Source organism: Marmota monax, unplaced genomic scaffold, assembly GCF_021218885.2.
Source record: "Marmota monax isolate L192 unplaced genomic scaffold, Marmota_monax_Labrador192_F-V1.1 WCK01_AAM20220418_F8-fsc00212, whole genome shotgun sequence".
NCBI classification, from domain to species: Eukaryota; Metazoa; Chordata; class Mammalia; order Rodentia; family Sciuridae; genus Marmota; species Marmota monax.
The window spans coordinates 178,954-467,311 of NW_026692413.1; the positions used below are offsets into that span (position 1 = coordinate 178,954).

The 288,358-nt window shown below is 34.7% G+C and overlaps 3 protein-coding genes and 1 long non-coding RNA gene across 4 annotated transcripts; 2 read left to right on the forward strand and 2 right to left on the reverse strand.

Moving 5' to 3' along the window:
- Window positions 1-22,851: 22,851 nt before the first annotated feature.
- Window positions 22,852-179,661, reverse strand: Brwd3 (bromodomain and WD repeat domain containing 3). The gene is made up of 41 exons (XM_046442605.2): window positions 179,419-179,661; window positions 179,232-179,290; window positions 178,996-179,025; window positions 178,539-178,598; window positions 166,365-166,515; window positions 163,943-164,041; window positions 97,008-97,168; window positions 95,347-95,568; window positions 90,995-91,095; window positions 90,088-90,158; window positions 89,080-89,180; window positions 86,434-86,474; window positions 82,887-82,991; window positions 81,194-81,347; window positions 74,341-74,475; window positions 72,144-72,272; window positions 71,046-71,271; window positions 69,176-69,343; window positions 66,954-67,137; window positions 62,963-63,056; window positions 60,466-60,615; window positions 59,516-59,592; window positions 57,678-57,846; window positions 56,268-56,381; window positions 55,456-55,563; window positions 53,790-53,914; window positions 52,327-52,409; window positions 49,366-49,477; window positions 47,922-47,983; window positions 47,663-47,818; window positions 46,845-46,965; window positions 45,456-45,581; window positions 45,086-45,164; window positions 43,036-43,092; window positions 41,848-41,988; window positions 40,937-41,011; window positions 35,892-36,044; window positions 34,271-34,434; window positions 33,808-33,905; window positions 33,159-33,317; window positions 22,852-28,529 (listed from the first exon to the last, which is right to left on the reverse strand). The coding sequence occupies exons 1-41, from the start codon at window positions 179,447-179,449 to the stop codon at window positions 27,775-27,777; spliced, it is 5,406 nt and encodes a 1,801-aa protein (XP_046298561.1). The 5' UTR covers window positions 179,450-179,661; the 3' UTR covers window positions 22,852-27,774.
- LOC124091532 (uncharacterized) lies at window positions 178,885-180,859 on the forward strand. The gene is made up of 3 exons (XR_006851369.2): window positions 178,885-179,111; window positions 179,190-179,279; window positions 179,815-180,859. It is a non-coding gene; the product is annotated as an uncharacterized LOC124091532 (long non-coding RNA).
- Window positions 180,860-242,314: 61,455 nt separating this feature from the next.
- Window positions 242,315-243,607, forward strand: LOC124091548 (mitotic-spindle organizing protein 1-like). Its single transcript, XM_046442623.2, has one exon. It carries the CDS (start codon window positions 242,339-242,341, stop codon window positions 242,582-242,584), a length of 246 nt encoding a protein of 81 aa, XP_046298579.1. The 5' UTR covers window positions 242,315-242,338; the 3' UTR covers window positions 242,585-243,607.
- Window positions 243,608-256,985: 13,378 nt separating this feature from the next.
- On the reverse strand, window positions 256,986-258,544 carry LOC124091544 (septin-11). The gene has a single exon (XM_046442617.2). It carries the CDS (start codon window positions 258,505-258,507, stop codon window positions 257,218-257,220), a length of 1,290 nt encoding a protein of 429 aa, XP_046298573.1. The 5' UTR covers window positions 258,508-258,544; the 3' UTR covers window positions 256,986-257,217.
- Window positions 258,545-288,358: the final 29,814 nt, after the last annotated feature.

Genomic DNA, 288,358 nt, shown 5'->3' on the forward strand with positions numbered 1-288,358 from the left:
GCCTTTAATATTTGGCCTCTCAATTTCTGGATGTTTTATTTACATTCTGAGGACTTCAAACAAGCAAGGATTTTTTTTTCCTCAATTTATTTTTTATCCAGTGTTAATAATTGTCATCAGTGAGAGGGTTAAAACAGACACATTTTGCCTCATCATAGCCATAAAAACATCTATTGTTTTTATTTTCTTATGAAAAACTAACTTTTCTTCTGTCCTTGGTATACTTAACTATATAGATAATGATGAAGTCCAAGATATCATAGTATGGTCTAAAATCGGTAGGTTTAAAACCATCTGGATGTGTAATATAACTTTAAAACAACATTGCATCTTACTATTTTACATTGTAGAATTCTGACTCCATGAAAAGGTAAAAGATCACTAGTTGATTCTTCCAGTCAAATCATAGTTGTATTAGAGTGTATAAAAATTATTTACACAAAGGATGCCAAGTATCACTAACATGATTAACACTGTATAAAAAGAGGCTGTTGGCAGTGGGTAAAGAAATATGGCTGTAGAATAAGATATTCTGCAATTATCAGACCATAAGCACACCAAGTTAGATAGCTATGGATTTACAAAACTACCTTCATAAGAGCAGAGAAAACCATATGATAGAACATGGAACCAATTTTGAGTATAACAAAATGAAAAGATGCATTGATGACAGAAGGAAAGAACTGCCTCAGTCATCCCTTCCCCAATTCCAAGTAGCCCAGCATGAAAAGAGATATATCCCATTTGGGGGAAAGAAAGACAATTAATTCCAGTGCTTGACATGAAAGTAAGTACCAGGCCTGTCAAGGTGAAACTGGCAACAGGCCCTTGACTACTATCACCAGGCTCCAAACCTCAGATGGAACCACTGAAATGACCTTAGCCAGGGAGCAGAATACTGCCTCCACTGTCCCTTACACCAACCCCAGGAAGAAGAGCAGAGAGCAATATTCTACCCACTGAGGACCAGGGCACTAAATCCCTCTATCTTGTAGCTCAGTTCAGACCCATTACAGTGAGACACAATATCAAATAGACATTGAAAGCCACATAAGCAGGACAGAGCTCAAATCCAGCATTTAGAACTGCCCTGGCATCAGATAGACTTGTCTACCCATGGGACAGACTTAAATTTTGAGTGCATCATAGTAAGCCTTGGAGTAAACCTGGGAGACACACACACACAGACACAAAACTTTAGATTACAAGACTCTGTGGGTAGGTGACTCAGGTGCAACCCAATTTAGGGACAAACTTTGGTAGCCAAGGGACAGTCTACACCACCCAGCAACCAACCTTGGGCAAAACAGCTATCTCTAGGCTAGTGCTCACCAACAGTTCTTTATAACTGACCCAGAACCAAGCAGAGGCCAGTGCCCCAGTGGAATGCACACATGGTTTGGCTGGCATCTCTGCCAGCTGCTATGTGAGATTCAGTGTACCCGTGAGGGAGAGCAGGTCCTTGTAGCTATGATATTAAGATATGGCCCAGCTTAATGTCAGCTTAGTACTGCCTTCACCAGAATTACTACAACCTTGGGAAGTATAACAGGGAGGAAGACCCCATTGGTTGGGGATAGGTCAGTGAAGTAAACCAGAGACTTTGCCCTAGAATTTAGTGCTGGGATGGTGAAACCCAACAGTGGATAAATATTAATGGCCCCCACCTCTATATCTCCTTTCAGGTGGCACTTCTGGAAGAGGGCTGGTGCCAGGGTAAGACACAAGGCTCCAGACTATTGCAATTCCTAGGCTGCGACACCTGTGGATGGTTGCAGCAGTCCTAGAGCATAAGTCCATCTCAGCAGTAGGCATTCAATACCAATATGGGCACTGGTCCTACACCAGTGCTGTGCTGGTCTTGGTGGAGTAGGGGCTCAAGGTATTATACAGTTTGAAAATGTTGGTCGACACAGGCATGACATAAGAGCCTGGGCAGATCAATCCATGGTAACTCTATACAAAACTGAACATAATTCTTTTTTTTTTTTGGTTGTTCAAAACATTACAGAGCTATAGTGCCTGACCACAGACTGGTCACATCTGGGCCTACCTGAGCTCTAGGGGGGAGGTTTATGGTGATATACTACTCTTTCTATATAATTCTCTGGCTCATTCTGGACAACACAGCAGTTGTGGATTTGGGATAAAGCTGGATTTGGATCTCCCTCTAGTGCTGAAACAGTGACAACACACAAGTAGCAGTCTTGTGGCAACCTCTGTATTTGGTTGCCATCCCCTGTTGAAATTGTGGAAGTGATTATAGGCTCAGAGTAATTTAAGCAGCATTCTTAAATTTCTGGAAAGACAGGGTCAAAGTCAGATTAGAAAGACTGCAAAATATACCTAATCCTTCAGTGCCCAAATGCTGTCATATGCCAACAAGTATCATAAACTATCAAGAAATCATGACCTCACCGAATAGTCACCTAATAGCCAGAAATTAACCAAGTAGTAATCAGTATGGAAGAACTATCATACAGAAACTTTAACACTACTATTTTAAGGAAACTTAATGAGAGATTGAAGAAATACTTCAAAGATCTAATAGAAGAATTTAACATGGTAAACAATTTTAAAACATCAAACAGAAATACTGGAGCTGAAAAAAAAACTCAGCAAAAATAACAACACAATAGAAGTCATCAACAACAGAATACATAAAACAGAAAAAAAAAAAAAACAATTAGTAGCCAGGCATGGTAGCACACACCTGTAATCACAGCAGCTCAGGAAGCTGAGGCAGGAGGATTGAGAGTTCAAAGCCAGCCTCAGAAAAAGTGAGAAGCTAAGCAACTCAGTGAGACCATGTCTCTAAATAAAATACAAAATAGAGCTGGGGATGTGATTCAGTGGCCTAGTGCCCCTGATTTCAATCCCCAGTACAAAAAAAAAAAAAAAGGAAGGTTACTATTTGATGATCAAAGATATAAAAAGGTCATTAATTAATGATAAAAGGGAATCAATTCATTAAGGTGAAATGACAGTTCTAAATACACATGAATTCAATATTGATATGGTGAATTATATAAGTTAAATATCAATAGACCTAAACAGAGAGATAAATTTCAACACTACAATATTTGGGGACTTTAACATCCCACATTCAACAAAGAATAGAATATCCAAACAGAAATTAAACAAAGAAACAGCAGAATTAAATTAAACCTTAGACCAAAAATATCCCACAGACAACTCTAGAACATTCTATCCAACAACTTCAGAATAAACATTTTTTCTCTTCAGCTCAGAGAACATTTTTCAGGATAGATAATATGATAGATCACAAAACAAGTCTCAGCATATTTTAATTGCAGTCAGAGTGAGCACAGTGCAATATAACAAAATATCAAGAACAAGAAATCATTTGGAAACTAAAGAAATATCTGAAAACTAAACATCTTACTGCTAAACAACCAGTGGCTCAAGAAAGAAATCAAGAATAAAATTGAAAATGTTCTTGAAACAAATGAAATGGAGAGAAAATATGACAAAACCTATGGGATATAGAACAGGCAGTACTAAGAGGAAAGTTTATAACAAAAAACATCTACATCAAAAAATCAGGAAAATCTTAAACAAACTATCACTGCATCTAAAAGAACTAGAAAAACAAGAATAAATCAAACCTAAAATTAGTAGGATGATTTAAATAAAGATAAGAGTAGAAACAAATTAAAGATAAAGTAAAAGATGATACGAAAGATCAATGACATAAAGAGCTGGTTCTTCAAAAAAGTAAACAAAATAGACAAATAATTAGCTAGACTAATAAAATGAGAGAAAAAGCAATTAAATAAATCAAAGATGAAAATAGGGACATTACAACTATTTCAACCAGCTTTCATCTAAGGCCATTTTAGTTGGAAGTCTCTTAAGCAACACAAAAGAAGAAGTTGTTAATAATTCCCATTCCTTGTTCTCTTTAAGCAATACTTAGTTCAAGAAAACAAAGGGAAGTACAGATTTACACAGAAAATAAATATCCACTGTTACACAGTTTCAACCCCTTATTAAAGATAATTCATTTTTCATTAAGTTTTTTTGTTTTTGTATTTGCTTTTTGGTTTGTGAGTGTATGCTTTTTTCCTGTTTCTATTTCTTTTTAGTCATTACTGTTCCTTACATTGTTTTGTTGTTGTTTGTATTATGTTTGTTTTTGTTTTGTTTTGTTTTGGATTACTTTCTCATTTCTTCTCATTGTAATCATCAGTTTATATTGTTCTCTTTTTGTTTTGCTCCATTTTTATTTTATTTCATTTTTTTTCTTTTTTTCAATAGGTATCAATATTATATTTTATCATTTTCCAAAATAAACACAAAATAGATATTACTGATAATGAAATCATACTATCTTACTAAGAGGCCACTTTAGCATTCTTTTATTTTTTATTAATGTATTATAGTTATTAATAATATTATAATTATTGTCAGTATAATTATACAAGTATGAAATATAATTTTCTCCAACTCAGTTTCCACTACTTTGCCATTCTCTTCCCTCTTCCTTCCAACTATTTCATTTCCTCTATTCTAGTGATCTAATTGTGCATGTGTGTGTATGTGTGTGTGTGTGTGTGTGTATGAAATTCACTGTGCTATATTCATATATGTATGAAGGAAAGGAAAGTTTGGTTAGCTTTATTCAACTCTTCCTCCATTTTCTCATTGTTCTCCCCTACCTACTCCAATCCTCGTCTGCTACTTCACTCTTCTCTATTTTCATGGAATTCCCATCTTGTTTTTTCTTTTCCGTCTTTTTTCCCCTACTTTTGGTCTAGCTTTCACCCATCAGAAAAAAATTCAACCCATGATTTTCTTTTCTGGGTCTGGCTCATTTCACTTAGCATGAAGTTATTCAGTTTTATCCATTTACAAATGGAGATATATAATGGAAATACCATAATTTCATCCTTCTTTATGGCTAAGGAAGACTCCATTGTGTATATATACCATATATTTTCATCCATTCATCTGTTGACAGGGACCTAGATTAGTTCTATAACTTTGTTTTTGTGAATTGCACTGCAATTGATATGGCTGTATCCCTATTAAATTCTGATTTTAGATCTTTTGAATATATACTGAGGAGTGACATAGTTGGATCATATAGTGGGTCCAGTCCTAGTTTTTTTTTTCTTTTTTTGAGAAATTTCCATACTGTTTTCCAGAGTGACTGTACTAATTTGCAGATCCACCAACAATGCATGGAACCTTTTTCCCATATCCTTGCCAACGGAAATAAAACGAAGAATCAATAAGTAGGGCGGCATCAAATGAAAAATCTTCTACACAGCAAAAGAAACAATTAATTAATAGCATGAAGATAGATTAAAGAATGAGGGAAGATCTTTGCCACCTGCACTTCAAGTAGGACATTAATATCCAGAATATATAAACTCAAAAAACTTAATAAAAAAAACCCCAAATAACACATTAATAAATGGACAAAAAAACCTAAACAGACACTTCATAAAGAAGAAATACAAATGGCCAGTAAATACAAGAAAAAAAAAACTTTCAACATTTCTAGAAATCAAGGAAATGCAAATCAAAACTACATTTAAATTTCATCTCATTCTAGTCAGAATGGCAATTATAAAGAATACAAATATTTTCTTTTTTATGTCCTTAAGTATCTATCTTTATTCAGATTTCTCTCTTTACATTTTTTGAATATTATAACTTTTTTGTCTTACTTTTCCAATTTACTTCTCTCAAATAATTTGTATTTTTATCATCTTTTAGCTTTTATAATTTTTGCTCCCACCATTCCTGTTGCTTTTGTTAGTGTTGTGGATATCGTTTTTGGCACCTGGTATTTATTTTACTGCTATATGTTGTTCACTGCTGGTTTTTGTTGTTTCTGTTGTCAGTTTCCTCTTTTATACTTTTGTAGGTACACTATATTTTCACATAATGGAGGATTTGTTACATATTCATATCTGCACACAATATTGCAGTATAATTTGGCCAGTGTCATTCCCCAGTATTTTCCCATTATCTCCTGTCAGCCAACTATTGTCAATTTCTGACCTCATCATTCCTGTTGAGGTTTTAGCATTGTAGATGTTATTCTTTTTTAAAAAAATATTCTTTTTTAGTTGTCTTTGGACACAATACCTCCATATTTTTATTTGGTGCTGAGGATCAAACCCAGGGCCTCCTCACATGTGCCAGGCGAGCACTCTACTGATGAGTCATGACCCCAGCCCCCTGTTGATGTTATTCTTGACACTAGGTTTTTACTTTAATGTTGTACCTGGTTTACTGCTGTTTGTTGGTGTTGTTGTTTTTACTTCCCCCTTTATTCAAGGTACTAGAATTATAACATGACATTTTGAGTTATGGGGGTAAATTCTCTGCCACAGATCTACACTCCCAGCCCCAGTAAGAGATAACATACCTTGCTACACACACAATATAACCTTGCAAAAACATTGGCAAATCCTTTAACAACAAGAATAGTGAAGATTAAAACACCAAAATAATTACCAGGACCCAGGTAGACATGAATGGGGAACATGAAGACCAACTCCTGGACATCTGCTCCTACAGTAACAGCAGAGAGAAATAATATAGACTGAGGATACCATACCTATAAAGATTGTCAACCTAGGGCTCTCCCATACAAATTCAGAAGATAAATTGTTGACAGACTAGAAGAGTAATCACAAAGAATGTACCCTATATACTCTGTTATTCACAATTTTCTGATCCACTAGAAGGACTCTACTCATGCAAGACCTTAGTTGAATCCTTAGGCTCCAGCAGAGTACATACTGTGCCAACGTTAAGTAATCAGCATGATAGAAGCAGCAGGGAAACTATACTATAAAATCCATGTGGAATTATATTAAACAATATATACGAATTTGATACATTGTACAGAAAATGTTGTACCCTAAAAAGACATTCACATAAAAGTGTGAGAAAAATCCAAATCAACAGATGTACAAATCTCAGCATAGAAGTGTAAGAGATATGAAAAACAAGTACTTGCTAAGATTCAGAGTTCACCAGCTACTGACTTCAAAAATATTGAAACATATTAAATGTGAGGTAAAGAATGACTATATTATACATCCATAAATAACAAGAAAACATAGAAAAATAACTGAATAAATTAAGGAGGACAGTATAGAATGTGAATAAAATATTCAATAAAGAGATAGAGATATTTAAAAAGAGTCATATAGAAAAATAACCACATTGAAATGAAAAGTTTATTAAGTCAAATTAAAAAAAATGTGGAAATACAAACCAATGGACTAGATCAAGTGGAAGACAGAATTTTGGGGACTTGAAAACAAGATTGAAAATCTAGAAAATTCAGAGAGTAATAAAGGAAAAAAAAATAAGAAAAATAGGAACAGCATATATAAGATCCCTAAAACAAAATTAAGAAGACTAATCTAAGATTTATGTGTCTTTAAAAGGAGTAGGGATAAATGACAATGACAGAAAACCTATTTGATAAAATAATAGCCAAAAAAAAAAAAAATCTTGTGCATGAGATCAATACTCAAGTATTAGAGGAATTTACAGCCCCAAATAGACATAACCAGAAAAGAACCTCTCCAGGATATAGTATACATAAAATGCCAAAAGTTCAAAATAAAAAAAGATTATTAAAAAATCAAAAACTGCAAGAGAGACACTACAAGTCACTTATAAAAGTTAACTGTATCAGAATAAGATCAGATTTCTTAGCATAAAGGTATAAAATGATACTTTCTAGCATTAAAAGAGAATAAATGTCAACATATATTGTTATATCCAACAAAATTATCTTCCATAATAAATGAAAAAATAAAGGCCTTTCAAGATAAAATAAAGGAATTCATAAACATTAAGTCAGGATTGAAGAAGATACTTAAAGGAATACTGTACAGAGAAGAGGAAAGTGAAGACAACCATGAGAGCAAGGGAAAGAACAAATATCAATAGAAGAGGACATATGCAAATGTGGAATCGGAAGGAATAATATATTAGAAATACAACAGTATGGCAGGCATTAGTACATACATTTCAATAATAACCCAGAATATAAATGGTCTTAAAATTTTGATTAAAATACATACTCATGGATTCGGATAAAAAAGAAGACTCAACTTTTTCTTGCCTGAAAGAAACATATCTTTTTGGCAAAAAAAAAAAAAAAAAAAAATCCAGAGACTGAAAGTGAAAGGTTAGAAAATAATGTTTCATGAAAATGGATTCTGAAAGTAAGAAGTAGCCACTCTTATTTATGACAAAGCAAACTTCCAAACAAAATTAGAACAGACAAAGAAGGTTGTGGTTACATATTGGTAAGGAAACAAACCATCAAGAAAATATAAAAATTGTAAATAGATATGTACTGAATGTTGGTGCACCAAATTTTCTGAAACAAACACAAGGTGATATAAAGGAACAGATAAGCTCCAATACAATAGTAGTGGGTGACTTCAACATCCCAATTAGCTGGGCATGGTGGTGCATGCTACCAGTGGCTCAGGAGGCAGGAGGATCTTGAATTTAAAGCCAGCCTCAGTAACAGTGAGGTGCTAAGCAACTCAGTGAGACCCTGACTCTAAATAAAATACAAAATAGGGCTGGGGATGTGACTCAGTGGCCTAGTGCCCCACAGTTCAATCCTGAGTAACCCCCCCCAAAAAATCCCAATTATAGAAATAAGTCATCCAAACAAAAAAAATAAAAAATAATCAGACTTAATTTATACCATAGAAAAAATGTACTCAACAATCACATACATTATTTTCAAGATGGCAGAATAGAGAAGACCACTTTTCTGGCTGCTTCATAGCATAAAACCAATAAACCAGACAGCTTCTCAGTATGTGGGTGAACAAATAAAGGGGGGAGGTCCTTACTAGAATTTAATACCAGAAACTCAAAGAAGATCAGAGACTCTGAAGGTTGGATATGATAAAATAAGTAAAAAAAAAAAATAGAATATACTCTAATACCTGGAGACAACATAATACACTATTGAGTGACCACTGTATAGCAGAAGAAATCAGGAATGAAATAAAAAAAAATACTTAGTGGTAAATGAGAATAGTGACAAAATTTATCAAAATCTCTGGGATACTATAAAGGCAGTTCTAAGAGGAAAGTTCATTGCATTGAGCTCATTCATTAAAGAATAGAAAGTCTCTAAATGAATAACCTAGAATTACTTCTCAAAGCCTTGGAAAAAAGAAGAAAAAGTCAATAACAAAAGTAGTAGATGACTGGGAATAATTAAAATCAGAGGTGAAATCAATGAAATTTAAAAAAATAAGTGAAACAAAAAGTTTGTCCTTCAAAAATAAATAAAATTGACAAACTCAGCCAAGATAATGAAGAGAGAGAGAAAACTCAAATTACTAAAATTCATGCTGAGAAAATTATGAGGAAATATTATGACAGACACTTCTTAAATATAGACAATAATCAGAAACTATTTTGAACACTTATACATCAATAAAATACAAAATCAAGAAGACATCTACAAATTTCTAGAGAAATATAGCCAATCCAAGTTGAATCAGGAGGACATAGAAAATTTAAGCAGATTGATTTCAAGCAATGAAATTAAGACCCCTTCAAAAGCCTGCCAACAAAGAGAAGCCCAACAGCAGACAAATTCTCAGCTGGGTTCTACGAGACCTTCAAAGAAGAAATAACACCAATCTTCCTCAAATTATTTCATGAAATAGAAAAAGATGCAACCCTGTCAAACTCACCCTATGAAGCCAAAACTAGATGCATTAAGGAAAGAAAACTTCAGACCAATATTCCTGATGAACGTAGCAGCAAAGATTCTTAATTAAATACTGGCAAATCTCACTGAAAAGCATATTAAAAAGATAGTGTACCATGATCAAGTGGGTTTCATTCAAGGGATGTAAGGTTGATTCAACATATATAATTATTAAACATTATTCACCACATCAATAGACTTAAAGATAAGAATCACATGATTATCTCAATAGATGCAGAAAAAGCATTCAACAAAATCCAGCATCCATTCATGTTCAAGACACTACAAAAACAAGAGATAGTAAGAATATATCTCAACATTGTAAAACACAAGGTAAACATCATTCTAAATGGAGAAAAATTGAAAGCATTCTCTCTAAAAACTGAAAAAAAACAGGGATGCTCTATTTCACTGATTCTATTAAACATAATCCTTGGAACCTGTGCCAGAGCAATTAGGCAAAATAAAGAAATTAGAAACATAAAATAGGAAAAGAAGATCTCAAACTATTCTTATTTGATGATGACAGGGTTCTATATTTAAAAGACCAAATAAACTCCACCAGAAAACATGTAGAACTCATAAATGTATTCAGCAAAGCAGCAGGATATAAAATTAACACCCGTAAATCAATTGTGTTCACATATACCAATGATGAATCAAGTGAAAGAGAAATTAGGAAAACTATCCAATTCACAATAACCTCAAAAAAGTAAAATACTGTGAATCAATCTAAAAAAAGTGATGAAAGACCTCTATAATTAAAACTACAGAACTCTAAAGAAAGAAATTGAAGACCTTAGAATATCGAAAGATCTCCCATGTTCTTGGATAGAATTAATACTGTCAAAATGGCCATACTACCAAAATCGCTACTCAGATTCAATACAATTCTTGTTAAAATCCCAATGATGTTCTTCACAGAAATAGAAAAGGCAGTCATGAAATTTATTTGAAAAAAACAAGAGGTCCAGAATAGCCTGTAGAGAGCAAACTTGCTCCACCACCAAATTCCAATTTAAATGGAATCATACTCTCCAGATGATTCAAGACCAATCTTGTTTGAGAATCATTGACCTAAATGTGACAGCAGAGGAAGCAGAGGTGAGTAAATCTCAGAGGACACTGAGAATGCAAGAAACTCCCTCCCTGTTTGGGGGCATTTTTTTTTTTCATTTGTGTAAAAGTTATCAGTAGTACTACATAATCTTTTATTTCACTTACAGCTTAACTCTGCATGAGAGTGGTCCAAGGTATTCTGGTCTTATTCACTTAGCTCTTTATAGAGAACCAGTATTGGGTTATCTATATGTTCCAAAGCATTCAGCACTTTCTAGAATTAGACTTGTCTAAGCATCATTTTTTGTCCACTACAGAGTCATAACAGAGCCAATGGAAATTTACTGTTTATAAACAAGGAAATTATATGATCAAAAACCTACCTTGACCAGAAAGTGTTCACTACTGCCCAGCTTTCCAATCTTCTGTAGTCTGATAATTTTTCTTTCCTTGTTTTAAAATGTGTGCACTTAATTTTTGTTATATGTCATTTATATTAGTTTATTCTGTGTTTCTTTAAAAATTACCTGAGACTGGGTAATCTATAAGTAAAGAGGTTTATATGGATCATGATCCTATTGGCTGGAAGGTTCAAACAGTAAGGCAACAGCAACTTGGGGAGGGACCATTGCTATATCACAACATGGTGAAAAAACAGAAAGGGAATTAACCCTGCAGAATAAACACAAGGAATTGCTACTCCCAAATGCACGGAATTGTTACTAAGTATCCTGTGGGCAGCTCCTTTCCCACCTTTTGGTAACATAGACAAGATAAGAGGAGGACAGGGCATAATACGAAAGAAAACATAAAATCTATAAAGGGGCAAGATACCACTACTCCCATGAATACCAGATATTGTGCCCACTGGTGAAATTTTTCTGTTCTATCCTTTAAATAAAACTTCTTTTCTACTCTTGCCTTTGTGTTTCTCAGGTGTTTAATCTTCAACACCTGGGGAATAAGGAACCAATCCTGATTTTCAAGACCAGTATCATAGGGACCAATTTTCCAGCACATGAACTTCTGAGGGATATTCTCAAACTATATCCAAATATAAGACCCTTGAAATTTTACTACATACGCTTACTTAAAATGTTTTTTTAAAAATCTTAACCAGCTTCTCAAACAATAAATGAACTTTAAAACACTTTTACTCCAATAGCATTCTTTCTAAATTATTGTTTTTCTGTCATTTGGAAACCCCATAAAAGTCGACGTTATTCTTAACTTTACAAATTACTTATTTATATCCATCTAAATATTACCAGATTCCTAATTCTCTTTACCTATTGTGTCACTAATATTTCTTCTGGAATTACTTTATTTTGACATGGGTATATCCTTTGTAAGTTCCTTTAGAAATGGTCTATTAGGGTAAATTATTAAGAGTTCTTTATTTCACATTTGTCCTCAACAATCATTTTTTGACTACTTATTTCTAGGTTGAAAATTATTTTCTCATAGAACTTCAAATATATGAATTGGGATTGTGGTTAAGTGGTACAGCATTCACCTGGTATGTGTGAGGCCTGGATTCAATCACCAAAGAAATACAATTTCAAATTATGTATTCATAAACTTTTCATCTGCCTTCCATTGTTACTTTAATATGTAGGCTGTCAGTTTATCATTGCATGTGATCTACTTTTCCATTCTAATTTCTCTTCAGAGTTTCTTGCCAGGTGTAAGCCCAGTGACTTTGGAAGCTGAGGCAGGAAGATCAAAAGTTCAAGGCCAGCTTCAGCAATATAATGTGATCCTATCTCAAAATAAAAAAAAAAATAATAAGGACTGTAGCTCAGTGTAGAGTGCTCCTGGTTTCAATCTCCAGTATCATGAAAACTGTTTCTCTTTGTTTTGAGAATGTTAACAAATGACTAGACAATGTATGCTTTTTTTTCTCTCTTTCTTATTGTGTTGAGAATTGAACCAGAGCCTCATGCATGCTGAGCACATGCTGTCTCATTGAGCTATATCCCCAAGCCCTGGACATGCCTTTCTAGTTTGCTAATATTTTATTTAAGTCCATCTAATTCATTTAGCACATACATTAATTTTTGCAAATAATAACTTTTTCAATGTTATTAATTTCATTTGATTTTATATATACATATATATAACATGTATTTTTATTTAATGATTTTTAGAGTTCATTTTACATTTCATAAAGCATTTGTACATTTTTTCATAATCTGTATCTGATCATTCTAATAACTGAAGGAATTGGAGTCTAAATTTCTACTTTGTTTTTATCTGTTAACAATCACTCATAATGGTTTTGTCCCTATGAATTTGGTGACCTTCTATTGTGAGCCCACATTCTATTCATCTTTATCTGTGATAGTGTTTAAATTGAAGATGGCTTTCTCTAGAGATCTGTACTTGCCTCTGGGTGGGGGACTAATTTAGTTCCTCTTTTGGGTGATACATTTTTAAGATTTGTTCAGCACACTTTTTGTTATATCTGTATTTACTTAATTTTATGTAGTGCTGAGGATTGAACCCAATGTTGCACATATGCTAGGCAAGTGTTCTACCACTGAGCTGTAACCACAGCCTCTGGGGTGATACTTTTTTAATGTCCCAAGTTTTAATTTCAGTCCTTTTGCTGGATACTGACCCAAAGTTAGTATCCTTATCTATTTCAGTGATGGTAATAACAGTCATCATATGTAAATCATATTTCTGCTTGCTTGTTGCTAGCTGCACAGTTTCAGCTTTATTATTTTGGGGTTATGGGCCAGCAAGGAGGACACCTTAAATTTTTCTCATACTTTCTAAGCTCAACAATACATTCAATGTATGTTTTATTCAGGACATAATTGATCTATTATGAAGAAGCCCCTCAAGATTATTTCTAGTTCCCCACACTGATAGAAGTTCTCTTCTCACTCTAGCTTTAATTTACAGGAATCTGGATTTCTGCTCTCACTTTTTATCTGAAATCTCTAATACCAAGATCACCCAAGAATTTCATAATGCTAAATCTAAAAGACTTCTGTCCTTGTTCATATTGACCTTCCAACCATACTAGAGTATCTCATAGTTTCCTTGATAAATTCTTTTTCACTTTTTAAAATTTATTTATTTATTTATTTATTCTAATTGGGTATATATGACAGCAGAATACATTTTGATTCATTGTACACAATTGCAACACACCTTTTCCTTTCTCTGGTTGTATACAATGTAGCGTCATGTTCAGCCATACATGGTAAGTTCTTTTTATATCATTTATCCCTTAAATGTTAATCTTTCTTGGGATTTAAATCTTAACTCTTTCCTTTTAAACTCACATAATTTATATTATGCATAAGATCCTTTTTTTGTGTTTTTAGCTACCATCTATATACATATGGCCACCAACACAGTGTCATCATCTCAGATAATATCTATCCAACTGCCTATTCTACTTGAATATTCCATAGTTACCTCATATTGAATATGTTTAAAACATAAATATCATCTTGATTTCTGTGCTCTCTATCCAAGTTGCACAGGCCAGAAACCAGATCATTATTCATAATACTTCCTTCTCCCAAATATTTCACATTCAAAAAAACACTGAGTCAGACTTTTCTACATCTCTTGATACATTTACTTTTCTCCACCCTCAATGACATTGTTTAGTACTGAAAAGTCACTTAGTGTTGCTTAAATATTTAAAAATTTAGATCTGAAAATTAACTTAATGGATCTTCTACTAATGAATATCATTTTGAATGATAAAAAGATGAAAATGTATACCTTAAGAAGGGGGGGGGAGAAAAGAAGAGGGGGCATCTAGCCCTTGTTTCTGCGGTTCAATCTATTTCTGCTGCTGCCATCTAGTGTTATGTCTGAACTTTTTGCTTGCTTTTTAGCATTAATGTGCATCTTTCTATATCTCTAAATGCCACTACATGAAGGGATATGGATATTCTAATTTCCCTGTCCAATGTTCTTTCTAATTCACCATATTTAGTATCAAATAGGACACAATCATTACAACTGTAGTTCCCATTTGTTTTGGTCCTTGTATTTGACTTAAGTATTTACATACTTTAGCATCCCAAATACTTCCTTATAGCAGTATTTGATTATGCACTGACTAAAAATTTTATAAAGCAAATAATCATAGAACATCAGAGTTGGAAAGTATTTTCAGTCCTAGAAGATTCCCAGGAAGTGATTTGTGAGTAGGGGTAAGGGTAATTGGAATTCTTCACTATCAAGCCCTGCACCTCCCATTCTTTCCTCACCATATAGACACATACCTCTTTATCTAGAACACTATTTTATGGCTTTTATTTATTCTCCTTGGGTCCTATATAAGTTATTTTTTCTGTATCAAGTTTATCCCAAGTAAAGATTCTACTCCTTAAAAATTGAGACTCTAACACCATTCATATTAAAAATGCTGGAAAAGCAAGGATTGAAGGAATTTACCTTAACATCATAAAGGCCATTTCCAACATACCCAAAGCCAACACAATACTAAATGGATAAAAATTAAAAGCATTCCCTTTAAAATCAGGAACAAGACAAGACTATCTCCTCTCACTACTCCTCTTTAATACAGTCCTCAAAACATTAGCCAATCAGGTAAGAAAATGAAATCAATTGGATACAAATAGGAAATGAAGAAATCAAACTATCTCTGTTTGCCAACAATATGATCCTATATATAGAAGACAAAAAAACTCCCCCAGAAGACTTCTAGAGATTATAAATGAGTTTAGCAAAGTGGCAGGATACAAGATCAATACCCATGAATCAATAGTGTTCCTATACTTGAAAAGTGATCCATCAGAGGGAAAAATCAGAAAAACCATCCCATTCACAATAACCTCAAAAAAATTAAATACTTTGTAACTAATCTAACTAAGGACATAAAAGATCTCTACAAAGAAAATTATGGAATATTGAAGAAAGAAATTGACAAAGACCTTAGAAGATGGGAAGACACCCCATGTTTTTGGATAGACAGAATCAATATGAAATATGAAGAGTCCTTGGAAAACTGAGAATGGAACCACCATTTGACCAGCTATCCCACTCCTCAATCTATACCCAAAGGACTTAAAAACAGAATACTATAGGGACACAGCCACATCAATGTTTATAGCAGTACAATTCACAATAGCTAAACTGTGGAAGCAACCTAGATGCCCTTCAGTAGATAAATGGATAAAGAAACTGTGGTACATATACACAATGGAATATTACTCAGCATTAAAAGAGAATAAAATTATGGCATTTGCAGGTAAATGGATGGAGTCAGAGAATATCATGCTAAGCAAAATAAGCCAATCTCAAAAAAACAGGAGCTGAATGTTTTCTGTGATCAATGGGTGCTAATCTCATGGGGGCAGGTGGGAAGAGTTGAGGAACTTTGGTTGGGGCAAAGGGGAGGAGGAGGGAGCAAAGGGGAAGGAAAGATGGTGGAATGAGACGGACATGGTTACCCTAGGTACATGTATGATTGCACAAATGGTGTGATGTTACTTCATGCACAACCAAAGAAGTAAAAAATTCTGCTCCATTTGTGTGCAATGAATCAAAGAGCTTTCTACTGTCTTGTATAACTGATTAAAACTAATAAATAAATTTTTTAAAAAGAAGGGCATGGCAGAGGAAAGCAGCTTAGGTCAGGGCAACAAGGAAGCAGAAAGAGAGTTCTGCTCACCAGAAACAAAACAGAAACCTCAAAGTCACACCCCTAATGACCTACCCACTCCAGCCACATTCTATCTGCCTGCAATTATTGTCCAGTCAATCCATATCAGTGATTAGTTTACATCTCTCATAAACTAATATTTCACCTCTGAAATTTCTAGCATTGTCTCACACATGAGCTTTAGAGGGATACCACATATCCAAATCATAAGAATGTTGCAGTAGGAGAACAGAATTGGACTTAAATTTTTTGCAAACAGTTTTTCTGGGCATGCTGATGTACGATTATAATCCCAGTGACTCAGGAGGATTAAGCAGGAGGATCACAAGTTTGAGGCCAACCTTAGCAATTTAGTAAGTCCTTGATCAAGTTATCAAAATCCTGTCTCAAAATATAAAATTAAAAAGCTGGGGGATGTAGCTTAGTGGTAAAGCTCCCTTGGATCAATCTCAAGTATCAAAAAATAAGTAAAAATATAATGGGCTGAGAATGTAGCTCAATGTTTGTTCTTCGGACCATTTCCAAAGGTTACAAGTGGTTGTAAAAACTACTTTCCTCCAGTTTCACTGAGAAGTGAGTCATCAGAACTCCTTATACTGTCATACTATTAGTCTTTTCAATTACTTTTTTTAACACTTCCTAAGATGTTCAGTTTTCCCTTATTAAAACTGAAGCCTTCAAAGGCAGATCATGGGATACTTTCCTTCAAATAAGCAATTTTTACCAGTAGGATAGAGGACTTCTCAAGATTCTAAAAAAATTGAGACTTCGATAAAAATGTTTTGGAGATTAGGAAGATAGATAAGATATAGTTCAGAACTGTGAGTCCCTTTTAATGTTCAACTTCAGTCTTGCACAGTTAAAGACAAGTGAAACTAAGGGAAAATAAGCGACTTGGTCAGAGCCACTCAGTAAATTTCTGACACAGCTATGACTAAAACTAGTCCAGTGGGTGGTAGTATATATAACATTTAAGCACACAGGCTTTGGAAATAGATCCATTTGTTATCAGTGGGACCTTTGCATTTCTGCGCCTGTTTCTTCATCTGCAAAATGGAGTTAACATCAATAATGTTCCTAATAGGTTTGAAACCTCAGGAAACATTATTACTAATATAATTCTGACATTGAATTGCCACCATCACCACTAATAATCCCTCTGTGAACTCCCTACCTCCATCCACCCCCCCCCCCAAAAGAACAGAAATCTCACAGGCTTTCACATTTGTTTCCACAGTAGTGGAACCAAAGTTTCTGTTTGGAGCATTTATACCCAAACACAGAACACTCAAATTTTTTATTCCTTATTAACCCTTCAAACCCCATTACCTTCTCTTTTCTAGTTGAGATGAATTTTAAAAGATCCCAAGTATCTTTCTTCATGACCTTTCTTAGGCCTCACCAAAATCATGGTACTTAACTGTAGGTCAGGCTACTACCATCTAAAGACCAAACATACAACACCAAGTCACTGAATAGTGTCTAACTATAGAAAAAAATTTCTGATATAGATTTCTAGTTTATATTTTCCTAATGTAATCAGGGAGCCATGCTTTCTCTGCTCTATTTTGAAGACTAAAATAAACCAGAACTAACCAGAAACCAGACAGTAAGCCCTAAGAAAATTTGTACACCTTTCTATCTCCTTTTTGATTTTTTACCAAAATAACTCAATAATCTGTCTTCTGGAAAGCAATACTTCTCTTCCTCATATAAGGTTCAGAATAAGTAGAAAGTGTTTAGAAGAAAAAGTGGCATTATGAAATATGAATGAGATCAATGTAAATGTCATGAACCAAGTTCAAGTTCAGCACACCTAATGGCTTTTAAAATCCATTGCAAAACCTTGAGAATAAACAGTGAATGTTTTGACTTTAATTACTTGATTTTTTTCCCATAATAATATACCAAGGGTTCGAGTTAACTGTAGTGTATCTATAAGCCTATTCAAAGCCTTACCAATCACCACCATGTCCCAATCTTAAATAAGAAAAAAAAAGCCATTAAAATTATTCGATAGGATTGAATATGAAAATTGAGATAGTAAATGTCTTTTTTGGATCTTGGATCAAAAAATAAATGAGTGCAAAGATGGAGTGAAATTAGATAATGAGCAAAATTCAGAAGTAGTTCAAAGAACATATGTTTCCACATATACACAATCCCAAGGAGTAGGGTTCTCTGGTGCACACCTGTAATCCTAGCTACTTGGGAGGCTTATGTAGGGGGATTGCAAGCCTAAGGCCAGGCTAGCCAATTTAGTGAGACCCTATCTCAAATAAAACAATTATTCAGCCATAAAGAAAACAAACTATATATTTTCAGGAAAATGGATGAAAATCAAAACATTATGTTAAGCAATATAAGTCAAAATCAAGGGGTTGTATGTTTCCTCTCATATGTGGAAGTTAGAAGAGGAAAAAAGAAGACAGGTACAGGGATCTCATGAAAATCAAAGAGAGATCAGTAGAGTACACGAACAAGGAGGAAGAAGAAAAGGGAGAGGGGAAATGGAAATGATATTGGCCAAAATTATATTACAAAATTGTGTGCATGTACAAATATGTAACAATTCCCATCATTATGTACAATTATAATGCACCAAAAATATATGGGAGAGGCTGGGGTTGTAGCTCAGTGGTAGAGCTCTTGCCTAGCATGTGTGAGACACTGGGTTCATCCTCAGCCCCGCATATAAATAAAATAGTTCTATCAGCAACTCAAATATATATATATTTTTAAATATGGAAAAAGGATTGAGAATGTAGCTTAGAGGTATAGTGCTTACATTATATGCATATGGCCCAGGGTTCTATCCCCAGCACCAGAGGCAGGGATGGAGGTTGGGAAATGATCCCACAAGTCTGGAGGGATGATGCATGTCTATTATCCTATCTAGAAACTGGGATAGGAGGATCCAAAATTCTAGGCCAGCCTGATCAACTTAAGACACTGTCTCAAAAAATAGAAAGGTATGCTGGGGTTGTAGCTCAGTGGTATAGAGTGTTTGCCTAGCATGTATGAGACACTGCATTCAATCCTTAGCACTACATAAAAAAATAAAGAAAGAAAACAAAGGTATTGTGTCCATCTATAACTAATTTTTTTTTTAAAATGTAAAAATGGCTGGGAATGTGGCTTAGTGGTAGAATACCTGTCTTTCATGCAGGAACCCTTGGGTTCAATTATCAGTACAAAACAACAAACAAAAACAAAACTGTAAGTTAAACCCAGAGATGAAGTCAGGAACTTCGGCGTATTCACTGAGAAGTGTATTTGAAACATATTTTCTCTCAGATGAAAAATGATGTTCTAGGTTTTTCCCTTGAAATGGAGCATAGTATGAACAGAATTAACTGATCCACTTTGTATCACACACTGTAAAGCATACTTGTGTTGTTTATCAGCAGAATTATTCCTCACTATAACAGTAAATTCTCTATACTTTTCTTGGATGTTTACTCTTGTGCAAGCATGTGTTAAAACACACTTTTAAGAGGGTGATTACTTTTTCTACTTTCAACCTAGAATCTTTAAAACTATAGTCTCTACCATCTCCCACTAGTAAGTAACATGAAGACTCATACCACAAAGTCATCTTATATTAAATTATTTAAGCAAGAAACAAAGGGAAGTATGATTTTTAGGATGCACATGCAGGACTTACCAGTCTGTTTCATAGAAATTGGAAAAGAGGAAAATAGAACCAAATACCTATTAATAGGTATAAAAGCTAAGACTAAAAACCTGAAGGAATCGAGACTATTCTATTTAATGACCATATAGAATTAGGAAAATTATTTGATATTACTGAAACTCATTTTTTCAATCTGAACATAGGAGTAGACTAATAATGGTAGTGTCATTCTGGTAACTGAAACTATGATTGAGATATGAACTTTGTGAACTGCCCACCTCTTTAGATGATTACAGTTATTGGCAAATAGAAAGTACTCAGTAAATGTTGAATAAAGAACACACAAATGAGTATGGGAAGAAACACTCTAGTCTTCTTTTAACCATTTCTTATCACTAATATAGAACTTAGACTATAATCTGATGTAAAAATCTTCAATGAAGGAGATCACCATACAAATCAAGAAAAAGAATTCAACTCATTTCAGACTTTTGATGATTTCTACTTTTATAATTATAGTCAAAGTAATAAAAGATTAGTATTTTTAGTGTGGAAAACTTGTGGTAATTTAACAGTCTTAAATTTGTGAAGCAATTGGAAAGCAAAAACATACCTACCATAAGTTTGAACTATTGTTTTGTCTTAGTAACTACTTTTCTTTACCATGAGAACTATAAACCACATTTAAAATACAAATGGCCAACCTCCAAAATGGAAAGAATTTGGTAATTTAGTGACTATGGGAATGTCAGGGGCATATTTTCTGATCTACAGGGCTAGACTAGAAACGATATATATTTTTATACATGAGATTGGCTTAATTTATAAATTAAAATTTAACCTAAGGAAAGAATTCAGAACTAACTACTTCATTATTAATATTTTAGATGAACAATACCCAAGGGTAAGAAAACATTCCCCTAAAAATCAGCCATTATGCAATCTGGGATGGAAGTTTCATTTTAACATGATATTCTAAGCTTTTATAAAAGGCTAAAAGGAAAAAGAAACACTGTAAGATAGTTTTACTACCTTAAATTATTTCACAGATTAGACAAAATTGCTAATATAAATAAACCTGCTACTATACAACTTTTAATTAGAATTGCAATAAGATAAAAGTCAACCACAAAACAGTCCCAAGAACAAATAAACCTCACCAACTAATATGAATAACCTAAATTAAGCAATTTGACATGTTTTTATTTCTTAATATATTTACTACAAAGCTTATCAAATTAAAAAAAAACGTAAGGACACTGAGAAGACAAGTTAGCAGTTCAAAATTTACAAATGAATAAAGGATAAGAAAGTTTTAAAAGTTTCCAATATCAAATTAAATATTAATCTGTTAATAATCATTGCTTAAATATCTATTAGATATTTGTAATCTGAAGGTGAGAAGCAAGTTTATTAAAGTAATTGCCAGAGCTGGCAAAGGAAAAGCTATTAGAGTTACAAAGAAGTGCAAGAAAAAGAAACATTTTTCTCCAAAACTTCAGGAAAAAAATTAACAGCATAAAAACTTCATTTTACTTAATATTATATTTGGTCTATCAGCATTATGCAGCATTAAAAATAACTGAGAAAGAAAATTAAGTATATGGGCTTAAAATATACCTTAAAGTCTCATTTTAAAAAATCAAATAGCAGGCTTAATATATTAGCATCAATTTATTTCATGCATGTTTGGAATGTATTTTTTAAATAGATGCAAATAATTGAGTGAAAGGGAAAAGAGCACTTTTTTCTTGAACTTCTCAACTAGGAAAAAATGGATCTTCTGAATACTGCTTTTGTCATAAAAATACCTTTAACTTTTCTACTTAAAAAATCTAAAGGGTACGAAAACATGAAAGCCTGTGAACAAAGAGTTTTTAATGTAAATTATACATCTTAAAAGAGGGGCTACCTTTAGCCAACCAAGCAACTAAATAAACAAAATACCAATTTATTCCCACCTTAATCTCTAAATATTGTGAAAAATCTGGCTAGTGTGATAGCCATTGGATCTGATACCATAAGATAAAGGTGATAATTTTATAAATACCTTATTTATTGAATCTAAGCACACAATAGAATAGGATAAAAGATACAGTCCAGTCTTTAGGCAGCTTATCTTGAACCTGGTATAATTCTTGACTTTGGGAGAAACAGTGTTCATAATGTATAAATTCAGACTTTGGATGAATGTTCCTGTTAGGGCACTCAGATCCTGAGCATGTCTCACCTGACTTCTGTTCCTACTGCACTTACATGTAATTAAAGCACCATTTGCAATATAGTTAAGCTTTGTAGGAAATTTGACCATAAAAAATGCCAGGGATTCATAGCTCAACTGTTAAAATTTATAAACATATAAACCATAAATATGTTAGAAATCTATTCACTTCAAAAAGTTCTATTAAACAAAATTGACTAGAGATTTGCAGGCTGTTACTTAAGGCACCAGGCAGCCCACATTTAAAGTGTATCACATATATTACCTTAAAGTCACCAAAAGTATATTTGCTATGATTAAGGGAAAAATCTTTTCTTGTATAGAAATCCCCCCAGTTTTTTAGATAAAAAAACATAATAATAAAATATTCTATGACAAAGAAACAAGAAAGGAAAGACTGAAGAGTTACATGTTATAATCTCTAAAGCAGGATAATAGAAAGGTAACTCCATATTTCTTTCTTCTTGTTAATTTATCTCTGGTACATGAGTTAAGGCATAAAGCAGCAAGAGTGCAATTGATTCCAAACAACTTGGAATTTTATTGTAAACATCCCATAAAGAATGGCAACAAATTAATCGATTTTTGTCTTTGAAGGTAATTGCTTAATAATGACTGACAACTGCCAAACAAAACATCTTTTATAAACCAAGCCAGTTTAGTTTACCTTGTTTTCTTTAAACTAAATTTTAGTTTAATGGACATTTTGCCCATATACAATATCACATTGACTATTAACTGAATGATTTTCCATCTTTAAATTTATGGATACTAAGAACAAACAAAGTACAGTTTTGTTAATACTGTGTAAAGGATTACAAAAGACAAGAATGATAAGTTACAGGACAAAGAAATAAATTACTGATTGCCATCACCACAGTATTATTTAAAGAATTAACATTTGTAGTACTGCCTAATATGTATTTGGTGACATACGTAAAAACACATTTCCCAACTGGGTTTCTAAATAATTTGTATATGATTTTAAGCCAATTAACAATGGCAATTTCTATATGTTATCAATAATTTTAGCTTTCTAGAAAATACTTATCATGCTTCTCTATGTCAAAGTATCAAATAATAGATTCAGTTAAAGATGGTAAAATAACAAATGGGCATACACATAAAAAAAAACCCACCTTATTTCTAAACTGCAAGGCCGTTCTACTGTACTTCTCCCATCAATCAAAAAATTTCCAGTCTTGCTGGAATATGCTAATTTAGGTGCAGTCTTTATTGCAGATAAGTAAGTGTGGATAAAAGCAATCAGGAGAGGAAAGACAAAAAAGGAAATAATTAAGGATAAGGCTATATAGGAAATAAATATCAAGAAACCTGAGTGCTATTAATATTCCACAAAATACAGCACCATGAAAAAAATTTAACTTTATATTGGATTACCAAAACTTGGTAAATTTGATAATCAAAACTTGGTAAAGAAATTGCTAAAATATAAAAAACATGAAAATATTTTCACATCGATTTTCAAAACAGGCCTTAAATCTCAGAATATTCTATTTTTAGTAAAGCGTTAGCCTCATGTACCACAAAAATGTTGGGGATGGGGCTAGAATTTTTAAAAATATGGACTTTAAACAGCAAAAGTCCCAACTCTTCACCCAGAACTATTCATTTTTTAACTCAAAAGGTTATACTTATTTAAGACTGGACATCATAGTATACTAAATATTACACATTAATTCTCCTTTTTGTGAATGAGAGTATTCCAAATTTGAAGACAAGTACCAGTTGGCAAATGTGCATAAAATGATTCCAAAGATGTAAAAGTGAATAATTGTTTATCATTTCCACAATCATACAAATTTTGAAAAATGCTCAAAAAGTGTTATCAAAAAGTTAGAAGTGGCATTCACATCTTTCTCTTTCACTCTATTATTGTCTGATGACAATCTACAGAATTAAAACAAAAGTAACAAAAGTTAAGTCACTCAAAATTTCTTCAAAATACTGGAAGGCTGAGTTAGATATCCAAGCACACAGTTGTGCAGAATTTATTTATGAATTTTAATCAGTTTCTTTGCCTCTAGGTTAAACAAAGTGCTGTATGGTATAATTTTAGAACAAGCTTGATCTCTGGGGAGGGAAAGAAAAATAAAACAAAAGAGCAAATAAAATGAAAAGAACAGAGGGGATGCAAGTACATGACAAAACCTGTGTTGATAATCTAGAAAGCATAATGGAATAGATATCAAGCAATAAATGCTCAGGCTAAGAGACACAGAGGCAAAGAACTGATAGACAATGTCCTCCATCATAAAATGTTCTCTATTTTTTAATGTCTGAGATAAGGTATATCAAATTGGGGAAAAAACCCTACAACATACAAGCATACACACACACACACATATACAAAAACAAATTTAGTCATTAGGCTAGAAGGTTAGTTAATGTTTTGGAGAACATCCTATTGCTGGATGAGATAAAACATAGCAAGCCATAGAAGAAACATATGATTCAGTTTTTATAAATATATACACATGCTAAGCTCTTAATGCTGGGAATTTAAAAATTGTTATCGTTCATGAGAAATATTATAGCTTACTGTCTATTCATAGCTAGCATAGGATTAGGTTTATACATGTGTATGTTTTCATGGACCTAACTGTAACAGTGATTTTTCTTAGCAAATTCTTAGTTCATTTCCTACTTGCTTTGCTATGTCTAAACCCAGATCTTATTTAGATTTAAAGGGCCCCTAGAAATTAAAAATAATAAAATTATCAATGTGGTACAAATTATGACACATTCACAAGAGGTGATATTACAAAAAAGCAAAGTATAAATGGGGAGAAAAGTCCAGATAAAAAAGTAAAAATAATATCTCCCAAACTTTTATTTTTACACTTATCAAAATAATTTGCATGCAAACAGAAAATTATCTGTTTTTTATAATAAATGATAACTATACTCACCTAACATACCCTGGTGACTAACTCTTTAAATCCTAATAACTGAAATTAACATTACAGCAAAAATGCTGTTCACTAGTATTTTCACAGTATTTCACTACATATAAAATAAGCTTAAAAATGTTTTCAGCCTTATTATTCTAATTACCTAAACCTAGAAAATCTTGACATTTGGGGAATAAATGTGGCATTTTTATTATTCAAAATAAATTATAAATAAAGCTCCAGATAGCTAAGATCACACAAATGGCAATTCTTCTACATTTCAAGAGGTCAGCTCTTCATAGAAGAATGTCAACAACAACAAAAAATTCACACTAAAATGATACACATGATACACATTTGGGTATATCCAGGAATTTAAGCAACTATGTTATTTTGATAAGGGTAGGCCAAAGTATTATTGATTCCAGGAAAACACAGGCACAGTTGAGTCAAAATGCCCAAGAGATGAATAACTGAAGTAGTACATTAAGAAAAAATCAAACGTAGAGTTTCAAATAGGAACATTTTGAATCTATACTATGGTTTAAAATGGCAGCTGAGTTATAACCAGAGTAGTTTTGGTTTAGTGGAAAAAAAGGCTACAACAAAAAATATCAGCTTGGTCTATTGTCTAGTAACAGAAGTTAGTGCCATTAACAATTCACAACAATACTTTCTTAAAGCCCAAACATCATTTCTACTGCAAGTGAAAATTGCTTAAAGATGTTAGTCCAAGAATAATTCCCACCCCCAACCCTACCAAAAAAGCAAAGTTATGTGTGTACTCCTTCCTCTGTACTTAAGGATTTTCAGATGCATGAAATGATTGAAATCATGAGACAAACATATGAGCTTAAGAAATATCCTAGGATAGAAAGCTAGGTATACATTAAGAAGTCTGTTTTATCACACATTTTGATTTAAATGCAACAAGTTTGCTGTTACAAAAACAAAGATCAATATTATCCCTCTCACTTCAAAATTTAAGTATCTAACAAATTAGCAACTCTGCATTCTCAAATTTGAGGAGTAAAATTGATCTTGGGACTCAAGCTCACTTATGGAACCATGTGCACTCTACTGCTGTAAACAAGACCATAAGGGTTTTAATGATTTTTTTCCATCTATAAAATAATGTTTCAAAATATCAGTGTGCAGTGCAATGAGGTTCATTTCTGAAAAAACTAGACCAGAAGAACCCTTTGGAATGACAAGATCAGAATCTACTGATTCAAAGTATTAGCTAGCCCTAACATTCCAACTCAAACTAGGTGCTTTGTTACATTTTAAGTTTCAAATGAAAATCAGTAATGCACAGCTGTTAAATAGAAAGTGGTAGCAGAGATATATAAGCAGTAGCCCAAGTCTATTTATACAAATGTGTTCTAAGAAAGCCTAAGGTAAAGCATACGATACTTACGAAAGTTTGTTAATTACAACTATTCATTTGAGAGCCAATATAATAATTGACAACCTCTCAGCTTATGAGTGTTCATTCCTACCAAGCTTGTTCTACTTCTCCTTAGTCATGAGTAACAGCATCTATTTTCCTTAATGTTTCCAGTAGTTGTAGTTTATAGAGGTAGCTGAGCTACTATTCAAAGAAGTTATTCTTTGTGGATGAGGATCTTTGAAATGTTTAAGTTATTCTTTAAGCTACACAAATTCTATTAATGCAATAAAATATAATAGGAAAAAGAAAATGGATGCAAGAAAATTTTGCATTTGGCACCTTGTCTAGATTGATACCTCAAGTATTCTCTTTTAATAAAGTTAATGCACACATCAGGACACACCAAAGATTTGCTACATATTTACAAGGCACCAACCCTTTCTCACCATTAATGTGAATTAAGCAAATCAATGAAAAGCATATCAAGATTCCCCCCACCCCCAAAAAACTGTAGTATAAATATATACTTCAGTTCACTACAATTAATGAAAGTTTGGCCTGGGAAGAGTAAAATAATCCAGATCGTTCTTACAATATAGAAACTGTAAACATTTAATAGCTGCCTTTAGGATTGGTGTATTGTGCAAAAGTTATTATTACTGGGTATAGGAATCAAAATGGCAAAAACAAACTATATAAAACTCTGTAAGAAGGTGCTATACTTCTGTGATACAAAAGCAAAAGAGGGATAATTCCATTGAGATAAAAATGTCATGCTACTCTTAAGAAGCAGAATGCTCCTTTAATGTAGTAAATCTGTAGTGTGCCTATGTGGTGTGTGTATATGGGGTGTATGTGTGTGTGTGTGTGTTTGCGTGTATGTGTATATGTGTGTGTCTGTCTATGTGTGTGTGGGCAGAATTTCTTTTAATTTAAGGCCTAATGAGTAAGGCTTGTTTGAACAAATGAAGTGTGGAGATCAAAAGTCTTGAAACAAATATATACTGGCATAATGGAAAAGCACCAATGTGAAAGGAAGCAGAAGTCCCCACACAACTTGCTTTGTAGATTTCCTGGTAAATTCCCTGCAGTAGAAGGCCATTGAATTTTTAAAATTATTCTAAATTTATTAACTGTTAATAATTCCATCCCATGAGATGGCTAACCCTGGCTTTTTCTGTCATTTTACGTACTCTGCCTGATCTGGATGTACCAAGATTCAGAGGATCCTCAGTGGACACAAAATTGTCATTATCAGAATCATCATTGTATAAAACAGTCCTCCTGCCTTGGTTTCTTGTTTTGATTCGAGGCAGTCTACTGAAACGTCCCGAAAACATGGTATCAAACTCATCATCCGCAATACGTGCTCGCTTGGCTCTAGTGGCTCCTCTAGAGGCACCTCTTCCTCCTCTCCCTCTTCCTCTTCCCCTAGTGCCACCACCCCCTCTGCCTCGACCCCCTCGTCCCCTGCCTCCTCTTCCCCTGCCTCCTCTACTCCATCTACCCCATCTTCCCCATCTTCCTCTTCCTCCTGTGCCTCTCATCTTCCAGTTTCTTTTTCCATTGGCATGTTGTTTTCTGAGTTTTCTTTTAGGTCTAGTTTGTATGAATTTGCTATAGTCATGATCTCCATCTACGTAATCTTGATCTGTTCTGGAAGTTGATTCAGAGTCAGAATCAGAACCACAGGTACTTTCTGAACTTAAACTGGATCCTAACTCTCCACTCTCTGAGGAGGATAGATGTGATTTCTCTTTTGTTTCTTTTTTGTCTTTCTCTTCTCCTCCCATGCTTTCATCTTCTTCTGATGCACTAAGTAGTTTTCTCTTGATTCCTGTTCGGGACTCTCTGCCATCACCATTTGTAAGAGGTCCATCAAGGGAGTGATCTAAATCAAAATGATTTTTGAAAGTTAAGCTTTGACATTGATAAGATGATTACTTAAGACTCAAAAGTAAAATAAACAGACTATCAAAATATTTACTGACTGAAGATAGTTGTGGCAAAATCATGGAAGGTGGTAAAATAAGAACTTAAATTTGTTTGAAATGGAAGATAGTGAAATTTTGATTTTTGTCTGACTGCTTTTTCGGGGTGGGTATTAGAATATGGAGATAGACTGAAGGGTGGTGATATACCTAGGCAGAAATTTTAATAGGCTGACCTTTAGGACTAATTATGTGAGAACATGTATGAGAAGAGTTTCATTAATTTGTTCAACTATGTGCCACAGACACTGCTTGGATCTTGAATTATGGTAATGAATGAGACAAAGTCCTTATTCTTGTAATTTATGTTTTACTGGGGACAGGTTAACAGATAATGACGTAAATGAATAAGTAGTACAATTTCAATTAGTGATATATGCTATAAAAAAGGAAAGAGTTTAATAATAGTGTGAGAGTGTTATTTTAGACAAGGAAGACCTCTCTGAAGTGGTGGGATTTTTTTTTTTTTTTTCCAAATGGTAGGGATCAAACCCAGGGCCTCAAGCATGCTAGGAAAGCACTATAAAGTACCCCCAGGCTCCTGAGAAAGGACTTTAAGAAAGAACTGAATGAACTGTGATCTGATGAAAAAATATTCAAGTAGAAGAAATAGAAAGAAAACCAGGATAATCAGAATGGAACAGAAAAATGGGATGGTCGATGACTGACACAGGAGGGATTTACACTAGAGTAAAATATTTGATTTAAATTGACTGCCATGGTTGTTTTATTGAGAACAGGTTATAGAGGGGACAAGATTGGGATTCCATTTCAGTAGTCTGGATAATATATAATGAGGGAGGCACCAATAGAAGTGATAAAAACAGATCAACTTTAGAATATTTCCTTCTAGGAGACACCAAAGTAAACTTTTGATTTTTTAAAGGTTGAACTACTGGGACTTGCTGAGGGACTAGATATCAAGTGCTAAAACGCAGAAAAAATGCTAACTCCTTGGTTTTATAGCCTGAGCAACTGTGTAAATGGTGGATATATTTTGCTAAGTTGTAATACTATGGTGGAACAAGTTTGAGCAGGGTGCTATAAAAATCAGGCTTCCAGTTATGGATGGTAAAGGAGTTCCAAGAAAAGATAATGAAGAAAAAAAACAGATTGGAGATTATGCAAATGTAGAAAACATGCTTACCTGTGTAAGGCCCTGGGTTCAATTTTCAATACCCTCAAAAGGAAAATAAAATTTACAAAGTAGGTAGATATATCAGTTGGAGCTTATGAGAAAGGATGGATCTGAAGACAAAATTTTGGTAATTTTCAATAGAGATATTTAGGGTCATGGCAACTGGAAGAGCTTACTGAAAGAGCAAGTATAGAGAAAATGGCCAAGGATGGCAATGTGGGATGTTTTACTTAAAGGTAAAGAAGAACCAGCAAAGGTAATTGAGAAGAAACAGACAATGAGGTTAGAAGAAAACAGAAGAGTACACTAAAAGGAAGAAAGACTTGGGTTGTATAATGTATACAATGATAAGTTTAATCTAGTAATTTAGTTGTTATGGACTAAATAATGCCCCCATCAAAATTCTATGTTGAGGCCCAGACCCCTAATGAGACTGCATATAGAAATTGGGGCCTTTAAGGAAGTAGGTAGTTAATAAAGGTTAAATAAAGTCATAAGGATGTCACCAGTAGGACTGGTGTTATTATAGGTGGAGGAGTAAACTCAGAAACCACCCCCTTTCTCCATAAAGGATCATATAAGGACACAATGAGAAGGTGGCCAATTATTAGCCAGCAAAAAAGCCCTCATCAGACACTAACCCTTATCCATTTTGATTCCTTGGACTGAGAGCCTCTAGAATTGTGAGACAATAAATGTCTGTTGTTTAAGCTACCCAATATATGGAACATACTCATCACAGCAAAAGTGACTAATGTATTTGGCTAGAGACCAAGATAATAGCAACAGATAACAGATAAAGAGATTTCAGTGGTATTAAGAACATTAGTGGGGGGTGTCATTGTAGCTCAGTAGTGGAGTGCTCACCTAGCATGTGTAAGATACTGGGTTCAATCTTCAGCACCATATAAAAATAAATTTTAAAAAATAAAGGTATTGTGTCTATCTGCAACTAAATTTTTTTAAAAAGGAGCATTAGAATTCACCAAACTTGATTACTGGCTGAATATAAGGAGTAAATGGAGAGTCAAATGCATTATGAAGACTGGGGATGTATCTTGGTAGTACAATGCTTGTCTAAATGAATGAAGGCCCTGGGTTGAATCACCAGTACCACAAAAACAAAAGAAAACTGTGAGATAAGTTGAATGACTAGGAAGAAGGTGGTACCATTAACTCAAATAATAAGCACACAAAAAGAAGTGAACTTGAGATGAAAAGATGTTAAGCACTGAAGAATTTTTTTTAGGGAGCAACTAGAAATGAAACCAGTTAGAATAAAGAGATGTTTGATCTGGGCATATGTACTTGGAGAGTCACTGGCATTAAGGTAACTGTTATAGTCTTTAGATTCTTTTCTTTGGAGAGGACAAAAATAAACTAAATCCAGGGGCAAAATGCAAACAGAAAATAGGGCCAAAGAGAAGAAAGTAAATACAGGTGAAGCAGAGATACAAGAATATCAGAAGAGTATAGAAACCTGGAAGTAGAGTTCATAGAGGAGGTAGTCAACTGTATGCAATGATACAAAGATAAACAATATAAAGACTAAGAAAAGGACACTGGTTGACCCTTGAATAATACTGGGGATTTTGAGGAGAACAGATTCTGGAAAGTGGTTAGAACAGAAGCTAAATTACAAAACTAAAGGAATATGTAGATGGAAAGAAAATAGAGGAAAGAAATATAGGCTATTCTTTCTAAAAACATATCAGTGATAGAAAGGGCAAAATGGGAGAAGGCAGTAGCATGAGTTTTCAAAGAGTAGCAAGATCAGAGAATAGCCGGGAATGGTGGTGCACACCTGTAATCCCAGCAGTTCAGGAGGATAAAACAGGAGGATCCCAAGTTCAAAGCCAGCCTCAGCAACATGGTGAGACCCTGACTCAAAATAAAAATTAAAAGGGCTGGGGATGTGGTTTGGTGGTTAAGTACCCCTGGGTTCAATCCCCAGTTTAAAAAAAAATCAGAGGAGAGAGTAAAGATATGGATAGGGAAAAACAAAGGCACATTAATTTCAAGTAATAGGGTATTTTGATATTTTTTTCTCATTAATATAAATTATATCTCTAGACTCTATTTTTAAGTTACATGGTGCTTATAACAATGTATAGTTGATTTCAATTAAAATGTGCATAAAATTAAATCCATATTCCAATAAAAGCATTTGTAAAAGCATACTAAACATTCTCACAAACTTCAAATAGTTGAAAATACTAGAACTGTCTTTGAATATGTTTAGGGATCATAACATATAGAACTAAGTATAATAAGAAAATTTTGGTAATGATAACCTTCAAGTATTTATAATAATCTATGTCCCTGACAAGGACTAAGATGGATGCACATGGTAATGAATTAGGTCAATGATTTCTTTGTCAACACTGAAATTTTTTTTTCAAATAAAAAGTTATATGGAAGATCATTATAGGAAATAATAAAATGGCTTAGTTCATCTGGTTAAATGTGTAAGACTTTTCAGGGAATTTCTGAAGTACCTCTATGTATCCCCAGGGCATAATCTGAAAATCAATAACAGTGATATAGCAGGCACCTAGGGAAGAAAATATCTGAGCTATATAACTAGATAACCATAGGAAGGCAGGAGAATTGGATACTGACTGAAAGGAGGATCATTTCTCAATTCAGGCCAACTTTTGTTTTACTGGAATAGTCCATAAAAATGTGAGAAATATTTCAAGATGACTTTACAAACTTTTCCCTTCTTATTAATATGGTTTACTAATGAAAAATCCTAAATGTGTTTAAGTGTATGGTTCTTCTATGTTTGGGGAAAGAATTCCTCATTTAGTGATTTTCTTCCTATTTATTTTAAAAGACTAAAACATAGCCAGGCATGGTGGCACATTCCTGTACTACAAGTGGCTCTGGAGACTGAAGCACGAGGATTCTGATTTCAAAGCCAGCCTCAACAATTCCACATAGTGAGACCCTGTCTCAAAATAAATGATAATAATAATAAAAGGGCTGGGGATGTGCCTCGGTGTTAAAGTGCCCCTGGGTTCCATCCCTGGTACCAAAACCAAAAATGACTAAAACATGATGGGCACAGTGGCACACACCTATAATATTAGCTACCTGGGAGTCTGTGGCAGGGGGAATCAAGTTTGAAGCCAGCATTAGTGAGACTCTATCTACAAATTTTAGGCCAGCCTAGGCAATGTAACAAGACATCATCTCAAAATAAAATAAAGGGTTGGAAATATGGTTGGCTAACAAGCATGAGGCTCTGGTTTCAATCCCTGGTACCATAAAAACAACTATGAGGACATACTAGATTTTACTACTCTAGCACATGAGCTTTCAAATGATTCATCTTCCATCATAGGAGAATGAAGAAATGAATGTCCTGTTCCATATTTTTTCCTACCTTGTTTCACTGGCAAAACTCTATTTCGAAATGATTTGGCTTTTCCTGGATCATGGCTATTTCCATTTCGGCTATATCCACTGAAGCTCGATGAAGAAAATGGCCCATCTAGTTCATCATCAAGCAGATATGATGAAAATCCTTCAGCAGCATCTGAAACTTTCATTTTAAACAACTTGTTAGGTTGACATAATTTCATGTTTTCAGGAAAGTTAAATAGGCTGCTTTTATAACTATGTATCTGCTATTTTACTTTAAAATAAATATTATAAGTTACTATAAGAAGGAAGTATGTATATTTTCAGGAAAATTATCATTCTGTTAAGCACAAAATATCAGATAAATCTTCTCCAAGGAAACCATCTCCAACAATATTGAATGAATGTTCTGAAATAGTATAGATAGTAAAAATCATATAGTCACAGAATTCCCAAACTAAGAGCCATTAAAATGTATCTGTCTAACAAATCAAATTATGTGGCCTATATCCAGGGCCACACTGCTAAGCAAATAGAACTAGAACTAAAACACATTTTTCTAAATCCAAAATTATTCCTCTTTTCATTAAAAGCTATGCTACCTCCTCCATATCCTTAAAATCCATAATTAATTTAGATACAGAACACTAAAGCAAAAAAAACATATTTACCAGGAGATGAGAAAGGAGAACTAGTCCTGGCATAAGTCACTGAGGTATTCTGGTCATTTTTAGGTTGCAACTTCATTTGTTTCTGTTTCCCTTTTGGACTATAAATAAAAATATGTGATGAAGAACATTTTTTTCTGTTAATAACAAATAATGATAGACAGTATGCTATAAAATGCTTAAGTTGACTAAAGAGGAAATACCCCCAAATTCAAGCTTTGAATTGATTCAAATTTGTAATTTGACAAATTTAAGCTTTGTTTAATAATTTTTCTTAAAGAATTTGGTACAGTAAAATCCACATAAACAATGCTTTGGTTACTAAATCCATCTTACCCAGACACAAGAGTTCTGGGAAAAATGACCACTTAGGATTTCCTCAAACTATTTATAAACTTTGAGAAATGAGGTATACATACAAAATGCTCTGAAACCAGAAAATGAATGCTGCATCAATATAATATACCTAGGAGCTCTGGTACTAGATAAGGAACTGCTGCTGCTTCTTAGACGTTTTCTGTACCGTGGCCTTCTCCTCTTCTGACTCTGGATTGCTGACTTATATTCAGAGATGATAGTTTTAATATGATTTTCAAATAAGGCAGATAATCGAAGTGTCATACTATAGATCTGAAAAGGCAGAAATTTTACCAATTACTTTAATTATGTAAAAAAATGGTACAAATATGGCTGGACCAATATCAGCATAATCATTTCAAACAAATATACACTTTATTTATTTACTTGAGAAACTCTTCCTGAAGAATAAAAACAAGACATATTTTCACAATAAAATTAATGAATATTTTGAAAACACATATTTAGCTGTTCTGAAGAATAGAAAAAAGAATCAAACATTGAGGAAATTTTATCTGTAGTAATATTCTAAAGGACAATTTATAAGAGGTACCATAAACATAAAAATATGCATTTATCTTTGGCTAATAAATTTACCTCTGAGAATGTGTCTTATGAAAATATTAGGGAATTGAACACAAAATTATGTTCAAGGATATTTAAAATGTTAGCCATAACCTTTATTCAGATAAGTAAAAAACTGGAAAAACCTATATCTTTAGCAACAGGCAGTGGTTAAATAATATAAAATAACCACAAAATAGAATACCATTGAAAATCTTCTTTTCACAGAGTTATAACATGTAAATAATAGAAAGATCTTAAAACATAAAAACCTACTGTTTAAAAGAATACATAAATATATGTGAGGATATGTGTTAATAAGAAACATTTTTAGTATATGTATTAAATATTATTTGGAAAAAAAAACAATAAGCTATACAGCTGATTGCTTTTTCTTTTTTCATTATTATTGGTCTTTTTAGTTATACATGCCAATGGGATTTGACATAATTCTTTTTACTTCTCTGTATTTCCCAAACTTTCTACGAAAAAATGTATATCACTCTTAACAATCATGATTAAAGGATAAAAAGAAAATGTGAAAAAAAACTATGCCTCCAGAATTTAGAATGAATGGGCAAATATACATACTATGCAACTCACTTAAAATTTAATGAGATACCAGTGAACAGACAAAAAATATTATTTTCGTCCTCAAGATATTTTAAGCTCTGTCAAAATATAAGGTATTATTATATGTGAGTATGAATGAACAGTTAAAATTTCCCAACGTGGTTCACTGTTTGTTATAATAAAGGTAAAATAAACATTCAGAGCTAATCAGAAAGTTTTATAGAAATTAATACCATCAACTACCATTATATTTAATGAGTAATTTATTGGATATATTAAAGGACATTCAAATTTATATCTCTTCTTTCCTTCTCTTTTCTCTGGAAGGTGTAAGTATTATTAAAGACTAAAGAAAAGGTAGATATGAGAAAGAAAAAATGTGCTTCATTTTAGTATGATTATGTTAAATGTATCTTTATGTATGCATAATAAAAAATACACATTTCAGAGAAGATACTGAAAACTAAATCTCAGTAACTATGTCAGAAGTGTAGTAAATACTTAATTAGCAATTTCAAAAATGTTGGAAGAAAACTGCCAGTTATGTATGTCATTAAATGCTTAATTAACCCATCTAATAGTGTTTTTCATACCCTTGATTTTTTATTAGAGGTATAAGCTTTGGAGTTGCTGAATATTTGGCGAACATCCTTATAAAATTCCAGAGGACTACCATAGTTTCCTGCTTCTAAAGTTTCTTTCACAGTGCTGAAGTCCATAGGTGTGTCTACAACATCTTGATAATCCTACAAAGAATAATGTATTACATTTAAATATCCAAACTACATAACAATAGTAAATAATACATTGGACGGAGATTTGCATTACATACCAATGTAATCCACCATGAAATGAACACATCATTTTTCAACCTGCCAACTACCTTCCCCCAGCTCCAAACCATAATTTGGTTCATAGCAAAAAATGTAGGGTCTATGGAAGAGCCTTAATCCTACCAACGCAGTCTTTAATCATACATTATTTTGAAGGCATAGAATATAAAATACACAGTCACTGGCTTTATTTTCACAGAGTCCACAATATGGAATTCGATTTCCTGCTTAAAGGCTGATGTAACTTACAACACTTGGCCAACTGTTTTATTAGAGAAGATGGAATTGTGCAGGCATAATTAAATGGTTCCACTATACAAATTAGCTATGTATTTCCAAGTTTTCCAGCTATGAGGACATTTTTACTTGAAGAGTAATTAGCAACTGAAGATCTCAATTTCTTTTTCCTCTGTACTTTTTGTCTCCTTTTTATTGGTTCTTTTTAGATACATAACAATAGAATTTATTCTGACATAATTATAAAGACATGGAATATAATTTATTCTTATCCAGTTCTTATATTCGGTCCCTTTATCCTCCCCTGCTCTCATCCTACTACAATAGTGATCTTTCTGCTATTCATAGTTTTTTACTTTTAATTAGTATCTAGTGGATGTAATTGATGGTGAGATACACTGTGATATATTCATATATTTACATAGGAATGTTATGCCAGATTTATTCTGTCTTTCTCAGTCCCATCCGTCTTCACTTCCTTTCATTCCCCTTTGTTTACTCCATTGATCTTTCTTCAATTCTTTTTTATTTCCTCCCAACACCTTATTTTGGGTCAGCTTCCACATATCATAGAAAATATTTGACATTTGGATTTTGAGGACTGTCTTATTTTACTTAGCACGACAGTCTCCAGATCCATCCATTTTCCTGCAAAGGACATGATTATATTTTTATTTATGGCTGAATAAACTGCATTGTGTATATATATATATATATACCACATTTTCTGTATCTATTCAATTGTTGAAGGGCACCTAGATTGGCTCCACAGCTTAACTACTGTGAATAGTGCTGCTATAAATATTGATGTGTCTGCATCACTGTAGTATGCTGATTTTAAATCCTTTGGATATAAACTGAGCAATGTGAGTAGTGAATAGCTAGGTCAAATAGTGGTTCCATTTATGACTTTTTAAATGTAAAAACTAGCCTTTTAAAAAAATTTTTAGCCTATTTCTAAGCTGACATGTTGGAGGTGTTGGTCCTACATTTTCTTCTGTTCTAATTCCTAGGTCTCTAATCCACTTTGAGTTTTGTATTGGGTAAGAGAAAGAGGTTAAATTTTCCCAGCACCATTTGTTAAAAAGGCTATCTTTTCTGCAGTGTATGTTTTTAGCACCTTTGTCCAGTATCAGATAATTGTAATTACGTGGGTTTGTCTCTGTGTCTTCTATTCTATTCCATTATTCTCCATACCTTTCTTTGGTGCCCATACTTTTTTTTTTTTTTAACTATAGCTCTGCAGTATAATTTGAGGTCCTGTGTTGTGATGCCTCCTACTTTACTTGTTGTGTCTCTTGTTTTTCCAAATGAATTTCATGAATGTTCTTTCTATTTCCATAAAGAACATCATTGGGATTCTGATGGGAATCACTATTGAATCTATATAGCACTTTTGGTAATATGGCCATTTTTACAATACTAACTATGCATATCCAAGAACATGGGAGGTCTTTCCAACTTCTAAGGTCGTCTTCAATTTCTTTCTTTCGTGTTCTATAGTTTTCATTTTTAGAGGTCCTTCACCTCTTTTGTTGATTCCCAAGTATTTTATTTTTTTGAGGCTATTGTGAATGGGATACTTTTTCTAGTTTCTTTTTCAGAAGGTATATAATATATAAGGTATATAAGAACGTGACTGAGTCATGGGTGTTGATTTTGTATACCACTATTCTGAATTTATTTATGAATTATAGAACTCTTCTAGTAATTTTTTTGTGTTCTTCTAAGATCATGTAATTGGAAAATAGAAGTAATTTGAGCTCTTCTTTTCCTATTTATATGTCTTTAACTTTCTTTATTTATCAGATGCCTCTGACTGGTGTTTCAGGGACTAAGTTGAATAGGAGTGGTAAAAGTGGGCATCCTTGTCTTGTTCCTGATTTTAGAGAACATGCTTTTGAGTTTTCTCCATTAGGAATAATGTTGGCCTGGGCTGGGGTTGTGGCTCAGAGGTAGAGCACTCGCCTACTATGTGTGAGGTACTGGGTTCAATCCTCAGCACCACGTAAAAATAAAATAAAGATATTGTGTCCACCTATAACTAAAAATAAATATAATAAAAAAGCAAACTTTTCTTTGAAAATAAAAGAATAATGGTGGCCTTGGGTTTGTCATATATAGCTTTTACAATGTTGAGGTATGCTCCTTCTATCCCTAGTTTCTCTACTGTTTTAAACATGAACAGGTGCTGTACCTTGTCAAATGCTTTTTCTGTATCAATGGAGATAATCATGTAATTCTTATCTTTAAGTCTATTTATCTGGTGAATTACATTTATTGATTTCTGTATTCTGAACCAATCTTGAATCCCTGGGAGGAAACCCATTTGATTACTTTTTTTTAAGAGAGAGAGAGAGAGAGACAGAGAGAGATAATTTTTTTTAATATTTATTTTTCAGTTTTCGGTGGACACAACATCTTTATTTTATTTTATGTAGTGCTGAGGATTGAACCCAGCACCCCACGCATGCCAGGCAAGGACGTAGCTCAAGCGGTAGCTTGAGCCACATCCCCAGCCCAAGTGTACTAACTTATTAATGTGTTTTTATGCAGTTTGCCAATATTTTATTAAGCATTATTGCATCTACAATCAGGTGTATTGGTCTGAAGTTTTCTTTCATTGATGTATCTGTCTGATTTTGGTATCAGGGTGATACTGGGTGCATAAAATGAATTTGACAGAGTTCCTTCCTTTTCTATTTCATGAATAATTTGAGGAGAATAGTATTAGTTCTTCTTTGAAGGTCTCATAAAACTTAGTGCTGAGTATCCATCTGGTCCTTGACTTTGGAAGGCTATTGATTGTTGCTTCAATTTCATTACTAGAAATCAATCTGTTTAAGTTTTCTATATCCTCCTTGTTCAATTTGGGTAGGTCATATATCTCTAGGAATTTGTTCATATCATCAAGATCTTCTAGCTTATTGGAGTATACATTTTCAAAATAATACTAATGATCCTTCGGATTTCCTAAGTTTCTGGGTGATATTTCCTTTTTCATCTCGGACTTTTGATAATTTGAGTTTTTTTCTCTTCTTGATATTTTGGCTAATCATTTATCAATTCTGGTTATCCTTTCAAAAATCAACCCCTTGATTTGTTGCTCTTTTGTATTTTTTAATCCCAATTTCATTGATTTCGGCTCTGATTTAATTTTTCCTGTCTTCTAATGATTTTGCCGTTCGTTTGTTCTTCTTTTTCTAGGGCCTTGAGATGTTAGATTATTTATTTGGTATCTTTCTATTCTTTTAGTTTATCAGCTCAATACTATGATCTTTATACTGTCAAAGAGATTTTTTTAAATTTTTTAGTTGTAGTTGGACACAATAACTTTATTTTTATTTATTTATTTTTATGAAGTGCTGCGGATTGAACCCAGGGCCTCGCACATGTTAGGCGAGTGCTCTACCCCTGAGCCACAAGCCCGGCCCTGTCACAGAGATTTTGATATGTTATTTCATATTCTCATTTACCTCTAAGTATTTTTTATTTCTCCCCCGATTTCTTCTGTATCCATTTATCATTCAAAAGTGTATTATTTAATCTCCAGGTGTTAGTTTCTATTTTTTATCTTTTGGGTAGTACTAGGATACCAGGAATTAAACCCAAGGTCTTTTGAACACTAGGCATGCTCTGTAGCACTGAGCAACACCTCTGATTCTCCTTTTTGATATCTGTGTCTGTGTTTGTATGTGGTGGTAGGGATTTAACCCAGGACTTTGTGCATTTTTTATTTTTTAATCAATGTGTTATTTTTGCTTCATCTGAAATCCTCTGGCTTAGAAGTTCAGAATTTAGTTTGATTTTTTTTAGGAGAAAGGGAAGGTTCCATATTAAATTAAAAGATTTTAAGTCTAGCTAATATTAGAGTTATCATATGGAATAGTATTTGGTATTTATACCTATATACATATGCTATAATCCTCAATATTTAAGTTTTGAAGTAAAACCCACAATCAATATTAGAACCCTCATTCTACTTAGAGGGATTAAAAAGTAAAATCACATTTCCCTTAAAGAAGAAATTAAAAGAGCCAGAAGTAGGGGCAGAGAAAATTATTCTAAATAAGAGAAGACAACATTTTCCAAAGAATGAGAACCCTTAATTGCTCTAAATGTATTATCTTATTTTTTAAATCAGAAAAAAGTCCAAAAGAATATTCTCACACAACATGGTTTATGAAACACTAATATTTTTATAAAGGCAATTTTTGGGACATCTGTAATACTATTAAAACCCAGACTCAGCCTGTTTGTTGAATGAACTCCTAGTGGGAATAATCAGGTGCACTACAGACAAAATCATATTGTATAATTGATGTTTTCTACTCTGCTGCATTAAATTTAGTCTATATAAACAAATAAACATCTAAATGGATACTATAAGGAACAACTTTAAGAAATTGTTAAAAACAAAAAATAAAGATAAAAAAATGAACAAATATGAGAAGAAAACAGAATTAGAAGGCAATTTTAACAAGTTACAAAGGGCACAGTATGTTTTAAAAAAAAACACATACAAAACAACCACCAGTGTATATATTTTTAAAGGCAAATAAGCCTACCTCAGATAGAGATGGATCTTGTTGTCTTTCTGGAACAACGGACTCTGAGGATTCTCCTTCTTGCTCTTGATGGCCCTATTAGGGTAAAGATCATGCATTTTTCCCCCAGATCACCACTACAAAAATATCAGGTCTTGTAATACAACCACAACTTAAGGCTAAAAAATCCAAAAATAGAAATAATATTTTATAGGTTGTACTTTAATGTGAAGGAATTCTGCATTCACCATTATTTTCTGCTATAAAAAATAAGACTAGTGTGTTCTGCCCAAACTCTCTAAAAACAAAATGAGCTTTGTCTAACATAATATTGTTCCTTAAATATCCTTTCCAAACTGAATCCCATGAATACAGAGAATATGGATGGTTGTTAAGCTTAGCTGATGCTCTGATGTATTTCTGAAATATTGCCATATTTTTCTATGAAAAAGTTTAAAAAAGACTTGTTATTTAATAAAAGGTAATGAAACATATAAATAGATACATTCCTAGAGGAGAAATCCTATAACCTACTTTCTCATGTTTTTAATGTTTGTTGAAAAGTAATATTCGTATGTTGGCTACTCTAGTGACCATGTTTATTATAAACTAAATAGGATTGACATGTAATTAAGTATTCACGCTGAATAAAAGTATATCATAAATTAGCAATATGTGTTCAAGAAATATCTGAAATAAAAGCAGGAAAGAATAGCAAAGAAATTTATTCAAATTTGGTTTTTAAATGTATAATAATTTATGTACCTAGTACATGAAAGCCATTTTAAAAAGTCATGACTAATCATAATTTAAAGATAGAAGTATGGAAGGAAATAAAGAAAAAAGGGGGAAATTGTACTTACCTAGATGCTAGCATGGACATTTAAGGAAAAATATTATATTGGCAATTATTTAAACAAATGCATGCTTACTGGCAAAGGAGGAGGATCAGCTGGATGTCGAAATGGCTCTGAGTCTTCACGTTCATAAATGAGGCTCAAAAGTTCTTTGCATTGTTTTTTCCAAGCATCAGGATTACACTTCAAAGACTGTCTTCTGCCTCGGCATTTGACCTATAGATTTTTAATAGAATTATATCTAAAGGCTATGCCTTTAACTTTTCACTGACTTTTTCATGTATCCCTAGTGTTAATATATTTGTGTAAAACAGAGCAACCACTATTTAAAAGCTTATAACATTCTCACTGAAAACAAAACAAAAAAAAGATAAAACCACTAGACATTGCATTTGTAGAAATGGCAAGATTCTAGAATTCTGAATTTTTATTTTAAAAAACCTGAATCTCAAATAAAGTACAAAAAAGAGAAGAAATGAATGCTTTTCCTATACAAAGCTAATAGATTTATAGATTTAATATTTCTTGGTAGTCAAGTTTACTTGACAAGGGCACCATCAATTGTTCAGGACAATTTTTTAAAACTAAATCTTTTATGGTCATGATATTCTAATCTTATAATTTGCTGCCTTCTGTTATGATCTCTTTCAATATTTTAAAGAATATTGTTCTTTCTATAGAATAACTTTCATGTCTAATTATCATGGAGAAGAAATATGCAGAAAAGAGTTAACATGAGAGGCCTGAGGTTAATGTCTTTAGCAGGGCTTCACTTAAATGGTTAGCCCATGGCTGACATTTGGAAACTTCCTTATAAAGGTAGTATAAACTTATTATAAAGGTAGTATAAACAATTTGATTTGTGCTAGATACCTACTTTCTCCTGGGAATCTGAAATCTTGGTATATGCTAGTTAGATAGTTTCTACATAACTAATACCTAATAAAATCTTTGAGGACAGCGTCTAATATAACATACAGATTGCTTCATTTTCATTTCTAGGAGAATGACCTCATAGGAGAGGGATAATAGATGGAAACCTGCATATGGATTCCTCCAGACTCTGCCACTGTCTTTCCCCCTATGACCCAGCAATGTATGCATACTGAGTTACTGTAAAAAAAAAATCTTAGCCATGAGTAAAACTATAACCTTAGTACCAAGAGTCCTTCTAGCAACTCTCCAATGTGGAATTGCTCTTTGGAATCTCTGACACAGTAAGTCTGAAAATGTTTCTTCTCAGTAGTTCACTTAGTTACCTACCCTTCTTCCAGATGAAGTACCAGGACCATCTGAATCTAAATCAACCATTTCTGTATCCTAAGTTAAAAGAGGAAAGTATGAGGAGATGTTAAGTTTTACAAACTAGAAACCTACAAGTAAATGGCAAATATAATCATAATCAACTTTCCTCAGTGGAGCAGGCAACAAAACAAAGGCTGAAGGGAGACTTACCCCAAACTTTGCCAATATACTGTGAACAATTTGAAAATGATATTGGGAGAACTTAATAAGGTTTCTCTTCAAATTAGAAAAGGAAACAACAGAAAAGTTCTAGTGACTGGAGAACGTTGTTATCTGTGTTAGTATTTCTTATAAAACTTTATTATAGATGACACGTTCACTTAATAAAATTAGAAAATACTCATACTCATAGTCAATTATTTGTTATTTCAAGGAATAGATCTCTTTTCTGTAGGGAAATATAACTTTTTACTTAGCCAGAGATTCAGTTAATTGTCTCCCTGAGGGATAGTTTTTTTAATACAAGTAGTCAAGGCCTATACCACTGGTGATGGCAAAGCACCTAGGTTAAGAGCTACTAGTAAAGTAACTAATGAACTATTTATATTCCTTTCTAATATCAGTAGTTAAAAAACAAAGCTGTTAAATTATATTTTTCTTTAGTTATCTATCCTAATCCAAGTAGTGCTAGTTTGACAAAAAATTCTTGAAACATCAAATCCTATGTTAAAATACATTTATGATAAAGGTCAGAGAAAATAGAGGAAATGATATTGATAAACTTTTCTTGGCTTTCAAGAGGCTAATATCTAATTTGTGTATTGTGTTTTCCTTGTTATTATTATGAAAATAAGATTTAACCCCAATAATACAATGCTTTATAGTCAGATACTTTCATAAAAGGAAAAAAAAAGTGCCGTGATGTAGCTCAGAGATAAGGACTTGCTTAGTATACATAAGGCCCTGTGCTCAATTCCTAATACTACACACACACACACACACACACACCAAAATAAACATGTAAAATATCTCATGCCATTGCAATAAGATCTAGCATAATTGAGTCATTTCTCCCTGGGATGAACTGTTTTCCAGTAAAAATTTTGAATTACCAGTTTTCAATATTATTCCAATTTCTTATCTTGTTTTGGTTTCTATCATAAACTCTGGTCAAATATGGTTTTATGTAAGTTAGGAACAATGATTGGTAAGGAAACACATATGTGAAATTCTGTTGAGAATATAAATTCCATTTTATTCAGCAAAGACTACTTTATATTTAGAAATTTATAGAAAGAAATAAAGCTGCAACTTCATGAAACTTAAATATTAGATGTTTAATCTATCATTATAAAATAATTTAATATTTTACATACAATGCATAGAAAATAAAACCCCTAATCAAATTTTCATCAACTAGATATTCTTTTAAAATATTGAGTGCTTTGTCATTTTTTTTTAAAGATCAGAAAATAAAGTATTAATTTCTCCTCACTGAAACCCACTGAGTTATACAGGATGACTGGCTTCCTGACCTTGACTAAACCCTCTAGCATGATTATATTTTTGTATAGTCCATTTGAAATAGGTCAAAGCATTTAATATGTCTTTAGCAGGGCTTTACTTAAATGGTTGGCCCATGGCTCACATTTGGAAATTTCCTTTATTATGGAGGTGGTATAAACAATGTGATTTGTGCTAGATACCTGCTTTCTCCTGGGAAATATGAAATCTTGGTATGTGCTAGTTAGATAGTTTCTACATAACTAGCACCTAATAAAATCCTTGAGGACTAAGCATCTAAAAACATAGAGATTGCTTCATTTTCATTTCTAGGAGAATGACCTCATAGGAGAGAGATAATAGATGGAAACGGGCATATAGATTCCTGCAGACTCTGCCAGTGTCTTTCCCCCAAGAACCAGCAATGTAAAGAGTGATTTGACAAAAAACAGTCAGCTTCCAAAAATCTTTTACTGCTTACAGCCAATTGTAATATTTATGTATGACACTTACTACAAATAACAGAAAATGAATTCATTACTATTTATCATATCATGTTTCTTACCTCCTCTCCATCAGTACTGTTTAGTTCTTCTGCTTTAATTTTATTATAAGTATCCAGTATATCAGTACAGCTCTGATCCCTAAGAAACAAGTCAAAATACATTTCTACTTATTTATTTATTTATTTATGGTATCAGGGATTGAACTAGAGGGGCTTAACCACTGAACCATATCCCCTTCCCTTTTTATTTTGAGAAAGTGTCTCTCTGAGTTGCTTATGTCTTTCTTAAGTTGCTGAGGCTGGCAGCAATCCTTCTGCCTCAGCCTCTTAAGTACCTAGAATTACAGATCTACATCACTGTGCTCAGCCATTTCAATAATTTTTAAAAAGCTGTAAGTTAGTCTCTTAGAAGGAAACAAATGCTTCTTACCCAATAAATCGAAGTAAAACATCAGTTACAATTTTGGCTGCTTTAACTATAGGACTGTCTGGCTCATTGAAAGTCCTAGCATTATGCTCAATGTAGCGCACCTCCCACATTAATGCTGATATTCTCCTACAAAAGAAAAAATATCCTATGTTACCTTTGTCTGATACATTTAAACTACATTCTAAGAATATGCAACAGAAAAAGTAGGCACTTAATCATTTTATGTCAAAGGAGATCCAATATATTAATGTCTCAAATATGTAACTGATGAAGGCTAAAAAAAGGGATGATACAATTTCAGAATTTAAAGCACAGGAGGGAATTTTGAAATACTAGACAGCCTATTAAAACTAGAAGAGAACTGATCCAGGACACTGTGGGTAAAGAGTGATTTGATAAAAAACAAACAAAAGTATGCTGTGATAAAGACAAAATAATGTTTCGTTTTCAGAAGAAGGGGAGAAAGAAAAAAATAAACCAGGTTATACAGAATGACAGCTTGTTCATAATATTTAGTATTGAATAATATTAAAATGTATTGAATAATATTAAAATTAAACTAAGTTAACTTCACTTTTCAATTCTTAATTATAAGAGGCAGACTAACCAGTTCATGGGATACTAAGATTAGGGTGAAGTGGACTTCAAATAGAGAAGAACAAAGAACTATCTTCCAAGACCTCCCATAATCATTCCCCTCCCAACCAAAACCAAGGAAAAAGTAACTTGGTTCTTTTACTACATATATTTTAGGATTGGTTATTAAACCTAATTAACTACTACCTAATGCCCCAAAGAAGATTTAGACATCCTCTATATCTATGTACAATCTCCCTCTCCCTTTCCCTGTCCCCTCCCCTCTCTCTTCTTTTTCAGTACTTGGGATTGAACCCAGAGTCTCATACATTCTAGGTAAGCAATCTACAACTAAACTGCATCTGTAGTCCTCTTTATTTACTTATTTTTAATTTTCAGACAGGGTCTCTCTGAGTTGTGCAGGCCAACCTAAAACTTGAAATACTCCTGTTTCAGTCTCCAGAATGGCTAGGATTACAGGTGTGCAGCACTGTGCCTGGCTTTCTGTAGCATCTTAATTATGATGAATCCATAAAACATCTAATTTGCCTTTAATAAACTAAGTTAACTTCACTTTTCATTTTACAACCTAATTATGCATGCTACCCATGTTTTCCTCTTTGTCTTCCTTTCCTATACCCTTTTCACCCTGGAAAAGTGGAAACCGATTAAATAAAAGAAAATTGGTGTTCCACAGTTTTAGAAGAAATTTTAGAGTGAGTCATTGGATGATTATTTAATACCATAAAAACACGATCTCAACAAAGCAAGTCATACTCATAAAACTGGATTTTTAAATAAAACTAAACAAACCTATAAAAGCGATTTTCAAGTCTCCGCCTGATGGTATTGAGGTCAGTTGGATAAGCAACTACAGTACAATACAAGGGGTAGGCACTGAGATCCACTGGAACAGCAAAAGGGCTGGCAAAATCTACAAAATTACCAAAATCAAAAATAGTTATAAAAGACACTAATATTAAATGTTAACAGTAATAAATAAATAAGGGCAAAATTCTAAATTCAAAAACAATGATGATTCAATTGTATGTTTTTCTTTTTTTTTTTGACATAATATCGATGAATCATGCACAAAACACTAGTTAAACTCAGGTAAAAGAAAACAAAATTAAAGGAGCACAATGTTGAACTTTAGATTGCTAAGTCTTTTCTGGATAAAACAACAAAACTTTTTAAATGATATATTTCTGAAAACATAACTATTCATGTGGGTAAAATACATTATTCACACACTGTCTTTATCAAGGAACCCCATCCAAGATCAGGTTCAGGAAATTAGCAGCTAGAGAGTCAAAATGACTCAACAAAGAAAAAGACACATGCCTGCCTTCAATATTATCCCCCAGAATACTGAAAATATTTATCAGTCATTATTTTGACCAAGCATACAAAAATGTTAATATTTGGCTGGGGATATAGCCGAGTGGAAAAGTGCTTGCCTGGCATGTGTGAGGCCCTGGGTTCAATCCCCAGCACCACAAAAAATATTAATATCAAAACTAGTGTAAGAAAATGCATTTCCTATTATAGAACTTAAAATTCTGCTCAGCTTAGCTTCCTTCAGTTGTCTTATTTGTTTGTTTGTTTATTTATTTTTGCATTTACCATACCCAGGGAAAGAAGGTGGTTTATGCCCTGAATAACTCTTTCACATTCCTCATCTCTAGAATGAGCCCCCCACTCTCCTTCCTGGGGTTTGTATAGCAAAGCAGTCAATTCCTCTTGGGAAACAGGAACACCAGCACCAACTTCATCTGGAAAGGCAGCTAGGTATTAAGATGAAAAATTAGAAATGATTAGTGTCTAATATCATATTATAGTAATTTTATTTTTAAAAGAATTATAATTTGACTTTAAAAGCATATTTACTTCCTTCTGGAATTGGCTCCATATCCCAGGGACTCATCTTTTCTCTCTCATTATTGTCCCAGCTATTGAAAAACAATGAGATAAAAATTAAGTTTACAAGTGCGTCCATTCATATACTAGTATAATTTGCATGACTTCTAGGAGGGTGAAATTTAGAAAAGGAAAACATAGTAATCATTAAAGTTCAGCTCTGTTTAAGTAAAGATAATAAAAAACCACTGCTAGAGAAAACATGTTCCACCAAAATGAAACTTAGTGGTTAGTAAGCCTATTCCTAGTATTTTATTTATCTTTTGTTCCAAATGAGCATATATTCACTATTAAGCCAGGGAAAAGAAAGCAAATATCTTTCAGGTGAAAAGAGTTGGTGTAATGGATCACTTCTTTCAATCTCTCTTTTTCCCTTCAGTACAAGGGTCTGAACCTGGGGCCTCATACGTGCTAGGTAAGTATTCTAGCACTGAGCTACTTCACCAGCCATTTCTATTTTATTTTGATAAAAGGTCCCACTAGGTTGTTCAGGCTGGCCTCAACCTTGCAAATTTTCCTGCCTCAGCCTCCAATGTAGCTTAGATTATAGTTGGGCACTACGATGTCTTACTGGATCACTTCTTAATTTATCCCAATATCTTAAGTATTTTAGCACTTTCAAAATTTTAATCTTCTCTTTTTATCTGTAATATACTGGCTTTAAAGGCAATCCTCACAAAATGAACATTTTTTCCATTATTTTTGAGAAGCTTCATTCATTAGGAACCTTACAACTCTGGGATTTCCAGAACAATTAAACTAATATTGCAAACAAACAGTATCTCAAAATAAAATGCTGTCACCTCTACCTAGAATTCATGTCATTAAATAACAGACTAAGTAGTAATATTCACTACTATACTACAGATATAACAATTACTTTAAACATTGATTTAATTTCACTATTTTCTATGGGAAAATAATTTCAATTCTTCTTTAAAGAATAAAGACTTATGCCAGGTATAGTGGTATATGTTTATAATCCTGCCAACTTGGAAGTTTGCGGCAGGAGGATTTCAGATTGGAATCCAGCCTCAGAAACTTAGTAAGACCCTGCCTGAAAAATTAAAGGCCATGGGGAAAAGTCAAAAGGGATACAGATGTAGGTCAGTGGTAGAGTGTTCATGGGTTCAATCCCAATTACCACAAAAATATAAAAAGAAGAAATACTTAAGAGAAAAAGTAAACAACAAGGGAGGTAGAAATGCTTTTAGCATTTGCTTGGTTTTAGTATGCACAGTGGCACAAATAGTTTACCATCAAATTCTTTCCAGTAGGCACTATGCTTACTTCCTTATAGTTATTATAAGAGTAGTAATTCAGATAAAAATTTATTATTAATGGCAGTGTTTATTTAAAGTCCATATTATTCTATAGTATTATATCAGGCAAAAAAAAATATAACTATACTTACTGAACACTGTAACACTGGAAAGAACTATCAGGATACTCTGGTTGAAAAGGTTGCTGACTCTCTACAGTCCCAAACCACCAGGCGTCATCTATTATACTGCGGAATCTATCACCTATAATGTTTAAAATTTAAAAAAGAGTGCTCTTGATAAATATCAGCTTTGTACCCAGTGTAAATTGCTATTTTTTCTTGAACACGTAATTAGCACTATATCTGGTATTACCAGATTTTTCAAGATGAGTTTTCCAAATAAGTGAATTTTACATTTTACCCTTTTCAAGTATTTTAATTTCCAAGTGGTAGAATTTTTCTCAAGTACATCATACATGTTTATGTCTTCATAGAAAATACTACAAACATAATTTAACTTTTATGAATATCATTATGCATACTCCTTAGTGTATGGAATGTATGTTAATGTAGTTTCTTTACCTTTTTTTTCAGTGCTAAGGCTACAGCTGTTTCTTCTTTTTTGTTTTTAGTTTTTTGCCTTTAAAAATCTCTTCATACAGGCTAACTATATCATATCCAAATGTTTGCATCTAGAAATGTTTCCAATTTTGGAGTTTTTCATATTATATAATATTTGCAAAGATGTTACTGGTTGAACATCACTAATCCAAAAACCTAAAATATGAAATGCTCTATTCATCTTAGAAACTTTTCAATTTTGGTTCTCTATAAGGGTGGAGATAGAAGTTCACTGAGTTAGACAAAGGAGAATGAAGGGAAGGGAGGGAAGATGGGAATAGAAAAGACAGTAGAATGAATGGGAGATAACGTTCCTTTGTTCATATGAGTAAGTGACCAGTATAACTCCACATCATGTTCCACTACAAAAATGGGATCCTAACTAGAATAAGTTATAATCCATGTATTAAAAGGTCAAAATACATTCTACTGTCATGTATATCTAAAAAGAATAAAAGAAAAAAAAAGAAAAAAAAAAAAAAAAAAAGAATAAAAGAAATAAGAGAATGCTGAAAAACAGGCTACTGTAAACAACATAAAAATTACTAATGGATGGAGTGATATATTTGGATATGAAACAAATGTCAAATTATAACCAAAGATTTGTTGTGAATTAAAAAAAAAAAAACGGAAAAAGGAAAGTTTTTGATTTTGGAGCATTTTGAATTTTCAGATAGGGGTGCTCAACCTATACTAGTTTTCTGCCTTTAAATAGCTAAGGATTAAAAAACCAAACCTCTATGGAAAAAATATTCCTTATACACTGAAGAATGTAAAAACACTAATAAACATATATTCACATGGTTTTTAGTATGTATCAGGAACCACTGTGTAAGTGCTTTCTATATATTACATCTCTTCCTTGATTACATCAACATTATAGGTGTGCACTGATATAATTTCCCTTTTAAAGATAAAGGGAGTAAGCCATAGAGGGATTGAAAACTTGCCCAAGATCAATGAGCTAGTAAGTGACAGAGCCAGAACAAAAATATATTAAAAATACAGGCAAAATATGGAAATGTGTGAAAAATGCCAATAGTATTAAAGGCCTTATGTTCTCTATTAATAATGACAGAGCTATAAACTAATTTCTTTTGAAAATTCCCTCATACTAGTATTATATTGCTTCTTTTCATCAGAAAAGAAAAGAAAAAGAGAGGGCAGAAGAGTTAGGGCTAAAGGAAAGAAACAATGGTAAGAGGGAGGGAGAAAGAGGAGGAAGGGAGGAGAAAAGGAAACCTCAATAGGCAATGGTGTTTTTAAAAGCCCATGTATAAAAATACTCCATAGAGGAATTGACAGTTCAGAATTTTCTTTAATTCAGATTTGTATTATTAATAGAGTAGGTATTTGCCCAAGGTTTAGAGACTAAAGTAGTCCCCACCTATCCACAAGGGATATTCTCCAAGACCCCCAATGGATGCCCGAAATTGCAGAGATCACCAAACCCAACATAGTGGTACACCGACGTTGGTGAGGCATTGGCTCAACAGTTCTCTAACAGATATTCATAAATGCAGATTCTTAAGAACAGTATAGTATTTGAATATAATCTACAGAATCCTTCCATATATTTTAAATTTCTAGATTACTTACCATTCCTAAAAAAATGTAAATTTTATATAAACTGCTATTATACTATATTGTTTGGTGAATAATGATAAAAATGTACATGTTCAGTACAGATGCATTTTTTAAAAAATATTTTTGATCCATGGTTGATTGAATTCACACACGCAGAAACAATGAATTCAGATAGCCAGCTGTATTTGATTTTTTCCCCATACATACATACTGGATAGAGTTTATTTTATAAATTAAGCTCAGTAAGAGAGTAACAATAAGAGAATAATAATAATAATATATAGTAACAAAAATTATGTGAATGCGTTTTTCTCTTGCAAAATCTTATTATACTCACCCATCTTATGATGATGTGAGATGATAAAATGTCTGTTTACATGGTAAGATGAAATTAGGTGAATGATATATGTATTGTGACCCAGTCTTAGTTTACTATGTAAGGATTACCGGAACACAACAAGCACCATGATACAGAGAGTTCAGAACACATAGCTAAATGACTACCAGATATATAGTATAACATAGATATACTAGACAAAGGGATGATTCACATCCTTAGAGGGATGGAATATGATGGTGCATGATTTTTTATCACATAATCCAAAACAGTATGCATTTTAAACTTATGAAATTTTTTAATTTTTGGATTTTCTATTTTACCACCACAGGCAAATGAAAGTACAGAAAGTGAAACAACATATAGGGGGGGGGGACTACTATACATACTACACAATATGCATAAAATCACTTATCTGGAAAAGAAATTTTAAATGAATTTTCCTAGTTTGGTTGACAGCTTTCTTGAACTAAACATTAAACTACATTCTTTCTACTAACTAAGAGTTAAAACTTTACTTATTCTACTTTAAGCTTAATAGTTATTAGCAGCAGTTCTATACTCACCAATCTGCCAGTTCCTTTCTTTGGCTTCATTATAAAACTGATGTAGCACAAGAAAATCAATGACATCTGGCATGTCATGATACCTGTATAGAAAATAAAGCAATGGGAATTAAAAAAAAAATTATATATATATATATAATATATATATATATTATATATATTATATATATTATATATATTATATATATTATAATATATATAATATATATATATTATATATATTTTATTTATATATATATATATATATATAAACTTACTAAATGTCCAAGGATATATGTTTAATTGGAACTCATCAAGAACAATTTTGCAAACATCATAATCCTTGGACATATGTTTACTTAAATTAAATCCCATCTGGCTTAATCTTTTTAGGATTGCTTTGCATAATCTTGTATTGCTTTAATAATGTAAAGGCACCAATAAAGGTTTTTAAATTTTAATACAAAATTCTTCATATTAAAAAATTTAAAAAGAACAGTGTGAATTGAAGTTTTCTCATCTCCTTAGATTTGAAATTTGACTTCAAGAAATGAGCCATTGACTATTTCTACTATTATTAAGAGAAAGAAAAGCAACTACCCTGTTTCAACAACAGGCACTTATAAAAGTTAGTCTTTGATTCCTCACAACAATCCTGAAGAAAATATTAATATATTAGCATTTTCATTTTACACAAGATTGATTAACCTGTTCATGAATCCACCTATCTAACCATTTATATGTGTGTGTGTGTGTGTGTGTGTGTGTGTGTGTGTGTGTGTGAGAGAGAGAGAGAGAAAATTCAGAAATCAATCAAGAAGGGTTGGGGATGTGGCTCAAGTGGTAACGCGCATGGGGGCACTGGGTTCGATCCTCAGCACCACATAAAAGTAAAATAAAGATGTTGTGTCCACCGAAAACTAAAAGATATTTTTTAAAAATTCTAAAAAAAAGAGAAATCAATCAAAAATTAAACACTAGTGTTTATAACTCTAAGCCCTGTGGTAGTAGTGCTACAGTACTTCCTCTCTTATTAAGTCCTATACTCTGCATAATATACAATGGGTATTGGGGTAGGGAGAGGGAACATGGAAGGAATAGATGAATTCTAGATAGAGAAGAGGGGAGGGAGGAAAAGGGAGGAGGCAGGGGATTAGCAAGGATGGTGGAATGTGATGGACATAATTATCCAGAGTACATGTATGAAGACCCGAATTGAGTATCAACCTACTTTATATACAAACAGAGATATGAAAACTTGTGGTATATATGTGTAATAAAAATTGTAATGCAAAAAAAAACTAAAGTACACATATAAAGACATGAGATGGTGTGAACATACTTTATATACAAAGATATGTAAAATTGTGCTCTATATGTGTAATAAGAATTGTAATGCATTCTGCTGTCACGTATTTAAAAGAATAAAATCAATTTAAAAAATACATACATATAAACACAGAGAACTAGAGATAGCTACTTACTTAATGGAAAAAGACTCTCCAGTCATTTTTCCTGAAATGGGGTCAAGAAATGCAAGCTTCAAGCAGCATAATGTAGGTGGTCCTACCTCATATTTGATTCCTACAATCTTAACAAACTCTTGCTCCTATTCATGAAAATATAAATGGATTATTATTTTTAATACAAATAACTACCTAACATTCACACAATATTTCATTACTACTTGAATAATTTAAGAATTATCTGAATACTCACCATATGTTAGGTATTACAAAGACTAATGTTAAAAGTAGTAAGATATGGCTCTTGACACTTAATACTTAATAGCAGGTTAACGATAGTTTAGGAAAGGACATTACACTAAGTAAAAGCAGCAGAATCCTCTAGGAAAACATTTTAAAATTCATGTTCCTAAACCCTACTCTTATAGAATCTGATCCTATAGGTCTGAGTTACAGACCAGTAATATATTCGAAAAAGACACTCCATGGGATGATCCAGCTCTGTATACATAAAATTATAACCCTAGCAGGAATAAAGTATGTAAACATACAGGTTCATAGATGACATGTTTATATTTGAGAAGATGACTTTTTTGAATGCCTACAATATTACACTACAACAACACTGTATATTATCAGTTACACTAAAGAGATGGCAAACTGGTTCTCAGGAGTATAGACACTTGCTTAAAACTTCAGGCTCTTATGCCACACATGCTACCTCCTTTAACTTTCTAGGACCTTGGAGTTAGGATTAGAAATAAGAAATTATATGTTTTAGTCATTGCCTTAATTCTAAATTTAATTTTTACCTGATTCAAAATAGATGGTAGCTATCCCTATCTCCCAAGAGTTGACTAAATAAACCTCACTTGATATTTTATCAACTTAGAACATTAATACAACTTTTTTACAAATCTCTTAACTAAGTTTTTACTTCAGTAAATATACAGATTCTCTCTAGGATCCTTCCTGCTAAGCAGCATGACATAACAATCCTTTAGTAACATGGAAGACCATGGTAAAACTGCCCTTTATTCTCTTGTTCTCCAAATCAGAAAAGCAAAATAGAACAAAATACATATAAGCCTAAATAGAAATAATGGCCCAAGTACACCTATGTCTATATGTATGTATATATGTGTATATAAATAAATGACTGAACGGATATTTATTGTCAGAAAATCCTTCAATATAAATAGACATATCTCATTTATTCAATGTCACATAGCTATGTGGGTATTACATCAAAAGATATTCCATAAAGCACCCCATATTTCTAAACTTCTTGTGATTTATGATATTTAATATATCCCAAAGCTTCCAGAATGTTGACAGTGTCCATAGTCAACATACTCTGTCACTTTGTTGAATATGCAGAATGTACAAAGTTGTTGATGGAGAAAATATCCACAGTAGGGTACTCTCACTTTGTTCTATGTATGGAATGGCACAGACTACAGGATCTAAATCTTGAAGGAAATTAGGTCAAATAATGAAGAAAATGTCATAAAAAATTTGGGAAACATACAACATATGACCCATCAGAGCCAGTTCTACAAGAGTGTCATGTATCAATTTATATTGGACACATGAACAGTGAAATATGAATTATACTGAGAAAAATCTTATGGGTAAAGTAACAAACTATCAACTGCATAGTTTATGAATTTGAAAAACTTACCCTGAGATCCATTTTATTCCATGGCTGTTTCTGTAAATTAACACTATATATTTTTGACTTCCTTACAGCACGCACATAAGCTTCATGCCCTTGCCTAAAATAAATAAGCTAAAAGAGAAAACATAAGGTATTAAATAGCATCATCCTATTTAACAACTCCATAAATTCCAGTATATATTCTACAACTACCTTACTGTTTGCAGAAAACACATCATTAGAGTTTTGAAAAATCTGTACTATTCCCCAAAGAGAACTCAAAATGGCATCATTTGAGCATTAACTCAAAGTAGCAAAATAGCATTAAATTCTACTAAGTGGTAATTAAGATAAAAATCAAGCCAATTATTTTCATGAATTCACAAGCAAATCAAGTTATCTCTGTGTTCACTGAGCTTCTACTATTTTCAAGACACTATGCCAGGCCCTACAAAGAATACAAAGATACAAAGATTCAGTCACTAATCTCAAGAAATATATGATTGAATACAGCATCTAAGACAATGTGTGTAGGTATGTATATGTGTATACATATTTATCTATATTTATCTATCTATCTATATACATATAATTCACAATGTAAATATTTTATTCAAAATAAAATTAATAATATACATATGCTAAGACTCATTAAAAATTTAGTGCTCTTGAGGATCTGAGAGAAAAAATTTTAACAAGGAATAACCAACCCATCTTGCTGTGCAAGGTGGTACACACCTGTAATTCTAGTTACTGGGAGACTAGGGTAGGAAGACTGCCTCAGTCTAGGAGTTCAAAATAACACAGCAATATTTCCATGTATCAAAAAAAAATACCTCATCTCCCATCTGTGGAACAAATGGGGAACGTCGTGGTATAGTATCCAAGATCCACTGTGGGGCAAACCATTCTTCATTGGGTTCACCTGCCATAGAAACCAGTCCTCCTTTCTAAAATATAAATACATTTATAGCACATATATATAAAACATATAATTTATAAATGCTTAAACAAATTAATAATAATATGAAACATAGCAGGGAGAGAATGTTAAAACATCAGGTTCAAAGAAACCCTGGAACACACACATTTTAAAGACTTTTCTTTAGCAATTATAATACCTTTTGTACCAATAAAAAAATTTTCATTTCAGCTAACAGATAATAAAACTATATAACATCTAAAAACTAAAAATTTTACTCTTCATATTTGTAGAGTACAACCTGAATTAAAACAATAGTAAGAAATAACTTTCACAAATAGAAGGTGATAATCAAAAAATTATGTCTAGGGCTGGGGATGTGGCTCAAGTGATAGCGCGCTCGCCTAGCATGCGTGCGGCCCGGGTTCGATCCTCAGCACCACATACAAAACAAAGATGTTGTGTCCGCCGAAAACTAAAAAATAAATATTAAAATTCTTTAAAAAAATTATGTCTACTAATGAAACAGGACATATAATGTGTAAATAATTTTTTTTTAATTCAAAGAACTATGCGAATTAATTCTTTATGTCATCTAAATGAAATTATAGTGGAAAAAAAGAAACCATTATTGGGATAAATTAAAACCAAAGGAATGGAAGAAGTGCCCTATACAATTAATTACACTTTTCCATTCTCTGAGTCAAAAATATATAGAAATTTATGACTGGTAACATTGAGAGAATAATACATTTACACTATACTTGCTTATTATTCAAGAACTTTGTTACATTTTAACATATAATGATCAATATTATAATGATGAAGACTCAGCCTCTATCTCTGATAACACAAAAATGTCAAAATGAAAGGGGATGACTCAAAATGGGGTTGGGAGGGAGAGCAAGGGAGGAAGATTACCTCTAGATAGGGAATAGGGGTGGAAGGGAAAGGGAGGGAGAAGAGGAATAGCATGGATGGTGAAAGAAGACTCTCATCATTATACAAAATACATGTATGAAGATATGAATTTGGTGTCAACATACCTTATATATAATCAGAGATAGGATAAATTATTGTATAATGGTGTATTAAGAATTGAAATGCAAAATTAACAAATAAAAAATAATAATAAATAAATAAATGAAAATGTCAAAATGATTTACATTTGAAATCAATATAAATTACTTTTATTTACTTGTTTCCTCAGCTATAATGTTATTTTAAGATAAGCTAAATGTGACTGTTAAATATTCAAGTATCTAAGGAAAAAACAAACCACTACAATAAAAGCAAAACCAAAACAACCCATATAGTTACAAACCTTCTTTCTAGTCTGTTTAGGTTTCTTTTGCCTTTCTTCTAGTGATTTCAAATTCTCCTCCTCAGAGCTGCTGCATATTTTCCGTGTGGCCTGTCTGGTTTGTCTTTTTGGAGGTTGCAAATTTATTCCAGCATCAGCGGTCCAATCAGAATATTCGCTTGATGAATCACTGTAAATAAACCAAAAGTATGAATATCTTAGTATGGAAAAGCAAAAATTTTACCTAATATTTGAATAGTGACCACTATATTATCAAATAGAATTATAAATGACATGGCTGCACAGAAAAAAAGTGTCAATATAAAATTCTGATCATTATTAATGTGATTTTAATGAAATGCTTCTTGGGTAAAGCATAACACTTAGTTTTCTATGACAGGATTTCAAATCCCTATCTAAACCACAATATCTTATTTAAAAGAAAGATCTACATTATTTCTAGGAATAATCAAATAGGGTTCTCTAAGGTATATAAAGAACTCAAAAAGCTAAGCACCAAAAAAAAAAAAAAAAAAAAAAAACGAAAAAAACAAAACCAAATAACCCAATCAATAAATGGACCAAGGACCTGAACAGACACTTCTCAGAAGAGGATATACAATCAATCAACAAATATATGAAAAAAATGTTCATCATTACTAGAAACTAGAGAAATGCAAATCAAAAACTACTCTAAGATATCATCTCACTCCAGTCAGAATGGCAGCTATTATGAAGACAAACAACAATAAGTGTTGGCGAGGATGTGGGGGAAAAGGTACACTCATACATTGCTGGTGGGACTGCAAATTGGTTTAGCCAACATGGAAAGCAGTATGGAGATTCTTTGGAAATCTGGGAATGGAACCACCATTTGACCCAGCTATCCCTCTCTTGGTTTTATACAGGGACACAGCCGCATCAATGGTTATAGTAGCACAATTCACAACAGCTAAACTGTGGAGCCAACCTAGATGCCCTTCAGTGGATGAATGGATTAAAAAAATGTAGCATAACGGAATTTTACTCAGCATTAAAAGAGAATAAAATCATGGCATTTGCAGGTAAATGGATGGCACTGGAGAAGATAATGCTAAATGAAGTTAGCCAATCCCAAAAAAACAAATGCCGAAAGTCTTCTCTCATATAAGGAGCCTGACTCATAGTGGTGTAGGGAGCGGGAGCATGGGAGGAATAGATGAATTCTAGATAGGGCAGAGGGGTGGGAGGGAAAGGGAGGGGGCATGGGATTAGCAAGGTTGGTGGAATGTGATGGACATCATTAACCAAAGTACATGTATGAAGACACAAAATGGTGTGAATATACTTTAGATACAACCAGAGATATGAAAAATTGTGCTGTATATATATAATAAGAATTGTAATGCATTCTGCTGTCATTTATTTTTTAATGTGATATATATATATATATATATATATATATATATATATATATATATATATATATATTTACCAAGATGTAGAATCTAGAATTAAAAAGGGACTTCATTTTACAAATGAAAAAATTAAAAAGCCCAAAAGGACATAAAATAAAGGAAGAGCCAAGATAAAAACCACAAGTCTATTGACTTCTAATTTGGTATTCTTTCTTTATATAATATTTTGGGGCTGGGAGGGTAGCTCAGTGGTAGAGTGCATGCCTAGCATGTGTAAGGCACTAGGTTTGATCCTCAGCTCCACATAAAAATAAATAAATAAAGGTATTGTGTCCATCTACAACCAAAAATATTTGTGAAACATTATTTTAACTCTCGTTTTAACAAATTCCTATAAGAACATATTTTCATATTAAAAACTGCTGAATAATTTTGACTAAGTCAAAATCATTAAAAAATTACCTGGAAGAACTTTCACTTTGCCATTCAATAACAGGATCCTCTACAGAAGCATCACTTGTGCCAACAGTTTCATCTTCCTACAACAAAGAGTCAATAATTAAGATATATGGTTATTATTAGGTAGCATAATATTCATTGGCAAACTACTACCTATTCTATAACACTTTTTTATTTACCCCAAAAGTATTCTAGCTAAAACAGAATTAGTTTTCTCTCTATATCTACATCTCACAAGTAAGCTTCCCAGGTATTTATATATTTCTGGATTATACCATCTTATTGACATAAAACAACTTATATTACTTCAAAGACTAAAAAACACCTTAAGCCCAAATACAGTATAATCCTCTTATATGTTAAAATATTGTTTTAAATATACTGTAAGTTGTCATTCTTTTAAGATTAAGAAATTCATGGGGGAAAGATTTTTTTTGAAAATATCTAGTTTAAGAATTGTGAATGGCAAGAGAATGGAACTATCATACTCTGTCGATGCACAATTAAATTCCTATTGTGCATGACTAGTGTGGTTAAGGGAATAAAAGGATTGGAGAACAGAACAGGTAGTAACAGAAAATGTGTACATTATGTTGATTTCACAGTCCATAAGTTCTGAAACTCTTATTACTACTGTTTATATCCCATATCTTTCCAATTGTAGGAAGATTTTTCTCTTACTGTCTTTCCTCATTGTCCCAAAGTTAAACTTTTGTTTGCATTTGTTATACTCTAACCAAGATAGTATCCTAGGTACAAATCAGAGAAGACATCTAAAATAATTTAATATGATACCTAGATTTGTCCATTAAGCTTCTTACTAATGAATAAACTTCTTATAAGAAAATTCCTAAAATTTTTCTATTAAAGTGACCCTCAAAAGTAAATTCAAATTGACAGCACATACTAGCAAACAAAACATCATATTGAATAAATAACAGAAGGTATCTAACCTCTGAGGAGCTATCTGAATCTTCCTGTACACCTGAATTTTGACATGATGCTTGTGAATTATGCTCTATGTTGGACCGTGTTTGATAAGTATGCTGACGCTTGCGTTGTGTCCTTCGTAAAGACCGCCCACAGCTAGGTGGGTAATCATTCTGTAGAAGAAAAGGAAAACACATTTTTAAAAATGAAAAGCTCTGCCTGGCTGTGGTGACGATTCTGAAGTGGGGTTGGGGGCCAGGGGTGTCCCTGCTATTGGGAACATTTGCCTCTAGTAGATCCAGCCTTAATGTTTTCTGACATCCTAGTGAGAGCAGACCCTGCACAAAGTGGATATCAGAGTTAATACTATAAGGAGACAAAATAATGAGAATAGTTTTACCAAAGATAATGAAATATCACATAATGTCTGAATATTACCATTGAATTGAGTGCATCTTTAGAAAACTGAATGTAACAAAAACCCAGGACATTTCTGGAAATTGTATGCTCTCTAGCAATTTTGTGTGAATTTTTATACAAACACTGTTTTATGAGTTATATAAAATGTTTTAAAAATAGAAAAAAAATGAAAAGCTCCATCAATACAAAAAAACTAAAAATAAATAAGTCAATTAATTAGGCAGGGAAGGAATCAGAGATGAGGAAAATTTGCTGAAGAGAGAAACCAATATAAAACTATACTAATAATTAGATACACACATATATATGACTCATTTTCCACTGATATTGATCGCCTTCTTATTTTGAAAATGTTGTGATCAAATCAAAGCTGCTAAAAGCCTGTGTTGTAAAAATTTGCTCATTCACCATTTGCATATGCTACATGATTCACAATTACAGGATAAACAAGTTATCTATATTATATTTATGTTAATATGTACATCTTTCATTCCATTAAAAATCTAGGCAAATTTGAAATATCTAATTAGATGTAATGATCCTATTTTTGTTCATTCTAGTTTAGTGTACTTAAAACTGTTAAGAAATATCTTTAAAATCAGTTTAGCCCAATTCTCACCCCATCACAGAAAAATGATAGGAGAGTTACTTAAAAAATATATATAAACCTTATATTTACTAAACCAATAGAAGGGTGAATATAATGTATATATAAAAAGTAATATATAATTCCATTTTTAGACCACATCAAGGCACACCCAGACCAGACATATACCTCAAAATGCATGCCATATTTAAACTCTTATATCACATTGCTTAGTCCCATTTGTGGACTAAGAAAAGAAATTGAGTAATTATGGATAATTCACTGGTGGTAATAATAATTGTTGGTAGTGTATCCCTTTGGTAAATAGGTCAAAATGAAGATTAAATTTTTTACATGGCACAGCTATAACCCCTAATATGTCTTTAAGAATAAATAAGTTTAAAAGTCTTACAAATCAGCCTCAAGAGTTAGTTTCTTATTTGTAAAACATCTGTCATTTACATTATATACAAAAATGCATAAGGCCTGAACACCCCATCTGTTACTCGCAGATAAGACTGATATTTGACAATTTGCCTCAGCAGTAAAAAATGAATAAAAATAATGAATCTGAGTTATTCAAAATCTCTAAAAATTAATCATATTATAGAAGATCAAATAAGCCAACAAAACCAAAATAGAAAAATTTAAATAAGGCATCAAAATCACCTAAGAATATTTGGAAATATGTATATGACAAATATCTAAATTTGTGTTTATCAATACTAAAAAAATACTTAATACTAAGTCTACTAACTAGACTTCTTTAACAAAATTATAATCATCCCAGACTCTTAATTACCATACTCTTATTTTGTGGTTAGAATTGGAAGAGAGTGAAAAAAGAAACTATTCATTCTTATGCCTCTTGTCTGGTAAACTGAGAGTACTAGTAATGAGCTTACCTAATTGGGTACAGGCATCCTACTCATGGCTTACCAGATTCTACTGTGAAAACATTTACAGTCCTTCCAAATGCATAGATCACATTTTGTTCATATTATTTGAAGTCCAGCAATAGGTCTAGGGCAAGGGTGATCAAACTATTGTTTTCTAAATAAAGGATCAGAATATAAGTAGTTTGGTTTTATAGGGCATACAAATTCTGTTGCCACTACTCAGCTTTGTCTTTATTGCATGAAAACAACCGTTGGTAAGATATGTGTGGGTGTGTTCCAATAAAATTTAATTAACAGTAATAGGAGGCAAAAAGGATTTGGGCTATGGGCCAACCCATTACTTAGGGTATATATACATTTATTTACATTGTGATTAGGGATAAGGCAGCATTTTAAAAAATCTAATTTAACTAAGAAAAAATGTATTTTAAAATAAATATCCTATACATACAATAACTACATGTCCTAGACTTGGGGTGGACGGTGTAACTAATTTTATTAAGAATAAACATACATCTCAACTGGGGATCATAAGATAGATTCCCTATAAGACAGTCTTTGAATACATAAATGTTGCAAATAATATATCTCAAAGTACTGCACAAATAAACTTACCCTCTGGATAGTATAAGATGGGTTTTTCTTCTTTTCAACTGTATAAAGACCAATTTCTATGTCACCTTTTGCGGTTCGACATTCTTCTTGAACCCTAATTACAAATCAAAGGTCAAAATATCAGAAAATCATAAATAAGGAAACCAATAGTTAAAAAGCCAGCCAGACAAAAAACAATAGAAAAAATTTACAAAATAAGTAAAAAGTCAGAGAGTAAACATACATTTAAGTATAAAATTTGCCATTTTAATGCTTATAGGTGTTATTACTTCAGTGACAATTAATTACATTCATAATGTTCTGTAACCATTACCAGTATCATTTCAAAAAAATGTCGTCACTACAAACATAAAGTCTGCAACTATCAAAGCAATAACTTCCCATTTCAATTCTTCCAGCCTTGGATAACCTCTAATCTATTTTTATGTCTATAAGTAATTTTAGAATAAATATTTTAAGTAAGTGGAATCATACAGTAATTGTCCTCTTGCTTGTCTAGCTTCTTTCACTTAGCATTTTCAGTGTTTTCAATGTCTTTTAACAGCAGGTATCTTTTGTTATGGCTGAATAATTTTCCATTGAATGGATATACCACTTTTTTTTTTCTTTTTGGTACCAGGAATTGAACCCAGAGGTGCTTAACCACTGAGCCACATCCCCAGACACTTTATATTTGTTATTTAGAGATGGGGCCTTGTTAAGTTGTGGAGGCTCTCTTTGACCTCATGATCCTCCTGCCTAAGTCTCCCCAGCCACTGGGATTACAGTCGTGTAGCACCATGCATGGTGATATACCACATTTGATTACCCATTTATCTGCTGACAGACACTTGCATTGTTTCCACAATTTGATTGCTGTAAATAATACTGCAATGTGCATTCATGTACAAATACCTATTTGATTCCCTGTTTTCAGCTCTACTTCTAAAGTTTTGAGTAAAAATTATTTCAAATTGCTCTACTGCCAGGGTTTTTAGCACTCTATTCCTAAGTTCCTAAGTTAGCTATATCTACTTTTTCTTATTAATGCTCCCAGCTTATACCAGAAGGCAGCTTCTCTATATATAGATAAGTTGAAATCAAATGCCTTTTGCTACTTAGCCAATCTACTAAAAGGCTAGGTAAAGAGGATACATGATTAAAATAAATTTTACATGGTCTTTGTCAATGTCCTTTTCTCTTTCCAAAATCCACTTCCAATTGCTGGGAATTATCTGAAGTTGATATTATAGCAAATTATTAGGATTTATAAATAAGAATAGGAATTTTAAAATTCATTAGGAACAATAAAAGATTCAGAATAGCCAAAGTTATTCTAAGCCAAAAAAGCAATGCTGGAGTCATCACCTGACTTCAAATTATACTAGAGCTATAGTAGCAAAAATTGCATGGTACTGGCATAAAAACAGACACGTAGACTAGTGAAACAGAACAGAAGACAGAGATAAACTCATACTGATAACAAAAATGTGTTGGGAGAAAATATAGTCTTTTTAACAAATGATGCTGGGAAAACTGGTTTATTCATATGAAGAAGAATACGACTAGATCCTTATGCCTTATCCTGCAAAAAGTCAACTCAAAATTAAAGACCAAGGAATTAGACCAGAGACTATGAAACTGCTTGGAGAAAATGTAGAATCAACACTCCAAAAAAAAAAAAAAATAGGTGCAGGCAATGATTTTGTTAATAGGATTCCTAAAACTCAGGAATCAATGTAAAAAAATATTAAATAGGATGGCATCAAATTAAAAAGCTTCTGTGAAACAAAGGAAGCCATTAAGAATGTGAAAAGAGAACCTACAGAATGGGAGAGAAATATTTGCTAGTTACTCTTTTGACAGAGAATTAATATAAAGAACTCAAAAAATTGAACACCAAAAAATACATAACACTTAATAGATGGGCAAATGAACTAAACAGACACTTCTCAAAAGAAAAAAAAATACAAATGGCCAACAAATATATGAACAACATTCAAATCTTTAAAAAATATTTCTTTTAGTTGCAGATGAACACAATACCTTTATTTATATGTGGTGCTGAGGATCAAACCCAGTGTCTCATGCGTGCCAGGCAAGTGCTCTACCACTGAGTCCAGCATTCACATTGTTAGCAATTACAAAAATGCAAATCATAATTACACTGAGATTTCATCTTACCCTAGTTGGAATGACAGCTATTTAAAATACAAACAGTAGGGATTGGGATTGTAGCTCAGTGGTAGAACACTTACCTAGCATGTGAGAGGCACTGGGTTTGACCCTCAGCACCACATAAAAATAAGTAAATAAAATAAAGGTATTATGTCCATCTACAACTAAAATCATTTTTAAAAGAATACAAATAATAATAAAATAGGGATAAGATGTAGAAAAAAAGGAACATTTTTATACCATTGGTGGAATTGTAAATTAGTACACCTACTATGTTACATAGTATAGAGGTTCCTCAAATGACTAGGCATGGAACCACCACATGACCAAGTTAGTCCAGTCTTCAGGATTTACTCTAAAGAGTTAAAGTCTTCATATATATTAATACATACATAATACTATGGAACTAGTCTAGTTTTCTGTGAATGGATGAACAGATAAAGAAAACTCTACAGAATAGAGCTTCATTGACCCATAAAGAAAAATGAAGTTATGTCATTTGCAGGAAAATGAATTGGAACTTGAGAACATTATGTTAAGCAAAATAAGCCAACCTCAGAGTCAAAGGTCATATGCTTTCTGTCGTATGTGGAAGCTAGGGAAGGAAAAGGCAAAAAAAGCGGGATTCTCATGAAAATTAAAGTGAGACCAGTAAAGAAGAGGAAAGGGACCAACCAAAGGATAAAAGGAAAAGGGGAAATACTAGAGATTGATATTGGCCAAATTATATTGTTTTATCGTGTACATGTTTGAATACATAACAACGAATACCACCAACATGTACAATTATAATGCACCAATAAAAATATTATTTAAAACAAAAAAGAATAAAGATTCTAGGTTTGAAATTCATCTTAGTGAAATATTTTTCATCAAATAAAGTCTATTTAAGTGACATTTCTAAACATACTCTAATTACTAGGGTGTAGCAGATATCTACATTTTACCCCAAAACTGCTCCAATATCAAGCTGATGGCTCTCTCCTGGAGCCACTATTGAACACAGGATCTATATACAATTCATATGTTTAATCACATATAACTTCTTATAAGTTATTACTTAATAACATTTGCATTCCTATCCTAACCTAGATTATAAAGTCAAAGAAAATAAATCATACACCAGGGGAGGGAAGAGGAGAGGAAAGGGAAGTAACATGGAACAAAATTAACCTAATTATGTTTTTTTATTGAGTACATGTATGAATATATAACAACAAATCCCACTATTATGCATAATTTAAATGCACTAATAAAAACAAACTTAGAAAAAGAAATCATTCTTTGCATTTTTTATATTCCCCAAAGCATTTAGCATATGCTGAACAAATTGACAATAACTGACTATTTGATATGGAGTAAAATAATTGGAGTTACTTTGAAAAATATCTCAGCTAGATTAAAAATTGTCAAAGTTACAAGGAAAACTTAATATAATTTACTTCCTAAAACATTGTGCTCTGAGGCTGAGGCTGTTGCTCAGTGATAAAGTACTTGCCTCGCATGTGTGAGGCACTAGGTTCAATCCTCAGCACCACATAAAAATACATAAAGATACTGTGTGTTCATCTACAACTAAAAAATATTATTAAAAACTTGAGCTCTAAATTATTTTTCTTTTAAAGGTGAATGTTTCTTTCATTTGTTTTTAGTTGTAGATGGACACAATACCTTTGTTTTACTTATGTATTTGTTTATTTGTTTGTTTTTTAAAGTGGTGCTGAGGATCAAACCTAGTGCCTCACACTTGCTAGGCAAGCACTCTACCACTGAGCTACAACCACATTTCTATAGAGCTCTATATTTTATTAGAAATGTTACCTTAGTGACTCACCTACTAACCCCATTATTTAGTTCATTGACCACCACTCTTCTGCTCCATGCCATGAGATCTCGTTCTGTGGCCATCTGGCTCCGAGGAGCATTGTTATGCATCTGTCGAACACCTTCAATTTGACCACTACGTCGAAGTCCTATATTTGGGGAAGAGGATATGTCCATATTTGGACTTCGTAGAGCTGAAACACAAATGAAGAAAAATATAATTTTCTGAGCAATAGCACCAATCTTTTAGATGAGGGTTCTTACACAAAATAGGAGATTCAAAGATAGGACTATCTGAAGTATTCCTACCTCTTTGTTCTACATTCTGTACCATCTTTTCTTGTTAATGTCATCAATAAAGGAGCTCAATAAATTTTTAAATCTTCTATAGTTCTTACCATTTACTCAATTCTCACTAAATACAAAAATGGATTCAAATATGATTTGGGAGATTTGCAAATGTTTACTAGTACTGTTTCAGGAAGCATCTTGTTATTCTAAATCCTTCATTTAGTCCACTAAAATATTTCAGAGTAAAGTTTCAATAAAGCTTTCAGAAATAGTATAATAAAGAATATAAACCAAGCCAGGTGTGGTGGCGCATGCCTGTAATCCCAGTGACTCAGAGGTGGAGGCAGGAGGATCGCATTCAAAGCCAGTATCAGCAACATATGGAGGCCCTAAGCAACTTGGTGAGACCCTGTCTCTAAATAGAATACAAAAAAAGGGCTGGGGATGTGGCTCAGTGATTAAGTGCTCCTGTGTTTAATTCCTGGTACCAAAAAAACAAAATAAAAGTATAACCCAAAGTTTTTTTAACATTAAATTTTCATTTTCCAAGACTGATGAGCAGCTAGACACAATGAAATGTGACTATAATTCCAGCTACTTTGGGGGGTGAGGCAGGAAGATCACAAGTTTGAGGCCAGTCTGGACAACTTAGTGAGATCCTATCTAAAAATAAATAAATAAAAAGGGCTGAGGATGTAGTTCAGTGGTAAAATGCCCCAGGGTTCAATAACCAGTACCAGGAAAAAAGTAACAGAACTTTTAATTTTCTTTAGGGTACTCCAGATAGGTTCTTGCTATTTTTCTAATACTTGCAAATAAAACACAAGTAAAAACTGAAATATTCAACTGCTACCACTAAAACAAAAAGTCAAAACAAATAAACGCTGTAAATAATAGCCAATAGGGTCCCTTTGACAAATGGGACTCTATTGAATTTTCAAATCTATCCACAGAAACCTAGTATAGAATTTAGAGCTGAAGGTTGATTTAATAAATGGATGTCTAAATCAGGGAAAGCCCTAAGAAAGTTTTATGTCTTAAAAAAAAAGGACTTGGAGATATCAGATTACTATTTACAAGTTCAAGGTTCCATAAAGCTTCTTACCTTGTCATTAGGTGCTCCAAACGGCCCAAAATGAAGAACCAATTTTAATTTAATTTTATGGAGATTGAAGAAATAATTAAGTAAATAATTAAGTAAAATATCCTATGAATCACCTTGAATTTAAATATCTTTATTCAATTATGGGCAAACCCAAATGCCATTCTATCCAAATAAATTACCTCAATTATGAAAATATAAAGATATGTGCCAAATTCTCATAAAGCAATTGATAAAGCTAAGATTTATATATAACTGAAATGCACAGTCACATTTCATTTCAAGTGAAAAAATATAAGTTAGAATATCCATTTTTAAAATAAAGTGATTACTTATAACAAAACTTTTACTGATATTAAGATAAATGTATTGTGAAAGTCAATTCAGAGGGCTTCTTGTTTTCCAGCATACTTTTGTAAATTCAAGGGGGGAGACATGGTATGCTGTTCTTCTCTCAGCAAAGAAGGATCAATTTAGGGGGGTAGTGTTTTGTAAACTTAAGGTGGTTTTAAGCTTAAAAACTTATGTTTTTTGTGATTCCCCTACAAAAGAATTGGAATTATTGCAAGATTTCACTTCTATAAAAAAGTAAAGATTGCAAATAAATTCAATTAGAAGAAAACAGCATATAAAAATATAACATCTGTGTTTTTAGGAGATACAAAGTCATTTTTGTCACAAATAATAATGAGATTAAAACCCCATAGAGTATCTGACATCACAACTGTAAATTAATAAATGTTTTCATTTATAAATAAAATCTTTTCTCACATATAATTCTTTGTTTAAGTAGAATAAAGTATATTCATTATACTTTTCAGAAATATACAAACACTTACCACCATTAACAGAGTATGATCTATTAAGTGGAAAATGTGGAACATCTCCTTCATTAATTAGTCTCAGATCTTGTTCTCTCTGTAGTTCCCTGATTATACCATCAAGAATGCTCTCATCTTGATCATTGGTTTGCTGTCCAATTACCTGTTCCACCACTTCGCCATCACCTTAATGAGACCAAAGATAAAAAGCCACAAAATTGATCACATTTTATTATACCCTAAAACCAGTAAAAACAAACTTAACTTATAAATTTTCAGAGAAATAATTGAAAATTGGCTTCAAATGAAAATAGAGTATGCATCAAACAAATTATTTTATAAATCTTTTAATTTTTATGTGTCAGCTTCTCTTTGATTTAGTCAATGTTCCTAACTTAGACATAATTATGAGAAGCATCTCAAAGAATATAAAAGTTAAAACAATTGATTTTAAAATAAATTTCATCCAAAGAATATTCTAAGGTAAAAATCAGAAATTAAAGATTTAAGTAAGGTTTAAACAGGTTCAGTGACCTAAAATATTTATATCTTTTTTGGTGAAAATTGCTTTCTGAAAAGACATAATTATAATTTTCCAAATGAATATATCATTTGCTAACATCCCATTGTTCTTATGAACAAACAATTTTTATTACGAAACATTGAAACTCATTGTTTACCTTAAATGAAAATTTTAAATGTTTTTCTGTCTTAGATATCCCTATTTTTCATCTTTTCTTATAGTCATATCAAGTGGTATCTGATAGAGTAATCAAGAGATCAGATCTTATAAGGAATAAAGAGTGATAAATTATTTTTTATTCAGATGTTTTCAGTTTTGTACACCATTTAATATTCAGTTTTTCTCCTCAGTTAATAATTATGACATCTTCAGAGTAACTATTGGCATAGTTGTCATACCAGTTCACTGCTTTACAAACCTTTATGAGACAGGCATAAAAGGATGTATGGAACTTTATAAAGATCAATTCAAGCCTTAATCCCCTAGTCAAGAAATTGAATTCCAGTTGCAATTTAATAAACTCACTACTACTCCATACCTAAAGAAAACCTACAATTACCAAACCGAGATATAAAGACATTCTATGTGGGAAGGGCAATATACAGAATGGAAATATGCCAATCTGAAGAGGCAAAGATCCTTTGGCACAGAATAGCTTATTCTAATATTTTATTCTATTATCTTCCCACAGTTCATCAAATTTATTGCTGATTCCCCAATATCTTCCAAGATTAATCTTATTTAAACAATCACAACCCGTTCCCCAATGTCCAGTAACTTTTTGCATTTTAAGTATGAGGATGGGTAAATATCTACTTTGTAATTTTTTAAGTTTTTTTATAGTGGTAGATAGACAGAATGTCTTTATTTTATTTGTTTATTTTCATGTAGTTCTAATGATCAAACCCAGGGCCTCACACATGCTAGGCAAGCACTCTGCCACTAAGCTAGAGCCCCAGCCCTAGTATGTGGTTTTTGAAGTTTCATCTTCTTAGGTCCAATTAACTAGCGACTTTTAAACTAAAATACCAATACAATGAACAGAGAAATTTCACCAATAATATACATTGAAATTAGTCCATTTAATCATTACTAGAAAGCAATATTACATAGAAGATGATCATATGCAGGGTTTCTATGGAACTAGATCAACACAATTCTGTGCTTGAGTATACACTTTTGTTTCTATGTAAAAGTACTCTGGTAGGGTAAAAGGTATTATACAAATGAAAATGAACAGAAGTAGAAGGGAAAACATACTATAACTTATTTCAGTTATTTAGTGAGGGACAAATGCCACAGAGAGAACAAAATCAAGTATGACATTTGCAAAATATTTCCAATTTAATTATCATGATAACGTACCATTGGCCACATATCCCAGTTGTGGTATAAGTTGTTCATCTTTACAATTTTCCCGTCCCGGCACTAGCCGTTGAAATTTTGTGGGATGAGGATTTCCATCAACATCCACCAAGAATGGGGGAGGCATTAAGTGAGGAGCTTGTTGTGTTTGTTCATCTAACACATAGTTATTGGCATCACGGATAAGAGGTCGATAATCCGTGTGGAAGAACATCTGATCTGGAATCTTATGACAGAAGTTTTAGTATTTAATATACATAGGGAACATATAGATTTGGCACTTATTTTCATTTCTAGAGCATACACATTTCTGAGTCAGACAACTTTTGTATTCTCTTCTAGTCCTGTGTTGCCAAATGTTCCATCTAAAGCACATTACCTATATGGTAATTCTCTTCTCTACAAATTCTAGATATGCATTACTTTTTTGCCCTATATCATATTTCTCTAATTATGATAAGAAAAATAAAGCAATAACCATGTAGAGTTATTTTAAGTCATAAAAATCATATAAAACTCTATTTTTATTCAAATGAATATAGACCAGAAGTATAACACATATGGTAAGACAAGTAAATATATATCACATTATTGACACTGAAAGCTGATACAAATATTGAGCTGACATCAGTGTTTCTGAGTTCTCTTTCAGCTCTAAGATTCCATAATCTATTCCAAATTCACGGCTAATAAAATATAAAGAACTATTAAGCTAGCTTCCTAAGTATTTTCACAAGATCAATAATAGGTAAAATAACAATCAGGAAAGTAAACTTTCAGTCACCAACTGTTTATTTCCATTCATGATAAGCAGATGATATAGCAGTCTGTTTCAGTTATTCTTATTACACCTGAACAGTAACACAAAATATATTCTAAACCAAAGTTTTTCCTAATGAATGTCTACATCTACATCACCCTGCACTTCAATAGTGACAAACACACACCGTCAAGCCTGATGTTCAGCAATGACAAAAACATTTACCAAGAGATACAATATTCTTACTTTGTATTTATTAACCCTTATTAATTTAGGAGTCAAACAAAACTTCTGAATGATATAATCACAAATTATAGTCTACCCAAAAAAGTACTGACCTTTTCATAGTATTTACTGCAACCAAAACCAAAAAGCAACAAATGCCCATGAGAATCTGTACACGCAAAATGGTTTCCATCTGGTGAAAATTTACAATCAAACACTGCACCATGTCCTTGGCCTTCAATCTGGAATTCAGAGGAGTTGTTTTAAGTAATCTTATGACTTATTCTAAAATAATAAGTAGGAGATAACATCTCTTTGCTAATACGTTGGATGCTGTGAAGCATTAATATCCCAATGTACTCTCTGGCTTCTGTAGCCAGAAACCTAAAGAAATAACACTCCGAAAGAAAGTAGGGACAGTAAAATTGCAATGAATGGAATCAATCATCGCTAGTAATGGCACACCCTGTGAAATACTACTGGGTGACCAAGGAGATTTTAAAAATATTTAAATGTAACCAAATTGTCACAGGTTTGCTATTACAGAAAAGTTCAGATACTATCTTTATATCGTAAGAGAAATGCAATTAAGTCTTAAATTAACCATCATAAAATTAAATCACACAAATTAATTTTAATAACACAAGACAGGGTAAGTGCTCTAGATCTTTATAATGTCTTTCAAGTGGGCTCAAAGGCCAACAAATAGTTTAAAAATGTTGTCAGAACTGTTCATAAGAAAAGTACACTAACTATGGAAAGTATGAACAAAGGGGGAAAAAAATCAATAAATATGCTAAGGAACTGAACAGACACTTCACAGAAGAAATACAATTGATCAACAAATATATAAAAAATGTTCAACATCTCTAGCAATTATAGAAATGCAAATCAAAATTACTCTAATATTTCATCTTGTTCCAGTCAGAATGGCAATTATTAAGAATATAAGCAACAATAAATGTTGGTGAGAATGTAGGGCAAAATGTACACTCATGTATACATTGCTGGTGGGATACAAATTGGTGCAACCACTCTGGAAAGCAGTATGGAGATTCCTCAGGAACTTGGAATGGAACCACCATTTGACCCAGTTAAATCACTTCTTGGTTTATACCCAAGGGACTTAAAATCAGCATACTACAGTAATGCAGCCGCCTCAATGTTCATAGCAGTTCAACTCACAATAGCTAAACTGCAGAAGCAACCTAAATGCCCTTCAATAGGTAAGCTATGGAACCAACCCAGGTGCCCTTCAACAGATGAATGGATAAAAAATGTGGTATATATACACAATGGAATATTACTGAGCTTTAAAGAAGAATGAAATTATGGCATTTACTGATAAATGGATGGAGATGAACAATATCATTGTAAGTGAAATAAGTCAATCCCAAAAAACCAAAGGCTGAATGTTTTCTTTGATATGTGGAGGCTAATTAAAATAAGAGGGGGGTGGCTAGGGAAGAATAGAGATACTTTGGATTAGACAGATGGGAGTGACGGGAGGGGAGAGGGTATGGGGCTATAAAGGATAATAAAATAAATTGAACATTACTACCCTATGTTTATATATGATACACAACTGGTGTGATTCTACATCATATACAAGAAGAATGAGAAGTTATACTCCATTTATGTATGCTGTGTCCAAATGCATTCTAACTGAGTAGAATCAAAAAAAAAAAAAAAAAGGAAAGAAATGTTGTCAGAACTGTTACTAAGAAAAGGACACTAGGGGCAAGGGTTGTGGCTCAGTGGTAAAGTGCTTGCCTAGCACATGTGAGGCCTTGGGTTTGATCCTAAGCACCACATAAAAATAAATAAAATATATTGTGTCCATATACAACTTAAAAAGCTAAAAAAGAAAAGGACACTAAATATGGAAAAAATGGTAGTGTTTTCTATGATTTATATAAAATATATCTTAAGAGCATCCCTATTTGCAAATCTATTTTTCAACTACTAAGCCATGTGAGAGTTACCAGAGACAAATTCAAATTATTACTGTCACTTTTATAATTCATAAATTAGGATTATAGATTAAATAACATTTTTGTGATCTTGGTTAAGAATTAACTAAAAAGTTAACAAATTTGAGATTAAGGAGTTTAGAGGTGGGAACCAGAATTTGGAAAATGCTAATACCAAGATAAACGAATCACTTAGGCTTAATTCTCCACTGGCCTTATTATAAGGCTTTTGAGTTATTTTCTGAATTATTTTAGCAATTTTAACAGAGATAACAGGAGGTTCCTTTGAACTAAGTATACTCATCAAGTTTATAAAATAAACACATATTTCTCTTACCATGTTAAAGTAATTCCGAATTTTGGTCCCCCGGTCAAGGTCCCAAATAAATATGTTTCCATCATGACCCGCTGAAAGAATGATCCTTGGATCAAATGGATGTGCTTCTAAAACAAATACTTCATCATCATGACCCTGTGATAAAAATCAATATTAAAATTTAAAAGCAACACCAAGTATCGGATTTATTTGATCAAAACATCTTGGGAATACTATCAATCAGGTTCAGATGAATTCATGCATTACAATTTAATAAATACCATTTACTATGTGGCTACTACATGAATAATACAGTTCAATTTGACTTCCTTAAATGTATAACTGCTGATTTTATAAAGAATGCAACGCACACAGAAGACACAGGAGAGTATTTCAAGCTCATTAAACAGGTCTTTGAAGGGAAATTTGGATATCTGCAAATGTACTATTTAAAAGTGATAAAAAAGTGGCAAACAAAATCTTTCATTAACATCTAATTCTGCCACAATGATAACAGACAAACCTTCATTGTTCTTCATCAGGTATTTTCTATGACTGATATTCAAACTGCATTTTGGGAGACCCCATGATACATTCAAAGGACAAAGCTTAGTGACTTTGTTCTGTATCTACTTTTAACCTGGGGTTCCATTTGAGACATTATCTGAAAAATAGATTTTCTGCTAAGAAAACTGAATTTGAAAACCAATGCTAGGTATTACATGCTTCTCTGTAAGCTAATCAAAGTATAGCAGTATATAGAGACCTTAGATCCAGAGAAAAGTAATGGATTCTAGACATGTTTATACAAACAGCCTATAAGCTAAAAATGTTTATGGTTTTAAAAGGTTATATAAAACCCAAAAGCAATAAATAAAACAGCAAAGAATATGCAACAGAGATGGAATGTACAAAGTCTAAAATATTTATAATCTGGCCTCATAAAGGAAAAGTTTGCCAACGGTGAATTAGATCATTGTCATTTCATTAGAGTTAACTCCTGGTAAGAGCACATAAGATGAACAATAGACCCCACCCCCAGACTTAAAGCATAGAGAACATCCCAAAGCTGCCATTTCACGTGGGGATATGCCAACACATAATACATCAGAAGCTTCTAGAAATGATCATATACTGTGAGTGTCAAAAGTACATTTTATCCCCAAATTATCATATTAAAAATAATTCTACTATGTTATAATTATAGAAAAAATACACCTTATTAAAAATCACTGCAGCCTGGATCAAATGCAGTGTTAATATGCATAGGTAAAATTCCCTTACCACAAATACCATTAGAACTCAAAATTTGCCAAAACTCTTCCAATCATTACTGAAAAATTCTTTCTACAATAAAATCCTTTGTTCAATAGTCTATTTGATATAGTCAATATTTTCAAATTTCCTTTTCAGTAAATCATAAAATTACTTTGATAAATTCACATGATGATGACATAACTATGGCAGGGTATGTACACAGGGGAAAAGTCATAAGTAGGATTTTCTTTGGTAGGCACATCCCACCAAAGGATTCAGTCAAAGGATTGTGGTGAATAAAATCTAATCAAAATCAATAATGTCGAAGCTGGGGTTGTGGCTCAGCGATAGTGCACCCACCTAGCACATGTGAGGCCCTGGGGTTCGATCCTCAGCACCACATAAAAATAAAATAAATAAAATAAAGGTATTTTGTCAACTATAACTAAAAAATACAAAAAAAATATCAATAATGTCTTGCCTGTAACCACAGCAACCAGGGCAGGTGAGGCAGGAAGATCACAAGTTCAAGGCCAGCCTCAGCAATTTAGTAAGGCCCTAAGCAATTCATCAAGATTATTTAGCAAAATAAAAAATGAATAAAAAGTGCTGGACATTACAGTTTAGTGGTAATGCACACCTGTTTTCAAACCCCAGTTTAAAAAAAATAATACTGTCTTCAGATTTATCATGTGACATATCTACATTTATTAAGACATTTCTATTTCCACCACCAACACAGAAATCTAGATTGTCATGACTCATCCTCGTTGCTACCCTGGATTTCCAGTCTATCTGCAGTCATTCTTACCCCATTCCAATCTATTCTCTCTACTGTAGCCAGAATTACAATGCATTTCTTAAAAAGCAAAACTCACATTCTATTTTGTTGTTGTTGTTTTAAACCCTTGAATGGTTTCCTACTAGTCTTAGAATAGATCTAAAAGATCTTGAATGGTCTGACCTCTATCCAATTCTCCAGTCTTATCTGGTGAGACATTCTGCTCCCTGTGCTCTATCCAAATTGGTTTCCTTTCCACCTTAGGATCTTCACACAAGCTGTTTGAATTCCTGGAAGGACTTCCCAATTTCCTTATATATGTAATTAACCAAATATGTTACTATGACCACAAATAAAGAAACTTTAACAGGAAAATATTGATTATTGATAAACAATAATGAAGATAAACAAGGAATGATAAGAAAAAGACTAGGAGACTATCTTAGATTATATGATGAGGGAAAGCCAAACAAGGAAATGACACTTAAGCTGTGACCTAGGAAATCCCTACTTATGTTTCAATTCTTAACTTAGACTTCATTTCCTTAGCAACTTTCTCAGAATCTCTCAGATCATATTTGGTCATGCTATTAGAAACTTATAATGGTATATCTTTCATTTTTCATTCTTAGAAGTTATTTAATTAAAAGTTTTTCTCTCTTAATAGGCTGTAAATTGTTGCAGGACAGGACTTTGAATTTTATTCAAAATAAATAAATGGATTTATTCCTTCCTAATGCCTAGTTCTAATCTCTAATACCTAATCCAGTGCCTGGCAGAGTTGTTAAAAGAATTAAAAATAGTCAATTCTACAATTTATGCAGTAAAATTCAGTGAAAAGAGATGAAGCATGAGTCAGCCCATGGGAAGAGGTTCATTAAACAGAATCCAAATTAAGGTATTTAAGGAAGAATTTCACACTGATCTATGAAACCAATGGCTATAACATGGCCTTAAAATTGTGATTTTTAGAGATCAGACTTGTACTGTCTGATACTGTAGCTGCTATCACATGTGATTATTAAGCATATGAAATGTGGATAGAATAAACGGAGATGATTTGTAAGTATAACATACATGCTAGATTTCAAAGATTTAGCATGAAATAAGAATATAAAATATGTCATTAATAATTTATATATTAATTATAAATTAATGATAATATTTTAAATGCATTAGGTTAAATAAATACATTATTACTTTCCTTTTTATTTTTTATGATGGTTGCTAGAAAAATTAATGATATATGTGGCTTATGTTAAGTTTCTGTTAGACTGTATTGACATAGACACACATTTCCTAATAAAGAGTCAAGGAAACAGTACAGGTCTTTTTAGACACATTAACAGAAACTTACATCAGGGAATAGGGAAAACCAAAATAGGTAAGCACTGCTTTTAGGAGACAAAAGTCGGATTCTAAAACTTCACTAATATACTGTTAGTACTTTGCTTTGGAAAGGGGACTTTGGAGGTATGAGACAGATAAACAAGAAATCCTCCCTATATCAAAACTTGAGAAACATCAGAGGCTTTATGCTAAGATTATCTTACATAAGAGTCGAATAAGGATGATATCATGACATACTACAAAGAAAATTGAATTGAGTTTCTAGTCTAAATCCCATCACTTACTGCTGTCCAAACCATATAGCATTTAGTTTTCTCCACTTTAAATGATATGAATTTATAAATGAGACAGTAAATGTGGCTTATAAATTAAATATAATATGAAGTCAATCCATACCATGACAAACTGACAAACATCAGCACCACCCATCAGATTTCTGCTATTAAATGTATCAATGTTTCACACCAAACACTGCAGACTCTTACTATAAAAAAAGCTTTTATAAAGAAAAACAAAAAAGGACCTTTTTATCCTAGTTCTATTTCCCTTACTTCTTGCATAAGCTAATCACTGAATGTAGAATAGGATATCCATAAAATATTAACAATAAAATATCCTAACACTTATAGAAGGAACCTACCTCAGTATCATAAAGACAAAATATGAAAAACCCAAAGCCAACCTCATAATAAATGGAAAAAAAACTGAAAGCATGAACTTTAAAATCTGGAATAAGACAAGGATGTCACTCTCACCACTCCTCTTTAACATAGTGCTAGAAATTCTAGACAAAGGAATTAGGAAGAGAAAGAAATACAGGGGGAAAAATAGGAAAGCACAAAGTCAAATTATCATTGTTTGAAGACAATACGATTTTTTTTTTCATACCAGGAGTTGAAACAAGTGGTGCTTATCCACTGAAACACATCCCCAGGTAATTTAGTATTTTATTTAGTGATAGGGTATCACTGAGTTGCTTAGGGCCTTGCTAATTTGCTAAGACTGGCTTTGAACTCCTGATCCTCATGACTCAGCCTCCCGAGGCTCTGGGATTATAGGTGTGTGCCACCACACTTGGCTTTGAGTGACATGATCTTATACATATTAGATTCCAAAAATTCCACCCAAAGACTGTTAGTGCTAATTAACAAATTTGGAAAAGTAGCAGGTTACCAAATCAACACACAAAAATCAACAGCTTTCCTTTATACCAACAATGAATCTGTTGAGAAAGAAATCAGGAAAACAATTCCATTCACAATAGCTTCAAAAACAAAGTACCTAGAATAAATCTAACCAAGGTAGATAAATACCTCCACAATGAAAACTATAGAACACTGAAGAAGAAATTGAAGAAGATCTCAGAAGATGGAAACACCTCCCATGTACAGGGAGAGGCAGAATTAATATTGTTAAAATGGCCATAACACCAAAAGCAATATAAATATTCAATGAAATCCCCATCAAAATACCAATGACATTATTCACAGAATTAGAAAAAACAGTCCTAAAATTCATTTGGAAAAATAAAAGACCCAGAACAGCCAAAGTGTATTAAAGCCAAAATAATCAATGTTGAAGGTATCACAATATCTAACTTTAAATTATACTACAGAGCTATAGTGACAAAAAATGGGTGGTACAGGCATAAAAACTGATTATAGACCAATGGAACAGAATATAAGACACAGAGACAAACCCACACATCTACAGATATCTGATCCCTGACAGAGGTACAATAAAATACATTGGAAAAAAGACAGCCTTTTTACAAATGGCTCTGGGGAAGCTGGTGTTATCCATATATAGAAGAAACTGAACACTTATCACTCATTATGAACAAAAATCAAGTCAAAATATATCAAAGACCTAAGAATTAGACAAGAATATATGCAACTCTTAGGAAAAAACACAAGGTCAACATTCCAGCTTTTAGTCACAGGCAACAACAATCTCAGCAGGACCCTTTATAGCTCAAGAAATAAAGCCATGGAGTTAATGAATGGGACAGCATTAAATTTAAGTTTCTACATAGCAAAGGAAACAATTAGGAATGTGAAGAGAGAACCCACATAATGGGAGAAAATCTTTGCCAGCTACTCATCTGTCAGAGGATTAATATCTAGAATATATAAAGAACTCACAAAACTTTACACCAAAAAAATCAAATAACTCGATTAATAAATGGGCAACTGAATTAAACAAACACTTCTCAACTAAAGAAATACAAACAGCCAACAAATATATGAAAAAATGTTCAACATCATTAGCAATTATAGAAATGCATATCGAAACTATACTGAGATTTCTTCTCACCCTGGTCAGAATGGTAGTCATCAGGATCATAAATAATAATAAATGTTGGAAAGAATGAGGAGAAAAAGGAATGCTTTTACACTGTTTTTGGGATTGTAATTAGTACAACCACTATGGAAATAAGTATGGAGGTTCCTCTAAAAACCTAGGCATGGAAACTCCATATGACCCACCTATCCCACTTCTCAGTATTCACCCTGATTAATAAAGGTCATCTTACTACAGTAATACATGCATAGCCATGTTTATCGCAGCATAATTCACAAGAGCCAAACTACAGAACCAGCCTAGGTATCCATCAATGGATTAATGAATACAGAAAATGTGAGATGTGTTTTATTGAGCCATAAAGAAAAATGAAATTATGGCATTTGTAGGAAAAAGGATGGAAAAAGAGGCCATTATGTTAAGCAAAATAAGTATAACTCAGAAAGTTAAGGGTTCTCTCATGAAAATCGAAGGGAGATCAGTAGAGGAAAGAGACTAAGACATGATAGACAAGGAGGGGGGAGGCAGTGCTAGGGAATGATATTGGTCAAATTATATTGTTATATTATATGCACGTGTGAATATGTAACAACAAATCTCATTAATCTATATACCTCTAATACGCCAATAAAAATGTGGAAAAAATCTAACCCATGCTAAAACATATTCACATATATCCTTTAAAGCATACCATAACATAATAAATATTAGATCTGGAAAGGATCTTCAAAAGACCTCAAACCTGTTTTTAGTGGTGTATCATGTGTCAGCACTATTTTGCTGATCTATTAACAGGACTCTTGAATAAATATTTTTCCAAGGGCTAATAGTCATAGAAAGAAAACTATAACTTAAATTTCTTATCTCCTAGAATAATATACTTTTGACCATTAAAAATTTATTTTGAGATGAGGTATTCAATATGTTTTGCCCATGTTGGCCCTGAACTTAAGGGATCCTCTAGCCTCGGCCTATGGAGTACTAGGACTATACCTAAGCACCACTGTGATAGGCTTAAAGAATAAATCTTCCATTCGTTTCTGTATTGATTAATTTATTTATTTCTTTATTGTGGTACCAAGGATCAAGCCTAGGGCTTTGCAAATGCTAGACAAACTCTCTAACCCTGAGATGCACGCCCAGCCCCTGACCATTTTAATGAATCTAAAATAAAATACTCACAGATAAAGTATGAAGAAGCTGCCCTGTAGTAGAATTCCACACTTTCAAAAGGAAATTGTTCACTGCAGTAATAACTGTGGTATCATAACGATCCCAGGCCACCATAGTCACCTTTAGTTTAGTGACTTTGTCTTCTCCTGAGGGTAAATTACTCCTAAACAAAACAATTTGCAGTATTCATACCTTATAAACTGTTAACAAAGGTGCATACAAAATAAGAAATTATACTAATTTCTCCAGGCACGTGTGTAAGTGGTTAAATTTTAAAAAACCTTGACTATCATTTAAATATTATGAAATAAAAAATTACATAAATATACTTGCAAATAGGGCAATACAAATGAGCTTATTTCAGGGAGAAAAAAATATCTTAAAAGGACCGCAATGTGGACTTAATTTTGAGAATTCAAAAAAGTGAAATGGGAAATAAATCTATTACTATATCGAAAAATAAAACACAAGGTTACATTGGCTACTGGACAATATGAAAATGTATAATGGCCACTGTATTTCTTTCATTATTATTTTAAAAAATCTGGGCATAGTGACACATGCCTATAAAATGACTTGGGAGGCTGAGGCAGGAGGACTGCAAGTTCCAGGTGGGCCTCAGCAACTTAGTGGAACATTGTCCCTAGATTGATTGATTGATTAAATAAATAAATAAATAGAACTGGGGATGTAGTTCAGTGGTAAAGCGCCCTCTATTCAATCTCCAGTAACCCACCCCCTAAAAACAATGAACTAATAGGCCTTATTTAAAAAAAAAAAAAAAAAAAAAAACTATGTAATTCATTAACTTGTTTTTTGGTACCGAGTATTTAACCCAAGAGTGCTTAACCACTAAGCAAAACCTCAGCCCTTTTTTAAGAAAATAATTATTTTGAGAGCTGGGTTGTGACTCAACAGTAGAGCGCTCGCTTAGTATGTGAGAAGACCTGGGTTCAATCCTCAGCATCACATAAAAATAGATAAAATTATATTAAAACATGCTCTAAGTTGCTTAGGGCCCCTTTCAGATTCTGCTGTCTCAGCCTCCTGAGACTTTGGGATTACAGGAGTGTACCACAGCATCCAACTTATAACTTTTGATTTAATTGAATGGGGCAATAACAATTGCTGACTATAACTACAGTCAATTCCACATTGTTATTAAGAAGATAATTAATATCATGCTCATATATTAAAGAAATTTTATTGTCCCAAAGAGATAATTATGTTTCTTCTATTCAACAGTTAAGATTATGAAACAGGATGTTGATAAAATGTACATATAAACACTAAGCTGGAATGATATAAACTATTATAAAGGTATATTCAGAAAGTTAAAAGAGAAAAAGTTAAACATGATGTTATTAATTTAACATGGACAACCCTCATACTAAAGGTAGTAAAGACACATATTTAAAAAGTGACCTATAGAAAACTATAAGGCAGAGAGTGATTCTGTGAACATCAGTAGAGCACATAGATCTTAGGGTCACAGTAGACCAGAATTTTGGATAAGTCAGCACTGTTCTAATCTATTAATTAACAGCAAAAGACAATTTGCTTAGAGACAAAATAAAGATGCAAATATCACATGTACCAATTAAATTGAAAGTATCTATTTACATAAACTATTTTATGTTCATTATTAAATATGTCAATAGGCCTTATGAGAACCACTGAAGCATCTAGTATCAGTTCTTACCCACTCATTTTAGTAGCCATATCTAGCACTATACTCTTCCATTCTTGTTGTTGATATTGCCATATTCTTGCTGTTCCATCTCTACTTCCACTAACAAATCTTAAACTGGAAAGAAAAAGTTAAAATAGTCTTGTTACTTTTCTCCAAAATTAGAATCATTTTTTTTATTAGAAAAGTAATATATCCACCTTCATACACTACTAGGGGGAATATAAAATGGCACAGTCACTTTGGAAAACAGTTTGGAAGTTTCTTTTTTTTTAAGAGAGAGAGATAATTTTTTAATATTTATTTTTTAGTTTTCGGTGGACACAACATCTTTATCTTTATTTTTATGTGGTGCTGAGGATCGAACCCAGCACCCTGCACTGCCAGGCAAGTGTGCTACCACTTGAACCACATCCCCAGCCCTGACAGTTTCTATAAATGCTAAACAAAGTTACCATGTGACCCAGCAATCCTACTCAGTTATATTTTGAAAAAGAAATAAAAACATAATTCCACAGAAAAAACATGCACATGCATACTCATGGATACATTATTCATAATAAGTCAAAAAGTAGAAGCACCTCAAATGTCCATCAGAGGCTCAAATTGGTAAACAGTATATGGCATATATTCATACAATGGAATATTACTCAGTAATGCAAACGAATGAAAATAATAATATGCATTGCAACAAGGATTAATTCTGAATAGGCAAATAAAGAGAAATGAAAAGTAGATTAATGCATGCTCAGAAATGTTGAAAAAGGGATGGAGTATTGGGGTTGACAGCTAAACAGTATGGGTTTTCTTTAAAGGACAATGAAAATGTTCAAAAAATTAACTGTACTAATTGTTACACAACACTATAAATATACTAATAGCATTGAATTCTGTATTATGTGAATTATACCTCAAATAAAAATGCTATTTTAAAATAGTATATTTATTCACCCACAATTTTGTTACTGTTAACACTTTAGTATCTATTCTTTTAGACTTTATTAAATACATGAATGTATACTTATATATTTTCCCTTACATGAAACAAAAATTCACTACATGTTTTTCCCTAGGTTAACTGAATTTTGTAGATTTATTTCTATGTTGACAAGTATAAAACTATCATCACTTTTAATAAGTGCTTAACTATATAAATATTATCAAAATTTATCTAATAAATCTTCTAATGATTAATATTATATCATTTCCCATCTTCAACATGACAATTAATGCTGTAAAGAACATCTCTACATGTCTTTGTACAACCCTATAAATATCTATGCTAAGTTGAAAAGGAACATTTTTAAAGCTTTTGATACATACTACCACACTATTTCACTAATAGTTTTTTTTTTTAATTATTTATTGAAACAATTCATACTCTCATGAAAACCTGAGGAAAGTAACTTTTTGAGGGGGTGGGATTACTAGAGATTAAACCCAGAGGTACTTAAGCATTGGATCATATCCCCAGCCCCTTTCATATTTTATTTTGAAACAAGGTCTTACTAAATTGCTTAGGGCCTCCCTAAGTTGCTGAGGCTGACCTAAAAATTGTGATCCTCCTGCCTCAGCCTCCCAAGTTGATGGGACTACAGGTGTGTACCACCACACCTGGCAAGGAAAGCACTCTTTGTAAAAACCTATAGCCATGATGGATATTATGATTTTGCATTATCTGTTTATTCTGGAGGAAATAATTGTTATTTTAATTTTAATTTCTTTGACTATTAGTAAAACTGGAAATATTTTAAGTGAATTATTTTTTATTTACCTTTATAAATAATAATATACCTTTATAATAATTATTTATTATTTACCTTTAACTAGTAAAAATTTTGAGCATGAACAAAAGTAAAATCATATATATTCTTACCTCATAAAGAAATCAAATACTAATATTTTTATTTTCATATATTGCATACATACATTACATATTCTGCATGCCCCATATGTATTTTACACATATGTAAAATTCTATGTATTTACTGGGTATTTCTCTTTTTTGCTTACTCAAAATAAAGCTCTTTAAAGACATATTTACAAATAAGCACAAGAAGTTATTTTCAGAAAATGTTTTCACTATAAATGAAATTTATCATGAAGTCTAAAGCATTTAGGGTTATTTTATTCTCCATAAGCTTGTCTATTCAGGCCCAGTTTTCTCATTTGCACAAAGCTCAGCAGACTTTGATATTAGAGGTGTGCTATCATTGAAAAAGCAATTCAGAAGTCTCTCTTCATACTCATACATAAGCATATATTATTCTACAGATACTGTTATACTTAGTTGAAATTGGACATCTTTTAATATGTGCCACAGAAATAATTAAGACAAAATAGTGTGTTTTCATTGAAAACAAAAGCAAGAAAATAAAATTTCAGGTTATTTTAGCATGGAAGAATACTAAGTGTATATATCTTAAAGGCTATAACTCAGTAAGTTAACCTTAAAATTTACTTGAAGCTTTTATCATTCCTAATGTAGACATCACTTTGAGGATCATAATTATTTACTCTTGGATTTAACAAACTTGTACAAATTCACCATGGTAATCACCTACTGTTCAAAATATTTAAAAATAAACTGTGATCACCCATATAAAGTCCTAACAGACATACATAGATATACGTTTATGCTAAGAGGTTAAAATTTTAAATCCATTCCAGGTTAAATTTTAGACCAGGAAAGACTTATCACTTTGAGGGGACCAGACAATAAGAGGGTTCACAGATATCTGTATAGAATTTCTGAGTTTACAGACATAGGAATATATCATGAGTAACAAAGGCAACAAATGATATAGATGTTCAGAGGAAGTCAAGATAAAATAAAAGGCTGGAACACTCAGAAAAGGCTTTCAGGTAGGACATGAACCTTAAAAGGGTGATAAGATTTAGATCAATCAAAAGAAGGGATAGAAAAGAGAAAATAGGGGGATAGAGAAGGAACAAATGTAGGATAGAAAAAACGAAAGGTCAGAGGAATGTAGGGAATGACATTTGGGGTTAGGAATGATGGAAAAGTGTAAGTAAAGGAACGGATAAAATAATATACATAGGACATGACAGAAATAGTGCATAAAGTCAATTAGGCTTAATATAGGGATTCATATGGGGAATAGTAGATCAGGAATCAAAGATAAATCTAAAAAAAGTTTTAGGGAGCTCTGAATGTTGGGCGACATTTGATTTCTATTCCATGGGCAAGAGAGAAGGAAACACTAAGGATTTCTAAAGAACTATATTGTATGGGAAGAGATGGGCAGGTGAAATAACACAATTCTTGACTAAGATAGGAAGATTGGTGCCAAAAAAAGTGGAAAGAGCAAAATAAGAAAATAAATCACTCAGAAAAGAAGAACTTATAGACTATGGTGACTATTTGATTGAGAATCGGGAAGGGATGTGTTGAACACCATTAAGGACATACAAGGATTTTTTAAATCTATGTTATGGGATGGAAATAAGACATCTACAGTAGAGGTAGATGGTTCCCAGGGATTAGTAGAAAAACATGTCAAACATTTCTTTACACAAATACGTACTACATAATTACCTGTCTCCATTGTTACAGAACTGAACGGCAACAACTTTGTCCTAAGATAAAAAAAGAACAGATTTTTGGTTAAAATAAACTTTTAAAATAGACAATGTATACCTCCCTTCATATTCAAATGTGAAAAAAGGCATAATGGAATAGTTTGTGATGCTATAATTTCCTTTAAAAATAAGCTACTTTTCTAAAAAGAAAAAATTAATTAATGAAGCATAAAACAATGTATTAAGGAGGTAGCAATTTGAAACAAACTTCTTTATGAAGCATATATCAAGAGATATAGCTGGGACTGTAGCTCAGTGGTAAAGTGGTTGCCTTGAATGTGTGAGGCACTGGGTTCAATCCTCGGCACCACAAAAAAATAAAGATACTGTATGTTCATCTACAACTAAATAAATATTTAAAAAAAAAAAAGAGAGAGATATAGTGCTGAGTGTTCCTTTCCTATGGTCTGTAAAACAAAGAATATTAATCTGTCTGACTGAATAATAGCTAAATGAAATTTCCCACTTAATTCTTTTCAATTTCAGAATAAAAATTAATCACTTTCTCATTTCCATGTGGCTTATTTAATTATTTTACAATGCAAAGTATAAGCAAATACTTGGTATTTCCTTCACTTTAATCCTTGATAAGAAAGCTACAGTGCATCCTCAAATATTGCATATTTTCACAATCTATAACTGCATTTAAATTTAATTTTAAATTAAAATAAAATGTCAACTATCTTTTTATTTAAGTATTTTTATTTTTTTAAAAAATTATAGTCTTCATATATAATGAAGTACTCCTGATTTATACTGTTTTGTGATTTCACTGTTGTATTTATCTGATAGATTCTGAATTCTTACTGACAGGTACAATACTTTGTTTGAAATATTCTGAAAGAATATATTATGGCTAACATCCATCACTGATTTCAACAGTGTGTATTTAACTTTTCATATTTTTCTTTTTATCTGGGGTCCTGCAAATCAAACTACTAAATCAAAATTTCCTCATTATTATACCCCTTAAGTCTTGCCCATTCATTTATTCTCTCCTCTCCTAGCTTTCAATATACTTCAGCACACTTGTATATATACCCTACTTTGGTAATAGCTGTAAAGATATCTTCTTATCATGTTCTAGCAGAGATTTCTTCTATTAATGTCTCAGACAGAGACCATCAGTGTTTCCTAAGTTTTTCTTTCAAAATTTAAATAATATTTCAGGATTTTTGTATCTAGGAATAAGTGAAAACAAGGTAAGAGTTCAGCTGGATTCAGTATACCTTCATAAGGGAGATATTCAATTATGTTTGAATGATAGGACAAAAAGCAAGAAATTATTTCTAAAAGCTCCCGAGAGGACGTTTCTTTTTTTTTAATTGTAATTTCATTTTATTTTTATTTAATTTAATTTATTTATTTATTACATTTGAATCAGATGGGATATAATTTCTCATTTTTCTGAGTGTACAGGTTGCAGAATTACACTGGTCATGCAGTCACATATATACCCACAGCAATAATAATGTCTATTTTATTCTGCTGTCCTTGGTTTCTAACAGGAATCTCTCATACCACAAATTTCAGGAACAACCGATTTTGCAAGTTACAAGATATTTTTAAATCACCTTTTAGAGAACTTATGTGTGTATTGATATGCACTAATACTATTTCAAATGAGATGTCAACAGTACTAAGAGTAGTAACATTAATACTTGGAAAGCTGAGAGCTTTTAATTGCTTAGTAAACAGTTTCCAAAGTGAGGCACATGAAATATATTGTGAGCTGAAACAGAAATATCCCCATACTTCACAGTAAACAATTGTTTGAAGTAGTAAGGGGAAAAATAGAGAACGAAGAAATGTAAAAAAGGTATACGTGGATATAACTAAATAATAATAGTTCAACACTTTCTAAAAAAGCCACTAGAGAGCTGGGGGAGACTAAGAGGACAAGTGCCAGCCACCAACAGCTTTTACCTACAAAATATACCTGATTTTCTATATTTAAGACAATTGTTGCTAAGGAGGATTAGATTCCACAAGTCTTTCATGAGATTCTAAAAATAATCATACTACTAAGTTCATTAAAAAAAAAAATGGGAGGTAACCAGGGATTGAAACTAGGGGCACTTAACCACTAGGACACATCCCCAGTTTTTTGTTGTTGTTGTTGTTTTTGTTGTTGTTTTTGTTTTTGTGACAGGGTATCACTAAGTTGCTTGGGCCTCACTAAATTGATATGGCTGGCTTTGAACTCTTGATCCTCCTTCTTCACCCTCCCAAGCCCCTGGGATTACAGGCATGCACCACCATGCACAGAGAAAAGATGACTTTCACTAAGACACAATTAATATGTCATTATTAAAACTACAGATTTTAAGTAATAAGCACCTTGCATGTCTAATAAAAACAGGTTAAAAAACGGGATTTTCACAAACTATTAGTGCACTGTTTGTGTATATAAAATATGTATATTGTAGTTCTTATGATATAGTTAAATCAAGCCCATATTGAGTACTACAACTATAATAAATTCAGAATTTCACACTTATTTTCATTATAAAAGAGACTGATCTGAAAAGAGAAAATAAAGTTTTCCAGAGGTTTTAAAATCTAAAACAAAATATATTTAAGTTTCATATTTTGTTCTTACCGTATGTGATTCTAACTCAGCTATTTTCTCAGGGATCTCAGAACCCAAATAGTATATTCTAATCACATGGTCAGTGCTACCTGTTGTAATGAACATTCCACCTGGAAGATTAAAAAAAAAAAACATTCCAAGGAGCTTTTAAAATTCTCTGATTGCTTCCTTACTTGTAAGCTACATCATTATTTGTAGAAGGGCTTCAAGAAACACAAGGTTATCTTCTAACAATTAAGAGCACACTAATATTTTAGAGAAAAAGAAATAAAATCAAAGAAAAACGAGAAATTTCTGAAATGCCCATATCATTCACCCAACAAAATTCAACTATAAATACAAGATTATGGATTATAAATATTAAAGTTCTTTCTACTTTATGCAAAAGCATAACATTCAAAATTATTTGTAAGATAATCTAGTTATAATTCTCTTTAGAAAAATTATACTAGTTGAGTATAAAACTGAACTGCCTTCAATACGATGAAAAAGTTCTAGATATTAATGGCAGTAATGGATGCAGAACAAGGTAAATACACCTAATGCAACTGTACTGTACACTTACAAATGGCTGCAATAAATTTGAGGTCATGTATATTTTACCACAACAAAAAATAAGGGAAAAAAAGGTTAGCAAGTATAGAATTCCTTGCAATATAAGAAGCACTGTGTCACAATGATTATGGTTTCTGTAAAAGTCAGGGCAAAATTTTTGTATTAAATGTGGAAAGACACCACACATTTTTGTTAATGGATATTTGGAGCAAGGATTTCATTTTATCCAATTATTGCTAACTTATATAAAATGTATTATTAAATTATGAAAAAGATAATGACTCAAACATTATCACATGTTAATTAGAGTCAAAAAAGATTCAACTAGTGTATGGTTTATATTGTTGGAATGCTTCCTTTAACATCAAGTACATAAATTTTTCTTCATAAAATTAAAAACACATTTTACAAGTAGATCATTTAATATTTTCAGATTTCAAGACTTAAAATTTTTATACATACCAGAACTGAAAGATGAACACGATATCTGAACTCCAGGTCTTGATCTCTCAGTAAATTTCACTGGGCGATCTCTGAAGGAAACAGGAGGATTTTTAAAAAATGTTTATCTTGTTCATTTAATAGGCAAGAATCTTTGTAGAGTTGTTTTCTGTTTGAGATTACGGTCTTACTGTGTTGCCCAGCTGGCCTCAAACTCCTGGACTTAAAGGATCCTCCTACCACACCTCTGCTTAGAGATGCATGCCACTGTGCCTGGCTTAATGGACAAGAAGCTTAACACATTGCTGGATATTGATTTATTTAGTGACAATATTATAGAGGAAAACTAAAGGGAAATGGCCAGTAAGTACGATCATTAAGGTTAAAATTAAATAAGTCTTTCCAGGCGTGGTGGCTCACATCTGTAATTCCAGTGGCTCAGGAGGCTGAGGAAGGAGGATTGCAAGTTCAAAGCCAGCCTCAGCAAAAGTGAAGTGCTAAGCAACTCAGTGAGACCCTGTCTATAAATAAAACACAAAATTGGGCTGGGGATGTGGCTCAATGTTAGAGTGCCTCTGAGTTCAATCTCAAGTACCTAAATAAATAAATAAATAAATAAATCTTAGAAATATAATTTATGATCAGCATTATTTATACTTGTTAACATAGTATCATGTTATTATCACATGTTAATTAGAGAAATGAGGCTCCTTACCAAAATTGTACATGTGAATTCAATAGTCGCTTCAACATTGACTTCATTAAATTTTACTCTAAAATCTCTAACCATCAATTATTGTAGGTATGGATATTAATAAAAACACACACATATGACATCTTTAAGTATTTGAACTATTAAGAATACAGCAGTAAATAAAATAAACATGTTTAATTTTTCACAACATTTGTAAAATTCTTTTAAACTTACCTAAACTTCATTGTTTTTACATGCCATTGCCAAAAACAGATTGTTCCATCAGCACCAGTAGAAGTGAGGTATCTGGTTGTGCCTTTAGTTGATGGACAAAACTTTAAAAGAAAAATCTGATTCAAATATAAAGTTTCTATGTTCAAAATAATTTCAATCAAAGCATGTTTTCAGATTATAATCACTTTTTAATAATGTAATTAACTAAATTCTTTTAAGAATTTCAGTTTCAACACATTAAAATACCTAGAATAATAAATAACTTATAAAAATGTAAAATACCAAAAAAATAAAATAAAAAGGTAGTTGACATTAGGATAAAATACTTTGGTCCTAAAAAAATAACTACCTTGGGCTCATTTAACATAATACTCCAATAATAATATTTTAATAGCGTTTAGTGGAGAATACTCATGAGGTCATTACTAGTTAAATCATTAAAATGTGCTACATATTTTTTATGTAGAAACAACTGTGGAATTTTAGAGTTATGAATAGAACATCAGAAATATACCTAAAAACTATGATTAGAAAATTTAATATTTAAGTATTTGAGTTTTAATATCTTAAAGACCAACTTCAATGAAGTATATTTTGTTCTTTTAAAATTTAAACCATTTTCAATTGTATTCATGTATAAACTAAATACATCAAATCTTTGTTCAATCATTGTGGAAAAATAGACTAAGAAAAAATATAGGTAAGTTACCATTGTAAAAAAACTATTACTATGCTAGAAAAACCATGTCCTTTATCATGTAGCTTCTCAGGCTTTGACCCTCAGTATTTTACATGCTCAAACAAGAAAATCTCAAGAAGGGTGGGCCACCAGGCTCTTGGTGTCTAAGACACAAGAATAAATCTGAAAATCAGACCAGAATATCTAGGATTCCTTTGAGTTTTTAAAATTCCAAATAGAGATAATAAATAATTTCCATTTGAGATTGAGATTACATTTACAGATCAAGATACATAGGATTGAAATACATTTTGAACTCAAATCAAGAGAAAATTGTCATTATAGATATTAAATCACTTAGTTTTCTTATTTATAAGCACAGAACCTCTAAAGACTTCAGAGTTAAATACAAACAAAATTATCCATAACATATTTGTCAAAATACTTTTTTCATGTATAACTGAAAAAACAAATAAAAATTAAAAAAATAAATTGAATTAAAACAATTTCAGTAAAAATTATCCATTAATAACTGAAGTACAGTAAAGAAATAAGGACTCTGAGAGTGTCTATACATATTTTCCTTCCTAAAATAGAAAAGCTTTCAATAAAAAAATTAATTCACAATCTATAGCAAAAGTCCACCAACTAGGACTCACATACCAAATCCAGCTTTTAGACTCTTTCTGTAAATGAGGTTTTATTGGAACATGGTCACTTATATATTGTGTATGGTTGCTTTTGCACTATAAAATTAGAGTTAAGTAACTGTGACAGAGATTGCATGGTCTCTAAATCTAAGGTATTTACCATCTGGCCTCTAAATCAGCAATCTTTGATCTCTAGGAATGATAAAATTAACAATACAATAGTATATAATTTTATTAATTTTGAAAAAACACTCACTAAAACCTTTATTACCTCCATTACTTTTAACTTATCTCATCCATCACAATGGGCATCTGACCCACTAATGTTCCTTAATGGAAACATTTCAAGTAAGAAATCATATTAGGGATTGTTTAAGAAATGCATATTCTGGATTACAAATACATACCAATTGTAGAAAAAAATAAGAAATCCAATAAAGTAACTTATAATTTTACCATTCAAGGCTAAACACTATTAGCAGATCATTTTATTGTGTTTAAAAGTAAATAGAAGAGAAACTGGAAAGATAATATACTATAAATTCATATAAACTGTTAATAAAGAAGTAATGAAAAAAATGCATAGAATGCCAAATAGTAATCATTACTATGGAGAAAAATGAAACAAAAAAGATGAGATAACAGAGTACTTGTGGGTTACAATTGCAAAGTGGTCAGAGGTCTCCATGAGAAGGTGACATTTACATAAATTACTTAAAAATTAAGAAAACAAAGCATGTGAATATTCGGGGAAGACAATTCTAGAGATGGAAATAGCAAAAGCAAAGACCTGGAATATTCAAAAAATTAGAGAAGATGGCAGCTAAACCAGTGAGAAAAAAAATCAAGTGTTAGGAGATGAGGTCAAAGAGAGGGAGCTGGCTTAGAAGGTAGGACATCAAGGTTTACTGTAGACTGGCTTTAATTCTAAGACTAGAAGTGGTTGAGGGTTCTCATTGCCAGTGACATGATTTAACTTCCATTTTAAAAGCAACTGGATGTTCTGTAGAGGCTAGACTAGGGCAGGGAAAAGGGAAGAAAAGAAACAAGATCAGTTAGTAGTTTAAAAATTTAGGCCACAATGGTGTGACCTACTTTGTATACAATCAGAAAAGTCAAAAAGTGTGCTCTATTTGTGTACAATGAATCAAAAAGCATTTTACTGTCATGTATAACTGTTTAGAACACATAAATAATTTTTTAATGAGAAAAAAATCTAGGCCACGGATGACAGTATCTTAAAATAGGTCACTACTGATAAAAGTCATGAAAATTTGCAAGATTCTATATATATTTTAAAGGTTAGCCAACATGATTAGCTAGTAAGGTGGACACTGAGTGAAAAGTCAGGGATGAGTACCCTGAAAAGTTAGAAGCATGAAATTGTCATGTGTTTAGATGTTGCTATGGTTTGATGTTGAATGTCTCCTCGAAGACCATGTTAAAGGATTAATACTCAGGGTGATTCTATTGGAAGGTATACCTGAATGGGAAGTTCTTAGAGGGTCTTTGAGTGTGTACCCTCAAGGAACTACAGGACACCAGTCTGTCTTTCTGACTTCCTTTTGGATGATGTCATCTCTTACACACAATGTCTCTACCATGGTGGGATTGCTTGCTCCAGCATGTTCCTGCCTTTGCTATTTACACTGTGAAGTAGTACAGCCAAAGGATAATTGCCAAGCCTACATTATACCATTAGGACATAACATTCAAAATTGCAAGGTAAATAAATCATCTTTTCTTCAAAAGTAATCTTCTTCTGGCATTTTATAGTGACAGAAAGCTAATACAGATGGGAAAAGTTTGAAGAGAAATAGGTCTGAGGAAGGAAGATGAGTTTAATTTGAATATGTTGTTTCAGATGCCTAAAAGATATCCAAGTGATGATGCCAAGTATGTAGCTGAATAAACAAGTATAAGAGCTAAAAGACAGTTAGTTCAAAGATCGGGATATGTTTGAGAGTTATAAGTTTACAGATGCAGTTCAAAGCCATGAGACTATATGAGATCACTAAGGGAAAGAGTGAGTCAGCGAAGGGGCACATAGATTTACAAGGTACCCCAACTTGTAAACAAAATGAGAAAAAAATCAAGCGAAATTATGAAAAAATTAAACACTATCATAAATATTTTCAATATAATCAAATAGTCATTTTATGTTACATGAAAGTATGTCCAATAATCAAGTCAGACATGATGGTGGGAACACATGGAGCAGATAACCTTAAATTAAAATCTATTAAATAATTTCAACTAATCAAAATTTTAAAAAGAAAAATTTCAAACCCATTACACACTGAAGCCAATCATTGTTAATTCCCTATAAAAAGGTGATATATTATTAAAATAACACCCAAAAATGGGAGTAATGATCTTCAACAGTGGCATCTTAAACCAGAGTGTAAAACTTTCAGAAGGACTTCTGTTTTGCTGTCAACACAAGTAAGTAGACAAGACTGAAACTTGGTTAGTTCTGTTAAATAAAAGGTCTTTTGGGACATCCAGGCCTTTAAATATCAATATTTATTTATGGACAAATATTTAAAAGATGCCAATGTATTTTATTGCAAATATATAATTGAAACAAGAAATCACTGAAACTACAAAATAAAAAGTTGCCCAAGATTAGACAACACACGTTAAATTTGATTGTCAAACATTTTGCATTAAATATTAGAACAAAGCATGCCAATATTCTAGTTAAAACCTGTTTATATGGTAACAGGTTTTAGTGCACTTTAGAAAACATTTACTCCTTTCTTCAAAAATACAAGTGACATAAATAAAACATGTCACACTATATTTGAAAAATCTTTTCAATCATCTTTTTATTTGTTTCTAAAGGGAATAGATTTATATGAAAAGGGAACTTTGAACCAACCTGTATTCAGGGTAGGAACAAAAAACCCTTGTGGGGTTAATTTTCTGATGCCAGTCTTTGTGTTATTATCCATACAATGTAATAAAAATGAGAGAATTCTCATCTGCATTACATACTTTAGAGAGATCATTTTTCTTACCTGTATGGAAGTAATAGAAGCTGAATGTCCCTGCAGGACAGCAACTGGTGCACATGTTCGAAGACACCATACTCTTACAACTTTATCACAGCTGCCTGCGGCAATAAGAGTATTTTCATAGTTAACAGCCATGTCAGAAATTTCGGCAGAGTGCCCTCGAAGTGTAGCAAGGAGACGTCCATCATCTGTAGCCCAAATTTTCACCAAACAGTCATCTGAACCCTATAGTACACAAAGGACAGAAGATTAATAATGAAGCCAAAATTTGCCATCCACTCCCCTAAAAATACTAAAAGACAAAGGGATATTTTTAAGTTACTTGTAAACCTTTGCTTCTGCGTCTAGTCTCTATTTATAACTCAGATCTAGTATCAAATACAAACTATATCCAAATGATAAGACTGATAAAGCATTGTCCAATTTGGCACTGGTACCTATACAAAACTCCTCAGAACTCAAAATATTTTAAACTTACTTGTAAATGATTTGTCATTAAGTATTGCTTACTTATTTTTTCCTTACATCTAACATCCTTTTTTCTTAATTGCTTGAATATTTTTTCTACAAATACTTCTAAATTCAACTTAAAGTCTCCTTCATTTCTCAGGAAACCGGAGGCCATTAATAATCTTCAGTGAAAACAGAATGTCAAACTTCCTATTATTTCAAGAGCTTTAAATATATTAAAAGCAATTTTATTCTACTGTGGCAGGTAAGATACTTAATAATCTATTAAAATATGGCATTCACCATCCTCATTGTGATCATTAACATCCAAATATTTAGGTGATATACTTGAAGACATGAAGTCATCAAAGTAAGAGAAGTGTGAAATGAAATCTCAGGAGTCATAATTTCTCAAAATACAAACCCAAACCACTTCCTCTTCTATAAATAGAAAAAGAAAATTATGCTATTAAACGCAACCCTATGTTACAACAGTAAGGAAGCAATAAAATTAATATTTCTTAGAAATGCAAACAGTATGACTTGGTTAATAAAAATTCAATTTTAAAAATAACCAGTAGTAAAAGAAAGATACAAAATAATGACTCTTTGTTTCCGGTAGCAGGAATTGAACTTAACCACAGAGCCACTTTCCTGGCTTTTTTTTTTTTTTTTTTGAGGCAGGGTCTCCCTAAGTTGCACAGGGCCTTGCTAAGTTGCTGAAGTTGACTTTGAACTTGCAATCTTCCTGTCTCTGCCTCCTGGATCACTGAGATAAGAATAGTGTGCCAACATGCCCAACTACTACTCTTCATTAACTATGCAGTTCAACTATTCAGTCACAAGGGTGATGGAATCATTAATTAAGCAAAACTGTCAGCAATTACACTGTGACACACAGAAAATGCATTTAAATAAATATTTGCTAAAATGGAATGAATGAATACACTTACTTACCATAGATTAACCACTCCTAGAATATAATATATTCTGACGAATTATTTTTTAAATTAAATCCCCAACAGATAATGAACATTATAATTCACCCTTTATTTATATAAAACAAGAAAAAAAATTAAATTCCTACTCATCTTTTCTCGCATTCTCAGGTCCAAAAAGGATGAACTCCTTACAAAGCACAATGCAATGCCATGAAATCTATCTTCCATTCTTATAAGTATGTAACAATTTCATATCATAAATTTTAAACTCACTGTAAAAATTCTTCTCCCACTTCGGTCAAATGCTACACAGTAGACAGAAGATAGGTGTCCCAGAATTCTCTTATGCATCTTAATGTGCTGGTAAGCAGATGAAGGAAAAATATGGCTGAAGCGACTACATCCGGTTAATTGCCTGGCAGAAGTGATATTTACTGAAAAAATAAAATAAAAGAGATTAATTTTTTAAAATCTAAAAGTCAAAACTATTTCATGAAATTCAGTTATGAATATTAAACAAAGCAGGGTACACACGCCACAGCAATTCAACCCTGTGAGAAGTCTAAATTCCCTTAACATGTTTCATGGTATTATAAATTAAAGTTGACTAAAATAATGCATTCACAATACTTATCTATTAAATCTAAGGCTCTGATGTTCTGCTTGGCATATTGTGGTTTCTCAAGCACATTCACATTTTCCTTTTCTTGATATACTACAATGAGAGACTCGGTCACTTTAAATATATAGGTAAATTATCCTATAACACAAAGGAATTAAAATTTTAAAAAACTGTATTTGGTTAAGTATATACATCTTAAAATTTATACAGGAAATTTTATAAACTCCTGTCCTATCTTTTCAATATCTGCCCCTAATATTTCAAAAATAATATAAGAGACCTACACAGTGAAGAGAGAAGGGAAGCTATGACACTACATAGATCTGAAATAGAAAACAATTCTTTCCAGGTTTGTCTATGGTTCTCCCCGTTTTGGTTTCTGAATCTGGAAGTTCTTCTTTTAGTTACAATGAACTTTTGAGACTTCATCTCCCATGAGATCATTTTAGAGCCTGTCACATTTTTGGTTTGTTTAGTTTTCTGAATTTTCTTAAAAAAAAAAAAGCCAAGATAAAGCACATGTCTACACAATTCCCCTTCAAGTACCACCTGGATTCTGTCCATTTCTGAAATTGAGATCTGTTCCACATATAAGGATTTACAACCATCTATTTCTGTGAAATTATTCCTGTCTATCTTTATAGAATGGAAATACTTGACACCCCACATATTGTATTTTAATCAAAACAAAGGATTCCTACAAGTTCAAAGTCACCTTAGGGGAAGGTGACATTTACCACACTGTATAAATAATATAGTACAAGTGACAATAGCTTTATGTTTAAGCAAGGCAAAATTAAGGCAAGAACTGAGTTCTAGCTAGATTAGTATAATTAGAGCCATGCCACAATCAAAATATAAAACCTTTCAATGTCTCACAATCTTAAGAGCAATGAAGTCTGTCTTTCAGGCAAAGGTAGATCCACTGGCCATTTTAAACTGACAAAATGACAAAAAATTAATGATGAATAGGCAAAATCAGTGAAACTTTTAATGCAAATCATAAGAACAAATTAGTGATCTAGTATATAATACTGCAAGATGATGAATATATAATGGTAAAAAATGTTGACCTAGGTAAGAGGGGTTATTTTGTTTGTTTTTTTGTTTGTTTTGTTTTGTTTGGGGTTTTTTGCAGCTGGTTCCCAACCAACCAACAAGAAATTACTACAACAGGAAGAGTAGGCAACCTAACTTGAGAATTAGGTAATCTTTTTCCAAACATTTCTCAGTGATCTGAGTTCCTTGAAACAATTGACCATCATTTCTGATTTCCTTTGTCTCTTCCACACTTTGCAGGTAGATTGAGAAAAAGGTATGATACTTCAAGGCAATATTTTCTTATCTGAAGAACTCAGGATACTCCAGACTAGATGATTGTTAGAGGGGGCTTCCATACATTGTAGTGTGTTTAGCAGCAGCCTTGGCCTATGCCCACTACATGCTAGTAGTACAACCAGCACTAAGTTGTGAGAAGAAAAAATACTTCCATGCACTGCCAAATACTTCCTATACGGGAAAAAAAACTACTCTACTTAAAAAAATCATAAGTATAAGAACAAAAACAATTAACTTGGAAAAAATAATAGAAAAGCAATTTTGAGAATGGGAGCAGGAGATAGAGAATGAGCCAACCCATGGACATGGAATAGCTTTTAATTTATTGTGTCTTCTTCAATTTCTGTCATCAGTGTTTTATTGTTTTTAATGTGTAGTTCTTTGATATCCATGATTAAATGTACTTTTAAGTATTTTAATTTTGATGTTATTTTAAATGAAATTGGTTTCATAATTTCTCTCTCAACTAGTTCATTGTTAGGGTATAGAAACACTAAGTATTTTTGTATGTTGTTTTTGCGACTTGCAGCTTCACTGGATTTTTTTTTAAATCTGTGTTAACATTTTTTTAAAATTTTAAATGTTTTTGAGTAGAGTCTTTAGGGGTTTCTCTATATAAGATCATGTCATCAGAAATAGACAATTTCACTTCTTCCTTTCCTATAGAGATGTGTTGTATTTCTTTTTCTTGCTTAATTGCCCCAGCAAGATCTTCCAGCAATATGCTGAATGAAAGTGAGAAAGAAGGAAATCATATTTTGTTCCTGATATTAGAGAAGAAGCATCCAATTTTCCATTGTTCATTATGATATTAGCTGTGGGCTTGCAAAATACAGTGTTTATTCTGTTGAGGTACATTTCTTCTATATCCATTTTTCAAAGGTTTTATTACATATGTATGTTGAATTGTGTCAAATGCATTTTCTATATCTTTAGAGGTGATTATGTGGCATTTTTCCCTTCTTTTTTACTAACTTCTACATCTCATTTATTGATTTGGATGTGCTATACTATCCTTGCATTACAGGAATAAATGTTGCACAATGATGGGGAATGATCTTTGAATATGCTGTGGAGTTCAATTCACTAGAATTTGGTTGATGATTTTGCATCTATGATCATCAGGAATACTGGTCTATAGCTTCCTTTTCTTGTAGTGTCCTTGTCTGGCTTTGGTATCAGAGTAATGTGACTTCTTGAGTTGAGTTCAAATGTACTCCATTGTTTTAGAAGAGTCTGAAGAGGATTAATGAGCCAATCCATGTGTTGAGAGCCACAGCCAAAGGGGCCCCAGCAAACTTCCAGCTGCCAGCAAACTTCCAGCTGCTGGCTGATGATTGGCTCACAGCGGCCCCAGCAACATCTAGCTGATTGGCTCCTCGGCCCCAGCAACATCTAGCTGATTGGCTCCTCTGCGGTGATGCTCATTGGACTGTTTCCCTGCCCTTTCAGACCACGGAGCTGCTCATTGGGGGACTTTTTTGGCTCCGCCCACGTGACCCAGCCAATCGGCCTCAAGAGCAGGAGGATTGTGGGAGGTGGAGAGAAGCTTGTGGGAGAGAGAGGCTTGGGGAAAGCCGGTGGTGGCAGTTGAGGCTCTGAGGGTTTTTCCTGAGAGACTATTTTGTTTGTCGTCTGTGGTTCTAAAAATAAAGTTAGTTTCTTTTGACAAGTGGCTCCTGATTGTGCCCAGCCAGACTGCGGCATTTGGTGGCCCGTACGGGGAGCGACTGAGGGTAAGTGAAATTGCTCGCCCCTGAGGGCAGGGCGAGAGGATGGGTTATTTTTTTTTTTTTTTTCCCCTTGGAAATTTTATTTTACAGGGACACGCACAAAAACAAACAAAAACAAAACAAAAACAAAACAATGTAACTGCAAAATTGTAGTAGGTGCCATGTGATGTATTCATATAGAACCAAGTTAGAAAATCATAGTGGTGGGAGTGAGGGATGCTCTAGACAGGACAGTCATGAAATGATCCTTGTTTTTTTCCAGTACTGGCTACAATGGGTGTGTCTTTCCTGGTCACTTGTCCTGCAATAGGGCTAACTGGATGGGACCCTGCAAACCTGACTGTCCCTTCTATTACCACTCTTGGGCTGGAGCCTGACCCCGATCTGAAAACAGCAGCCCTTAGATCCACTGCCCTTATTTTAGGGTCTGTGTCAGGAAGAGGCCCTTTGACCCCCGGCCTCTTCTGGACAGCCATAATTCTTGGATATGACTCTAGGGGACACCCAGTCTGTCCCTGTCCCCGTGCATCCAGAGTCACAATCAGAGCAGTTCCTTTCACACTGTGGCCAGTGACATTCCAGTGACCTGTGCAATTAAGGCATGGAAGACTTTACAAGGACATGGAGGTTTACAAGGTCAATTATCTAAGGTAATACAAGGAGCTAATGAACCTTATGCTGAATTTGTAGATAGGCTTATTCAAACAGCTACCAGAGTTTTTGGGAATACAGAACAAGCAATGCCATTACTAAAACACCTGGCTTATGAGCAAGCGAATCGTTGGTGCAGAGATATCATTAGACCATGGAAACATGAAGATTTAAACACATATATTAAATTATGTAGAGACATTAATGAACAAGAGCAAGTCGTGGCAGCTGCAGTAAAACAGGCTTTAGATGCCAGAGACATTAATGAACAAGTGCAAATTGTGGCAGCTGCACTAAAACAGGCTTTAGATGCCAGGCCAAGAACATGCTACAATTGTGAACAAAGAGGACATTTTAAAAGGAATTGCCCCATTGGAGGAGGGTTTAACAAAACTAGGTATCAAAGGAGTAGAATACCAGGTATTTGCCCACGGTGCCGTAGAGGGAGACATTGGGCTAATGAATGCCGTTCTCAAACCACCATAGAGGGTACTCCATTATCAAAAAACGAACAAGGACCAGGTGTTTATCCACGATATCATGGAGAAAGGCATCGGGCTCCATTGCCAAAAAATGGACAGGGGGGCCCAATGCTCCGGGGCCCCAAACCACAAATATACGGAGCACTGGAGGAACCCAGCAACCCCATCAGGGTAGTGCCCAGGACACATTGTCCATCAGATCCCTCATCAGACAAACCAGAGGGAGCGCAGGGTTGGACATCTGCGCCTCCGCCAGAGCAGTACTAACTCCAGAGATGGGAGTTCAAATCATTCCCACAGGGGTGAAAGGACCTCTTCCCAAAGGAACAGTAGGCTTATTATTGGGACGCAGCTCTTCTACTCTAAAAGGACTTATGATAAGTCCTGGGGTAATTGATCCCGATTATGAAGGTGAAATAAAAATTATAGCCAGTTCTCCAAAGGGTATATCAGTAATTTCACCAGGAGATAGAATAGCACAGTTACTAATAATACCCAGCCTACATGATAAATTTTCCAGTCGTACTGTAGAAAGAGGTTCCAAGGGATTAGGCTCCACAGGTGTAGATTGGGCTATGCTTTCTTTAAATTTAGATTCTCGCCCCATGCTAAAACTAAATATTCAAGGACATGAATTTAATGGGCTACTGGATACAGGTGCAGACCTTAGCATCATCTCTCGTCAAGAATGGCCAAAACATTGGCCATTACAACAAGCCACTCAAACGCTTCGAGGCCTAGGAGTGGCAACTAATCCCCATAGAAGTGCAATGGTATTAGATTGGAAGGATCCTGAAGGATGTGAAGGAACTATACAGCCATATGTATTGGATCATCTTCCCGTAAATTTATGGGGACGAGATGTCCTAGATCAATTAGGTTTGACATTAACAAATAACATCAACCAAAATGCACCCACTATTATGACTAGACAAGGTTTTAGGAAAGGAAAAAGATTAGAAAAACAAGAACAAGGTATAGCAGCACCAATACAAATAGATCAAGGAACAGACAGACATGGGTTGGATTTTCAGAAAGGGCCACTGAGACAATAAAAATTACTTGGAAATCAGAAAGACCAGTATGGGTTCCTCAGTGGCCCCTGACTAAAGAAAAGATACAAGCAGCCCATGACCTGGTCAAACAACAATTAGCAGAAGGACATATACAACCTTCTGTATCTCCCCATAATACTCCCATTTTTGTCATCAAAAAGAAATCTGGTAAATGGAGATTATTGCAAGATTTAAGAGCCATTAATAATGAGATGGTTATTATGGGACCTGCTCAATCAGGGATTCCTCAGTTGTCTGCTTTGCCAAAAACCTGGTATGTTTTAGTTATAGATATTAAAGATTGTTTTTTTTTCAATTCCAATTCATCCTGAGGATAGTCCACGTTTTGCATTTACTATCCCTGCACTGAATCATGAAGGTCCTGATCAGAGATATGAATGGAAAGTACTCCCTCAAGGGATGGCTAACAGCCCAACTATGTGTCAAATTTATGTTAACAAAGTAATCCAGCCACTTAGAAATCAAAATCCTGAACTACAAATATTTCACTATATGGATCATGTATTATTAGCACACAAAGATAAAAACACATTGCTAGAATGTTATGCCACACTTACAAACTTATTAAAAAATTATAATCTAGAGATAGCAATACATAAAGTACAATTAAATTTTCCAATTAATTATTTAGGAGTTCTATTATCCTCAACCATGGTCCGTCCACCAAAAATTCAAATACGAGTAGATCAACTCAAATCACTTAATGACTTTCAAAAGTTATTAGGAGACATAAATTGGATAAGGCCTTATTTAGGTATACCAACAGGAGAGTTGGGACCTTTATTTGATATCCTAAAAGGTCCATCCGATCCAAATTCACCCCGAATGTTAACGCCTGAAGCAAGAAAGGCATTAAAAATCATTCAAACATATATGGAAAATATGCATTTGGATAGAATTGATATAAGTTTGCCTTTATTATTTATTGTACTACCAACAAAAAATATTCCTACAGGAGTATTTTGGCAAGAAGGTCCATTATTATGGATACATTTATCTTATTCTCCTAACACTATTCTTACTAGGTATCCTGAGGCTGTAGGACAATTAATACTCAAAGGAATAAAAACAGCAAAGGGAGTGTTTGGAATTTCTCCCAATAAAATTATTACTCCATATACTATGAATCAAATTGATGAGTTAGCTAATGAGTTAAATACTTGGGCAAGAATCATGTGCAAATCTAATGTTTCATTTGATAACCACTTACCATCTAATCCTTTATTGTCTTTTTGGTCATTGCATCCTGTAATTTTTCCAAAAATGACAAGAAAAACACCTATCATGAATGCTCCAAATATATTCACTGATGGGTCAAATAATGGTACAGCAGCAGTAGTTACCCCTGATCAAACTTTTACATTTTTAGTACCCAAACAATCAGCTCAAAAGGTAGAGCTTAATGCAGTTTTACAAGCTTTTGTGATGTTTAAAGATTCTGTATTTAATTTATTTTCTGATAGTCAGTATGTACTTAATGCTATAGTATCTCTTGAAGATGCTGGTAGGATTTCCCCTTCTTCTACTGTTTTCTCTTTGCTTTCCACTATACAAAGTCTAATCTGGGACAGAAAAGATCCATTCTTTATAGGACATATCAGGGCACATACAGGATTGCCTGGAGCCCTTAGTTTGGGCAATGATTTAGCAGATAAAACTACACATGACATACATATTTTCTCTACACTAGAAGAAGCTATATATTTTCATAAAAAGTTCCATGTCAATGCTAATACTTTACAAAAGCACTTTAAAATAACTAAGGAACAAGCTAGACAAATAATAAAACAATGTCAAAATTGTGTGACCTTTTGACCACAAGTTAATCTTGGAGTCAATCCTAGAGGATTGATACCTAACCATATTTGGCAGATGGACGTCACACACTTGCCAGAATTTGGAAAATTAAAATATTTGCATGTTACAGTTGATACTTCTTCTGGATTTTTGATGGGCTCCCTTCATGCCGGAGAAAAAACTAAAGATGTTATAGCTCATTGCTTACAAAATTTTGCCACTGTGGGTGTTCCAAAACACTTAAAAACAGATAATGCCCCTGGTTATACTTCTACCTCTTTTAAACAATTTTGCTCAACATTTGGCATTACTCATATAACAGGAATCCCATACAATCCACAGGGACAAGGCATAGTTGAAAGAGCTCATCAAACTATTAAAATGTACTTATTAAAGCAAAAACAAGGAATTGGAAAGGGGTATATATTCCCCAAAGATAAACTTAAAATAACCCTTTTTACTCTAAACTTTTTAAATTTGGATTCATCAGGACTTAGTGCTGCGGAAAGGCATATGTGTCCAAAAAATGTACATAAGCCCAAGGTACTTTGGAAGGATATTCTAACAGGACAATGGAAAGGTCCTGACCCAGTAATTGTCTGGAGTCGGGGGTCTGTTTGTGTGTTTCCACAGGGAGAACAGCAGCCAATTTGGATTCCAGAGAGATTAACCAAGGTCCTGACCCAGTGATTGTCTGGAGTCGGGGGTCTGTTTATGTGTTTCCACAGGGAGAACAGCAGCCGATTTGGATTCCAGAAAGATTAACTAAAGCGATTTCTACAGACCAAAAAGAAGATGATTTGGCTCAAATCCATAACAACTGATATCCAAAACTCCAGTTTGGCTATTCTTACATCTGCAACAGAACCAGGATGCTTTTTTCAATATCTATTTTATTATTGCCCTTTGCCATATCATGAAGTTCTATTTTGTTTTTTGAGCTCATACAGACCTAGGTTAATGTTTTGCTGATCAGTTCTATTTTTTGACTATAGAGTTTTTAAACATTGCAATGGAGATTTCACCTGTAAAAAGTTATAAGGCCTTTACTATAATGTTATGTGTTGTATATATTATATTATGTGTGCACACTTGTGTTTTGTGTTATATGTTTGAATGTACGTATGTCCATATATCATATATGATGAGCGCTCATGATAAAATGGATCCAAATATTTTTTTTTCACATGATTTATATGGTTTAATTTAAATTGGGTAAACAACTGTTGAGGATTGTTTTAATATGTAAACAAAAAAGAAGGTTAACAGATCTGTTTACTTTCACCTTTCCTTTTCATTATATTTAATAATTCTCTTAAAGATAATGTAAATTGTTAAGAAAATTGTTTTCTTTTAGTGCCTTCTGTAGTGTTACATAATTTTTTCTTTAGCCATTATTGCCAGAATTCCTATCTTCATCCCAGTGCTGGTGAAGACAATGTAAATTGTTAAGAAAATTGTTTTCTTTTAGTGCCTTCTGTAATGTTACATAATTTTTTCTTTAGCCATTATTGCCAGAATTCCTATCTTCATCCCAGTGCTGGTGAAGTCAAAGATAAAACCAATCTACAGCTTCTACAATAGCCATCACTGAACTGCTTGCAGAACTTGCCTGGACACATTGTGAGCTCACCTGTATGCATTGTGAACTATCTGTTGGTACAGCGAATTGTGGTAGTGCTGGAGTATTTTTGCTGATGATGTCACCGGTGGTACAATTTTTCAAAGGAGCCCTCAATTGGCTTAATGTCATGGCATTTTGCATCCTCCTCTACTAGTGATGGTCTAAAATTTGGGGGCCAACAGAGGTGAGGCAAAGAACCTCACCCCCCCACAGGTGCAAAGGCCTATCCACAAGTATGGCTGTATGCTGGACCGGTAGTCAGTGACGGGTATGATCCAATTGCAGTGGTACCAACCTAAGACAGGAGGCTGACGCCTAGAGGTCAGTTCATCCGATGATGGGTAAGGACCATATGTTGAATTGGACTGCCTAACAGGCACGGTCCCTAAGCCACATGCTTGTTGTTTAAACAGAGAGGGGGAGATGTTGAGAGCCACAGCCAAAGGGGCCCCAGCAAACTTCCAGCTGCCAGCAAACTTCCAGCTGCTGGCTGATGATTGGCTCACAGCGGCCCCAGCAACATCTAGCTGATTGGCTCCTCGGCCCCAGCAACATCTAGCTGATTGGCTCCTCTGCGGTGATGCTCATTGGACTGTTTCCCTGCCCTTTCAGACCACGGAGCTGCTCATTGGGGGACTTTTTTGGCTCCGCCCACGTGACCCAGCCAATCGGCCTCAAGAGCAGGAGGATTGTGGGAGGTGGAGAGAAGCTTGTGGGAGAGAGAGGCTTGGGGAAAGCCGGTGGTGGCAGTTGAGGCTCTGAGGGTTTTTCCTGAGAGACTATTTTGTTTGTCGTGTGTGGTTCTAAAAATAAAGTTAGTTTCTTTTGACAAGTGGCTCCTGATTGTGCCCAGCCAGACTGCGGCATCCATGGACATGGAATAGCTTTCAATTTATTCAATTAACTTCTTTTTAACACTTTGGTAGCATTCAACAGTGAACCCATAAGAACCTGAGCTTTTTTTTTTTTTGATGACAGACTTTGTACACATTATTAGTTTGTTCATATTTTCCATTCCTTTCTGTTACAGCCTTGATATATTCGATGCTTCTAGAAATCCATGCATTCTTCTAGGTTATCTTATTTGTATGTAGTTGTTCATAATAGTCTTTATGGTTATTTGTATTTCTGTGGTATTGGTTTTAATAGCTCCACATGTTTTTATTTTTTATTTTTGTTTGGCTCTTTTCTTAATCTTCTTTGTTGGTTTACTTAAAGACTTTTCAACTTATTTTTTTCAAAAAATGAACTTTTAGATTTCCTTTTATTTCCTATTATTTTTCTAGTCTTTTTTTCTGCTCTGATATTTATTTCCTTCTTTTGTCTAATTTTGGTAATACTTTATTCTTTCTCTAGTTCTTACAAGTGTAACACTAGGTTTCTTACTTGAGATCATTCTTTTGTCCTCTAGACATTTATGGCTACAAACTTCCCTTTGAGGACTGATTTTGCATCCAGTAAGTTATGGTACATTCTGTTTTCATTTTTATTTGTCTCAAGTGATTTTTTTTTTCTAATTGAAATTTAATTCTTCTTTGACCCATTGGATGTTCAGGAGTATATTTTAATTTTCACATATTTGTGAGTCTTTCAACATTTATCCAGTTACAGGTTGAATATCCTTATACAAAATGCTTGGAAATATAAGTTAAGGATTTCATATTTGGGGGTATTTTAGAATATTTGGATATTCATGATAAGGTATCTTGGTAATGTGATCCAAGTCTAAATAAAAAAATGTATTTATGTTTCATATACGCCTTACATATATACCCCAAATATGAATTTATATATTATTTTAGTGTAACTACTTTTTTACTTTGAGAAGTCACATCAGATCAGGTGTGAAATTTTCCTCTTATGGCATCATCAAAAAGCTTCAGCTGTTGGGCATTTTAGATTTAGAATATTTGGATTCAAGGTGCTCAATCTGTATTTATTTCTAGTTTCATGCCACTGTGTTCAGAAAAAAATACTTAATATGATTTCAATATTCTTAAATTTGTGTAGACTTATTTTGAGGTCTAAAATATAATATATGCTACAAAATGTTGAGTATACATGTGAGGAGAATGTATATTCTATTGCTGTTATATGGAAGATATATAAATATTTCTTACATCCAATTGGTGTGAGTGTGGTACAAGTTTAAAGTTTCCTTATTGACTTTCTTGTTGGGATAACCTGACCAATGTTGGAAATGGAATAATGAAGTCTCTTACTATTGCACTGCAGTCTGTCTCTCCTTTCAAATATATTAATATCCGCTTTATCTATTTTGGTGATCCAATGCTGGGTACATATATATTTATATATAAATTCTTGATGAATTAATATCTTTATCATTATCATATAGTGAGCTTCTTTATCTTTTTATGGTTTTCCACTCAGAATCTTTTTTTTTTTTAATATATCGAGCACCCCCACTCTGTTTTGGCTTCCTTTTACATGGAATATCTTTTTCATCCTTAGTCTATGTGGGTCCTTAGAGGAAGCAGAATGGGATCATATTTTTTTATCTGTCTACCCACTTGATGTTGAAAATATTCATAAAACTCAAAAGTAACCTATAGATTCAATCTAATCCCTATCAAAATTCTGATGACCACCTGAACAGACACTTTTCAGAAGATGATATATAATCAATCAACAAATATATGAAAAAATGTTCATCATCACTAGAAATTAGAGAAATGCAAATCAAAACCACTCTAAGATTTCATCTCATTCCAATCAGAATGGCAGCTATTATGAAGACAAACAACAATAAGTGTTGGTGAGGATGTGGAGAAAAAGGTACACTCAGACACTGCTGGTGGGACTGCAAATTGGTGCAGCCAATATAGAAAGCAGTATGGAGATTTCTTGGAAAATTGGGAATGGAACCACCATTTGACCCAGCTATCCCCACTCCTTTATCTGTACCCAAAGGACTTAAAAACAGCATATTACAGGGGCACAGTGACAACATGTTTATAGCAGGACAATTCACAGGGAGAGGGAGCATGGGAGGAATAGACGAACTCTAGATAAGGCAGAGGGGTGAGAGGGGAAGGGAGGGAGCAGGGGGTTACAAGGATAGTGGAATGTGATAGACATCATTATCCAAAGTACATGTATTGGTGTGAACATACTTTATATACAACCAGAGATATGAAAAATTGTTCTGTATATGTGTAATAAGAATTGTAATGCATTCTGCTGTCATTTAAAAAATCAATTAAATTTTTTTTAAAAAAATATGATGTTTTGAATAGAAATAGAAAAAAATTACTAAAATCCAAATGGAACAAAAAAGACCGTAACTAAAGCAACCCTGATCACAAAGAACAAAGCTAGAAGTATCACATTCCCTGATTTCCAAATATAAAACTATTATTTCAAACCAGCATAAGTTTGGAATAAAACATTTATATTGACCAATGGAAAAGAATAGAAATTCCAGAAATAAACCCAAACATTTATATTCAACTAATATTCAACAAATGTGACAATGAAGAAAGGCATGTTCTTCAATAAATGGTGTTGGAAAAACCGGATAGTCACATGGAAAAAGAATAAATGATCCAGACCTCACACCATATGCAAAAATTTGAGCAAAATGTATCACATTTAAATGCAATATTTGAAGCTGTAAAGCTACTAGAATAAAACAGAAGCACCATAATAATGATTGTACAATAATTTCTGAGGACACTAAAAGCACATGTAAAAAGAGTAAAAAATAGAAAAATGGGATTGCATCAAATTAAAACACTTCTTCACAGTACAGAAAACAACAAGAGTGAAGAAACAATAAACAGATTTCGAGAAAGCACTTGAAAGCCATACATCTGATAAGGAGCTAATATCCAAAATATATAAGGAACTCAAAGAACTCAACAGCAAGAAAACAAACTGACCGAATTCCCAGCAATTTATCTGAACAGAGACATTCCAAAAGATACACAAATATGCAACAGGAACACACACACAAAAAAAAATGTTCAACATCTCTAACCATCTAGGAAATTGAAATTAAAACTACAAGGAGACATCACTGCACAACTGCTAGAATGGCTATTATGAAAAAGATAAATGATCACAAGTTTTGGCAAGGATATAGAATAGAGAAAGCCCTGTAGACTTTGGGTGAAAATGCAAATTAATAGTCATTTTGGAAAAAATATAGAGGCTCCTCAAGAAAATAACATAAGATACAGAAATCTCTGTCCAAAGAAGGTGAATTTACTATGCTGAAGACATATCTATAGTTCCATGTTCATTTCAGTATCACTCATAATAACCAAGATTTGGAGAAAACCTCAGGATCCATCAACAGATCAATGGATAAAGACAATGTCATATATATATATATATATATATATATATACATAATGAAATATTATACAAGGATGGAACTAAAGAATATTATGCTAAGTAAAATGAGCCCAGCACAGAAAAATAAATACTAGGGGCTGGGGTTATAGCTCAGTGATAGAGTGCTTGCCTAGCATTTGTGAGGTACTGAGTTTGATCCTCAGCACCACATAAAAATAAAATATATTAACAAAGGTATAGTATATTTCAAATTGCTTATATATAGGTTTAATACATTTTTAAATTGTATAAATGACATGTAATAATTACACATATTTAGAGGTACAATATGATATTTCAATAAATGTATATATTGTACAATGATTACATCAGGATAACTTATCAATCACATCAGACATTTATCATTTATTTGTATAGGAAATATTTTGAATCCTTTCTACTTAAAGTATCTTACCTGTACAGCTCATTTCCTCCTTTATATATTTATCTTCTAGATCACATCAGCTAACCATTGTATCATTTTCTAAAAACTAGGTATTTTTGTGATATTAGGGATCAAACACAGAGCCTCAAACACATCAGGCAAGCACTTTTACCACTGGTAAAAATTGGGTATTTTTACCATTGTCCCTAGCTATCAGCAAAATTAATTTATTTCAGTTTAATTTCCTATGTTTCCCCAACATCAATGTAAGTACTAATGACCAAGTAAATGGAGACAGTTTAAGATAATATCAGTCATCCCATTAAAAGCCTCCAATCATATTTTAAAGAATTAATCAGTGGCTCAGGAGGCTGAGGCAGGAGGATTGCAAGTTCAAAGCCAACTTCTGAAAAAGCAAGGTGCTAAGCAACTCAGTGAGGCCCTGTCCCTAAATAAAATACAAAAGAGGGCTGAGGTGGGTGTGGCTCTGTGGATGAGTGCCCCTGGGGTTGTGGCTCAGTGGGAAGGGAGAGCGCTGCGCTCACCTACCAGTGTGAGGCGCTTGGTTTGATCCTCAGCACCACATAAAAAATAAATAAAATAAAGGTATTGTATCTAACTATGACTAAAAAAAATAAATAAAGATAAAAAGAATTAATCAGGCTTATCAGGCTGGGTGTGGTGGTATATGCCTATAATCCCAGCAACTTGGGAGGCTGAAGAAAGAGGATTCAAAGTTCGAGGTCAGCCTCAGCAGCAACTTGGCAAGATTCCTTCTCAAAATAAAAAAATAAAAAAGGGCTAGAGATGTAGTGGGTAAAGCTTGTCTGGGTTTAATCCACAGTATAGCCCCCCCAAAAGGGAATAAAATTCATATAACAATTCTGAAATTGTTTAATTTTTACTACTAATACTTTCAAATGTTATTGAATTAACTGCAGAAATTAAAAATAATGGTCTTTGATAAAAGGTATAAATGTCATTATTTGAAATATATTGTCAACAGTCTAATATACATTGAATTATTAATAGATCACTTCACATATTTAAATTCCTTTTTTCCAGTACTAACGATGGAAACCAGCATCTTTCATTCATCGTAGGAAAGGGTTCTACAACTACAATACATGCCCTGGCCCTAAGTTCCTTTGTTTAAAATTACAATATAGAATACTGTAATACAAATTCAGAAAATGCAAACCAGGCTGTGGCTTTCTCTTATTTGTCTCCCGTAATAGCTTTGCTTTACTTACTCTGTAGCATACTGTATTTATTATAAGGATATGATTCTTTTCTTATTTTACTCCTTTCTTCAGTATCCTGTCTACTAACAATCTATCCCATTGTTTTCTAAAACAAATCACCAATAACCTATTACAATTCTGATGTTTGAAAACATGTGTATCTATTTTAGAACATCTGTCTAGTGAATTACAACATGTACTAATCTACTATCCTGACTTAAAAGTTTAGTACCATACCCTCAATTACAACTTGATGATTAAAAACCCTAAAAAAATAAAATAAAAAGATGCCGCAGTCTGGCTGGGCACAATCAGGAGCCACTTGTCAAAAGAAACTAACTTTATTTTTAGAACCACACACAACAAACAAAATAGTCTCTCAGGAAAAACCCTCAGAGCCTCAACTGCCACCACCGGCTTTCCACAAGCCTCTCTCTCCCACACAAGCTTCTCTCCCCCTCCCACAATCCTCCTGCTCTTGAGGCTGATTGGCTGGGTCACGTGGGCGGAGCCAAAAAAGTCCCCCAATGAGCAGCTCCGTGGTCTGAAAGGGCAGGGAAACAGTCCAATGAGCATCACCGCAGAGGAGCCAATCAGCTAGATGTTGCTGGGGCCGAGGAGCCAATCAGCTAGATGTTGCTGGGGCCGCTGTGAGCCAATCATCAGCCAGCAGCTGGAAGTTTGCTGGCAGCTGGAAGTTTGCTGGGGCCCCATTGGCTGTGGCTCTCAACATCTCCCCCTCTCTGTTTAAACAACAAGCATGTGGCTTAGGGACCGTGCCTGTTAGGCAGTCCAATTCAACATATGGTCCTTACCCGTCATCGGATGAACTGACCTCTAGGCGTCAGCCTCCTGTCTTAGGTTGGTACCACTGCAATTGGATCATACCCGTCACTGACTACCGGTCCAGCATACAGCCATACTTGTGGATAGGCCTTTGCACCTGCGGGGGGGTGAGGTTCTTTGCCTCACCTCTGTTGGCCCCCAAATTTTAGACCATCACTAGTAGAGGAGGATGCAAAATGCCATGACATTAAGCCAATTGAGGGCTCCTAAATTGTACCACCGGTGACACCATCAGCAAAAATACTCCAGCACTACCACAATTCGCTGTACCAACAGATAGTTCACAATGCATACAGGTGAGCTCACAATGTGTCCAGGCAAGTTCTGCAAGCAGTTCAGTGATGGCTATTGTAGAAGCTGTAGATTGGTTTTATCTTTCACTTCACCAGCACTGGGATGAAGATAAGAATTCTGGCAATAATGGCTAAAGAAAAAATTATGTAACATTCCAGAAGGCACTAAAAGAAAACAATTTTCTTAACAATTTACATTGTCTTCACCGGCACTGGGATGAAGATAGGAATTCTGGCAATAATGGCTAAAGAAAAAATTATGTAACACTACAGAAGGCACTAAAAGAAAACAATTTTCTTAACAATTTACATTATCTTTAAGAGAATTATTAAATATAATGAAAAGGAAAGGTGAAAGTAAACAAACAGATCTGTTAACCTTCTTTTTTGTTTACATATTAAAACAATCCTCAACAGTTGTTTACCCAATTTAAATTAAACCATATAAATCACGTGAAAAAAAAATATTTGGATCCATTTTATCATGAGCGCTCATCATATATGATATATGGACATACGTACATTCAAACATATAACACAAAACACAAGTGTGCACACATAATATAATACATACAACACATAACATTATAGTAAAGGCCTTATAACTTTTTACAGGTGAAATCTCCATTGCAATGTTTAAAAACTCTATAGTCAAAAAATAGAACTGATCAGCAAAACATTAACCTAGGTCTGTATGAGCTCAAAAAACAAAATAGAACTTCATGATATGGCAAAGGGCAATAATAAAATAGATATTGAAAAAAGCATCCTGGTTCTGTTGCAGATGTAAGAATAGCCAAACTGGAGTTTTGGATATCAGTTGTTATGGATTTGAGCCAAATCATCTTCTTTTTGGTCTGTAGAAATCGCTTTAGTTAATCTTTCTGGAATCCAAATCGGCTGCTGTTCTCCCTGTGGAAACACATAAACAGACCCCCGACTCCAGACAATCACTGGGTCAGGACCTTGGTTAATCTCTCTGGAATCCAAATCGGCTGCTGTTCTCCCTGTGGAAACACACAAACAGACCCTCGACTCCAGACAATTACTGGGTCAGGACCTTTCCATTGTCCTGTTAGAATATCCTTCCAAAGTACCTTGGGCTTATGTACATTTTTTGGACACATATGCCTTTCCGCAGCACTAAGTCCTGATGAATCCAAATTTAAAAAGTTTAGAGTAAAAAGGGTTATTTTAAGTTTATCTTTGGGGAATATATACCCCTTCCCAATTCCTTCTTTTTGCTTTAATAAGTACATTTTAATAGTTTGATGAGCTCTTTCAACTATGCCTTGTCCCTGTGGATTGTATGGGATTCCTGTTATATGAGTAATGCCAAATGTTGAGCAAAATTGTTTAAAAGAGGTAGAAGTATAACCAGGGGCATTATCTGTTTTTAACTGTTTTGGAACACCCACAGTGGCAAAATTTTGTAAGCAATGAGCTATAACATCTTTAGTTTTTTCTCCGGCATGAAGGGAGCCCATCAAAAATCCAGAAGAAGTATCAACTGTAACATGCAAATATTTTAATTTTCCAAATTCTGGCAAGTGTGTGACGTCCATCTGCCAAATATGGTTAGGTATCAATCCTCTAGGATTGACTCCAAGATTAACTTGTGGTCAAAAGGTCACACAATTTTGACATTGTTTTATTATTTGTCTAGCTTGTTCCTTAGTTATTTTAAAACGCTTTTGTAAAGTATTAGCATTGACATGGAACTTTTTATGAAAATTTATAGCTTCTTCTAGTGTAGAGAAAATATGTATGTCATGTGTAGTTTTATCTGCTAAATCATTGCCCAAACTAAGGGCTCCAGGCAATCCTGTATGTGCCCTGATATGTCCTATAAAGAATGGATCTTTTCTGTCCCAGATTAGACTTTGTATAGTGGAAAGCAAAGAGAAAACAGTAGAAGAAGGGGAAATCCTACCAGCATCTTCAAGAGATACTATAGCATTAACTACATACTGACTATCAGAAAATAAATTAAATACAGAATCTTTAAACATCACAAAAGCTTGTAAAACTGCATTAAGCTCTACCTTTTGAGCTGATTGTTTGGGTACTAAAAATGTAAAAGTTTGATCAGGGGTAACTACTGCTGCTGTACCATTATTTGACCCATCAGTGAATATATTTGGAGCATTCATGATAGGTGTTTTTCTTGTCATTTTTGGAAAAATTACAGGATGCAATGACCAAAAAGACAATAAAGGATTAGATGGTAAGTGGTTATCAAATGAAACATTAGATTTGCACATGATTATTGCCCAAGTATTTAACTCATTAGCTAACTCATCAATTTGATTCATAGTATATGGAGTAATAATTTTATTGGGAGAAATTCCAAACACTCCCTTTGCTGCTTTTATTCCTTTGAGTATTAATTGTCCTACAGCCTCAGGATACCTAGTAAGAATAGTGTTAGGAGAATAAGATAAATGTATCCATAATAATGGACCTTCTTGCCAAAATACTCCTGTAGGAATATTTTTTGTTGGTAGTACAATAAATAATAAAGGCAAACTTATATCAATTCTATCCAAATGCATATTTTCCATATATGTTTCAATGATTTTTAATGCCTTTCTTGCTTCAGGCGTTAACATTCGGGGTGAATTTGGATCTGATGGACCTTTTAGGATATCAAATAAAGGTCCCAACTCTCCTGTTGGTATACCTAAATAAGGCCTTATCCAATTTATGTCTCCTAATAACTTTTGAAAGTCATTAAGTGATTTGAGTTGATCTACTCCTATTTGAATTTTTGGTGGCCGGACCATGGTTGAGGATAATAGAACTCCTAAATAATTAATTGGAAAATTTAATTGTACTTTATCTATTGCTATCTCTAGATTATAATTTTTTAATAAGTTTGTAAGTGTGGCATAACATTCTAGCAATGTGTTTTTATCTTTGTGTGCTAATAATACATCATCCATATAGTGAAATATTTGTAGTTCAGGATTTTGATTTCTAAGTGGCTGGATTACTTTGTTAACATAAATTTGACACATAGTTGGGCTGTTAGCCATCCCTTGAGGGAGTACTTTCCATTCATATCTCTGATCAGGACCTTCATGATTCAGTGCAGGGATAGTAAATGCAAAACGTGGACTATCCTCAGGATGAATTGGAATTGAAAAAAAACAATCTTTAATATCTATAACTAAAACATACCAGGTTTTTGGCAAAGCAGACAACTGAGGAATCCCTGATTGAGCAGGTCCCATAATAACCATCTCATTATTAATGGCTCTTAAATCTTGCAATAATCTCCATTTACCAGATTTCTTTTTGATGACAAAAATGGGAGTATTATGGGGAGATACAGAAGGTTGTATATGTCCTTCTGCTAATTGTTGTTTGACCAGGTCATGGGCTGCTTGTATCTTTTCTTTAGTCAGGGGCCACTGAGGAACCCATACTGGTCTTTCTGATTTCCAAGTAATTTTTATTGTCTCAGTGGCCCTTTCTGAAAATCCAACCCATGTCTGTCTGTTCCTTGATCTATTTGTATTGGTGCTGCTATACCTTGTTCTTGTTTTTCTAATCTTTTTCCTTTCCTAAAACCTTGTCTAGTCATAATAGTGGGTGCATTTTGGTTGATGTTATTTGTTAATGTCAAACCTAATTGATCTAGGACATCTCGTCCCCATAAATTTACAGGAAGATGATCCAATACATATGGCTGTATAGTTCCTTCACATCCTTCAGGATCCTTCCAATCTAATACCATTGCACTTCTATGGGGATTAGTCGCCACTCCTAGGCCTCGAAGCGTTTGAGTGGCTTGTTGTAATGGCCAATGTTTTGGCCATTCTTGACGAGAGATGATGCTAAGGTCTGCACCTGTATCCAGTAGCCCATTAAATTCATGTCCTTGAATATTTAGTTTTAGCATGGGGCGAGAATCTAAATTTAAAGAAAGCATAGCCCAATCTACACCTGTGGAGCCTAATCCCTTGGAACCTCTTTCTACAGTACGACTGGAAAATTTATCATGTAGGCTGGGTATTATTAGTAACTGTGCTATTCTATCTCCTGGTGAAATTACTGATATACCCTTTGGAGAACTGGCTATAATTTTTATTTCACCTTCATAATCGGGATCAATTACCCCAGGACTTATCATAAGTCCTTTTAGAGTAGAAGAGCTGCGTCCCAATAATAAGCCTACTGTTCCTTTGGGAAGAGGTCCTTTCACCCCTGTGGGAATGATTTGAACTCCCATCTCTGGAGTTAGTACTGCTCTGGCGGAGGCGCAGATGTCCAACCCTGCGCTCCCTCTGGTTTGTCTGATGAGGGATCTGATGGACAATGTGTCCTGGGCACTACCCTGATGGGGTTGCTGGGTTCCTCCAGTGCTCCGTATATTTGTGGTTTTGGGCCCCGGAGCATTGGGCCCCCCTGTCCGTTTTTTGGCAATGGAGCCCAATGCCTTTCTCCACGATGTTGTGGATAAACACCTGGTCCTTGTTCGTTTTTTGATAATGGAGTACCCTCTATGGTGGTTTGAGAACGGCATTCATTAGCCCAATGTCTCCCTCTACGGCATCGTGGGCAAATACCTGGTATTCTACTCCTTTGATACCTAGTTTTGTTAAACCCTCCTCCAATGGGGCAATTCCTTTTAAAATGTCCTGTTTGTTCACAATTGTAGCATGTTCTTGGCCTGGCATCTAAAGCCTGTTTTACTGCAGCTGCCACAATTTGCCCTTGTTCATTAATGTCTCTGGCATCTAAAGCCTGTTTTACTGCAGCTGCCACGACTTGCTCTTGTTCATTAATGTCTCTACATAATTTAATATATGTGTTTAAATCTTCATGTTTCCATGGTCTAATGATATCTCTGCACCAACGATTCGCTTGCTCATAAGCCAGGTGTTTTAGTAATGGCATTGCTTGTTCTGTATTCCCAAAAACTCTGGTAGCTGTTTGAATAAGCCTATCTACAAATTCAGCATAAGGTTCATTAGCTCCTTGTATTACCTTAGATAATTGACCTTGTAAACCTCCATGTCCTTGTAAAGTCTTCCATGCCTTAATTGCATCTGCAGCAATTTGTGCGTATACGCCAGGATCATATGCAATTTGTTGCTGCTGATCCTCATAAGGTCCCTTTCCTAACAACATATCTAGATTTCTCTGAGGATAGCCAGCTGCTGCATTTCGCCTAGCCGTCTCCTTGCAAAATTCCTCATTGGCAACCTTCCATAACAGGTATTGTCCTCCATTTAGCACAGCTTTACACATATTAGCCCAATCTGCTGGCGTCATGTTCAAGTTGTTAATGGATTCGACCAAGCTTACAGTGAAGGGTGCTTGAGGACCATAGGTTGTTACAGCCTCTTTTAGCTGCTTCACTGTTTTGAAATTTAAAACTTGGTAAAATCGCTGCCCTCCTGCCTCAAATACAGGGCATGTTAATATTTGAGACCTTGTCTCAGGATCCCAACTATCAACTGTGGGGGTTGGGGGCCTCCCAGCATATGGAGGTGGCGCTGTTGGTTGGACACTTTCGCCCTCTGGTGATAGAAAGGTGTTAGTAGCAGTCTCCTGTAGAGGTGGTGCTGTTGGTTGGACACTTACACCCTCTGGTGATAGAAAGGTGTTAGTAGCAGTCTCCTGTTGTACCTTTCCCCCTGATGGCTTTTTCTGTTTTACACTTTCTTTCTCTGTCTGACTAACTTGAGAGACCTTCTCTTTTACTTGAATCATTATGTCTTCTCCTTCCTCTACCATTGTCTGAACTGAAGGCTTTGGACTAAGCAAACAAGATATGAACGTCCACAATGGCAATGTGCCAACTGGCAGAGTCCCTGGGCTTTTCTTTTCTATTCTTTTTAAATCTTCACCATGATGGTTCCATTGTGATATATTTAACAACTCCTCCTTAAAAAGCCATGGGCTACATTTTTGTATTGTATCAACGTATGCCCTGACTGCTCTTGATTTTACTGGGATGCCTCCTTCCTCTAACAATTTACTTAACACTCTTTCAGTTTGTTTTTTACTAATTTCTGATCCCGTATTTCTACTATAATACAACCCAACAAGATGACGCCAAACAAAACCGAGACAGAATGAAATAAAAAGGGAACAACAAAAAGTCATTATAGCCTTTCTGTCCTCCTGACATGGGCATCCGTCCTTTCTCCCTATCTGTTCCTCAGACGTAAATAGTTTTTCCTCAGATGTGAGCGGTTTTTCTTCCGTCTCACTCATCTCCAGGCACAGGCAACTTAAAACAAAAGTGAAACAAAATAACAAAAGAAGAATCTTAAAATGGCTACCCATCCTCTCGCCCTGCCCTCAGGGGCGAGCAGTTCACTTACCCTCAGTCGCTCCCCGTGCGAGCCACCAAATGCCGCAGTCTGGCTGGGCACAATCAGGAGCCACTTGTCAAAAGAAACTAACTTTATTTTTAGAACCACACACAACAAACAAAATAGTCTCTCAGGAAAAACCCTCAGAGCCTCAACTGCCACCACCGGCTTTCCACAAGCCTCTCTCTCCCACACAAGCTTCTCTCCCCCTCCCACAATCCTCCTGCTCTTGAGGCTGATTGGCTGGGTCACGTGGGCGGAGCCAAAAAAGTCCCCCAATGAGCAGCTCCGTGGTCTGAAAGGGCAGGGAAACAGTCCAATGAGCATCACCGCAGAGGAGCCAATCAGCTAGATGTTGCTGGGGCCGAGGAGCCAATCAGCTAGATGTTGCTGGGGCCGCTGTGAGCCAATCATCAGCCAGCAGCTGGAAGTTTGCTGGCAGCTGGAAGTTTGCTGGGGCCCCTTTGGCTGTGGCTCTCAACAAAAAGATAAGCCAGATGTGGTGGCACACTCCTGTATTCCCAGCAACTTCTGAGGCTAAGGCAGGAGGATTGCAAGTTCAAGGACAGTCTTAGCAAATTAGCAAGGCCCTAGGCAACTCTGGGAGACCCTGTCTCAAAATCTAACATAAAAAGGGCTGGAGATGTGGCTCAGTGGTTAAACACCCCTAGGTTCAATCCCCAGTACAAAAAAAAAAAAAAAAAAGAATCAATAACAACGATGCTCAATAACAATGAATCAAAATCAAGGACTTACTATAGGGTTGTTATTGTAAGAATACTTTATTTACTACATCAGCTTAGTCCTGTAACAGTTTAATTTGTTCTCCTAAAATCAATTAATCATATCAAAATACCCAGGTCAGAAATCAAGAAATAATAGAGGGGTCATTGAAAATGTGTAACTTCTGTGGAAAATACCTCAAAGAACATTCTCTTTAAACATGAAATACTAAATATTATCATTAGACCAGAAAAAGCTCAGGGAGCTTATGATGAAACATACTGAAGCACAATTATACAACAGGTAGGAAGAACAAAAATTTTGAAGTACTAAACAACTCAAGTCTGGCAAGTTTAAGAGGTAAGTATAAAATAATTTTTTAAACTTAAAGCTAAATTTAGATATCAATAAATAATATTTTCAATTAGATTTCTTAAGCATCTTGAGTCCTCCTAATCCATTAAGTCTAGAAACAGTTCCATTGTAGACTTAAAATGAATGTTTTTTATAAAAACACATACTCCACAAAATTTCACTTGGGAACACAGCTCTAATAGCAGAATCCAAATGTAAATTGCATTAGAAAGCTACTTTTATGTAGAAAACACAGATTTAAATAAGTATAAAAATCAACCCCATGAATAAATATTTGCCTACAGGTACAATTAGAGATTTAATATTTCTACTCATTTTCTAGGTCCTTCTCATGAAATTTTCATTGGGATTCACATTTATATGTCACTTAGCTTCATGCTCTAATTCTAGAGATAGGAAATAAGGAAGACAGGAAATATACCTTACTTTGTCAGTAATAAAATGTAAATAAACTCTAATGAAGATTTTAAGAAGTTAATCATAATTTCTGAGGCTCTATCTATCATGTAATTTATAAGCAACCATATTTGGACTTTCTCTTTTTGAACTGGCATCTATTATAGAATTATGCTAGAGTTTAAAGGGATTTTAAAGATTAATTTTTAGTCCAAACCCTAATTTTACATAGAGCAAACTAAAATCCAGGCTAATGGAGTAAGTTTTCCAAAATCATAAAAAGTTTAAGTGACTGAGAAAGGGCATGAACTTCAAATGTTCATTTTCTTATGTCACAATTGCCTCTCAGTGCTTTATGTTTAAATATATCAGCAATGTTTACTTCCTGCCAAATAAAATATACTGATAGATCTAAAGCAGTGAACTCTCCCTCTAATTTTTGGGGCAACAAATCTTTATTCAAAATCAAGAGATAAACCATGGGGGTGCGTATTTGTGGAGGGGTTAGAAAGGGACACAGGCCTTAATACAAAGTGATCCTGTTTGAAAACCAAAGAGTCAGTGAGTAGCTCAATTAACTGTTGGGAGATTTATCTCTGGCTTTTATCAATTCCACCCACTTTGACAGGATGATGTAGTAAATAGTAAAATATGAAACATAGTATGGAAAAAAAGAACAAGCAGCCTAAGCCTAGCTTCTTCCTTATGTATAAAATAGGCATTTTACTATCAATCTAAAAATTGAAAATGATTTTGTAGAATGTATAATACAGAAAGCATTTATACAGTAAAGACTAATTCCTTTCTTCTACCCTTTCTTTTCCACTCTGGGGTCTCAGTGTTCTCACATTACAGAATGAGGTAATGCGAAGTGGGGCAATTTTGGCATAAGGTGACTATAGTGGATAGTGATTTATTATACTCAAGTCTCTCATAAAAATGGTATAGTATTTGCATATATCCATTCACAGCCTCCTTTATACTTTAAATCATCTCATATTTATACATTTAAATCATTATAAGATTATTTGTAATACCTGAGGGGTGGGAGGGAAAGGAGAGGGCAGGGGATTAACAAGGACAGTGGAATGTGATGGAAATCATTATCCAAAGTACATGTATAAAGACTCAAATTGGGTGTCAACCTACTTTTTATACAGAGATATGAAAAATTGTGGTATATATGTATAATAAGTATTATAATGCAAAGAAAACAAACTACATGTATAAAGTCATGAATTGGCGTGAACATACTCTATATACAAAGATATTATACATATAGAGTACAATTTTTCATAAGATTTGTAATGCATTCTGCTGTCATGTATTTAAAAAAATAAAATCAATAAAACTAAAAAAAAAAGATAAAGGGGGTCTATTCAGCCAAAGAAATAATTCTAAATATATTTATACCTAAAGTCAAAGCATCCAAGTATATAAATCAAATATTAGTAGACTAAATAGAGAAATAGATGCCATACAATAATAGCTGGGGACTTTAACATCTCACTTTCAGCAATGAACAAATCATTTAGACAGAAAATCAACAAAGAAATGGCAAAGCTAAATGGAACCCTAGACCAAATCCATCTCAAAGACATCTACAGAACATTCTACCCAACAATTACAGAATAACATTCTTCTTATAAGCCCAAGGAGGATTCTCTACAATGGATCATACAAGAGGCCGCAAAATAAGCCTCAATAAATTAAACAATAAAATAATATTGAGGATCATTTCTGACAACAAGAGAATAAAACAAAATATCATTATAAAGATAATTTTGGGAAACAATAAATACATATAAACAACTTATTTCAATGGATCTTGCAAGAAATCAAGAAGGAAATTTAAAAATTTCTTGAAACCAATGAAAAGGGACAAAGAACATACCAAACCTATGGAATATAGCAAAAGCAGTACTAAGTGGGTGTTTAGAGCAGTTTGTGTCTTATATAAAGCCCAAAGATCTCAAATGAACAACTGATCACTGCTTCTCAAAGAACAAATGAAAGCAAATTTAGTAGAAAGAAAACATCAAAGACCAGACCAGAAATAAATGAAATGGAGATGAGCAAAACAATACAAATGATTAATGAAATAAAGACCTCATTCTTCAAAAACAAACAAACAAACCAACCCTTAGCAGGACTAGAGAGAGAAACCAGGAGAGTGGTGCATGCCAGTAAATACCAGCAACTCAAAAGGCTGAGGGCAAGATGATGGAAAGTCTTAGGGCTTTCTAGGCCACTTAAAAGACTGTCTCAAAATAACAAGTAATAATAACAAAAAACACTGGGGATGTAGCTCAGTGTGAAGCTGCTACCCCCAGTTCAATCCCCAGTACAAAAAGAGAGAGACAGAAGGAGAAAGATACAGAAAAATAAATCAGAAATCAAAAAGAGAAGCATTCAACTAACACCACAGAAATATGAAGAATCATTAGAGGTTATCATGAACAACTGTGCATCAACAAATTTGATAACCATGAAGAAATGGACACATTCCTAGACGTATACACCTTACCAAACTGAATCATGTATAGAAAACTTTAGTAGAATAGTAAGTAATGAGATCAAACCAATAATTAAGTCTCCTATCAAAGAAAAGCCTGGGACCAAACAGATTCACTGTTGTAATCTAGCAAACATTTAAGGAAAAACTAATAGAAATTCTGTTTACATTATTCCAAAAAACAAAGAGGAATTTTTCTAAACATGCCCTATGAGGCCAACATTACTCTGATATTAAAACCAGATAATGACAACAAAAAAGAAAACTGCAGGCCAGTATCTTTGATGAACATAGATGCAAATATAATTAACAAAAATACTAGCCAGCCAATCCATTGAAAAAGATTATTCAAAGGCCAGACATGGTGATGCATACCTATAAGCCCAGCTAGTTAGCAGAAGGATTTCAAGTTCCAGGCCAATCTGAGCAAACTAAACAAGACTCTGTCTCAAAATAAAGTAAGGAGTGTGCTGTGGATGTAGTTCAGAGGTAGAGTACTCCTGGGTTCAATCCTCATTACAAAAAAAAATCTAAAATCCAAAGGTTTTGATTGTTGACATGATGCCACAAGTGGAATATCCCACATGTGGCCTCATGATAGGGTCACAGTCAACCTGAAGTTACACTAAAATATTGTATAATATTACCTTCAGGCTATATATGTAAGATGTATATAAAACACAAATGAATCCCATATTTTTACTTGATTCCTAGCACCAACATAGCTCATTAGGTATAGGAAAATATTTCAAAATTTGAAAAACAAAACATTTCTGGTCCTAAGCATTTTAGACAAAAGATATTTAATCTGTATGTACTATGTCCTGTATTTAAGTAGAATGGAAAACCACAACCCAATCCAGGCAGGACTACAAAAGAACCAGGTGTTTCAAGAATAAAGGTTTCAATTACTTTACAATATTTTGCCACTCTGGATAGTGGAAGAGACGACATGAATATCAGCCATGATCAGATGACCAGTTAAAGAAATGAGGATTGTAATTGCTATAAATATTCCTATATAAAGCTAATTTCTTTGCTTTCCCCTATTATGCAATACATCATAAATATTATCACTGGTACTATGTTATTGTTATGAATTTTACATTATAATATTTTAGTTAGTATGTACCAAGAAGAATAACCATTCCTCAAGGACTCTAACTGTTCTAGTGAAGGGGGTTAATGCATTTCAGTTATACACAGGATAGTTGTATTATGTTAGGCAAAATCATGACATTGTTAATGTCTTTATTTGGAGACTAAGTATGGTTTTAAAACATGTATACAGGTGCCAAGTTGACACATGTGCCAAGTTGACAAGGGGTGGACTTTGATGGTGTAATGTTAACTAGACTAAACCACAAAGTGCCCGGATGCTCAGTTAAAATATTATTCTGGGTATGTCTGAATAAGATTAACATTTGAATTGGTAGACTCAATAAAGCAGATTGCTCTCCTCAGTGAATGAGATGGAACTCATTAAGGTTAAGTTAGGATTTGCTCTCTCTGCCTATTTTCTTTGTTTTTAGCATGGGGATTGAACATAGGGCCACTTAACCCAGGTGCACCTAACCCTGAGCCATATCCCCACCATTTCACATATTTTATTTAGAGACAGGGTTTTACTAAGGTGCTTAGGACCTCACTATGTTGCTGAGGCTGCCTTTGAACTCATGATACTCCTGCCTTAGCCTCCCAAGCACTGAGATTACAGGAGTGCACCACTACCCCCTGGTTCTCTGCCTGTTTTGTAGCTGAGTCTTCTGTCTTCTCCTGTACTTAGACCAAAACTAATACTCTTGGTTCTCCTGATTTTCAAGTCTGAAATCTGGCTAACATTTAGTTGTTCTGGGTCATCAGCTCGCAAATTGCAAATCACTGGACTCTTTAACCTCCACAATCACATGAGCCAAATATTTATTTTCAATCAATCCATCAAACTATCTAACTCCTGTTATTTCTGTTTGTCTAGAGAACCCTGACATATACAGCAGCCATTGAGTCAACAGGAATAAAACCTACAATGAGGTACCACCCTATAGAAACTTGACAATAGCTAAATGAACAGAAAATGCTCCAGTAACTATGTGAAGGAGTTTGGCAGTTTCATAAAAAACTAAATATTCAATTACTATATGATCCTCAATTGCCATCTTGGGTAATTATTCAAAAAAAAGGTGTGTTCACAAAATCCCCTGTACATGAATGTTGATAGTAGCTTTATTTGTAATTGTTTTTAAGAATGGAATCAGCCCAGATTATCTGTAGTACAGCCATATCATGGAATATTACTCAGTAATGAAAAGAAATTAATATTAACATATGAAACAACACAGATGAATATCCAGGGAATTATGGTGAATGAAAGTTACTTATATACTGTATTATTCCATTTATAGAATGTTTTGAAATAATAAAACTGTTGAAATTGAGCACAAGCTCTTCTCCATATTCATGGGCTATGCTAACCAATCACTGAGTAAAAGTATTTGAAAAAATAGGCTATGATGTGGTTCAACAGCAGAGCACTTGCAAACCTGAGCAAAACCTGGGTCCAGTCTCTAGCACTGTCAAAAATTATATTTGATGGGGCTGGAATTGTGGCTCAGTGGTACAGCGCTCGCTTAGCATGGGCGGGACCTGGGTTCGATTCTCAGCACCACATAAAAATAAAGGCATTGAGTTGTGTCCATCTACAAAAAAGATTCATTCTCTCTCTCTCTCTCTCTCTCTTAAAAAAATTATATTTGAAAACAAACTACATCTGTGCCAAGCATATACAAATGATTTTATTGTCCATTATTCCCTGAAATGCAAAGTATAACAAACACTTAAAATTATGTTGTATTAGGTATTATAAGTAATCCAGAAGTGACTTAAAATATATAGAAGGATGTGTACAGGTTTTGTGTAAATACTATGCATTTATGAATGTATGTATGTAAGTATGTATGTATGTATGTATCTATCTATCTATCTATCTATCTATGCAGTGCTGGGGATCAAACCCAGAGAGTTGTACACATTGGGCAAGTGCTCTACCACTGAGCTACATCCCTAGCCCTGTTGTACCATTCTATATAAGGGCCTTGAGCATCCATGAATTTTGGTGTCTGAGGAGGGTCGTGGAACCAATGTTCCATAACACTAAGGGACAGTTACATAAGATTAAGAATAGTAGTTTGTAAGACTTGGGGGGATTAGATAGGAGAGAAGTGGTTGCATAATAAACAGGCAACATAACAGATCTTTGTAGTGATAAAACTTCTTAAAAATACCTGTGGTGATGGACACACGTGAGAAAACTATATAAAACTCAAAATACATACATATACCTGAGTACCAAAAAAAAAAAAAAAAAAACTGAGAATATCTGAAATGAACATAGGCAATCTTTGTAGCCTTCAACCAAATTTCTCCCAGCTTACCACCCTGGCATCCTTTGCTTCTGCTATTCCTTGAGCCGTATGCCCACCTTTGCCATTTCAGTCTGTCAATATACTTCTTACCCTTGGAGGTATAACCTAAAATCACCTCCATTTTCATAAACTCATTCTGAATCACTTCAGCCAAAGTGAACTCTCCTTCAGTTTTGGACCTTATAATGTTTTACCTTATATTAGTTACTTATACATATTTCTGATCTAAGATTGTGAGCACTTTAAGAATAGGGATTAATGTCTCATCTATAATGTACTGACCTCGCTCAGTAACTTGGAACAAAAAACCATTTGTTTTTAATTAATCGGGTCCTACTGTTTCCAAAATACCCAAACAAAATTTCTACTCCTCCAAGGCATACATTGTCCACTTGGAATCAGACAGGTCTTCTTCTCTCAGGTATCCTTTCACTTGAACTGTTACATATACCTAATTATAATTAACCCTTCAAAGTTAATCTCAAAGTCTTTCCTTGTTTCTCTTAATCAGTTCCATCTCTTCCTCCTATAAAACCTATTATACTTTGTATTTCCCTTAATACAAATCCTATTCTCTGTACTGTAATCATATTCTGGCAGGGATCTAAACCTTCCCCAAAAGAGTCAATTCCTTGACAGCAAGGACTGCCCTGAACACTTTGGTTAACGCTTTGTACATATTTGCTGTTTGCATATTTTCTGAATGGAAAAACACTTATTTTTAGAAGTTTCAGAAATGTTAATTATCATTCAACCTTCCAGTACCATTGAGAATATTAATTCTGTAGGATAAGTGTTATAGGGAATGTTGATCAAATTTGTAGTTCTCTTCTTATGACTTAAAAGATATCATTCTTTATTCTCTTGTGACTCTCTAAACCTCAGTTTCTTAGACTCTCACATTAGTCCAGGGTTTGTTGTTGTTGTTGTTGTTTGTTTGTTTTGTTTTGTTTTGTTTGGTATTAGAGATTGAACCCAGGTGCACTCAACAACTAAGCTACATCCCCAGTCCGTTTTATATTTTATTTTGAGACAGGTTCTCTCTAAATGGCTTAAGGTCTCACTAAGATACTGAGGCTGGCTTTGAATTCAAAATCTTCCTGCCTTATCCTCCCAAACTGCTGGGATTAGAGAAGGGCAGGCACCCGGCATGGCCAAGACTTTTTGAAACACTGATGTTTTCTTCAAATTCTATCCAGGTAACTCTTCTCTATCCTATTGTCCCTGAGTGATCTTACCTATCCACATACTAATTATTTTTTAATGTTAATCTCTAATCTTTCACCTTAGCCATAGGCCTACATTTTCAACTACTGAATGGACAACGTACTTTCCTAACCAAAATGCATCATTGATGGAGATTTGTGAATCTTCACCTTCCATCACAAGTTCCCTATGAGTCTCCATATCAACTTTAACATTATATTTTTAATTATTTTACTCCTTATATCCAACAAAACTGTATTATTAATCCCACCTCCAAAATCTAGCATGAATTGATTCAGTTATCTCCATTTATATTACTACTATCTCCATACTCATTGCTTCTTGTCTACATCTATTAATAACCTCCCTATGATTTCCCTGCCTGCCTCTTCCAACTTCTCCACAATTTATCCTATATCATATATATCACCTAGCCATATTTTCAAAATAAAATTCCAATCATTTAATTTTTCTACTAAAAAATATCCAATGGTTTTCCTCATTACTTATAGGCTATAACCTAAAGTCACTATATAACGAACAGCAAGGGTTAGCTAACAAGGTCCACAGCCCCCAAATAGCCCATCATCTCTTTTTATAAATATAGTTGTTTTGGAAATAGCCATGTCCTTTCATTTACACATTATCTTTGACTGTTTTCAAACTACAACAGATCTGAGCAACTGCAATAGGGAACAAATGAACCTCGAAGATCATAAACATTTATTATCAAGCCCTTTACACAAAAAGTTTGCCAATCCCTGGCATGGAGTATCTCTAATAATTGGCCACCAACCTCCCTTTCTATTTTCAACTTCCACTGCAAACTCTAGGCTCTCATTATGCAAGCAGGTCTTCCACTTATTAGTAAAACTGGTACTCAATTTTTCAAGGTGCTGTACATGATATAGTTTGCTCAATGTATATTGAATAAAACAACAGCTTTTACCAACTCCCATACAGTGAATAAAAGCTATCATTTTATTCAATATACATCAAGCAATTCAGATTTCAGATTTTAGAGTGGGGATGCTCAAATAGTAAATTCTTTGCAAATATTCCATAAATCAAAAAACTCCAGAATCTGAAATACTGCTAATCCCAAGCATTTTGGGTAATGTATTCTCAAACTGTATTTACTTTGCAAAGGTAATTTGTAGAAAGAGCAGTGAAGTAGAAGTCAAAAGACCTAAGTCTGATACTTGTTTGGATATTAAAGTAGAGCCCCATTAGAGTTATATGTAAATTACACAGTCTTTCCATGAAGATAACTCAAACACTAAATTTTTAACCTATGACTCATTATCATCATTGCCAACATTATTATCAGCATCTGTGATTCAATATGATAATTAAAATTACATTTGCATAACATTTTAAAGTTTATAATGTAATTCCAAAGATATCTCAATGGAGTTCACAATAATCCTATGAGATTTTAAAGCAAAGGGTTCACTTTGTATGTAGAAAATAAGGCCCAACAAACTATCTTTCCTGGTAAAGCCTAAATTCAATCCAAGACTCCTGATTCTAGCTCAATAATCCCACTTTTCAATGCTATTTAATGATATTATAGAAAATAAATCTGCTATGAACCTGAAACAGGAAATAATTTTAAAACAAAATTCTACAATATTACATCCACTCATAAAACTTACAATCAGCAGAGATTCTGGCTTCTACTAAATTGAGTTCTACTGAAAAGCTCACCAACATCACAAGAGTATTCCAATATTACCATATCAGATTTGTTCATTAAATTTTATTTGTATTAAAATTGTTTCACAATGGCATGAAATTTTGAACTGACATCAGAAAATACCTGTAGGTTAAAATAAAAGATTTTCAACTCAACAGACTAAGAACATCCAGAACAGTCTTAATTAAATCAATAACAAATTGCAATATGTTAACCATGTGCTTTTAATAAAAGAAATGTAAGTGCTTTGGCATGGTGGTGCACACCTGTAATCCTAGCAACTAGAGAGGCTGAGGCAGGAGGACTGCAAGTTTGAAGCCAACCTCAGCAACTTAGGGAGGCCCAAAACAACTTAGTGAAACCTTGTCTCAAAATAAAAATAATAACAAGGGATGGGCATGTAGCTCAGTGGTAAAATGCCCATGGGTTCAATCCCCAGAACATTTTATTTTTGTTTTAAAAATTAAATAGTTGTTTTGTAAGACTATGTGTTGAAAGAGTCAAAATTTATCTGGGACTACAAGAGTGAATATCATCAAGGACTGAGTCAAAAACAGCCCTGCAATTAATTAGGCTTGGGAGGATAGACAGATAAACTCAGCTGCAACGTTAACAGGAAACATTTTTTCCAAGGTCAGGCAACAGTTGTAAAATATCATTAATGAGCCATTAGTGCTTTCTTAAGAATGATATCCCCAGATCTACTTTGCTATTTTCGTTTACTGATACCAACTCCTAAACTACCCTTGCTTCATGGTAGCACCTACTTGCTTCCCCAGTCTGCCTCAGAAAGAATCTCGAATCCAGAACTGATCTTGGCTTCCTTTAGACCCTCCTCACAATGTTTTTAGTGTAAGCCAAACCTTATAAAGACATTTCCTGTGCTGAGGTTGTGGCTCAGCAGTAGAGTGCTTGCCTAGCACATGTGAGGCCCTAGGTTCGATCCTCACCACCACATAAAAATAAATAAATAAAATAAAGGTATTGTGTCCAACTACAACTAAAAATAAATAAATATTACAAAATAAAAGACATTTCCCTCATGCATTTTATCTAGAAGCACTGCATGGTTTATTGGAAGTTTATCCCCTCCCTGTGAGTTAATAAATCTGATTTCCTAAGAATACAGGATTAGTTCTTGGTGGTCTTTGGTTGATTATACTTCAACAAGAAATTTTATTTTTAATTACCCTACACTTTCAGCAGTTTAATCCTGAAAAAAATTCTCTCTAAATCCATACCACCAAAAAACTTCTGACCTAGGCACAGTGGCACAGGCTGAAGCAGGAGGATTGCAACTTCAAAGCCAACCTCAGCAACTTTGCAAGGTCATAAGCAACTTAGTGAGAACCTGTCTTAAAATACAAAATAAAAAGGAAAGAAAACAACAAAAAAAACCTATGAGCCCAAAAGAAAATCACTAACCATAAAAGATTATTACTGCCAAAAAAGATATAATAATTCACTAAATTCTACTGCTTATATCACAGAAAATATTCTGATAAATAATGCTAAGAGATATGGAACTTAACCAAAGCCAGTTAACTTCCACATCTGTTGGCAAAGAGTTTACCATCAACTTGGCACCATGAACCACATAAAACCAAAAGTACACAAATTGATGATATGTGATGGTTAATAAAAATATAACTCTGGAGCAATTTTATCTATCACTTACAATCTAATAATAGGTTGTACAGAGCGTTCATAAAATCCTTGTGTAGTTTTCTAATATTTATTTATTTACTTACTTACTTGCTTACTTACCTACTTACTTATTGGTACTGGAATTGAACCCAGGGACATTTAGCCACTGAGACATATCCCCAGCCCTATTTTATTTTTTATTTTGAGACAGTTTGCTAAGTTTCTTAGGGCCTCACTAAATTGTTGAGGTGGGTTTTGAAACTGTGATCCTCCTGCCTCACCTTCCCAAGCTACTGGAATAAAGGAAATGTGCCACCACACCTGGCTCTAATTTTTAAATTTTAAACTTCAATATAAATTACATAAAATATAATATTTTCAATTTTCTGCAAATGGCATTGAAAGACAAACTGTATTTTTTAGCCAAATTTTAAGCAAATTTCATATATAAATAAAAGCCACATTTCATTTGTCACATGGTAAATTTAAGATTCTATTGTGTTTTGAACTTTATATAACACATTGTGTTTAAAAGTGCCTTGTTGGGCTGGGGCTGGGACTCAGAGGCAGAGCACTCACCTGGTATAGGTGAGGCACTGGGTTTGATTGTCAGCACCACATAAAATAAAATAAAGTTATTGTGTCCACCTATAATTAAAAAATAAATATTTAAGAAAAAAATCAAAGTGCCTTGTTGGGGCTGGGGCTCAGTGGTAGAGTGCTCACCTAGCACGTGTGAGGCCCTGGGTTCAATCCTCAGCACCACATAAAAATAAGTAAATAAAGTAAAGGTATTGAGTCCAACCACAACTAAAACATAAATAAATGTTTTAAAAAATAAAAGAGTGCCTTGTTACCAATAACGATTCAGAAAAATCCCAACACAATTTTGCTATATTCCAGTCTATGAGAGGAATGAAAGCACAATACTACCAAAATAATATTCTAATACACTGCCTATAGGATAAAGAAAAGTTTTTAGAATATTCTAGGGCAACTTAAAAATAATGTAACAAAGTGTTGAACTTATAAGAAATAGTGCCTGCAATCCTATCTCAAATACAAGTGAGAAATGTGGAGGTGTGATGGGGGAATGAAGCAGGGAGAAGTATGCTTTAAAAAAAGCTCAAGGCTGAATCAAAAACAGCACAAGGCTCAGACACTAACTGCTGACCAAATAGCAGTTTTAAGGTTTTATATGTTTGGGACAGAAATGACTACTCTGTATAGATCAAGCTTCTTGTACCACACCCATTACCATCAAATTCTAATCATCAAATACAAAGAGATTTTATTCCCAGGAAACAAGCTGTACTTAGGCAGGGCTCAAATAATTTTAGATTGGCATTCTCTCTTTTACAAAAAGATCACTGGATCAACATTAGTACTTTATTTTTTTAATCTTAATAAGAAACCGATGCATATGTGCAACCTCGATTGATTAAAATGAAATAAACGTTAACAGCTCCATGAAATAGGAAGGACAATAAAACTAAAAAGATAGTCTGCCAAAACCACTGAAAACATTGGGCTGGAAGTGTAGCTCAGTGGCAGAATATTTGCCTAGCATGTGTTATGTCCTGGGTTTCAACCTAAATAGCATTTTAAAAAAAACCACTACTAGAAATTAACTCATGAAATTCAATGTCAGTGATATAAGGGGGGGTGACTCAAAGTGGGGTAGGGAGGGAGAGCATGGGAGGAAAATTATCTCTAGATAGGGAATAGAGGTGGGAGGGAAAGGGAGGGAGAAGGGGAATAGCTAGGATGGTGGAAGGATAGGATCATCATTATACAAAATTCATGTATGAAGATGTGAAGTTGGTGTCAACATACCTTATATACAAACAGAGATATGATAAATGATTGTATAAAGGTGTATTAAGAATTGTATGCTGTTGAGAGCCACAGCCGAAGGGGCCCCAGCAAACTTCCAGCTGCCAGCAAACTTCCAGCTGCAGGCTGATGATTGGCTCACAGCGGCCCCAGCAACATCTAGCTGATTGGCTCCTCTGCGGTGATGCTCATTGGGCTGTTTCCCTGCCCTTTCAGACCACGGAGCTGCTCATTGGGGGACTTTTTTGGCTCCGCCCACGTGACCCAGCCAATCAGCCTCAAGAGCAGGAGGATTGAGGGAGGTGGAGAGAAGCTTGTGTGGGAGAGAGAGGCTTGTGGAAAGCCGGTGGTGGCAGTTGAGGCTCTGAGGATTTTTCCTGAGAGGCTGTTTTGTTTGGCGTGTGTGGTTCTAAAAATAAAGTTAGTTTCTTTTGACAAGTGGCTCCTGATTGTGCCCAGCCAGACTGCGGCATTTGGTGGCTCGCACGGGGAGCGACTGAGGGTAAGTGAAACTGCTCGCCCCTGAGGGCAGGGTAAGAGGATGGGTAGCCATTTTAAGATTCCTCTTTTATTTTGCTTCACTTTTGTTTTAAGTTGCCTGTCCCTGGAGATGAGTGAGACAGAAGAAAAACCGCTCACATCTGAGGAAAAACTATTTACGTCTGAGGAACAGATAGGGAGAAAGGACGGATGCACATGTCAGGAGGATAGAAAGGCTATAATGACTTTTTGTTGTTCCCTTTTTATTTCATTCTGTCTCGGTTTTGTTTGGCGTCATCTTGTTGGGTTGTATTATAGTAGAAATACGGGATCAGAAATTAGCAAAAAACAAACTGAAAGAGTGTTAAGTAAATTGTTAGAGGAAGGAGGCATCTCAGTAAAATCAAGAACAGTCAGGGCATACGTTGATACAATACAAAAATGTAGCCCATGGCTTTTTAAGGAGGAGTTGTTAAATATATCACAATGGAACCATCATGGTGAAGATTTAAAAAGAATAGAAAAGAAAAGCCCAGGGACTCTGCCAGTTGGCACATTGCCATTGTGGACGTTCATATCTTGTTTGCTTAGTCCAAAGCCTTCAGTTCAGACAATGGTAGAGGAAGGAGAAGACATATTGATTCAAGTAAAAGAGAAGGTCTCTCAAGTTAGTCAGACAGAGGAAAAGATTCAAGTAAAAGAGAAGGCCTCTCAAGCTAGTCAGACAGAGAAAGAAAGTGTAAAACAGAAAAAGCCATCAGGGGGAAAGTTACAACAGGAGACTGCTACTAACACCTTTCTATCACCAGAGGGTGTAAGTGTCCAACCAACAGCACCACCTCTACAGGAGACTGCTACTAACACCTTTCTATCACCAGAGGGCGTAAGTGTCCAACCAACAGCGCCACCTCCATATGCTGGGAGGCCCCCAACCCCCGCAGTTGATAGTTGGGATCCTGAGACAAGATCTCAAATATTAACATGCCCTGTATTTGAGGCAGGAGGGCAGCGATTTTACCAAGTTTTAAATTTCAAAACAGTGAAGCAGCTAAAAGAGGCTGTAACAACCTATGGTCCTCAAGCACCCTTCACTGTAAGCATGGTCGAATCCATTAACAACTTGAACATGACACCAGCAGATTGGGCTAATATGTGTAAAGCTGTGCTAAATGGAGGACAATACCTGTTATGGAAGGTTGCCAATGAGGAATTTTGCAAGGAGACGGCTAGGAGAAATGCAGCAGCTGGTTATCCTCAGAGAAATCTAGATATGTTGTTAGGAAAGGGACCTTATGAGGATCAGCAGCAACAAATTGCATATGATCCTGGTGTATATGCACAAATTGCTGTAGATGCAGTTAAGACATGGAAGACTTTACAAGGACATGGAGGTTTACAAGGTCAATTATCTAAGGTAATACAAGGAACTAATGAACCTTATGCTGAATTTGTAGATAGGCTTATTCAAACAGCTACCAGAGTTTTTGGGAATACAGAACAAGCAATGCCATTACTAAAACACCTGGCTTATGAGCAAGCGAATCGTTGGTGCAGAGATATCATTAGACCATGGAAACGTGAAGATTTAAACACATATATTAAATTATGTAGAGACATTAATGAACAAGAGCAAGTCGTGGCAGCTGCAGTAAAACAGGCTTTAGATGCCAGAGACATTAATGAACAAGGGCAAATTGTGGCAGCTGCAGTAAAACAGGCTTTAGATGCCAGGCCAAGAATATGCTACAATTGTGAACAAACAGGACATTTTAAAAGGAATTGCCCCATTGGAGGAGGGTTTAACAAAACTAGGTATCAACGGAGTAGAATACCAGGTATTTGCCCACGATGCCGAAGAGGGAGACATTGGGCTAATGAATGCCGTTCTCAAACCACCATAGAGGGTACTCCATTATCAAAAAACGAACAAGGACCAGGTGTTTATCCACGATATCGTGGAGAAAGGCATCGGGCTCCATTGCCAAAAAATGGACAGGGGGGCCCAATGCTCCGGGGCCCAAAACCACAAATATACGGAGCACTGGAGGAACCCAGCAACCCCATCAGGGTAGTGCCCAGGACACATTGTCCATCAGATCCCTCATCAGACAAACCAGAGGGAGCGCAGGGTTGGACATCTGCGCCTCCGCCAGAGCAGTACTAACTCCAGAGATGGGAGTTCAAATCATTCCCACAGGGGTGAAAGGACCTCTTCCCAAAGGAACAGTAGGCTTATTGTTGGGACGCAGCTCTTCTACTCTAAAGGACTTATGATAAGTCCTGGGGTAATTGATCCCGATTATGAAGGTGAAATAAAAATTATAGCCAGTTCTCCAAAGGGTATATCAGTAATTTCACCAGGAGATAGAATAGCACAGTTACTAATAATACCCAGCCTACATGATAAATTTTCCAGTCGTACTGTAGAAAGAGGTTCCAAGGGATTAGGCTCCACAGTTGTAGATTGGGCTATGCTTTCTTTAAATTTAGATTCTCGCCCCATGCTAAAACTAAATATTCAAGGACATGAATTTAATGGGCTACTGGATACAGGTGCAGACCTTAGCATCATCTCTCGTCAAGAATGGCCAAAACATTGGCCATTACAACAAGCCACTCAAACGCTTCGAGGCCTAGGAGTGGCAACTAATCCCCATAGAAGTGCAATAGTATTAGATTGGAAGGATCCTGAAGGATGTGAAGGAACTATACAGCCATATGTATTGGATCATCTTCCCGTAAATTTGTGGGGACGAGATGTCCTAGATCAATTAGGTTTGACATTAACAAATAACATCAACCAAAATGCACCCACTATTATGACTAGACAAGGTTTTAGGAAAGGAAAAAGATTAGAAAAACAAGAACAAGGTATAGCAGCACCAATACAAATAGATCAAGGAACAGACAGACATGGGTTGGATTTTCAGAAAGGGCCACTGAGACAATAAAAATTACTTGGAAATCAGAAAGACCAGTATGGGTTCCTCAGTGGCCCCTGACTAAAGAAAAGATACAAGCAGCCCATGACCTGGTCAAACAACAATTAGCAGAAGGACATATACAACCTTCTGTATCTCCCCATAATACTCCCATTTTTGTCATCAAAAAGAAATCTGGTAAATGGAGATTATTGCAAGATTTAAGAGCCATTAATAATGAGATGGTTATTATGGGACCTGCTCAATCAGGGATTCCTCAGTTGTCTGCTTTGCCAAAAACCTGGTATGTTTTAGTTATAGATATTAAAGATTGTTTTTTTTTTCAATTCCAATTCATCCTGAGGATAGTCCACGTTTTGCATTTACTATCCCTACACTGAATCATGAAGGTCCTGATCAGAGATATGAATGGAAAGTACTCCCTCAAGGGATGGCTAAGAGCCCAACTATGTGTCAAATTTATGTTAACAAAGTAATCCAGCCACTTAGAAATCAAAATCCTGAACTACAAATATTTCACTATATGGATCATGTATTATTAGCACACAAAGATAAAAACACATTGCTAGAATGTTATGCCACACTTACAAACTTATTAAAAAATTATAATCTAGAGATAGCAATAGATAAAGTACAATTAAATTTTCCAATTAATTATTTAGGAGTTCTATTATCCTCAACCATGGTCCGTCCACCAAAAATTCAAATACGAGTAGATCAACTCAAATCACTTAATGACTTTCAAAAGTTATTAGGAGACATAAATTGGATAAGGCCTTATTTAGGTATACCAACAGGAGAGTTGCGACCTTTATTTGATATCCTAAAAGGTCCATCAGATCCAAATTCACCCCGAATGTTAACGCCTGAAGCAAGAAAGGCATTAAAAATCATTGAAACATATATGGAAAATATGCATTTGGATAGAATTGATATAAGTTTGCCTTTACTATTTATTGTACTACCAACAAAAAATATTCCTACAGGAGTATTTTGGCAAGAAGGTCCATTATTATGGATACATTTATCTTATTCTCCTAACACTATTCTTACTAGGTATCCTGAGGCTGTAGGACCATTAATACTCAAAGGAATAAAAGCAGCAAAGGGAGTGTTTGGAATTTCTCCCAATAAAATTATTACTCCATATACTATGAATCAAATTGATGAGTTAGCTAATGAGTTAAATACTTGGGCAATAATCATGTGCAAATCTAATGTTTCATTTGATAACCACTTACCATCTAATTAATCCTTTATTGTCTTTTTGGTCATTGCATCCTGTAATTTTTCCAAAAATGACAAGAAAAACACCTATCATGAATGCTCCAAATATATTCACTGATGGGTCAAATAATGGTACAGCAGCAGTAGTTACCCCTGATCAAACTTTTACATTTTTAGTACCCAAACAATCAGCTCAAAAGGTAGAGCTTAATGCAGTTTTACAAGCTTTTGTGATGTTTAAAGATTCTGTATTTAATTTATTTTCTGATAGTCAGTATGTACTTAATGCTATAGTATCTCTTGAAGATGCTGGTAGGATTTCCCCTTCTTCTACTGTTTTCTCTTTGCTTTCCACTATACAAAGTCTAATCTGGGACAGAAAAGATCCATTCTTTATAGGACATATCAGGGCACATACAGGATTGCCTGGAGCCCTTAGTTTGGGCAATGATTTAGCAGATAAAACTACACATGACATACATATTTTCTCTACACTAGAAGAAGCTATAAATTTTCATAAAAAGTTCCATGTCAATGCTAATACTTTACAAAAGCGTTTTAAAATAACTAAGGAACAAGCTAGACAAATAATAAAACAATGTCAAAATTGTGTGACCTTTTGACCACAAGTTAATCTTGGAGTCAATCCTAGAGGATTGATACCTAACCATATTTGGCAGATGGACGTCACACACTTGCCAGAATTTGGAAAATTAAAATATTTGCATGTTACAGTTGATACTTCTTCTGGATTTTTGATGGGCTCCCTTCATGCCGGAGAAAAAACTAAAGATGTTATAGCTCATTGCTTACAAAATTTTGCCACTGTGGGTGTTCCAAAACAGTTAAAAACAGATAATGCCCCTGGTTATACTTCTACCTCTTTTAAACAATTTTGCTCAACATTTGGCATTACTCATATAACAGGAATCCCATACAATCCACAGGGACAAGGCATAGTTGAAAGAGCTCATCAAACTATTAAAATATACTTATTAAAGCAAAAAGAAGGAATTGGGAAGGGGTATATATTCCCCAAAGATAAACTTAAAATAACCCTTTTTACTCTAAACTTTTTAAATTTGGATTCCTCAGGACTTAGTGCTGCGGAAAGGCATATGTGTCCAAAAAATGTGCATAAGCCCAAGGTACTTTGGAAGGATATTCTAACAGGACAATGGAAAGGTCCTGACCCAGTAATTGTCTGGAGTCGAGGGTCTGTTTGTGTGTTTCCACAGGGAGAACAGCAGCCGATTTGGATTCCAGAGAGATTAACCAAGGTCCTGACCCAGTGATTGTCTGGAGTAGGGGGTCTGTTTATGTGTTTCCACAGGGAGAACAGCAGCCGATTTGGATTCCAGAAAGATTAACTAAAGCGATTTCTACAGACCAAAAAGAAGATGATTTGGCTCAAATCCATAACAACTGATATCCAAAACTCCAGTTTGGCTATTCTTACATCTGCAACAGAACCAGGATGCTTTTTTCAATATCTATTTTATTATTGCCCTTTGCCATATCATGAAGTTCTATTTTGTTTTTTGAGCTCATACAGACCTAGGTTAATGTTTTGCTGATCAGTTCTATTTTTTTTGACTATAGAGTTTTTAAACATTGCAATGGAGATTTCACCTGTAAAAAGTTATAAGGCCTTTACTATAATGTTATGTGTTGTATGTATTATATTATGTGTGCACACTTGTGTTTTGTGTTATATGTTTGAATGTATGTATGTCCATATATCATATATGATGAGCGCTCATGATAAAATGGATCCAAATATTTTTTTTTTCACGTGATTTATATGGTTTAATTTAAATTGGGTAAACAACTGTTGAGGATTGTTTTAATATGGAAACAAAAAAGAAGGTTAACAGATCTGTTTGTTTACTTTCACCTTTCCTTTTCATTATATTTAATAATTCTCTTAAAGATAATGTAAATTGTTAAGAAAATTGTTTTCTTTTAGTGCCTTCTGTAATGTTTACATAATTTTTTCTTTAGCCATTATTGCCAGAATTCCTATCTTCATCCCAGTGCCGGTGAAGACAATGTAAATTGTTAAGAAAATTGTTTTCTTTTAGTGCTTCTGGAATGTTACATAATTTTTTCTTTAGCCATTATTGCCAGAATTCCTATCTTCATCCCAGTGCCGGTGAAGACAATGTAAATTGTTAAGAAAATTGTTTTCTTTTAGTGCCTTCTGGAATGTTACATAATTTTTTCTTTAGCCATTATTGCCAGAATTCCTATCTTCATCCCAGTGCCGGTGAAGACAATGTAAATTGTTAAGAAAATTGTTTTCTTTTAGTGCCTTCTGGAATGTTACATATTTTTTTCTTTAGCCATTATTGCCAGATTTCCTATCTTCATCCCAGTGCTGGTGAAGTCAAAGATAAAACCAATCTACAGCTTCTACAATAGCCATCACTGAACTGCTTGCAGAACTTGCCTGGACACATTGTGAGCTCACCTGTATGCATTGTGAACTATCTGTTGGTGCAGCGACTTGTGGTAGTGTTGGGGTATTTTTGCTGATGATGTCATTGGTGGTACAATTTTTCCAAAAGGAGCCGTCAATTGGCTTGGTGTATCTTCCTCCCTTCTGCTTGTCATGATCGTCCAGCTAAAATTTGGGGGCCAACAGAGGTGAGGCAAAGAACCTCACCCCCCCCGCTGGTACAAAAACCTCTCCACAGGTGTGGCTGTATACTGGACCGGTAGTCAGTGACGCGTAACATCCAACTGCAATGGTACCAACCTAAGGACCATATGTACTATTGGATAACCTAAGGCAGGCACGGTCCCTAAGCCACATGCTTGTTGTTTAAACAGAGAGGGGGAGATGTTGAGAGCCACAGCCGTAGGGGCCCCAGCAAACTTCCAGCTGCCAGCAAACTTCCAGCTGCCGGCTGATGATTGGCTCACAGCGGCCCCAGCAACATCTAGCTGATTGGCTCCTCTGTGGTGATGCTCATTGGGCTGTTTCCCTGCCCTTTCAGACCACGGAGCTGCTCATTGGGGGACTTTTTTGGCTCCGCCCACGTGACCCAGCCAATTGGCCTCAAGAGCAGGAGGATTGTGGGAGGTGGAGAGAAGCTTGTGTGGGAGAGAGAGGCTTGTGGAAAGCCGGTGGTGGCAGTTGAGGCTCTGAGGGTTTTTCCTGAGAGGCTGTTTTGTTTGGCGTGTGTGGTTCTAAAAATAAAGTTAATTTCTTTTGACAAGTGGCTCCTGATTGTGCCCAGCCAGACTGCGGCAGTATGCAAAAAAATCAGAGAGCTCATGTAATGGTATAATGTGGTGTGATCATTCTTTATATACAGTTACAAAAAATTGTGCTGTGAATGGATAATTATGAATGTAATGTACTCCACTATTGTCATGTATGTAAAAATAAATAAAAAAAGAAAGGAAAAAAAAGAAATTCAATGTCAGTTCTAGATCTGCAATATTTGATGTGAATCATAGTTGAGTTTTCAAAAAAAATCTCTATCAACAAAATATTAACATAGATTAAAGATAAAAGAGCAGACAAGAAATAAAAACAAATTCAAAGAAAATCTTAAAACTCCAGGAAATATACAAAACTGCAAAATTATTTCTTTCAGTATTTAATGTTACTATGAATCAAATTGTCTCTAAAATTTCAACCATCCATAGGTAAAGCTTTATAGTTTTTAAGGCTGATGTCAATCCCATCCCATAATACCCATCCACAGTGTAATTTAAATAACACAGTGAATCCTACAGGATTACTAGTTCATGGTCATTGAATGTGTTATTACTTGGCTAATACGAGATATGGCAAAGAAACCCTATTTCCAATTCTGTTCAGATTTTTCTCCAAAATTCCCTTAGTAAAAATGGGGATAATAAATATCTCAAATCTTATTTTCATCCTCTTCCAACCTTTCAACCTGATTTAATTATGCACAGAAATTTCAGACTGCCTTTTCTTCCAACTAAACAAACCTGGCAGTTTTACGGATTCCCTTTGTGAAATATGAATATAAAGTTCTATTTCTGTAAAGTACTCAGTTACATTTAGAGAGTAAATATAAAAAGATTATTTTAGAATACTTTAGCATATATTAAAAGAAAAGACCAAAAGAGTGATATGGAATAATGACAAAAGAAAAAATATGTTCATAATAGCATTCAACAAAGAAATTATTTTCTCATTATATTTTATATGATGAAAATAAACCACCTATAAAATGTTTTCCTGTAAACATACTAAAATTGTTAATCCAAATATTACTACAATATAGATTTCAGAAATAGATATAAGGGACTGGAAATTCAGCTGTATACAACCATATAATATTGTTTAAAGCAAGCCAAGGTACTGAATGCCAGTAATTCCAGCTACCGTGGAGGCTAAGACAGGAGGATCAAAAATTCAAGGAGAGTCTGAGAAACTTAGCAAGCCCCTGTCTCAAAATAAAATTTTAAAAAGAGGTTGGGGGTGCTGGTGTTGTGGCTCAGTGGCAGAGTGCTTGCCTTGCACATGTGAGGCATGGGTTCGATACTCAGCACTACATAAAAATAAACAAAATAACAAAATAAAGATAATGTGTCCATGTATAACAAAGAAAAAAAAATTTAAAAAGAGGTTAGGGATGTAGGTCAGTAGTAGAACACTTGCCTAGCATGAGCAAGGCTTTAGGTTCAATACTCAGTTAAAAGCAATCACATTTAAAAGGGACATTTCAGTTTCCATGTGGAAGTAATTATAGCACTTCCATCCATTTAATATTCAGTGAGCACTCACAATGCAGCACATACAAAAGAATCTGAGTTTATATTTTAATTACTTGCAGGTGTGAAAACCATCCCTTGCTCTTCTCCAGATACATAAGAGTAATGACTTTAGAAGCAACTTGTTTCGTGCACAATCATGTGAGTACAAAAAGGAGGAGGTAGTAACTGGAGGAAGACAAAAAATGAAAATGCAAGACCTGACAGAAATGTGACCCTTTGGTAAGGGATAATAACCACATAAAATTAGAGAGGGAGGATGACAAATATTCCTGGCAGAAACTCAAGTCATCTCATCCAGACTTTAAAAAGTACAAATGAGATTTCTTTCTTTCATTTCACATTTATGTACAGACAAGACACAGAGTTCCCACCTCCAAAAGAATTGCCATTAAATGTGACACATATTCATACAATGGCCAATAAGTCAAGAGTCAATATTAAATAGAAGCTTACCAGCAACACATAAATATTAATTTGGTTTAGAATTAATGCAAGCTTCCTAAGGTGTATACAGTATAAATAAAGGGTTACTTTATAAATTACGGGACTGTGTTATAAGCTAATTGTACTAAGGATAAAAGGGGGGAAAGTTTAAAAATTGAGTCTTATTACATCATACATTTGACTCAGTCTAGAAATATAAGTATGTACATTTGTTGTTTAGTTATAACATCACTTTTATTAAATGAATAAGTCATCCTGCTGTCATTTCTACAGGGAATTTTCTGAAAACTATTTAGATAATTGGGAAAAATTCTGAAACTTTTACCATGATGAGTATTAACTACAATACTAGTTCTACAAATAGATATGAATCAAACTTTTAAAAATTACTTCTATACTGACAACCTAGCACAACAACAGAGTTGTATTTGTATGAAAACTTAACTTCAAATTGCAGAAATTTTCCAAAAATAAATACTACGCTTTAAAAGAAAGAAGGAGAAACAACTTAGTGGTGGATGTATAAGACCTCAAACAATACTACAGATATTTACATATGGCTCAGAATTTCTTTGAGTGGCACTGGATATTAATACTGTTTTGAAATTTAGTTCAGTTTGCTTCCTCTGAATTAACTTTGGCACAATGCAAAACCAACTTGATCTGTTAAGCATATAGATAATGAAATAGCATGATTAAAACTTAATTCTGCAATAAAATAAATATTATAGGCATATTTGTTGTTGCCCTAGAGGAATTTAGAAAGTCACCCCTGGAAAAAGTAAATATAAATATAAATATATATATATAAATTTAATATATGTATACTTATAATAATTACATTATATATTTATAATAACTTATTATAAATTTAATAATATATTATTTATAAATATATATAAATTTATATTTAACTATATATGTATACACACACACACACACATATATTTAAAGTACTACAATAGTTAGTTTGGAGAACGGGATCTAAGAATTAACTCACAAATTCTTTCTCCAGGCTCCCTCCCCTGCATTTCATTAAATTACTAAACAACAGGCAGATTAACCACACAGAGAATGGGAATTTTGGAATAAATAATTCAACATAGCTTGGTGCAGTGGTGCACACCTGTAATCCCAGCAGTTTAAGAGGCTAAGGCAGGAGCCAGCCACAGCAACAGCAAGGTGCTAATAAGCAATTCAGTGAGACCCTGTCTCTAAATAAAATACAAAATAGGGCTGGGATGTGGCTCAGTGGTTAAATGTCCCTGAGTTCAATCCCCAGTACAAAAAAAAAAAGTCAAAACATTTTTTTAAATGAGACCAAAGTTAGGAAACTCACATAGGATAAAGTGCAGAAATAGGCAATACATACATGGTCTATCACGCGGCAAGGTAATCCTTGGCAAGGGGAAAGAATGGTATTTTCCACAAATGGTTCTAACACATTTGCATATCCACACGCAAAAAAATGAACTCACCTAAACCATAAATCTAATATAAAAATTAACTCAAAAAGTACCAAAAATCCAAATTTAAAACAAAACTTCTAAAAGAATATATAAGATAAAATCCTTGTGGCCATTCGCCTGCGGCTTGCAGACAGATTGCTAGGGTTCAGTGCCTGGGGGCTTCTTAGAACCTGATCTTATCGGAGTGAACACGGAGCGCGGGGCGGCCGAGTTCCGGCTCCCGGAACCGCCCTGGCCCAGGGCTGGGGAGCCTGCTGAGGCTGCTTCTTGGACCCTGCTCCTATCAGAGCATACACCAAGCACTAAGCGGCCGAATTCCGGCTGCCAGAACTGAGCCCGCGGGGACTGCTTCTTGGAGCCTACTCTTATTGGAGCTTACACCGAGCACGGAGCGGCCGAGTTCCGGCTCCCAGAACTGCCCTGGCCCAGGGCTAGGAGCCCACGGAAACTACTTCTCGGTCTGGGTCCTGCTGAGGGCTGGTCAGGACTCACCCGTTGCTTTGGTTGCCCAGCAAGGGGAACGAAATGCTGCCATTCGCATAGGATACCAACATGGCAGAGATCTGATGTCATCAGAAAGCGGCGGAGGAGAGAACTTCATCAATACCAGCGGCGACAGAAACAGTTGGTCTCCTGGTACGGGGGGTGAGGCACAGACACCCGAGTCTCCTCAATTTGTCGTCGAGCCAGAGGGGAGGAGCCGGGCCGTCGCCAGCGCCCGGAGCAGGCCCAGCAGCTCGCCAGCGTGGTGACCACGTGACTCCAATTGGAGAGGGGACGGAGTGGAGCCACCACCCGCACCCGCAAGGTGGGCAGACCCGCGACCCAGTGGTACATGGGCGAGGTAGGAGGGGCAGGGCAGAGCCGCTGCCCGCGCTTGCAAGGTAAACAAACCTGTCACAGACTGGCGGGTCAGGCCCAGTGGCCTGCCAGTGTGGTACACACGTCACCCCAACTGGAGTAGGGGTAGAGCAGATCCTTCTCCGACGCCCGGATCAGGCCCTGCCGGTGTGGTGGCCACGTGACCCCAATTGGAGTGGGGGCGGAGCGGAACCGCCACTCGTGCCCGCAGGGTGAGCAGACCTGTGACCAACCTGCAGATCAGGCCCAGGGGTCCGCAGGTGTGGTAGGAGGGGCAGGGCAGATCCGCCGCTCGCGCCTCCAAGGTAGGCAGACCTGCGACAGACCGGCGGATCAGGCCCAGGAGCCTGCCGGCGTGGTACACACACCATCCTAATGGGAGTAGGGGCAGAGCAGAGTCGCCACCCGTGCCAGGAACAGGCCCAGCGACCTGCAGGCGGGGTAGTCACCACACCCCAATTGGAGTAGGGGCAGAGCAGAGCCGCCACCCGAAAGGTGGGCAGATCTGCGACCGACCAGCGGGACAGGCCCAGTGGCCTGCCGGTACGACAGACACGTCACCCCATTTGGAGTAGGGGCAGAGTAGAGCCGCCGCCCGCGCCTGCAGGGTAGGCAAACCTGCAACCGACCGGCGGATCAGGCCCGGTGGCCTGCCAGCGTGGTACACTCGTCACCCCAATTGGAGTAGGGGCAGAACAGAGCCGCCGCCAGCGCCCAGAACAGGCCCAGTGACCTGCCGGTGTGGTAGCCACGACACCCCAATTGGAATAAGGAGAGAGCAGAGCCGCCGCCTGCACCTGCAGGAAAGATACGCAAGCAGTATGAAAAGACAAGGAAAGAAAGGACCACAAGCAATGCAGGTCAACGCAACTTTAGAAGAGGTAACAGCTGCAGCAGATGGAATGTCAGATAAAGAATTCAGGATATACATGCTTCAGATGATCTGGAGTATCAAGGAAGACATTAAACAGCAAAATCAGACAATGAAAGATCACTTTGACAACGAATTACGCAAACAAATCCAGGAAGCAAAGGATCAACTATACAGGGAGATAGAGGTTATAAAAAACAAACAAACAGAAATCCTAGAAATGCAGGAAGCAATAAACCAACTTAAAAACTCAATGGAGAATACTACCAGCAGAGTAGAACACTTAGAAGATAGAACATCAGACAATGAAGACAAAGTATTTCAACTGGAAAAGAACATAGACAACTCAGCAAGACTGTTAAGAAACCATGAGCAGAACATCCAAGAAATACGGGATAACATTAAGAGACCAACCTTAAGAGTCATTGGGATACAGGAAGGTACAGAGCTCCAAACCAAAGGAATGAGCAGTCTATTCAATGAAATAATACGAGAAAACTTCCCAGACTTGAAGAATGAAACAGAATCCCAAATCCTAGAAGCCTACAGGACGCCGAATGTGCAAAATCATAAGAGATCCACACCTAGACACATTATAATGAAGATGCCCAACATACAGAATAAGGAGAGAATTTTAAAAGCTACAAGAGAAAGGAAGCAGATTACATTTAGGGGTAAGCCAATCAGGATAACAGCTGATCTTTCAACACAGACTCTGAAAGCTAGAAGATCCTGGAATAACATATTTCAAACACTGAAAGAAAATGGGTTCCAACCAAGAATTGTATATCCAGCGAAATTAAGCTTCAGGATGGAAGATGAAATTAAAACCTTCCACGATAAACAAAAGTTTAAAGAATTCGCAGCTAGAAAACCATCTCTTCAAAACATCCTCGGCAAAACATTACAGGAAGAGGAAATGGAAAATAACAATGAAAACCAACAGTGGGAGGTAGGACAGTAAATGGGGGGGGGAATAAACAAAGAGGAAAACAAACCATGTTTAGTAACAGAAATAAACAAATATGGCTGGAAGAACAACCCATATCTCAATAATAACCCTAAATGTTAATGGCTTAAACTCACCAATTAAGAGACACAGGCTAGTAGAATGGATCACAAAACAAGACCCAACAATATGCTGCCTACAGGAGATGCATTTGATAGGAAAAGACATACATAGGCTGAAGGTGAAAGGTTGGTAAAAATCATATCACTCATATGGACTTTGGAAACAAGCAGGAGTGTCCATACTCATATCAAATAAAATAGATTTCAAGCCAAAGTTAATCAAAAGGGATAAAGAGGGACACTACATACTGCTTAAGGGAACCATACACCAACAAGACATAACAATCATAAATATTTATGCCCCAAACAATGGTGCAGCTATGTTCATCAAACAAACTCTTCTCAAGTTCAAGAGTCAAATAGACCACCATACCATAATCATGGGAGACTTCAACACACCTCTCTCGCCACTGGACAGATCTTCCAAACAAAAGTTGAATAAGGAAACTATAGAACTCAATAACACAATTAATAACCTAGACCTAATTGACATATATAGAGTATACCACCCAACATCAAGCAGTTACACTTTTTTCTCAGCAGCACATGGATCCTTCTCAAAAATAGATCATATATTATGTCACAGGGCAACTCTTAGACAATATAAAGGAGTAGAGATAATACCATGCATCTTATCTGATCATAATGGAATGAAACTGAAAATCAACGATAAAAGAAGGAAGGAAAAAGCATACACCACTTGGAGAATGAACAATAGGTTACTGAATGATCAATCGGTTATAGAAGACATCAAGGAGGAAATTAAAAAATTCTTAGAGATTAACGAAAACACAGAAACAACATATCGGAATCTATGGGACACATTGAAAGCAGTTCTAAGAGGAAAATTCATTGCTTGGAGTTCATTCCTTAAAAAAAGAAAAAACCAACAAATAAATGATCTCATACTTCATCTCAAAATCCTTGAAAAAGAAGAGCAAAACAACAGCAAAAGAAGTAGAAGGCAAGAAATAATTAAAATCAGAGCTGAAGTTAATGAAATCGAAACAAAAGAAACAATTGAAAAAATTGACAAAACTAAAAGTTGGTTCTTTGGAAAAATAAACAAAATCGACAGACCCTTAGCGATGCTAGCGAAGAGAAGAAGAGAGAGAACTCAAATTACTAGCATACGGGATGAAAAAGGCAATATCACAACAGACACTTCAGAAATACAGAAGATAATCAAAAACTATTTTGAATCCTTATACTCCAATAAATTAGAAGATAGTGAAGGCATAGATAAATTTCTTAAGTCATATGATCTGCCCAGATTGAGTCAGGAGGATATAGACAACCTAAACAGACCAATATCAATTGAGGAAATAGAAGAAACCATAAAAAGACTACCAACTAAGAAAAGCCCAGGACCGGATGGGTATACAGCAGAATTTTACAAAACCTTTAAAGAAGAACTAATACCAATACTTTTCAAGCTACTTCAGGAAATAGAAAAAGAGGGAGAACTTCCAAATTCATTCTACGAGACCAACATCACCCTGATACCTAAACCAAAGACACTTCAAAGAAAGAAAACTACAGACCAATATCTCTAATGAACCTAGATGCAAAAATCCTCAATAAAATTCTGGCGAATCGGATACAAAAACATATCAAAAAAATTGTGCACCACGATCAAGTAGGATTCATCCCTGGGATGCAAGGCTGGTTCAATATACGGAAATCAATAAATGTTATTCACCACATCAATAGACTTAAAAATAAGAACCATATGATCATCTCGATAGATGCGGAAAAAGCATTCGACAAAGTACAGCATCCCTTTATGTTCAAAACTCTAGAAAAACTAGGGATAACAGGAACATACCTCAATATTGTAAAAGCAATCTATGCTAAGCCTCAGGCTAGCATCATTCTGAATGGAGAAAAACTGAAGGCATTCCCTCTAAAATCTGGAACAAGACAGGAATGCCCTCTCTCTCCACTTCTGTTCAACATAGTTCTCGAAACACTGGCCAGAGCAATTAGACAGACGAAAGAAATTAAAGGCATCAAAATAGGAAAAGAAGAACTTAAATTATCACTATTTGCAGGTGACATTATTCTATACATAGCAGACCCAAAAGGGTCTACAAAGAAACTATTAGAGCTAATAAATGAATTCAGCAAAGTGGCAGGATATAAAATCAACACGCATAAATCAAAGGCATTCTTGCATATCAGCGACAAATCCTCTGAAATGGAAATGAGGACAACCACTCCATTCACAATATCTTCAAAAAAAAAATAAAATACTTGGGAATCAACCTAACAAAAGAGGTGAAAGACTTATACAATGAAAACTACAGAACCCTAAAGAGAGAAATAGAAGAAGATCTTAGACGATGGAAAAATATACCCTGTTCATGGATAGGCAGAACTAACATCATCAAAATGGCGATAATACCAAAAGTTCTCTATAGGTTTAATGCAATGCCAATCAAAATCCCAACGGCATTTCTTGTAGAAATAGAGAAAGCAATCATGAAATTCATATGGAAAAATAAAAGACCCAGAATAGCAAAAACAATGCTAAGCAGGAAGTGTGAATCAGGCGGTACAGCGATACCAGACTTCAAACTATACTACAGAGCAATAGTAACAAAAACAGCATGGTACTGGTACCAAAACAGGCGGGTGGACCAATGGTACAGAATAGAGGACACAGAAACCAATCCACAAAACTACAACTATCTTATATTTGATAAAGGGGCTAAAAGCATGCAATGGAGGAAGGATAGCACCTTCAACAAATGGTGCTGGGAAAACTGGAAATCCATATGCAACAAAATGAAACTGAATACCTTTCTCTCGCCATGCACAAAAGTGAATTCAAAATGGATCAAGGAGCTTGATATCAAATCAGAGACACGCCGTCTGATAGAAGAAAAAGTTGGCTACGATCTACATTCGGTGGGGTCGGGCTCCAAATTCCTCAATAGGACACCCATAGCACAAAAGTTAATAACTAGAATCAACAAATGGGACTTACTTAAACTGAAAAGTTTTTTCTCAGCAAAAGAAACAATAAGAGAGGTAAATAGGGAGCCTACACCCTGTGAACAAATCTTTACTCCTCACACTTCAGATAGAGCCCTAATATCCAGAGTATACAAAGAACTCAAAAAATTAGACAATAAGAGAACAAACAACCCAATCAACAAATGGGCCAAGGACCTGAACAGACACTTCTCAGAGGAGGACATACAGTCAATCAACAAGTACATGAAAAAATGCTCACCATCTCTAGCTGTCAGAGAAATGCAAATCAAAACCACCCTAAGATACCATCTCACTCCAGTAAGATTGGCAGCCATTATGAAGTCAAACAACAACAAGTGCTGGCGAGGATGTGGGGAAAAGGGTACACTTGTACATTGCTGGTGGGACTGCAGATTGGTGCAGCCAATTTGGAAAGCAGTATGGAGATTTCTTGGAAAGCTGGGAATGGAGCCACCATTTGACCCAGCTATTCCCCCTTCTTGGTCTATTCCCTAAAGACTTAAAAAGAGCATGCTACAGGGACACTGCTATATCGATGTTCATAGCAGCACAATTCACAATAGCAAGACTGTGGAACCAACCTAGATGCCCTTCAATAGATGAATGGATAAAAAAAAAAATGTGGCATTTATACACAATGGAGTATTACTCTGCATTAAAAAATGACAAAATCATAGAATTTGCAGGGAAATGGATGGCATTAGAGCAGATTATGCTAAGTGAAGCTAGCCAATCCCTAAAAAACAAATGCCAAATGTCTTCTTTGATATAAGGAGAGTAACTAAGATCAGAGTAGGGACGAAGAGCAGGAGAAGAAGATTAACATTTAACAGGGATGAGAGGTGGGAGGGAAAGGGAGAGAGAAGGGAAATTGCATGGAAATGGAAGGAGACCCTCAGGGTTATACAGTGGAGGGGGTAGAGAGAGAGGAGGGGAGGGGAGGGGAGAGGTGGGGAGCGGGGAGGGTGGAGGATGGGAAAGGCAGCGGAGCACAACAGACACTAGTATGGCAATATGTAAATCAATGGATGTGTAACTGATGTGATTCTGCAATCTGTGTATGGGGTGAAGGTGGGAGTTCATAACCCACTTGAATCAAAGTGTGGAATATGATATGTCAAGAAATTTGTAATGTTTTGAACAACCAACAATAAAAAATTAAAAAAAAAAAAATCCTTGTTATCCTGTGTTAGGCAAAGATTTCCTAGGACACCAAAAGCATAAATTTTATGATAAAATTTATAAACAGGACTTCATAAAAAAACTTCTTATTTTAAAGACAGTTAAAAATGTAAATACAGGAGGCTAGGGATGTGGCTCAAGCAGTAGTGCGCTCACCTGGCATGCGCGGGGCACTGGGTTCAATCCTCCGCACCACATAAAAATATTTAAAATAAAGATGTTGTGTCCACCGAAAACTAAAAAATAAATATTAAAAAATCTCTCTCTCTCTCTCTCTTTAAAAAAAAAAAAAAACGTAAAGACAGTTCCGCACAGTGATACACACATGTAATCCCAGCAGCTCAGGAAGCTGAAGCAGGAGGATCACAAGTTCAAAGCCAGACTGAGCAAAAGCAAAATGCTAAGCAACTCATTGAGACCTGTCTCCAAATAATGTAGAAAACAGGGATGGAGATGTCACTCTGTGGTCAAATGCCCCCAAGTTTGATCCCTGCTATCCAAAAAATAAAAATAAAAAAAGTGCTGGTGATACAGCTCAGTGATAAACTGCCCCAATTTAATCCCCAGTACGCTAAAATAAAAACCAAGACAGCCATAGCTGGGACAAAATATATGCAAAATACAAAGAACTTGTACACAAACTGTATTTAAAAACTCCAAACCCAACAATAAGAAAAATAAATCATTTTTTTTTAAATAGGCAAAAAGCAGCAGGCCTGTTGGTGCACACCTATAATCTTAGCTACTTGGGAGACTGAAGCAAGAGGATCACAGGTTGAAGGACAGCCATGATAACTTAGTGAGACCCTTGTCTCAATTTGTTTTAAAGAGCTAGGGATATACCTTTGTTTTTGCCTATCATGCTTATGCTGGAGGCGCTAGGTTCATCCCCATTAATGCAAAAGAATAAGGGGTTTAAAAGATATAAACAAGTACTTCATGTTATGATTCAGATATGAAGTGTCCCACAAAAGTTAATGTGTGAGCCAATGCAAGAAAGTTTAGAGTGAAATGACTGGGATATAAGAGTCTTAATCAGCGCATTAATCCCCTGACAGGGATCAACAGAGTGGTGACTGTAGACAGGGTATGATAAGAGGAGGTAGGTCATTGGGGGATGTGTCTTATATTTTATCCTTGGTGAGAGAACTCTCTCTCTCCTTCCTGGTGCCAAGTTCCCAGTTGCTTTCCTCTATTACACACTGTAATCATGATGTTCTGCCTCACATCAGGCCCCAAGGAATGGAGTAGGCTGTCCATGGATTAAGAATTCTTGAACTGTGAGCCCTAAAATAAACTTTTCCTCCTTAAAATTGTTATTGTCTGGTCTTTTGGTCACAGCAGCAAAAAAGCTGACTAAAACACCTCACTAAAGAAGACACACAGATTGGCAAATATACACATAATAAGATAACAACTGACAGTATCAGAAGGTAGTGAGAATATGAAGCAACTTGAAATCTCATATATTGTTAGGGGGAACACAGAACAGGACAGCCACTGTTCAGTTTGGCAGTTTCTTACAAAGCTAAACCTGTACTCACCATATAATCTAAAATTTCTACTACTTAGATATTCATGCCCCAGAATTCATGAAAAGATCTGCACAATAATGTTAGGAGTAGCTTTATTCATAATACCCAAAATGTAAAAACCATGTGAATGTCCATCAACTGAAAAATGAACAGATAACAATATATCCAAACAATGGAATATTATTTTGTAATAAGGATCAAACTATTGATAAATGAAATTGCATGCATGAATCTTAAAAGCACTGGTTCATATGAAATCAGACTAACAAAAAGATTATATTCTATACAATTTAACTTAGAAGACATTCTAAATAAGGTGAAAAACAGTCACAGAAAAAAAAAGATTAATGATTTTCAGAATTTGTGGGAAGGATATTAAGGAAGTGATAGTAATATTCTGTATTTTTCGTGTGTCAGTGTTCATACAAATGTATACATTGCAAAAACTCCTTGAACTACCCACTTAACAAGGGAGAATTTTATTAATTATACCTTAATATATTTGACTTTAAAAAATAAAGTAAGCTGGGCAAGGTGTTATATGCATAATCCCAGCAACTTGGGAGGTTGAAGCAAGAGGACTGCAAGTCTGAGGTCAGCCCTAAGCAACTTAGTAAGATCTTGTCTCAAAATAAAAATAAATGTTTATAAAAGGTCTGAGGATGTGGCTCACACCCCTGGAATTCCCTGTACTAATCAATCAATCAATTAAAAAATGAATGAGTTCAATACTAACTTTATAGATCTGTAAGTATGGATATATTAGAGCAAGAAAGTATAGTACCATCTGACCATGAACATGATATAAAAATAGAAGTAGATTTGAAAGCAAGCAATATATCTTATTCCAATTGCATGACTACTCTTGGCTTTAGGCTTCCCTGCTATAAACAGAAGGGTTTACCAACAGTTTCCTAAATCAGAATGTTCCTAAACATTCGGAATCTTCAGATATTCTGGGGGAAGGTTTCCAAGATCAAATTACTTGAGTTATGGTACCCATAACATGAATAACAATGTAATTTAGCATATGAAAAGGCAAAGTATTCCTATATTTATTCAATATTCTCCTATTATTGTAAAACTCACTTCACAGAACCCTGTTTTTCTTTTTTTTTTTTTTTTAGAGAGAGTGAGAGAATTTTAATATTTTATTTTTTAGTTTTCAGCGGACACAACATCTTTGTTTGTATGTGGTGCTGAGGATCGAAACTGGGACGCACGCATTCCAGACGAGAGCGCTACGGCTTGAGCCATATCCCCAGCCCCTGAACCCTGCTTTTCAACAAAATGTTGGTATAGTTTTCTCTAGTTCTAAGATTCTTTGATAAAACTTTTATTATAAGACTTACCTACCTAATTAAGTTCTGTGTAGACTGTACCCCACAATGAAAAACCTGCCTCAAATCACAAAGTCAAAAGCAAATTTCATATTTATCTTGATTACTATCTTAGTAATCCTGAGGGTTTTTTTTTAATCCTCTGAGTTTTCAATCAGGCTCTGCATTCCAATTCTCTTAAACTTAGGTATGGTTCACTACTATGTACTACCTTGAATTACCTCTATTCTAAAAGCCCTTCCCCAATAACATAGCAGATTTTAAGAATTTGAGAGCAATACCAGGAATACAACAATTCCTAAGCAATTACTAAAAGTATAACAAACTGATTCAAGTCAGTGTAAAAATCTTACTATACAAAACCAGCATAAATTTGAAAGAGCATGCTTAGTTAAAAGAAAAAGGAGGAGCTGCTGGTTGTAGTTCAGTGGTAGAACACTTGCCTAGCACATGTGAGCCACTGAGTTTGATCCCCAGCACCATATAAAACTACAAGAACAAAATAAAGATATTGTGTCCATCTACAACTAAAGATATTTGTTGAGAGCCACAGCCGAAGGGGCCCCAGCAAACTTCCAGCTGCCAGCAAACTTCCAGCTGCCGGCTGATGATTGGCTCACAGCGGCCCCAGCAACATCTAGCTGCTTGGCTCCTCTGCGGTGATGCTCATTGGGCTGTTTCCCTGCCCTTTCAGACCACGGAGCTGCTCATTGGGGGACTTTTTTGGCGCCACCCACGTGACCCAGCCAATTGGCCTCAAGAGCAGGAGGATTGTGAGAGGTGGAGAGAAGCTGGTGTGGGAGAGAGAGGCTTGTGGAAAGCCGGTGGTGGCACTTGAGACTCTGAGGGTTTTTCCTGAGAGGCTGTTTTGTTTGGCGTGTGTGGTTCTAAAAATAAAGTTAGTTTCTTTTGACAAGTGGCTCCTGATTGTGCCCAGCCAGACTGCGGCATTTGGTGGCTCGCACGGGGAGCGACTGAGGGTAAGTGAAACTGCTCGCCCCTGAGGGCAGGGTAAGAGGATGGGTAGCCATTTTAAGATTCCTCTTTTATTTTGCTTCACTTTTGTTTTAAGTTGCCTGTGCCTGGAGATGAGTGAGACGGAAGAAAAACCGCTCACATCTGAGGAAAAACTATTTACGTCTGAGGAACAGATAGGGAGAAAGGACGGATGCACATGTCAGGAGGATAGAAAGGCTATAATGACTTTTTGTTGTTCCCTTTTTATTTCATTCTGTCTCGGTTTTGTTTGGCGTCATCTTGTTGGGTTGTATTATAGTAGAAATACGGGATCAGAAATTAGTAAAAAACAAACTGAAAGAGTGTTAAGTAAATTGTTAGAGGAAGGAGGCATCCCAGTAAAGTCAAGAACAATCAGGGCATACGTTGATACAATACAAAAATGTAGCCCATGGCTTTTTAAGGAGGAGTTGTTAAATATATCACAATGGAACCATCATGGTGAAGATTTAAAAAGAATAGAAAAGAAAAGCCCAGGGACTCTGCCAGATGGCACATTGCCATTGTGGACATTCATATCTTGTTTGCTTAGTCCAAAGCCTTCAGTTCAGACAATGGTAGAGGAAGGAGAAGACATATTGATTCAAGTAAAAGAGAAGGTCTCTCAAGTTCGTCAGACAGAGGAAAAGATTCAAGTAAAAGAGAAGGCCTCTCAAGCTAGTCAGACAGAGAAAGAAAGTGTAAAACAGAAAAAGCCATCAGGGGGAAAGTTACAACAGGAGACTGCTACTAACACCTTTCTATCACCAGAGGGTGTAAGTGTCCAACCAACAGCACCACCTCTACAGGAGACTGCTACTAACACCTTTCTATCACCAGAGGGCGTAAGTGTCCAACCAACAGCGCCACCTCCATATGCTGGGAGGCCCCCAACCCCCGCAGTTGATAGTTGGGATCCTGAGACAAGATCTCAAATATTAACATGCCCTGTATTTGAGGCAAGAGGGCAGCGATTTTACCAAGTTTTAAATTTCAAAACAGTGAAGCAGCTAAAAGAGGCTGTAACAACCTATGGTCCTCAAGCACCCTTCACTGTAAGCATGGTCGAATCCATTAACAACTTGAACATGACGCCAGCAGATTGGGCTAATATGTGTAAAGCTGTGCTAAATGGAGGACAATACCTGTTATGGAAGGTTGCCAATGAGGAATTTTGCAAGGAGACGGCTAGGAGAAATGCAGCAGCTGGTTATCCTCAGAGAAATCTAGATATGTTGTTAGGAAAGGGACCTTATGAGGATCAGCAGCAACAAATTGCATATAATCCTGGCGTATACGCACAAATTGCTGCAGATGCAATTAAGGCATGGAAGACTTTACAAGGACATGGAGGTTTACAAGGTCAATTATCTAAGGTAATACAAGGAGCTAATGAACCTTATGCTGAATTTGTAGATAGGCTTATTCAAACAGCTACCAGAGTTTTTGGGAATACAGAACAAGCAATGCCATTACTAAAACACCTGGCTTATGAGCAAGCGAATCATTGGTGCAGAGATATCATTAGACCATGGAAACATGAAGATTTAAACACATATATTAAATTATGTAGAGGCATTAATGAACAAGAGCAAGTCGTGGCAGCTGCAGTAAAACAGGCTTTAGATGCCAGAGACATTAATGAACAAGGGCAAATTGTGGCAGCTGCAGTAAAACAGGCTTTAGATGCCAGGCCAAGAACATGCTACAATTGTGAACAAACAGGACATTTTAAAAGGAATTGCCCCATTGGAGGACGGTTTAACAAAACTAGGTATCAACGGAGTAGAATACCAGGTATTTGCCCACGATGCCGTAGAGGGAGACATTGGGCTAATGAATGCCGTTCTCAAACCACCATAGAGGGTACTCCATTATCAAAAAACGAACAAGGACCAGGTGTTTATCCACGATATCGTGGAGAAAGGCATCGGGCTCCATTGCCAAAAAATGGACAGGGGGGCCCAATGCTCCGGGGCCCAAAACCACAAATATACGGAGCACTGGAGGAACCCAGCAACCCCATCAGGGTAGTGCCCAGGACACATTGTCCATCAGATCCCTCATCAGACAAACCAGAGGGAGCGCAGGGTTGGACATCTGCGCCTCCGCCAGAGCAGTACTAACTCCAGAGATGGGAGTTCAAATCATTCCCACACGGGTGAAAGGACCTCTTCCCAAAGGAACAGTAGGCTTATTATAGGGACGCAGCTCTTCTACTCTAAAAGGACTTATGATAAGTCCTGGGGTAATTGATCCCGATTATGAAGGTGAAATAAAAATTATAGCCAGTTCTCCAAAGGGTATATCAGTAATTTCACCAGGAGATAGAATAGCACAGTTACTAATAATACCCAGCCTACATGATAAATTTTCCAGTCGTACTGTAGAAAGAGGTTCCAAGGGATTAGGCTCCACAGGTGTAGATTGGGCTATGCTTTCTTTAAATTTAGATTCTCGCCCCATGCTAAAACTAAATATTCAAGGACATGAATTTAATGGGCTACTGGATACAGGTGCAGACCTTAGCATCATCTCTCGTCAAGAATGGCCAAAACATTGGCCATTACAACAAGCCACTCAAACGCTTCGAGGCCTAGGAGTGGCAACTAATCCCCATAGAAGTGCAATGGTATTAGATTGGAAGGATCCTGAAGGATGTGAAGGAACTATACAGCCATATGTATTGGATCATCTTCCCGTAAATTTATGGGGACGAGATGTCCTAGATCAATTAGGTTTGACATTAACAAATAACATCAACCAAAATGTACCCACTATTATGACTAGACAAGGTTTTAGGAAAGGAAAAAGATTAGAAAAACAAGAACAAGGTATAGCAGCACCAATACAAATAGATCAAGGAACAGACAGACATGGGTTAGATTTTCAGAAAGGGCCACTGAGACAATAAAAATTACTTGGAAATCAGAAAGACCAGTATGGGTTCCTCAGTGGCCCCTGACTAAAGAAAAGATACAAGCAGCCCATGACCTGGTCAAACAACAATTAGCAGAAGGACATATACAACCTTCTGTATCTCCCCATAATACTCCCATTTTTGTCATCAAAAAGAAATCTGGTAAATGGAGATTATTGCAAGATTTAAGAGCCATTAATAATGAGATGGTTATTATGGGACCTGCTCAATCAGGGATTCCTCAGTTGTCTGCTTTGCCAAAAACCTGGTATGTTTTAGTTATAGATATTAAAGATTGTTTTTTTTTTTCAATTCCAATTCATCCTGAGGATAGTCCACGTTTTGCATTTACTATCCCTGCACTGAATCATGAAGGTCCTGATCAGAGATATGAATGGAAAGTACTCCCTCAAGGGTTGGCTAACAGCCCAACTATGTGTCAAATTTATGTTAACAAAGTAATCCAGCCACTTAGAAATCAAAATCCTGAACTACAAATATTTCACTATATGGATCATGTATTATTAGCACACAAAGATAAAAACACATTGCTAGAATGTTATGCCACACTTACAAACTTATTAAAAAATTATAATCTAGAGATAGCAATAGATAAAGTACAATTAAATTTTCCAATTAATTATTTAGGAGTTCTATTATCCTCAACCATGGTCCGTCCACCAAAAATTCAAATACGAGTAGATCAACTCAAATCACTTAATGACTTTCAAAAGTTATTAGGAGACATAAATTGGATAAGGCCTTATTTAGGTATACCAACAGGAGAGTTGCGACCTTTATTTGATATCCTAAAAGGTCCATCAGATCCAAATTCACCCCGAATGTTAACGCCTGAAGCAAGAAAGGCATTAAAAATCATTGAAACATATATGGAAAATATGCATTTGGATAGAATTGATATAAGTTTGCCTTTACTATTTATTGTACTACCAACAAAAAATATTCCTACAGGAGTATTTTGGCAAGAAGGTCCATTATTATGGATACATTTATCTTATTCTCCTAACACTATTCTTACTAGGTATCCTGAGGCTGTAGGACCATTAATACTCAAAGGAATAAAAGCAGCAAAGGGAGTGTTTGGAATTTCTCCCAATAAAATTATTACTCCATATACTATGAATCAAATTGATGAGTTAGCTAATGAGTTAAATACTTGGGCAAGAATCATGTGCAAATCTAATGTTTCATTTGATAACCACTTACCATCTAATTAATCCTTTATTGTCTTTTTGGTCATTGCATCCTGTAATTTTTCCAAAAATGACAAGAAAAACACCTATCATGAATGCTCCAAATATATTCACTGATGGGTCAAATAATGGTACAGCAGCAGTAGTTACCCCTGATCAAACTTTTACATTTTTAGTACCCAAACAATCAGCTCAAAAGGTAGAGCTTAATGCAGTTTTACAAGCTTTTGTGATGTTTAAAGATTCTGTATTTAATTTATTTTCTGATAGTCAGTATGTACTTAATGCTATAGTATCTCTTGAAGATGCTGGTAGGATTTCCCCTTCTTCTACTGTTTTCTCTTTGCTTTCCACTATACAAAGTCTAATCTGGGACAGAAAAGATCCATTCTTTATAGGACATATCAGGGCACATACAGGATTGCCTGGAGCCCTTAGTTTGGGCAATGATTTAGCAGATAAAACTACACATGACATACATATTTTCTCTACACTAGAAGAAGCTATAAATTTTCATAAAAAGTTCCATGTCAATGCTAATACTTTACAAAAGCGTTTTAAAATAACTAAGGAACAAGCTAAACAAATAATAAAACAATGTCAAAATTGTGTGACCTTTTGACCACAAGTTAATCTTGGAGTCAATCCTAGAGGATTGATACCTAACCATATTTGGCAGATGGACGTCACACACTTGCCAGAATTTGGAAAATTAAAATATTTGCATGTTACAGTTGATACTTCTTCTGGATTTTTGATGGGCTCCCTTCATGCCGGAGAAAAAACTAAAGATGTTATAGCTCATTGCTTACAAAATTTTGCCACTGTGGGTGTTCCAAAACAGTTAAAAACAGATAATGCCCCTGGTTATACTTCTACCTCTTTTAAACAATTTTGCTCAACATTTGGCATTACTCATATAACAGGAATCCCATACAATCCACAGGGACAAGGCATAGTTGAAAGAGCTCATCAAACTATTAAAATATACTTATTAAAGCAAAAAGAAGGAATTGGGAAGGGGTATATATTCCCCAAAGATAAACTTAAAATAACCCTTTTTACTCTAAACTTTTTAAATTTGGATTCCTCAGGACTTAGTGCTGCGGAAAGGCATATGTGTCCAAAAAATGTGCATAAGCCCAAGGTACTTTGGAAGGAAATTCTAACAGGACAATGGAAAGGTCCTGACCCAGTAATTGTCTGGAGTCGAGGGTCTGTTTGTGTGTTTCCACAGGGAGAACAGCAGCCGATTTGGATTCCAGAGAGATTAACCAAGGTCCTGACCCAGTGATTGTCTGGAGTAGGGGGTCTGTTTATGTGTTTCCACAGGGAGAACAGCAGCCGATTTGGATTCCAGAAAGATTAACTAAAGCGATTTCTACAGACCAAAAAGAAGATGATTTGGCTCAAATCCATAACAACTGATATCCAAAACTCCAGTTTGGCTATTCTTACATCTGCAACAGAACCAGGATGCTTTTTTCAATATCTATTTTATTATTGCCCTTTGCCATATCATGAAGTTCTATTTTGTTTTTTGAGCTCATACAGACCTAGGTTAATGTTTTGCTGATCAGTTCTATTTTTTGACTATAGAGTTTTTAAACATTGCAATGGAGATTTCACCTGTAAAAAGTTATAAGGCCTTTACTATAATGTTATGTGTTGTATGTATTATATTATGTGTGCACACTTGTGTTTTGTGTTATATGTTTGAATGTATGTATGTCCATATATCATATATGATGAGCGCTCATGATAAAATGGATCCAAATATTTTTTTTCACGTGATTTATATGGTTTAATTTAAATTGGGTAAACAACTGTTGAGGATTGTTTTAATATGTAAACAAAAAAGAAGGTTAACAGATCTGTTTGTTTACTTTCACCTTTCCTTTTCATTATATTTAATAATTCTCTTAAAGATAATGTAAATTGTTAAGAAAATTGTTTTCTTTTAGTGCCTTCTGTAATGTTACATAATTTTTCTTTAGCCATTATTGCCAGAATTCCTATCTTCATCCCAGTGCCGGTGAAGACAATGTAAATTGTTAAGAAAATTGTTTTCTTTTAGTGCCTTCTGGAATGTTACATAATTTTTTCTTTAGCCATTATTGCCAGAATTCCTATCTTCATCCCAGTGCTGGTGAAGTCAAAGATAAAACCAATCTACAGCTTCTACAATAGCCATCACTGAACTGCTTGCAGAACTTGCCTGGACACATTGTGAGCTCACCTGTATGCATTGTGAACTATCTGTTGGTGCAGCGACTTGTGGTAGTGTTGGGGTATTTTTGCTGATGGATATTTTTAAAAAAGAAAAAGGAAACAAGATGGAAGGTTAGAGAAGATTTTAAAAGCCTGAAAATACTTTTAAGTCTGCTCTTCTGCTCTTCACATGTGACCACTAAAGAAGTATAACACACTAGGAAAAATAACATTGAATAGTATGGCTAAAAATATATATTGTTAGCAAAAATAAATAGATGGAAATTGTCTCAATTCAGTGCAATAAATTATGAAGTTTTAAGTGGTTTAAGGGAAAGTGCACACTGAAGAATTCTGGTGAGGTAAACAAAGTACCCTTTAAAGTGAAAAAAAAATGTTACCAATGTTACATCCAATTAAACCCAACCCAGTAATGTATTTTGCCAACTAACATTCAGACTATTAAAAACTATTGCTAGCGGTACAATTGAAAGTATCAAATTTCCCTTAATATGTCTTGTGAATGTTCTTTAACTAATGAATTTGCATAAATATCTTTTTTTGGGGGGCTACTAGGTGGGGTACTGAACCCTGGAGTGCATTCCCTCTAAGCTACAATCCCAGTCCGTTTTTTGTTTTGTGGTGGTGGGGGGGTTGTTTGTTTTTGTTTTGTTTTATTTTATTTTGTTTTTGAGACAGGGTCTTACCAACTTGCTCAGGCTGGCCTTATACTTTTGCTGCCCTCCTGCCTTAGCCTCCCAAGTCACTGGAATTATAGGTGTGCATTACCACACCTGATTTAAATAGTTTTATTTATTTTACTTATTTATTTGTTTTTTGGTACTGGGGATTTAATCCAGGATCACTTTACCAATAAGCCACATTTCTAGCCTTATTTATTTATTTGTTTGTTTGTTTAGAATCAGGGTCTTGCTAAGTCACTGAAGCTGGCCTTGAACTCATAATCCTTCTGTCTCAACCCCCAGGGTTGCTGAGATTACAGGCATGCACCACCATGCCCAGCTGTGGTCTAAATTTATTTTAAAATAATTTCTAACACTAACTTATTTAATGTCTGGAGGTAAATACATTCTTATAAACTTATTGTATATAATAGTATCCTTTTGTAAAAAAGTATTCTATTTTTTTTTCTTTATACCAGGCATTGAAACCTGTACACTTTACCAGTGGGCTACATCCCCAGTCCTTTTTATTTCTTATTTCCTGACAGGGTCTCAACTAAGTTGTCCAGGCTGAATTAAAACTTGTGATCTTCCGTCCTCAGTCTCTAGAATAGATGGCATTACAGTCATGCACCACCACGCCAGCTTAAAAAAAAGTACTCTGATTTTTCAATCTGAAATTCAGTCCTTTAAAATTTTAATACATACTCTATAACACTATGCACTATAAAAACTATATAATTTTTGAAGAAGGAGAAAACAGAGAAACAGAATGGCAGTTCATCCAACACCTTGTTTGGCAAATGTGTTGTGAGAGCTAATCATATAAATGATTTTGTGCCTAAATCTCCTTGGGAAACACAACTATTTCTTCAAAATGTTCTGGACAGAGATGTCCCAATAGTAATTTGAATGGGAGATGTAAATTGAAGTAAAGTAGAACTGGGAAGAGTGACTTTTTTCCTTAATAAGACACATAAACATCATTACAAGTTTGGCAAACAGATATAAGCAGAATATACTTTTGTTTCCTTGTGAAAGCAATCAGAAGGGATAAGTTTTGGGAAACTTTTGGGAAAAGTAAAAACTTCTGGGAAATCCAGCACACAGACAATCACAGGGATAAAAACATCTGTACTATATTTTTTTAAAGAAATGTTTTTGCCAAGAAAGAAATGAAATGAAAAAAAAGTTACCTTTTACAAAAAAAAAAACATGGTTATATTTTGTTTTAACTAAAAATGACTTAAAATCCAGACTAACAAATTCCTTAGAAACATAACCAGTTTATTTATACTTCAAATTTAATTTTTATAAACATTTTTGCCTTTCTAATAAGTTCAAGAAAGAATGAATCAAGAACATGTTTATAACTCAAGGGGATAATTACTCACCCACATTTGGAGGTTTCACATAATTTACAGGTAGTTCTGGAGGTCTGCCTCTATGTAGAGCTGCAAAAGCAGACCCATTCCATAGTGTACTCTTACAGTCTGTGTAAAAAGACTAAAAGTTAGTCAAGGAATACAGCAGTATTTTTCTTTTCCTTTGTGCCTCTGAGGCACATATCTGATTTCAATTTCATTTCTTGGAATATATGTTGCCCTATTAAAGCCACAACAAAATGGTATTCATATATTTAAACATTTCTTAAACTAAATCATAACTAGTAAACACAATACCTTCACATAATAATCCCAGGATATTGTATTTCTGCATTTCTTTCAAACTAAAACTTCTTTTATGTACATTTAAATCTTATGCAACTGTGTCGCAGATGAAAAAAAATTTGGTTTACATTTTTCTTCTTGATCTTTAGGCTTATACATGCCTACTCATGACACTGTATAAGCAAAGATCTGATCAAATCTTTGTACAAATTTTCCACAGAAAATTCAGGCACACTTACACATTGTGCAAGCTCATATTATTGAGTACTTACAGGTTGTGCCATAAGAGGTAACACAGTATATCAGATGAATACTAACTATAAATAGTCATCATTTTTGTCTCTTAAGTTTATGTTAAAAATTTGAAAAAAAATCTAAATATTCCTAATAATCAGACTGAGAAACAAAAATATATGAGTACTCTTAAAAGCTTCCAAATTAACTCAATGAAAGAATTGCAATTATAAAATGAGATGCTTAAAATCTGCATCAGCCAAGTACGGTGGTGAATGACTATAATCCCAGCAGGTTGGGAGGATGAAGCAGGAGGACCTCAAGTTCAAAGCCAGCTTCAACAACTTAGCAAAACTTAGGGAGATCCTGTCTCAACATAAAAAATAAAAAGTGGTGGAGGATATGGCTCAATGGTCAAGTGACCCTGGTACCAAAATAAAATAAAATCTGGCATCATTTATGCAACTATCTCTTTTTTAAAATATTTATTTTTTAGTTGTAGTTGGACACAATACCTTTAATTTATTTATTTATTTTTATGTGGTGCTGAGGATCAAACTCAGAGCCTTGCACATGCTAGGCAAGCGCTCTACCGCTGAGCCACAAACATGTAACTATCTTAACAAACTAGATCTTTAAAAACAGTATGCTAATAAAACAATACATACAAATAAACTGGTTGCTTGCCCAGAAGTATTTATTATTCTAAGAGGTATTCTTAATGCCCAGTTTTACTTTTTTTTTTTTTGGTACTAGGATTTAACCCAGGATTTGACTTTACCACTGAGCTACATCCCCAGTTCATTTTTATCTTATTTATTTATTTTAATTTTTACAATAGGTCTTGCTAAGTTGCCAGGTTAGATTAAACTTGTGATCCACCTGCTTCATCGTCCCATATGACTGGGCTCATAGGCATTCATCACCATGTCAGGCTAATTTCACATTTTTATATTAGAAAATTCCACTTTATATGTTTTACATTTGGGGGTTCCATGTTGGAAAAAAGTCTATAAAAACTGAAAAATAGCAAAATAGAGAAACCAGTATTTGACAGTCACCAGTGATTAATATTTTTGGTTTAAATATTTTCAATTATGAAAAATTTACATCTAATATTCATTTATTTGTCATGAAATGAACAATAAGATTAGACTATATTATTAAGACTAATAAAGAGAAAAACATTATAAAATAAGAAAATAATTTTTAAACATTTATACTATTGTAATCACAGCAGTAACCTTTGAGATTTCTATTTCAAAATTATAAAGGGGTTTTATATTCTTTTTTTTTTGAGAGGGGGTACTTTTCTTCTTCTTTTTTAAAATTTTTTATTTGTTTTAATTAGTTATACATGACAGAAGAATGCATTTATATACTTTGATATATCATACATAGATGGAATATAATTTCTCATTTTTCTGAGTATACATATTATAGAATCATACTGGTCATACAGTCACATATATACATAAAGTAATAATTTCTGTTTCATTCTACTATTTTTCTTATCCCCACATCCCCTGCCTTCCCCTCCTTTCACTTTCCTCTACTTAATCTAAGGTAACGATATTCATTTTTTTTGCCTTTATACATGTACTTTTTTTTGCATTACAATTCTTTATACACATATATACCACAATTTTTGTATCTGTTTGTATATAAATTATGAAGACCTGAATTGGGTATTAACATACTTTATTTTATATTCTTTTTCTCTAATATTCAGATTGACACAAAGGGTTTCTTTTTAGACCTCTAAAAATTTACTTGTACACTAAGAAAGTAAAAACAATATGGACAAGATAACAAAATCCAGAAGAAAATGAGTATTTATCAAAAACAAGAGAACATTTATTCTCTTTACTCCTTCCTCTAATAACAAAGTTCTAATATATGAAAATCTTACCTTTGGCATCCCGTAACAGAGACTGCCGACCAACACCTAGTAATGTTTGTACCCCAGGAACACTCTGAGGGATCTCCTTATCTAGTAAGGGACCAATCCGCTCACAAATTTTAAGGAGGTAGTCTGGAGGAATGTGTGCATTGGCTGCCACCTAAAACAGAGAAATTAAACACAAGAGGAAAAACATAACATTTTTGGCTTACAAACATTAATTGAGTCTCTTACCATTTCCATCATGGAGCAAAGTATGGTTTTAAATATGAAATGAGTAAAATAAAATTTTAAACATTTAGTGCTTGAACTAAATTAAGAAAACAGCCACAAAATAAGCACATTTAAATGATATGACAGGGCTGGGGTTGTGGCTCAGTGGTAGAGCACTTGCGTAGCATGGGTGAGGCACTGGATTTGATCCTCAGCACCACATAAAAACAAATGAAAAAAATAAATGTTAAATTCTTTTAAAAAAAGAATGATATGACAACATTTAAATGAGATGGCACTCTAACTTATTTTAATATATCTGTATAAACTTATATGCTTAGCTGTTACTTTCACAAAATATGTGTTACAAAACAGCAAAAGTATCCATGCCAAAGAAAAGCAATGTGTAAACACTGTTACTTGATTTACTCAGTACTGATATTGAACTTATCAAGAATTAGAAACGCTGGATTCTATACAAATGATAAGAACAAAAATGAAAGATATTACTTGCATCAAATCTCACCCAAGTCCCTTTATAATTAAGGTAACACATTTATACAATAAAGTAGAATTAGTTTTCCTACGTAAGTTTATTTGTTTCTAAAAGGGAATCTAATTAATGATTTTATAAATACCACACTCTAGAAAAAGAATCCACGTAACGAACATGACTTGTAACTTAGACTCAATTTTTTTTAATTGCAAGTAAATGTCAGAACATGAGCAAACACATAAAATAGGAACTAATCAATAAAGAAACAATTTTTAAATCTAAGCTAATGCTCAAATCCTTGAAAGGTTTCATAAATACCTAATTATGAAAACAGTAAACAGAAAATAAGATTGTTAGCTACAAAGAGCATCCATACTCTCATGTTGACATAGGTCCACTTCTGGCTAGAATGCCATTTTTTATATGTACTTCATATATATATATTGCAAAGGACATACATTAACAGGTCAAGAACAGTAAAACACAAAAGAAAAATTTTATAAATCATCACTGGTGATCACTGTGAGAAAAGATATTTTGTCTTTTGTTCACTGCCATATTCCTAGTACTGAGAAAGTCCCTTGCATAAAGAATACATATTTGTTGAACAAATCAATGAATGAATGAATATCAAAGTAAAGTCTACCTATAATCAATGTTATAAGAATTTCTAAGGGAAAAATTTCAGTGCCTTTTTTGTCTTAGGAAATATAGGTTAAAGAACTAGAATATATGTATTCAGAATTCTGGGAATATAAGTGATTCTATTAAGATTATTATTTTTTGAAGTTATTTCCTTTTGTAAAATATCACTCATAAGCTCCTCAAGGAAAAAAAAATTACTAAAATAGGTAGGGCCCAAGCAACTGTCATAAAGCTCAGGAAGAATAGCAACGAGGTTACATCTACTAGTTTTAGCTTATGGGTTGAGACAAAGTATCAAACAAAATCTTTCAATTATTTCTCAAAACTTAACACAATATAGGGCTTTTCCTATCATGTGCATACATATATAGTTAGTAATATTAAAATATATACAGTTTCTGAATGGGGAAAACAGCTTTAAGGTACTGCATATTACTATTTATAACAGCTATGCTTTTCCCAATACTGTCTTAGAAAAACCAGGCTTCTGATATCAGCCATTATTTTTTGATCAAGTAAATGCTATACCAGGGCTTTATACAGGATGCTACCAGATATCTTTTATTGACAATTTTCTTTTTTTCATCCCCTGACCAACTCAACAGTTATATAAAACTTGTTATACAAAAGCTTAACTAAATACCATATAAATACAACATATATAGCAATCTTTGTGTTTATGTGTGTGTACACAGACTGGGGATCAAATACAGAACCTTGTACATGCTAGGTGAGCACTGTAGCATTTGGCCACATCCTCAGTTTCTCTAATTAGAACTTTATTTGTATGATAAACCAGCAAATAAATTTCACAAGTTTGATATTTACACGACAGAGAACTGTTGAATTTCTAAGCAGTCTCAAAAACAACTTTTCTGTAAAATCAATAAAAATGTCATTATTGGTAGTACTAAAGAAATACAGAGTCTACGAAAAGAATGGCAATAACAATATTTTGACTTTAAGCATACTAACTTCTCCTTAAACACTGGCATGCTTCCAGACTTTATCAATGCAGTTCTTACAATGTTCCTTCCAAATCAAATTTGGGGTTTTAGAAGTGGTAGTTAATGTTTACTGGAATCCATTTATTTCTTAATAAAAATAGAGTTATTTTAAGATGATCTTTTCAGACATAAGAACTGTGTACAGAGTCTGGGGTTCTACTGTGGCTTAGTGGGAGAGTGCTTGACTGGCACGGGTGAGGCACTGGATTCAATCCTCAGCACCAAATAAAAATGAATAAATAAAACAAAGGTATTTTGTCCATCTACAACTAAAAATATTTTTAAAAAAGAACTGTGAATACTGAATAGTTACTTTTCAAAAATTTTTATAAGCCAGGCATGGTGGTGCATCCTATAATTCCTGTGGCTCAAGAGGCTGAGGCAGGAGGACTGTGAGTTAAAAGCCAGCCTCAGGAACTTAGCGGCACTCTAAGCAACTTAACAAAACCCTGTCTCTCAATAAAATATAAAAAAAGGGCTGGGGATGTGGCTCAGTGGTTAAGGGCAAGTGAATTCAATCCCCAATCCCCCCCCAAAAAAAAAGATTTTCTATAATTCTACATTAAAATATATATAAATGTAAAATAATATGTCACAAAATATAATTGTAAAAGTATTACTTAAGTAAGGTAAGATAGCACACATTAGTAATCCCAGTTACTTGGGAGACTGAGGCAGGTGATCAGAAATTCAAGGCCCACCTCAGAAAATTAGCAAGACTCTGTCTCAAATAAAAAAGAACTGGGGATATAGCTCACTCAGTCATAAAGCACCCCAGAGTTCAATCTCCAGTACCAAAAAAAAAAAAAAAAAAAAAAAAAAAAGTCTGTACTTAAAATATTCTTTCATGGCTTAATATTATAAACAAGTCTTTTCAATTTTTTCAATTAAAGCTCAAACATCCTAATTTCAATCATTCAACTACATGTTTATCTTGGGAATATAATGGCTGACTAATAACTCTTCTCGAGTGTTTTGGGAACTTCTCTGAAAACAAAGTTTAAGAGTATAACACAAGTATTACTCTATAAAACAACTCCAATGCATTATAGAATATTTGAATTGGAAGGACATTTTGTATAATCAACCCAACTCTACGTTACAGAGAAGTGAAGTGGTTTGTTTAAATGTCACAATGAATGGACAGGAATCTGGAACTCTGCCCACTCCTCTCTCTACCACTCATATTAACAGTTGAAAATTATAAAGTTGGAAACTGACAAAAAGGCTTCAAAAAGATGTAAACTATAAACCTGAATATATTGAAAGCAAAACTAAAAAATCCTAAATTATAAACCTTTTTGATAGAAGACTGGCTGACCTAGAGAGCAAACCTAATGACTGAATTCACTTCAGAATCATTATGGCAAGCGAGAAGACCTGAAATCCTAGATAATCCTGCATATCATAATTAGTTAAGAGAAATCCCGTTGAGCACTAAGTGCTAGATAGGTAGCTATCTTGAAAGGACAGTCCTGCACCAAGAACTACATCTAAAATATAATTTTTCAAGTGAAAATGATATAATTTTTTGCACCAAAGCTTTTAAAAATAATACAAACAAGTAACTCTTAAAAGTATAAGAAAAAAATGTTTGTTTTTAACTAAGACTATGGTTACAGAAGTAAAATGAAGAAGCAAACAGGTATTGTATGCTTAAGGAAAATGAAACACTTTATCTGGTATTTTTAAATTAGTTTTACAAAGGAAGATGGAAGAGACATACAAAAGTTAGTCACATAATCTTAAAATCAATAGGGATAAAAAACAAAACAGATTTTGAAAAATAGGTTTAACTATATTAATAGAAGTATAAGTAGAAGCAAGCTACTTTGAAATCTGTCAGGCTGGATTATTCAAGCTCTAAAATTTACTAGCTTTTACTGTTTTTCACAATGTGATATAGAAGACTTAGTTATGAATAATTCCAGCATCCCCAATTTCTACTTATGTGACCCTGGGCAAAGTTACTTAGCCTCTCTGAATCTGAGCTTCCTCATTTATAAAAAAGGAAGCAATGACAACTACCTCATATGATTTGGTTCAGACAAAAACAAAAGCATTCACTTGCATTCATTCATTCACAATTGAAATGTAAGGGATGCAAGGAAAAGAAGATTCAACTGCTGCCCTAAGGGAACCCATAGTCCAAGTGAAGGAAACAAACTAGTAAATAGAAACGAATGAAAACTGCAAGGGCCCAGAGGTTAATACAGAGTGCTAAGGAAAGGAAGTACAGTAGCTAATATTGCCTGAAGGTAAGGGTTCATGTCCAATTTTACACTTGAAGGATAAGTGAAAATTCAAAAGACAGACAAAGAGTATGGACCAAGCATTCTAGGCAAAGAGAAATACAACCCCACCCAGCAAAACCCTTTGCACAGTGACTAACATATAATATCTTCTCGATGTTTAAGTATTTTCTGCTAATGTTATAAAAAATTACAAATTATGTCCTTCAGAGTACCATCTGATTTTGAAGGAAAAGAATACAAATGCTTGTACAAAAAAAATTAAACAAAAAAAAAATTAACCATAGTTTCTTTTCTTCTACATAATCTTCCAAAAAATTAAAATATCTAAATAGCCAGGCATGGTGGTATACACCTATTCCTGCTAGTCAGGAAGATAAGGTGGGAAAACCACTTGGGCCCATGATTTTGAGAACTGCCTGGGAAATAAAGGGAGACCCACTTCTCAAAAAAAAAAAAAAAAAATACACACACACATACACACACACACACACATAAATGCCTACATTGTAATTTAAAGTGTTGTGTTTTAATATTTACTGAATTTGAAAGAAGAGAGTAAACCTGGGCAGAAATGGGGAAGGCACAAACCACTGGTTAGCAAGGTGGGCTACAAAGTATTAATATTTCCCATGACCTTCTTTTGAAAATGTTAATTATTATCCATAAATTTACTTTTTATTTTTATTAATTTTAAGATTTACTCAGGGCCAGGTATGGGAGCCTGAAATTCCAGCAGCTCAGGATGCTGAGACAGAAGGATTGCTTTGAGGCCAGCCTCAGCAACTTAGGAAGGTCCTAAGCAACTTAGGGAGAACCTGTCTCAAATTAAAAAAAAATAATAAAAAGGGCTGGGGAAGTAGCTCAATGGTAAAGTGCCCCTGGGTTCAATACCAAAAAACAAAGGTACACTCAGGAAGCCAGGGCCACCCTCCTAGGTTTAAGTATTCTCTAGGGTAAGGTACTTCTCAACAAAGTGCTAAAAGTATAACCCTGAGGGCAAATGAAATCAAGATTAGGACAGAGGAACTACCTAAATTCTAGAAGTTGCTCAGCAGAGAAAGGTCCAATGAAAGAACTCCTCAGCATCAGTTAACAGATTAAATAAATATAAAATATATGTATCATGAAATAAGGTATGGTGGCACACAACTGTAATTCCAGATACTCAGGAGGATGGCAAGTTCCAGACCAGTCTGGACAACTTAACAAAACTCTGTATTAAAATAAACTAAATGGCTGCGAATAGACTTCATTGTTTGCTTAATATGTGCAAGGCCCCAGGTTCAAAACCATATATGAATATGTGTGTGTGTGTGTGTATCTAAAATATATATATATATATATAAAATATATATATGACTATGTGTTTATATATATCTACATTAATCTGATATTATATCTTTAAATAGGCATGTCCATATAATATATAGATATTATATCTACATACAGATATATATATACACACCCATAGTTATATACACATAAGTATAAACACACACACATACACACACACACACATAAACATATGCACACATAAAAAATGCTTCTAAAAAGTTAAGAAAATTAAATAATAATTGAGGGCCAGCTAACTACCACCATGGTAGAAACTAAACAGCATGAGAAAACACCTTAAGCAAGATAACTTAAAATACAATAATTATAAATAATATATAGAAAATAAGTTCAATGAGAAGGGATGAGAATCTCTGAAATAAGATATCTGAAAGACTCAGACAAGATATCTTCTACTTCCTAAGAGTGAATACTATATCAATGTCATATTGAATTGTTTTTTATGGCATAAAATGTGAATAATACTAAATATCATTTGACATATGTTCTTTCTTTTTGATACAGGGGATTGAACCTTGAGGTGCTTTATCACCAAGATACATTCCCAGTCATTTTGATTTTTTTTTTATTTTGAGACAGTGTCTTACCAAGCACCTGAGGTTCACCTGGAACCTGCAATTCTCCTGTTTCAGTCTCCCAAGTCACTGAGACCACAAGTGTGCACCACCACACTGATCTAACTCATTTTTTTCCTGCTAACACACACTTCAAAACACTAATTTGGCATTCAATTCTGAAGCTCATGTTTTAAATACTCTTTTATATAGTATTGTTTTATATATCCCTTATATAATATTTGGAAAATTAGAAAAATACAAATTCTGGGGTTACAGTTGCCCAGATTTCCATGCATTGCCATCCAGCCACTCTGACCAAATTTTAAGAAGTAGCAACATAATAGTGCACACTTGTAATTAGGAGGCTGAGACAGGAAGATCACATGTTCAAGGCCAGCCCATAAAACTTAGGGATATCTTGTCTCAAAATGGGGTTGGGGGAGGTTAGGAATGTACCTAAGTGGTAGAGCAAGAACATCCCTGGGTTCAATCCTTGGTACCACAAAAAATGAAAACACACACAAACACACTAAAGCATACCAATATTCAATTTTGAGAACAATGATCACAGGAAAAAAATTTTGTAAGGCAAATTTACAGAATCCAAATTCTTACCTAACAGCAGTTCTCTTTACTTTTATAATATCATCTCATTTGTACTGAGATAACAAATTTCCTAATCTTCCAGAATTTTAATCACTGAAAAGTGTGTTTCCTAGCCAAGCACAGTGGCACAAGCCTGTGATACCAGCTATTCAGGAGGCTGAGTCAGGAAGATGACAAATTCAAGGCCAAGCTCAGAAAGTTAGCAAGACCCTTTCTCAAAATGTAAATAAATACATACATACATACAAAGGTCTGGGAAGTAGAGTAGTTTGGTAGTAGAATGCCTCTAGGTTCAATACCAGTAACACACACACACACAAACACAAAGTGTTTTCTAGAACCCAAATGTGAAAAGCCAAGAATCAACCCAGAAAAATAGCTACAGATAAAAAGTTTGGAGAGCAAAAGAGTCTATTCCTGACTCAGTAAGTCAGGAGTCAGGAATCCTGGTTTCCACATATTAATTGTTCTCTGCCATAAAACCTATAAGCATCATATGCACGCTATGCTGCACTGGGCTTAAGCAGCACATAGATTTTGGTTTCTCATGAAAAATTCTGTTCTTCCAAACTATGACTGTGTCTCCAAATGGCAGTTAATAAATCACACATATGTAAACTTCTTCAATACTAAGAGATGCAGTGACTATGCTAGTAGAATGGAAGTGTCATTCAGTTATAATAGACAAGTCAAACTATTAACTAGTAATTGGAGAACAACAGCTAGGTTAGGTAAGGAAAGAATACAGGTATGTCAGGAATTCAAATAATGTTTTAAATTAGTTGGTGAGAATCAATTGATATAATGTGAAAACACTTTTAAACTTGAATGTTTTATATGCAGATGCAAATTCTAGTAACATTCATCATCATAGATGCATGTATTCTTTTAAAGATATTAATGAACTTATAATCTTGATGAAAGATTTTTTTAAATACCATTAAATTACTTCAAGTCTTTTGTATATAAAATGAAGGTAGTAAAATCTATGTCACTTCAAATGTAAGCACTAACTAGTGCTTTCAATTTTATAGATAAAAATCTTGAACAAATGTAAAAATATGAAACACACCTGAAGATAATTATATCTTTGGCTAAGTCTTATGATGGGAAGACTCTTAAAATGGCTCAAAAATATTAAGCCATGTCTTATTAAAAGCTTCTAAACCATAATTTCAATATATAAAATTTAATATTAACAAAAACTATTTAAAGATACACAACACACAGACAGACAGACACATCCTTGATGCCAACAATTCACCAGGATCACCAAAAATTAAAGGACATTTGCAATTATTTAAATTATAACCTTAAGATAAATTGCGAGCAGCAAATCTATTGTCAATAACAGACAACTAGAAAACAGAAAATAAGGAAAAATGCCCAAATCAAACTTCAGACACAATCACAATTTCAAAACTCTCCACCGTTACTTAAAATTCTGGAAAACTAGTTTAGATTGCTTTATTTTGAATGCCATATTCACAAAACTTAGTTCAATATGAACTTCCAAACATTTTATGTACAGACTCATTTTTTTAAAGGTAATTCTGATCTAGATATGTCAATACATTCCTACTGGTAACTTTAACAAAAAATTACCTTCCCTTTTATTCCAAATTAGGAGTAAAAAAATGCATCAAATGAATTTTTTTTAAAAAAGTGGGGGGCTCCCCTGGGAGAGGTAATAGTAAAAGTAGTAATTTAGTGTTGAAGATGCAAAATTTATCCTTTCCTTAATAGTTTTCTGGATTAATCAAGCTAAGACTGCAATGAATTCAAAGTATATAATATGAACAGACAGGCAAGGTTTTTGTTTTATATATGAAGTACATATAGTTACACAATTCTGATCAAATGTTGATATCCCTGTTTACAATCTTTCACCACTTCATTATGAATTTTTATTCTTTCCTTTTCATACCCAAGTATTCCTTAAGTTTGAAGTATTGCTATATAATTTAATGAGCCATATATATCAAAATTATGCTATTTATTAATACTGAGCCCTAAATTTCAATACAAAACATGTAGCTAAATCAAAGACCACACTCCATAAATGCATTGCTCTAATAACGGCACTTTTAAAAATATTTACCAAGAAAAAATAATCCATCTTTTGCACAATTAAGCCACTCAAATTTAGAGGTCAGATATGTACTAATTTTAATCTACAACTGATGAATCTAGCAATTAATAATGCACACACGGTTCTTAGCCACTGTACTTCTGTTCCTTCTGTTCAAATTCTCACTCAACCCTGCCCCTTATTTCTTTACAAAGAAATTCACAGGTAGAGAACAGATTCAAGACAGAATATCAAAAAGTAATATCCCTTGAAAATCTGCATCTAAGTATGAAAAATATCTAAAAGCATGATATACAAATTACATGAAACACAAAAAGTATACATAATGTTCAAATAATAATAGCAAAATTATCTGTGTATATAAATTTTTAACAATGTATAAGGAGAGTAGGTGTGGTAAAGGACACATATAATTGTAGCTACTAGGGAAGTTGAGGTAGGAGTATTACAAGTTCCAGGTCAGCCTGGACAAACTGTCTCAAATGAAAAAAGGGCTAGAGATGTATCTCAGTGCTTTCCTAGCATGTATGAGCCCCCAGATTCAATGCCTAGTACAGAAAAAACAATGTATAAAGAAGGGCTGGTAGAGTAGCTCAAATGGTAGAACACTTGCTTAGCTTGTGCAAGGTCCTGGCAATCAATCCCTAACACAGAAAAAAAAAAGCATAAGGAAATATTAAAATAAAAAAGAATCAGTAAATAAAAAATACAAAATGTAAAAAAAATCAAGGTTAAAGTATATCCTTTATAAATGGGTTAACAAGAATTCAAAATAATTGGTTAAAGGTTAAGCCTCACTCATACTAAAAATAAGGTCATTTAAATCAACTAGAGTCCATTATCACCTATTAAAATCACCAAAAGACTAAAAAATCATAATGAAAACTCACATTAAGTTGCTAGAAGTGGACATTAAAAATTAGTACAGTTACTGTCTTCTGTAGATTAATCTTATAACATATGACAAAAGCATTTTAAACTGATAAGCCCCTTGACCTGATAAATCCACTTTAAAGTCTAAGAAAATAACTCAAGGGAAGCAGGGTGCAGAAAAAAAACACCTAGCCAGGAAAAAACATAAGTGAAAAAGTAGAAGCAACAAATGCTCAACTGGAAGATGGGTTCAAAAAGTGGAAGCAACAAATGCTCAACTGGAAGATGGGATCAAAATATAACATCTTAAATACAACTGAATTTTCTCTTACCATTAAAAAAATGATGACTATTTAATTACACAAGTATGTGCAAAAAATATAAAGCATAAAATATACAGAGAAATATAAAGCATGAAATGAACATTGGTTACAATTATGTAAAACTTTGCCTTTACAATATAAACAAAAGGAAATATCTAGTAAGCTGACTTTTTTACTTAAATATCCCATCAAGTTAATTTTTAAAAAAATCTTTTTAAGTCTCCTTTTCCACTTGCTTAAAAAAGACTAACCTGTATACACATACAGACTGTAAGAGGCATAAAGGTAAAGAAAAACATTTTCAATATACTTCAACTTTAAAACTGTTTTTAAAGCAGTATTGGTAATTATATGTTAAAACATATATTAGTAGGCACTGTTGTTTTTGCCTTTTGATGGACAGGCAGAACTTAAGTCCAACAAAGAGCCTGACTATAAATAACCTGATAATACATAGTTTTTCAAAAATAATTTTATACTGCTGAGAAATTATTACCATTAATAGTACAGATGTCTAGTTTACCCTTGTAATGATTCTTATATCACCTTTGGTAAGTTGCAAAATAAAAAAAAATATTTAATGAGTAGACTGTATAATAATTAATAACATGAACTCACTTGCAAAACAAAGAAATATCAAAATAAACAAGTAATTTAATATTGTTCTATTAAAAGCATATTTTAAACCATCTTGTTTATATTTAATGCTCCAACTTTCTTTAACTTTGCCTGATTTTCCTCATTTGGATCTTATTTGATGGAAAGATAGCTGAATTTAGATTTCAGTAACAGCACCCCTTTCTTGTTTCATTACCTTACAATTCACTATGCATATGATTAATACAGAACTTCCTCTCCAAAATAAAAAGGACCATGTTTTTGTGTCAATGCTGAACAGAAGGTGCATTTACAGTAGGTACTGTATTTGTAGGAGATACAACAGTCAATTCAATGCCTTTGGTCCTTTAATATAGAGTATATTTTTAAATATGCCCATTGTTATCTCCTTGTAATCCCAAAATCATATTTCACCAATTCTCAAAAAGGTCATAATCCACAGTTTTTATTTCGTGAAAATGCATCTGTATAAATGTGATTTACTGAAGATTTAATGAGCTATTTTCTATGATCTGAGATATACAATGATATGCTTTTTATTCGGTAGCCTATTATCTAAAACCGGCAAATTTTGGAATCACTCGATGCTCCTTATTATTTTTAATTGTGTCGTTTCTCCTAGTCCAGGGTCCGTCAACTCCCCTTCTGAGCCCCTTCTCCCCCCTCAAAAAAAAAAAAAAAAAAAAAAAAAAAGACCAAGCCTGGCCTCAGTTCCCGTATTTCAAGCCAGGACCAACCAGAAACCAGTTTTCTTCCACTAATCCGGAACTCCGGGCTGTTACCAACGTTGTCATTGGCTAGCGTCAGTCCTTGGTACGTGCCCCAAGATAACCCCCTGGTTTCTCTCCCTTTTCCCCCTACAATGGGCCTTCCCTGATGTTTGTAACATTCATAATCCACAACAGGGCATCTCTAATAATCAACTCACATTCTTCAAAGTTTTGGGGTAGAAACAAGCGAGGCTGAAGGGAAGGCTAGGTACCCTTTTCTCCGACTCGCGGGGGAGGGGGAAGGGGCAGTCGTCCTTAGGCTAGGCAACAAGCTCTGGAGGGCCGTAGGATGAGGGGTCGGGGAGGGTTGGGGGTACAAGGTGGGGAGGGAGTGGAGAAAGAGTTGGATTAAGTTGAAATGAAAACTTTACTCACCAGATCCTCGAAGCTTCTTCGGTGCTCTTTCCCCTCCCAGTCTAAGCGGCGCGGAATCAGCTGGGGGCCAGAGGAAAAGAAAGGGGGAGGGGGGGCAAAAGATGAAGGCGAAGCCTCCACTCCCCATCAACTGGACCCAGGTCCTCGACCCTTGGTGTCTTTATTTCTCTTGTCCCAGTAGCTACTACCTCAAAGGTAGACGGGTGTGTGTGTGGAGGGGTGGGGGGAAGGCCGAGGGGTGGTATATCCTGTAAAACCGACTCCCAAAGACATAAAGAGGGGGCGAGTTAAGACCCCAGCATCGGCCGCCCCCTTTAAGAGAAGAAACCGGTTCACCCTTGTGATAACAGCTACGGGTGCCCATATAGAAGCCTCCCTCCTGGCGCCTGCCCTCCGCCTAGGACTTGCCCTCCCCTTCCTACAGTCTCACCCCAACCTTCCCCAAGGGGCTCCTTACCTGATGCTCCTCGAGCTCCTGCACTAGCACCTGAGCAAAAGGGAAACACGGATATGAAGAGCAGCTCAAATCACCAACCCATTCCTCCTTTTCCACTTAGAACCCAGCCACTGACGGTAGGACTAGTCAAGGCCGGCCTTTCCCTCACCCTCAACGCAACTGCTCTCACCCCGCTGCCTCAATTTCCCCCACAGGAACCATTCCCCACGACTCCCGGATCATCTTCTCCCTCTCACCTGAGCGGATTTGTTGCAGGGTCCGGACTGCAAGAACCTAGCGATCAGGTAATACAGCTCTGAGGAAGAGGGGGGGGAAAAGAGGTTGAGAGGAAGGTAAAGAAGAGAAATAGAAGCTTTTTCAAAAGAAACTGACAGCCATCGCGCTAAGCCCCCATCCCCTTAGCCTCTGGACACAGCTACCCACCGGCTTCGATCTGAGTAGGTGCCGCCGCCATCCTTTTCCCGAGGGGGTTTGGGGGGCTCGCTTCGGAGGGGTTGGCGGGGGCGGGTGGAGGCGCTGCCTCTATTGTGGTGAAGCCCCCATGCCCGGGAGTCCCGCCGCTTCCGCCGCACTCCTCGTCCCAGTTTCGGTCTCTCTCGAATTCATCGCATCACGTTTCGACCCATAGATATTCTAGCCCAAGAGCTGAGGAGGCGGAGGAGGAAGGAGAGGGAGAGAGAAGAGGAGGGAGGAGCCGAAGTCGCGGAGGGGTGGGCGGGGGCAAAGGGGGTGGAGAGAGGGGAGGGTAAAAACGTTGAAACAAGCCTGCAGCACTCGCTGGTCGCCGCCAGAGGCACTAACGCAAACGCCTGACTTTAGCTCTTCCAGAGGACTGAGGGTTGCCTAGCTACGGCTCTAGAAAGGAGAAGGAGGTGCTAACTGACAACCGACGCTCTGGCAACCGCCGTAGAACTCTGTGGTGGCGTTGGCGTCCGCGAGCTCTGGACTCGCTTGCCATTCCTGTGAGGGCAGTTGGGCCCTTTCCGGCAGAGAATTCTTCCTGCTTGGGTGGTGAAGAACTTGTGGGGGGCTGCCTAGACTCAGTTGCCTTCATGGGGCACCTAAGCGGTTTTGTTTTTTTCCCTCCCCCACCAACAGGAGGCTAGCCCATAATGGGCATTATGATTAAGAGAAGAAAACATGATTTTTGTACCAATTGAAAATGCTGTACTTACGGGTCCCGAGTGTGGTGCTAAAATTGTTACAAGACTACTTAAAATGTCCCCCGATTCTGAAAAAGATTGCTTGAGAAATTTTCTGTCAGCCATGAAGCATTTACTCCTTCTGAAAGTTTAACATAAGCTATATCTGTCCCATTCCTATTGGATAGTTTTTATCGTGTTTTCAAACATCCGACTACTTAAGGATTTTTTTTTTTTTTAAGTATGGCCTGGTTATGGAAATCTGTATATGCAAGGTAGTTTTCCACAGATTTGGGACTGCATTTGTTACTTAATATGTAACCCCCACTCTTAGTACACACTGTCTTTTGATCAAAGTGTTTGTGTAATAATTGACACAGACAGTAAACTAGGTCTCTCTGTTCCTATTTCACTTACATCCTGTTCTCACCCCACCTTTAACTAATATAATTAATAAAAGCTGAACCCGATGAGGCTAGAAATGTTGTTGGAGTTGTGATATTATGTTGAAATATCCAAATTTGAAATTTCACCTAAATTTAGGGTGTTATTAGGAATTTGATTTCCTCACTTATAATTCAGGCATTGACCACAGCGGGTCTAGAATTCCATTAAATTGACATGAACTTTATCCAAATTGACTAGCTTGCTCCTGTAAGTGCCCTATCTCTCCTTCCCTCCCTCTCCCCCTCCCTCTCCCCAGCTCCCTCCCTCTACCCCCCCATCCACCCCAGCCATTTTTTCCTCAGCAATAAATATATGGTGATTTTAAATTGATGGATTTATCTTTGCTTGGCTATGGTACTTGACAAAACAAATACCATTAACAAAAAATTAGATAATGAAAAGATATAAGACCTAGACAAATCGTTACAAGTGATTTAGCAAAATACCAGAGTGAATAATTTTTATCATTCAAGTATAATAGTTTATCAAACCACTACAAAGTACTTTACATTCTTTTACCTCATTTAATCTTTACAGTGACCCTAGGAGTAGGTTAGAAAATTACCCTATTATACAGATAATAAAAATGACTTTATGACTTTGGACCCCTAACATTCTGTGAACCTTATTCCTCACCTGTAAAGTGTGAGTAATGAATAATATTTTCCATGCTTCACAAGAATTTTTGTAAAATTCATGCGAGAATATGTTTATGTTCAATTTCAAAATTTATGTGGCACTGTTGTTTCAATAATTACTTCTGTATAAGTAGAGAAAAGAGAGAAAAAGCATACAATAATTAGAACAGAAATTTAAGGTGAAGAATAATAACAGAAGATTGGAGTAAGGAGGTATTATCTAGTAAGGACTAAAAAGAACTCCAGAGAATATAGACTACAAGATATATAGTAGACATAGGAGATAAAATGGATATAGCCAGTACCACCTAGAACTTATATAGAACACCCTCCACCCCAACTCTACAACCAGAGCTAAGCTTCAGATTTTGTTGAAGATGCAGCTGACAGGCTTGCTCACCCAATGGCAGGAAAAATGCTGCAATGCCTTGCAGGCAGAGATTGCTAACACTCCAAACTCTGAAAATTACTGAAATTTGGCCCACTGGAACTTGCTAGAAACTCATCCTCTAGAATTAATCTTTTAGGGCTCCTGAGAAAGACATTCACAGGGAAGTCTCACCATAGGCACTTTACTACAAAACCAACCAGAGAGAGGATACCAGGGGAAGTTGCTTGTTCCTGCTGAAACTGCATCACAGAAGCCAGGCCAAAAAAAAAAAAAAAGAGATTGTACATCTTTAAGGAGCAGTCTATCCATTGAGCACATCAGAAGCAGAAAGCAAAATCTCCTGCACTATCTTTCTTGCATCTTTTACTGATAAAGTGTTGATGCCAGATAACAAAAGAAAAAATATTTAAATGACCCAGATGCTTTATCACAGAGAAGTGAGGGTGAATTTGGAGATGATAAGCAACTAGTTGATGAAAATGGCATAAATTATATGCTGTTCTCCTGGCTATAATGAAATACATAAAGAAGTTATTGGAATGTGTATGTTCACTGAAAATGCATTTGTCTGTTGTTCAGAATCAATGCTAATTAATTGGAGCTAATACTTTAAAGATTTTATAACATTTTGAATCAATAGTTTTAACTGTGGGACCAAAGTTTTAATTGGGAAGAGAGTGAAAACTTCATAAAACTATAGCCAAAAAATGGATTTACAAAGAAAATATTCTAGAATGTTTACTAGGTAGGTGTATTAGTTTCCTAGGGCTGCCATAAATCATTATGAACTGGATGGCTTCTAACAACAGAAATTTGTTCTCCCACAGTTGTGGAGGCCCAAAATCCAAAATAAGAGCCATGCTACCTCTGAAAGCTCTCAATGATAATCCATCTTTGACTCTTCCAGCTTCTGGTGACTCCTGGCAGTTGGCAGTTGGCAGTTTTTATTGTTTCCTAATCTCAGCTTCTTTAAGAAAACTAAGTTGTATAGAATACTTAAAAAATGCATACATTGTAATGTTAATATTTTAAACATACTTCTTAGGTTTAAAATGCTTAACAATAATAGGAAAAGGGGGACAAGGGAGTAGGACTGTTTAAAAGTAACATTTGTATAACTCATGAGAACTAAGTTAGTGTGAGAGTAAAGTATATTCTGATAAGCTAAGAGTTATATAGTAAGCACAAAAACAACTACTAAAAAAAGCCCAGAAAATATAGTGAAACTATCATTATAAATTGCACTGCAAAATACTTAATACAAAAGAAAGCAAAAAAGGAGAAATAGAACAAAAATGCATGAGATATATAGAAAACAGAATTGAAATGGGAAATGTAAATTCATCTACATTAATAGTAACATTACATGTGAGTGGAAACATACCACTTCTACCTGACAGCATGAGTTTTGTGGACAAGCTCCCATATGAAATTGATGAAAATGAAAATACAAACAACCATCTAAAGTCTCTGGAAATTGTCCTAATGACATAAAGCAAATGAAAAAAAAATCATTCAAGAAAATGTAAAACTCTTAAGAACTGATAAAGTCTGTGGTACTTGAACCAAGACTCAGTCTGTTCCAAGCCTGCTCTCCCAAGCCTATTGTAAAGGCAACTTTGGCTCCAAACCAAAATAGGCAAGAATGGAGGACACCTAATTCCCTAGTGGAGGGTAACTTCCTTCCTGGAAGGGGCAGGACAATAGCATTTCTAATGTTTCCCCTGATTCCTTGTTATTGAGGCTAAATGCTTCTCCAGTGTAGACACTAGGTGGTGGTTACCTTCTACTCAGCAGTATACATGGCACAAAACTACATGTTGGATGTGGTGCCACCGAGTATAGTGGAGCCTCAAATGACATGGACTTTAATTGAGGAGCAATAGTCATGATAAAGAGAAGCAAGCCAAATGACCTAGGGCTATTGCCCACTTCCTCTTGCAAACAGGCATCTTTTAAAGTAGGAATATCAAAGAGAAATCAGCTGTGTCCCAGCCCATATTACCAGATTTGTGCCTCAGAGATTTTGCTCTAGGTAAAAATGCAGACCTTACAAGAGCAAGCTCCAACTTTGTGCTCAAAGGAAATGACTTTATTTGCACCCCAGTGTGGAGAAATTCAAACCTATGAATGCTTTAGAAAACAAAGATGGTTGTGATAAAAGGCAGCTGGGAGGAAATTGATTGATTCATTGGAGTCTTAGGCTAAACTGTAGGCCAGCTAATTTGCTAGAAACAGAGGAAAAGGACACCTGGGAAGAGCCCTCCAGGAGCCAGACCAAATCTCAAAACATTGACCTAGAGAAATATCCTTTCAAAGGAACCCAAATTTGACTGGCTCTGTCTGAAGCAATTTATCCCCCAGGGCATTGTTGGAGACAATAGGGCAATCAATCAGCAGACAACTAGTGGTAGTGGGGTTTAAGAGCTGAAAATGGTCAGAGGAAAAAATCCCCAAAAACTAAGAGAGCCCTGACACAAACCAGTATAGTTCAAGGATGATTATGTGCATACTCAAGACTGCACCCACTGAGGAGCAACATCAGTGGCTTTACACAATGAATTAGCAAGCACATAACAATAAAAAGACCAGGAGTAGCTGGAACTAGTACTCAAGGCTGCTACAATATATTTTCTAAAGTACCCAGTTTCCAATAAAAAATTATGAGACATGACAAGAAACAGGGAAGTATAAACCATATGCTAGAAACAAGCAAGGAGCAGAAACTGCCTGTGAAAATGAGCACATCAGATTTAATTAATTAAGTCTTCAAAGTAGCCATTATAAATGTGTTCCAAGAAATAAAGAAAACTGATTAAATAAAATAAAGGTGATGACAACTACCACTAAAAAATGAATATTAAAAAAAGTAAAGGAAAGTGGGCGTAGAATCCCATCAGCTGGGGAGACTGAGACAATCATGAGTTCAAAGCCAGCCTCAGCAAAAGCAAAGTGCTAAGCAACTCAGTGATACTCCGTTTTTAAATAAAATACAAAATAGGTCTGGGGATGTGGCTCAGTGGCCATGTTCCCCTGAGTTCAATCCCCAGTACCCAAAAAATAAAAAAATAAAATAAAAAATGTAAAGGAAAGGCAGGGGCCATGGCACACACCTGTAATCAATCCCAGCAACTCTGGAGGCTGAGGCAGGAGGATCATGAGTTAGAGGTCATCTTAAGCAATTTAGTGGGACCCTGTCTCAAAATAAAAATTCACGGGGGTGTGTCTCAGTGGTAGAGTGCCTCTGAGTTCAATCTGAACGAACTCCTCCACGCAAGACACTTCGCAGGGAGAGTTCCACTTTATTACAAAAGGCTGTGGGCTTATATAGATCTAAGGAGAGATGGCAGGGCTTAGGTAAATGACGGGTCACTCGTTTATTGGTAAGTTCCTCCAGAAGTCAGTTCCGGAGCCCACGAAATTAGTTCTCATTGGGGCTAAGGTTTCCTTCCAGCGAGATTTGAAATGGGCGCCAGCAGGAGTTTTTGGCGCCAGCAGGAAAGGGAGAGGCAGGAAGAGAAGCTCCTCAGGCGCCATGTTGGTTTTTTTTGGGGGGGTGTAGCTGCCATTATACCTTTTCCCCAACACAATCCTCAATACCAAAAAAATAAAAAGAAATAATAAAAAGTATTTACAAATTGGTCATTAAATTGATATAGATTATGAACTCTGAAAAACAGAAAAAAGTGATGAAATATGAAAAAGAAAAAATGAAATGAGCTTTAGAGAAATGTGGGTCAACATTAAATATACTAATATATATGTTATTTATAAGTCTTAGAAGGAAGAGCAAGAAGGAAGCAGAAAAAAAAATTATTCAAAGAAGTAATGTCTGAAACCTTTCTAAATTTGTTGAAAAACCATAAACTTATATAATACAGGAAGCTCAGTGAACTGCAAGTAGGATAAATGCAGAGACTCATAAAACATACATACTATATTAAAATGCTGAAAGTCAAAGAAAATTTGAAAGCAGCAAGAAAAAAATGACTCCTCACTTTTAGGGAAACATTACAGCTGAATTCCTATCAGAAACTATGGAGAACAGAAGGCAGTAGGGTGACATATTTAATGTGACCAAAGAATGAACACATCAAACAAAAATGCTATTTTCAGCAAAGATAACTTTAAAAATGGAAGTGAGGATGTCCAGTGCAGTGGAACAAACTGGTAATCCCAGCACCTTGGAAGACTGAGGCAGGAGGATCACAAGTTCTTAACCAGTCTCAGCAATTTAGCAAGGCCCTAAGGAACTTAGTGAGATCCTAAGTGAAACCCTGACTCAAAATAAATAAATAAATAAATAGGGCTGGGGATGTCGTTCAATGATAAAGCACCCCTGTATTAAATCCACAGTACCCCCACCAAAATGGAGATGAAAAAGGACATTCCTAAATAAATAAAAACTGAATCAATTTTTTGCTACCATAATTATAAGAAATACTAAAGGAAGTTACTCTTTGAGCTGGAAACAACTGAATTCAGAAGGTTCAGTGCTGCCTGATTATCCATAAGAGATACATTTCAAGACCTCCAGTGGTCCTGGGTACATTCCTGCAATCCCAGAGGCTGGGGAGGCAGAGGCAGGAGGATCAAGAGTTCATGAGCAAGCCTCAGCAATTTAGCTAAGCCCTGAGAAACTCAGTGAGACCCTGTCTCTAAATAAATATAAAAGGAGCTGGGGATGTGGCTCAGTGTTTAAGTACCCCTGGGTTCAATCTCTGGTACCAAAAAAAAAAAAAAAAGGAAGAAGAAGAAAAGAAAGATTACACACAGGAATACACAAAAATGTCCATGTGAATAGCTTGGTGTAGTGGATTTTTACGTTCCACTTTATATTTTTCCAGTTTTTCTAAATTAGTTTAAGCTATTTTTATAATCAGAAAAAAAGTTTTCTTAAATCGAATACACTATTACCTGACAATAAAGAAATACCATTTAAATTTTGAAAAAAAGAAAAAATACTGAATAAACTTATACAATTAAAGAGATTGATTTAACTATCAAAAAAAAAAAAAATCCCAGTAACACCTAAGCCCATTTAGCTTCACTGGTGAATTCTAGCAAACATTTAAAGAATTCTTAGCAAACATTCACAAACTCTTACAAAACAAATGATGATGTGAATGATCCCTAACTCATTTTATGAGGTAATATTAACTTTATATCAATTATAGTGTACTAAAAAATAATAAAAATAGTAGGGAGCTCAGTAGAGTAGAGCAAGGAGATCAATGGATTTAGGTGTGGAAGAAAAGGGAAGACACTGGGGAATGAGATTGATCAAATTATCTCATTTTATGTGCGAATACTACACTATATAAGTATAATGAACCAATGGAAAAAAGCAGACAAAAATCATAAGAAAATAATACTATAGACTATTTCTTATGAATAAAGATGCAAAAAACCACTACAAAGCTGGGCACAGGTGCCACATGCCTGTAATCCTAGCAACTTGGGAGGCTGATGCTGAGACCCTGTCTCAAAATAAAAAATAAAAGGGACTGAAGATGTATCTCAGTGGTAAAGGGCCAATGGGCTCAATCCCCAGTACCAAAAACAAAAAGGCCAAAAATGCTCAACAAAATACTAGTAATCTAAATTCAAACACATAAAATGGATTACAAATCATGAGTAATCACGATTTATCACAGGAATGCAAGGTAAATTTAAAATGTTAAAAACAATTAATGTAATACATCATAACACTAAAATATAGGATAAAAACCACATGATCATTTGAATACTTGCAGAAAAATCATCTGACAAAATCCAACACTACTTCATGATAAAAGAAGTCACTCAACAAACTAAGAATAAAAAAAATTTCTTCAGCCTGATACAGGACATTTATTAAATACCCTACAGCTATATAATACTTAATGGGGAAAAGAAGGTCTTAGTTTTATCTGCCCTTAGAGATCAGGGACAAACAAGGATGTCTCTTCATCGTGTCTGTAAAACTTTTTACTGCAGATTCTAGCAAGGACAATTGAAAAACAAAATGAAATAAAAGCCATACACTTTGGAATGGATGAAGTAAAACTATTTATAGGTGGGCATGATCTTGTATATAGGAAATATGAAAGGATACACTAAAAAACAATTAGAAATAATGAGTTCTGTGAACTTGCAGGATAAAAGATCAATGTACAAAAAGTCAGTTGTATTTTTGTATATTTTCAGTAAAAAATCTGAAAACATAATTGAAGAAACAAGTGCATTTACAATAGCATTAAAAAGAATAAAATACTTGGGAATAAATTTAACCAAAAAAATTGAGGACTTGGACACTAAAACTACCAAATATTGTTCAAAGTAGTTAAATATGACCTTCATAAATGGAAAGACATGTCAGTGTTTATGTATCAGAAGACTCACTATTAGGATGGCAATATTTTTTTAAATTGGTCTGCAGATTTAATATAATCCCTATCAAAATCCCCGGTTTGGTTTTGTTTGTTTTTATTTCAGAAATTGGCCAATTGAGACTAAAATTCATCTAGAAATGAAAAGGACCAAAATCACCATAAAATACTTGAAAAAGATCAAAATTGGATGGTTCATTTCTTGCTTACAAAACTTATTACAAAGTTACAAATAGTCAAGACAATATGGTACTGATATAAGAACACACAGTTCAATGGTTTGAAGTAAACCCTCATATTTTCCGTAGCTTGATTTTTGACAAGAATGTCAAGATAATTCAATAGGGAAAACAATAGTCTCTTCAACAATTAGTGCTATGATAACTGGATATTCATATTGACAAGTATGAATCTAGAACATTATCTTATACCACATACAAAAATGAACTCAAAATAGATTAAAGACACATATGTAAGAGCTAAAATAATTAAACTATTGGGGGCTGGGGATGTGGCTCAAGCGGTAGCACGCTCGCCTGGCATGCGTGCGGCCCGGGTTCGATCCTCAGTACTACATACAAACAAAGATGTTGTGTCCGCCAAAAACTAAAAAATAAATATTAAAATTCTCTCTCTCTGTCTGTCTGTCTCTCTCCCTCTCTCTTTAAAAAAATAATTAAACTATTAGGAGAAAACATAAATTTCACGATTTAAAATTGGGCAATAATTTCAGAGATAAGGCGACAAAAAGACAAAAACAAAAAATATGTGTAAATTGCATTTCATCACAATCAAAAAATTTTGTGCATCAAAGGACACTACCAAGAAATTGTAAATAAAATCTACATAGCAAGAAAAATATTTGCAAATCATATATCAAGAACCCTCCAAAATAAAAAGGTAAATACAAAAATTTGAAAATAGACAAATAATTCAAATAAATAAATGAAAAGATCTTCATCATCTTTAACCAAAATGAAAATGCAAATCAAAACTACTTCATAGCCATGTGGATATGGTTATGAATTAAATAGTTAATAATGACTGCAGGTGAGGATATGGAGAAAGTGAACTCCTCAAACACTGCTGTTGGGAATGTAAAATCGTGCAGCAGTTTTACAAAACTGACAGTTGCTCAAAAATATAAACATAGAACTACCCAAAAATTCCACTGCTGAATACATACCCAAGGGAATTGAAAACACATGTCCATAAATGTTCACCAATGTTCTTAGAAGCATTATTTATAATAACCAAAAGTAGAAACAACTGAAATTTACATCAACTGATAAATAGATCAACATAATGTAGTATACTTACAGAATGAAATCATATTCTTCAATTAAGAGGGAAGAATTATTGATACATGCTATAAACATGGAATAAACTTTGAAAATTGGCTTAATGAAAGAATTCATTCACAAAAACACCACATATTGTATGGTTCCATGTATATGACCTGTCCAGAATAGGTCATTTATTGATTGAGACAGGAAGTAACTTTTTGGTTGCCTGGAGCTTGGAGAGTTGCAGGAAAATGGGGAATGATTGCCTGAGAGGAGATAGGGTGTGGGGGCGTTTGGGGGAATGATGAAATGTTCTAAAATTGATTGTGGTTATGGTGGCATACATGATTGAAATTATTCCCCTAACCTCAAAAGCATAAAATCTTGGAATGGCCTAAGGAAAGAGAATAAGTTTGTGAGTAAACCACAAAGTATAGATATTTCCTGAAGACATTCAGCATGATTAAAGCATTATTGCCTGCCATCCCCTGCCTCCAGAAATATGTGGAGGCTTTGGGTAAGACAATAATGTTTCAAGGAACATAGCCTAATTATGGATGATCTCCCTACACAGGTGATACTCAGTGCCCATCTGAGATTTAAGAATCCTCAATTATTCAATCAGTAAGTGTGTTAGTAAAGCTAATATCTATGATTGATTGATTTAAGGGGTTCTGTTTAATTTAAATTTAGGTTTTGTAAACAGATCTGTAGGTAGTAAAATACTAAGCAGTAATAAAATGCAGTGAATGTAGAGAAAGAAGGAATATACTGCAGAAAGTAGTTAAAATATTATTTAAAAAAACTTTCAATTTGTCATGCTCCCTTATAAATCATTACAATAAAGTACTGAAGTACAATATGTATTCAGGAAAGCCAACTAACAAAGATGAACTGAAACAAAACTTCTGTCCTTTGGGTAGAGGAGAGTTGTAAGTATAATATAGTTTTCATATCATACAGTCTGAGATTATGAATGTCTGGGTATAAATTTTTATACAGTTGAAGCACACAGGAAAAGAACTACTAGAAAAAAAGGCTCTAAAGAACATGGAGTAACACTGATATTAATGTATCTTGATTATTAAACTTGATTTTGTCATTACTTAAAAGAGAGTATCATTAGTTTCCATAGTTGGTCATTATTTAATGCATTAAAGCTAGACAAAAGTGTTTGCTTTCATAGCCTTTTTCATATCCTGTTTCCCTTACTAGCCACTTTCCAACATACACCACAGAAAATACATTATTATATGTATTCAGCTATTTATTCATATGTAAAGAACACTTGCTTACATCGCAACAAGAAAAAGATAAACAAAACAATTTTAACATGGACAAAGTATTTGAATAAATATTTTCCAAAGAACATAACTAAAAGATCAATAGTCACATGAAAAGTTGCTCAGTGTCATTAGTCATTAGGTAAATACATATTAAAATCACAATGAAATATCACTTTCCACCCAGTAGAATGGATATAATGAAAAAAGACACTGATAAATATTGGTGACTATTCAGAGACATTGGAAACCTCACATATTGCTGAGGGGTAGACAAAAGATACAGCCACTTTGGAAAACTATTTCTCAGTTCCTCAAAAAGTTAAATAGTTGCCAACACTCAAGAGAATTGAAAACTTAAGTTCAGTAAAAAGTTGTACACAAAAGTTTACAGCCATATCACCCATAATAGACCAAAGTAGAAACAATCCCAATGTCTACCAACTGGTGATTAGGTAAACAGGATATGGTAAACTCATACAAGTGAATATTATTTAAACAAGAAAAGGAATGAAGTACGATACATGCTACAAGATAGATGAACCTTAAAAATATTATACTAAGTGAAAGAAGCCAGTCACAAAGGACACATAGTATATGATTCCATGTATATCTAATGTGCAGAATAGGAAAATTTATAGAGAAAACGGTAGGTTAGGGCTCCTTTGGGCTAAGGTGGAGGGCCGGAATGTACAAAAAGTACTGTGTTTCCTTAGGGGGATATATATATATATAGATATATATATAGATATATATATATCTATATATATATATCTGTATTTGGTGTATTATGGATGATCAGAGATAAGCATTTCTCAAACTTAGATATTTAGAGAGCTTTAAAAGAAAGATTCTGAAATCAGCTCAAAAATATGCATACATATACATCAAATAAGGAGAAACTGATCAGATTATTTTTTATCTTCCAATGAAAATAGCAAGTACTCGTAGTATAGCTGTTCAGTAGAGTGCTTGTTTGACACTCACAAAGCCCTAGGTTCAATCCCCAGAATCAAAAAATGACATCCTGGGGTAAGATATAGAAAAAGTACACATGAAATTCATTTGGAAAAATAAGAGACCAAAAGAATAGCCAAAGCAATCCTTAGCAGGAAAAGTGAAGCAGGAGGCATCATGATGATTGATACCTGACCTTAAGCTATACTACAAAGCCATGGTAACAAAAACAGCATGGTATTGGCACCAAAATAGGCATGTAGACCAATGGTACAGAATAAAAGACACAGAGACAAACCCACATAAATACAGTTATCTCAAACTAGACAAAGGCACCAAAAACATACATTGAAGAAAAGATAGCCTCTTCAACAAATGGTGCTGGGAAAACTGGAACTCCATATGAAGCACAATGAAACTAAACCCCTATCTCTCACCATGCACAAAAACCAACTCAAAGTGGATCAAGGACTCAGGAAATAGGCCAGAGACCCTATGCCTAATAGAAGAAAAAGTAGGCCCAAATCTTCATCATGTCAGATTAGGCTCTGACTTCCTTAACACGACTCCTAAAGCACCAGAAATAAAATCAAGAATCAATAAATGGGATGGATTCAAACTAAAAACCTTCTCAGCAAAAGAAATAATGAGGTGAACAGAGAGCCTACATTTGGGGAGCAAATTTTTGCCACATGCACATCAGATAGAGCACTAATCTCCAGGATATATAAAGAATTCAAGAAACTTAACACCAAATAAAGAAACAACCCATCAATAAATGGGCTAAGGAGCTGAACAGGCACTTCTCAGAAGAAGATATACAATCAATCAACAAATATATGAAAAAAATGTCAACATCCCTAGTAACTAGAGAAATGCAAATCAAAACTACTCTTGAGATTTCATCTCACTCTAGTCAGGATGGCAGTTATCAAGAATACAAAGAACAATAAGTGTTGGCAAGGATATGGGAAAAAAGGCACACTCATACATTGCTGGTGGGACTACAACTCAGTGCAACCAATCTGGAAAGCAATGTGGAGATCCTTGAAATACTTGGAATGGAACCACCATTTGACCCAGCTATCCCACACCTTGTTCTATACCCAAAGGACTTAAAACCAGCATACTACAGTGACACAGTCACATCAGTGTTTATAGCAGCACAATTCACAATAGCCAACTGTGGAACCAACCTAGATGCCCTTCAATGGATGAATGGATAAAGAAACTGTGGTATACATACAAAATAGAATATTACTCAGCATTAAAAGAGAATAAAATTATGGCATTTGCGGGTAAATGGATGGAGTTGGGGAATATCATGCTAAGTGAAGTAAGCCAATCCCTAAAAAACAGGGACTGAATGTTTTGTTTTCTGTGATAAGTGGATGCTAACCCATAAAATGGGCGGGGCATGGGATGAGGGAAAGAACTTTGGATGGGGCAAAGGGGAGGGGGAGAGGGGATGGGGTTAGGAAAGATGGTGGAATGAGATGGACATCATTACCCTAGGTACCTGTATGATTGCATGGATAATGTGACCCGACTTTGGGTACTACCAGAGAAGTCAAAATTCTGCTTCATTTGTGTACAATGAATCGAAGAGCATTCTGCTGTAATGTATAACTGATTAGATCAAACAAATTTAAAAGAGGATAGCAGAAAATCAGACATTATTACCCTATGTACGTATATAACAATATGACTGTTGTAATTCTACATCATGTACAACCTGAACAATGAGAAATTATACTCCATTATATATGATGTATCATAGTGTATTCTGCTTCAGGTATAACTAATTAAAACAAATAGAAAAATGGCATCCCCTCCAAAATGTTTGTTATATGTCTTACTAACTGTATAATTTGTTATATATATATATATATATATATATATATATATATATATATATATATATATAATTAACTTAATAGTTTATATTTGGTTTCTTTCCTCTTTGTTAATATAAGTAAAGCACAATTTAACATATCTGTGCTTTTATCTTTGAATATATTTTGGATTAGTGTCTCAGGATAGATTCATAAAACTGGAATTACTAATTGAAAGGATGAATTTTTAAATTTCTTTTTGTTGTCAATGGACCTTTATTTTTTAAAATTTATTTATACCCAATGCTGAGAATCAAACCCAGTGCCTCACACATGCTTGGCAAGCACTCTATCAATGAGCTACAACCCCATCCCTACATTGCATCCTTGAGTATAATTTTTGTGCTATGTATATCATGTTTCTTCATTACTGATTTACACATTCATAACCCTTACTAAAATATTCTTTACAAAGATTCTTATATCCCTTGTTAAAATTGTTATTTGCTCCATAGTCTTAATTCTCCGGAACCCCCATAGATAGTGCCTATTACATGCTAAGGACTGAGCTAGATCTTTACATGTGTTGTTTGTAGTCCTCACAAAGCCCCTATGTAGTAGGTATTTACTATCTCCACCATAGAGATAAGGAAATGAAGTCTCCAAGATATTAAATAGGTGCTTGCAGCCAAAAACTAGTAAATATTAAATATCCCTTAATTTAGTACAGTATTTCATTTTCTTGTTTTAAAAGAGTTCTTCCCCTACCACCACTTAATGTTGTTTTAATTGGTTATTGCTGGACACTAGAAAAGCTATTTAACATATATTTTAAATTCAGCAAGTTATCTGTACTATGTTTTGCAGGGAAAAAAAGAATTTTTACTGGTCTCATTTGGTTGATGGACTGGCAGAGAGATCTGGGTAGTTAAAAAAGAGTCTTCTTATGCTGATTAGAATTAGGATGGGGGAACATCATAAAGCACTGAACTTTGAAGTATCCAACTTTTTGCCAAAAGGTTCTCAATCAGCCAAGCCTCTACCCTGCCACTCTGTAAAGGTTGATTAGGTGATCAACCCTTTTCTTGTTGTCTTTTCACCTCCTACTAGGAAGTGTTTTTTTTTTTAAAAAAAAAAAAAAAAAACACTTAATAAAAAATAAAAGTATCGTGCCCATCTACAACTAAAAACGTATTTTTAAAAAATATGTTTTTAGTTGTAGATGGGCACGATACTTTTATTTACCAAAACCAGTGCATCATACATTTAAGGCAAGTGCTCCACCCCTAAGCTATAGCCCAAGCCCTAGGAAGTGTCTTATCACACTGTTTTTACTTTGTCTGTGTACCTAATGAATTCAGGGCATGCAGATCCAGAAGGCCTGGTTCAGGTTATTTTCAGCATCATTGTGGTCTCCTCAGCAACCCCACTCAACTTAGAATGGTAGTTTCCTTATGTCTAGAAAGAAGATTTGACTACATTGTTGGTTTTCCATATTCAAGAGACCCTCAGAACCCCTGTGCTTTTCTACCAATTTATGGAAGAAGTGGCTTATACCCTTCCGTGCCACATATTTGCGGTTCAAACAGAAGCCTAGAGAGAGATCTATGTAGGAAGCCTGATACAAAGCCTGATACAATGCAGATGATGTCAATTTTGACATTGGCAGATTAATTTTAGAGGATCTGGGAACTCATGGTTGGCCACTGACATACAGCTTACCACAAAAAAAGGTGTTAGCTGCTCCTGGAGGCTGGAGTTGGTCTAGAACATGGACAGTAGGAAGGGTGGAGAGTGTTAGGAGACTAGAATAGGGGAATTCTTAGATATATGTTTTGCTGATACTGTTGAAGCTAGAGACATCTGAATGAACTGTTGTGCAGTGCCTAAATATTATTTTAATTCTAACCCATTTATTGATTCTGAGGCCATATACTATAGACGTTTAGGAGCCCTTAATATATAGATTCAAAATGCCTTGAATAAAGCAGTTTGAATCTAGGCTCAGACACTTAAGTGATCTTGAAGCAAGTTGCTTAATTTCTAATCCTCAATTCCTTCATGTGTGCATAGGAGATAGTAGTATTTACTTTATAGGATTATTGTGGGGACTAAATGAGATTAGGTGTATCTGTTGCATGGGAAACAAAAATTATTTACTAACAGTTTTCTTGTAATTTTATAATTGATAGGTTTCTGTAGGTAGAAAATTAAGTCATTTATTAACAGTAATTGGTTTTGGGTACCACAGATTGAACCCAGTGGTGCTTAACTACTAAGCCACATCCTCAACCCTTTTTAGAGGTATATATTTTATTTTGAGACAGGTTCTTGTTAAGTTGCTACAGGCCTCCTTTAGTTGGTGAGGCTGGCTTTGAACTTTTGTTGAGTTTCACCTCCTACTAGGAAGTGTTTTTTTTTTTTTTTAAATATGTTTACTCCCTATCCTCCTGCCTTAGCCTTCCCAATCTGCTGGGATTATAGGCATGCACCACTGCACCCGGTTTAAAAGTGATTTCATTTCCTTTCTGAATTTTAAATTGATCAATTTGTTTCGTCCTGGGAGTTGAAACAAAGGGCACTTTACCACTGAGCTACATACTTAGCATTTTAAAATTTTTAAAAATTTCTGACAGAGTCAATCTCCCATATTGATTAGGGTCTCACTAATTTATGGAGACTGTTCTGGAATATGTGATTGTCCTGCCTCAGCTTCCTGAGTTGCTGGGAATACAGGTATGTAACACCATACCTGGCTCTTTATATTTATTTTAATTCATTTCTTATCACACTTATCAAACTTTTCCAAACAATTCTTAGTAAGAATGGGCATAGCTGGGCTCTGTGGAATATGATTATTAAAAAATGTTGTAAAGTTGGAATGTTGACTCAATGTGACAAATCTGAGTTTTTTAGAAGATGTAAATCCAAAATTTTGTGATAAATTCCTCAAGCTGCCATTTAATTCTAGTTGGGGATATAGCTCTATGACAGAGCACAAATTAGCCTTTCATGTGCTAGGTCCTTTTCTGGGTTTAGTCCACAGTAATGCCAAAAAAATAAAATAAAAAATAAAAACCCTGTATGGGCAAAGCAAAATAAAATAAAACAAAAAAAGTCCCAACATATCTGAAAGGTAGATCTGGCCTGTGAATGCCAGGTTTTTTAAAAATATCTGGAGTAGATATTTTCTTTTGTGAATTTTGGCAGTTTTTTCATTGCCTGGGGACAGTGCACATAGTATCATTCAAAAGTTTAATAGTCACAATTGAATGATTTCTCTCTTAAAGTTTAAAATTACCCCCTTAATTGTTCTCTATAATTAATTGTTGTTTACAAATTCAACCAGAGCCAATCCTGGTAAAATCCCAGTTGCATCCAATTAAGCAACAATCTCAGTTGTAATTAATTAATTATGTACCATTTAGCTTTAGCCAAAGCATTTTAAGGAAATTTTTGTTTCAAATTTTAGGGAATACTTTAGGAGCACTATATATAAATAGTCTAATGTCTGTTCATACAGCAATTCTGTAGAATAATATCCAAAAGAAAACCATGGTGTTATTTAATCCTAAGAGCCTAAAATAGAATTGTTGGTCTTCAAAGAAAAATGATTTTAGTATTTTTATTTACTAATATATGAAAATATATTCCTGTAGTTTTAAGGAAATATGATTTATCATGTAATATATGCCATAATTCCTCATTCCCCAAGCTCTCTGAGTAAAATAAAGATCTTTAATTAATTTACAATGATTTGAAGTCATTGATCATTCAATGTAGTGTTTCATATTTTGAATACTATAGTTGAAGTTAAATCACCTACTCACAAAATAGCTACTCTATCTTCAAAGTGCCTCACAAACTGAAGTCTCCCTACATGAGTGTCTGATGTCAATTTTTTAGTCTGAATAAACTTGTTTTCCACCTGAGCTAACAACATCAAAATGATTTTTATGAGTGTACATTGAAATATTGATGTGCTTACTAGTAGTCTTATTTCTCTCAAAATAGCTCTTTCCATCATGACACAGTAGAAATAGTAACAGTGTGAGGGGTGGAAAATTTTATTCTAATCATGTTTTCTTCATTATCTGTGAAACCCCAGGGGAAAAATCTATATAATGAATGTACTCTTTCTGGTTCTAGAATTCTGTTATTGTGGTGTTTACTTCCATCCCATCATTTCCTCAATTTCAATTTTTTTTTATGGTACTGAGGATTGAATCCAGGTGAACTTTACCACTGAGGTACCCTCAGCTCCTTATTTTTAAATTTTTATTTTGAGTCAGGGTCTTGCTAAATTGCCTGTTATCCTCCTGCCTCAGCCTCCCAAATCACTGGGATTACAAACTCTTTCACTGCACCCATTCTCCCCTTACAATTTTCAATATCTAATCAATGAAGACTCAAATCTCTTATTTCTATAACCTCCTCCAAGATGGAAATACTTATCTGGTATATCTCTACTCTATTTTGCTCTTAATTTTTCTAAGTTTTTCTTTTTTCCTTCCTATGGTGTACTTTGTGGAGCCTCTGATCTTTGTTAAGAAAATTATGCTTTATCTTAAAACATGATTATAATTCTGAAAACGTCTGGTTTTCACATGAAGACAGGAGTTTCTCTATAGACTTTCCTCATGGAGATTCACATGCATATTTCTGAGGTGACATATGGCTTCTTCACTGCCCAACTTATGCAGCATGGACATCTTCTCCAATGCCCCCATAGTTCATGTGATTTCCCAAGTGCCTAGATCCAGAAGTACAGGGGGCTTCTTCAGTGCTCATCTCCTGTGTCTTTCTTTGGTATCACTTTCTCCTCAAGCATTATTCTAGTGGAATATTTCCAAATGAGACACATTCCACCTTCACTTGATCAGCTTTCCTAAGGTGCCTTAGGGGATGATTTTCTGATAAGCTTGGTAGGACAAGTTTCCATCAAGTTCCACCAGCATTTAACCAGGGTGACTTCCCTTCCATGATAACGTCCAGTAAAACAAAGTCTGGATCTTAGCCCTGAGTTGGGAGGTTAGGAGATGATGGTGTAAGTTTCTTCCTTGAGTGTTCTATTTCAGCCATTGTTTCAGTGATTGCTTTCTATTTCTTTTTCTAAAAAAAGATCTCCTCAATTCTTTATAGCCAATTTGTGGTTATTCTCATCTGTTGTTATAGATAACATTGTTTATCTTAAATTTACACCATTCAAGTTATTGTTTTATTTCTTTCTCCCAATGAGGCCCAGATAAATACATATATTCAGATTAATTCACTCCTTAATTCCTTCCAAACAGTCTTCTATTCCTACTGCTACTGAAAAAGATTGTGAAATTCAACCACATTTCTAGATCCAAATTGGCTGCTTAAAAAAGGAACTTCTTGAAACTCTTACTAAAAATTCCATGGTATTAAGCTATTCCTTTTTTATTCCTGAATAGTCAATTGTTCCTTCCATGTTTAATGATATCTAACTTCTCCTCACATTACTTAATTCTCATTCTAAAGTCTGAATATTTAGATCTTAGTTATGTTTTGTTTATTTCTCTTATCTATGTAACTTATATTCTCTTGACTTTAGTTAACATATTTTATCTAATAACTTCCAAATTGTGTTTGTAGTCATATTACCTCTAGTAAACTTAATTCTATATGATCCAATTTTTTAAAGGGTAGAATTTTTTCACTTTTACATACTACCATGTTAAAAGAAATATCAAGAATCAACTGACAATAGTGCAGTAAATATTACAACTAATTATTTAAAAAATTAAACCCATAATGCATCTGAATTTTAGTTTTTTTTTTTTTCATTTTACCCAGGATTTCCACATTTCTTTGCCACGTGTAGTCTTTATGTGGGACTAAATCCTCTTTATGTTCTCAAACGCAGATATAAGGTCCATGCTGATTTAAAATATTTTAGAGTTTTTCTTATTTGTACCAATAATAGAGTGTTTTAGAATTTCTCTCTTTTTAAAATTTGTTCTAATTGGTTATACATTACAGCAGAATGCTCTTCGATTCATTGTACACAAATGAAGCAGAATTTTGACTTCTCTGGTAGTACCCAAAGTCGGGTCACATTATCCATGCAATCATACAGGTACCTAGGGTAATGATGTCCATCTCATTCCACCATCTTTCCTAACCCCATCCCCTCTCCCCCTCCCCTTTGCCCCATCCAAAGTTCTTTCCCTCATCCCATGCCCCGCCCATTTTATGGGTTAGCATCCACTTATCACAGAAAACAAAACATTCAGTCCCTGTTTTTTAGGGATTGGCTTACTTCACTTAGCATGATATTCCCCAACTCCATCCATTTACCCGCAAATGCCATAATTTTATTCTCTTTTAATGCTGAGTAATATTCTATTTTGTATGTATACCACAGTTTCTTTATCCATTCATCCATTGAAGGGCATCTAGGTTGGTTCCACAGTTGGCTATTGTGAATTGTGCTGCTATAAACACTGATGTGACTGTGTCACTGTAGTATGCTGGTTTTAAGTCCTTTGGGTATAGAACAAGGTGTGGGATAGCTGGGTCAAATGGTGGTTCCATTCCAAGTATTTCAAGGATCTCCACATTGCTTTCCAGATTGGTTGCACTGAGTTGTAGTCCCACCAGCAATGTATGAGTGTGCCTTTTTTCCCATATCCTTGCCAACACTTATTGTTCTTTGTATTCTTGATAACTGCCATCCTGACTAGAGTGAGATGAAATCTCAAGAGTAGTTTTGATTTGCATTTCTCTAGTTACTAGGGATGTTGACATTTTTTTCATATATTTGTTGATTGATTGTATATCTTCTTCTGAGAAGTGCCTGTTCAGCTCCTTAGCCCATTTATTGATGGGTTGTTTCTTTATTTGGTGTTAAGTTTCTTGAATTCTTTATATATCCTGGAGATTAGTGCTCTATCTGATGTGCATGTGGCAAAAATTTGCTCCCCAAATGTAGGCTCTCTGTTCACCTCATTATTTCTTTTGCTGAGAAGGTTTTTAGTTTGAATCCATCCCATTTATTGATTCTTGATTTTATTTCTGGTGCTTTAGGAGTCGTGTTAAGGAAGTCAGAGCCTAATCTGACATGATGAAGATTTGGGCCTACTTTTTCTTCTATTAGGCATAGGGTCTCTGGCCTATTTCCTGAGTCCTTGATCCACTTTGAGTTGGTTTTTGTGCATGGTGAGAGATAGGGGTTTAGTTTCATTGTGCTTCATATGGAGTTCCAGTTTTCCCAGCACCATTTGTTGAAGAGGCTATCTTTTCTTCAATGTATGTTTTTGGTGCCTTTGTCTAGTTTGAGATAACTGTATTTATGTGGGTTTGTCTCTGTGTCTTTTATTCTGTACCATTGGTCTACATGCCTATTTTGGTGCCAATACCATGCTGTTTTTGTTACCATGGCTTTGTAGTATAGCTTAAGGTCAGGTATCAATCATCATGATGCCTCCTGCTTCACTCTTCTTGCTAAGGATTGCTTTGGCTATTCTTTTGGTATCTTATTTTTCCAAATGAATTTCATGAGTACTTTTTGTAGTTCTATGAGGAATGACATTAGGATTTATTTTGAATCACATTGAATCTGTATAACCTTTTATGTAGTATGGTCATTTTGACGATATTAATTCTGCCTATCCAAGAACATGGGAGATATTTCCATCTTCTAAGGTCTTCTTTAATTTCTTTCTTTAGTGTTCTGTAGTTTTCATTATAGAGGTCTTTCACCTTTTTTGTTGATTCCCAAGTATTTTATTTTGTTGGGGCTATTGTGAATGGGGTAATATCCCTAATTTCTCTTTTAGAGGATTCATCACAGATGTATAGAAATGCATTTGATTTACACATATTGATTTTGTATCTTGCTACTTTGCTGAATTCATTTATTAATTCTAGAGGTTTTATGGTTGAAGTTTTTGAATCCTCTTAGAATTATGTCTTCGGCAAATAATAGTTGTTTGAGTTCTTCTTTTTCTATTCATATCCCTGTAAGTTCCTTCATTTGTCTAATTGGTCATCCAAATTTTTTATGCAAAAAATATCGAGTGATTTCTATGTGACAGACACCATGATTGTTATGGTTTGGATGTGAGGTGACCACCAAAAGCTCATGTGTGAGACAGTGCAAGAAGGTTTAGAGGATAAATGATTGAGTCATGAGAGTCTTAACCTAATCAGTGAATTTATCCCCCCATGGGATTAATCGAGTTGTAACAAAGGCATTTAGGGCAAGGCAGAGGAGGTAGGTGCCTGTGGGTTTCCCTTTGGGGCATATGTTTTGCATCTGGAGAGTGGAGTCTCTCTCTTTCTGCTTCTGATCATAAATGAGCTGTTTGCCTCCACTACACTTTTATACCATCATATACTGTCTCACCTCAGGCCCTGAAGAATGGAGCCGGCTGTGTATGGAGTGAGACCTCTGAACCTCTCAGTCCCAAAGTAAACTTGTCTTCCCCTAATGATGTTCTTGTTGGGTCTTTTAGTTACAGCAGTAAAAAATCTGTCTAAAACAATGATAGATAATGAAAATACAAAGGTAAACAAGAAACATTCCATACATATGGCAAATTTGTTGACCTGTGGTGAATACTGACAAGTAAAAAAATATATTACTATATTCATGGCAAGTGCTACATTTGAATTAGAAAGTATTATGAGAACATAAAAAAAGGGAACACTTAATCTAATCTTGGGGGATGTCAGGGAGGACTTCCCAAAGAATGCAAGTAGAGACTTGAAGGATGTGTAGGAGTTAACCAGGTGAGGTGGGGTAGAATGGGAGGGCAAGGTTAAAAGGACAGTTCTAGGAAGAAGGAACAGCATGTGCAAACAACTGCATGTCATAGAGAACACAGTATACTGGGAGGAACGAGAATGAATTAAGACCATAGAGTTTCAGATCAAGTAGCCATCTTCAAATTGTCTACTCCTTCAACATTGCTTTTCAATGTTTTTCCAACTTCTAATTCACTATGTACAAGTGAACAAAAAACACCTTTTGCCATCCTTCTTAAAAAGTTCTTCTTAATTTCAATCCTTGTGCTTTTCTATTCAAATCTACAAATTGTATCCTTTTATGCCCGTTTTCTCTTATAATGAGCATTGCTGTTCTTTTGCTTTGGCATTGACCAAAAAGACTATGTCATAAACAATTGTTTTATTTAATGAAAGACACTTGTACCTAGTTCACTAATTGTTTATTCATATACTAAAATATTTATTGAGTGTATTCTATTTCCAGGTGGTGTTCTGAGCAAAACAGGTAACAAGGGTGAATAAGATAGGTAGAACTCTTGCCCTCATGGAGCTTATATCAGTAGCAGTTTCTGAATGTATGACTTATTTTTTCAGTGGAACTAAGAGCTTCTTGAGGCCACAGACAGTGATTTACACTTTTATAGTAAATCTTATTCAATTCGGAGTAATGAGAATTTTTTTAAAAATTTTCAAGATGAACAGTAGAAAAGCTTAGATACAAAAAGAATTCTTACAAATATCCTTAAGTGCTGTAGACATATTTTCTAATAAATGGAACAGTTAGTAGGAAATAATCTATTCTGATTTTTAGTATTTTAAAGATAAACATTTCTATTTTGCAACTGTTTATTATAACATATACTTTAAACATATATTTTTCATTAATTTTTGATAACTATAACTTCCATACACTAGTTCAGAGGGTCTCAAACCCATCACTATTGACATTTGGGGCCACATAATTCTTTGTTTTGTGTGTGTGTGTGTGTGTGTGTGTGTGTGTGTACTTTGGAGGTTGTCCTATGCATAGTAGGATATTTTCTACTATCCTGTTCCTGTTTCTACTAGATATCTGAAGCCCACCTGTACACAAGCTGACACCAAAAATATCTTAAGACATTGAAAAATCTAAGGAGAAGAATCATCCTATTTATGGTCTTCTTTGCTCCTACTCTGAGACTGAATTGTATATTAAAGATAACACCAATAACGTCTACATCAATATTCAAAATAAGATCCCCATACATTTGCTATTCTATAAAAGTCTGAGAATCTCTCACAGAAGTCATTCATTCATTTTTAGAATTGAATAAGAAATCTACTCATTGTTTTATATTATGTCTCATTCGATTATAAACTATCATTTATTAGCCATGTGTTGTGCTATTGTTTTGCATGCATTATCTCACTTTAATTCCTGTGACAACACTGAGGAATTGGTACATCAGTATTTGAAGAAACTGAGGTCAAGACATTTAAATAATTTGTCTAAATTTATGCAGATTGTGGTGTAAATGGGTTTCAAATCCAGTTCTCTGGCAATAAAACTACTATACTTTCTATTAAACACATTGACTGAACTTTCTTGCATCTCAGTAATTTTCTATTAAGAATAAGTTTTAAATTCAAAATTATATAGAATCCTATATTATATATACTCTTATGAAATTCAAAATCATAATTCTATCTCCTTTTTTTTTGTGATGCTGGGGATTGAACCCATGACCTTGTACATGCAAGGCAAGCACTCTGTGATGGACATCAATATCCAAAGCACAGTTATAAGACACCTATTGGTGTGAACATACTTTATATACAACCAGAGATATGAAAAATTGTGCTCTATATGTGTAATAAGAATTGTAATTCATTCTGCTGTCATTTATTTTTAAAAATTCAATAAAAATTAATAAAAAATAAAGTAATATTGCCCCCCCCAAAAAAATCATAATTCTAAAAGTGATGGGTTTTTATTACCATCAGAATGTGGTGGATAATAATTTCCCACATATTTATTCAGTGTAATTCTATAATTTCATTTTACTTTGGTTAAATAATTAACTTCAGCCATTATTTGGTCTACCATCTCACTTTTTGTCTTGTTTAATGATATAAGCTACTAAAAACTAACTCATCAGTTACTAAACAAATATGTTTCCAAACTAGAAAATAAAGTGATTAATTTCCATTACCTGTAAATAAATCAGTAATGTTATGAGAACAGAGTCATCCTGTGATATATGTTTCGGTAGAATTACAGAGATTTTAGTAATCTTTTGTCTGGTCAAAAGTATCATTTGTCATAGAGGTCATAGCAAGATACAGTTTAAAATATAGTAATCTAGAATGAGAAAGTTCTATTCTGGGAATGAGGAAAACCCGGAAATTTTAGTTTTGGTTCTATCATTAACATAATTAAAAACCTGAGCAAGTTATTTCTCTTGGGCTGGGGTTGTGGCTCAGCGGTAGAGTGCTTGTCTGGCATGTGCGAGGCCCTGGTTTCGATCCTCAGCACCACATTAAAAAAATAAATAAATAAAATAAAGGTATTGTGTCCAACTACTTCTAAAAAATATATGTTTTTTAAAAAGGTTATTTCTCTACTCTGGGCCTCATGTTATTTCCCTATAAAAGGAAGAGAGAGGTCCATTTGATTTCTATGGTCCTTTTCAGTTCTGAAATTCTAGAAATATTAGTGTTATAGAAAATTCTTCAGAAAGAAGTCAAATTAGGAAATAAAACATCATATATGACTATTAAGATTTTAACATTGTGTGTGTGTGTGTGTGTGTGTGTGTGTGTGTGTTACTGTGTACTGAATCCAGGGCTTCGTACAGGCTATGCAAGTGCTCTGCTACTGAGCTACACCTCCGCTCAAGTTTTCATTTTTTAATTTAAAAAATTGGTGTTTGAGTGATGATAGAATTCCAAAATTATTTAGAATCCTAAAGTTGATGGTTAATTGGGATTTTTAATTTTTTTTTTTTTTTTTTTTTTGCTTTGGTACCTGGGATTGAACTCAGGGAAACTTAATCATGAGCCACATCCCAAGCCCTTTTTTGTATTTTATCTAGAGACAGGTCTCACTGAGTTGCTTAGGACCTCACCAAGTTGCTGAGGCTGGCTTTGAACTCACAATCCTCCTGTCTCAGCCTCCCAAGCCGCTAGGGGATTACCATGCCTGGCTTTTAATTTGCCTTAAATTTGATTTGCATTTCGCTCCCTTCTTGCTTAAGGATTTTTTTCCCCAAGTTTCCTCTAGATGGTGCTCAACAACAAAAAATCACATTTTATTTTAGTCTAATAGCTATCAAAAATGTCCTTAGTCAAGAAGACACTCCCTTTTGTTTCCAAATTCTGTATTATATCTTATCTGTATCATAATTTATAAGATATTGGCACTATGAAATATAAATATATTTTACTGTTTTACAAATGTATTTAATATAGCACAAAGTGCCATCTGTATGGAATAATACCATCTGTTACTGCATGTACCAATTCCATTTCTTATATCTGTGTTATGGCAGCCAGCCATCAATTGAATTTAGATGTTCAGTATTGTGTTGATCTTGCAGACAGTATGTATGTCAGTTTAAAAATCAGTACACCTAGAGTTAAATTTTCTTTATATGTATTTCAGAGATGTATTTTGAATATTATAAAGACAAAATAATTTACTAATATATTTTACTTATATATTTATATTATAATGTGTCTTATTTTGCCAACACATTAAAATTTCAATTCATGCATAGGAGATATTCCAGACAAAATATTTTGTTTTACTTGTATTGAAAAAAAGATACATTTCAAGTTTTAGAATGTAGTATTGCATTTAAGTTTTTAGTTATGGTTTGGATCTTATTTTTTTATTTTCCATTTAGTGCTGTGGTTTGAATCCAGGGGTGCTTAAACACTGAGTCACATCCCCAACCCTTTTTAACATTTTATTTAGAGACAATATCTCACTGAATGCCTCAGGGCCTTGCTAAAGTACTGAGGCTGGCTTCTAACTTGCAATGCTCATGCCTCAGCCTCCTGAGACGCTGGGATTACAGTCATGCACTGACATGCCCAAATTTTTTATTTTGAGTCAGGGTCTTATCTTTCTAAGTTGTTGAACCTGGCCTGGAACTTCCAATCCTCCTGCCTCATCTTCCCATGACACTGGGATTACAGACATGTGCAGGTCTCCACAATGTTTTCATATTAGCATTTTGATTGATATACTTCTCATCCATTCTTGGAACTATTTTTAAAACAGAAATACCCTCAAAGTAATTAAAAGTCAATGGACAGGGGATCTAGAGACAAGTTCTGGTCTTGGCTCATGTCTGCAAATTAGGCCACAACTGTTTATCTGTAGGCTTTTGATCTAATCTCTTTATATCATTATCTATCTATCTATCATCTATCTATCATCGATCTATCCATCTATCTATCTATCTACCTACCTATCTATTTTTACCAGGGATTGAATCCAAGGACACTAAACCACTAAGTTTCATCTCCAGCCCTTTTATTTATTAGTTTTTTGTTTGTTTGTTTGTTTTGTTTTTTTAATTTTGAGACAGGGTCGCACTCAGTTGTTTAGTGCCTTGCTGAATTGCTGAGGCTGGCTTTAATGTAAAATCCTCCTGCTTCAGCCTCTCAAACTATTGGGACTACAGATGTGTACCACTCTGCCTGGCTTCACTTTTTTTCTTTTTAAATTTTATTTGTTATTTTTAGATATTCATGGCAGTAGAGTGTTTTTTGACAGATTATAAATACATGGAGTAGAACTTATTCTAATTAGAATCCCATTCTTGTGGTTGTAAATGATGTGGAGTTATACTGGTCATGTATTCATATATGAACATTGGAAAGTTTTGTCTGATTCATTCTACTGTCTTTTCTATTCCTACCCTCCCTTCCTTTTGTTCCCCTTTGTTTAATCCACTGAACTTCTATTCTCCCCGCCCCCACCCCTTATCATGTGTTAGCATCCACATATGAGAGAGATCATTTAGCCTTTGGTTTTTGGGGACTGGCTTATTCTCAAATTAATTAGCATGATAATCTCCAGTTCCTTCCATTTACCAGATAATGTCATAATCTCATTCTTTATGGCTGAGAAATATTACATTGTGTATATATGCCATATTTTCTTTATCGGTTCATCTGTTGATGATGAATCTATGGAATCTAGGTTGGTTCCATAACTTAGCTATTGTGAATTGAACTGCTATAAACATTGATGGGGCCATGACACTGTAATATGCTGATTTTAAGTCCTTTGGGTATTTACCAAGTAGTGGGATAACTGGACCAAATGGTTGTTCCATTCCACGTTTTCTGAGGACTCTGTATATTGTTTTCCAGAGTGGTTGTACCAATCTGCAGTATTACTGGCAATGTATGAATATACCATTTTTTCCCACAACCTCACTAACATTTACTGTAACCTTGATAATTCTGGCATCACTTTTCTTGTTGGAACAACTGCAAAATATAAAACACTAAACAAATACAATGTATTAGTATCATTATTACACAATAGAATATATTCCTGTTATCCCCTAATAAATGCAAAGTATGGAACAATAAGCTTATTAAAACTTACAAGGATATCATATTTCTTTTTTTTCCTATAACATACTTCATGAGTTTTACTGTTCCAATTGGGCTTTTCCCCAACTAGACAAACTTGCAGCGAGAGTTAGTGCATTTTCAGGTTGCTCTGGCCCTTGCCATATTAGGCATTGAAAGGTGACAGCTGCACACTTGGGAGACTATTTGAGTACAGATGCTTCTAGCTTTCTATCCCCCCAAAGAAGCAGAATAGTTAAATTTTTAAAAATATTATACATATATTATCTTATTGTTCATGAGCAGAGAGCAGAAGGAATGAAAGAGGAGGAAGAGAAAAACATGATAAAAATTCGGTTTTTCATAGATTCATAGAATTTCAACAATGGCAGGGACCTTAAAGATCATCTTGTTGGGCTGGGTTTATAGCTCAGTGATAGAGTGCTTTCTTTGCATGTGTGAGCCACTGGGTTTGATTCTCAGCACCACATATGAATAACATTAAGTTACATTGACAAATAAAAACATATTTTTTTAAAAAAAGATCATCTTGTATAATCATGCATGCTTTTTCTTCATTTTACCCCAGAACACCTAAAGACATAAGTAGATTTTTCAATTAACTAATGTTTAAAAAGTATATAAGACTAAGTAATCAATAAAAAGGTGGTATGTGTGGACTTTTGAAGATGTATATCAATATAAAAAATAATGTCAGAATCTAACATATAAATACAATTAAATATGTTTTTCCCAATGAGGTGGTATCTCACTATCTTGCTTAGGTTGGCTTTGAACTCTTGAAATCAAGGGATCCCCCTGTCTCAGGCTCTAATGTAGCTTGGACTATAGGCATATGCCACAGTGCTAACTAAAATGCTTTAATTACAGCTAAAACAAACATCAAGTGGGTAAAATCTGGACTGCAGGGAATCACTGTAATCAATATATTAACTTATTTTAGTAGCTTTATTAGTTTATCTATTGTACTATGTAATAAATTATTCTAAAACTTAGAGATCTTTTATGCTTTTATTAGTGCATTATAGTTACACATAGTGGTTGGGTTCATTCTGACATAATTATACATGCATTGAATTTAGTTTGCCCCATTACAGTCCCTGGTGCTCCTCCTTTTCCTCTCCTCCTCCCTACTATTTTCCTGCCTCTAGTCTACTGATTTTTCATTTATTTATTTCTTTGTGCTTTATAGATACATATAAACATTAATTCACTGTGGTATGTTTATACACATCCATATTGTAATTTATAAAATTCACTCTTCATTCCTTCCCTTTTCTTATCTCTCCTCCCTCCTCTCAATTTTATCAATTTCTTTATTCTAAGTCATTGATCTTCCTGCTATCTTTATGCTATCTGACATCCCCCCCCCCACCAATGTTTTCCCCTTACTTTGCTCTAGCTTCTCCATATGAGACAGAACATTCAACCCTCAATTTCCTGAGTCTGGCTTATTTCACTGAGTATAATTTTCTCCAGTTGCATCCATTCACTGGTAAATATCATAACTTCATTTTTCTTTATGGTTGAGTAAAACTTCATTATACACACACACACACATTTTTAAAAATCTATTCATCTATGGATAGGTCTGGGTCTATAACTTGGCTACTGTGAACTGAATTGCTATAAATGTTGATGGGGATGTATCAATCACTACAGTATGCTGATTTTAGTTCTTTTGAATAAGTACCAAAAAGTGGGATAGATGTGTCATGCAGTAGTTCCATTCTTAGTCTTTTTTTTTTTTTGGTACTGCAGATTTAACCCAGAGATGCTTTACAACTGAACTATGTCCCCAGCCCTGTTTATCTATTTTTTTTTTTTTTTAAATTTGAGACAGGGACTCATTAAATTGCTGAGGTCCTTACTAATTTGGTGAGGCTGGCCTTAAACTTGTAATTCTCCTGTCCCAGCCTCCTAGGTTGTTGGGATTACAGACATGCACCACCATATGGAGCTCCATTCCTGGTCTTTTGAGGAATCTCCATACTGCTTTCCAGAGTGGTTGTACTAATGTTTAGCCCCACCAACAATGTATTAGAACCCCCAATCCAAATCCTTGCTTAAAACTTACAGACTTAAAAGACAAGCATTTGTCTTGAGGTTTCTTTGTGTCTGGAATCTAAATACAGAATCTTATTTGGGTCACTCTACTCAGGGAGTTTTAGGAGACTGCATCCAAAATGTTGCCTGGAGTTGGTTGCTGACATTTCAAGGTTCAACTGGGGAGGATTTGCTTCCACTCTCACTCACATGGTTCTTGGTGGGCTCCAGATTCTTGCTCACTGTTGGTTAGAGATTTATCAGTTTATTGCCATGCAGGTATTTCACAATATAGTGGTTGCTCACAATATGATGATTGGCTTCTCAGAGCAAGTAAGAAGGAAGAAGTTGCACAACACAGGAGGCACAGTTTCTTTGTATCCTAATTTTGGAAGTTACATTCCATTATTGTTACTGTATCCTATTTATTAGAAGCAAGTCATCAAGTCCAGCTCACGCTCAAGGGAAGGAAATTACTCATGAGGATGTGTATACTAGAGTTGGGGATTATTGTGGACCTTTTCAGAGGCTGCTTACCATAGAAGCTTTAAAAATTTCATTATTTTGAAGGAGGAAAAGCAATTTGAAAATGTTTTACTATCATTAATTTATCATAGTACATGTTAATATATCCAGTATGGTGAGAAGTAAGCATATTTTAATTAATTCGCTGAAAAGTTTACATTCTGAATTCTCTTATAGTTCTTGTATATTATTAAAATTAAATATTGAGAGTTCTCAATTCTGGTCAAGATGGAGTGGACCCCTCCTTACAAGACCTCTACTTTACAACTAATAAACCCTGGATGTAATAAACAACATGAAAATGAGAGAAGACAGATTGGCTATGGAACTTCGGACTTTAAACATGATTGGCAATGAGTTAATGGGTTCTTCTAGTGCTTTAGGATTAATAATAATTAATAAATTAATAAATAAGACCTCATTGTAGAGTTAAAAAAACTTGCAACATGTCACTCTATTGGTCCAAGTGACATTTCTTGGAAAATAATTTTAAAAATATTAATCTAGTATGATATTGTTACTAATTCTCCCCCCCCCCTTCCCGCTTCTGCAGCTAGTACATGGAATTGAGTGAGGACACTTTTTGCTTAGTTTGCCAGTTATTTGATTTGAAGAAAATAAAGTTTATTTGGAGCCAGGCCTGGTGATGCACGCCTATAATCGCAGAGGCTCCTGAAGCTGAGGAAGGAGGATTGCAAGTTCAAAGAAGCCAGTCTCAGCAATTTATCAAGGCCCTAAGCAACTCAGGAGACCCTGTCTCTAAATACAATATTAAAAAAGGGCTGAGGAGCTGGACACAGTGTGCACAACTGAATCCCAGTGGTTCTGGAGGCTGAGACAGGAAAATCACGAGTTCAAAGCCAACCTCAGCAATGGCGAGGCACTGAGCAACTCAGTGAAACCATGTCTCTAAATAAAATAGGGCTGGGGATGTGGCTCAGTGGTTAAGTGCCCCTGTGTTCAATCCCTGGTATGGAAAAAAAAGCTTATTCAGTCACTGTAATTTCTTTGTTATTCTGTGTCCTTTGTAATAAACATTTATAAACATTTAATTACTGACATTACAAACAAAGCTATCATAGTCTGAGGTTTAAAATTCTTTTAAAACTTTGTTATTCAAGACAGTGATATGCTATCTTCCAAAACATTTTTCTGTACATATACACAATAAAACATTATTCATCCATAAAAAAATGAAATACTGTCGTTTGCAGTAATGTGGATAGAATTGGAGGTCATTATGTTAAGGTAAATTTTTCAGGTGCAAAAAGACAAGTACCATATGACTACACTCTCATGTAGTATCTAAAAAAGTTGATCACATAGAAATTGAGAGTAGTAGGGGCTGGGATTGTGGCTCAGTGGTAGAGCGCTCACCTAGCATGAGCAAGGCCTGGGGTTTGATCCTCAGCACCATATAAAAATAAAATAAAGATATTGTGTTCAACTACAACTGAAAAATAAATATTAAAAAAAGAAAAGAAATTGAGAGTAGAATGGTGGTTACCAGAGGACAGGGAGAAAGAATTGGGAAAGACTGAGTAATATGTACTGTTACAGTTAGATAGGAGATATAATTTTGGTGTTCTACTGCACAGTATGGTAATAAAGATAATGATAATGTACTTCCTGGTGCCATGTTCCCAGCTACTTTCCTCTGCCACACCCTTCCACCAAGATATTCTTCTCTCGGGCTCTGAGAGCCAGCTGTCTATGGACTGAGACCTCTGAAACTGTCCTACTCTAAAAGAAGGAGGCTGAATACTTCACGGCATTGTGAAGCCCCAGTTAGATCTGATTTATTATCTCAATGAAATAAGAATAATAACTTGTCTTGTGAAAGACAACTAAAGAAAGGGACAACAAAAGGAACAACAGAAAAAAGTTCCATAAAAACTTACTTAAATTGTTATCAAAATAAAAAAAAATGTAAAAAGAATTTCAGACACTGGAATGTTCAACAACCTTTGTCTGTCAGTCCATAACTAACGTGATGTTCTAAAAGATGATTGGAAACTGTTGGTGAAAGCAAAAACCTTATCAAAATAAGGGTTTATTGGTTTGGCAAATGAGTGCTGAGCAGCCTTTTTACTTGGGAGACCCTGAATATCAGTTGTCTCTGGGGCCATTGAGTTCTTCTAGAATAAATTATCTAAATATTTTTCTTAGATATGGAATTTTCAAAATTATGCTAAATTTCACCTAGTTTCTCCCCTTTTTTGAATTAGTGTCTCAACTTCTATCTTCACTTTGTCTGGAGTGCAGAGTATCTCTGTTCACATTTTCATAAGAAATAAACATGTGTTATATTGAAAAATAAATAAAGGGAATGATTTTGAATGTTTTTACCATAAAGACATGATACATGTTTGAGGAGACTGCTATGTTTACTCTGATTTAAACATTAACCCAATGTGCTATATCAAAACATCACATGGCACTTTATAAATATGTATAAATTCAATGTTTTATGTATCAGTTAGAATACATTTAATTAAAATTAAACTTTTCTTTCAAATAAATGTTCTTTTAAGTGTAAGTGGAAAGAGTATCTTATTTGCCAAATGTTTTTTTTAATGTAGAAAAACTCACTATCTTAGTAGATATATTTTATTAAAGATGTTGCAAAATTTTTTATTTGGAATAAAAATTATGTCTCCAATTTGTCAAAAATATATTTATCCATGGATCTATGCCTCATTTACAGATCAGTACATTTTTGTGAGTAAATATATGAAGTAATATACATGTAAAAATCATACCAGCTTTCTATTGTGTTAAGATTTTAGAAACAGAAACTCATATCACTTTAAAACTACTGTTTATCCGGGAGTAGGAAAAGGGGACGGAGGGAGAAGTTCTGAGGAGTGGTATAGGCCAAATCATAGTATTATATTGTATGTATGTACTAATATGTAACAATAAACCCCACCATTATGTACAAGTATAATGCACCAATAAAAAACTAGAGGAATAAAAGCTAATCCCATAGAAACTGAGAGTAGAATAGTGGTTGTCAGATGCTGGAAGAGCAGACAGGAGAGAGGAATGAGAAAAGTTTGATAATTGGGTATTAAGTTATAGTTAGAGAAGAATAGGGTGTGCACAATAGGGTGAGTATAGATAATAACAATGTACTGTGAATTTACAAATGCTAGAAAGAATTTTGAATATTTTCCCCATCAAGAAATAGTAAATGTTTGAGAAGATATACATTTAGCTGAATTTAAACCTTTTACAATGTATACATGTATCTCAACATCCTGTGACCCCATTAATATGTATAATTCTTTGTTTTTACCTATAAGTTAACATGTGAGTTTAATTTAAATTTAAAAAGTAAAACAAAAATAATAATTCATTGTATGATTACCTGTTAACATTGCAATAATTGCAATATATTGGGTTACATAAAATGTTATTAAAAATTTAAACACTACTATATATTACATGCTTACCTTATGAAGAACACAAGGCTAAGGAAGATTATACACAGTAGAATAATGTAGTCAAATTAATACACTCTTGCCAAGCATGGTCTCTTATGCCTGTAATCCCAGCAGTTTGGGAGGCTGAGGCAGGAGAATCACATGTTCAAAGCCAGGCTCAGCAATATTGAGACCCTAAACAACTTAGCCAGACCCTGTCTCACAATAAAATATAAAAAGGGCAGGCTGGGCTTGTGGCTCAGTGGTTGAGCCCCGCTGGGTTCAATCCATGATAGTATATATTAAATGCAAGTATATTTATTAATAAGTCTTAATATATATTAAATATAATATAAGAGTGTTTATATTTCAACATATATTATATATAGCATCATTATATATAATATATAATTATGTTATATTTATATAATATATTATACTTAAATGTAAGACTATTGATATATAAATACATTATATAAATTCAGAAGTCTGAATTTATAAAAGATTCAAATCCTTCACAGTAAAAATTTAATTAGCTACTTAATATGAAGCCCATTTAATCATTAAGCAAATATCACAAGTCATTTATATCCTCAGCTTCAATCAATTCCTCATAACTAGAGCAGCCAGAGTAGTACTTTCTTTTAATAAATATATCCCATTTACTGAATAGACAAGACACATACATACTCACATATATTAATAATTAATGTATATTGTATTCAGTATAAAATTGTTTCCAGCAAAGGGGGAGAAGAATTTTAGGTTAAGGGAACATACAGCTGCTTTCTGATATAAAGCCTAAAAATAAAAAAAAAAAAGAATAAAAAATTCACATAGCCATCTGATGAAGTACCTCATACTAAAAGTTGGTATATGTGGGTGTCTCTGTGGTGACTGGGAAACACTTAAGAGATCATTCTTACAACTGTGGTGTATCTTTAGAAATATTTTTAACCAAAACTTTTTTTAAAAGGGTGTTTTTTTAAGTCAGTATTAGGAGTAGAACTCAGGGGTGTTTTACCACTGAATAATATCCACAACCCTTTTAATGCCGCAGTCTGGCTGGGCACAATCAGGAGCCACTTGTCAAAAGAAACTAACTTTATTTTTAGAACCACACACGCCAAACAAAACAGCCTCTCAGGAAAAACCCTCAGAGCCTCAACTGCCACCACCGGCTTTCCACAAGCCTCTCTCTCCCACACAAGCTTCTCTCCACCTCCCACAATCCTCCTGCTCTTGAGGCCGATTGGCTGGGTCACGTGGGCGGAGCCAAAAAAGTCCCCCAATGAGCAGCTCCGTGGTCTGAAAGGGCAGGGAAACAGCCCAATGAGCATCACCGCAGAGGAGCCAATCAGCTAGATGTTGCTGGGGCCGAGGAGCCAATCAGCTAGATGTTGCTGGGGCCGCTGTGAGTCAATCATCAGGCAGCAGCTGGAAGTTTGCTGGCAGCTGGAAGTTTGCTGGGGCCCCTTTGGCTGTGGCTCTCAACATCTCCCCCTCTCTGTTTAAACAACAAGCATGTGGCTTAGGGACCGTGCCTGTTAGGCAGTCCAATTCAACATATGGTCCTTACCCGTCATCGGATGAACTGACCTCTAGGCGTCAGCCTCCTGTCTTAGGTTGGTACCACTGCAATTGGATCATACCCGTCACTGACTACCTGTCCAGCATACAGCCATACTTGTGGATAGGCCTTTGCACCTGTGGGGGGGTGAGGTTCTTTGCCTCACCTCTGTTGGCCCCCAAATTTTAGACCATCACTAGTAGAGGAGGATGCAAAATGCCATGACATTAAGCCAATTGAGGGCTCCTTTGAAAAATTGTACCACTGGTGACATCATCAGCAAAAATACTCCAGCACTACCACAATTCGCTGTACCAACAGATAGTTCACAATGCATACAGGTGAGCTCACAATGTGTCCAGGCAAGTTCTGCAAGCAGTTCAGTGATGGCTATTGTAGAAGCTGTAGATTGGTTTTATCTTTGACTTCACCAGCACTGGGATGAAGATAGGAATTCTGGCAATAATGGCTAAAGAAAAAATTATGTAACATTACAGAAGGCACTAAAAGAAAACAATTTTCTTAACAATTTACATTGTCTTCACCGGCACTGGGATGAAGATAGGAATTCTGGCAATAATGGCTAAAGAAAAAATTATGTAACATTACAAAAGGCACTGAAAGAAAACAATTTTCTTAACAATTTACATTGTCTTCACCAGCACTGGGATGAAGACAGGAATTCTGGCAATAATGGCTAAAGAAAAAATTATGTAACATTACAGAAGGCACTAAAAGAAACAATTTTCTTAACAATTTACATTATCTTTAAGAGAATTATTAAATATAATGAAAAGGAAAGGTGAAAGTAAACAAACAGATCTGTTAACCTTCTTTTTTGTTTCCATATTAAAACAATCCTCAACAGTTGTTTACCCAATTTAAATTAAAACATATAAATCATGTGAAAAAAAATATTTGGATCCATTTTATCATGAGCGCTCATCATATATGATATATGGACATACATACATTCAAACATATAACACAAAACACAAGTGTGCACACATAATATAATACATACAACACATAACATTATAGTAAAGGCCTTATAACTTTTTACAGGTGAAATCTCCATTGCAATGTTTAAAAACTCTATAGTCAAAAAATAGAACTGATCAGCAAAACATTAACCTAGGTCTGTATGAGCTCAAAAAACAAAATAGAACTTCATGATATGGCAAAGGGCAATAATAAAATAGATATTGAAAAAAGCATCCTCATTCTGTTGCAGATGTAAGAATAGCCAAACTGGAGTTTTGGATATCAGTTGTTATGGATTTGAGCCAAATCATCTTCTTTTTGGTCTGTAGAAATCGCTTTAGTTAATCTTTCTGGAATCCAAATCGGCTGCTGTTCTCCCTGTGGAAACACATAAACAGACCCCCGACTCCAGACAATCACTGGGTCAGGACCTTGGTTAATCTCTCTGGAATCCAAATCGGCTGCTGTTCTCCCTGTGGAAACACACAAACAGACCCTCGACTCCAGACAATTACTGGGTCAGGACCTTTCCATTGTCCTGTTAGAATATCCTTCCAAAGTACCTTGGGCTTATGCACATTTTTTGGACACATATGCCTTTCCGCAGCACTAAGTCCTGAGGAATCCAAATTTAAAAAGTTTAGAGTAAAAAGGGTTATTTTAAGTTTATCTTTGGGGAATATATACCCCTTCCCAATTCCTTCTTTTTGCTTTAATAAGTACATTTTAATAGTTTGATGAGCTCTTTCAACTATGCCTTGTCCCTGTGGATTGTATGGGATTCCTGTTATATGAGTAATGCCAAATGTTGAGCAAAATTGTTTAAAAGAGGTAGAAGTATAACCAGGGGCATTATCTGTTTTTAAGTGTTTTGGAACACCCACAGTGGCAAAATTTTGTAAGCAATGAGCTATAACATCTTTAGTTTTTTCTCCGGCATGAAGGGAGCCCATCAAAAATCCAGAAGAAGTATCAACTGTAACATGCAAATATTTTAATTTTCCAAATTCTGGCAAGTGTGTGACGTCCATCTGCCAAATATGGTTAGGTATCAATCCTCTAGGATTGACTCCAAGATTAACTTGTGGTCAAAAGGTCACACAATTTTGACATTGTTTTATTATTTGTCTAGCTTGTTCCTTAGTTATTTTAAAACGCTTTTGTAAAGTATTAGCATTGACATGGAACTTTTTATGAAAATTTATAGCTTCTTCTAGTGTAGAGAAAATATGTATGTCATGTGTAGTTTTATCTGCTAAATCATTGCCCAAACTAAGGGCTCCAGGCAATCCTGTATGTGCCCTGATATGTCCTATAAAGAATGGATCTTTTCTGTCCCAGATTAGACTTTGTATAGTGGAAAGCAAAGAGAAAACAGTAGAAGAAGGGGAAATCCTACCAGCATCTTCAAGAGATACTATAGCATTAAGTACATACTGACTATCAGAAAATAAATTAAATACAGAATCTTTAAACATCACAAAAGCTTGTAAAACTGCATTAAGCTCTACCTTTTGAGCTGATTGTTTGGGTACTAAAAATGTAAAAGTTTGATCAGGGGTAACTACTGCTGCTGTACCATTATTTGACCCATCAGTGAATATATTTGGAGCATTCATGATAGGTGTTTTTCTTGTCATTTTTGGAAAAATTACAGGATGCAATGACCAAAAAGACAATAAAGGATTAGATGGTAAGTGGTTATCAAATGAAACATTAGATTTGCACATGATTCTTGCCCAAGTATTTAACTCATTAGCTAACTCATCAATTTGATTCATAGTATATGGAGTAATAATTTTATTGGGAGAAATTCCAAACACTCCCTTTGCTGCTTTTATTCCTTTGAGTATTAATTGTCCTACAGCCTCAGGATACCTAGTAAGAATAGTGTTAGGAGAATAAGATAAATGTATCCATAATAATGGACCTTCTTGCCAAAATACTCCTGTAGGAATATTTTTTGTTGGTAGTACAATAAATAATAAAGGCAAACTTATATCAATTCTATCCAAATGCATATTTTCCATATATGTTTCAATGATTTTTAATGCCTTTCTTGCTTCAGGCGTTAACATTCGGGGTGAATTTGGATCTGATGGACCTTTTAGGATATCAAATAAAGGTCCCAACTCTCCTGTTGGTATACCTAAATAAGGCCTTATCCAATTTATGTCTCCTAATAACTTTTGAAAGTCATTAAGTGATTTGAGTTGATCTACTCGTATTTGAATTTTTGGTGGACGGACCATGGTTGAGGATAATAGAACTCCTAAATAATTAATTGGAAAATTTAATTGTACTTTATCTATTGCTATCTCTAGATTATAATTTTTTAATAAGTTTGTAAGTGTGGCATAACATTCTAGCAATGTGTTTTTATCTTTGTGTGCTAATAATACATCATCCATATAGTGAAATATTTGTAGTTCAGGATTTTGATTTCTAAGTGGCTGGATTACTTTGTTAACATAAATTTGACACATAGTTGGGCTGTTAGCCATCCCTTGAGGGAGTACTTTCCATTCATATCTCTGATCAGGACCTTCATGATTCAGTGCAGGGATAGTAAATGCAAAACGTGGACTATCCTCAGGATGAATTGGAATTGAAAAAAAACAATCTTTAATATCTATAACTAAAACATACCAGGTTTTTGGCAAAGCAGACAACTGAGGAATCCCTGATTGAGCAGGTCCCATAATAACCATCTCATTATTAATGGCTCTTAAATCTTGCAATAATCTCCATTTACCAGATTTCTTTTTGATGACAAAAATGGGAGTATTATGGGGAGATACAGAAGGTTGTATATGTCCTTCTGCTAATTGTTGTTTGACCAGGTCATGGGCTGCTTGTATCTTTTCTTTAGTCAGGGGCCACTGAGGAACCCACACTGGTCTTTCTGATTTCCAAGTAATTTTTATTGTCTCAGTGGCCCTTTCTGAATATCCAACCCATGTCTGTCTGTTCCTTGATCTATTTGTATTGGTGCTGCTATACCTTGTTCTTGTTTTTCTAATCTTTTTCCTTTCCTAAAACCTTGTCTAGTCATAATAGTGGGTGCATTTTGGTTGATGTTATTTGTTAATGTCAAACCTAATTGATCTGGGACATCTCGTCCCCATAAATTTACGGGAAGATGATCCAATACATATGGCTGTATAGTTCCTTCACATCCTTCAGGATCCTTCCAATCTAATACCATTGCACTTCTATGGGGATTAGTCGCCACTCCTAGGCCTCGAAGCGTTTGAGTGGCTTGTTGTAATGGCCAATGTTTTGGCCATTCTTGACGAGAGATGATGCTAAGGTCTGCCCCTGTATCCAGTAGCCCATTAAATTCATGTCCTTGAATATTTAGTTTTAGCATGGGGCGAGAATCTAAATTTAAAGAAAGCATAGCCCAATCTACACCTGTGGAGCCTAATCCCTTGGAACCTCTTTCTACAGTACGACTGGAAAATTTATCATGTAGGCTGGGTATTATTAGTAACTGTGCTATTCTATCTCCTGGTGAAATTACTGATATACCCTTTGGAGAACTGGCTATAATTTTTATTTCACCTTCATAATCGGGATCAATTACCCCAGGACTTATCATAAGTCCTTTTAGAGTAGAAGAGCTGCGTCCCAATAATAAGCCTACTGTTCCTTTGGGAAGAGGTCCTTTCACCCCTGTGGGAATGATTTGAACTCCCATCTCTGGAGTTAGTACTGCTCTGGCGGAGGCGCAGATGTCCAACCCTGCGCTCCCTCTGGTTTGTCTGATGAGGGATCTGATGGACAATGTGTCCTGGGCACTACCCTGATGGGGTTGCTGGGTTCCTCCAGTGCTCTGTATATTTGTGGTTTTGGGCCCCGGAGCATTGGGCCCCCCTGTCCATTTTTTGGCAATGGAGCCCGATGCCTTTCTCCACGATATCGTGGATAAATACCTGGTAATTGTTCGTTTTTTGATAATGGAGTACCCTCTATGGTGGTTTGAGAACGGCATTCATTAGCCCAATGTCTCCCTCTACGGCATCGTGGGCAAATACCTGGTATTCTACTCCTTTGATACTTAGTTTTGTTAAACCCTCCTCCAATGGGGCAATTCCTTTTAAAATGTCCTGTTTGTTCACAATTGTAGCATGTTCTTGGCCTGGCATCTAAAGCCTGTTTTACTGCAGCTGCCACAATTTGCCCTTGTTCATTAATGTCTCTGGCATCTAAAGCCTGTTTTACTGCAGCTGCCACGACTTGCTCTTGTTCATTAATGTCTCTACATAATTTAATATATGTGTTTAAATCTTCATGTTTCCATGGTCTAATGATATCTCTGCACCAACGATTCGCTTGCTCATAAGCCAGGTGTTTTAGTAATGACATTGCTTGTTCTGTATTCCCAAAAACTCTGGTAGCTGTTTGAATAAGCCTATCTACAAATTCAGCATAAGGTTCATTAGCTCCTTGTATTACCTTAGATAATTGACCTTGTAAACCTCCATGTCCTTGTAAAGTCTTCCATGCCTTAATTGCATCTGCAGCAATTTGTGCGTATACGCCAGGATCATATGCAATTTGTTGCTGCTGATCCTCATAAGGTCCCTTTCCTAACAACATATCTAGATTTCTCTGAGGATAACCAACTGCTGCATTTCGCCTAGCCGTCTCCTTGCAAAATTCCTCATTGGCAACCTTCCATAACAGGTATTGTCCTCCATTTAGCACAGCTTTACACATATTAGCCCAATCTGCTGGCGTCATGTTCAAGTTGTTAATGGATTCGACCATGCTTACAGTGAAGGGTGCTTGAGGACCATAGGTTGTTACAGTCTCTTTTAGCTGCTTCACTGTTTTGAAATTTAAAACTTGGTAAAATCGCTGCCCTCCTGCCTCAAATACAGGGCATGTTAATATTTGAGACCTTGTCTCAGGATCCCAACTATCAACTGCGGGGGTTGGGGGCCTCCCAGCATATGGAGGTGGCGGTGTTGGTTGGACACTTACGCCCTCTGGTGATAGAAAGGTGTTAGTAGCAGTCTCCTGTAGAGGTGGCGCTGTTGGTTGGACACTTACACCCTCTGGTGATAGAAAGGTGTTAGTAGCAGTCTCCTGTTGTAACTTTCCCCCTGATGGCTTTTTCTGTTTTACACTTTCTTTCTCTGTCTGACTAGCTTGAGAGGCCTTCTCTTTTACTTGAATCTTTTCCTCTGTCTGACTAACTTGAGAGACCTTCTCTTTTACTTGAATCATTATGTCTTCTCCTTCCTCTACCATTGTCTGAACTGAAGGCTTTGGACTAAGCAAACACGATATGAACGTCCACAATGGCAATGTGCCAACTGGCAGAGTCCCTGGGCTTTTCTTTTCTATTCTTTTTAAATCTTCACCATGATGGTTCCATTGTGATATATTTAACAACTCCTCCTTAAAAAGCCATGGGCTATATTTCTGTATTGTATCAACGTATGCCCTGACTGCTCTTGATTTTACTGGGATGCCTCCTTCCTCTAACAATTTACTTAACACTCTTTCAGTTTGTTTTTTACTAATTTCTGATCCCATATTTCTACTATTATACAACCCAACAAGATGACGCCAAACAAAACCGAGACAGAATGAAATAAAAAGGGAACAACAAAAAGTCATTATAGCCTTTCTATCCTCCTGACATGGGCATCCGTCCTTTCTCCCTATCTGTTCCTCAGACGTAAATAGTTTTTCCTCAGATGTGAGCGGTTTTTCTTCCGTCTCACTCATCTCCAGGGACAGGCAACTTAAAACAAAAGTGAAGCAAAATAAAAGAGGAATCTTAAAATGGCTACCCATCCTCTCGCCCTGCCCTCAGGGGCGAGCAGTTTCACTTACCCTCAGTCGCTCCCCGTGCGAGCCACCAAATGCCGCAGTCTGGCTGGGCACAATCAGGAGCTACTTGTCAAAAGAAACTAACTTTATTTTTAGAACCACACACGCCAAACAAAACAGCCTCTCAGGAAAAACCCTCAGAGCCTCAACTGCCACCACCGGCTTTCCACAAGCCTCTCTCTCCCACACAAGCTTCTCTCCACCTCCCACAATCCTCTTGCTCTTGAGGCCGATTGGCTGGGTCACGTGGGCGGAGCCAAAAAAGTCCCCCAATGAGCAGCTCCGTGGTCTGAAAGGGCAGGGAAACAGCCCAATGAGCATCACCGCAGAGGAGCCAATCAGCTAGATGTTGCTGGGGCCGAGGAGCCAATAAGCTAGATGTTGCTGGGGCCGCTGTGAGTCAATCATCAGGCAGCAGCTGGAAGTTTGCTGGCAGCTGGAAGTTTGCTGGGGCCCCTTTGGCTGTGGCTCTCAACACCTTTTTGCTTTTTTTTTTAATTTTGAGATGGGTTCTCACTATGTTGTTGAGGGCCTCACTAAGTTGCTGAGGCTGGCATGGAACTTGTGATCATTGTGCCTCAATCACCATGTTACTGGCATTATAGGCTTGCACCATCATGTCTGACATAAAAGCTTGTTTTTAGAGAAGGATGGTCATCTGCATAGATTCTTGGGAAATGGCAGTCTGTAATAGAGAAAGTGAATATTTATCTTTGTAGGAAAGAGTATATCCTGAGCACCTAACATTATATCAAAAATAGATATAGGTGTTATCAGGCCATTATGTAACTGTTAGGATCATTTGCCTCCTTAACTCTGACTCTGTAGTCACCAAGCAAACTTTTGAGAGAAATGTAGTTTCTTATAAAGTCTTTCTAAAAAATATATTAAATTTTCTTGATCTTCTTTAGATGTATTTTCTTATTATAAATTAACAAACATACATTCTGGTTTACCAAGCAGCCTCTCATAAATTGATTAGCATCCATCACATACCCTAACTTTAATGAACTGTGTCAAAAGATTAAACCAAGTTCCTTAACCTGTAGGCAGGATCTGACTCTCGAAGAACTTACTATAGAATAAGTTTCAAATACTTTAGCTTATGATACAAAGCCTTTCATAATTTGTTTGTGGCCTATTTTAATCCTTATTTTTTACTGATTTTTAAAAATAAATGACAGCAGAATGCATTACAATTCTTATTACATGTATACAGCAAAATTTTTCATATCTCTGGTATTTGTCATTACCTGGAATCCTCCTTTCGACCAAAGTGAAAATATTCACTAATCTCTAAATCCAATTTATATTACTGTTCTTATATAGTGTTTCAAATACCTCTTGTGTGCTACTTTGTAAATCCTCTTCAATCTCCTCTTTCAGATTCTGCTGTAATGACAAGTTCCAATCACTTTTCCACCAGTTTTGTGCAATTGCATCCTGATAATATGAACTTTGGTCTGTCCCATATCCTCCTCATTTTGTATTCCAGTGCTTCATTGACATGTGTGAGAAAATGTTGAGAACCTGCTTCTTAGTCAAAAAATGTATAGCCCTGAGTGTGGGGAAGTTAATGCCCATTGGTCTTTTAGGGAACAGACAGATGAAAATGGTGGGAACACAGGGTTAAGGGAATAATTCTATGAAATGAGCCCACTGTGCTGACCCCCAAATGCTTTCTTTGCCAAAAAGTAATTTACCTGCAGTCCTTCCAGGCTTAGGTGGACAGGATATATCACATTCCTCAGAAAACTACCTGTTATCTGCAAGGAAATGAAGGCAGGAAATAACATTGATAAGAGTAACACAAGTTTCTTTGAAGGGAAAGACTTTTGTGATCCTTTTCACATACTAGATCCTGGAAGATAAAGATAATTCCTCCTAACCATAAAACCTGTAACAATTATTAAGAATGCAATTAGAACTGCTCAGCATGGGCTAAGGTGACATAGAGTTGCCATGACAGTGGGAACTTGATGCCATTTTGTTGTCAGTCAAAAGTCAAGAGAGAGACCTGGGCAGGACTCTGGAAACTTCCCTGGAACCTCCAATAAAACTGGAGTGTAGGTCTGGGGATGTAGCTCAGTGGTAGAGCACTGATTACCATGCACAGGGCCCTAGGTTCAATCTCCAGCACTGAAAAACAACAACAACAACAACAACAACAACAAAAAACAAACAAACAAACAAACAAACAAAAAAACTGGAGTTCAGAAGAGGCACATTTTCTCTCTCCTCTCTGAAAACCCTTGTTTCTTCCTTGAGAGTTTTTCCTTTCCCTTTTCTTATCCCTTCAATAAACTCATTCCTTTTACTCTATGTGACATGTCAGAAATCTTTCTGACTTGATCACAAGAATCAGGGTTTTAAGAGGGAGTTTTCATGCTGCCTCAGTTTCTTGGAGGGCCCCAGTTCTGTAATAGGTCCACCCTTCATCAATGAGTGAAAGAAACCAATAAACAAATATTTCTTTCCTTTTGTCTCCTGAATGAAAAGTTCTAAAAGATGCATTTAATAAGGCTCCTCAGAAGTTCCACATGATTCCAATGAACTTGCCAAATGAAGTGTCTGTCTCAGATTCCATCTAGGGGGTAAGCCAGGCTAAGTACATGCTTTTTAAATTTCTATATTTCTCCTCAGGGCTATCTTCTCTCCTTTTGTTTTCTGCCTGGCAAACCTCCATTCATGCTTCAGGCACTACACGAATTTCCTCAGTTCTCTGTGACTTTCCCATAATCTCCTGCTCAAATTTAGTGACTCTCTTCTGCATTTTGTCACTGAGTTTTATTAAAGTACTATAAGACTTCACATTGCATTGTAATAATTTGTCTCTTTCCCCCATTAAATTATGATATCCTTGAAGATGGGAATTGCCACAGAGCATGGTGGTGCATACCTGTAATCTTAACTACTTGGGAGGATGAGGTAGGAGGACCACAAGTTCCAGGCCAGCATCAAAATGAAAAATAAGAAAGAGCTGGGGATGTAGTTCAGTGGTAGAGTGCGGCTGGGTTCAATCTCCAGTACTAGAAAGAAAAAAAAAAAAAGAAAAGAAAAAGGAAAAGACAGGGACTGTCTACTTCAACTCTGATCATTCATTCTTTCATTTATTGTTTCTTCATTTTTAAGGAGCATATACAGGCACCAGGTACTTTGGTATGCACTAATGGTATAATTATAAAAACAAACATCTCTGACCTCATCTCACACAACCTGGCACATAACAGATGTTTAATAAATCTTTGATAACTTCCTTGGTATCTTTTTAGCTCCCTTCTCTCCACCCCACCACCAAATTAATATACAATAATAATAACCACATGTAAATATATCTGATTGAAGTAATCAGAAAAAAATGGACATACTACTGACATTTCTAGAGAAAGCTCTAACTTACCAATTTAAAATTAATTTTGGTAATATACACATAAAGAAATTTGCTAGGCTGGGGTTGTGGCTCAGTGGTAGAGTACTCACCTAGAACATGCAAGGCCCTGGGTTCAATCCTCAGTACCACATAAATGTAAAATAAAGATATTTTGTCCACCTAAAACCAAAAATTAAATGTTTTTTTTTAAAAAGAAATTTGCTATTTTTATTTTTAACTGAACAGTTTGGTGGTATTAAGTACTTTCCCACAGATGTGTAACAATTACCACCATCCATATTCCAAACTCTGTTCATTTTAAAAAATTTAAACTCTGTACACATTAAACTGTAATTCCCCATTTCTTTCTGCCTCCAACTCCTAGTAATTACTTTTATACTTTTCTATATCTATGAGTTGGACTTATATAGGTGCCTCATATGAATAGAATCTTGCAGTATTTGTATTTTCATAGTTGATTTATTTGATATACTATAATGTCATTATGTTTCATCTATGTTGTATCATGTGTCAGTATTTCTTTCCTTATTAAGGATGAAAAATATTCTATTGTATTCATATACTACATTTTGTTTATGCACTCATCTGTACATAGACATTTGGGTTGCTTCCATCTTTTGTTTCTTGTGAATAATTGTATCTTATCACTGTAAATTGTACTAATAACTAATTATGTAAATATTTGCAGTATCCTATGATTGTCTGTTGAATCTCTCAGATATTATCTTTATTTTACTATTTTTTACTTCTTTTTATCGTTTTCTTTTCCTTTTTTTGGATTTTCCTAATTATTAAATATAGTCTATTAATGGAACATTGAAGGAATGCATTTCTTTTAATATTTTTAGTTGTAGATAGAAATAATGCCTTTATTTTGCTTATTTTTATGTGGTGCTAAGTATCAAAATCAGTGTCACACACATGGTTGGCAAGCACTCTACCAATGAGCTACAAACCTAGAACAGGAATGCATTTCTTAATGTATTATTGTTTCCATTTTTATCTAATATAGGTTTCAGAGGCCTGAAGTGGAGATGAGTATTCTAATTCATGATATTCTTTTCTATAGTTCAAATATTTCTTTAAGATTTCTTATGGAGGGGTTGGGGTGGTAGCTCAGTGGTAAAGCACTTGACGAGCATGTGTGAGGCCCTGGGTTTGATCCTCAGCACCACATAAAAATAAATAAATAAATAAAATTAAGATATTGTGTCCATCTACAACTAAAAAAAAGATTTTAAAAGATTGCTTATGGAAATCTGGGTGTGGTGAAAAATGCCTGTCATCCCAGCAGTTTGAGGAATGTGAATTCATAGCTAGCCTCAGCAATATAATGAGGCTTTATGCAGCTTAATGAGACCCTGTCTCTAAATAAAATATAAATATAAAAATATAAAAAATAAAAATATAAATAAAAAATAAAATAAATAAAAAAAAATAAAAAATATAAAAAAGGAGTCTCTCAGTGGTTGAGTGCCCCTGGGTTCAATACACAGTACCAAAAAATGCTTACAGATCATAAATTAATAAACAAATAGTATGTTGTTGTCTACAAGGTAACACTCTTAAGACAACAATGCATGCTACATTCATGTGTTAAAATATCACACTGAACTACATTAATATATATAGTTAATACATGTAAAACAAAAAATATTAACAATTATATAATTTGATTTTTAAAAAGATATACACATCTTAGAATGCTTAAAAAGTCAGAATTACATTAATCATTATAGTCATACCTCCAACAGTATTGCTAAAATCACCTAACAGCTAATGCCAAAAAAAAAAAATGTTTTTGAGTGGAAATGCTCATTGATTTTAATTTCATAGCCAAAAAATAATAGAAATGTTATTTTTAGCAAAGTTTTTTTTTAAATCTTTCAAATCTGTTTTTAACAAGACATTTGAATCTGTTTTTAAGGTTAGTTTAGCAAAAGATGCTTGAGATACACTTTAATTTCAAGATATTTTCACCTATTTAAGGCACTTAGAGTATAGAGAAAATGACTTGGATTACTGACCATTTATAGAACATTTCAGAGTGGGATATGTTACCATAGTAACAAAACAACTTTTAAAGTGAGCAATGTATGTCAAAATCAGAAAAACTGCCCCATACTTTTACTATTAGGATAAACACAAGTTATCTGGTAGTCCTGACTCATTCATTGAAATCAGTCTTAAAAATTTGGGGCTGGGGATGTGGCTCAAGTGGTAGCGCGCTTGCCTGGCATGCTTGTGGCCCGGGTTCGATCCTCAGCACCACATACAAACAAAGATGTTGTGTCCGCCAAAAACTAAAAAAAATAAATATTAAAAATTCTGACTCTCTCTAAAAAAAAAAAAATCTACCAGAAAGCCTGAAAAACTGAATTCAAGAGTTCCCCAAACATATAAAATAATGCAAGGAATACAATTTTGTTTTAAACATCATGTAGCTAGAAAAAAATGAATTTTTATGGAACTGTGGATTGAAAACAGGGGTGCTCTACCACTTTGTCACATCACCAGCCCTTTTAATTTTGAGACAGGATCTCACTAAGTTTTCGCAGCTGGTCTCAAAATTGTGATCTTCTTGCCTCAGCCTTCTGAGTTCATGGGATTACAGATGTGCACTGCTGAACCTTGGTTAAATAATTTATACTGTTAGAAAATAATAGAAAGTTTCTTTGAGAAATATTAAAGGATTTATTTTATTATTTTCAGGATTTTAAAAATAGCTTCTATTTTTTAAAAATTAGCATGTGCATTACAGGAAAAAAAACAACAAAGAACAAAGTCATCCAGGTATTAAAGAATTTAAAAAACAAACTTCTAAGGCTCAGAAATTTGGAATATATTAGTATCTAAAGATGGAAGTGCTAATGAAAAACTTTAAGTCATTTCAATCCTCTTTCTCTTCTGTTAACAAACTTTTTAATTCTCTCTTTTCTTTTCCTAAATATTGTAGTAAATTTTGAGGCATGCTCTCACATGAGCTGTTCAATGTAGTCATATAGCCTACAAAACTCTTTACAAGTCTGGCTCCATCTCACCTGTCTAGCATTATCCCCTTACAGCTACTTCCTCCATCAACACTGTTCACTTATTCTCCATTCCACATTTCCCAAACACTTAGAGAACTTTACTAGCTGTATATATTTGCTTATATTATTTTCCTTCTCAGTCTGAGAAACATCCTTCAAAAGACAGCACAGCCCAGCACAGTGGCACAAACTTGTAATCCCAATGGCTTGGAAGGCTGAGGTAGGAGGATAACAAGTTCATGAGTCAGCCTCAGCAATTTAGTGAGACCCTAAGCAAATCAGTGAGAACCTGTCTCTAAATAAAATATACAAAAGGCATGGGGGCTGGGAGTGTAGCTCAGTGGAAGAGCACTTGCCTAGCATGTGTGTGACACTGGGTTTGATTTCTTAGTAGCTCATATAAATAAATAAAATAAAGGTCCATCAACAACTAAAAGTAATTTTTTTTAAAAAGGGTTGGGGATGTGGCTCAGTGGTTAAGTGCTTCTGGATTCAATTCTCAGCATCAAAAAAAGAAAAAAAAGAAGCTCAAATTTCACTTATGCTGTCAAAATTTCCCTAACTCTAGTGCTGAAATGCACTTGTTAATTGTTTAAGCTTGAACAAATTACTCTATAAGTTAAACAACTTCTGTTATTAAGACAGGTGCTTAGTTGAGTTTTAGTTTTTTCAAGTTATAAAATGGGATAATCAAAAGTAGTTTAACGGGTTGTTTCAAAAAGTGAATAAAATGACCAGCACACACATTGTCTAGAACATTATTCCCTTCAAAATAATAGTTCTTATTAGTAGATATCATAATTCATTGGGTGTAGTCAGTCTTCAATGCTCTTCTAACACATTGTGTATATCTCTATTATAGTACTTATCCTCTATCATGATTTTTCTTTACTTTCTTTTACTTTTTCAGTATTGGGGATTAAACTCAGGGTGCTGTACCACAAAGCTATATCTTTAGCCCTTTTATTTTTTATTTTGAGATGGGGAGGGTCTCACTATGTTACCCAGGCTGATCTTGAACTTCTAATTCGTCTGCCTCAGACTCCTGCATAGCTGGAATTATAAGCATGCACTACTGTACACAGCAAGAACTCTTTTTATTATTTGTCAATATTTTCCAGATATTATGTAATAAAACTTACATGCTATTTATTCTTATAACTTCTGCACTTTCCAGTTCATTATGTTTATGTGTTTAAGTATTGTTTTTAAATTTATGAACAACAGAAATATTTTTCTTATAGTTCTGGAGTATGGGAAATCTAAAATCAAGATGCCTGAATATTTAATGATTGGTGTGAACTCTCTTTCATAGATATGGCTTCTTCTCAATGTTTCCTCAAATGGTAGATAGAAAGGGTAAACAAGCTACTGCAGGCTTCTTTTATGAGAGCACTTACATGTAAAGAATTTCAGTGTATTAAATATATATGTATACATTTATAAATGAAATTTAGAAACAGTGATCAGAAAACAACAGTCTAAGAAGTAAACAGAAACAATAAGACAGCCAGATAGAAATCCCAGAGATGAAGAATACAGTGACTGAACTGAAAAATTCTGTAGAGTTTCAGCAACAAACTCTACCAAGCAGAAGAAAAATATCAATGGGCTAGACTATATATGAATCTTAAATTACACAGTCAGAGGTAAATAAAAAAACATAAAAGAATGAAAAAATGAAGAAATATACTGGCAACTATGGGCAATCATTAAGATACCACATATTTGTATAATAGAATTTACATAAGAACAAGAAGGAGAAAAAAAGGTCAGAAAGTTAATGTATATAAATTATAGCTGAAAAAACCCCTAATCTGAGAATAGATGCCAGTACTTAGGTCTGGGAAGCACAAAGGTCTTGTGCTATTTAAATAGCCCATGTTCAGATCTCACTTTCTAAAAGCTTTGACAGCTCTAATAGCTACCTTTGATAGATTTAATAACATGTTGTTTTTTACATGAAAAATATAATACAGACTTGTAAAATAAGTTTACATTAGAACTTTTCACAATGAATATACAAAAGAGTTGAATCTATTCAAAAGCAAACGTTGAAATTTTGCTTCATTACTCCTGTGTTCTTATCCCACTGAACTGTATCAACAAGTCTACCAGGCTCAAATATGTTTTACAATGAGACAATGAGATCCAAGTAAGGAGGTGGGGGAAGGAGAAAGGTGAGAGAGAGAGAGGGGGACTGAATGACTATTATGTATATAACTAGATTTTACTCAATGTCTTAAATGGCATTTCAAAGAATAACTAAGTTTATGAGACCTCAAGATTATTGTAAAATGTTAAAGTCTGAGAACATAAAGGATGCTTTGCTTTATGACTATTTTGTCATAAGGTATGTAAAATAACATAACATTCTTCTTGTGAAAGTATGATAGCACTATTCTTGAAGGACAGAAAGAAATTGTCTTCTATGGTAAATAGTCAGAGAGAAAATTAAAGATTCATAGATACAGGGTTTGGTGTTTGCTTTTAAATAGAGGAGCAAAGGACACCAGTTGAGACTATTTTGGGGTGTCATTTAGTATTTCATTTCAGGAAACATTTCTTGAAAGATGGGAATTTGAAGTGAACCTTTGGCAGTTTAAGGGATGTAATTTTATACAGAATGATGAATGAGATCCTGGGTGAATATCAGAGCTTATTGGAGCAATGATGTATATCAGTGTAAAAATTAACCCTTTCCATGCTGTATATGTACTTAAAAAATTCCTTTGATTTGAGAAACAGGGATTATTACAAATAAAGCCTGTTAAACATACAGTTTTTATATGCAAGAGATAATCTGGGTTAGTAAAATATATGGTCATTCCAGGATTTGTGGGGAGAAGGAATGAGTGAGAAAATAAGAGAACATCCTGATGTAGTTAAGAATGTTAATTGGATGTTCAAAGGAAATTGAAAAATTGAGAAATTTAGGACAGATTCCAAATGAGAAATGAGTAAGCAAAAACCTCTCTAAGGTTAGAAGTGAGCAAAAGCTTAGCAGACTCAGAATAATTAAACCTAGAGGATCATTGTACCTACATTGGGACAGCTGACTACAAAACAAGAGGAAAAAATCACTTCCTCACTGTTCATGAGACTACAGTTATACTGGAAGTAGAAGAGAAGTGGAGGTAGAAAAAGAAACTAGTAGAGGAACTGGAGGCAGATGGATTGCATAGTTATACCTGACTAGGATTGATGGAGCTGAAGAACCAAGTGTGTGAAGGAATAAGAGTAGAACATGAAAAATTGATTCAAGTTCTGAAAAACAAACCTGAAGAATTTAGACTGTTGTGGAATGTGATGGGGGATTACAAAAGGCTTAACATAAGTGAGTAGTGTTGTAAAAATGGCTTCTGAGCATTAAAATCTTGGTCACAACATTTGGAATTATTCAAAAGTACAAGATTTAAAGAAACCAGTGAATATAATATTGCATTACTCTAGTCAGGAGATTATTAAAACCCAGATTATTAAAACATTTGGTTATGGAAATAGAAAGGAAAACTAAGGACTAAGACTAAGGACTGAGGAAATCAAGATAAATCTGAGGTTTTTATACTTGAAGTGTTGCCTGTGGTGGTAAATTTCACACCTATCATTGTTACAGAGCTGGAGCTTTCTGGGAAGCTGAGACAGTGTGAAGAACTCGCTTCAAATCCTGATTCTTGTGATCAAGTCAGAAAGATTTCAGATACATTGCTCATAAGAACAGGCATGACTTTATTGAAGGGATAGGAAAAAGGAAAGGGGGCACTGTAAAGAAGAGAGTTGGTTCTCTCAGAGAGGAGAGATACAATGTGGCTCTCCTGCATTTAAGTTTTATTGGGGATCACAAGGAAGTTTGCAAAGACTCCAACCCAGGTTTATCTCTTGACTTTTGACTGACAGCAAGATGACATCAGACTTAGAAGTCCCAATGCCATGACAACTGTATGCCACCTTGGCCCATTATAACTGGATTCTTAATAATTTTTATAAGTCTTATGATTAGGAGGAATTATCCTGATATTCTGGGATCTTTAGTCTGTGTAAAGGGTCACAAAAGTAACTCCCTTCAAAGTAACTGTGTTCCTCTTATCAATGTTATTTCCTTGCAGATAACAAGTAGTTTGCTGAGGAATGTGACAGGACAGACAGGACAGACAGGACTGCAGGTAAATTGCTTTTTGGCAAAAGAAGTATGTGGGATTCAGCACAGTGGGGCCATTTTGTAGGATTATTCTCTTGACCTTGTGTTCCCACTGCCCTCATCTTTCTATCCCCTAACATCATGATAGAAATAAAAATTTCAGAGGTGGCTAAACACTCATTAAGAATTGTTCTTGCTATGTTAAAATTGAAATTGCAGCTACATGCACAGAAGGGAGGAAATGAAAACTTAGGAAAATGCAAATGAGTGTCAGATCAAAGCCAGGAAAGGCCATATCATTTTCTTTTAATGAATTATTGAAAGAGATAATCATGGATTAGTATCATTTATTTCTGGTTAAACTTCCTTGAAAAAAATTGTACCAAAATAGTGTGAGCATTTTGTTGTAAAACTCTAGTGTCACAAAATATTCTTAATATTTGAATCTGAAATGAAGTGACAGAAACTTAAATTTAGAATTCTTATATTACAATCACTTTCTGAGATTCTGAAGTAATCATTTTTGTAGTTAATATAATAATATTGATCTTACAATTAGATTTTCATAGTTACAGCTATATATTTACAACACCTGTCTGTCTTTGTTTTGTTTTGTTTTTTTATTTGACATTTTTGAGTTTTCTTCTTGGAAACAAATTTTGTATGTATCCTGGGTAGGAGCTGAAGCTCTCTCTAAATAATCTCATATGTGGAATTTTATAAGTATTTTCCTGGCATAATGTTTGATCTTTATACTCAGGCCTATGTCAATATTGAAAGCATAATTTGAAGTAAATATGAAACCAGGAAAACCAGGCATAAATTTTAGAGTTCTCTCCTGCTAAGAAAGAATGTTGAGATGTAAGGGACAGATTACTTGAAATTAGAACTAATAAAAATTTGTGACATATGGTTCCTACGCTACATACAAAATCTTTTGTTCAGATAGGTCCTAAACCATACAGTAATATGTTTTATTTAAGTTATGCCTGTTAGGGCTATTGTGCTAAGAATAATTTTTTTATGTGCTGAGAATATAATCTAGGGATGTTTTATCACTGAGCTAATTTCTCAAGTTTTTTTTTTATATAGGATCTAAGTTGCTGAGAGTCCCACTACTTTGCTGAGGCTGGCTTTGAACTTGCAGTAACTCCTGTCTCAGCCTCCTGAGCCACTGGAATTATAGATGCATGCCACTGTGCCTGCCTAAAACTAAAATTTTAAGAGAAAAGGTTGATTCATCTTTCTAACTTTTTAAAAAAGAATAAAAATCATAACCCATAACCACTTCACAAATTTTTTGCTATGTAGATACTTTTTTTAATTGGGTTACCCCACTAAAGGGAAAACTAATGTTTCTCAGAGTATTTAGAAATATTGCTCTAGGAAACAAAAAAGGGTAAAAAAAAGAACTCTCACTTGTCACTAAGTTTAAAAAATGTGACTTGAGAAAGCTAAAGAATTATATAGATATGCAAATATGGTAGTCCTAGTCCAAAGAAGAAGAAAATGACAAATTAAATTGAAGCTTATTTGATAGAAATTAAGTTCTTGAGAAAGGAATCCCAGGGTACATTCTTTGTTGTCAGTCAGTAAATAAAGACATAATTTCAAGAATTTTCTTAACATCCTTAGTGAGAAACTGTTAAATGGGACTTAGAAGTAGGTGTGCCTACACATTTAGGCTATAATTTGAGGTTGGGGAAAGTTTCTCTGTCCAAGACAATATAAATTGACTTGAGAACCATCATGCATTCTTTGGATATAGTATTTGGCTTAAGCTTGATTCTTTTTGTTAAAACTATGGATCTTTTCAAAATCATAAGCATCTGCAGAGACTTTAAGCTAGTATTGGTCATTGTGAATGACTTTTGTAAGCCACTATGTTCATTTACACCTCAGAGAATAATTGAATTTGGCTGTGGTTATGGTAAAAGTAAGGATATTTAGTTCTGGTGTGCTTTCAGAGTGGGGGAAAAAGGAGGGGATGTGAGTGAGAAAATGTACAAAGAATTGTAAGATTAGATCCCAATCAGACTAGAGGAGGAAAAAATCATTATTGGGCAGCAGCATGCACAGAGGTACAGAGGATGGACATAGTTTAGAACACTTAGAGTAATAAAGCACTTACAGATAGGTAGAATATAGTGTGCAAAGCAGGGAGTGATGGGGAGATGATTCTGGTGAAATAAGCAGGATTATCCTGAGGATAATAAAATTCCATTAAAAATGTTAAGATGGAGCCTGGAATGTTTACTTTTCCATTTTGGATGGGGTATTTACAGCAGCAAAGATGACAGATTAGAAGGAAGAAAAATGGAGGAGATTATTGAAACTGGCCAGAGGACAGATGATGAATCAAGGCAGTTGCAGCAGGCACTTGGAGAGAGATGCCCAAGAAACTGCAGGGTTGTTTTTTTTTTTTCATGTTTTTGCATAATGTTAATTCTGACATAAGTTGTTTGGGGACCTTTCCTTCTTTTTATCTTGCTTTCTTTTTTGTGGCACTGAGGATTGAACCCAGTGGTACTTTACCATTATACTACATCCCAAGCTCTTCCTTCTTTATTGTTTATTTTGAGACAGCCTCTTTTAAGTTGCCAGGCTGGCCTCAAACTTTTGTCTCAGTCTCCCAAGCAGCTGTGATTATAGGTGTGAACCATTGTGCCTGGATGATTTTGTGTTTTGACTTTGTATACTGTTGTTCTGATGAATTCACTTATTAGTTCTTATACATTCTGATGGAGTGTTTATGGTATCCTACATGTAATATCATATCATATGAACAGACAAAATTTTTTCTTTTCCTTCTAATATGATATGCCTTTTATTTCTTTTTCTTGCCTAATTGCTCTGGCTAGGAATTCCATTACTATGTTCAATAGAAGTGGTAAGAGCATGCATCCTTACCTTGTTTGTGATTCTAGAGGAAATGATTTTATATTGAGTATGATATTAGCTGTGGACTTTTCATCAATGGTCTTTGTTTTTTGAGGTAATTTTTTTGCATTCCTAGTTTGTTGAGTTGGATGATGATGATGATGATGACGACGATGATGATGATGATGAAAGTAAGGGGAATTTTTTGTCTTTGGTTTTGAAATTTTAATAAAAGTAAAAAATGAATGCAAATTGAACACAATGTTGTAAAAACATGAATCTCTTTAGATTTACAAATATGCTATAATACCAATTTTCTTCATGCTATCTTATGTTTTTGTGAAGTCAAATCACTTAGGTTCAATATATCTGCTATTGGCAGAACTTTACAGATTCATATTTTTGGCTACATAATTTCTTTTTAAAAATATTTTGTTTATTTAGTTGTACCCAATACCTTTATTTTATTTTTATGTGGTGCTGAGGTTTGAACCTAGTGACTCGCGCATGCTAGGCAAGAATCTACCTCTGAGCTGAAACCCTAGCCCTTCTAAAATATAGTTTTTTTTAAAAAAATATTTATTTATGTATATTTTTAGTTTTAGGTGGATACATTAGTTTGTTTTTATGTGGTGCCGAGGATCGAACCTAGTGCCTCATGCATGCTAGGCGTGCACTCTACCACTGAGCCACTACTCCAGCCCCTAAAATATAAATTTATTGTCAGTTTAAGAGAATAAATGTTTGTTGTTTGTGCATGATCAAGTGTTTTTATCTAGTAACTTTGGTTTGCATAGAATGTAGACATCTTCATTGGAAAATGTTTTTCCATAACTAATCATTCGTTTTCATTTTCAGAATGTGTGTAAGTGATCGTTCAAAATTTCAGAATGATCTATTTTCTTTAAAAAAAACCCTATAAAACTCATTATCTCCGGAAACCTAGAATTTACTCAGGATGTTGAATCTTTTCATATTTTTTTTTCTGCATCTATTGAGATTATCATGTGTTTTTGTCCTATACCCTGTTAGTGTTATGTATTACATTGGTTGATTGTGAGATTTTTTAATAAGTTGAAATCTACTTGCATTCCAAGAATTAATACACTTGACTTTTGTGTATAATCCTTTTAAGGTACAGTTGAATTTAGTTTATATTTTATTGAGGATATTTATGTTGATATTCATGAAGGATATTGGTTTGTGGTTTGCTTGTATTGTTATTTATGGCTTTGATATCAGGGCAATCTTGGCTTCATAGAATTAGGATGGACACATATAGCTTCCCTTTAGTTTTTAAGAAGAATTTCAAGAAAATTTATTTTAATTTTTTCTTAAATATTTAGTAGAATATTCTAGTGAATTTATTTGGTCCTGGTCTTTTCTTTGTTGGAAAGTTTTTTTTTTTTTTTCTCTAGCATATTTTTGTTTCTTTTGTTGTTGTTGTTGTTGTTACTAGTAATTGAACCCAGGAGATACCCACTGATCCACATTCCCAGTTATTTTTATGTTTAATTTTGAGAGAGTCTCATTAAGTTGCTGAGGCTGACCTCAAACATACAATCTTCCTGCCTCGGCCTCTCCAGTCACCAGAATTACATGTGTACACCACTATATCGAACTGTTGGGAAGTTTTTGATTACTGATTCAATCTTTTTAGTAATTTTATTCAGATTTTCTATTTCTTCATGTTTTAGTGTTGGTATATTATGTGCTTCTAGGAATTTATCCATGTCTTCTATGTTATACAACGTTTTGGCCTGCAATTATCCTTTTGATTTCTGTGACATCAGTTGTAATGCAACCGTATTTATTATTTTAGTTGGATTCTTTAACTTTGTTTTTCTTCCTTTTCCTATGTGGTCCTGGGGATTGAATCCTGGGGTATGCTACAATTAAGGTACATATCAAATCCTTTTTAATTTTTTTTAAAATTTGAGGCAGTCTCATTAAGTTACCCAGACTAGCTGCAAACTTGTGATCCTCCTGCCTCAGCCAGGTAACTCCTCCTTATTTTTTTCTTACTTAATCCAGTTAAGCATTTGTGAGTGCTGTTGATCTTTTCAGAAAACCATCTTTAGTTTTGTTCTTATTTTCTATTGTTTCTCTATTATCTATGTATCTCATATCTGCTATACTCATTATTTTATTTTTTTCCACTGTGAGTTTAGTTTTTTTGTTTTTCTAGTTTCTTGAAAGGTAAATTTAAATCATTGTTTTGAAATATTTATTCTTTTTAATGTATGAAATTACAGATATAAATTTACTTCTTCACATTGATTTTACTACATCCCATACATTTTGGTATATTATGTTTTTATTTTCATTTGACTCAAATTTTAAAAAATTTTCTATGTGACTTGTTTGAACTGTACTAGTGTGTTGTTCAATGTCCCCAGATTTACTTCAAATATTCTAGGTTTTCCTTTTGCTATTCATGTCTAATAATTTCATTGTAATCAGAAAATATATTTTGTATGATTTCAGTGTTCCTGAAATTTCTAAGACTTGTTTTGCAGCCTAACATATAGTAAATCCTGAAGAGTATTCCATGTGCACTAGAGAAGAAGATATATTTGTCTTTTTTATGTAAATAAAAAATCAACTGATATTTCATCTAATTCCAATTAGAATGGCAATTATCAAGGATGCCAACAATAGCCAGGCTCAGCGGCCCATTCTTATAACCCTTTTTCCAAAAGGAGCCGTCAATTGGCTTGGTGTATCTTCCTCCCTTCTGCTTGTCATGATCGTCCAGCTAAAATTTGGGGGCCAACAGAGGTGAGGCAAAGAACCTCACCCCCCCCGCTGGTACAAAGACCTCTCCACAGGTGTGGCTGTATACTGGACCGGTAGTCAGTGACGGGTAAGATCCAATTGCAATGGTACTATTGGACAACCTAAGGCAGGCACGGTCCCTAAGCCACATGCTTGTTGTTTAAACAGAGAGGGGGAGATGTTGAGAGCCACAGCCGAAGGGGCCCCAGCAAACTTCCAGCTGCCAGCAAACTTCCAGCTGCCGGCTGATGATTGGCTCACAGCGGCCCCAGCAACATCTAGCTGATTGGCTCCTCTGCGTGATGCTCATTGGGCTGTTTCCCTGCCCTTTCAGACCACGGAGCTGCTCATTGGGGGACTTTTTTGGCTCCGCCCACGTGACCCAGCCAATCGGCCTCAAGAGCAGGAGGATTGTGGGAGGTGGAGAGAAGCTTGTGTGGGAGAGAGAGGCTTGTGGAAAGCCGGTGGTGGCAGTTGAGGCTCTGAGGGTTTTTCCTGAGAGGCTGTTTTGTTTGGCGTGTGTGGTTCTAAAAATAAAGTTAGTTTCTTTTGACAAGTGGCTCCTGATTGTGCCCAGCCAGACTGCGGCAGAGAGCCTACATTTTGGGAGCAAATTTTTGCCACACACATCAGATAAAGCACTAATCTCCAGGATATATAGGAATTTTCAATAGTGAAAACTGCAGGTGTCTGTTGTGGTGTTGGGGACTACTGGGGTCTTCCTGAATACCTTTTACACAGGGAAACATGCCCCCAGGTTTGCAGCTGATACAAAAAGGAGATGGTATTGTAAGGCAAGACATTTTCTTCCTTTCTATACAAAGGCAACCTGACTTCCTATGATCTGTAAGATTTCTATTGTTGCTTTGCTGTTCTCTGGGGTTCTTAACTCAGCATTTGTTTAAACTGTGGTTATTTTATGTTTTGTGTTTTTTGTAGAACACTAGAAACTTCTAGTTGGATACCTTCACAAGAGGTATGTTTTTTTAAAAAGCAGAGTAACAGAGTAGCTAGATAAATAGGGAAATGTAATTTAGAGAGCAGCTTTCAAAGATGAGAATTATTATAGTTCCAGAGTGATTATAGGAATGACCACTGGAGATAGATACATTGATGAGAAAGTAAATATAGCAAATAATTTCTAGAGTAAAGTCCTGAAGAATTAAGAGGTATGCAAGTATAGTGCTATATACTACAACTGACCTTAGGAAAGAGGAGGATTTTTTAATAAAAATACTAATACTTATTTGAAATATACTTTGTGACAGAATTAATTCAAAGTGTTACTAACTAATTTCATCCTCATGGCACCCCCATTAGAAAATAACTATTTTTATTACATTTTTTATGATAATACCAAGAAACTGAGATAAGTGCTCCATACACCTTGGACGCAGATAAATCTAAAAGTGGATATATACAGATAAAATTGCAGACAGTATGGTAGATTAATTAAAAATTAATATTTTCAGACAGTATGGTAGAAAATTACATTGTTCTCCTCTGCTTGTTTCAATATTCTCAATTAAATAAAATATAAAGTGATAAGCAAGATTGAAGACAAGAAAGAAGTTTTGGAATTTTGAGGAGAGATGAGAAGATAATGAATACTTGTCTCAGAGAGTAGAAAATAAGATCATGATGAATAAATAAAAACAGAATTTTCAAGAGTGGAAACAACCATAGTTTTAAAGTTAGATAGTCAGCATGGTTCTGTGATGATTTTCACCTATATTCTGCTGTTTAATTCAGGTGTATAATAGGTGGCAAGGCATGTTTATGTAAATTTAGTTTTTCACAAGGTGATTATGACAGAAGAAAAATAAGGTCAAGGAGTGTATGCAAGAAAATGGTTATATAGTGATGGACTGCTATGTTTTGCATCTGAAACATACCCTGAAGCCTCATCTGTTGAAGGTTTGCTTGGTTCCCCACTACAGAATTGGTCATTGGTAGGGCCTTTGGAAGATGGTTCATGATGAGAAATCTAACCTCATCAACGAACTAATTCATTGACCGATTCATAATTTAATGGGCTACTGGGAGGTGGTAGTACTCAGGAGGGAGGGCCCCATTGGAGGAAGTAGGTTCTTGAGGACAAATCCTTGAAGCCTATGTTTTATCCCCAGATCCTTCATCCTCTCTCTTTCACTCTGCTTCCTGGTTGCATGAGGTGAGCAGCTCTTATCCATCAAATATACCACACCATGATGCTCTACCTCATCAGGGATCTAGAAACATTGGGGCTAAAAACCAAGGAATGAAATTTCTAAAATAGTAGACCAAAATGTTTCCTCTTTTAAGTTTTTTTTCCAGGAATTTTGTCACAACAATGGAAACCTGACATGGGCCCTGAAATCTATCTGGATAACGAAGAAAATAAGGACATGTAGTTGATAAAGAGTGAAAACGTCCTTAGATAAAGGGCTAAAGATCTTGCTAGATTTGGAAAGAACATAAATCTAGCTCTTATCACATCTGTAATACATTATTCAAATACAATTCTCCCATCTCACTTTCATTTCTGGCATCATCCCAATAGATATTGCATACCAAAATGGGTGTGAGGCAGATTGTTATATGCAAAATTTTAAAGTCAAAGTTGCCCACCTATTGAATTTTCTGACTTTAAAGTTTATAAAAGGGGAAAGAGGAGAAGGCGGAGAAATTATGAGGTGATTTGTTTTGGAAAGAGTTTCTCCACTGCTGTGAGTTCTCATATACCCTTAAAGGATGAGAGGCAAGAAAGTTCTTCCTCTTCTAATAAAAAATTAATGGTAGGATTTTCATGGAATAACATAGCTTGAAATGTTTTCTCTACAGTTAGGAGAACACAGAGGACTAATGCTAGCCTTACACATGAGAAAGGTAAAGTAGGCTATAAAAGCAGGATTGAGGTAAAAAGTATTGCAATTTGGACAAGTGATGCTTGAGCATTTTATGGGGACTAGATGTGGACCACATGAAATAATTAGCAGGAGGTCATTCTGGGTACCTTTGACAGGGTTACTTAGAGGGATGATGATGAGGATTTCAGCAGCAAGACCTAGAGGTGAATGCTAGATTCATATGAACTAAAGAAGGAGTCACCAGTGACCCATGAGAGTAGACACACCTATCTCCTAATCAAGAGAATCACAGGAGAGTTGTTCTAAAGTACCCCAAACAACAGTTAGTCCCACCATTGTGTATATCCACAATAAAGTAATTAAACTAAGTAACTATAGGTAAAATGGCAGAAAGATCATGGAAGGGAGCAGAGCTTGGGGGGAGAGGTTAGGAAGAAGAGGTACTGGGGACTCAATTAGAACAAGGTATATTCTATGGTTTTATAATTATGTAAAAATGGATTATATTGTCATGTATAACTAAGAAGAACCAATAAAAATGAAAGATAGTTAGTTTTAAATATCATTTGTACACAGAGAATATAGAACCAGTCTAGAACAGAACCATTCCAATGAGACTATCCCATACTTATACCCACCAAAGGTGGGAGTAGTGGGTAAATGCAAAGCAAAAAAAAAAAAAAAAAAAAGAAAAAGAAAAGAAATACAAAGAAATAAATCAACCATACTTTCCTGCCATTAAAGTAAGTTCAAATTGGGGAAGGGTTTATTTGAATAATAATTAAACTTCAGAGTTTTATTGTTATCATATATTAAATATTTTTATTTTTCCATTTATTGTATTTTTGATTTAAGGTCACAATTGGACTTATTACCTAAGGATGATTTTAAAAAGTATGGGTTTTGTTGGAGTATTTTTAAAGGAGGAGGAATATTACCTCCAATAAATAAAAATTCAAGAGAAAGTAAGAAACAAAATAATAACAATAATACAGTTGTATTTTCATTATACCATGAGTATGCTTAACCAATGTATGTTATACCACTATCTAACCAAATTGAATTTATAATTTTTCTACAAACAAAACAACAAACCAGATAAAAATTGAATAATAGCATGAATGTGATTTATGATGTTATTTTGTTGAAATTAAATTGGAGGGCTCCGCCATGGTGAGTGGCAGCGGCGCCGGGTCGTCGGCGACTGCGGCGGTGAATCTGAATGCGGTGAGGGAGACCATGGATGTTCTGCTTGAGATTTCAAGAATTTTGAATACTGGCTTAGATATGGAAACACTGTCTATTTGTGTACGGCTTTGTGAACAAGGAATTAACCCAGAAGCTTTATCATCTGTTATTAAGGAACTCCGCAAGGCTACTGAAGCACTAAAGGCTGCTGAAAATATGACAAGCTGACTTTCTGGAGAGATCCTGATGAGATATGTCAAATTCCTCAAGAGGATTTGAAGATTGCATTTTAGTCAAGAATGTACAGTGAAATTACTGCATGCAGCAGTGTAGAAAAATTTTCCTTTTAAAAAGAATTATAAAACCATAGCTTTATAAATCAGTGGAAAGTGGCTTACAGAGAGAACTATCAAATGTGTTTGCATCGCGTCTTTTTTTTTTAATGGCCCTAATGTTTTGGCATTGCTATGTTTATATTTATGTATTCCTTATTTATAGCTCTGATAGCTTTAATTTTCTAAGCAGTCTGTCTATCAGATGTGCACATCTGCTGTGCCTGGTGGAAGTATAGTGGAACCCATCAGTATTGATGTGTCGTAGTTATGACTTGTTGACATTTCCATTATAAACTTTAATTTTGAATTGTTTATGCATAATAACTGTTGATTTATGTTGTATCAGGCTGAAAGTTGACAAGATTTTAGCCACCATGTAAGAATTTGTATTTAAATTCCCCATGTATACCAGAATCTTGTTTTTTAAAATGAGAACATAGAAAACATTTCTTGTAATCTTCTCTTTAACAAAGAATATTTAGTTTTTTAAACAGGTTTTGGGCAGTTAATAGTGTGAATTAGATCATTTTGTATTTACTGAAAAATAAAACTTCTAGAAACTTAGATTTTAAAAGTAATAACAGTGCTTAGCTTAGTATTGTTTGTAGTTTGAGTCATTTACATCAAATAAGAATATTAGTTGAATGTTTTTCTAAGTTTTATATCCTATAAAGGCCTAAAAATAATGTATAAAGTGAAACATAGCCAACATGCAAAATTCCTTTTTACTTTTATTACATAAAAGTAATTGGAATTCTTATCTAATAAATATGATGTAGATATATAATAAATCACTAGATAAGTGGTGCGTTTCAATGAATATGTACTATTTTCTGAAGAAATAAGGATTTCTAGTCATTAAACAAAAACTAATGAAATGTGTATCAGGAATTATAAGTTTGCCTTTCTAAAATCATTTTGTGTGTCATTATTTACCCTTAAAGTTTTAACTCATCAAAATGATAATTAAAAAATAAATTTTAGAAAATTTAGGATGTTATTGGTTCTGTTTCTGTAACAGAATCTCAGTGGAATTTTTTTGCAAGGCTAATATGGATTTAATTTCATTGTTGACTAAATTTTAGATTTTTGTTAGATACCTTTTAAATGAATGGTATTCATTCTTCACTAATGTTTTTTATTGTTCATACAAGCTGAAGTGGTTTTTATAAGATTTAGTGATATTTAGGTAGCCACTTTCTCTGCTTTTTTTTTTAATATTTATTTGACCATTATGACTTTTAATTCATGGCATCTTTACCAGTAAACTGAAAAGGTCTATTAGCAGAACAAGTTGGGAGACAATAAGAATTTGTGATAAGCATTTGAATGAAACTAAACACTACAAATACTGCATGTTATTTATAAATCAAAGAGAACATTTATTCTCAACTCCAAAATGTGTATGCAGTTCTAGGCCATAAGAGTTGATAATATAGATTAAGTTATTTACGTATGAAGCAAAATAGGAAAAAATATTGAGAAAGGATTATGTTTTCAGAGGCCTTCTTATGTGTCATATTTCTTAAATGTTTTTTGGTGATACTGGGGATTGAACCCTGATGCATTCCACTAAATCACATCCCCAACCCTTTTTTTTATATATATTTATTTGAGACTGGGTCTGGTGATATTGTTCAGGCTGACCTTGAACTTGTGATCTTCTTGCCTCAGCCTCCCAGATAGTTGGGATTAGGTGTGTGTCACTGCTGCTGGCTTTAAATGTATTAGTATCTTTTTAATGCATACTTCAGTAATATTTAAGAAATAAAATAAAATGATACAATTCCAATGCTGTACATGTTGACAATGACAAAAATAAAACCATATTGGTAGTAAAAAAAAATAAATTGGATATGCAACTATGTACCTCAGCAAGAGTTCACTTGAATTAACTTTGTTTAATTTGTTGATTGCCTAAGCATTATAATTCTTTCGATATTTTTCTGTATTTAAACTATATTAGAAATTCCATCCACTGATGCATTCTGAAAAGGGATTAATAAATGGTGGTGAATTCACTGAAAAAACTGAAAGGGACATAATGAAAACAAAATGTCTTAAATATAAATGCACATAGAATAACCAAACTTTTGTACTAGCACAGACATTTTTCTTGCGTATAGAGTTCGATGTCAACTTTCTCACATAAACTGTATCTATTTCAGTTTAAGTTTTATTAGAATGAATCAAGAAATTAAAGGTGTTTATAAAGTAATCTCAGTGCAGAATTCTAGATTATAATGATATCCACTTGTTTACACCTTTTTTAAAAATTATACGTTAACATTGTTTTATGAACAACACAATGTTTTCCAAGTATATGTATATTGTGGAATGATTAAGTCTAGCCAATCAACAAGTGTACTTCCTTCCATAGTTATCATTTTTTGTGATGATAGCACATAGCATCCATTTTCTTACACTTGCATCACTCACACTTAATATGAGAGAAAAATCATTTAATGATATTTATTGATTATTTCCAAAATTTTTACTTTACATATATCTTCCATTTTGCACTTATTCCAACAATTTAGATGATATTTAGTAATATTTACACAACTTATATAATTATGTATTTTATATTATATGTTATATAATTTATTATTACAACAAATATAATTGGAATAAACATGTTTTGAGCACAGTTACCTCAGTAAATATATGACTCAATGGGTGAGAACAGAGGTACTCAAATTTTCTAGAATTGTGTTGTATAATACAAAAGTCATTAGTAACATATGGCAATGTAAGTTTAAATGGAATTAAATTAAAAGTTTCAGCTCGGGTTCAGTATGTATGCCTGTTATTCCGCTACCTTGGAGTCTGTGGCAGAAGGATCATGAGTTCAACACCAGCACTTGTAAGTGCTGTAAGCACTTGTAAGTGACCTGTCTCAAAAATAAATAAAAAATAATAATTCCTCAAAAGTCTAAGAATGGACCACCATATGATTCAGCTATCTCACTCTTTGTTATTTTTTCAAAAAGAACTAACATCAGCATACTACTCTCCAAGTATTGGAGAATTATTGAAGAGTTTTTAATCTGGTCTTTAACCTGGTCAGATTTAAATTGGAGAGGAAAAAGACAAGTAATAGGAAGCTCTGAAAATGATACATGTAGGAATGGAGAGAAGATTATAATTTGAGAAATGTTTTTTTCATGTGAAAGAAGCAGTTATAGATGTGAAAGGGAAGAATTGTTGAATCTTAGATTTATAATTTAGGTGAAAGAATGGATCATTTCTGAGAAATAACTTACAAAAGAAAGGTAAATGTGTACAGGAAAATTTGAGAAAAAAGTTCAGATGATAAATCCTGGGGCTCAAGATAATCTTGGGGAAAAAAGAGAAATCATATTACTGCTCATAATTATATAAGTGATGGAATAAATGTGGGACTTGGAGTTTAAAAAGCAGGTTTTAAGGAAGCAATATCATAAAGGAATTGGTAAAATAATAAGTTAGAGACATACTCGCATATTAAACTTAATTTCTTTGAAGTTGGACAGAATTAAAATCAAGGTATAGACACGTGAGAGTGCTGCTTAAAGTAGAATGGTGAAGGTCCTGTTATTGGAAGGCTAGGTTTGAAGCTGTATTACCTGTATAGATATTTAAATAACAATAATGAAATGAAAACTGCCTACATTTACCATTCACTATGGAACAAACATGATGCTATGTTGTTTGTTCAATTCTTCCAGCAATCTTATGAGATAGTATTATCCTGTTTTGCACAAGAAAACTAAGAATAATAGTAAATCTCTTGCTAAATGTTATACCATTGATAAGTATTTGAATCTGTATATCAACTCAGATATGTTTGAATCTAAAAATCTGTACTCTTTCCAGTATATCATGCCGCCTCTCATAACATAGGATTATGAGATTATGACAAAAGTTACAAGAGTGTCAATATATTAAAAATTCATTAATTAACAAATAACAATATTAAATATTGAAAGTACTATATGATAGACATTCTCTTTTTTTTTTAGAGGAGGAAATATTTATTTTGGAGCTCATGATTTCAGAGGTCTCAGTCCATAAAAGGCCAATTCCATACTTCGGGGCCTAAGGAGAGGCAAAACATAATAGCAGAAATGTGTGGTGGAGAAAAATGGCTCAGGACGTGGTGATCAGAAAGTAGAAAGAGAGAGACCACCACTCGATGAGGACAAAATATACACCCCAAAGGCACACTCTCAGTGACCCAGCTCCTCCAGCCACACCCCATCTGCTTTCAGTTGCCCTCATAACCCAATCATTTTACCTCTTAGCATTCTTGCAGTGTCTCACACATGAGCTTTTTGGGGATACCTCATACCCATACCATGACATCAAATATGAAAATTCACCTGCACAGCAGCCCTACGAGGGTCACTGTTACTGTAAGGTGAGGCGACAGGGACAGTATTTTCAGGATTTTGACCAGGCCATAGAAATAGTAGACGGCAGGGGCACCCCTAGCAGTCTGTCACTAGGATCTGACCCACTCCACCCACCACTGTGTGAGCAGCCACTGAAGGGTGTAAGACCTTCCTGTGGCTGCTGTAATGAAGTATTGCAGATGATAGGAGCGGGGCTGGGGAACTTAAACAACAGGATTTTATTGTCTGGTAGTTCTGGAGGCTGCAAGTCTAAGGTCAAGGTGTCAGTAGGGCTTATTCCTCCTGAGGACCATGAGAGAGAATCTGTTTTGCTATTTTCCCCTTGTTTCTTGTGTTGGATGTTGATCTTTGGCAATGTGTCTTTAGCCACGTTGACACACCTCTTCCTTCATGTTCCCATGGCATTCTCCCTGTGTCCAGACATGCCCCCATTTTTTAAAAATAAGGACACCAGTCATATTGGATTAGGGAGTTGCCTTACTCCAGAATGACCTCAACTTATATTTGAAATTCTTCTCTTTCAAAACAAGGTCACGTTCTGCGGGATTTAACATGTGAACTTTTGGAGGGCACAGTTCAGCCGGTAACAGATGAAGTTTCCGAACCTATCAAAAACTGTTATGAGCCTAACCTGTTGTAAGCACCCACCATTCTGTACTTCATGCTATGTGGATTGATCCCCATGGAAGCATTTGCTCACTCCCCTGATATAGGCTCTCTTGTTTCCGACTCAGCTGTCCCCAGAGACTGGGCAGACAATAAAAATGAACACATGAATGAATACATGCATCAGCTAGAGGACAGAGTGGTGGGGAAGGTGGGAACCAGAGCACACACTCTCCCTCCACACAGAGCAGCTCACACCAGTTACAGCTGATTGTTGCTGAGGGAATATGGACTTAGTACTGCCGGGCCCTAAGTACTCCATGACTAGGTGGAAATTTGGAATTTTGTGTGAACTTTTGTGACTTTTGAAAGTTATAGCTACTTAAAACATTTTGTAACTCTGTAGGCTAAGCAAACAAAAAACAGAAGGGGCCTGGCACTGTACATTCACCAGCCCTGTTGTAATGTCTCCCTGTTAAAACAGGCCCAAACTCAGTCTGAGTTCTGTGAGATAGGAAAATATTATTGCAGAGTCAAAACTTATATCCAAGAAAACCATATTATAGCTACTGTTTTCCAAATTCCAAGGAGCGGAAGTCTATTACAAGGATCTCTCCTTCTTCTTCCTCATCTACGAGATTCTTGGAGCCCTTTGTTTTGGAATAAGGAAGATCAAGAAAAGTAATCACTGGGGCAGCTGTCTTCTGCTTATTTCTTGTGCACATATTCCAGCTCTGTGACTGAGCTGGCTGTGGGATGTTGCTCTGGGATGCTTAGGCCTGGTTCTGGTGAAAGGACTCGGAACTTGTATTTCTTGCACCTTAAGTCAAGGCTAGCTTATTCTAGCTGAATAAATTAAAGGAAATCTAGCTTCTTTCCTACCAAGACAGTATGTGACGATAAGCTGGAATTCAAACCTAGTTTGCTTTCTTTCTCCACCTTATTTTGAACAACTATAAAACCTTTACCACAGTTGCGAGAACAGTATAGAGAGTACCTGTTTCTATTCATCCTGGTCACTAAACGTTCCCATTTTGGCACATTTGCCTCCCTCCTTTTCTGTCCCTCAACCTTCCCCCAGAGAATTTGAAAGTCCCCTGGAGATCTGATGACACTGCATCTTGAAATGCCTCCACAGGTTTATCATACAGCAAGGGCATTCTCCCACATAACCACACATAGTTGGCTGCCAGGAAGCTTACCCTTCATACAAGACCATTACATAGCACGTGGTCTGCATTTCTCAATATCTCTGATAATGTACTGTGAGTTGTTCCCCCCAAACTGGTGTTGGCTTTGGGTGTCAGGGCTTCAGTCTCCTTCAGGTTCAAATGACTCACCCAACTTTTTGCCTCTTATCTAAACATTTTTGAAAGGTCCAGCCTATTTCTCCACAATTTGGATTTTTTCAAGCACACTTTTATTTAGGCTAAATATTTTTTTTGCAAGGTGTAGGTATTGCCACATGGGCACATGAGGACAGTGTTTTCTATCATTGATAATGAGTGTGTCTGTCTGGTTAAGGTGGCATCTCCTGGATTTCTCTGGTGTAAGCTACCTTTTTGCCTTTATAATTAACATCTAAACTGTGGACACTGTGGGAAAGAACTGTATCTTCATGGCCATCCACCTAATAACTTCTGCATTTACTGCTGTCACTGCCAGAACATATTAATTCTATGCTGGCCGTAAACCAGTTTTTCTATATTTAGTTGTTGGCATTCGTTTGTAAAGAAGAGACCTTCTTTTCTTCCTTTCTTTCTTTTTTTTTTTTTTTAGTTGAACATGGACACAATATCTTTGTTTTACTTATTTATTTTATGTGGTGCTGATGATTGAACCCAGTACCTCACATGTGCTGGGCAAGTGCTCTACCACTCAACTACAACCTAGCCTCTTTTCTTCCTTTCTTCTCTTTGTCCTTCCTGTTTTTGTATGGACTCATTTTTGTCCAACCTATTATATTTCACTCCTGTCGTTATTCCTTTTGATGCTTGGCTTGGTCCCAGGGTAGACTGTAGGAGTCCTTTCAAGCTGCCTTTGGTGTCTTTTTGACACCTATTACTTTCTTTTTTTTTAAAAAAATTATTTGTTTTAATTAGTTATACATGACAGTATAATGAATTTATGTACTTTGGTATATCATATATAGATGGTATATAATTTCTCATTTTTCTGAGTGTACATGTTGTAGAATCACATTGGTCATATAGTGACATATATACATAAAGTAATAAAGTCTGCTTCATGCTTCATTTTACTATCCTTCCTATCCCTACATCCCCTCCCCTCCCCTCCCTTCACTTCCCTCTACCTAATCTAAGGTAATTCTGTTCTTCTCTAGTGCCCCTTCCCTTATTGTGAATTAGTATCCACATATTAGAGAAAACATTTGGCCTTTGGTTTTTTGGAATTGGGTTATTTCACTTAGCATGACATTTTCCAACACCATCCATTTACTGGCAAGTGCCATAATTTCATTCTTCTTTAAAGTTGAGTTATATTTCATTGAAAAATATATATATCACATTTTCTTTATCCATTCATCTATTGAAGGACACTTAGGTTGGTTCCATACTTTAGCGATTGTGAATTGAGCTGTTATAAATATTGATGTGACTGCATTACTGTACTATACTGATTTTAAGTCCTTTGGGTATAAACCAAGGGGTGGAATAGCTGGGTCAAATGGTGATTCCATTCCAAGTTTTCTGAGGAATATCCATACTGCTTTCCATAGTCATTGTTCCAATTTGCAGTCTCACCAGCAATATATGAGTGTACATTTTCCCCCACATGCTCATCAACATTTATTGTTGCCTATATTCTTGATACTTGCCATTCTGACTGGAGTTAGATGAAATCTTTTGATTTGCATTTCCCTAATTGCTAGAGATGTTGAACACTTTTTCATATATTTGTTGATCAGTTGTATTTCTTCTTCTGTGAGGTGTCTTTTCAGTTCCTTAGCCCATTTATTTATTGGATTATTTGTTTTTTGGTGTTAAGTTTTTTTTTAGTTCTTTATATATTTTAGAGATTAATGCTTTATTGGAGATGCATGTGGTGAACATTTTGTCCCAATCTGTAGGCTCTCTCCTCACATTATTGATTGTTTCCTTTTCAGAGAAAAAGCTTTTTTTTTTTAATTTGAATGCATCCCTTTTATTGATTCTTGATTTTACTTCTTGTGCTTTAGGGGTCTTCTTAAGGAAGTCAGATCCTAGGCTGACATAGTGAAGATTTGGTCCTACCTTTTCTTCTATTAGATGCAAGGTCTCTGTTCTTTGAAGCACTTTGAGTTGATTTTTGTGCAGGGGGAGAGATAGAGGTTTAATTTCATTTTGCTACATATGGTTTCCCAGTTTTTCCAGGACGATTTGTGAAGAGGATATCCTTTCTCCAATATATGTTTTTGGTGCCTTTGTCTAGTATGAGATAACTGTATTTATTGAGAACTAATAAATGTTTACAGCAAACTAGCAGGATATAAAATCAACACCCATAAATCAAACACATTCCTAAATATCAGCAATGAATTCATTGACAGAGAAATTAGAAAAACTATCCCATTCACAATCGCCTCAAAAAAAAAAAAAAAAAAAAAACAGTACCTGGGAATCAAAGAAAAGAGGTGAAAGACCTTTACAACAAAAACTACAAAACACTAAAGAAAGAAATTGAAGAAAACCTCAGAAGATGGCAAGATCTCTGTGTCCTCTATTCTGTACCATTGGTTACAAGTCTATTTTCATGCCAATACCATGCCATTTTGTTACTATAGCTTTGTAGTATAGTTTAAGTTTTGGTATTGTGATGCCTCCTGCTTCACTTTTCTTGCTAAGGATTGCTTTAAGTATTCTTGCTCTCTTATTTTTCCAAATAAATTTCATGATTGCTTTTTCTACTTCTATGAAGAATGTCATTGGGATTTTAATTGGAATTACATTAAATCTGTATAACACTTTTGATAGTATGGCCATTTTGACAATATTAATTCTTTCTATCCAGGAGCATGGAAAATATTTCCATCTTTTGAAGGCATTTTCTACTTCATTTTTTGAATTTGATCTGTTTAAAGCATGTATGACCTCCTCATTCAGTTTGGGTAGGTAATATGTCTCTAGGAATTTGTTGATGTCTTTGATATTTTCTATTTTATTCAAGTATCAATTTTCAAAATAGTTTCTAATTATCTTCTGTATTTCAGACGTGTCCATTGTGCTATTTCCTTCTTCATCTTGTATTTTATTAATTTTATTTTCTCTCTTTTTCTCTTCATTAGCATGGCCAGGGGTTTATCTATTTTATTTATTTTTTCAATGAACCAACTTTTTTATTTGTCCATTTTTTCAATTGTTTCTTTTGTTTTAATTTCATTAATTTCAGCTCTGATTTTAATGATTTCCTGTCTTCTACTGCTTTTGGTGTTGATTTGTTCTTTTTTTTTTCCCTAGGGCTTTAAGATGTAGTGTTAGGTCATTTATTTGTTAACTTTTTATTCTTTAAATGAATGCACTCATTGCAATGAACTTTCTTCTTAGTACTGCCTTCATAGTGTCCCAGAGATATGTTTTGATGTGTTGTATCAGTGTTCTCATTTACCTCTAAGATTTTTTATTTGATCCTTGATTTCTTCTATTGTCCGTTCATCATGCAATAGTGTATTATTTAATCTCCGTTTGTTAGAGTAGCTTCTATTTTTTATTTTATCATTGATTTCTAATTTCTTTCCATTGTGAACTGATAGAATGCAGGGTATTATCTCTGTTTTTTTTTTTTTTTTTTGTATTTACTAAGAGTTGTTTTGTGGCATAGATATGGTGTATTTTAGAGTAGTAGTCATGTACTGATGAGAAGAAAATATATTTGCTCATTGATGGAAGAAATATTCTATCTATGCCTGTTAAGTCTAAATTATTGATTGTGTTACTCAGTTCTATATTTTCTTGATTTTTGTTTAGAAGATCTGTCCAATAGTGAGAGAGTGTATTAAAGTCACCCATTATTATTGTGTTGTGTTCTTTTTGATTCTAGAAATTGAGGAGGGATTTTTTGATGCACATAGATGCTCATTGTTTGGGGAGCATCTATATTCATCAAACAAACAAAAATATTTATAATTGTTATGTCTTGCTGATATATACTTCCCTTAAGAAATATGAAATGTTCTTCTTTGTCTCTTCTGGTTAACTTTGGCTTGAAGTCTACTTTATCTGAGATGAGGATGGAAACCTCTGCTATGACAGGCACTCTTTATTTGGATATTTCATTAAACTTTTTAACCCAAGGAGAAAGGTATCCTTATTATAATTTTATAGATGAAAAAACCGAGGAAGAGTAAAGGACCTTGATATAGGTTGTACAGCTAGTTAGCAGTGATAGTAGGGATTTAAACCTGGGTTTGACAAGAGTTAGAGACCACACACTGTGCAGAAAAAAATGTGACTCAATGGAAAACTATGCATTGTGTACCATCTATAGAACACCCTTCTGGGTTATCTGAATCTGGGAAATATTTTACAACCATGTAAATTGTAAATAACTGATAATAATGGAAATAATAATTGTTTATAAAGTTGCAAATTATGTCCTGTGCAGTAGGAGTCCAATAGACTTCCCTTTCTCACTTCCACCCCTATTGAAAAAGTTTTTACCTCCATTTGCACATTCATTTTAATTTTCCTTATCTATTAATGTGTTTGTTCTTCGCAGTTTCTTTTTAACCGGTAATCTCATCTGCCTTATTCTTTCATGATTAAATAAAATATGTAACATGTGTTTAATATCTGTATGAGTCATGTTTTTACTTTTTTTCACGAAAAATTTTTATTGGTTTTCCAGAGATGCCCAAAGGACTAAACAAAGCCAGGTAAACTTTCTAAAAAGAGATGTGCATCTCATGGGCAGTTTAAAAACTGTTAGGTGTGGTGACACATGCCACAGCAGTTTGGGAGACTGAGACAGGAGGATTATGAGTGCAAAGACAGCCTCAGAAACTTGGCAAGGCCTTATGTAACTCAGTGAGACCCTGTCTCTAAATATAATATAAAAAAAGGGCTGGGGGGATGTGGCTCAGTGGTTAAACAACTTTATCTTGATTTATAATTTTCTTCTCTTCTAGTTTTGTGTTTTGTATTTTGGTGTGGTTTTGGTTTATTTATAGTTGATAAGGTATATCCCATTGGTGGTAACAATTATTGGGAATTTGGTTTTACAGACTATATATTGGAATTTTGGGTTTTCTAATCTCATCAATGTTTTCTATAAGTGGGTTAATAGTTTACAGGCATTTATTCTCTGTTCAGTGAGAACAGAGAATCTTAATTGTGGTTGTTATTTATGTTTGTTTTGCTTACTTGTCCACTTTGAGCTAAAATCATTAGTAAGAAGGGCTCTTTAATATCTGTACTAGTAACTCACTCTCTTTCTTCCTTCCTTCATTCCCTCTTTTCTTCCTTTCATTTTTCCTTTTTCTTTCTTTCTTTTATAATGAAGAGTTCAACACTGTGGTGCTTTATCACTGAGCTAAATACTGAGGCATCCTCAACCTTCTTTATTTTTTTAAAAAATTTTGAGACAGAGTCTCACCAAATTGTTGAGGTTGGCCTTGAACATGTGAGTCCTGCCTCAGCCTCACATGTTGCTAGGATCATAGATATGTGCCATAGCACCTGGCTGGACTGATAAAATTTTGTGCTGAAATTTTAGAATTGAAGCTATAAACCCTCTTTATGTGTCTTTATCCAGGTGCCTGTAATTCATAAAGTTCTTGACCTCTCATTATGTATGTGATATTTCTACCTCCATATGATGTTAATAAATTCTATCACTTTAATACAATAAGTGAAAGCAATTAATTTTGCCTAAAAATAAATTATATCATAAAGTCCCTTAAATTAAAGGATTTCTATTTTGTATAGCCGATAGAGAAAAATAGAACTTAGGTAAAATGAATATTTCTAAGATTCCAAGAAATTAAGGAAATTGAGTATTTAAAAATTTCCATGTGGTAAAAATATTATTCTTGAGGAAACTGACTTAGAAATGTTTTACAAATCAAGGTTTTCATATTTTAGGTGAAATTTAGCAAATGAGAGCAATCTACAATTGTAGCTTTATGAAAATAGTTGTTTTCTTCTCTGAATGTCAGTGTTAAGTAAAATATAAGAAAACAGTTTTTATTATGCTTGGATATGTTTTTTCCTCAACTTATACAGGTTTACTGACAATTAAGCTAGCAGTATTTCTACTTGCTGTTAAGATTACGAAAAATTGTAAAATGTTCATTTAAACAAATCAAATCATTATTCTGGTAAGCTTCATTTCAGCACCCTGCTTTAGGGTATATCAACTTGGAGATAATTTTCAAGACCTCTAAGCAACTTAAAATCTTGTACTGGTTAAAAAGAATATCTTGGACATATAGTGAATTCAGTTAATTCACTGGATGTCTACATCAAATCTAAATAAAATGAAACTGATGACTAAGCAGAAATTTATATTTATATATTTTCACTTCATATTTTTATAGATGAAGTATGTCTTTCGGTCATAGTAATATGTTCATTTTTTGCAACATTGAAAGGGTATATGTGGAATGTGTATGGCTATAAAAGTTGTATGTGTGTCCAAAAGCTCTCCTAAGCACTAAATGCTGATGCATAGTAGGAAATTCTCAATTACCCATCCCTAGTTTTATGTGAATAAATATTACTGAGCTGGGGATGTGCAGTTCAGTGATAGATCATTTGCCTATCATGCACAAGTCCCTGGGTCCAATCCTCAGGCCTGAAAAAAAGAAAGAAAAAAAGGAAAGCCAAGAGCTGTTGTAGACAACTGTGATCACAATAATTCAGAAGTCTATGAAAGGAAGATTCATATACAGCCTCAGCAACTTAGTGAGACCCTGGTGAATTCTTTCTAGAATGTTCACAGTTTACTCTCCCCTGATCTATCAGAGGAATCATATCTATTTCAGCTATAGCCTTATGAGGTGCTATTTCTTAAATAAAACTTAAACATTGAAATTACTTCTTGATACATATATTGCAGAACAGATGTTTTATCAGACATGAAAAAAAATTAGTCTAATTTCACAGCTCAACCAGAGTTCTTGGGTAACCAGGTACAGTGTTCTTTCATTCTTTTTTTAATTTGTTGTTTTTTTTTTTTTTTTTTTTTAGATATACTTGACAGTAGGGTATATTTTGACACATTATACATACATGGGATGCAACCCATTACGTTTTTGATCCCATTCTTATGGTTGTTAATGACAGTAATATTTTGAAAGCAATATTTTTTTCTGAGCAGTAGGTTTTAATTATAGGCTTAAAATATTCAAGAAACTGTGCTAAAACAAGTGTGCACTCATCCAGGTATTGTTGTTCCAATTGTAGAGGATGGGCACAACAGATTTAGGCCCCAGTTCTTACAGGCCCTTGTGTTTTTCTAAATGGTGAATAAAAGTTAAATTGAAATAGATGAACATTGAATCCATCCTGAAGTTGCCAACACTTAAGCCCTAAAAGAGAGTTATCCTTCAAAACTTTGATGCCTCACATTCATTTCTCTGCTCTAGCTATGGAAGCCCTATATGGCCTCTTCTTGCAATATAAGACTGTCTCATCTACATTGAAATTTTTGTTTAATATACCCACCTTCATCAATTTTACTAGCCAGATCATCTGGAAACTTACTACAACTTCTATGGCAATATTTGTTGTTTCACTTTGTACTTTTATCTTTTGGAGACATTTTTTTTTTCCTTAAACTTCATGAACTAACCTCTGCTAACTGCAAATTTTTTTTCTGCACCTTCCTCACCTCTTTCAGTCTTCACAGAATTGAAGAGTTAGAGTCTTGCTATAGATTAGACTTTAATTTAACAGAATATTATAGCTGGTTTGATCTTATATCTAGATCAGCATACAATTTTCTATGTCAACAGTAAGGCTGTTTCATTTTCTGATCATTTATGTGTTAACTGAAGTAACCTATCTAATTTCCTTCAGGAAATTTTCTTTTGCATTGATAATTTGACTTACTGTTTGGCAAAGGAGACAGCTTTTGCCTAATCTCAGCCTATGATTTTCTTTCCTCACTAAGACAGATCATTTCTCAGTTTTTTTTTTTTTTTTTCATGGCTATTCAGGGTTTTAGTTCAGCTGCTGAGGCGGTGAGAAGTTTTCACATCAGACGTACAGGTAGCATTTTACCCACTTTCCTCGATCCAAAGCGACATACAAGTAACAGGCATGCTTCCCGCTGCCATTCGGAACAGGCATAAAAAGGGCAAATCATTTAATTTCCAGAAACAAAGTCCAGCTGCACAGAGCCTTTGCTGTTATTCCCTTGTTCTATGGTTTTCCACCACCCGACAACATTCAGCAAAATGAGTTAAGAGTTATTGGTGTTTGGGGAAGGGCAAAACAAAATAAAACAAAAGGACACAGATGGCAGAGATACACTATTACTGCAAAAGCAGGTGAATGCGGGAACATCCTTGGCTTGCCAGGCTTTATGTGAAGCTTGCATTTTTCTTATCCTTGTCTTTCTTGGTTTGCTGGGCCCCAGACTGCTGGGCCTGGGACTGTAGTAGCTGCGCTGCTGCTTTCTTCTTCTGGAAATTGTTCACCTCGTCCTCGAGCTCCTTCTTCTTGTCTTCCACTTTCTTCTTCTCTTCTTGGTGTGTCCACTTTAGAAGGTCAAACTTCTCGTGGAGCTCTTTCTCTGCCTCTTTAAGTTCAGCCTCTTTCTCCTTCACTCTCATAACAAACATCTGTCTCATCTCTTCTTCTTTCTTCTGCAATTCTCCCAGGAATTCATTCCTTTTTGCTTCATAGGTCTCCTGAAGACTGAAGGGCTTGCTGTCAGGGTCAGTGTCCTTAAATCCCATCTCCTCAAGCTTACAGCGCCGGTACAACTCATAATGGCGGGTGTGTGTCTGTTCTCTCAAGTCTTCCATGTTCACGCGAATCAGCATCTCCCGCAGCTTCACAAAATCACAATGGTTTTCATTCTCAACCTGTACCACGCCCCAGGGGTACTGCCTGGCCTTTGCCATCTTGTTGCCAATCTTCACTTCTTCGGTGCTGCCAACCACTGCGAATGGGAGGTGGACACGCATCGTTGCATTAATCTCTGCCACCGTTTCTTCATCTGTAGGGAACTGGTATATCTGGACGCCATTGCTGACTAGTTCACTCATGATCTTACTTTTAAATTTGTGCAATTCATTCTTGGCAATCGTGTCTGCTTTTGCAATTATTGGAATAATGTTCACCTTACTGTCCAGCTTCTTCATGGTGACCAGGTCCAGAGACTTCAGTGAATGTCCCGTGGGGGCGATAAAGTAGAGGCAGGCGTGAATCCTCGTGTCGTGGTAGTTGAAGAGAGAACGTTTAATCTTCAGTTCCTCTTGCAAGTAGGCCTCAAATTGGGCGTCAATGTATTCCACTATTGGCTTATAGCTGTCATCTTTATTTATCTGGTCTCCAAATCCCACGGTGTCAACAATGGTTAGCTTCAGCCGTACATTGCTTTCCTGAAGCTCATAACTTCTGGCTTTTAACCGGACACCTGGTTCGTTGTGTGTAGCTGGGTCACTTTCAAATTTGGTGTTGAATAAAGTATCCATTAATGTGGATTTGCCAATGCCTGTCTCACCAACACACAGGATGTTGAAACAGAATCCTTGAGAAGTAGACTTGTTGACCAATTGGTCCGGGAGACTGTCAAATCCAACATGGCCAGAAAGGGACAAGTTTCGAAGCTCTTCATTAGACTGTCTCCCCACCGCCATGGCCATCGCGGCTGCGGCTGCGGCTCAGGCTCCGGCTCCGGTTGGGTGCTCTGGAACGACACTCAAGGCTGCAGCTAGCGCCTGGGCTCCGTCTCGCCTCCCCCATTTCTCAGTTTTTATTTAAAGTGAAAGATGTGTGTGTATTCCCTTCACTTGAGCACTTAAAAGTCATTGTAGGGTTATTAATTGGTTTAGTTTAATATAGTTTTATCTGAAATAAATGGAAAGCCTGTGGAGTGGGACAGAGATGAGGAAAGAGAGGCTCAGTGGAGCAGTCAATACACAAAACATCTTAATTAAATTCACTCTCTTAAATGGGTGAGGATCTTGGCACTTCAAAGCAATTTTAATAGTAACATCAAAGACCACTGATGACAGATACCACAACATATAAAATAATAGCTAAAAAGATTGAAATATTCCTAGAATTCCAAAATATGACACAGAAACAGCAAGTGAGCACATGCTTTTGAAAAAAATGGCACCTGTGGTCTTGCTCAATGCAGGTTTGCCAAAATCTTCATTTAAAAAAAAAAAAAACAGTGTTTGTGAAGCACATTAAAAAGGTATGCCTAGGCTGCGTGTGGTATCACACACCAGTAATTCCAGTGACTCTGGAGGCTGAGGCAGGAGGATCACAAGTTCAAGGCAAGCCTTAGCAACTTAGCAAAGTATTAAGCAAATCAGAGAGACCCTGACCCAAAATTAAAAAAAAAAAAATAGTACAGAACCAACTATGGTGCCCTTCAACAGATAAATGGATAATGAAAATGTGGTATACATACATAATGTAATTTTACTTAGCCATAAAGAAAAATGAAATTATGGCATTTGCCAGTAAAAGGGTGGAACTGAAGATTATCATGCTAAGTGAAATAAGCCAATCCCCAAAAAACAACCAAAGGCTGAATGTTCTGTGATATGTGGATGCTAACATACAATAATGGAGGGTGAGGGAAGAGTAGGAGTTCATTATATTAGACAAATGGGAATGAAGGAAAGGGACTGGGAATGGGAATAGGGAAGACAGTAGAACAAATCAGACATAACTTTCCTATGTTCATATATGAACACAACTGGTATAACTCCATATCATTTATAACCACAAGAATGTGATCCTAATTAGAATAAGTTATACTCCATATATGTGTAATATATCAAAATATACTTTACTGTCATGTATGTATACAGAGAACAAATTAAAAAATTAAAAAAAAAACATTAAAAGGGCTGGGCATGCAGCTCAGTGGTTAAACACCCATGGTTCAACCCATGGTTAAAAAAAAAATGTTGTGCCTGTACTTTATTTTGCATGCCACAGAAATGACCAAATTTCCTTGCAGATGTATTATTCTTTTCATAAACTTTCAACACATCTTTCACTTTTGAAAAATCAGCCATAGCCATTTTAAATGACTATAATTTATATATAGTTTCTGTTTTAGTCAAAGTTTTCCTGAATTTCTGCAATCAGATTCTATCCAGAATTCCCATTTTTAACCAAGAACTAGTGTCTCAGAGCCCTGTGGAAAGAGACTGCACCAGATATTTCAGTGTTGACACTTCAAATACTCCTGTGTACTTTTGATGCCATACCTTCAACAACTTTTTTTGGAGGGGTACCAGAGATTGAATTCACGGGCACTCAGCCACTGAGCCACATCTCCAGCCCTATTTTGTATTTTATTTAGTGACAGAGTCTCAGTGAGTTGCTTAGTACCTCAGCTTGCCATTGCTGAGGCTGGCTTTGAACTCACAATCCTCTTGTCTCAGCTTCCCCAGTCACTGGGATTACAGGGGTGCGCCACAGTCTCCTGCTTCAACAACTTTTAATATTATACCAGTGGGTTAAGATTTTTAAAACTCTTTGGTTGAGAAGCAGGTAAGTTCATGAGATTTCTAACTCAAAATCCACAGGATTAGGAATTGCATGGAATGGAATTAATTGATGAAAGTGGATTTCAAATAATTAGAAAAGCAGAAGAGAGTCTTGCAAAGAGTGTTAAATGGATAACTATAAAAGGATAGTTCCAGTTTTAACAGGCTGTGAAAATTGTGGTAATGCTAATTTTCATGCTCATGGTTTTCTCCTTTAGCTCTGAGAATAGGAACAATGAAGGGGAATAGTTAAATTGATCCTAGAGAAGTTTGTTTTTGTTTATATTTTGATCAGCAGTCCCAGACAACTGGGAAAAGAAATTGAAGGAGCTGGTAAGAAAGTGGTTGACTTCATACACTGTAGGGCCTACTTCCATTTATTGTCTACCTCCACACCCAACTCTTATGATTTTGAAGCAGATCTCAGAATTACATATCCCCTATAAAATTTTATTGTTTATTTTTAGAAAATAGAACTATATTCATTATACCAAGATACTATTATCACTCATAAAAATTAATAACTACTTAAAACCACCAAATATACAGTATTAAATTTCTAATTATCTCATAAAAATTATGATATACTTTTAGCAGTTGTTTGAATCAAGATCCAAATAAAGTCCATAGATTGATTCATTAATATATTTCTGGTATCTTTTAATTGGTAGATTTCTGGTTCATTTTTCCATTTTTCACTATATTTATTGAACATTATTGATAAACAAGTAGGTCGTTTATCTCATAGAATTTCCTAATGCAGATTTCATTTTTTGCTCAAACAAGTATTTTCATTTTTTGCTCAAACAAGTATCGTTTGATAAGTTCTTCTCCTCTCTGTATTTCCAGTAAATAGGTTCATGTATCTAAAGACTTGATCAGATTCAATTTCACTTTATTTTCTTAGAGAGGCAGGGATACTGCAATATTGGTGTTACAGTCTTCCTTCAGGGCTATACATTATGTATTTCTGGCTGTCTATCTGTTAGCAGCTCATTATGTTAAATGTGTAAATACATTAATAAATTAGGGTTGCAAAATAGTGATATTCTAATTATAACATTCCTTCTTGGTTTATTATCTGACCTACTTCTACAATGAGAAACTTTACTTCATCTCATATAGATTTTTTTTAGTTACCCTGGGATACATTTTATCAAGGAGAGGCATGGAAAATCTTGATTCTTGCTCTTCCAATTCTCAACATGGATTTGTTTACTATCAGCTTCCAATGGTGACAAATTGTTTATTTTTTAAACTTTCACTATGAGCCTGTTAATTAATGTGTTTCAATCCATGAGAGTTATTATTCTTATGGGTGTTCAAATTGTCTGTCTTTGACCTGTGGAAGTCTGTTAAATTTGGCTACTGAGTCCTTTTGACACAGCTCCCAGTAGTCTAATAATAGCTTTATTATTTCTGGTATGACAAGATGTTCCAGGCTCATCTTGTACATTTCTTGCCCCAAACCTTGAATTTCTCCAAGTAACAGCGCTTTATTTTAGAGGGAATGTTTTTTTTCAAGACCACAACCTAGGTACTAGGAGTGCTCCTTGTTCCTGGGTTGGTCATTATTCCTAGGTATTTTCAGTGAGAATAGCTAAGAATTTATTTTAAAAATAAAATAATTCATAAGTTCATACTGATACTTAATATTCAAATTCCAGACCACAGTTTTAAATTAACTTCTTTGATCTTACATCTGTATCTGTTTTCACCAAAGTTAAGAATCCTAGTTCTCACTCACAAGAAACAATAGAATCAAGATCAAGGTTATTTGCTTTTTTTTTTTTTTTGGTACCAGGGATTGAACTTCGGGGAAATTAACCATTGAGTCACATCCCCAGCATTTTTAAAAAGTTGTCAATGGATCTTTGTTTTATTTTATTTATACGTGGTGCTGAGAATCGAACCCAGTGCCTCACACATCCTAGGTAAGTACTCTACCACTGAGCTATGACCCCAGCCCACATCCCTAGCTTTTTAAAAAAATATTTTATTTAGAGACAGTGTCTGGCTAAGTTGCCTAGGGCTTCACTAAGTTGCTGAAGCTGGCCTTGAATTTAGTACTGCTGCCTCAGCCTTCCAGGCCACTGGGGTTATAGGCATGCATCATTGCACCCAGCAAGGCTATTTGCATTTTTCTGTGAACTAAGAACTTATTTGTCTAGTTCCGTTTTGAATGTGATTGGTCGCTCTGCTCTATTATTAAAATAGCTTACATATTAGTAATGTTAAACCTTTCTTGGTGGTATAGATTTTTTTCTAATTTTGCCATTTGTTTTTGTTTTATAATGAGTATCTTTTCTTACATAAATTTTAAAAATACATAATAAAATTAATCTATCTTTTCCATTATTGTTTCTGAATTTCAAGTCGTATACTCCCAAATTATAATTTAATTTAGCCATATTTCTTCTAGTACATGTATAGTTTCATTTTATATTCTTAAATGTCTAATATCGGTAGAGTTTGCCCTACTGTATAGCTTGAGGAACAGAGACATTTTGTTATCTCTACCATATGGCTATCCAGTTATCCTTTTGCCAATTATTAAGAGGTCCACATTTTCCTTACTGACTTGAGCTTCCATCTGAAACAGAAACTATAGGAACCCTCCTTATATCCCTTTGCTCTTACCACCTTAGTGCATCCAGGATTTCCAGTAACTGAGTTCTTTTAATAACCTGAAAAATCTTTGGATATCAGAACCCAGTCTGCCAACACAAGGCAGGCTGGAAATACTTGGGAATTAATACCCCACACAAGTAGCCCATGATGACTAATAAAACTTGCTAACAAATTAATCTTTAAGTAGGATAACCCTGAGGCATATGTTTTTTTCCAGAATTACAGAGCTGAAGTAAATTCTGAATACACACAGAAGTAATCTGTTTGATAACAAACCTTTAATTGACTGGTTCCCATTTCCTGTTTCCCTTCTGCACTACCTTATTGGTATTTCCTCAGATCACTGCACAAATGAACTGTAATATTTGTCTCAGGATTTCTTTCTAGAAGAATGCAAAATAAGACAATTTTAGCATAAGCTAATTTATATATTTTAATTGGATTTTTTTACTCAGTTCCATTAATCTGCCTATATATTTATGATTCAATGCCATATTATTTTAATTATAGAGGCTTTATAGTGACTGTTTAAAAGCTGGCATTGAAATATTCCACTTGCTCTTTTGTCTAAGGGTTTTCCAAGCTATGATTGTTTAATCTTCTGTGTAAACTTTGTAATTACTTTGTCTTGTTTCACAGAAAAAAAAAAACTATGGAAGTTTTATTAAGATTGCATTAAAATAATGATTTATGGTTAATTGAAATTATTATGATTTCCCATTTTCCTGTTTGTATTAGTATACTCTGGCTGCTATAAGAAATACCATAGATTAGGTGGCTTAAACAGTAGATATTTATTTCTCACAAATTTGAAGGCTGTGAAGTCCAAAATCAAGGTGCTGGCTGATTTTTATTTCCTAGTGAGAGTTACCTTCCTGGCTTACAGATAACCACTTTCTTACATGGTGGATAGAGAAATACCTTTCTCTTCCCCCTTTTTCAATAAAGCTACTAATCCCATCATAAGGGACTTACCATCATGTTCTTTTTATCCCAGTTAATTCCTTCAAGGCCATTCTCCATATGTCAGCATATTGGGGATTCAAGCTTCAACATGAATTTTGGTGGAAGAGAACTTAGTACATAGTATTCTTCCTCTGATTCTCACATATCCATGGACTTCTCACATACTAAATGTATTTGTTCCATTTCAAATCTTAATCTTTCCCCTTTATCAACTCTGAAGTCTAAATTTCAAAATTTCATCTAAATATTATACAAATTCTATGTGGATGAAATTTCAGGTACAGTTTATTCTGAGGCAGATTGTTTCCAGGTGTGAATCTGTAAAACCATACAAATTATGTGCTTCCAAAAATAACAATGGTAGGACCAGCATAGGGTAGACGTTTCCATTCTAAAGGGAAAAATAGGAAAGAAGGAAAGCATCATGGGTCCCAAGCAAGCCCATAACTTCCTGACACAAATTTCACTAGATCTTATGAATTGAGAATGGTCCCCCCTGGTTTGATGCCCTACCTTCAAAACCCACATGAGTGCAGTCCCGCCTCTGAGGTTCTGCTGGATAGTGGTTGTGTCCCCAAGGTGGTCTTGTTCTCCAAACTCTGCTGGGTGATGACCTTGATGATCTGTCTGTCACTTTGGGGTCCTTCTTCTCTTTTCTTGACAAATAGCATGCATCAGCAGCCAAATCATTCTATGTTTGATTGATAAAATAAGTCCAACAGACTTGCTTCACTTCATTTGTTTTTCTGTCCCATTAATTCACATTGACAGAATTTTTGTTGATGATTACATATCTATTTATTTTTGCTATTGAAATGGCTGATTAAATTCCTGAGTGCAACGATGTTTTCTTATTAAATTTCTACCAAGTCATTCCCTTACTATTCTCTTCAGAAAAACTTTCTCCAATTTTGCAATATTTATAGACTGAGAACACTCTCAACCTTTAAGTTCTGCATCCTTGTTTTTTAACAATTATTTCTTCATCACTTATCTGAACCAAACTTCCATCAAAACTTTGCTTAGAAATATGTTATTTCATCACTCACAAGTTCTACCATTTGCAAAACACTAGAACACAGGAGAGCCATTTTTTTTGCTATTTAAATTAAAGACTGCATTTGCTCCAATTTCTAATAAAATGTTCCTCATTTCCATGAGAGAGTTCAACTGGATTACCCTTTACATCAATATTTCTAGCACGCACCTCAAAACTTTTCCAGATTTTACCCATTACACAGTTCTAAAATCACTTCTACCTGTTTAGTTATGTTTATAGCAGCACTCTACATTTCAGTACTAAAATATATATTATTCAGTTTGGTTAGCTATAACAAAATTCCAGACACTGAATTAATTAAATAACAAACATGTATTTCTCATGGCTGTGGAGGCTGGGAAATCCAAAATCAGTGTCCTGGACCATCAAGTTCCTAGTGAATTCCCACTGCCTGATTGTTGATGACTGCCTTCTTGCCATGTTATCACATGGTGGAGATATCTCTTTCTCTCATGAATTTTAGTGTGTGTGTGGGGGGGTACAATTCAGTTTATAGCACTATTCAAGAATGTTATGTCTTTCAACTCATTCAAGTCTACTTTTGTATTTTCAGGAGTGCATTACTTTTCTTTACATAAACTTTAGACATTTCTTGTTAGTTTTATGATTACATATTTAGTTTTCTCTTATGCTATTATAAATAGGGTCTTCAACTGTATTTTCTACATGATTTTTGTTTACATAGATGTGAAAGCTATCGATTTTTCTGTGTTAATTTTACAACTTCCTAATTAAGTTCTTCCATATTTTGTAGACTTTTTAATATTAGTTCTTTTAAATATTCTATATATACAAATATAAATTCTTTTCTAATTCTTATGCACATAAGATATTATATTGTATCATAGTAAGGAAATAGTTTGCTTTTATAGGAATGATTTTTGCACAAGTGGACATTCTCTGTGATTTTTCACTTTAGGATGAATAATATTCAAGGATCTCTTAGTATTGAACCATTGAACCACCCTTGGTTATTTGTAATGAATCCTCCCTGGTTTGTGTGTATCAGTATTTATATCTGTATTTGTACTCCCCCCTCTCTTTATATTTAATTCATTATTTTTTCAACATTTAGGAATCGGTGTACAATTTTTCCTTCTTCTTTCTTTTTTTGCCTTTTTATGTATTCTTCTTAGTTTTATATTACACTAGGATATGTTTTGACATAATCACAGAGGCATGGATATAATTTGCTTTAACTCAGTTCCTAGCACTTTCTCCTCCCCTTTCTTCCTTCACTCTGATCTACTTCATCCACTCTAGTGATCTTTCTATAAATTTTTGTAGTTGTTTTTTTTTTTTTTTCAAACTAGTGTTTTGCGGATATACTTGATGTTGTGATTCAATGTAACATACTCATATATATACATTTTGGGACTGCTTTGTTTCATTTATCATGATAGTTTTCAGTTTCATCCATTTACTGACAAATGCCATAACTTAATTTTTCTTTATCACTGAGTAATACTCCATTGTGTCTATGTGCCACATTTTCTTTATCTATTCATCTATTGACGGACACCTAAGTTGGTTCCATTGCTTGGCTACTGTGAATTGTGCTGCTATAAACATTGATGTGGCGGCATCACTATAGTATGCTGATTTTAAATCATTTGGATATGTATCTGGGAGTAGGATAGCTTAGTCATATAGTGTTCCATCCTTAGTTCTTTGAGCAATGTCCATATTGCTTTCCAGAGTGGAGAGTATCATGTTAGGTGAAATAAGTCCCCCAAATCAAAGGTTGAATGTTTTTTATGATATTCAGAAGCTAATCCAAAAATAAGGGGTTGAGGAGAAAGTATAAGAGAGAGAAATGATTTTTCAGTATATTTTTGCTTGTTTTTTGGATTTGCATTTGCTTTTTAAGATAAATTTGGCAGTTTTATTTATTGTTAATGTTCCAAATAGTTTAATTTATACTGGAATAATCTTATTTTTAGAGTTTACTGAAATTCTTAGAATTCTTCCTGTGAAATATCTAAGTGGTTTGAGTTTTCATTTATTTTTTACCGGAATAGGACTTAAAAATATTTCCTGTAGTGGTTTATTTAGACTTTCTCCACTATAGTGAATTTTGTTAAACAGCATTTTAAAATAGTGTTATCTATGTTGTCAAAATTATTTACACAGGGTTATACAAAGTAGTGATTTTTAAAAAATATATCTTTAGTTGTAGATGGACACAATACCTTTATTTTATTTGTTTATTTCTATGTGGTGCTGGGGATCAAACCCAGTGCCTCACACATGCTAGGCAAGGGCTCTACCACTGAGCTACAACCCAGGCCCCATGTTTTTTTTTTTTTTTTTTTTTCTTTTTTGAGGCAGTAATGCATATTGAACCCAGGGGTGCTTTACCATTGAGCTTTATCCCTAGTCCTGTTTTCTTATTTGCCTTGAGACAGGATCTCCTGAAGTTGCTGAGGGTCAAAATAAGTTACCGAGGCTGGCCTAGAACCTGGGATCCTCCTATCTCAAAGCCTCCCATGTCACTGGGATTGTATGCATGCTCCTCAATACCTGAGAGTCGTGAGGGAGGAGAAATAGGGAAAGAGAGGAAATGAGGAATAAATTTGACAAAATTATGCTATGTGCATATATAAATATACTATAGTGAATTCCACTTTTATGTATATCTATAAATCAGCAATCAAAATAAATAAATGAGTGAAAGGAAGATGTAGAGTACAGAAAGGGTAAGAGGGGAAGGAAGAGGGGGAGAGAAAGAGGAGGCTCTGAAGATTGAAATAGGGTAAATTAAATTCCATACATGCCTGATTATGTCAAAATTAACCCAATTATTATGCACACGTATAATGCACTAATAAAATAATTAAGAAAAGCCTAGCAGTTCTCTACTGTAATGGTTATCTTCCCTTTGTCGTTTCTAATTTTGTGTATGTGAGCTTCCTCCCATTTAGTTTTGATTAGGTTAATAGGTTAACTGTGACTTTACTAACAGTTTGTCAGCATTTTAAGAATTATATTTTGGTTTTGTTTATCAATTCTATATTTATTATGACTTATTGATTTCTGCCTCTATTTATTTTTTCTTCTATTTCTTTTTAGTATGTTTTATTGTATTTTTAACAGTTTGTAACATGTTTAATTATTTTATTAAGGTAAGTGTTTTATGTAGGTGTTAAATGTTATCTAATTTCATTTAATACTCAGTTGTATATCATAGATTCTCATATTTCACATTTTTGTTACCACTAAACTTAACAAATCATGTCATTTTACTTTCCATTTTCTGTTTGACTAAAACTAATTAGTATTATGCTTTATTCTAATCTTTTAAGTGAAAGTACATTGGTAGAAAGGGCAATGTTAATTTTTAGTTTTATTCCATTGCAGTAAAAATGCAGTTTGTATTATTTTTATACTCTGAAATGTAACATAATTTTCATTGAGGTTAAGATATAGGTAATTTTGTGAATGTTTCATAGACATTTGAGAAGAAAGTGCATTTTATATAAACAGAATTCTACATATCTTTTGGATATTTTTTACTTGTTACCTGTTAAATTCTCCTATAATGTTATAATTTTTTTCCATATGATCTGTGTTGAAAAGAAGGAGGTATGCTAAAGTCCTATTTATTAATATGCTTCTTTCTATTCATCCATACATCACTTGTAGTTTCTGTTTTATTAAAATCATTGCTATTCATTTTCTGCAGAATAATAATAGTAATAATAACTATTATAACATTATTATAAATTTTAGCTACTTATATTATAAAGCAACCTTTTCTACTTTGAGGTATTTTGTTCTGAATTCTACCTTATCATATATATATAAAAAAATGTGATTCCTGCTGTCTCAGTATTTTATTTCCATTTTTGTAATATAATTCTATTCCATTCTCCCCTCTTTCTCCTATGATTTTCTAGTTATAGTATATTAGAGTGACTGAAATTATGCCATACGTCACTGAACTCTGTTTTTTTTTTAAATTCCTCTTTGTTTTGCTTTTATAGTTTTCTTCTTTATCTTTTCCTTTTTAGCATGTGTACACAATGAGGATCCATTCACCTGCAGAAAGATTGGTAGAATTGGAAAGAATCTTGCTCAGTGTGGTGAGCCAGACCCATAGAGAGAAATATCATACATTTCCCTTTATATATAGAAGCTAGAGTGCATTTGGCAGGGAAGAATATCACAAAAGTAGAAAGAAGACCAATAGAATGAAAAAGGAGAACAGGAAGAGGGAAGCAGGGAAGGCAAGAGGAGGTTTAGGGGATGAAATTGATCAAACTATGCTATATACATATGCTAAAAATCACAATGAAATCCACCATTCTGTGCAATTAATATGCAACAATGAAAAAGGAACCTGTAGACATCAGTTCTCAAAGTGTGGTCTGGTACTATTAATAGGTTTCAAAGGTGAGCATTATGTTTACATAAATGCAAAGATACTATTTTACTTTTTGAAAAAAAAACAATTTAAGATGATATAACTTCATCTATGGAATAAAAGAATATCTAAAACATAAAAGATAAAAGAGTCATTATACAACAGGGTAGAAAAAATTACTGATATAGTTCTATATTCCACTTTACAATTTACATTTAAGAAAGTATCTTTTGCTGAGTTTCAGTATAGGAGCAAAAAAGGATATGCATAATCATCCGAAAAACTATTAAAATATGTCTCCATTTGCCAATAACTACAAGGCAAGAGTTCCTGTTATGCTTTAATTAAGTAACAAAGCAAAACAAATTGAATGAAGACATAGGTACAGGATACAGTTATGTTTTACTGACTGAGATGTTAATGAAATTGAAGATGATGAAAAATGTCATTCTTCACAAATCTGCTTTAGTCTGGTTGTTTAGAAAAATATAGTCATAATATACTAATATACTTATTGTATTTAAAAATAAAATAATAAGTATTTGAATAATTTAGTAAAAATTAACAATGGATATATCCACATAGGAAAAATAATATTGCAATCTGTTTTAGTCAACTTTTAGGTGCTATGATCTGAACACCTGACAGAACAAGGTAGAGGAGGAAAAGTTTATTTTGTCTCATGGTTAAGAGGTTTAGTCTATGGTTAGCTGAGTACATAACTCTGGACCTGAGGTGAGGTAGAACATCATGGTGGAAAGGCATGGCAGAATAATCAGCTCAGAACATGGCAACAGGAAGCAGAGAGAGTTCCAGTTCTGCTGTCCAGGGACAAAACATTAACCCCCAAGACAAGCCTCAGTGACCTATCTCCTCCAACTACACTCAACTGTGTACAGTTACCACCAAGTTAATTATTATCAAAGGAATGATCCACTGATTAGGATCCATCTCTCATAATCAAATAATTTCACATCTGACAATTCTTAGCATTGTGTCCCACGTTAGCTTTTGGGGAAATATCTCATATCTACATAATAACATTGCACCCCTTGCCCCCAAAGCTCATGCCCATCTCACAATACACAGTACATTTAGTCCATTCCCAAGTGTCCCCATAGTCATAATCTTAATAGTTTCAGTGTTGCCCAAAATTTCAAGTTCAAAGTTTTTTCTGAGTCTCAAGGCAAATTGTTAGCAGGAGCTCCTATAAAACATGAAAAGAAAATTATATATATATCCTGTATATAATGGCACAATATAAATATTTCCATTAAACAAGAGTGAAACAGGGGCATAGAAAGCAGAGATATGACCAAAGCAAGACCAAAATCCAGCTGGGCAAATAAGTCAAATAGGTCCACATGTATCTCGTGGAGTAAAGGGCTTATCCAGCTCCAACTCAATGACCTTACCGATTGCAGCCCACATGGTCTTTATCTCTTGATTCTCTCTGCTTGATTCCTGCAGTTTTTTAAAGTACATTTCCCATGTTACTGGCATCTCTTAATCTTGGGCATCTGTACTAGATGTTTGGCTTCCTTCTCACATTTTCATGCCTTACTCACTCAGGGAAAGTCCATAAGTACTCTGAACCTGAAACATTTTTCTCAGCCTCTCAGGTCTTTCTTTGAAAGCTCAGTGGATGAGTCTTTCATTGAAAGCTCAGTGGATGAGCTTACTTTGAAAGGTCATTCTCCATGATCTCTAATTGCAGCGTCCTGTATTCCTGTAGAACCAGCACCAAATTGTTGAAACCAAGGTTTGCCAACACCTTGAACAGTTTCCAAGTTTCCTGGGACCAGGAAGCAGGAGACTGAGTACCTGGGTGGCTGTGCATGGTGAAACAACTTCTGTGGAAGCAGAGTGCCCCCATGGCTTCTTTTCAAATAATTTTTACTTTTACACACTTGAGCCTAAGATAGGCATTGTCTTGCCAATTCCTAAGATGCCCACAAGTCATATTTTCTATTCTTTCTTATAAAGGACTTAGTATCTGTTTAGTGGCTATAAGGTCTTTAACGACCACAATTTCCTTAACACCCATTTTACTTACACTTTTCTGGACAAACTTCAAGTTTTTCTAAACTTTATGCTCTATTTTCTGCTCCTGACTATCACAGTAACTTTAAATACTGCTAACAATATTCATGTCACTGCCTAAATGCTGTGCTGCATTTCTCAAATTAATTAGTCCATCACATTTAAATTGAACTTCATAAAAAGTCTCAGTACATGGACAAAATGTAGACAGATTCTTTAACAGAACATACAATGAATGACCCTAGTTCAATTTCCAATAGAATCCTCTTGTCTGAAATGTCATGAGCCCAGTCTTTACTGTCCACAGTCCTATTGGCATCCTGGTCTTCTGAGCTCCCACCAGAATTGCCCAATTAAAGTCTGCTTATGTAATTATAAAGCTTTTCCAACTTGCATCCCTAAACTTTTCAAAATTCCCCACTCCCAAGAAAGCAATTGAATAATGGGTTTGACTACAAAAGTAGGGCAATGAAACTTGTCATTATGTGATGGAACTGTTCTGTATCTTGATTGTGGTGGTGCTAGTAACACAAATTCCTGAATTTGTCAAAACTGATAGAACGTTATAAAAAAAGAAAAAAATACTTTCTGTGTATAAATAGAAAATCCTCTGGTGAATATTTCTTTTAGCAAGCAATCAATGCAATAAGGTAGACAGAAAGTCTTGTCTCATTTGTGGGTAGAAGTACCAATATTAAGCTTCATTATATGCCGCAGTCTGGCTGGGCACAATCAGGAGCCACTTGTCAAAAGAAACTAACTTTATTTTTAGAACCACACACGCCAAACAAAACAGCCTCTCAGGAAAAACCCTCAGAGCCTCAACTGCCACCACCGGCTTTCCACAAGCCTCTCTCTCCCACACAAGCTTCTCTCCACCTCCCACAATCCTCCTGCTCTTGAGGCCGATTGGCTGGGTCATGTGGGCGGAGCCAAAAAAGTCCCCCAATGAGCAGCTCCGTGGTCTGAAAGGGCAGGGAAACAGCCCAATGAGCATCACCGCAGAGGAGCCAATCAGCTAGATGTTGCTGGGGCCGCTGTGAGCCAATCATCAGCCGGCAGCTGGAAGTTTGCTGGCAGCTGGAAGTTTGCTGGGGCCCCTTTGGCTGTGGCTCTCAACATCTCCCCCTCTCTGTTTAAACAACAAGCATGTGGCTTAGGAACCGTGCCTGTTAGGCAGTCCAATTCAACATATGGTCCTTACCCGTCATCGGATGAACTGACCTCTAGGCGTCAGCCTCCTGTCTTAGGTTGGTACCACTGCAATTGGATCATACCCGTCACTGACTACCGGTCCAGCATACAGCCATACTTGTGGATAGGCCTTTGCACCTGTGGGGGGGTGAGGTTCTTTGCCTCACCTCTGTTGGCCCCCAAATTTTAGACCATCACTAGTAGAGGAGGATGCAAAATGCCATGACATTAAGCCAATTGAGGGCTCCTTTGAAAAATTGTACCACCGGTGACATCATCAGCAAAAATACCCCAACACTACCACAAGTCGCTGCACCAACAGATAGTTCACAATGCATACAGGTGAGCTCACAATGTGTCCAGGCAAGTTCTGCAAGCAGTTCAGTGATGGCTATTGTAGAAGCTGTAGATTGGTTTTATCTTTGACTTCACCAGCACTGGGATGAAGATAGGAATTCTGGCAATAATGGCTAAAGAAAAAATTATGTAACATTACAGAAGGCACTAAAAGAAAACAATTTTCTTAACAATTTACATTATCTTTAAGAGAATTATTAAATATAATGAAAAGGAAAGGTGAAAGTAAACAAACAGATCTGTTAACCTTCTTTTTTGTTTACATATTAAAACAATCCTCAACAGTTGTTTACCCAATTTAAATTAAACCATATAAATCACGTGAAAAAAAATATTTGGATCCATTTTATCATGAGCGCTCATCATATATGATATATGGACATACATACATTCAAACATATAACACAAAACACAAGTGTGCACACATAATATAATACATACAACACATAACATTATAGTAAAGGCCTTATAACTTTTTACAGGTGAAATCTCCATTGCAATGTTTAAAAACTCTATAGTCAAAAAATAGAACTGATCAGCAAAACATTAACCTAGGTCTGTATGAGCTCAAAAAACAAAATAGAACTTCATGATATGGCAAAGGGCAATAATAAAATAGATATTGAAAAAAGCATCCTGGTTCTGTTGCAGATGTAAGAATAGCCAAACTGGAGTTTTGGATATCAGTTGTTATGGATTTGAGCCAAATCATCTTCTTTTTGGTCTGTAGAAATCGCTTTAGTTAATCTTTCTGGAATCCAAATCGGCTGCTGTTCTCCCTGTGGAAACACATAAACAGACCCCCGACTCCAGACAATCACTGGGTCAGGACCTTGGTTAATCTCTCTGGAATCCAAATCGGCTGCTGTTCTCCCTGTGGAAACACACAAACAGACCCTCGACTCCAGACAATTACTGGGTCAGGACCTTTCCATTGTCCTGTTAGAATATCCTTCCAAAGTACCTTGGGCTTATGCACATTTTTTGGACACATATGCCTTTCCGCAGCACTAAGTCCTGAGGAATCCAAATTTAAAAAGTTTAGAGTAAAAAGGGTTATTTTAAGTTTATCTTTGGGGAATATATACCCCTTCCCAATTCCTTCTTTTTGCTTTAATAAGTACATTTTAATAGTTTGATGAGCTCTTTCAACTATGCCTTGTCCCTGTGGATTGTATGGGATTCCTGTTATATGAGTAATGCCAAATGTTGAGCAAAATTGTTTAAAAGAGGTAGAAGTATAACCAGGGGCATTATCTGTTTTTAACTGTTTTGGAACACCCACAGTGGCAAAATTTTGTAAGCAATGAGCTATAACATCTTTAGTTTTTTCTCCGGCATGAAGGGAGCCCATCAAAAATCCAGAAGAAGTATCAACTGTAACATGCAAATATTTTAATTTTCCAAATTCTGGCAAGTGTGTGACGTCCATCTGCCAAATATGGTTAGGTATCAATCCTCTAGGATTGACTCCAAGATTAACTTGTGGTCAAAAGGTCACACAATTTTGACATTGTTTTATTATTTGTCTAGCTTGTTCCTTAGTTATTTTAAAGTGCTTTTGTAAAGTATTAGCATTGACATGGAACTTTTTATGAAAATATATAGCTTCTTCTAGTGTAGAGAAAATATGTATGTCATGTGTAGTTTTATCTGCTAAATCATTGCCCAAACTAAGGGCTCCAGGCAATCCTGTATGTGCCCTGATATGTCCTATAAAGAATGGATCTTTTCTGTCCCAGATTAGACTTTGTATAGTGGAAAGCAAAGAGAAAACAGTAGAAGAAGGGGAAATCCTACCAGCATCTTCAAGAGATACTATAGCATTAAGTACATACTGACTATCAGAAAATAAATTAAATACAGAATCTTTAAACATCACAAAAGCTTGTAAAACTGCATTAAGCTCTACCTTTTGAGCTGATTGTTTGGGTACTAAAAATGTAAAAGTTTGATCAGGGGTAACTACTGCTGCTGTACCATTATTTGACCCATCAGTGAATATATTTGGAGCATTCATGATAGGTGTTTTTCTTGTCATTTTTGGAAAAATTACAGGATGCAATGACCAAAAAGACAATAAAGGATTAGATGGTAAGTGGTTATCAAATGAAACATTAGATTTGCACATGATTCTTGCCCAAGTATTTAACTCATTAGCTAACTCATCAATTTGATTCATAGTATATGGAGTAATAATTTTATTGGGAGAAATTCCAAACACTCCCTTTGCTGCTTTTATTCCTTTGAGTATTAATTGTCCTACAGCCTCAGGATACCTAGTAAGAATAGTGTTAGGAGAATAAGATAAATGTATCCATAATAATGGACCTTCTTGCCAAAATACTCCTGTAGGAATATTTTTTGTTGGTAGTACAATAAATAATAAAGGCAAACTTATATATCCAAATGCATATTTTCCATATATGTTTCAATGATTTTTAATGCCTTTCTTGCTTCAGGCGTTAACATTCGGGGTGAATTTGGATCTGATGGACCTTTTAGGATATCAAATAAAGGTCCCAACTCTCCTGTTGGTATACCTAAATAAGGCCTTATCCAATTTATGTCTCCTAATAACTTTTGAAAGTCATTAAGTGATTTGAGTTGATCTACTCGTATTTGAATTTTTGGTGGACGGACCATGGTTGAGGATAATAGAACTCCTAAATAATTAATTGGAAAATTTAATTGTACTTTATCTATTGCTATCTCTAGATTATAATTTTTTAATAAGTTTGTAAGTGTGGCATAACATTCTAGCAATGTGTTTTTATCTTTGTGTGCTAATAATACATGATCCATATAGTGAAATATTTGTAGTTCAGGATTTTGATTTCTAAGTGGCTGGATTACTTTGTTAACATAAATTTGACACATAGTTGGGCTCTTAGCCATCCCTTGAGGGAGTACTTTCCATTCATATCTCTGATCAGGACCTTCATGATTCAGTGCAGGGATAGTAAATGCAAAACGTGGACTATCCTCAGGATGAATTGGAATTGAAAAAAAACAATCTTTAATATCTATAACTAAAACATACCAGGTTTTTGGCAAAGCAGACAACTGAGGAATCCCTGATTGAGCAGGTCCCATAATAACCATCTCATTATTAATGGCTCTTAAATCTTGCAATAATCTCCATTTACCAGATTTCTTTTTGATGACAAAAATGGGAGTATTATGGGGAGATACAGAAGGTTGTATATGTCCTTCTGCTAATTGTTGTTTGACCAGGTCATGGGCTGCTTGTATCTTTTCTTTAGTCAGGGGCCACTGAAGAACCCATACTGGTCTTTGTGATTTCCAAGTAATTTTTATTGTCTCAGTGGCCCTTTCTGAAAATCCAACCCATGTCTGTCTGTTCCTTGATCTATTTGTATTGGTGCTGCTATACCTTGTTCTTGTTTTTCTAATCTTTTTCCTTTCCTAAAACCTTGTCTAGTCATAATAGTGGGTGCATTTTGGTTGATGTTATTTGTTAATGTCAAACCTAATTGATCTGGGATATCTCGTCCCCATAAATTTACGGGAAGATGATCCAATACATATGGCTGTATAGTTCCCTCACATCCTTCAGGATCCTTCCAATCTAATACCATTGCACTTCTATGGGGATTAGTCGCCACTCCTAGGCCTCGAAGCGTTTGAGTGGCTTGTTGTAATGGCCAATGTTTTGGCCATTCTTGACGAGAGATGATGCTAAGGTCTGCACCTGTATCCAGTAGCCCATTAAATTCATGTCCTTGAATATTTAGTTTTAGCATGGGGCGAGAATCTAAATTTAAAGAAAGCATAGCCCAATCTACACCTGTGGAGCCTAATCCCTTGGAACCTCTTTCTACAGTACGACTGGAAAATTTATCATGTAGGCTGGGTATTATTAGTAACTGTGCTATTCTATCTCCTGGTGAAATTACTGATATACCCTTTGGAGAACTGGCTATAATTTTTATTTCACCTTCATAATCGGGATCAATTACCCCAGGACTTATCATAAGTCCTTTTAGAGTAGAAGAGCTGCGTCCCAATAATAAGCCTACTGTTCCTTTGGGAAGAGGTCCTTTCACCCCTGTGGGAATGATTTGAACTCCCATCTCTGGAGTTAGTACTGCTCTGGCGGAGGCGCAGATGTCCAACCCTGCGCTCCCTCTGGTTTGTCTGATGAGGGATCTGATGGACAATGTGTCCTGGGCACTACCCTGATGGGGTTCTCCAGTGCTCCGTATATTTGTGGTTTGGGGCCCCGGAGCATTGGGCCCCCCTGTCCATTTTTTGGCAATGGAGCCCGATGCCTTTCTCCACGATATCGTGGATAAACACCTGGTCCTTGTTCGTTTTTTGATAATGGAGTACCCTCTATGGTGGTTTGAGAACGGCATTCATTAGCCCAATGTCTCCCTCTACGGCATCGTGGGCAAATACCTGGTATTCTACTCCGTTGATACCTAGTTTTGTTAAACCCTCCTCCAATGGGGCAGTTCCTTTTAAAATGTCCTGTTTGTTCACAATTGTAGCATGTTCTTGGCCTGGCATCTAAAGCCTGTTTTACTGCAGCTGCCACAATTTGCCCTTGTTCATTAATGTCTCTGGCATCTAAAGCCTGTTTTACTGCAGCTGCCACGACTTGCTCTTGTTCATTAATGTCTCTACATAATTTAATATATGTGTTTAAATCTTCATGTTTCCATGGTCTAATGATATCTCTGCACCAACGATTCGCTTGCTCATAAGCCAGGTGTTTTAGTAATGGCATTGCTTGTTCTGTATTCCCAAAAACTCTGGTAGCTGTTTGAATAAGCCTATCTACAAATTCAGCATAAGGTTCATTAGCTCCTTGTATTACCTTAGATAATTGACCTTGTAAACCTCCATGTCCTTGTAAAGTCTTCCATGCCTTAATTGCATCTGTAGCAATTTGTGCATATACGCCAGGATCATATGCAATTTGCTGCTGCTGATCCTCATAAGGTCCCTTTCCTAACAACATATCTAGATTTCTCTGAGGATAACCAGCTGCTGCATTTCGCCTAGCCGTCTCCTTGCAAAATTCCTCATTGGCAACCTTCCATAACAGGTATTGTCCTCCATTTAGCACAGCTTTACACATATTAGCCCAATCTGCTGGCGTCATGTTCAAGTTGTTAATGGATTCGACCATGCTTACAGTGAAGGGTGCTTGAGGACCATAGGTTGTTACAGCCTCTTTTAGCTGCTTCACTGTTTTGAAATTTAAAACTTGGTAAAATCGCTGCCCTCCTGCCTCAAATACAGGGCATGTTAATATTTGAGATCTTGTCTCAGGATCCCAACTATCAACTGCGGGGGTTGGGGACCTCCCAGCATATGGAGGTGGCCTTGTTAGTTGGACTCTTACGTCCTCTGGTGATAGAAAGGTGTTAGTAGCAATCTCCTGTAGAGGTGGTGCTGTTGGTTGGACACTTACACCCTCTGGTGATAGAAAGGTGTTAGTAGCAGTCTCCTGTTGTAACTTTCCCCCTGATGGCTTTTTCTGTTTTACACTTTCTTTCTCTGTCTGACTAGCTTGAGAGGCCTTCTCTTTTACTTGAATCTTTTCCTCTGTCTGACTAACTTAAGAGACCTTCTCTTTTACTTGAATCATTATGTCTTCTTCTTCCTCTACCATTGTCTGAACTGAAGGCTTTGGACTAAGCAAACAAGATATGAACGTCCACAATGGCAATGTGCCAACTGGCAGAGTCCCTGGGCTTTTCTTTTCTATTCTTTTTAAATCTTCACCATGATGGTTCCATTGTGATATATTTAACAACTCCTCCTTAAAAAGCCATGGGCTACATTTTTGTATTGTATCAATGTATGCCCTGATTGTTCTTGATTTTACTGAGATGCCTCCTTCCTCTAACAATTTACTTAACACTCTTTCAGTTTGTTTTTTACTAATTTCTGATCCCGTATTTCTACTATAATACAACCCAACAAGATTACGCCTAACAAAACTGAAGCTGAGTGAAACAAAATTGGAACAACACAAAATCATTATAATAGCCTCCTGAAATGTCCATCCGTCCTTTCTCCCTATCTGTTCCTCAGATGTGAGCGGTTTTTCTTCCATCTTACACATCTCCAGGGACAGGCAACTTAAAACAAAAGTGAAACAAAATAACAAAAGAAGAATCTTAAAATGGCTACCCATCCTCTCGCCCTGCCCTCAGGGGCGAGCAGTTCACTTACCCTCAGTCGCTCCCCGTACAGGCCACCAAATGCCGCAGTCTGGCTCGCACAATCAGGAGCCACTTGTCAAAAGAAACTAACTTTATTTTTAGAACCACACACGCCAAACAAAACAGCCTCTCAGGAAAAACCCTCAGAGCCTCAACTGCCACCACCGGCTTTCCACAAGCCTCTCTCTCCCACACAAGCTTCTCTCCACCTCCCACAATCCTCCTGCTCTTGAGGCCGATTGGCTGGGTCACGTGGGCGGAGCCAAAAAAGTCCCCCAATGAGCAGCTCCGTGGTCTGAAAGGGCAGGGAAACAGCCCAATGAGCATCACCGCAGAGGAGCCAATCAGCTAGATGTTGCTGGGGCCGAGGAGCCAATCAGCTAGATGTTGCTGGGGCCGCTGTGAGCCAATCATCAGCCAGCAGCTGGAAGTTTGCTGGCAGCTGGAAGTTTGCTGGGGCCCCTTCGGCTGTGGCTCTCAACACAGATATAAACTCAGTAAGGACTCTTTGGACCTAAAAATATCAAATGGAATTTTCACACACACACACACACACACACACATTGAATATTTCATCCAACAGCTGAATATACTTTATTCTCAGTGACTCTTGGAACCTTCTCCAAAATAGACTGTATTTTATGCCAAAAAGCAAATCTTAGCAAATATATAAAATGTATATAATTACTTTTATTGTATCTGACCATGGTGGAATGAAATTAGAAATCACCAAAAACTAAAAACTGAAATTATGTAAGCACATGAATATTGAACAATACATTTTTGAATAGTGATTGCATGATAGGAGATATCAGGGAAGAAATTTTAGACTGAAATTAGAATAGTGGTATAACACACAAGATCTTTTGGGACACTACAAAAGCAATTCTAAAAGGAAAATTTATAACTATGAGCATCTATATAAGTAAATCAAAAGACTTCCAAAAATAACCTGATGATGCATCACAATTTCAAAACTGGTACAAGGAAGGATAATTAAGATCAGAGCAGAAATCAATGAATTTGTGCGGAAAATATGAGGATCAATGAAGTGAACAGATGATTCCTTGAAAAGATGAAGAAGATAGATAAGTCCTTGGGCTAACCAAAAGAAAAAAAGAGAGGACCCAAATTATTGTAATTAGAAAGAAAAATGAGAAATCAACAAAGAAATCCAGAGGATCATTGGGAAGTATTTTGAAAACTTATATTCCAGTAAATTGGAAAAGCTAGAAGAAAGCAATACGTTTCAACACACATATTACCTGCCAAATTTGAACATAGAAAATCTAAACAAACCAATAATTAGTGATGAAATAAAAACAGTAATTAAAAGAACTCCAACAAAGAAAGTCCAAGAATCTCAGATAAATTCTACCAGACCTTTAAGGAAGAACTAACACCAATGTTCCCCAAATGATTTCCTGACATAAAAGAAATTGGACCATTTTCAAATTCTATGAAACCAATATCACATTCACACAAAAACAGTATAAGAACTTGTTAAGAAAAAAAACTACAGGCCAATATCTCTGATGAACTTAGATGCACAAATCTTTAATAAAACATTAGCAAATTATATTCAATAACATACTAAGAAGATAGTACATCACGACCAAGTTGGTTTTATCCCAGTGATGCAAGAATAGTGTTGTTTTCAATATGAGACATCTCCCAAAGTTTCATGTGTGAGATAATACAAGAAAGTTTAGAGGTGAAATGATTGAGTTATGAGAACCTAATCTTAATCAGTGGGTTAATTCCCTGATAGGGATTAACTGGGTGATAAGTGGAATGTGGGTGGAGGAGGTGAGTCCCTGGGGAACACCTTTGGGGTACAACCTTTGTTGTTGATGAGCAGAGCTCTTTATCTGATTCTTGGTGTGATGATTTGGGTTGGTTTACTCCACCACTTTTCCACCATGAAATTCTGCCTCACCTTGAGCACCAAGGAGTGGAACTGGCCTTCTATGGACAGAGATTTCCAAAATCATGAACCCCAAAATAAACTTTTTCCCCTTAAAATTGTTCTTGTCAGGGGCTGTGGCTGTGGCTCAGTGGTAGTGCACTTGCTTGGCATGTGTGAGGCACCAGGTTTGATTCTCAGCACTGCATATAAATAAACAAAATAAAGGTCTATCAACAACTAAAACAATATTTAAAGAAAATTTTCTTGTCAGTCTTTGGGTCAGAGTGGTGAAATGCTAACTAAAACTGAAATTGGTACTGATAAATGGGGACATTGCTGTAAATAACCTGTCCATGTGATTCAGAAGGTTTTGGAGATTTTTGTAGTTTGTGGGAAGAAATCTGGAAAGTTTAGAAATGCAAGCTAGAAAAGCTTTAGATTATTGTAAGTGGAGCTTAACAGGCAATTCTTTTGGGAGCTTAGATGACCAGAATGCTGATAAGATTGTATATAATGAAAAGTGGACTTAGAAAGTTTCAGAGGAGAAAAAGGACTCTAGTTAAATTGAAGTAAAGGTCATTCATGTTGTGTTGACACAGTTGCTTGTGTCCCAAGACACTCTGTGAGACTGAATTTAAAAGTGAAGGAATAATTAATCTGGCAGAGGAAATTTCAAGACAGCAGAGCCTTCAAGGGGTAAGCCTGAGTATTTCTGGATGCTTTTAGCCACATTGATTGTGATAATCAGGAGCATTAAGCAAACCAGATAGATTTGAAAAACCCACAGTTTGGGCAAAAAACTGTCAGTAAAACTGGGACTAGAGAAGGTAAGGTTGTTAAACACATTACAGTCACTAAAGAAATAATAAATACTTTACTAAAAATAGTAAATATGGCTTGAAGACATCCCAGAAATTGGCAAGATCTTACCCATCTGAGGCTCAAGGGTGTAAAAGTAAAAATTCCTTTGAGAAGTGAATAGTGAGGCATCTTACTTCATATGTGCCACAAAAGACCCCAAATACCAGAACAATCCAGAGAAAAAAGAATATAGCTGGAGGCATCACCCTACTTGATTTAAAAATAGTCTGCAAACCAATAGTAAGCAGAGCAGCAATAGTATTGATGTAAAAATCAGTAATATAACCAGCCTCATAAACCAATAGAATGGGGAAGCCAGATATAAATCTATGCATTTAATCTTAACTGATATTCTACAAAGGTACTAATAACATACATTGAAGAAAGGACAATCTCTTACAAAAATGGTGCTTGAAACTGGATAACTCTATATGCATAAGAATAGAACCATCTGTCACCATATACAAAAATCAATTCAAAATGGATTAAAGTTTTAATGTAAGACCATAAATAATGAAAGCACTGGAAGAAAACTGTTAAATATTTAGGTCATTTGGGCAAACTTTTTTAGATAAGAGTTAAAAAGTAAAGGCATTAAAAGCAAAGATAGACAAATCAGATGACATAAAACAGAAAAACTTCTGAATATCAAGTTAAACACAGAGTAAAGAAGCAACATGCAGAATGGGAGAACATGTTTGCAAAATTTTTATCCAATAAGGGATTAATATTCAGAATATATAAGAACCTCAAAAAACTCAACAGCAAAATAAAAAAAAAATACTACAGCATGGGGTCAAAGGATCTGAATGTAAATTGCTCAAAGAACACACAAATATGCAAAAGACCTATGAAAAAATTCTCACATCACCAAGCATCAATCAAATGCATATCATAATAATGATGCAATAGTATCTCATTCAGTTTGAATACCTATTAACAAAATTATTAAAGATAATAAGTGCTGGCAATGATATGGATAAAAGCAAACTATTGCTCACTGTTGGTGGGAATGTAAATTAGTAAAATTATTACACAAAACATTGTGGAAGTTCTTTACAAACTTGAACATAGAAATGTCATATGGTCCAACAATACCATTTTTGTGTTTACACTGAAAGGAAATAAATCAGTTTGGTGAAGATATATCTATACTCATGTATTTACTGAAGTGCTGTTTACAATGGCTAAGATATTGAAAGTGCCCATCAGTGAATGAATGAATTAAGAGAATAAGATACATATGAGCTATTCTTCAGAAATAAATAAATAAACTAATAAATAAATAAATTCTGTTATTTGCAGGCAAATGTATAAACCTGGAGAATATCATGTTAAATGAAATAAGATAGGCAATTATATATGGAAGCCAAAAAGTTGATTTAATTGAAATGAGGAGTAGAACAGTAGTGCCATAGATTACAAAGAATAAGCCAGATAAGGATTGATTGTGTAACTACTAAAAAAGAAAAAAACATTGTTTTATATGTGTTTCAAGTTAACACATACAAAATTGATGAAATATGAAGAATAAGTTATAGTGTTTGATAACATAGTACAGTGATTATAATTAATCACAATTTTCTTATATTTCAAAATATCTGACAGCAAAATGTTGATGTAAATACTAATTGCTATTTAGTAATACTGATTACTCTTTTAAAAATATTTATTTTTTTTAGTTTCACACAATACTTTTGTTTATTTATTTTTTTAATGTGGTGCTAAGGATCAAATTCAGGGCCTCATACATGCTAGGTGAGCGCTGTACCACTGAGCCACAACCCCAGTCCACTAATTACTCTTATTTGATCATTTTACATTGTTTATAGGTATTGGAATATCATTATGTGTCTCATGAATATGAATAATTATGTTTCAATAAAAGTTAACAAATTAAAAACAATTTTAAAAGAGTAAAATTGATGTACAAATACTCCATGGACTGTTAGTATGTATACACATGTATATTATATTCTCTGATGATTATTTCATTCATAGGAATAAATAATTCCAAAATTGTTTGTCTTCACATTTGTATTCTCTATGAGGAATATGTTGTTTGTTTTGTTGGTTCTGGGGATTGAACTTAGACCCTTGTGCATACTAGGCAAACACTATTACACTAAGCTATACCAAAGTCCTAAGAAATTTTTTTTTCACTTTAACTTTAGCTTTACAAGTATATTGTATAGAAGGAATCATGTCACTTGACTGAAGAGGTGGGGAATTCAAGTGAGAAAATTAAGTTCATTTATTTGATGTATTCAAACTTTAAGTTGCAGTTTACATCTATTTTAGAGTTATCATTTATAATGTAAGCATAATTTAACTTAGGTAAAAATGCAAAGATTTCTAAAAGCAAATGTGAAGTAAATTTAGGTTAGAAATTTTTTTCCTTCAAAAGAACACAGCTTGCTACTATTAAATGCGATAGCTTATGCAACTGTTTTAAGAGCTGAGTTACATGTCAACATTATCTCCACCATTTTTATAACATTTTATCTTCTATTTTGTACATTTTTGGAAAATATTTTCTTTAACTTGATTTATCTGGCATTGTATTATGTGGCATTGAAATTCATGGTCCTACTTTGATCCAAAGTCTTTATGTAAACACAGCCAGGGGTATACTTCTACATGAGCTGAAAACATAGCCAAATACTCCCTCAAACTCTGGTCATTCAGCATGTTCTATATTGGAGTGTGCTTAGATTCAGAACTGAAGGCTAAAAGCCAAATAAGTCAAATATTTATCTTGGAAGAAAATTGGCCACTTGAGCATCAGCGGCAAGAGTTTTTTCAGACCAGCAATTCATTTAGAGAAGCAGGTTTCACATTATTACTTGATATAAATTAATAAATCTATTAATTTAGCTAGGATTTTAAGAACTCAGTGCTGCTAAATTAAACTTTGCATTCAAATTAAATACCTGCAAAACAATGACTTTTCTTTTTAAGGAGTAATGAAAGTGTTCCCACTGATTTGTCTAGATTGCTATTTTGTATTTAATCCAATGTGCATGCCAGCAACCCTCCTCAGGTCTTTATTTTCTGATTTCAAATTACATCTCTCTTGAATGTCAAATCTCACATAAAAGATAGAAATAAAATATTAAGGCACCTGGAAATATATTTATACCTGACAACATACAAAAGAATATTTGACAACATGTAAAAGAATATTTGAATATTTAACTCTCATTCCCAGACTTAACTAAAATTTTACCCTGTTCTAGTTGTCATCATTAATGAGCAGTTTCTTATTGATCCTTTCAAAGTTATATATCAACACTTTTGTGATTATACAATCACATCTCCAACATACCTCAAATATTCCCCATTCTGGAATGCTCTTTCTTTCATATCATTCACTATTTATAATATTACAGAATTCTATTTAAATGTCTTTCTCTGATACCTTCAATGCTAACCAAAATCAAAATCATATCTTATGCATTTTTGTTGTAAATCTATATACATTGTCAAGTTATAGATCTTTGTTTAAATGCCTTGACTTTCCTATTTGACTATATTTTCTAAAGTTGGTGCTCTGATTTGAATGTGTCCCCACAAAATTTATGTTGAAAATGCTGCTGGGAAAACTGGAAATCCATATGTAGCAAAATGAAATTAAACCTATATCTCTTGCCCTGCATAAAATTCAACTCAAAGTAGATCAAAGACTTAGGCACTAGAACAGAGACCCTGTGCCTAATAGAAGAAAAAGTAGGCACAAATTTTCTTCTTGATGGCTTAGGACCTGTCTTCTTCTTTTTTTTTTCTTTTTTAAATATTTATTTTTTAGGTGTAGATGGACACAACACAATGCCTTTTATTTTTATGTGGTGCTGAGGATTGAACCCGGGTCCCACCTGTGCTAGGCAAGCGCTCTACCACTGAGTCACAATCCCAGCCCCTGGATCTGTCTTCCTTAACAAGACTCCTAAAGTGCAAGAAATAAAATTAAGAATAGATAAATGGGATGGACTCAAACTAAAAAGCTTCTTCTCAGCAAAGGAAACAATCAATAACTTGAAGAGAGAGCCTACAGAATGGGAAAAAATTTTTACCACATGCACATCAGCTAGAGTACTAATTTCCAGGATATATAAAGAACTCAAAACTCTTAACACCAAAAAAAAAAAAAAAGAAAAATAACCCAATCAATAAATGGGCTAAGGAACTGAACAGATACTTCACAGAAGAAGAAATATAATTGATCAACAACATATGAAAAATGTTCATCATCTCTAGCAATTAGAGAAATGCAATTCAAAACTAGGATTTCATCTCACTCCAATCAAAATGGTAATTGTCAAGAATACAAGCAATAATAAATGTTGGGGAGGCTGTGGGAAAAGGTACACTCATACATTGTTGGTGGGAGTGCAAATTGGTGCAACCACTATGGAAGAGAGTATGGAGATTCCTCAGAAAACTTTAAATGGAACAACCATTTAACCCAGCTATTTCACTTCACAGTTTATACTCAAATAACTTAAAATTTACAGCAGCTAAACTATGGAACCAACCTAGATGCCCTTCAATAGATGAATGGATAAAGAAAATGTGGTAGATTTACACAATGGAATAGTACTAAGCCTTAAAAAAGAATGAAATTATGGCATTTGCAGGTAAATGGGTACAGTTGGAGAGTATCTTGTAAGCAAAGTAAGCCAATTTCAAAAAACCAAAGACCAAATGTTTTCTCTGATAAGTGGATGCTGATCCACAGTGAGTGGGGGCTTAGGGAAAAATGAAGGAAATTTTGATTATGTAGACAGGGATGAGGGGGGTTGGAATTGGAAGGACGTTAGAATGAGGCAGACATTATTATCCTATATACATGTATGATTACACTACTGGTGTGACTCAGCATCATGTACAGCCAGAGGAATGAGAATTTATGCTCCATTTGTGTACAATGTGTCAAAATGCATTCAACTGTCATGTATTAGAAGATATTTTAATAATTTTAAAAATTAAAAAATTCATGTTGAAACTTAATTTCCCTTGTAGTGGAATTAAAACATATGGTCTTTAGGGAACTGATGACATTATGAAGGTCCTGTAATCATGAATGGATTAGTGCCTTTCAAAAAGCCTGGAAATAATTGGTTTACACCATTTTTGCTCTTTAATTCTTATTGCCCTTGTTGCCATGTGAGGACATGTAGATGGCACTATCTATGAGAAAGAGACCTTTCCCACACACAAAACCTAATGGTACTTTGATCTTGAACTTTGAAGCCTCTAAACCGGACAAATAAATTTCTATCTTGTATGAATTAAATTGTTTCACGTATTTTCTTATAGAAGCACAAATATTCATTCTGCCTGATGAGTTATTTTATTTGATGACAGGAACCAAATTAAAGGATTTCTCTGCTACTAATCATATTTGAACTAGCAAAGGGATGCCAATATAGTGTAAAATAGAGATGTTTGATTTAAATATTTTCAAATATTGCTTAAACATCATGTACCTACAATTAAATGGAAATTAAAAAATTACACCGCAAAAGTATATGGAAATTATTTTTCTGATTGTAAGCCACTACTTCCCTGCACTAGTATTAATAATCAAGAAATGGCCATAAAAGAGATATCCATATCTCTGATTACAACCCAAATGCAGTAATACACTGAGCAAAATCAAACCTAAGTAATAGTGTTAATACTTCTGCAAGCAAATAACCATTCCATATTCAAACTCTTCACACATCAAGAAATAATCAGTGGATATTCAAGATAGCAGATTAGAGGAAGGCTGCATTTCCAGTTGCTCTATGTCCTGGGATTCAATCAGTAGGAATACTGCTTCTCAGTGCAGTGGTTTTAAGAGGGAATTCACTGAAATCAGATATCAATCAGTGTCTCTTAGATACTAAAATTGGGTTCATGGAAATAAAAAGTAAAAAAAAAACAGGAAAAAGTATAACAGTGTAAAGCCCATGGTGGTAGTGGCAGCAGCACTGGTTAACCACAGAGGTGAAGGATGGCATAGAGTGAGAAACACAGTGCTCAAATTTGGAATGGAATGTAAATAAGAAAAGTTGACTGAACTTAGCTGATCTAGAGGCTGCAAAATAAACTTATGTTTGAAATATACTTTGTATTTCTCAATTAGCAATGGAGATCTGTTGTGGGAGTCTAGGAGATCATAGTAAACATTGCCATACTAGCCTAGTAAGGACCTACTATGTGGCTTATGGTGTACCTAGAAGATGATTCAAGACAGAATAATATGATTCAAAACAGAAATATAGAGGGGTGTGCAACTTGCTTTCCCTTGAGCTTGGAATCACATGTTGTAGATGTGATGTATGCACTGGGCATTTATTTAGTGTTGTATATTATTTGCTTTGGTTGTTGCTATTGTTCGA

What these genes read in the sequence shown, in the direction of transcription:
- LOC124091548 (XM_046442623.2), top strand. Translation starts at nt 242,339, where the DNA reads ATGGTGAGTGGCAGCGGCGCCGGGTCGTCGGCGACTGCGGCGGTGAAT.
- LOC124091544 (XM_046442617.2), bottom strand. Translation starts at nt 258,507, where the DNA reads ATGGCCATGGCGGTGGGGAGACAGTCTAATGAAGAGCTTCGAAACTTG.
- Brwd3 (XM_046442605.2), bottom strand. Translation starts at nt 179,449, where the DNA reads ATGGCGGCGGCACCTACTCAGATCGAAGCCG. An exon ending in ATGGCTACTAAAATGAGTGG is followed by an intron (nt 81,348 to 82,886) that starts GTAAGAACTGAT and finishes TGTTTTGTTTAG; the next exon opens with GAGTAATTTACCCTCAGGAG. An exon ending in GGAGCCAATTCCAGAAGGAA is followed by an intron (nt 47,819 to 47,921) that starts GTAAATATGCTT and finishes CTTAATACCTAG; the next exon opens with CTGCCTTTCCAGATGAAGTT.